At 39.4% G+C, this 244,250-nt stretch overlaps 8 protein-coding genes and 1 non-coding gene across 19 annotated transcripts; 4 read left to right on the top strand and 5 right to left on the bottom strand.

Annotated features, from left to right (window-relative positions):
• Positions 1-31,634: 31,634 nt before the first annotated feature.
• MARVELD2 (MARVEL domain containing 2) lies at positions 31,635-51,351 on the bottom strand. Its single transcript, XM_047067369.1, has 7 exons — positions 51,279-51,351; positions 49,419-50,582; positions 46,825-46,860; positions 37,765-37,913; positions 37,169-37,340; positions 33,045-33,095; positions 31,635-32,233 (listed from the first exon to the last, which is right to left on the bottom strand). Exons 2-7 carry the CDS (start codon positions 50,565-50,567, stop codon positions 32,111-32,113), a joined length of 1,680 nt encoding a protein of 559 aa, XP_046923325.1. The 5' UTR covers positions 50,568-50,582; positions 51,279-51,351; the 3' UTR covers positions 31,635-32,110.
• A 5,365-nt stretch (positions 51,352-56,716) lies between these two features.
• Positions 56,717-93,947, bottom strand: RAD17 (RAD17 checkpoint clamp loader component). 5 transcript variants are annotated; one of them, XM_047087617.1, is made up of 18 exons: positions 93,874-93,922; positions 93,411-93,557; positions 92,520-92,623; positions 89,551-89,805; positions 88,936-89,019; positions 84,833-84,989; positions 83,772-83,908; positions 82,940-82,992; positions 82,734-82,859; positions 82,572-82,641; positions 72,621-72,732; positions 69,431-69,616; positions 67,454-67,539; positions 67,188-67,334; positions 65,546-65,695; positions 63,664-63,784; positions 59,855-59,912; positions 56,717-57,490 (listed from the first exon to the last, which is right to left on the bottom strand). In XM_047087617.1, the coding sequence occupies exons 3-18, from the start codon at positions 92,559-92,561 to the stop codon at positions 57,226-57,228; spliced, it is 2,049 nt and encodes a 682-aa protein (XP_046943573.1). In that variant the 5' UTR covers positions 92,562-92,623; positions 93,411-93,557; positions 93,874-93,922; the 3' UTR covers positions 56,717-57,225. The 5 variants fall into 5 exon arrangements, with proteins under 5 accessions (XP_046943573.1, XP_046943563.1, XP_046943583.1 ...); XM_047087607.1 differs by lacking the exon at positions 93,411-93,557 and having other exon boundaries at positions 93,874-93,947; XM_047087627.1 differs by lacking the exon at positions 93,874-93,922 and having other exon boundaries at positions 93,509-93,557.
• Positions 93,948-94,304: 357 nt separating this feature from the next.
• AK6 (adenylate kinase 6) lies at positions 94,305-110,796 on the top strand. The gene is made up of 5 exons (XM_047087595.1): positions 94,305-94,358; positions 96,294-96,386; positions 106,231-106,289; positions 106,390-106,535; positions 110,325-110,796. Exons 1-5 carry the CDS (start codon positions 94,331-94,333, stop codon positions 110,515-110,517), a joined length of 519 nt encoding a protein of 172 aa, XP_046943551.1. The 5' UTR covers positions 94,305-94,330; the 3' UTR covers positions 110,518-110,796.
• Positions 96,297-98,258, top strand: TAF9 (TATA-box binding protein associated factor 9). The gene is made up of 2 exons (XM_047087580.1): positions 96,297-96,386; positions 97,207-98,258. The coding sequence occupies exon 2, from the start codon at positions 97,224-97,226 to the stop codon at positions 98,019-98,021; it is 798 nt and encodes a 265-aa protein (XP_046943536.1). The 5' UTR covers positions 96,297-96,386; positions 97,207-97,223; the 3' UTR covers positions 98,022-98,258.
• Positions 110,797-116,758: 5,962 nt separating the features above from the next.
• On the top strand, positions 116,759-116,865 carry LOC124523183 (U6 spliceosomal RNA). Its single transcript, XR_006964943.1, has one exon. It is a non-coding gene; the product is annotated as a U6 spliceosomal RNA (small nuclear RNA).
• A 5,318-nt stretch (positions 116,866-122,183) lies between these two features.
• On the top strand, positions 122,184-152,504 carry CCDC125 (coiled-coil domain containing 125). The gene is made up of 12 exons (XM_047087500.1): positions 122,184-122,213; positions 129,802-130,151; positions 132,683-132,741; positions 134,204-134,290; positions 135,073-135,150; positions 135,846-135,931; positions 142,231-142,313; positions 143,884-143,999; positions 144,743-144,850; positions 146,018-146,192; positions 150,793-150,929; positions 151,790-152,504. The coding sequence occupies exons 2-12, from the start codon at positions 129,842-129,844 to the stop codon at positions 152,096-152,098; spliced, it is 1,548 nt and encodes a 515-aa protein (XP_046943456.1). The 5' UTR covers positions 122,184-122,213; positions 129,802-129,841; the 3' UTR covers positions 152,099-152,504.
• Positions 150,983-193,340, bottom strand: CDK7 (cyclin dependent kinase 7). 7 transcript variants are annotated; one of them, XM_047087552.1, is made up of 12 exons: positions 193,188-193,340; positions 192,793-192,852; positions 184,434-184,494; positions 183,463-183,530; positions 182,433-182,501; positions 178,467-178,577; positions 177,343-177,461; positions 174,851-174,950; positions 163,873-163,959; positions 159,681-159,830; positions 156,394-156,541; positions 150,983-151,166 (listed from the first exon to the last, which is right to left on the bottom strand). In XM_047087552.1, the coding sequence occupies exons 1-12, from the start codon at positions 193,251-193,253 to the stop codon at positions 151,153-151,155; spliced, it is 1,053 nt and encodes a 350-aa protein (XP_046943508.1). In that variant the 5' UTR covers positions 193,254-193,340; the 3' UTR covers positions 150,983-151,152. The 7 variants fall into 7 exon arrangements, with proteins under 7 accessions (XP_046943508.1, XP_046943497.1, XP_046943478.1 ...); XM_047087541.1 differs by lacking the exon at positions 150,983-151,166 and adding an exon at positions 151,180-151,590; XM_047087522.1 differs by lacking the exon at positions 150,983-151,166 and adding an exon at positions 155,778-155,975.
• A 4,648-nt stretch (positions 193,341-197,988) lies between these two features.
• MRPS36 (mitochondrial ribosomal protein S36) lies at positions 197,989-209,240 on the bottom strand. Its single transcript, XM_047067271.1, has 4 exons — positions 209,142-209,240; positions 201,042-201,105; positions 198,758-198,945; positions 197,989-198,241 (listed from the first exon to the last, which is right to left on the bottom strand). Exons 1-4 carry the CDS (start codon positions 209,181-209,183, stop codon positions 198,224-198,226), a joined length of 312 nt encoding a protein of 103 aa, XP_046923227.1. The 5' UTR covers positions 209,184-209,240; the 3' UTR covers positions 197,989-198,223.
• A 7,638-nt stretch (positions 209,241-216,878) lies between these two features.
• Positions 216,879-242,232, bottom strand: CENPH (centromere protein H). Its single transcript, XM_047067166.1, has 9 exons — positions 242,033-242,232; positions 230,919-230,974; positions 226,136-226,184; positions 225,446-225,520; positions 223,833-223,889; positions 221,283-221,346; positions 220,886-220,937; positions 218,952-219,115; positions 216,879-217,157 (listed from the first exon to the last, which is right to left on the bottom strand). The coding sequence occupies exons 1-9, from the start codon at positions 242,158-242,160 to the stop codon at positions 217,062-217,064; spliced, it is 741 nt and encodes a 246-aa protein (XP_046923122.1). The 5' UTR covers positions 242,161-242,232; the 3' UTR covers positions 216,879-217,061.
• Positions 242,233-244,250: the final 2,018 nt, after the last annotated feature.

Below are 244,250 nucleotides of genomic sequence, written 5' to 3'. Positions count from 1 at the left end.
CAATTAGGAATGGGGAGGATCCTAGTCCTTGGAGGGTGGATTCTTTGGACAGATTTATGGAGAAATTCATGGGAAAGTCACCAGGAAGGCAATTTCTGAGAGGATGATGACACTTGGTGAGTAAAACTCTGTCTCCTCAATTCCTATGTATTAAGCAAGATCCTTCTGGAGGGATCAAAGATGAAACAGAGGGAGCACCAGAAAGGGAGCTTCTAGTAGAAAACGAGAGTAACTGCAAACCCCATCATTCCTGTGCCAGGCTCTGTGCTGTGTTACGGACTTTTTTATCCTTAAAACAATCTTAGGATGTACTATTGTTTCCCTCATTCTGGGAAAAGTAAAGCTCAAAAAGATTTCTTCATTTACTTAAAATATCTGCTAAGAAGTTGTCGAGTCAGGATTCAACCCAGGCAATCCAAGCCCAGAACTAATATCTTAACAGTTTCACTATACTCCAGGACTGCCTTTTTTTCTCCAAAAAATACCCAAATTCCTTTAAACTCCCCGCCCATAGAAAGATTTCATGGTGCTGTTATAAAAAGCAAGCAAACAAACAAACCCTTAAAAAATGCAGTGTTTATTGGGGCGCCTGGGTGGCTCAGTCAGTAAAGCATACAACTTCAGCTCAGGTCATGATCTCACGGCTTGTGAGTTCGAGCCCCATGTCGGGCTCTGTGCTAACAGCTCAGAGCCTGGAGCCTGCTTTGGATTCTGCGTCTCCTTCTCTCTCTGCTCCTCCCCTGTTCGTGCTCTGTTTCTTTCTTTCTCAAAAATAAACATTTAAAAAAAAAAAAGAGTGTTATGGATGAGAATGAACCAATTAGAGATTCTTCCAATAACATGGTGAATCTTTCAAACATATTGAACAAAACAAACAAGCCCACCCCCACTAAAAACATACAGTACGATTCCATTGATATAAGGTTCAAAACCAGGCAAAACTAAGCTATATCACTTGGGGATTCTATGCATAAGTGGCAAAACTACAAGGAAAAGCAAAGAAATCATCATCTTTCTTAAGAAAATAAGAGTGGAAAAGGGCGCCTGAGTGGCTCAGTCGGTTAAGCCTCTGACTTCGGTTCAGGTCATGATCTCACAGTTCGTGAGTTCGAGCCCCGTGTCAGGCTCTGGGCTCACACTTCAGAGCCTGCAGCCCGCTTCAGATTCTGTGTCTCCCTCTGTCTGCTCCTCCACGGTTTGCACTCTGTCTCTCGCATTGTCTCAAAAATAAACATTAAAAAAAATTAAAAAGAAAATAAGAGTGGAAGAGAAGAGCAAGATGTACCTGGGGTGCTGGCAATATTCTGTTCTCTTCACTTGGATGCAGGTTACATGGCTATTAGCTTTACAACAGTTTACTAAACTGTACATGTATGTTTGATGCACTTTCTATGGGAATTTTATGTTATAATAAAAATTTTATTTAAAAGAACAGAGATTTGGGGCGCCTGGATGGCTTAGTCGGCTGAGCGTCCGACTTCAGCTCAGGTCATGATCTCGCGGTCTGTGAGTTCAAGCCCCACATGAGGCTCTGTGCTGACAGCTCAAAGCCTGGAGCCTATTTCAGATTCTATGTCTCCCTCTCTCTCTGCCCCTCTCCTGCTCATGCTCTGTCTGTCTCTCTCTCTGTCAAAAATAAATAAACATAAAAAAATTAAAAATAAATAAATAAAAGAACAGAGATTAGAGCCATTTTTTAAAGTTGGAGACCTATGTTTCATTAGTTTTGTTTTGTGAATAACGTTCCTCAAACACAAGCAGAAAAGAACTTCCTAGGATCAAAGTTGAAACCATCATCTAAGAGGGAGGGTTTCAGTCTGGGACAGAATGCTGCCACAATTATGTAGGTGATGCAGACAGAGATTTGGGGTAGGATCAGAGGAAGTTGAGACTATCATCTGGAAAAGGAGAGGGAGGGTTTCAATCTGGGACAGAATGCTGCCACAATTACGCGGATGATGCAGAGAAAGAGATTTGGGGCTGATTTTTTTTAACTGTAGCAGTCATCCATTGCAGTGGAAAATTGGCCTTGCAGGGTTTTTCAGAAACTGATCTTTCTGAATCTTTTAAGCTAAAAAAATTTTTATAAAAAGGAAGAGGAAAAAGTAAACATTAACCAAATACTGCAAATACTGTGTTCTTATATGTCATTTTAACTTCATAGGGCTCTTTACCTTCTACGTCCCCAAACTTTGAAAAGTACTAATAATAATCCTGTTACTTATCACAAGGAATCCTAACCCTAGAAAAATCATTTGAACAGGGTTGGTTTGAAACTGACATACTCTTACCAGACCACAAGCTTCTCTTAACATTTTGTTGGTTATGAGTTACAATTCTTTTATCCGTGACAGGGGCTTCTGCCTGGCAGCTTTTCTGACTTCAATTTAGAGACGATTTAGGAGAACCTTCAGGAGCTACAAAGGGAAACTTAGTGCAGCTCCTGAAATGTTTACACTAACCCACACAGGGTGCGGTCTGAGTGGCACATTTGCTAACTGTGTCTCGAAAGGGAATATTGATTCACTCAAAAAATATTTACTCGGTACCAGGCTATACACCAGACCCTGTTCCGAGCCCTGGAGATAAGATGGACTCAAGAGAAGAAAGGGTCCCTCACGGACGCTGATACTTCAGTTGGGAGAAGACTTGCAACAAAGACGGTTGAGCTGAAAATGAACAAGATACTTTCGAATAGTGATGAGTGACTTGAAGTAAAAGCACCTGGGGTGCCTGGCTGGCTGAGTCGGTGGAGCGTGTGGCTCTTGATCTTAGGATCGTGAATTCGAGACCCACGTTGGGTGTAGAGCTTACTTAAATAGCTTAATTAATTAAAAAAAAAAAAAAAAGGAAGTGAAACACGCTAAGGAGACAGAGAGGGCTGGGAGAGGCAGCCGGCAGGAGCTGTCTAGAATAGAGTGGACACCCATGGCTGCTCCGAAGAGGCGACATTTGAGCTGGGACTTTAATGAGAAGGAGCCACCTGTGCAGAGATCTGGGCCAAGAATATCCCAAGGCAAAATCTAGGGCCACTTTAGACATTCAAAGAACAGGAGGCCAGGAGAAGGGGACCTGAAGCCCGTGGGAGGTGAAGTCTGAGGAAGGCGGAAGTCAGTCCTCAGAGGCCAGGTCACCTGAGTGTGTGTTTTCATCTAACTGAACGGGAAGGCTTTGGAGGGTTTTAGGCATTTCGTAGTAACGAATTTATGTTTCAGAATTCTGTGGAGTTTTAAGTGTCCTCCTAAGCATTCTCCTGTTGTTGTTGTTGTTGTTGTTTAATAATTTTGGTAACACTTGAGTTATTTATCTTTGAAGTGTTAGCTTCTGAATAGACAGGATTAAACCTGAGAAAGAGCCAGGGTGATCTGAAACCAGTTGATAGTATCTTGAGAAATGTAAACAACTCCTGTTCATCTTCCTACGTGCATCTTAATTAGAAAGTCTGGCCCCTGTGCCTGAGCGGTACAAGATGCGTCCCTAGAAGGGATGACGGTAAGGGAACTTCTGCAATAATCACATGATTACTTTCTTTTTCATGCTTTTTCCAGGTTTTCTAAAATTTCTCAATGATCAAGCATGTAGTCTTTCTGATGATTGGGGAAAAGATAGGTTTTCATTTTTTCCTAACTTGCTGGGTTGGAAAATTCAAACCTACAGAAAAGCCAAGAAAATAGCACAGTGAACTCTATCCTTCACCTAAATTCACCACTTGCTAAAATTGTTCACATTTGCGCTCTCACGTGCTCTCTCTCTCTCTCCGTGGCACATGCGAACTTGAGCACACACACTAACTTTACACATGGCATTTTTTAACTCAATCATTTATACTCGTTGATACTTTTTTTTGGTTCAGCCATTTAAAAGTTACTTCCAGATACAGTGACACTTCACCGCACATACTTTGTAGCATGTGCTCCTAAGAACTAAGACATTCTCCTACACAGCCAAGGTCAGTTTGTGCTGCTATAGCAGAATATCATCCACTGGGTGGTTTATAAACAACAGAAATTTATTTCTCAGTTTGGAGCATGCAAGTCAGATCAGGGTACCGGCATGGTCAAGTTCTGGTGAGAACCCTTTTCTGGGCTGCAGACAGCAGTTTCCTCTTTGTGTTGTGAAGAGGGTGAGATCCCTCTCTAGGGTCTCTCTTAGAAGGGTGCTATTCCCAGCACTCTCAACAATAGCCAAATTATGGAAAGAGCCTAAATGTCCATCAACTGATGAATGGATAAAGAAATTGTGGTTTATATACACAATGGAGTGCTACATGGCAATGAGAAAGAAAGAAATATGGCCCTTTGTAGCAACATGGATGGAACTGGAGAGGGTTATGCTAAGGGAAATAAGTCACACAGAGAAAGACAGATACCGTATGTTTTCACTCTTATGTGGATCCTGAGAAACTTAACAGGAACCCATGGGGGAGGGGAAGGAAAAAAAAAAAAAGAGATTAGAGTGGGAGAGAGCCAAAGCATAAGAGATTCTTAAAAACTGAGAACAAACTGAGAGCTGATGGGGGGGTGGGAGGGAGGGGGCGGTGGATGATGGGCATTGAGGAGGGCACCTGTTGGGATGAGCACTGGTGTTGTATGGAAACCAATTTAACAATAAATTTCATGTACTTTTTTAAAAAAAGACTCATTTCACACACACACACACAAAGAAGGGTACTATTCCCATTCACAGAGGGACTGCCCTCATGACCTAATCACCTCCCCCAAGGCCCCCACCTTCTTTTTTTTTTTTTTTTAATTTTTTTTTTTTCAACGTTTATTTATTTTTGGGACAGAGAGAGAGACAGAGCATGAACGGGGGAGGGCCAGAGAGAGAGGGAGACACAGAATGGGAAACAGGCTCCAGGCTCTGAGCCATCAGCCCAGAGCCTGACGCGGGGCTCGAACTCACGGACCGCGAGATCGTGACCTGGCTGAAGTCGGACGCTTAACCGACTGCGCCACCCAGGCGCCCCATGGCCCCCACCTTCTAATACCATCAGGTTGACTAGGATTTTAACGTAAGAACTGGGGGGGGACACAAACATTCAGACCATAACAACCACCATACCATTAACAGACCCCCCTACCCCATGAATATTAATACATAATCCTACCTAATATGTAGGACATACCCACATAGCTCCAGTTCCAAAAATGTCATTTATGGTTTGTTGTTGTTGTTTTAAGTCTAGGAATCAGTCAAGGATCATTCCTTGCCTTTCATTGTCATGTCTCTTACGTCTCCTTAACTTTTCTTTTTTTTTTTTTTTTTAATTTTTTTTTTCAACGTTTATTTATTTTTGGGACAGAGAGAGACAGAGCATGAACGGGGGAGGGGCAGAGAGAGAGGGAGACACAGAATCGGAAACAGGCTCCAGGCTCCGAGCCATCAGCCCAGAGCCTGACGCGGGGCTCGAACTCCCGGACCGCGAGATCGTGACCTGGCTGAAGTCGGACGCCTAACCGACTGCGCCACCCAGGCGCCCCTTCTTTTCAACAGTCCCATTACCATTTTTGTCTTTCATGACATTGTCATTTTTTAAAAAATTTTTTATAATGTTTATTTATTTTTGAGAGAGACAGAGACAGAATGTGAATGGGTTGGGGCAGAGAGAGAGGGAGGCACAGAATCCGAAGCAGGCTGCAGGCTCCAAGCTGTCAGCACAGAGCCCAATGAGGGGCTCAAACTCCCGAGCTGCGAGATCATGACCTGAGCCAAAGTCGGATGCTCGACCGACTGAGCCACACAGGCGCACTGACATTGTCATTTTGTAAAAATTTTTTATAATGTTTATTTATTTTTGAGAGAGACAGAGACAGAATGCGAGTGGGTTAGGGGCAGAGAAAGAGAGACACAGAATCTGAAGCAGGCTCCAGGCTCTGAGCTGTCAGCACAGAGCCTGACGCGGTGCTCGAACTCACGAACCGTGAGATCATGACCTGAGCTGAAGTCAGACGCTCAACCGAGCCACCCAGGTGCCCCAACACTGTCATTTTTTAAAAGAATCTGGTTGTCCTGCTGAATGTCTCACTATCTGGATTTGTATCCCTCCTCCCCACTGCCAACTATTAGATTTAGAGGAAACACCACTGGCACGAATACTATATGGGTGATGTTGTGGACTGCATTCTTTATCACATCAGGAGGCTGATGCCATGAAGTTGTCCCAGAATGAGTGGTGCTAACTTTGAATCAGGTGGTACCTTCCCTTTGTAATCAGTAAGTATTCCATGCGGTGATGCTTTGGCCGTCTTATTCTCCAACAACCTTTCTCATCCAAGGAAGGCTTTCAGGGTCCACTGCTGATTCTTGCCTGACTCCAGTATTGCACCAGTCGGTGCCTAATGTTATCTTCTAGTATCATCAAGTATTCGTATCAACACTATCTGGTGCCATCAAGAAGAAAAAAAAAAGAACTTTCAAGTGTGAAGAAAAGAAGGTGGAAAACATTCTACGTCATTGGCATACTGACCTCACATGAAGAAAAGTTTATTTTTTATGATACAGTTTTTTTTCTGTGTTTTCTTTAAAAAGTCAACCAACGCCCTTACCTGAATAATATATGAGCTGATTGTTTATTTACTAGGGAGGGCGGGGGATGTGGGGAGAAAGGAAAGCATACTTCTATATAGCCCTCTTCCCTCACATAGCCCAGGAGATGAGGTGTACCTCATAAAAATAAATAATAATAATAAAAAAAAAGGACAGATAAGTGCTGTATGAGTGGTAAAGATAAGAACGCTCTCTTTTCTGACTCACTGCAACTCCTCACCTGCCTGCCCATGTGCTTCCCACTTGTGTGTCTGTGACTTGCCCTTTGCTCACACTAATTCCTCTACCTGGAATGTTCTCCTTTCACCTTTGCATTCAGGTTCATATATTAAAATACTGCCACTGCTTCAAGACTGAGCAACCCCCTCTCCTATTAAAAACAACAACAACAACAACAACAACTTCTTTGATTTTTCCTCTTTTTTTAAAAAAAAATTGGCATCAGGGCACCTGGGTGGCTCAGTGGGTTAAGTGTCTGACTCTTGATTTCAGCTCAGGTCATGATCTCACGGTTTGTGAGTTCCAGCCCCAAGTCTGGCTCTGTGCTGACAGGATCCTGCTTGGGATTCTCTCTCTTCCTCTCTCTCTGCCCCTCCACCTCTCTCAAAATACATAAATACACTTAAAATTTTTTTCTTTTAAATTTTTTAATGTTTATTTATTTTTGAGAAAGAAAGAGACAGACAGACAGAGCACAGCAGAGGAGGGGCAGAGAGAGAGAAGGAGACACAGAATCCAAAGCAGGCTCCAGGCTCTGAGTTGTCGGCACAGAGCCCAACATGGGGCTCAGACTCGTAAACCACAGGTCATGACCTAAGCCAAAGTCAGATGCTTAACCGACTGATCGCCCAGGCACCCCCCCCCCAAATTTTTTTTTTTATTAAAAAATAAAAAGGTTGGCCTCTCCCAATTTTGCACATATTCCAAAATCAATTTATCAAATCTTTTGGCTGCTCCGTGTTAAATTATTTTCTAACTTGGATTATAGGAGGGTGTGGATCCTCTAGACTGCACACTGACTGAGGGTGAGCTTGCCTTCTGACTCGCCTGGACTCCCAGTGGGCCCCTCTTTCTGGTACTTTGCACTTTTGTTACTTTGAGTAAATGAACAACAGTCAATGCATCAATAAACTGTCCTTAAGTTTATTGAGGTTGAATTATGCTGGTAATAATCTTGATGAGAAACTCTACTCTTGCCCTCCGGGCTTATTTTTTTTCCAAACATGTTCCTTACAGTAGTAAGTTAACAAGGAAGTTTCTTTTACTCCCTTCCTCTAGACAGAGGGAAAAAAATAACAGGAAACCAACCCACAGCAAACAATGAAGATGGATATCAAATATTTGTTCCTTTCCATACAAGAGGAGTTATGCACAATATTAGGTCATCACAGCACCACTTGAAACAACCAAAGTTGCTTTGAGCTTTAAGAATTTTCAGTGTAGCAATTTGGCTGTTTTTATTGAAATCAGGTCAAGTTCAAATACAGCCTTACAGGGGAAACTGGGTGGCTCTGTGGGTTGAGCGTCTAACTCTGAATTTGGGCTCAGGTCATGATCCCAGAGTCGTGAGATCGAGCCCCGTGTCAGGCTCTGCTCTGAGCATGAAGCCTGCTTGAGATTCTTTCTCTTGCTCCCTCTGTCCCTCTCCACTGCTCATGCTTGCTCCCTCTCTCTTAAATTAAAAAAAAAAAAAAAGCAGAAATAAGTAGATATTATTCCAAGTATCCACAATTGTCCCCTGGAAGCTGTGCTTGGTGTCAAACTGTGACTCAGGAACTCGGAACGCGGCTGCAGGTAGGTAACTTCCTTTCTTTCTGTGCTCCCGTACGTTTTGTAGATTGTAAGAAAAGAAATAGAAGGTACTATCAAGTAACACAATATCACACGTTAAATATTAACTCCATTTTATAGATAAGAAAACTCAGTTTCATAAATGATAAAAATTTACTTCAGATTACACAGCTAGAAAAGGATAAAGCGGGGATATAAAATATATGTCTTTCTGACCCAATCCATGCCGTCATAGGGCTGTGTCTTTTAGATGCCTGCCCTGATAGCAAAGTGTGAGGTCCTTGTGTCCACAATAGTTAGTGCAATGCTTGATGCATGAATACTGAATATAACCAAATATCTCCCAGTTTCCTCTGTCTCACCGAATGTCAATTTTAGTCTTATATTCATCCTCCCCATGCAGCCAAAGGCTTCCGGAGACGCTGACTCCACCCCAGCTCCTGGGGAGTGGCTTAATGGCTAAAGATAATCCTAGTCCCTTTGCCAGTGATTGACTCAGGAACTCACATCTCAGCCCATCAACAGGAAGCTGGACACACTGACCCCACTGCTGTTGGCGGCCATCTTTACAACCACAAGAGGAATCAACCTAAAGATCAAAGTTACACCCAGATAAGGCAGATCCAGGACCACCAAGGAAACCTAGAGCCTAGAGCCCACTCTGGATTTCCAGTCATGTGCAATAAAACATTGCCTTTTATTTAAACCACTTCACAATTGCTTGTTGTTGTTGCATTGAGCTGAAATTCTCCTGATATAGACAATATGGGCACTTAGTAAATGTCCACTGATGAATATTTCTTTTGTGCCAGGAATAAGGCTAGCCACTTTATGTGCAACCCTTCAAAGGTGAGTATTATCACCCTCATTTTCTAGATAAGGAAATAAAGCCCCATCAGGTTAAGTGATTTGATTAAGGTCACAGAACTGGTGAAAAGTGATTTTGGAAATCAGACTGGGATCTTTTGATTCTGTGGCTTCCTTGCCTACCATACAAATGATGGGATGAGGGGCCTCACTCTGTTGACACCCTTTTCCTTAAGGAAGAACTCACAAAAGTGATAAAACCGTTACTTGGCAAGATTAATTTCTTTTGCCTCCTTTACTGAACAGACATGTCCACAAACTTTCCTTGACACTGACCAAAAGATCCATGTCCAAAATGGCCAAGCCAATCATGGTGATTCAATGAACAGAGTCTAGGTTATGCTGAAGTAACAAAACCCTAATAAAATCTTGGTGTCTAAAACCAGTGGTTTATTTTTGCTCATGCTCCACATCTAAAGAGAGTTGGCTAGGGGCACTGCTTCAGAGTTTTCTTACTCTAGGACCCAGGCTGTCAGAGAAGCCACCATTTCTTTTCTTTTCTTTTCTTTTCTTTTTTTTTTTTTTACGTTTTATTTAAGTAATTTCTATACCCAACGTGAGAAGCCACCATTTCTTTTCTTCTCTTTTTTCTTTTTTTTTTTTTTACATTTTATTTAAGTAATCTCTATACCCAACTATAGATCTCTATAGTAATCTCTATACCCAATCTCTATACCCAATCTCTATACCCAACCCAACCCAATCTCTATACCCAATCTCTGACGTCAAGAGTCACGTGCTCTTCCAACTGAGCCAGCCAAGCACCCAAAGGAGCCACCATTTAAAAGGTTACCAAACAGAGGCGCCTGGGTGGCTCAGTCAGTTAAGCATCCAGCTTTGGCACAGGTCATGATCTCATGGCTCATGAGTTGGAGCCCCACATCAGGCTCGCTGCTGACAGCCTGGAGCCCGCTTCAGATTCTGTCTCTCTCTCTCTCTCTCTCTCTCTCTCTCTGTCCCTCCCCTGCTCACACAATGTCTCTCTCTCTTCCTCAAAAATAAACATTAAAAAAAATTTTTTAGATGCATAAAATTTAAACATAATAAAGGAAAAGAAAATTCTAGAGGGTCTCACACTGACAATCAAATGCTTTAACTCAGAAGTGATGCAAGTCACTTTCATTAACAATATAAGCCAGAACGAGACATGTGGTCCCACCCAGCCAACAGTCTTCCATGTGTCTGGAAGGGGAAGAAAACCAGGTGTCTAACCTGTGAACAGCAGTAATGACCACACAACTGGTTATACAGATACCTGTGTTAATGTTTGTTCTTAAAATAAGACAAAATAATGTGAAATGTATATCTTACAAATTTCACAGAGCCCTTCAAAACACTTTGCCAAGGTACTTGTACTAACAAAACCTCATTTTATCTTTACCACAACCTGTGAAGTAGGTATAGCAGATAGATGTTAGTATTAGCCAATTTTATGGAACAGTGAGGCTCATGGAAGTTTCCTGGCTTGCCCAAGATTGTAAGTACCAGAGTTGGGAATCAACGGCTTGAGTGTGCATCCTTCGTTACTTCCAGTACACTGCGCTACTTTTAAGGAGCCATCTTCATGACAGAGTGTTAGCACATCAAAGTGTCATCAAACACAGGGACAAATATTAGCCTTAGAAGCAAGACGGTAAGTGAGGTTTTCTTTGGCAGATGCCACAACTCAATAAATTAATAGTACACATACGGCAACAGTCATCCACTCTACAAACCTACAATTAGGCTGAAAGAGGTAGTCTGGTCACCTACCACCATCATGGACTTCTAGGGACAAAACCGCATCAAGCCTTCTAAAAAGTGTGACACCATGACCAAAATGTCCCTCTCCTCTTTCCTTCCCCTTTGTCATCAGTCCTGACAGCAAGAGAGAAGAAGAGAGGAAGACCTCCTCAGGGAACTGGACTAGAAGCCAGGGGACCCAGTTATAAACTCAGCTCTGTCAGAAACCGCTATGTAACTTTAGGGGCGCCCGGGCAGTCGGTTGAGCGTCGGACTTCGGCTCAGCTCATGATCTCGTGGTCCATGGGTTCGAGCCCCACGTCGGGCTCTGTGCTGACAGCTCAGAGCCTGGAGCCTGCTTCGGATTCTGTGTCTCCCCCTCTCTCTGCTCCTCCCCTGCTCGTGCTCTCCCTCTCTTTCAAAAATAAAGATTAAGAAAAAAAAGAAAAGAAAAGAAACCAGCTGTGTAACCTTAAGTGAGTCATTCAATCTGTCTTTACCGGTGACAATAAAATAATGTCCATGAAGAGGTTTTGAAAGTATAAAGTGCTCTAAGTAGTTATTCACTCAACATTTAATACTAAGTTGGTTCTGTGCGCTTGGTCTCAGGGGGAATACAAGAATAGTTAAGGCATGGCGAATGTTATGGACATCTATTGTTTTTGCAAGTCCAGCCTCTGTTAAGAGCTCGCAGCTTTTCCTTTGAAGACTTACCCTTCCGCCACTTTCGTGAGGTCTGATAGGGCTCTCTGTCACAGTGCTGTAGCCCACAGGGGAGAGTAGGACAGCGAGGCCAGCCAGCTAATTAGAGGTGGTCATTTGTTCAAAGATGGACATATGGCCCAATCAAGGTCTATCAGAGGCTTCCCAGAGATGTGGTAGAGGATGGCTGGAAGACAGTCTCCTCCTGTGATCCCTCAACATAACTGTACTGCATACAGCAGGGGAGCCATCTTCCTCATTGCACACAAGTGTGTAAATAGAAGATGAGACTAATATGCTGTGAGAAACAGGGAGGACAGAGGGATGGGCTGAGAAGGAGCCCTGAAGCCAAGTCAATTCCTGGACTGTTCCGTTCTCTCAGTCAGTAGATTCAGTCAGTCTTACTATCTCAGAGGTGAGACTTAACACATCCTGTTTTGTAAACCCAACTCAGGGCTCAATTCCAACCTTACCTCTTTCTCCGAAGATTCTCTGGCCAGTTCAGCCTAGTGCAGCCTCTCTGGAACTCCCTTCTCCTCCCCAGAATTCTTGACTCTGTTGGGGTCTGTCGGTCCTGAGGTAAGCTACGTAAAAGTGCTTAAGAAAGGATAAGGACTTCATGCATGGAAAAGTATCTGTTGTGAAGGTAAAAATGGTACCTGTTGAATTGTTAAACATATTCCCTCATCCCCAGCTCAGGAGAACTAAACATGCTTTTCAAACTGCTATGAATCCCAAAGAGCGTTCCACTTGCTAATAGCAGCACATGCATCATTCTCAAACCCTGCCTAGCCTCGCATCCTTCCAAACTTGCCTCAAAAGAGCTCTGTTTTTACTGAGAAAATGTAGGTCACTTCACCTTTCTCAAAGGGTCTCTAGAGTCAACGCTCTTCTCCTGTCCTCCCCTCCCACCCCCTCTCCCCACATTATACACCCTTTCAGGGTGTGCTCTCATTCTCCAAGTGCACCTCCTATGGGGCTGTCCCCTAATCCCAAATTGGAAGCCCTTTCCTTGGTTCCTGTGTTCAGAAATGCAGGAGTTCCTTTTATCTTTTTAAGGAGTAAATTTTTGTATAACGCCAAGCACTACCAATAACCTTCTACAGAAGTTATTAAAGGTAACTCATCTTTGCTATTCATAAAGTACTGGCCCTTGACTCAGGTTTTACACAGTAATCGATTCAGCATTATACCGAGAAGTTGAGTTGCCGGCAACTTTGCCGAACTCCCACTATGCAATTACCCAGATAGTTGGAATTCCTTCGTTTTCCAGCTGGAAGGCTTTATTAAGGTTGCATTATCAATATTGACTCAGGTTGATCTTTAGGTACTAGGTTGGCTTAGTCTTTCCCGTAAATGTCAATTTTGGTTAGTCTCGCTTTATTATTGTCAATTTGCTATGTTGCTTTGCTAACCATATTGTTTTTTAATGCTTTTTCGTGTCAATAGGATTTTGGAGCCACAATTTTCAAGAACTAGATTTTAAGATCTGTATGGTTTAATATTCTAATAGAACTCTTTTATACCCCTGCGGCTGAATCAGATGTTGTTTTGTTTTAATTTTTTTTTTAACATTTATTTATTTTTGAGACAGAGAGAGACAGAGCATGAACAGGGGAGAGGCAGAGAGAGAGGGAGACACAGAATCTGAAACAGGCTCCAGGCTCTGAGCTGTCAGCACAGAGCCCGACGCGGGGCTCGAACTCACAGACCGTGAGATCATGACCTGAGCCAAAGTCGGACGCTTAACCGACCAAGCCACCCAGGCACCCCAGAATCAGATGTTTTTTTGTAATTTCCTAGAAATGTGCCCAAACTATGACCCTTCAGTGTTTATGTGTTTTTCATGAGTTTGTGCTATTTGTATAATTTATGACCTGGAATCCAAATTAAGTGTAATGAAACCGCTGGGTTATTTTTAAATTTATAAGATATTATTTGACAGTATAAAATCATGTGAGCAAGCTCAGATTCTTCTGTTATCAAGTAAATACTGAGTGATTTTATGTTATGTACCCAGCAAATATCTACCTCAGTTTCTGTATGAGGAAAAGCATATTGATGATACCACTAGTATATTATATGGTATCATGTTGTGATATAATATTGACATTTATTGTTTTGTTTAAAATATATTGCCATTTTATTATTTTTAATGTTTATTCATTTATTTTGAGAGAGAGAGAGAGAGAGAGAGAGAGTGAGAGAGCACATGCAAGCAGAGGAGGGGAAGAGAAAAAGGGAGAGAGAGATTCCCAAGCATGCTCCACACTCAGCAAGGAGCCTCCCACAGGGCTTGATCCCTCAACCACGAGACCATGACCTCAGCCAAAATCAAGAGCCAGTCACCCAACCAACTGAGTCACCAGGTGGCCCAGGAATGTGCTGGCATCTTTTTCCTAGAAATGAAAGTACGCACTCAAAGAATAAGTTCATTTTTAATTTCCATAGGTATTGCCAAATTGCCACCTATACTGGATGCAACGATTTACATTCCTTTTGCTAAAAATGTAAATGACGGTTTCCCAAACTCTGGTCAAAGTGGGTTATCAAATCTTTGGCACTCTGATACACGACAAAATAGCATTTTGACATAATTTTAATTTGCATTATCTAATATCAATGAGCTCAGCATCCTTCCGTATGTTTAAGTATTCTTTTCCAGTGAACTATCCCAATCCTTTGCAAATTTTCTATTGTATCATTCATCTTTGGTGATTTATAGGGACTCTATATATTAATGACACTGGCTTTCAAAATATACTTTGCATTGCGAGTCACAGGTTGCTTTCCTGGTTTGTCATCTGTCATTTTTCTTTTGCTTTTTTTGTGTCTGTTGGGGGGGGCATAGGGGACGTGGGGCATTGCTGTGAAGACAGACATATGTCGAGATACTGTACTCTCAAATTTCAGACGGATCAAAGAATTACTCATAAAAAATGATGACAAAAACATGAAGCCATGGAAGCATTTTCCCTTAGTCTGAAAGTAGGGAGTGCCTTTCTCAGAAAGAATTAAAACACTCAAAAGACCAATAAATCTGACTCTATGAAAATAAAATATGTCTTCATGGTAACAGATGATGTGCTAACCCCAGTGCCTTGGAATGTAACTCTATTTGGGAATAGAGACCTTGCAGATATAGTTCAGTTAAAATGAGGTCACAGTGGAGTGAGGTGGGCCCTGGACACAGCATGACTGGTGTCCTTATGAGAAGAGCAGAGACACCGAGATAGAGACGCAGAGACATAGATCGAAGTGCTGCAGCAGCAGAGCCAAGAAATCCCGAGCACTGTCACAAGCCATGAGAAACGAGAAGAGATACAAAGAAAGATTCTCCTGTGCAGGTTTCAGAGGGAACATGGCCCGGCTGACATGTTGATTTCAGATTTCCAGACTCCGGAACCTGCAACAATAAATTTCTGTTGTTTTAAGCCCCTGGACTTGTGGAACTTTGTTGCAGTAGCTGAGCAAGCCAATATACCAGCTTCCTTTCTTGCTTGATCAGAAAACTGGTCTGATCCTACGAAAGGTTTTGCTCTTAAGCACTCTGGGAAAACGAACAGAGGTAGAAAACACAAGGTAAATTTACAGAGGTTACGGAGACTTAAAAAGTGGCCTTCCCTAAAAGTACACTTATTGTGATGCACACAGAGTAGTGTATAGAATCGTTGGGTCACTATATGTACACCTGAAACTAATATAACACTGTATGTTAATTACACTGTAACTAAAAAAAGTAAATAAGTAAAAATTTTTAAGTGGGCTTGCCTCACCCCCATTTCTAAGTACCCATGCAGCTACTCCCTTGGACAATCCTTCTCTGATACTATTGTTATTTATTACTTGCTTCACCTAGAATACAAACTGCATACAGCAGAAAACTTTTTCTTTTCTCTTCACCACTATACCCAGAGGATACGCCTAACAGAGGCAGATTGATGGTACACCATCCATACTTTGTGGATGGAGAATGGATAAAAATCGTAAAGAATTCTAGCCCTTCATGACTCTGTGACCTAAGGCACGTTAGGTAGCTGTTCCAACCCTCTGTGTCTTCATCTGTAAAATGGGACACGTGTGTGCGCTGCAAGTTAGGAGGGGAAATGATCGGTGCTATGGGAAGTGGTGCGGTTGTTTGGTTTGTCTTCAGTGGGGAGGAATCAACCAGAGTGTAAGCTCTCCTGGGTTCTCCACCAGAGTCTGACTTACTGCTGTAACCCCAGGGGTAGCCTGACACACAGTAGATGGTCAATAAATCAATCTGGAGGCAAGGGTTTTGAGAAATATTTAGAAGGGAATACCTGGTCCTGAACTGGATGTGGGGGGAGAATAAAAGTAGTGACGTCACATCCTCTCTTTATCCTTGGGAACTGGTTGAGCTGCCCGTAGATTTTGAAACTTGGGAAGAAAAGGAAATAACACCCCTCCGGGTCTTTTGAACTGGTAGGCCATAGCCTCCAATTTCTACCACCCCAGCCCCTCAGAAAAGAAAAGGCAGACTTTCAAAGCTGCCAAAATAGCAAACTTTGGTGTTTTAAGTGGAAACAAAAACAAACATTTACAACCCTTTTTCCACTTGTCAGCCTCCTCCGGGCAAAGATTTAATAAGTAAATATTTGCTTTCTGTTCCCTCTTGTTTTTCAATAAGAAAAATCCACACCACTTTTCTCTGAATGTAAATTGTATATTTTTTACAATTTAATGTATTAAATTAAATGTATTTATGATATTCAAATATATTATATGATTTCAGTCCCTTCTTAATAGTTATTTTATAGGTTAATAAAACCCAGAAATTTAAAAAGCTATTCATTCACTCACATTATCTAAAAGCTTTATTAAGTTTATTTTGGTAGAATTTTTAAATTGCTTTCCTTCTTGTTTGGAATATATGTTGAATAATTATTATGAAATAGCTAGATAAAAATTGCTTTCTATAAAATTAGATGTAACCAATTTTTGTGTTGCTATTTTGAAAAGGTCCATTTTTGTCAGCATGGTGCTTTAGCTATTTGTAATATTCATGCAACTATCTAGAAACGTAAGTGCTTGTCTCTTGTCTTGACTTAAACTAGACTACAAACAAGGCAAAGGTTATAACACAAAAGTAAATATTTACATTTCCTCTTAAAATAACTCTGTCGGCTGCAATATTCCCATAAAATAGCATTTCCAAAACCAGTTCCAAGGGGTAAAAGCATAATTGGGTGTTTTTAAATTAAAAAAAAAATTTTGTTTTTTTTTTGAGACAGAGAGAGACAGAGTGTGAGAGGGGGAGGGGCAGAGAGTGGAGAGGGAGACACAGAATCTGAAGCAGGCTCCAGGCTCTTAGCTGTCAGCACAGAACCTGATGTGGGGCTTGAACTCGCGAACTGTGAGATCATGACCTGAGCTGAAGTCGGACACCCAATGAACTGTGCCACCCAGGCGCGCCAAAGATAATTTTTTAAGTTAAACGTTTCTTATTACAAAAATAAATGGATATTCAAGGTAGAAAATTGGAAATTATAGAAAGACATAAATAGAAAATGAAAATAATACAGTGTCACCAACTCAGAAGAACTAATTACCTACATGCTTCCTTTTTTTACCCGATATTATTTCATGAGCATGCTACCAATTGACTTAATTTTCCTCAAAAAACTTTATTTAAATCACTGTGTAACATTCCATGATACAGATATGCCGTAAGTTATTTAAATATTCTATTGTCAGACCCTTTGGGTTGTTACCAATTATGGAAATAAATGAAGACCACCCAAACGAGAACAAAGGCTATTGATTCAGAACTTGTTGCAGCGAGGAAGTCATCCACCATCGTCTGTGTTTGGCAGAGGTTCAAAGGCAGGCAAAGGAATTGAAGGCTTTAGAGTGGAAAGAAATGTCTCAGGCATGCCCTGATCAGAGGTCGTTGGCATGGGAAACTGGAGGTGGACTAATTAGAAGCGGGCACCATGTGATTGGTTAGGGGGGATGGATTTGGCTTTTTGTGATCGGTCCTAAATTGGAACGTGGGGGAGGGATGGCAAAATTATGGAAGCTGGCAGTCATTGGTTCCGTCCTTGCTGTTTGGGGCTGATGGCTATGGAGGTTGTAGCTTGTCTTCCTGAAACCTTGCTCCCAAGTTGTGGGGCAGACAGAGTTCCACTACTCTGCCTGCTCTGAGCATCGACTGATTATCAGTCTCCCACAATGTATATGCACCTGGATGTGTACCATTATAAATTTTTTTTAACATTTATTTATTTTTGAGAGACAGAGAGAGGCAGGGGAGGGGCAGAGAGAGAAGGAGACACAGAATTCAAAGCAGGCTGCAGGCTCTGAGCTGTCAGCACAGAGCCCAATGTGGGGCCCAAACTCACAAACCACGAGATCCTGACCTGAGTGAAGTCGGACGCTCAACCGACTGAGCCACCCAGGCGCCCCAGATGTGTACTATTATAAATAACATCGAGATAAACATACTTGTCTGTAAGTCTTCGCACATATCTGTCTATTTCTCTTCATATGAACTTCCAGAAGTGAGATTGCCAAGTTAGAAGTTAATGCTTTTTTTTAAAGAATTGTATTAAATTTTGACATTTTGGCTATGGGCATTTTGACAGTTTATCAACTTCTACTCTAAACAGCTATGAATGAAAATATTTGTTTCTCTCTACCTCTAGGCCAGAAGATTCCAATGCTAAAATAGCTTATCTGTTATTCAACTAATAATCATTAACCAACCAAACCAATCAAAATGAACTTGTTGTTGGGACACCTGGGTGGCTCAGTGGGTTAAGGGTCCAGCTCTTGATTTCGCTCAGGTCACGATCTTAACAGTTGCATGAGTTTGAGCCCCGTGCCGGGCTCTGCACTGATGGTGTGGAGCCTGCTTGGGATTCTCCCCCTCTCTCTGCCCCTCCCGCACTTGCACTACACTCTCTCAAAATAAATAAATGAACTTTAAAAAACCAAACCGAAACAAAACAAAATGAATTTGTTGAGTATGGGCCATGTGTTCTGCTCTGCTAAGGGGTGTGGGATACAGGTCATATAAGACTTTGTTTCTGCCCTCCTACAGCTTATAGTCTAGCCAGGGAATGGAAAATGAATACAAGACATAGAACTTGGGCTGCTGATTACTCTAGAGAATGAGAGAATTGGGTGGTGCTTCCTTGAATGACCCCAACATTATATATATTTATGGAACAAGCTGTGACTATAAATGGGGAAGGAGAAGAAGGGTGAAGATGTGAAGATCAAGGAGCTAAAATGAGCTGGGCATTCAATGGAAGCATTCAGACCCTATGAGATTTGGTGAAAATTCTGTAATGGAATACTACCCTGTAGGTAGAAGTGAGCATTGCTAGTGAGAAAAACTTGAGGATCTGCCTCTGTGCCCCAGGTTCCTCTGTTGTAAAATGGGACAATAACAGAGTTGATGTTGGTTCACGTTCAGTGAGTTAGCACAGGTGCTGGATGCCTTCCCCAAAACCCACTCTCCGTCCTTCTGCACCAGGGCCCAAGGGGCTGACCTGGGAAGATGACATCATCAGGCTCCTTGTCTTGCCTTCCGGTTGGGCTCGGCCGTTGGGAGGCACCAGCAAGACACGAGAGCAGGGAGAGGAGTTTGAAGTATCTGGTCCCTGGGTTTCTCCCCTGGGTATCCTCACAGACTAGACATAACACGTACAAATTCGTGGTCCCTACTCCAGACTAGTTGGAAAATCCCAGAAAGGAAACTAGAAAATGAAATTAATAACAGCATCCCTGGTAATTCTGATAATTAGACCAACCACTATAGAGGCCCAAGCAGAGGCACAAAAATGATGGAGTCAGGGTCCCTATTCTCTGAGAGTTAGAATTAAAGGCATTGGGCTTTAGGGAAAAAGAAAAAAAAAATAATTCTATTCTGACCTATATCACCATTGCTTTGTTTTGCCTCTTCTGGACTCTATATGAATGGGATTGTGTAGTATGTATTCTTGTCTGGTTTTTGTTCAATGCTATATCATAATTTGCAGGTAGCAGTGGTTCATTCTATTTCATTGCTCTGTAGCATTCTGTTTTATGATTATCACAAAATAGGGAAGGACTGGTGTCTTTCTCACATTTCTTTTTTTTTTCTTTTACGATTTTTTTTTAAAATAATCTCTGCACCCAACATGGGGCTCGAAATTACAACCTCGAGATCAAAAGTTGCACGCTCCACTGACTGATCCAGCCAGACACCCCTCTCACATTTCTAATAAACCGCATTTTACCCACCTGCTATACATCCTTCAGTCTCCTGCCCTATCACAAGCAAAGAGAATTCGTTACCATAAATACTTTAGAAAAAAAGCATGTTTTATGAAAAATTGCTAATAATTTGCAAATGTTTTGTCAGCTACTGTGTGCTAAGACACTGTCCTAAGTGTGTTTTACATGTTTTAGTTCAATTAATCTTCACAAAAGCCTCAGGGGGTCAGCGGTGTTATTCCCATTACACAATAAGGAATCTGAGGCACAGAGAGGTGAAGTCACTTGTCTAACGTTAAATAGCAAGTAAGTGGCATCACCAGGATTTGGACCCAGGCAGTCTGGTTCCACAGCTAGTACTCTCAGCCATCAGTCACTCTACTCTACTTTGTTGCTTCCAACAAAGTTCATGAGCAGATGGCACATGAATGACTTCTGTGAAAGAAAAATCCATGGTTTTCACAAGCTGTGTAAGCAAAGCATCCACTTTGTGTATGGGAGGTGCTCAAGTCATATTCAACTAACATTGCAAAATGGAGGTGGAAAGACAAGGGAGGCAGCTGTTCCAGCCCAGATGTGAGCTGCTACAGACTTGAGGGTCACAAAGACGAAGAGGAGTTTCCACAGTCCAATCGTTCAGTACCAATTTCTCATCGTGAGCATAGGGGAAAATCAAAGAGCAACCTATAGAGGAGGAGTGATACTGTGCAACTGACTCATGAGAAATACTCACTGACATTGGCATGTTGACATCAGACACCTACAATAACATTTGTGCAGTATGTAATCTCTCCATATTCTCTGATTTCAAACTCTTAATCCCAAGGATTTCTAAGAAAATCCTGGATATCACCACTCATTGTATAAACAGCAACAGACTGTTTCCGTCACACTGTTGCATCTGGGTGGCTCGATCACATGGCAGGCACCGTCCACATACTTTTGAAGGTAGTTGTGCATACATTTGTCCCACTGTTTAACTTGGGCTTGCCCTTCAGCAAGAACAATCTGCCGAGTACCCTTGAATATTAACCACATTGGCAGGCTTCCTGATCACAAACAAGATTTAAACAGGGAAGGGCTGCTGTTTTTCGCACATTACTAAGAGACAGTATTTTCCCCACCAGTCATAAATCCTTCAGCCTCTGGCTCTATGCACAAAGATAATTCGCAGGCATGAACACGTTAGAGTGCAAGCTTTTCAACAGGTAAAAATAATTTTCAGTTTCATCCGTTTGTAACTTTCTGTGTTTGAGCTGCTCATAAAGGAAAAGGTAAAGAAAATGGTCATAATCCGCCATCTCAGATGTGGGATTTAGTTCAAAGTCACAAACACAATCTTGGATTTCAAGCAGGACTCATTAAACCAACAGTTCTAAGACTGTTGTGTTGCCATAGCTATAAATACTCTCCAGAGACCACTAGAACACTAAGCAGTTTTCAATGTATGAAAGGACTGTGTTCCTAAATTTATATTGATGTTTTAAAGTGGGAACAAGGACGGCTGGGTGGCTCAGTTGGTTAAGTGCCTGACTCTTGATTTTGGCTCAGGTCATGATCTCATCGTTCATGAGATCGAGCCCCACATCCGACTCTGCACTGACAGCATGGAGACTCCTTGGGATTCTCTCTCTCCCTCTTTCTCTGCCCCTCCCCTGCTCACGAATGCGCGTGCTCTTTGTCTCTCAAAAACAAAGAAATAAACCTTAAAAGAAATAAACTGGAAACATACTTTTCTTCAAACATATTATCAAAAATTAAGGAGTTATAGGGGCACCTAGGTGGCTCAGTTGGTTAAGTGTCTGGTTCTTGATTTGAGCTCAGGTCATGATCTCATGGTTCATGAGATCGAGCTCTGCATTGGGCTCTGCACTGGCAGTAGGAGCCTGCTTGAAAATTTCTCTCCCTCTATCTCTGTCCCTTCTCTGCTCACATACTCTTTCTTTCTCTCAAATGAAAAAACTTAAAAAATTTGAGGCATTACATATGTACAGTTAAAAAGAACTAACTTTTGGGGCGCCTGGGTGGCTCAGTCAGTTCAGCGTCTGACTTCAGCCCGGGTCATGATCTCGCGGTTTGTGAGTTTGAGCCCCGCATTGGGCTTTGTGCTGATGGCTCGGAGCCTGGAGCCTGCTTCGGATTCTGTGTCTCCCTCTCTCTCTGCCCCTAGCCCACTCGCATTCTGTCTCTGTCTCTCTCAAAAATAAATAAACATTTAAAAAAAAAAAAGAACTAACTTTTAAGTGTGCAGCTAGATGAATTTTTATCTATGTAGATACCCAGGTAATCAACCAGATCAACATATAACCCCTAGGGGGCTCCTTCGTGCCCCTTCCCAGACATAACCATCTCTTAGAGGTAACCTCTATTCTGAATTCCACCAGCAGAGATTAAATTTTTAAAATAACTTTTTATTGATATAGAACAAATATTAAGTACAAAAAAGTGAAGGAATCTCAAGGGTAGAGTGAAATAAATATTTAAATACGTATACACCCATGTACCTACCATCAAGAACAGTATATAGAACATTCTCATACCCCAGAATGCTTCCTCATTCCCCTTCCCAGTTACTAACTGGCTCTTCTGATGTGATCCATTTTTGTAGGTCAACCTTGCTTAATTTTGCATGTTTGGAGGCTTTATATAAATCAGCTTGTGCAGTATGCATTCAGGTCTGGCTTTTGTTCAACACTGTGTCATGTTTTACATGTAATACCAAGTTGTTCTTTTTAACTGCTCTGTAGTATTCTATGACTATATCATAATTTATTCTCATTTCTACTACACTAATGTTGATGGACATCTGGGTTACTGCCAGTTTGGGGCTATTATGTGTAAAGCTGCTAAGAACATTCTTGTACGTGTCTCTTGGTAAACATTTATACTCATTTCAATAAGAGGCACGGGTGTTTAACAGTGTATAATAGGAAAACCTGACTTATTTTGGTAAGGCCAGGAAATTACTGCACTGCAGTGTTTTTTGGGTGATAATGCTTTCTGAATCTCAAGCCCGGAGTCAAGGAACACACCTCCTATGTCTAGGAAATTAGTGGGGACCCTCCCTGCCTTTTCTCTCAGAAGTGCTAAGGCTAAAGATGTTTTGGCATTGGCTGTACCTGGACTATTCATAAGTGAGTAATTTAAATCCCTAACTACACTCACAGTTAGGACAACTACTATTGGGTAGGTGATATTTGTTTTCCTTTAGCTGTCAGCATCCAAATCCCTTCATACTTTTGGGGAATTCCCCGAGTGATGAATCTCGGTTGGAAGGCCCAGCTCTCGTACTGAAGCTCAAAGGCCCTTGCCATCCCAGTCTCCTTTGTAACCGGAGTGGGGCAAGTGACCTAGTTGCCTCAATCCACTTCTCACTCTGAATCATCTGAATCTGAGTCATGAGTGCTTCCAGCAGAGTTGGTGGTACATTTGGCACGGAGAGCTATTCTCAGCAGATGGGGTTTTAGGTGTCATTGTGGACAATGCATAGGCTGTCGCATAGCGTCCAATGCGACGCCAGCCACCCTAACAATGCTGTAAGCTAGACAGCAGGTGCTAATAAACCCCTCTTCTCCTTAAATCAACCAGCTTTGCTTTCTGTGGCTTCTAACTAAGAACTCTGACTGCTGAATCCTCCTATTCAAATCTTCCCATAAATGATGATTACAAATATGTGTTGTTTTTACACAACCAGAACAAAAAAACCATAAAAACTGTATGGAGTCACAAAAGGCTTTGAATAGCCAACACAATCTTGAGAAAGAAGAACCAAGCTGGAGGTATCACAATACCATATTTCAAGCCATATTACAAAGTTATAATAATCAAAACAGTATACGGGCACCTGGGTGGCTCCATAGGCTGAGCATCTAACTCTTGGTTTTGGCTCAGGTCATGATCCCAGGGTCATGGGATTGAGCCCCAAGTTGGGCTCCATGTTGAGCATGGAGCCTGCTAAAGATTCTTTCTCTTTCTCTCTTTGCCCTTCTCCCCAACTCGCACTTTCTCTGTCTCTAACACACACACACACACACACACACACACACACACACACACACAGAGTATGGTACTGGAACAAAAATTAGACATATAGATCAACAGGAAAGGATACAGAGCCCAGAGAGAAACTCATGCTTGTAAGGTCAATTAATCTACAACAAAGGAGGCAAGAATATGCAACTGGAGTAAAGACAGTCTCTTCAACAAATGGTGCTGGGAAAACTGGACAGCTACCTACAAAGAATGAAACTGGACTGCTTTCCTACACCAAACACCAAAATAGACTCAAAATGGATTAAAGACCTAAATGCGAGACCTGAAACCATAAAACTCCTAGAAGAAAACATAGGCAGCAAACTCACGAACATTGACCTTGGCCATATTTTTCCGGATAGGTCTCAGGAAATATATTTTCCAGGCAAGGGAAACAAAAGCAAAAAAGAAATCATTGGGGCTACATTAAACTAAAAAACTTATGCACAGCAAAGAAAACCATAAGCAAAACGAAAAGGCAACCTACTGACTGGGAGAAAGATATTTACTAATGATATATCCAATAAGGGGTGAATATCCTAAGTATGTAAAGAAATCATACAACTCAACACCAAAAACAACCCCAAATCATCCTATTAAAAATGGACAGAGGGGCGCCTGGGTGGCTCAGTCGGTTGAGTGTCCGACTTCAGCTCAGGTCACGATCTCGCGGTCCGTGGGTTCGAGCCCCGCGTCAGGCTCTGGGCTGATGGCTCGGAGCCTGGAGCCTGCTTCCGATTCTGTGTCTCCCTCTCTCTCTGCCCCTCCCCCGTTCATGCTCTGTCTCTCTCTGTCCCAAAAATAAATAAACGTTAAAAAAATTTTTTTTTAAATGGACAGAAAGCCTGAATAGACATTTTTCCAAAGAAGACATACAGATGGCCAATAGACACATGAAAAGATGCTTAATATCACTACTCATCAGGGAAACGCAAAGCACAATCACAATGAGCTATGACCTTACACCAGTCAGACTGGCTAGTATCAAAAGGACAAGAAATAACAAGCTTTGATGAGGATGTGGAAAAAAGAGAACCCTTGTGCCTTGCTGATGAGAATGTAGATTAGTGCAGCCACTGTGGAAACAGCATGGAGGTTCCTCAAAAAACTTGAAATAGAAGTACCATATGATCTAGTAATTCTATTTCTGGGTATTTATCCAAAGTAAGTGAAAACACTAATTTGAAAAGATATATGCACCCCTATGTGTGTTGCAACATCATTTACAATAGCCAAGATATGAAAGCAACCTGGATCCACAGATTGATGAATGGATGAAGCTATGTTTATAGATATACAATGAAGCTATTACTCAGCCATAGAAAAGAATGAAATGTTGCCATTTGCATCAGCCTGGATGGACCCAGAGGGTATTATACTAAACGTACCAAGTGAGAAAAAGACAAATACCACATGATTTCTAAGAACAAAACAAGCAAACAGCAAAAACGAATAAAGAAAATAAATTGGTGGTTGCCAGAGGAGAGGGGGGTGAAGGGATAGGCAAGATAAGTGAAGGGGATTAAGAAGTACAAACTTGGTTATAAAACAAATAAGTCACTGGGAAGAAGAGTACAGCATAGAGAATGTAGTCAATAATATTGTAATAACTTTGTTATGATGATAGCTGGTGACTACACTTATCATGGAGAGCACTCCACAATGTTTATAACTGTTGAATCATTATGTTGTGCACCTGAAACTAATATGACATTTTATGTTATACTTCCTTTAGACATTTAAAAAAATATACACATATTTCTCATTTTAATTGGTAGTACAAAAGGGTGTTTGTTGTAAAAAGAGAAACCTGGTGTGCTACTTATAATTCAAACTGTCCTGTTAAATGCCTACTATGGGACTAACATGTTGCAATAATTGTAGTTTCTCCAAAGCAACTAAATGGCAGGCTTAGCCATTAAACAAATTACAGGGCAAACAGAATTACGTCTTTAAATACATACCTGGAGGTGGGGTCTGTGATAAGCTTCTCCTATCTGGTAGCCTTTTTTCCCTTCTTTATACAGAAAGGGGGTTCCTGGGTGGCTCAGTCAGTTAAGGATCCAACTTCAGTGCAGGTCATGATCTAGCAGCTTGTGAGTTGGAGCCCCATGTCCGGCTCTGTGCTGACAGCTGGGAGCCTGGAGCCTGCTTCAGATTCTCTGTCTCTCTCTCTCTCTCTGCCCCTCCCCCTCATGCTCTGTCTCTCTCAAAAAGAAATAAACATTAAAAAAAAAAAAAAAAGTAAGGTGTCAAGTCTGTATCTTGTTAGTTGGAAAACGTATTCCCTGGTCTCCAGCCTTTCTTTCCTCCTTTCGCATTGGCATCTGAATACATCAAAAGCCATTGCGGAGATAGTAGTCTGTACTAGAATATACAGACTTCCAAAGAAGCCCTGGTTACATAAATGTACTCATTAATAGCTCAAGTTATTAATAATGAACTGTACTTCGCCTAATGAAAAGTTCTTATCGGTTATATTATCAGAGCCAAAAAAGTCAAATTAAATGTAAGCATTTTCATAGAGAATTTTCGTGTATACTAAGATTTGAGGTTATTTTTTTAATCCCATCTGCTCTCATTGCTCAGAGGAGTTTAGTGACTTGCCTGAGGCCACACAGCTTGAACCTAGATTTAACTCCCATTCCATGCTTTTTATAATATGAACATCAATAACTTTAAAACAATTATGTAACTGAATTGTATTAAAATGAAATAGAAAGCATAAAAACCCTAAATTTGGAAAAATAAATGATCTAGTTTATTATGCTAAAACACAACATAGTAGACAATAAAAATTTTTTTGTAAATACTAAAGCTCTCCTTTATATACATATATAAGTACATGCCTGAGTAAGATGGGGGACTATGCTCCAAAATGTTAACAGGGACTATCTCTTGGGGGGAAGCAGGGGTAGAATTATGGGCAATTTTATTTGTGTGTGTTTCAGAGGAAGAGTATAAGCTTACCTTCATTTTGTACATTTTCTACAATACATGTAGCACTTACACCCTTCCTGAAAAATCCTTTTATTATTGTTATTATTAAAGTTACTTTGATATTGTACCTTTAAAATAGTCAACTCATCATCTAACACAACGAAAAGTGTGTTTTGAATATCCAGCCATTTACTGAGCAAGCATGTTCCTAATATTTCACATATATTATTCCATTAAATTTTCACATTCGCTTCATTAAGCAGTAACTGTATCCCCATGTCACAGGTAAGGAGGAGGATGCTTAGAGAGGTTCAGTGGTTAAGATCACACAGTCAGTAATGGAGTCTCGGTTGTGGCAAGCTCAAAAGTCTACCTTCTGCATCTACTGGGCTGCACTCTCCTTACCTTGAGACCACTCCCAGCTTCTCTAGTATAGGAGAGTCGCTCTATCTTTTGCTGGTGCAGCCTTTCAGATACTCCTCTTATTTATTGATTGATTTTTTAATTCTTTTTTAATGCTTATTCTTGAGAGAGAGACAGAGCATAAGCAGGGGAGGGGCAGAGACAGGGAGACACAGAATTGGAAGGCTCCTGGCTCTGAGTTATCAGCACAGAGCCCGACGCGGGGCTCAAACCCACAAACCGTGAGATCATGACCTGAACTCAAGTTGGACGCTCAACTGACTGAGCCACCCAGGTGTGCCTTTCTTTTTTTTTAATGTTCAGTTTTGAGAAAGTGATAGCTGAGAAGGGGAAGAGAGAGAGAGGGGGACAGAGGATCCAAAGTGGGCTCTATGCTGAAAGCAGTTTGAGCAGCGGCTCAAACTCCTGAACCATGAGGTCATGACCTGAGCCAAAGTTGGACGCTCAACCAACTGAGTCATTTAGGTGCCCCTCAGATACTCCTCTTTAAAAACGCATTTAAAGTATTAATGTAGACAATGTAAAAATGATTATATGTATCATAAAAAGACCGGAGGGGCACCTAGTTTGCTCAGTCGGTTAAGTGCTCAACTCTTGGTTTCAGCTCAGGTCATGATCTCACGTTTCATGGGTTTGAGCCTGTGTCTGGCTCTGTGCTGATGGCAGGGAGTCTGCCTGTTATTCTCTCTCTCCTTTTCTCTGTGACTCTCTCAAAAAGTAATAAACATTGGGGGGCCTGGGAGGCTCAGTTGGTTAGCATCCAACTTTGGCTCAGGTCATGATCTCACAGTTTGTGGGTTCGAGCCCCGCATTAGGCTCTGTGCTGACTGCTTGCTCAGAGCCTGGAGCCTGCTTCAGATTCTGTCTCCTTCTCTCTCTGCCCTTCCCTTGCTCACGCTTTGTCTCACTGTTTCTCAAAAATAAATGTAAAATTAAAATAAATAAATAAAAATAATAAACATTAAAAAAAAAGAGAGAGACTGGGAGGATATGTTCCAAACAGTATATATTGACAGGTAGTAGAATTGATAGAGGTGGGACTTTTATTTAAAAAAATTGTTTTTTAATTTTTTTTTATTATTTTTGAGAGAGAGAGAGAGAGAGAGAGAGAGAGAGAGAGAGAGAGAGACACCAAGCAGGGAAGGGGCAGAGAGAGGGAGGCACAGAATCAGAAGTAAGCTCCAGGCTCTGAGCTGTCAGCACAGAGCCCGATGTGGGGCTTGAACTCACAGACCACGAGATCATGACCTGAGCCGTAGTGGGCTGCCCAACCGACTGAGCCACCCAGGCGTCCCAACTTTTATTTATTTTTTTAAGTAATCTCTATACCCAACAAGGGGCTCAAAGTCATGACCCTAAGATCAAGAGTCATCTGTTCTACTGACTGAGCCAGCCAGGTACCCCAATAGTGGTGGAACTTTTATTTTCTAAGCTTTTACACTATTTTTTTTCTTTAAAAAAATATTCTATAATAGTTTTTATTTTATTTAAAAAATTTTTTAATTTAGTTGAGAGAGAGAGAGAGAGAGAGAGAGAAAGTTGGGGAGGGGCAGAAAAAGAGGCGAACAGAGAATTCAAAGTAAGCTCTGTGCTGACAGCAGTGAGCCCAGTGTGGGGCTTGATCTCATGAACTGTGAGATCCTGACCTGAGCCCAAGTCAGACGTTCAACTAAGCCACCCAGGTGCCCCTACAATTGTTGTTTTTTTTTTTTAAGATAAGAATCAGAAATAATTATATATTTTTCCTATGTTGTCTATCTTTTGAACATTGGTGCATCTCAGTATCAAGTTCACTACACAAACCATTTCTAGAAATGCACATAACAAAAACGTGTATTTCATTATCAAGCCCTGGTTGTCTCATTCGTATCTCCCGTTAGACAAAAGTCTTGGGTTTTCTGTATCACCCACTACTATACCCTCAATGCTAGAGTAGCATCTGGCCAATGAAAGCATTTGGCACATAACTGGCAAATGAATGAGTGAAGAATACATACCTTCTTCTTTCTAAGTTTTAAATATATTGACATCTTCTTGGGGCATGTGGATGGCTCAGTTGGTTAAGCATCTGACTCTTGATCTTGGCTCAGGTCATGATCCCAGGATTGTGGGATTCAGCACTGTGTCAGATTCTGTGCTCAGTGTGGAGCCTGCTTGAGATTCTGTCTCTCTCTCTCTCTCTCTCTCTGTCCTTTTCCCTTGCTTGTGTGCATACACTCTCTAAAATAAAATGTTTATAGATATATTGACATATTCTTATATTAAGTTTCAAATTAGAATACATGTTAAAGTTATCTGGAAGAAATAAAATGTACTGGAAAATATCTTTGCTTCTGAATCTCACAACTTGCCAAAAAAGACTGCTATGGGTTAAATTGTATCCTTACCCCCCAAAAAGTTCTAACCTCTGGTATGTCCAGAATGTGACGTTATTTGGAAATAGGGTCTTTGCAGGTGCAATTAGTTAACATGAGGGCATAGTAGAGAGGATGAGTCCCTAATCCATTATGACTAGTGTCCTAAGAAGATAGCCACGTGAAGACAGAGACACCAGAAGGCAATGTGAAGGCGGAGGACTGGGATGATTAATACATAAGCCAAGGAACACCAAAGATGGCCAGCCAACCACCAGGGGCTAGGAAGGATTTCCCTACAGGTTTCAGAGAGAGCTTGGCTCTGCTGACACCTGGATTTCAAGCCCCTGCCTGCAGAACCGTGAGACAATAGATTTCTGTTATTTTAAGCCACTCAGCCTGTGGTGCACGGTGGCCTTGACTTTGAATTTTTGCAAATAATGGGGGAGGAGGAAACTGTCACCTGAACATGATGACCTACAGGTTTTCAATGACTTTCCAGTTTATTTTCTGATAATGGAAAACATTTTCAAGAACATGCCCAGTCAACACAGGAATGCTAGAAAAGCAAACAATAAAGGGCATGCATGGGGCACCTGGGTGGCTCAATCAGTTAAGCGTCCGACTTTGGCTCAGGTCATGATCTCAAAGTTTTTGAGTTTGAGCCCCGTGTTGGGATCTCTTGCTATCGGTACAGAACCCGCTTTGGATCCTGTGTCCCCCTCTCTCTCTGCCCCTCTCCTGTTTGTGCTCTCTTTCTCACTCAAAAATAAATAAACATTTAAAAATAAGTAAATAAATGGTACACACAAAAAACAAGTAATTGAAATTTTAATATGCCCAGGTATTGACATAAAAAATTTAAAAAGTCAGTGTTACAGCATTGGTTTTTCAAAGGTTAACATTTATAATTAGAGTTAAATTAAATTTCACAAAGTTAAATCTAACACTTCATTTCAATACGAATCTAACTCTTTATAATCTATCAAAATGGTATTATTTCATGTTAGTTTTCCTCTTCTTAAAGCACTGGTATGCATCTTAAGTGAAATGTTAACATGGAGCCCCAATATGTAAAACAGAAGGTGAAGCTGTTGCAGTTGAGGGGACTTTATAGGGGCCTCACTCTTCCCTAGGTGTCACCTGCTAAGTTGCCTAGGGCCTAAAGCATAGTCCGAGAGCCATGGAATTAAAATATTAACAATAAATACTAAGATTTCAATGATAAAGAAAAACTAGGAAGTCCATTTAGTATGCAACACTTTTTAAGCCTCTTGCTTTTCCACATGCTTTTCTTTGGTTTCATCACTTTAGTAAATTCTTTGAACATCACTTGTTTGAATGGCAGCTACGTTAAGCAGAAACTGTACTTCTGCACCTAGGAAACTATCTCCAAGATAGATGCTGTGGAATAGGATCCAATAATAACAGTGATTTTTTAAAAACATTTTTCAGGTAGTCCACCGTTCATACTGATAAAAACAAAACATTTTTCATGAATAAAGCCCCAAAGCCAAGATAATGCTTAGGAAGACGAAACACCACAGTAAGTCTAAAGGAGGTCCCAAGTAAAAGTAAGATCATGGGACCTTAGAGGGACACCCAAACAGGACAGAAAATGCAACAATGGTCACACAATCCTCACACTGAATGTATACAGGAATGGCTGGGCTGTGGGGATGTGGACATATGTGCCCAGTGACACTGATGAATGAGAGGAAAGATGTGGTGGACACGAATGGACACAGATCCACAAGGAAGCATCCACTTAAGGCTACGTGTGGTTAAGAGTTATTAACAGCAAAGAAAGAAATTCATGAGACACGTGGGACTTGCGGTTAGCTGGCTGAACTTGCCCATTAAAAACCTTTCCTTGCTAGTTTGTTCGTGTCACAATCACTGCTACAGATTTCATACACTCTAAGGTACTGCGTATAATGTGCCAGGGTCTATTCTAAGTGCTTTACAAATATTAACTCATCTAATCCTCATAACAACCCTACAAGGGAGGCACTATTATTAGCTCCATTTTTATAGACGAGAAAATAGGCACAGAGAGATTAAGCAACTTGCCCAAGATCATAAGACTTAAAAATGTGGATCTCAGATTCAAATCCCTTTCAAGAGAAGAAATCACACTTGGGCTGGAAGAGAAATGTGTCCTAGAGAAATCCCAGGCGTGGCCTGAGTGAAAAAGGAAAATGCGGCACCAGAATTGATACTCTGTGTGTCCATCACACTGCAAGGGTATGATCTCTAAGCTACTTTTAACAAGATAAATATAAAATGTACACAGATGAACATACCATTTCTTACCCTTGGTAAATCCGAATCTGTTTTGAAATGTGTCAAGTGGAATCATACTATCATAACATGGCTGACTGGCTACACCAATTAAAAGCCGATGCCGGAAGCACATGCTTTTCTCTATCGTAGACTAGCATGAAAAAGACAGTAAATAAATAGTAAGTTTAATATAAAAAAAAAGTGGTTTCAAACAAGGGTTAAGAATAACCTTGTACATTCCAATTCATTACTTTATCATATTCTTGAATTCTTTGCTTTATGTGAGAAAGTTTATTCTTTAGATAATCACAGCGCTCTTTTTTTTCCAGAAATGTAGGATCCTGAAAAAGAAACACAGCCATTATTTCAGCCTCCAGTTTCCTCAGTGAAGAACACAGAAACAGACATTATCATCCAGAAAATGACCCTTCATGGGAGAGTTTCTGCAACAGATTTCAAAATCTTCCTGATAAGAAGAGCATGTCTCTACATTTTTAAAATAGATTTTACTTTTTATAATAGTGTTAGTTTCACAGCAAAATTGAGTGGTAAATACAGAGAGCTGAGACAACTTTAACTTTCGTAGTTTAAATTATATCAAGGAGCAAATAATAAGTGCAGAAAAAGATTAATAAAAGCTCTCTCCAGGCTCTACTTCTCTGTGCAATTAAATTAAGGATGGAGTGACAAACATAAAATAACTTAATCTTTTTGAAGGAAATGTCAGTGAAAAGTTCTATATTGGGTGTTCAATTTCCTAGGTTGCTAAACCAGGATGTAACAGAAGACAAAGAGAAGAAAAGGTATTCAGGAGCTACTCATGTTCTCTAGTAAGTACCATCTTAACAAATACTAAAAAAGAGGAGCGCCTGGGTGGCACAGTTGGTTGAGCGTTGACTCTTGATTTTGGCTCAGGTCATGTTCCCAGGCTCGTGGGATCGACCCCAGGGTTAGACTCTGCACTGACAGCACAGAGCATGCTTGGGATTCTCTCTCCTTCTCTCTCTCTCAAAATAAATAAACAGTAAAAAAAAAAAAAAAAGAAAGAAATATTAAAAAAGAACTACTTTAGCTGAGAGAATCTAAGGTCTGTCAGCTCACCACGGCACCTGGATAAGAAAATACTTTGAAGAAGAAAATGGTTTTACTCACATTCTTTTTTTTCTTAAACTCTTCATGAATTCTTGAAATTCTTTCATGTTCCTAAAAATAATATATTGTATACTTGAATTAAAACACCAGGATTTACTCAAATCATATCTCAAGAATGTCTCAGAAGTACACTGGGAATTAGAACAAAAAATAATTTTTATCTAAGACTATAATGAAAATATTCACACACTAAAATTCAATTCAATGGATACAGATTAGAGGGCTTACCACTCACCACACACTGGGATCTAGGGGTGAAGAGAGAGAAAGGCCCCCGCCTGTGTGAAACCAGAACGGAGTCTCAGGGCCACTGCTTGCCAGGTGTCTGACCCTGGCAAGCTACTTATCCTGAGGCTCACTTTCCTTACTGGGAACATGGAAATAATAACCACAAGGACCTCATAAGGTTGTGAGAAGCTGTACTTATTTGAAATGATACTTATAAAGTGCTTGGTATGTAATGACTACATTATACACCGGGACTAAGAGGTTGAGACTATTCAATTTTCAAAAATAACTAATAGAAGGTTCCTTCTAACTTTAAGTTTTATAGTAAATATGAAGTTACTTAATGGATTGAACCAAAGGGAACAGATTACTAGAACAATGCCCTCATTTATCTATGTAAACCAGTGCTTTAGAGTTGTCAAACACTGTAAACCTAATAAATAAAAAGAGAAAATATAATAATTTATAGTTCTAAAAGCCTCCCGAGAACATTTTTTTCATCACCCACCCATATCCTTTTTGCAATACATTTTGATTCTTCAGTGTCTTTTGTATGAATTTCAATTGTGTTTTCATCCTTTGCCAGCATCGAGATGACCTTGGTAATTCAACTGTCACCTGTATGAATGGGTCCTGGCCTGGGAGTAAACTAGCTGCCTGGGGCCAGGGGTGCTGTGCTGGAGACACAGCACAGATAAGAGCTGCAAAACCTCTCCTAGAGTCTGTCACAGAAACTGAATTTCAGACAGTGAGGACCAGAGAGATTATTTTGAGCATCATTTCTATTTTGTGGGCTTAGAAAAGTTATGTGATTAATTTTTCAAGGGCACACAACCAGGTTTGTGAGAGAACGTGTGCCTGCAAATGGGCCCGCTGTGCTTGGAAACGCCCCTCCCTGGGGACCTGGTGGGAAATGAACGGGCCTGGCAGGCCCCCACCCATGGCAAAGCTCAGCCTGTGGCCGAGGAGATGTTAAATTTTGTGATACAATTAATATTTCTATTTTATTATTATTTGTAAAATTTTTTAATGTTTATTTATTTTTGAGAGAGAGAGAGAGAGACAGAGAGACAGAGTGAGAGTGGAGGAGGGGCAGGGAGAGAGGGAAACAGAATCCGAAACAGGCTCCAGGCTCTGAGCTGTCAGCACAGAGCCCCACACAGGGCTTGAACTCACGAACTGCGAGATCATGACCTGAGCTGAAGTTGAACGCTCAACCGACTGAGCCACCCCAGTGCCCCTAATATTTCTACTTTAGATAAGAACTAGAGGAGACACTGAGACTGTGGCCTTTTCATCTGGTTACTTACTTGCCATGCTGTGTACAAACCAGAGGAAATGACTATTGTTGATACTGTACAGAAATATCATGGGAAGGCCGAGTCTCAGCCCCTACCAGAATTAGGACTTTACACCCCTCAGTTGCAGACCCACATGCCTGAGCCCTTGCCCATCACACAAAGCCCATACACTGGAGTCCACTGGGTCTAGACTCAAAGACTCCACTGCACAACTGGATTGCTCAGCATCTTATCTGTCAACCAGCTTGCTCTTCCCAGCCTGAGCCAATCCAGTTTCCTGGGGCCTGCTCATGCCTTCCTGCACTCCTTTAAGGGCCTATAAATTTGGGCGTCCTTCTTGGACCTATGGACCTTGCTTGTTTTTCAAGTGGTACTAACTGACCCTTGACCTACAGTATTTGCTGGATTTCTCCTGCTTCCTGGTGCCAGTATGTCACAGATAACACCATTCCATTGCTCCAGGATTGGGAAAATGTTACTACTCTGGTTATTTTGGCTTAGAGAGCTCGTAATTACAAATGATTTAAATGTACACTTAAAAGTTTATCGTTGGGGCGCCTGAGTGGCTCAGTCGGTTGAGTGTCTGACTTCGGCTCAGGTCTTGATCTGACGTCTCTTCAGTTTGAGCCCCATATCGGGCTCTGCGCTAACAGCCTGGAGCATGCTTTGGATTCTAGGTCTTCCTCTCTCTCTGCTGCTCCCCTGCTCGCGCTCTATGTCCCTCTCTCTCTCTCTCTCTCTCTCAAAAATAAATAAAAACATTAAAAAATAAATTTTTAAAAAAGTTTGTGGTCGGGGTGCCTGGGTGGCTTGGTTGGTTAAACGTCCGACTTCGGCTTTTAAAAAAAAAAAAAAAAAAAAGTTTGTGGTCAAAACAAAGATGCTCAGTCAATATGGATTTCAGGAGCACTATATATACATATATATATTAGTTACATACATACATTGAGTTGTTTGACATTTGTTAAAAATGCTGTGTGAGTTTTAAAAATTTGAATTACAAGGATCCCTGGGTGGTAAGGCCGACTGAGTATCTGACTCTTGATTTTGGCTCAGGTCATCATTTCACAGTTTGTGGAGCCTGCTTAAGATTCTTTCTCTTTCTCTTTCCTACTGCCCCTCTCCCTTGCTCATGCTCTCTCTTTTTGAAATAAAAAAAATTAAAATTAAAAATTTGAATTACATGAATAATAGATTAACACATTGTCTTTTATTTATTTATTATTATTTAAAAAAAATTTTTTTTTTAACATTTATTTATTTTTGAGACACAGAGAGACAGAGCATGAACGGGGGAGGGTCAGAGAGAGGGAGACACAGAATCTGAAACAGGTTCCGGGCTCTGAGCTGTCAGCACAGAGCCCGACGCAGGGCTCGAACTCACGGACCGTGAGATCATGACCTGAGCCGAAGTCGGCCGCCTAACCGACTGAGCCACCCAGGCGCCCCATAACACATTGTCTTTAAAAGGATAGGATATTACACACAAAAGTTCATAGCATTATTCATAACAGCCAAAAACTAGAAACAACCAAAGCGTCCATCAGCTGATAAATGGATAAATGAAATGTGGTATATAGATACAATGGAATAAATACCATAAAAAGGAATGAAATCCCGAATATTCCTACAATATAAATGAACCTTAAAAACATTATGAAAAGAAGCCAGACACAAAAGGCCACATATTAAATCATCCCATTTATATGAAGAGTTTGAAATAAATCCATACAGACAAAAAGTACATTAACAATGGTCAGTGATTGGAGGGGGGAGGGAATGGGGAGTGTGTGCTGAGTATGGCGTTTCTTTCTGGGGTGATGAAAACGTTCTGAAATTAGGGGGTGGTAATGGTTATACAACTTTGTGAATGAACTAAAATTCACTGAATTGTTCATTTTAAAAGGGTGAATTTTATATGTGAATTCTGCCTCAATAAAAAATGTACATCTGAGAAAAAAAAGTGCCACTGATTATCAGGGCATCCTGACTTCAGAAATATTAACATGCAAACCCCCCCCCACAAACTCCAGAGCATTACAGAAAACGCTTGAGTCCCTGGTGACTGGCGTCTCCTCCCTGGTTCCCTCTGTCACAATCATGGTTATCAGTCTGATGGGAGAGCTAACAGCTGAGATCAACTCTCTGTCCTTACCATTGTGTTCTTTGGACCTGGGGTGGTAACCGCTTGGCTGTTACTTATCCCTGGAGAATGCACGACCCCTGGTAGCTCCCCTACACCCACCCCTGTGTGAATAAATCTTTTTCAAATTAGTTGGAGTGTGCCATCCGTCTCCTTTGGGACCCTGACGGATTCAGTACAGACCTGAGGAACACTGACATTTTACTTACATAAAAAAATAAAATGACTGTTTTAAAACTGTGTATAATTATTTAGTAATTGAGGGCAAAAGACACAAAATTATATAATGTGAATTGTAATCCTGCCTAGTCCTTTCGAAGATCTCAAATGACTTTCCCAGACACAGACAGCAAATGTACCCAGTTATTATGGCTTCCTCACATCGACCTGAAGAAAGCTCAGATTTTTTGCTTCCTCTCTCACTGCTCCTCCCAGGCACTGTGGGTACTGACCTGTTGGTTTTCTGAACAACGTGGCAATCTGCTCATCACTGCATCCAGCTCATCAAACTTCCTCAAGACGGCTTGGACTTCTGCAGAAAGCTCTTTGTACTCTGAAAACTGGTCTTGGAACACAGCTTTATAGCGTTCTCGTTCATCATCTGTCTGAATCACAGGGTATTTTCTGCGGGAAAAAATTGGCCAGCGATATAACTTTTTCACTGAAACGGACTGAATGGGAAATCAGCTTAGCTCTTTCCTCACTGACCACACCGTATCTTCAATTCAATGTACTACCTCTCAGGGAACAAACAGCTGAGAGAGAGGGAGAGAGGGAGAGAGGGAGAGAGGGAGAGAGGGAGAGACAGACTCCGAAGCAGGCTCCAAGCTCTGAGCTGTCAGCACAGAGCCTGACACAGGGCTCGAACTCACAAACCGTGAGATCATGACCTGAGCCGAAGTCAGACGCTTGGCTGACTGAGCCACCCAGGCGCCCCTGGATACAAATGATCTTAAGCAGAGAGCATTAGCTTGGAGACAAACAGGAAAATGAAATGCCCAAATGGAATCTCTCCATTTCTACCTCGAAGAAGGACTTAGACACTCACGCCACATAGTCGGGCATCACGATAGGTTTAGGAATGTGGCCTGGGGGAATGTGCCCACTTAGTAGCTCAGGCTTCATTTTCGTTGGTCTCAATTCTTTGAAATTAGCTTCTTGGTCTCTCTGTCTGTCAACACCAGTGGCCATTTCACACTGCAGTTAGGGAGGAAAAGAGCATTTATTTGTAAACAGATGCAGAAGAAGAAGAACAAAACCACGACTTTATTTCTTAGAAGAAAATGGTGGGGAGAAGGAGTAGGAAGTAGAAGCAGAAATGAATACTTCGCTTTAGAATTACAGGTTTTATAGTCACAAAGTTGTTCTGAATGCTTTTGTAATGGCTAAAGGGAACCACACTGCAATACAGGAGTACATAACGGTACAAAACAATCGTGTGGATGTCAAATGTGGAGGATGAAATGTTAAATGTAGGATCTTAAGTAGTTTATTTAGGATTTATGCCTCAATTAGCTATAAAAGAATACAAAATGTAGTTCAAAATAAGAAGTTCATGGGCGCCAGGTGGCTCAGTCAGTTAAGCATCTGACCCTTGATTTCAGCTCAGGTCATGATCTCACGGTTCATGAGATTGAGCCCGCATTGGGCTCTGCACTGACAGAGTCTGCTTGAGATTCTCTCCCTCCCCCTTTCTCTGCCCCTCCCTGGCTCACATGCACTCTCTCTCTCTCAAAATAAATAAGTAAACTTGAAAAACAAAAAAGAAATTCAGAGATGAAAATGGAACAAGGCTACTTAAACAACAAGAGAAAAAATGACAGGGGAACTTGAGATGAATGAACTACCAGTAGCCACTGAGTAGGTCAGAAAGGGAAACAAGTTACATTGTCTTCATTACCTGAAATGGAAAACAAGCAAACCCAAGGGAAAGGCAGTGAAGGTCTTTCAGTTGTCCAAGAGTTCTGAACCTGTGATTCCCTGGTTTAAGTCATTCTGGTTTCTAGACTGGAGAGTTCATAGAGGCCTTTTTAGTAAAAAAATGGTACATTTCAAAAGAGGGGAAACAGCACAAAATGAAGTGGCCCAGAGAGGAAGTATCAGGACAGGCTTTCAAGCACTAAAATACCGACATATGGGAAGCAGGGATGCAAAGGCCCAGGGGAACCCATTCTAGAATGAGCAGGCTAACATGGGTATGTAGCTTTGGGGAGAGACTGTTCAGGAACCCCACTGGACAGTGCCCAGAATACCAACCATGCTGGCGAGGCCTGTGGATGCCAGGAGAGGGGTTTCTATTTTACACAGAAAGAAGCAAGGTTCAGAGAAGTTAGGTATATTTTCTAGAGCCTCACAGCTGGGAAGTGGAAAAGCCACAATTAAAACCCAGAATTTTGGGGTCACCTGGGTGGCTCAGTCGGTTAAGCATCTGACTCTTGATTTCGGTTCAGGTCACGATCTCCTGGTAATGAGATCGAGCCCAGTGTTGGGCTCTGCACTGAGAGTGGAACTTGCTTAAGATTTTCTCTGTCTGGGGGCATCTGAGTGGCTCAGTTGGTTAAGTGTCTGACTTCGGCTAAAGCCATGATCTCATAGTTCCCGGGTTTGAGCCCCACATTATGCTCAGAGACTGGAGACTGCTTCGGATTCTCTGTTCCTTCCTCTCTGCCCCTCTGCCATTCATGCCCCCTCTGTCTGTCTCTCTCTCAAAAATAAAATAAACATTAAAAAAAAATTTTTTTTAAAGATTCTGTCTCTCTCTGCCCCTCTCCCCTGCTTAGGCTCTCCCTGCCCGCCCCCAAAAACAACAACAAAAAACCCAGAACTTTTTGGGGTTTTAAGGAATAACACAAGTAAGGTTTACATAAATGCATACTGTTCAAGCCTCAATTGTGACAGCATGCTAGAAACGGTTGATTTCTCATTAGAGCAGTAAGCCCCCCTCCACTGACCCCTCTTTGGGACTTCAGCAGACACTTGCTGAATTAAACTTGCTGAACTAAACTGAGAGCAGCTTGGGCGGGGGGCAACTTGGCTGAAAACAAACTGCAACACAGGATTTTAAAACTTTGCTCTTTACCTTACCAGGCAGCTTTAAAATCCTTTTGTTTCCCGATTTCCCTATCTCTGAGGCTGCCTCTGAGGTTTGGTTTAAGATTAGCTCACACATTAGATGGTGAGGCTGCTAAACCAGCATTGGGGGAGGGTTGGAGAGGAGAAGCTGGGCCCAAGGCACCCAGGGTGACAGCTGGAAGGGGAACCAGATCATCTTGGTGCAGAAGGCATGCCTGGCCACTGGGCCCCAAACAGCAAGAATTCAAGTGCAGAGCAGGAAACCCCAAGGAAAGGAGATTAAACAAGAGTATTTCAGGGAACAGCTCCTGAGGTTAGTATTTATTCTCCTTTGTTCTCCACTGCTTGGGATGCCATTTCTTCATCCTACTGAATTCTTAATGTGTTTGATCTTGATAGTGAATCATGCTATTAAATTAGGGGGACCTTTTTTGGCTTAAATAAATGGATCTCTATTTCATGGCATCCCTTTTTAGCTTTTAAATATTTAACAACCCATTTCCCACACAGCTCACTGAAGGAGCTATGGAGCATGGTGACTCTCTAGAGCTTAGCGGCAGCCGCAGGTACCAAACTCGGGTTTCCAGGTCAAAATCATAATTTCTGCCCAGGCAGTCACAGTGGGCAGGAGAGTCCATAGGAGGGCGGTTGTTGTTTGTTTGCGTCTAGGTCAAGTTTTTCAAGCAGGAACTATTCATTTTCCTTACTTGCCTATACCTAGTTGTAAGATTCACTTTTTAATTTGAAAAGGGAGCTTTAAGGGGCGCCTGGGTGGCTCAGTTGGCTAAGCATCTGACTTCGGCCCAGGTTATGATCGCATGGTCAGTGAGTTTGAGCTGAGCTTCGGGCTCTGTGCTGACAGCTCACAGCCTGGAGCCTGCTTTGGATTCTGTACCTCCCTCTCTCTCTGCCCCTTTCCCGCTCATGTTCTGTCTCTCTCTCAAAGATAAATACATAAACATGAAAAAAAAAACAACTTAAAAAAAAAATAAAAAGGGAGTTTTAAAGAAGTCAGAGTAGTTTCACAGTAGTTTCCGTGCTGTCATCTGCTTTAAATTTTTTTGTTTTTATGCTCTTAACTTGTTTTTGGGTGAATGTCACTGACCCTAAGTTTCAGAAAACCTTATTGAGAAAAAAAAAAATCTGAAAGCAAACATAAGACAAAGAATCAAAACCTCATCAGGCTTTTAATTTTTTTTTTAATGTTTACTTATTTTTGAGACAGAGAGAGCATGAACGGGGGAGGGGCAGAGAGAAAGGGAGACACAGAATCCGAAACAGGCTCCAGGCTCTGAGCTGTCAGCCCAGAGCCCGACGCGGGGGCTCAAACTCACAGACTGCGAGATCGTGACCTGAGCTGAAGTCGGATGCTTAACCGACTGAGCCACCCAGGGGCCCCTCATTAGGCTTTTATCGGATGGATGTGTTGGGCTCCACAGCCCTGGAACACATCACTCTCAAACCGTATCCGTGACTACAAACACATGGCCCGAGATTTCAGATGACCTTTCTTTGCTTCTAGCAAAAATGAATGTCGTCAGCAAATATCAAAACAGCTTTATCATGAGGCAAGAGAAAGTAATTAAGCAACGGGGTAAGTAATGCTATGGTTATAATTACTAAGCTTTTCAAATTAAAAAATGTATTGGGGAGGGGGGAAAGATGGGTGAAGAGGAGAGGGAGGTGCAGGCTTCCAGTTATGGAACGAGTAAGTCACGGGGATGAAAGGCACAGCATAAGGAATAGAGTCAATGACACTGGAATAGTGTTGTACGGTGAGAGATGGCAGTTACACTTGTGAGCAGAGCATAACGTAGAGAGATGCTGAATCGCTATGTTATGCCTGAAAGTAATTAACAGTGTGTGTCGACTTCAATAAAAAAATGCTTTAAATAAAAACGGGCTGAATATGCTGCCAAGTTAGAAATAGTGTACATTTGTCCAAATGCTGAGTCTCTCTCCCTCTGAGCATAGAATACAATGGTGCAGAGGCCCCGGTCCCAAACCCACACCATCACCTTCAATGCTCAGATTAGATTCTCACTTTTCTGGCTTGGAAAAAAACCTGTTCTGCACTTAGGGAGTTATTAGAACTTTTTTCTGCCTCTGTTTGATCTTACTTTATGTCTGTATATTTATTTTTAAAAATGATCTTATTTGCTTTTCAAAAAGTATATTTATTAAAATACAAAATAAGAAGTTACAGTCTAGGAAAAAGCTCCAAACAAGGGACAGGAAACAAGGGACAGCTCAGAGAGGGTGCATAATTTCCTCAGAATCATGGAGTTACTAGTAATAAAACTCAGATTTGCCTGATTCCAAAGTTTATTTTGTTCGTCATACTACTGCCTCTCCTGTGGTAGGCTGCCAATTCTTACTAAGAACTGGGAAGGAAGCTGGTGGAAATCAAACCCAGTGAGAAGCTGGAGATCCAACCTTTTCTAAAAGGTTTCTAGCAGGTAAGTCCAATAGAGATTCCTCAATTAAGTCATGAGATTCCCTCTCACAGAAGTTTGCCTCTAGAACACACCTAATTGTAGATCCATAATGATTCATTTCCCAGGAAAAGAGCCCCATGAAAGGACATCTTTTGCATTCAGCAACTATATCTTGAAAGAGTATAAATTAACTGGATTGGTATGATTTTTCTTTTTCTTTTTTTTAATTTATTTTGAGAGAGAGAGAGAGAGCATGTACGAGAGGGGAAGTGGGGAGAGAGAGAGGGAGAGAGAGAGAATCCCAAGCAGGCTCTGTGCTGTCAGCACAGAGCGTGACATGGGGCTCAAACCCATGAACCACGAACTGTGAAATCATGACCTGAGCTGAAATCAAGAGTCTGATGCTTAACCGACTGAGCCACCCAGGTGCCTCTGGATTGGTATGATTTTCAAAGGGGTTCTAGGAATGGGGGTTCCAACTCCACCAAGGTTATTTCTGACTATTCCAGGACCCCTCGGGAGCTGGGACCCTGTAACACACCCTGGACGTGATGCATACCAGCCTTCTAAGGCAGCCTGGAAGAGGTACTCTGGAACTTGCTTGCAGATTTCCCTAACCCTGTCCTACCTGTGGAATCTGCTTTAGTCACATTCTCACCAAACCAGGATGCTGACCACCCTAGCATCTGGGGCAACTCCCCCCCAATTCAGCCAAACCTTTCAGGTGGACTCTACTCTGCACTTAACCCCACTGGTAAATCCCATGACCTCAAAGGGACTGACGAGGAAGCCCATAAATTCCACCATGGCAAACAATGACCACATTGCCACATCGCTGTCACACTGCAGCCCCATTAAACAGCCCTGTCCAGCTTGTTGCTTAACAATCAACATCTGCAAAGTGCACACCACCTTCAACCTCCACAAAGCAAACAGATTAAGTCCCAGAGGATGATCTGAAACATACTTTTTTTTTTTTAAGTTTATTTATTTATTTTGAGAGGTGTGCAGAGAGCGGGAAAGAGAGAATCCCAAGCGGGCTCTGTGCTGTCAGCATGAAGCCCGAAGCAGGGCTTCAACTCACAAACTGCGAGATCATGACCTGAGCCGAAACCAAGAGTCTGACCCTCAAAACAACTGAGCCACCCAGGCGCCACCCCCATGAAATATACTTCTTAATGCTAGCACTCTAACTTGCTAACTCTGGTATCACGTTACACTACCACCTGTTAACAAGTTAAGTTTGTAGACCCCTTTTCGTTATAAATAGCCTTTGTAATCCTGATTCATCTTCTAAACCAAAGTCCTTTTAAACTTGATTATTCTCCATGCGGTGAGCACTATGTTAGGACTCTCATTGGGCTGAGAGGCAGCAATGATGGTCATTCCTGGCCAGGGTGGGATTCAAGAGTTTTGGAGTCAGTCCCTCTGAGGGAGTAGAACTTCCCAAAGGGTTAAGGTGGTACTAGAAACCTAGAATGAGAGTACCGGCAACGGTCTGCCCAAGATGCTCTGATGAGGACTCTCCACGGGGAAGACTGCTCTCTTCATTTGGTCAAACTTATTTACGTCTCAGTACTAACACTGGAAGGCAGCCCATAGGTAAGTTAGGGAAGCTGCACCTAAATCTCAAATGGCCAGTGTTATTAATTAAATAAACATCAGCTTTACATTGCTCATCTCAATTTTATGTATGTTATGTATGCAGGCTCCATGCCTAGCACAAAGCCCAGAGCTCAAACTCACAACCCTGAAGTCAAGACCTGAGTCGGTATCAAGAGTTGGACATTTAACCAACTGAGCCACCCAGGCACCCCTGATCTGAAGTATTTGTTAGTTTAATTCGTTAAAAGCTTTTAAAATTTTGAAGGGGGACCTGGGTGGTTCAGCGTCCAACTCTTGATCTCAGCTCAGGTCATGATCTCACTATTTGTGGGATCTCCACGGAGAGCACAAAGCATGCCTGGCATTCTCCTTCTCTCTGCCCCTCCCTACTTGCCCTTGTGTATGCATGTGTTCTTTTTCTCTCAGAATAAACATTAAAAATAGATAGATAGATAGATAGATAGATAAATAAATCCCTTACTTCACTGTGAATAAAACATTTTCATATAGTATTTGTGTTATAATATAGAGAATAAAGTTAAAAAGAACCTATAGGGGTGCCTGGGTGGCTCTGTTGGTTAAACGTTCAACTCTTGATATAGACTCAGGTCATGATCTCATGGTTGTGGGATCAAGCCCTATATTCGGCTCCATGCTGAGCACGGAGCCTGCTTTGGATTCTCTCTCCCTCTCCCCCTGACCCTCCCCTGCTCATGCTCTCTCTCTCTCTTAAAATAAATAAATAAATAAACTTTAAAAGCAAAAAAGATCCTGGGCACCTGAGTGGCTCAGTCAGTTACTTAACTGACTCAGTTTTGGCTCAGGTCATGATCTCACAATTTTGTGAGCTGGAGCCCCACATCGGGCTCTGTGCTGACAGTGGAGGGCCTGCTTGTGATTCGCTTTCTCTCCGACTCTACCCCTCCCCCGCTCACACTGTATCTGTCTCTCTCAAAATGAATAAACTTCAAAAAAACCCCAAAAAACCTATAAAAGGTATTTTTAAAATGCATTCACTTAAAGGACTTGTATAAATTAGCAACTTAGTAAAAAAGTGGACAGGATACAGTTTAACAGGGAAGGAAAAGCAAACATAATACATTAAAAATGCTCAATCTCACTCCTTATAAGAGAAATGTAAATTACAACTATATTAGATATCATTTTTCACCTATCAGGTTGACAAATGTCAACAAATTTCCTAACACTGTGTGTTGGTCAAGGTGTGAGGTAGCCCGTGGTGCTGCTGGGAGTACAAATTGGCAAAACTTCTATCGGGCAACCTGGTAGTCAAAATAAACACGTGCATTTCTTCTAATCCAGAAATTTCCTTCTCAGAATTTATCTTTCAGGTGCACTTACACATATCTGGAAGGAAGTATGTACAAGCATATACTTGGATGTATACAGTTATTCACTGCAGCACTGTTTTTAATAGAGAAAGATTGGAAACAACTTAAATGGTCATTAAAAATTTTTTTTTAATGTTTATTTATTTTTGACAGAGATAGAGAGAGAGCAAGCAAGCAAACAAGCGGGGGAGGGGTATAGAGAGAGGGAGACAGAGAATCCAAAGCAGGCTCCAGGATCCGAGCTGTCAGCACAGAGCCCAACATGGGGCTTGAACCCAGGAACTGTGAGATCACGACCTGAGCTGAAGTCGGACGCTTAACTGACTGAACCACCCAGGCGTTCCATAAATGGTCATTTATGGTTAGGTAAATTATGTAACATCCATATAATGCAATACTATATATATAGCTATAAAAAGAGAATGCAGAAATTCTTTATGTATTAATAAGGAAACATCTCAAGAAACATATTGTTAAGTGAAAAAAAAGGGACGTATGTAACTGTGTATGGGATGGCAGTGTGAAAGGGGGAGTTAAGCAAATATATATACATTTTACATATGCGTATATATGTAATATGTATGTATAATATAAACAGATATCTGAAAGGAAACACAAGGCACTGATAACACTGGTTCCTTCCAAGTGGGAGAGCTGGGAAGCTGAGACAGAGGAGTGAGAGAAGACTTTGTATTAAAGACCCCTTTGAATTTTTTTTGTTTGTTTTTGAGAGAGAGAGAGAGGGAGGGAGGGAGGGGTTGCAGAGAGAGGGGGGTACAGAGGATCTGAAGCAGGCTCCACACTGACAGAAGAGAGCCTGATGTGGGACTCGCACTCATGAACCATGAGATCGTGATCTAAGCCAAAGTCTGATGCTCAACCAACCTAGTCACCCAGGCGCCCTTGAGAGCCTTTTGAATTTTGAACCAAGTAAATATACTCCCTTTTCAAAGAAACAAACAAATCCAAAGTCTGGACTCTCAACCTCTTGCTTAGAAATAATACCCAATATTTTTAAAAAAGGACTTTTCAATGAGGTAAAATTATGACAATATATTAGGTTTTTACATATGTGTATATAAGTATAATAACAGCATCTCATTTAATTCTCTCAGCAAACATGTGATGTAGAAATTATTATTATTCCAATTTTACAGAAGAAATTAAGGCATGGAAAGTTAAATACCTTGCCTATTGTCACACTATTAGTAAATTCCGGAATAGGAATTTTCTTCCTGACACAACAAAATTTAGCATCTGAAAACAAGATGAGAAGGTCAGAAAAGAATGTCAAAGAACTTTAAAGAGACTAAAAAAAGTTTGAGAGAATCTCCTTTACTTAAAAAAATTAAATTTTAAACATATAAGGAGAATCAACTGTTCACAGGTTCAACTAACAAAATGAAAAGACACTATAAAAACTATAAAAGCCATAATTTTGCCCAATAAACACCATGTGCATGTCTAATTTGATCCTCTCATTATGAGAAAAAAGTTGAAAGTTAAACTCCATGTTCAGTTAGGAACTCAATGTAATAGATACACTTTCACAGACAGATGATCTACTCTGCAGGTAAACAGATAAGAGAGAAGTATTTAACAAATCTAGACATAAAATAATAATGTGAACTTTATTCTTACCATTTTCCTTTTTGAGGGCAACGATGGCTCACTTATCTGGAACAAAAAAGAGTTAAAATGACTTTTCAAAGGTGTGTGAGGCTACTGTGTTAATATTTTCATCCATTTGCATTTATAGCCCAATCTCAACTTCACAGAGGTCAGTTCTCTGCTTGACAGATGCTCCTCCCCCTCACCTGGGTGACTTTCGATTGGCTGGAAAAGAGCCAGAGGAGGGATAACGATAACCACTAGTCAGACAGCAGAGTTGGAGTACAGACATGATAGAGACTATCAGGTAAAGTGCTTTGAATTACCTAGAGATTTTATTTATTCTTGGCTCCCAATACCTTGTGCAATTAAAGAGCTGGAAACAGAGACCGTTATAAAATTAACAGAAAAAACCCATAGGCCAGAATAGCTTCTAACTATTAAGAAGTCACAGCAACACCCAAACTGGGACCACCTCCTATAGCAGGGGTAATTCAAGTCTCATCAACCATTGGAAAAAGTCTGATGGGAACAAGTTTTGAGAAAGGAAAAAGAAATGAATATATCATGTCGATAATTATAATCCTATTCATGAAGAATTTGGAAACAACATTAAGAACTCTGTTGTTATTAAACTTACATAAAATTATGAGGAAATGTGGGTGTTTCACTATCTGGATTTCATACTGATTGAATCTGAAATTCTCTATTTTGTATACACAGATGTAAAATTAAGAAATATGCTTAATGTGCTAAGATAAATCTTTAGAAATAACTTGAATCTAGGGGCACCTGGGTGGCTCAGTCGGTTGGGTGTCCGACTTCAGCTCAGGTCATGATCTCACGGTTTGTGGGTTTGGGCCCCGCATCATCTCTCTGCTGACAGCTCTGAGCCTGGAGCCTACTTCGGATTCTGTGTCTCCCTTTCTCTCTGCCCCTCCCCTACTCACACTCTGTCTCTCTCTCTCAAAAATAAATAATAAATATTAAAAAAAAAAAAAAAAGAAACAACCTGACTCTATGTGGAGTTCCAGTAAGATTAATATATTGTGATGAGAGAGTATGGATCACATTGCAACATGTTGAGGTTCATCGTACAAACACAAGGTACTTGTTATAAAATTAGTCAAGTTTTATGTGTAAGATTCATGCAAAAGAGTAAACACAAAATACACAGACCAGTGAGTAAATAAATAGGTTACTGAGTACTTTTTTTTTTTTAATGTTTATTTATTTTTGAGACAGAGAGAGACAGAGCATGAATGGGGACGGGTCAGAGAGAGAGGGAGACACAGAATCTGAAGCAGGCTCCAGGCTCCAAGCTGTCAGCACAGAGCCTGATGCGGGGCTCAAAATCACAGACTGTGAGATCATGACCTGAGCCGAAGTAGAATGCTTAACCAACTGAGCCACCCAGATGCTCCTGTTCAAAAAATTTTAAATATGGCTTCTATATAATCTTATCCCTCAGGCATTGTTATTATATTATTATTATTAATTCTCCTCCTTCTTATATTTAATTAGTTAAATCCTACAAATAAAAACAAGTGCCAGACTCCCATTCTAATTTTGGGAACACTCTTTTCCCCAAAGTAAGAATGAAACATCAAAATGCCCAGGCAAGTATTCAGAGTTATGTTCATGACCACTCAGCCTCTTGATACTTGAAAAAATCAAATACGGTTCACCGTATTCTTTTTTTTTTTTTTTAATGTTTATTTTTGAGACAGAGAGAGACAGAGCATGAACAGGGGAGGGTCAGAGAGAGAGGGAGACACAGAATCGGAAGCAGGCTCCAGGCTCTGAGCTGTCAGCACAGAGCCCTACGTGGGGCTCGAACTCATGGACCATGAGATCATGACCTGAGCCGAAGTCAGACACTTAACCGACTGAGCCACCCAGGCGCCCCCGGTTCACTGTATTCTTACTTCACTTTATTTAAGTCACCGGAAGAAAGTGTCACTCATCATAACATGTAAATAAGCACTTTCTCCTTATAATTGAAAAGTTATTTTTTTTTAGTTAAGCTTTACCATATTAAAGAATCAACACTGTTCTTAAACTTACTTTAACGGGGAGACATTTATTGTACTGAATATGGTCTTATTCTTAGTTGTAAGAATCAGTAGCTGTGTTTTCCCCTTAAGCATCACAGACATAATGCAATCGACAAACAATATACTGTATTTACACATCTGGTACCTAACTGCAATGTTCTAGAACAGTGACATGCAAGAGTGGGTGATCCCACCCAAAGCAGGTCAGTCAATGAGGTAGGATTCTTGAACTTCAGATCATTAAAACAAAAAGGTTGGGGGGGGCACCTGGGTGGCTCAGTCAGTTAAATGCCTGACTCCTCATTTCAGCTCAGGTCATGATCCCATGGTTCATGAGATCAAGCCCTGTGTCAGGTTTTGCACTGACAGCAGGAAGACTGCTTCTTGGGATTCTCTCTCTCACTCTCTGTCCCTACCCCACTCACATACTCTCTCTCTCAAAATAAACAACATAAACTTAAAAAAGCCTTTTATAAAATTTTTGTTTTAAGAACTATGTATATTTAACAAGGGGATAAATAACAGGAAAAAAATTAAAAATGAATGAAGGATTATGAAGTTCCTTACCTCCTGCTGTTCCATGTATTCCCTATGTCTCCGAGCTGCCTCATGCCTCCATAACTTTAGGCAAACCAAAGCACTAACGAGATAAACAATCATGGTGACAAACAGGAAGATCATCGCTGCTATCTGTCCTCCTTCTACCCGGCAGAACAATGCATTCATCGGTGTATTGAATAATGGATAGTAGCAGAGTCCCCCTCGGTTGGTATCATTCACATAGACTATGGCTGCAGCCATATACAAAATAAACAAGGCAACGTTAATTCCAAATTCGGTCAGAGGCCACCAGTTAGAATCCAAAAGAATGGTCCGATAATACATGGACATGCCAAGAACCAGAATGATAACGGTGGCGATCCAAGCTAATCCAGCAACCACGAGTACAAAAGGGGTTTTGGGGCCACTGTAGTAATAGCCCCCGTACGTACTGCCCAGGCCACCGAGGCCTCCCATGCCATAGGGCTGTGAATATCCGAACAAGTTATACCACTCGCTGTCCTTGTAAATGTAAGCCGTGACACAGGCAAAGACACCAGCTCCCAAGAGCAGCTCCACCACACCCAGAATTCGCAGCAGGCCTGCCCACGACTTCATGTAGGAATACCTCAGGTTATACTCCTCCACCTTCTCACTGTACGTTCGGGCTGTCTGTGTGTGGCGGCCTAGTGAACCGTAGGGGTCGTGGGGAAACATTGCCTCAGCCTCTTTCGGGGAACTGAAGGTTCCTTCTGACCCTCCGTAAGGATCTTTGTCGGAGTTGGGGGGTGAACGGTGGTTTGGTCTTGCTGGAGAGGATGGAGGTGAACACTCCACTCCATCGGAGATGTATCTGATGTCAGACACCGGCTTATCCCATCCCAGGTCCTTTTTCTTCCCTCTGAAGAAGTTCTTCCAGGACTCAGGGACAAAGCGCCTTACGGGTTTGAGATCTGGCGCTATGGCCGGTTCCTCTGTGTCACTTGAGTAGAAGTCTGGGCCGAATGGTGGCTGTAATGGGAGAGGGGGTGGTGGCAAGGGATCAGCGCTCACGGCCAGCTCACTGTCATGAAGAGTCTGGAGGGTTCCTATGGTGCCATCTTGATAGGGTGAGTCCCTTGGGACCTCATCATAGTGCCTGTCCCGAATCTTGCATCTTCCATCACTGGACGACATTTGTGATTTTTACACCTGTGGCCAAGAAAAAAGTTATCACTTATGCCTAGTTATTTATTCTTTCAACGATGCTGATTTTATCCACTTAATGGCAGATGATCATATTTAGGAAACCAATATGATCATGTCTAACGATCATGATATGTAAAAATGATAACATAAACAGGTATATTTTAAACATATGCGGGGCGCCTGGGTGGCTCAGTCGGTTAAGTGTCTGACTTCAGCTCAGGTCATGATCTCACGGTTCGTGAGTTTGAGCCCCGCGTCAGGCTCTGTGCTGACAGCTCAGAGCCTGGAGCCTGTTTCAGATTCTGTGTCTCCCCCTCTCTCTCTGACCTTCCCCCATTCATGCTCTGTCTCTCTCTGTCTCAAAAGTAGATAAACGTTAAAAAAAAAAAAACAAACAAAAACTTAAAAAAAAACATATGTAACACACTAGCCAGGGATATCATCATCGTTCTATATGATTTTAAGGGGAATCAAAATTTAAAATCTTAGTTCTGAATTAAAACATTGATAAGTCTAACTTACCTTACGAGCCCTATGAACAACGGACTGTAAACACCATAACGGAAACCAAATTTTAACAATACAGGATACTGACACACCCCAAATAGAATCCTTTCTTCAAACATCTGAATCAAAATATTTAATAGTTTGGGCATACCAAAGCTTGATGGGTCAGCAAATTCTCTTCATTTTCATTACCTCAAATCTGCTTTGGAAAGGCCTGGGAGAAGCAATCTGATAAACAGAGGGAGTGAAGAGCACCTTTCTTTCTTAAATCAGGGAAGTCAGTGTAGGGGACTTGCTTCTTCCACTCTAAAATATAAACACTTCATATTAGATTTTGAAATTTTTTTTGTAATGTTTATTTACTTTTGAGACAATAGTAAGCAAGAGACAGAGTGCAAGCAGCAGAGGGGTAGACAGAGGGAGAAACAGAATCTGAAGCGGGCTCCAGGCTCTGAGCTGTCAGCCCAGAGCCGGATGTGGGGCTTGAACTTACGAACCATGAGATCATGACCTGAGCTGAAGTTGGACGCTTAACCGACTGAGCCACTCAGGCGCCCCTTAGATTTTGAAATTTGAAAACTCAGAGGAAAAAAAAAAAGCCACCAAAGCTTAAGATTCCCCGAAAGTACAACACAGAACAGCCATGTATATCATGTATGTCACTCTTTCCAGTGCAGCCACCTCAAGGTGATCTGCTGTTGCCATAATGACACTCAGAAAGCATCTCAGAGGGGGTTTGAGCCACCTAAAAAATAAAGCACAGAAAAAGCACTTTCACTAAACCTGTTTGATTTCTTTCACACAATCAATGACCTGGACACGTATAAAAAAAGGAGGACACTTTCTGCTAACGTAACTACTAGGTTTAGGACACAATGAATTTCTCCCTCATATTGCTCATGAAGCAAGTATTTGCTAAAGACTCACCGGCCATATAGCATTGTACTTGGTACCATGAAGGTCTCAAATTTTAAATGAAGAATCTTGCCTTTATGGTGTTGAACCATTTAGAAATTCCTAAGGCTTTTTTTCCCCTTAATGTTTATTTTTAAGAGAGAGAGAGAGAGAGAGACAGAGCGTGAGCAGAGAGAGAGAGGGAGACACAGAATCTGAAGCAGGTTCCAGGCTGCTCACAGATCCCAACGTGGGGTCCGAATTCATGAACCGCGAGTTCGTGACCTGAGCCAAAGTCAGATGCTTAACCAACTGAGCCACCCAGGTGCCCCAGCTTTTTTTTTTTTTTTAAAGTTTCTTTATTTATTTTGAGAGAGAGAGAGAGAAGCAATGAGCAGGGGAGTGACAGAGAGAGAGAGGGAGAGAGAGAGAATTTCAGCAGGCTCCACACTGTCAGCTTGGGAGCCTGATGTGGGGCTTGATTTCACAAACCATGAGATAGTGACCTGAGCCGAAATCAAGAGTCAGACGTTTAACTAACTGAGCCACCCAGGCACCCCCTAAGGCTTTGTTTTGTTTTGTTTTTTTAAGTTTATTTTTTAAATTTATTTTGAGAGAGAGAGAGCAAGCGACAGCCAGGAAGGGACTGAGAGAGGGAGAGAGAATCCCAAGCAGGCTCTTCGCTGACTCAGGGATTGAACCCACAAATCGTGAGATCATGACCTGAGCTGAAACCAAGAGCAGGACGCTTAACTGAGTGAGCCACCCAGGGTTCCACTAAGGCTTTGTTTTATTTTATTTTGTAAAATGGAGACCTATCATTCAACAAATATTTGCCAAACATCTACCATGTACCAGGCATACTGAAAGTGTATCAGTGAACAAAACCAACTGAAATCCCTGCCTTCATGGAAATTAAATCTCAGTGAAGGGATAAAAGATGATAGATAAGGGAAGTGAAAGACATCTGATCAGACGCTAAGGAACTAAGAATGGTGAGAAGGTACTTTGTGGGCAGGATATTATAATTCTAAATAGAACGACATTGGAAGTCTCCATAGAGAATATGACATCTGAATACACAAATGAAGGATGTGAAGGAGGAAGCCAGACAGGTTATCAGGGGAAGAGGTCCAGGCTGCAGGAGGTCCAGCCGCTGCAAAAGCCTTGAGGTGGGAGTGCTCAGCAAGTTCAAGAACTATTAAGTCATGGAGGACAATGGGGCAGCAAGTAGTAACAGAGAGGAGAGGGTAAGTAGTAGAATTAAGTCCATTTGAATCACTAGGGTCTTGAAAACCATTGGAAAGAATTCTGGCTATTATTGGAAGTGAGATGAAAAGCCAATGGAGCATTTTGAGTAGAGAAGTGACAGGATCTGACTTATTTTATTTTTTTAATTTTTATTTTTGAGAGAGAAAGAGACACAAAGTGTGAGCAGGGGACGGGCAGAGAGAGAGGGAGACACAGAATCTGAAGCAGGCTCCAGGCTCTGAGCTGTCAGCACAGAGCCCGACGCGGGGCTCGAACTCACAGACTGTGAGATCATGACCTGAGCCAAAGTCGGACGCTCAACTCACTGAGCCACCCAGGTGCCCCAGGATCTGACTTGTTTTAATAGGATCACTCTGGATGCTATGTCAAGGGTACACTCCAGGAGACAAGGGAGAAAACAGGGAGAATGGCTAAGAGGCAACAGATTTAGTCCAAAGGACCACGGTGATAACAATGGAGACAAAAAGAAGTCAGATTTTTAAATACAGGGAATTAATTTTTTTTCCTATAGAAACATTCAAACATAATAAAAAGTGGAAAGAATAGCATTATGAACTCTTATGTACCCATCAACCAGCTTCAAAAATTATCAATTTATGACCAATCTTCTTTCCTCTATACCTCCTACTTATTCCTTCTGCCAATAGATTGCTTTAAAGCAAATCTCAGACACGAGATCATTTCATACGCAACATTTCTCCACCCCTCCAGTTTAACCCTGGGTATAAGCAGTCTGAAGAGTTTGAAGATACCCATTAGAAATCCAGGTAGAGAGGGGCGCCTGGGTGACTCAGTCGGTTAAGCTTCTGACTGCAGCTCACGTCATGATCTCAGGGTTTGTGGGTTCCAGTCCCTCTGTGCTATCAGCACAGAGCCTGTTTCAGATCCTCTGTCTTCCTCACTCTCTGCCTCTCCCCCTGCCCCTCTGTCTCTCTCAAAAAAAAAAAAAAAAAAAAAAAAAAAAACACCATTAAAAAAATGTAAAAAAAAAAAAAATCCAGGCAGATACATCCAGTAGGCAGTACACACACAGAAAGGTAAGTAATCCCATAGATTAGATACAATCACCCAAGGAATAGGTGAAAATGGAGAGTTCTAAATTTCTGGGTCTTTTAGTGAGGCACTCCAATTAAACAAAATTTTTTTAGGGGTGCCTGGGTGGTTCAGTGGGTTGAGCGTCCGACTTCAGCTCAGGTCATGATCTCACAGTTTGTAGTTCAAGCCCTGTGCTGACAGCTCGGAGCCTGGAGCCTGGAGCCTGTTTCGGACTCTTTGTCTCCCTCTCTCTCTGCCCCTCCCCCTCTCATGCAAGGTCTCTGAAAAATGAATACAACCCTTAAAAAAAATTTTTTTTAATGTTTGTTTATTTTTGAGAGTGAGAGAGAGGGAGAGTGGGAGAGAGAGAGAGAGAGACAGGGCATGAGCAGGGGAGGGGCAGAGAGAGACAGAAAGAGGCAGACACAGAATCTGAAGCAGGCTCCAGGCTCTGGGCTGTCAGCACAGAACCTGAGGTGAAGCTTAACCCACCAACAGTGAGATATGACCTGAGCACAAGTCTGATGGTTAACCAACTGAGCCACCCAGACATCCCTGGGGTACTCCAATTTTAGAGAATTAACTCTGAAAGTCCCAGCATGGTGCCCAAAGTGGCAGCTCTATAAATGACATCAATTAAGGATTATTTTTGTCTCTGTCATTTAGCTCATCTGTGTCTAAAAACAAAGAAAAAAAATTTTTTTCTTAAACTTGTTTACATTTTTAAATAGTTTTTAAAGTTTTATTTATTGCGAGAGAGAGAGAGCGCGCAAGCAGGGGAAGGGCAGAAAGAGACAATCTTAAGCAGGCTCCACAGTGAGCGTGGAGCCCTATACGGGGCTGGATCCCACCCTACAACCTGATCATGACCTGAGCGGAAATCAAGAGTCAGATACTCAACCCACCAAGCCATCCATGGGCCCCTGATACATACCCATGTAAAGGATATCCTTGCTTAATTTAACACACAGGTAAAAAAAAAAAAAAAAAAAAAAAGTGTGCTTCATTGTAATGGGTTTACCTTATCTTCATCAATGCAAAGTGGCTCATTTGAATTAGACTTTCTTATTCACGTTTAAATAAAATACAAAAACAATAAATTTGAAGAATCATGCAATTAACATAACACGTGATTTTAGAAGGGAATGGTCAGCGGTATTTTATCACGTTAGTTATCTGGCTACCCCTCCTGTATGGTTCAGGGTGTCACTGAGAGCCCACTTGGATTCAGCATGCTGAGGCACAGTGGGTCTTTGTTTTGGTCAAGCCCCTGGACCCTGACTCCACTCTGTTGGAACTCACAGCTCTGAACGCCACATCGGTGGGAGGAGAAATGGTTTCCCCCAGGAAAGTGACACGGCAACCCAACTCGGTAGCCTCTCCAAAAACAGAATCATCGCTTTAGCCAGCTTTAAAGTTTTGCTGGGCCCAAGAGATGTTTCTGCTCTTCCTAGGGGTTGGGAAAGCTCCCTGAGGGTTTTAACCCACGCGTGAGTGCCATGGGACACCCAGCATCTTCGCTGGGGTCTCCCTCGAGCCTGCCGTTTCGCGTCCGGTCCCAGAATCCCGTTCAGTCTTCGGCTCTGCCCACCCCAGGGAACTACCCCAGGGAGCGCTCCTGCTTCGCGTCCCAGGGAAAACCCATTCTCAGTCTTCCGAGATGACGCCCCAAAGCGGCCGGAACTAAGTTGGTGCCCCGGTCAGGATAGGAGGATCCCCACGCCAGGGAAGGGCGGCGCCTTCGCGGCCGGCGGGGCGCGTCTCGCGGCGCACCTGTGTCCCTTGGATGAAAGCGCGCTAGTTGAGGAGCCCTCCTGACGCGCTGGCCCCGCTCTCCCCGTGGCCCTTACCTCTCTCCGCGCCGCCGTCTGGTCTCGGCCGAAGGTTATGGCGGGGCTGAAAGGAGAGCGCAGCAGGACCAGGAGCGCTCTGAGAGCCCACGGCCTCGCCCTCCCGACCCGCGCACCTGCCGGGGGCCGCCGGGCCCTCCCCGCCCACGGCCGGATCACGTAGGCCCCACCCCTCACGCCCCCTCACCTGCGCGGCCGCCGGGAAGAGCGCGCTCGCCACCCGCGGCGCCGAAACCAGGCTCAGCTCCCGGGGCGGAGCCGAGCCACGTTTGCCCCGCCCGGCTTTGTCGGGAACGGACTCCTGCTAGAAGCCAGGGAGCGGACTCCTGCTAGGAGCCAGGGAGGGTCGGGGACCGCCCCCGCACCTCAGAGCTGCTGTTACAAACCCGCGCCGCGCATGCGCATACATGGCTTGGAAAGGTAGTGAAGGTGAGATTCACCGACCTCCAGAGTTCTCTTTGCAAGGTTCTCTTACTTTTCTGAAAAGTGTTAACAATGGATAAAGGAGATTCACGTATTATGCCCAATGATACCTTGCCGACAATACATGTTAGGAAATACTAAAAGAGGAAACGAAAAGAAATTCAACATTTTAATTTTGATATAAATTACTTTCCATAAAGTATCTAAAATAGTCCAGTGTACAGCATATAAAAATGGTATTTGAGAAGTTAGAGACCATAGAGAAACTGTGGATAAGGCACAAAGTTTATTTACACTCATCATTGCATACTAAACTTTTATAATTTGTATTTACAGCCCCATCAAGTTTTAATATTCAGAATCATTCCTTCACATTGTTTGATATTTGGCATAATGTTCAAACACACTTCATACACACTGACCTACTCCCAGCACCACTCACAAGACTCAATAAATACTAGAGAAAACAAAATTAAGGTATTATTTGAAGCTTGATCTTCTGTTTACTTCAAAATGACAGAGAAGTCAGTTTCTTGTGCTGAAATACTACGAGGGTGAAGAATTGAACTGTCATTCACTTGAAAAGTTTATTATCTCTGTTCAGGTACCACTGAATAAAAGGAAAATGAATCTGCCAAGTAGCAATATGATTGGCAGGCTGGTTTCTATGTCCCATCGCTCTCATAGTCTTCTATGATCATCTCTTCATCTTCCAGGTCTCCCTGCGCTGAAAAGGACTGAGGCTGGCTGGCAGGCAGTTCACTCCCACTATTCTGACTCAAAGGAAGACAGCATGTTTCAGTTTCAGTGGTTTGAGTGGGTTCACCCAGAGCTTCCTCTGCAGGCTGCCTTCCAGGAAGTGGGGCTTCATCTCCACTGTCAGGGTCTATCATTCCATGCTCCCTGTCCGTCAGGGCTTCCATTTTCAACCTGCCAGATTCATAATGCAGGCATCAATAATAACCAAATAAGGGGATGCCTTTAAATTACACCATGTGTGTGATGATTATGAAGCCATCTCTAGTTTTTCATCTACTTTCACTGTGCTCACTGTTTAGCCAGGCCCTTTAGCTTATTTAATGATATAAACAAAAATACAAAGGTAAATGACAAAATGTGAATAAATCATTACAACTTATAATACAAAAACTTGTAAAGAGTGCTTACAAATTAAAAAGAAAATACAGAATAGAAAATGGGTATAAAACACGACTTACATAAAAAAAGTACAAATGGTAAGTAAACAAATTGTTCAACCTAATCAATAATTTTAAAAAAATGAAATTAAAATAATGAACTAGTACTATAATCTTTAAGACAGGCCAAGACTATCTATCTATCTATCTATCTATCTATATCTATCTACCTACCTCCCTACCTACCTATCTTTTATTTATTTAAGTAATCTTTACATCTAACATGGGGCTCAAACACACAATCTCATGATTAAGAGTTGCATGCTCGGGGCGCCTGGGTGGCGCAGTGGGTTAAGCGTCCGACTTCAGCCAGGTCACGATCTCGCGGTCCGGGAGTTCGAGCCCCGCGTCGGGCTCTGGGCTGATGGCTCGGAGCCTGGGGCCTGTTTCCGATTCTGTGTCTCCCTCTCTCTCTGCCCCTCCCCCGTTCATGCTCTGTCTCTCTCTGTCCCAAAAATAAATAAACGTTGAAAAAAAAAAAATTAAAAAAAAAAAAAAAAAAAAAGAGTTGCATGCTCTTCCAACTGAGCCAGCCAGGTGCCCCAAGGAAGTAATAAAAACCCAGAAGTGTCAAGAGTTAGGAGAAAAGAATATGCTTATACACTGTAAGGGGACATAAAATTAGCAAAATATTCTTAGGAGCAATCTGGCAATATAGAGCAAAGGCTTCAAAAAAGTGTATGACCATTGATCCAGCAACTTCATTTCTAGGAATACATCCTATGTAAATAACATTTGATGCCATTTCACATCCTTTAGGATGTCTGTTATAAAAAAGTAGAAAAAAAAAAAAAAAGACTTGGCAAAGATATGTGGAAACTGAAACTCCTGAGCATTGCTGGTGGAAATGTAAAATGGTGTAACTGCTGTGGAAAATGGTAAGGAAGCTCCTTAAAAAATCCAAAACAGAATTACTACATGACCTAGGAACAGCAATGATTTAAGCTATAAGAAAAGCTGTGATAAAAAAAAAAAAAAAAAAAAATTTAAAAAAAAAAAAAGAAAAGCTGTGATAAAGTTGGAAATTAGCTAAATGTACAAAAATAAGGTGTAGGTTGGATTACAGGAAACTAGAGAACTATTAAATATTAATATTAAATGTCAAGCTAAATATTCATATTTAATATTGTCAACATGAATCAATGATAAGGTTAAATATGGTCATAATGAATGAAAGATAAAGTACTAGTCACTGTAGTAAGCAGCACTGACAAATCCTGTCTCCCAAGATAGATCAAGTAGTTGAACCAATAAGAGCAGTTAAAAAGCCCTTTTAAACCTTTAAAAAATGCCTAGTTACAGGGGTGCCTGGATGGCTCAGTCGGTTGGGCATCTGACTCTTGATTTTGGCTCAGGTCATGATCCCAGGGTCGTGGGACTGAGCCCTGCATTAGGCTCTGAAGTTGAGAGTGGGGCCTGCTTAGGATTCTCTCTCTCTGCCCTCTTCCCCATCTGTGCTCTCTCTAAAGTAAGATAAAAAGTAAAATAAAACATTAATAAATAATTAAATGCCTGAATACATAATTTGATCTTACAGATAAGCTAAGAAGAAATGAAATATAGGTGTTGTGTTAATCACTGATATCAGCCCAGCAGTCATTTTGCAATAAAATGAATGGCACATATACAGATTTACCTCTCTACATCTAGGTTTTATTTGTCTGAATCTTTTAAAATAAGGAAGTTTAAAAAAGACAGTGCTTTTGTGGTAGTTCCTGGTTCCTGCAGGCTTTAAACATAGGCTAACGAGCACTGGAGTGGCTCGGTCAGTTGCCCAACTTCGGCTCAGGTCATGATCTCACAGTTTGTGAGTTCAAGCTCTGCATCAGGCTTGCTGCTGTCAGTGTAGAACACACTTCGGATCCTCTGTCTCTCCCCGCCCCAACTCTTTCTCTCAAAAATAAATATTTTTAAAAAATATTAGGAAAAAAAATAAACTAAGAACATCTTGGGAGGAAAGGTTAAAAGAGGTTTCCAAATACGTAAGATTTGTTAACTGGAAGATTACAGATAAATTTTTATTGGTTGTATACTGAATAAGTAGATAACATTCAGTGGACATTTCAGTAACAGTTCTTTGAAAATTAAAACAGCTTACCTTCCAAAGTGTCGCTTCAGAGGAAGCTTTCCAATATCTTGGATAAAAGAAATTTGAGCTGAAACAGAGATTTTAAAAAAGCTTTAAATAGACATTTCTCTGAAGGAGATATGTAAATGGCCAACAAGCAAGGGATACTTAGGGCACCTGGGTGGCTCAGTTGATTGAATGTCTAACTTTTGATTTCCACTCAGGTTATGATCTCAAGATTATGAGATAGAGCCCTGCATTGGGCTCCATGCCAGGCTTGGAGCCTGCTTAAGATTCTCTTCCTCTCCCTGTACCCCTCCCCCTTGCGTGGAAGGAAGGAAGGAAGGAAGGAAGGAAGGAAGGAAGGAAGGAGAAAGCTCAAAATCATGAATCTTTTGGAAAATTCAAATCAAAACCATGGGATCCATTTCATATCTTTTAGGATGTCTGTTATAAAAAAAATTAAAAAAAAAAAAGGTTTGGTAAAGATGTATGGAAACTGAAACCCTTGGGCATTGTTGGTGGAAATGTAAAATGGTATAAATGCTACATGAATTACTACATGATCTAGCAATTCCGCTTCTGGGTATACACCCAAAAGAACTGACAGCAGAGTCTTAAAGAGTAATTTGTATATCATGTTAACAGCAGCATTGTTCACAATAGCTAAAAGGTGGAAGCAACTTAAGGTGTCCATCCACAGATGAATGGATAAACAGAATGTGGTATATACAATGTGATATTCTTCAGCCTTAAAAAGGAAATGCTGATACATGCTATAATAAAAACTTTGATGACATGCTAGGTAAAACAAGTCAGTAACAAAAGGACAAATACTGCATGAGTCCACTTATGTGAGGTACCTAGAGTAGTCAAATTCAGACACAGGGGCGCCTGGGTGGCTCAGTGCGTTCAGCATCTGACTTTGGCTCAGGTCATGATCTCATGGTTCATGAAATCAAGCCCTGCGTCGGGCTCTGTGCCAACAGCTCAGAGCCTGGAGCCTACTTCAGATTCTGTGTGTCCCTTTCTCTCTGCCTCTCCCCTGCTCATGCTCTGTCTCTCTCTCAAAAATAAATAAACATTAAAAAATTAAAAATAAAATTCAGAGAGAAAAGGTAGGTGGTGGACAGGGAGTAGGAGGTAGTTAGCATTTAATGTGTGTAGTTTCAGTTCTGCAAAATGACAAAGTTCTAGAGATTGGTTGTACAAGGTGAATAAGCTTAACACTAGTAAACTATATACTTAAAAATGGTTTAAGATGATAAATTTTATGCTGTGAAGAAACATTTTCTTCAGGAAAATCTAACAGCAAGAGTGTGGCATTTGAACCAGGACCCACCCCTTCACTTCCTCAGCTTTAGAGAGACTTCACTCCAGGTCAGGTACGGCTAAGAACTCATAGGACTTCCTCCCTCCTGTGGCCAGCCTAGAATTCGGGACTCCCTTTCTCCAACCCTTGGCATGGAAGCTCTATCCTAGTAGCACAGCAGGCCGAGAATACTGCCTCCTCCTCTAACTGCCACTGGCCCTCACCCAAGCTCATTCATAGGGCCAGGAGGGTCCACGCTAGGAGGGGCTCAGCCAAGATGATCAGAGACTACCCCCACTTGAGCGCTCACCCAGAACAGTGACTCACTACAGGGGTTCAATAGATTTGAACTGGCAAAAGAATCAACTTGAACAGAGACTGATAAAGATTGCACAATCAGAGAAAATGGAGTGAAAACAAATGACCAAGGTTGGCAGAAGAAAGTGGGATATCTTTAAGCACACCAACAAACACTAATGGAGGACCAGAATAAAAGACAGAGATAGGAGCAGAAAAAATATAAAGAAATAACTTCTAAAATGACACAGTAAATGGGGAAAAAGATGATAAAAACAAAAATCCAAAAAAAATTACTTTTAAAGTAGGCTCCATGTCCATCTTGGGGCTTGAACTCATGACCCCAAAATCAAGAGTTGCATGCTCTACCACCTGAGCAGCCAAGAACCCCCAGAACATCTTATTTTTGAATGAATTTTATACACCTTTCAATGTTTGTAAATGCAACACTATGAGGGCTCATAAATATTTATTTATTTATTAATGTTTATTTATTTTTGAGAGAGAGTGCACACACGAGCAGGGGAGGGGCAGAGAGAGAGGGAAACAGATTCTGAAGCAGGCTCCAGGCTCAGCTGTCAGCACAGAGCCTGACGTGGGGCTTGAACTCACGAACTGCAAGATCATGACCTGAGCCAAAGTTGGACATTCAACTGACTGAGCCACCCAGGCGCCCCAATATTTACCTTTTTAAAGACACACTCCAGAACAGAATCAGGATTTTTTAAAAAACAGCTTTTTCATATGGAAAAATGAATTGTGATCCTATAATCTGAATTTTTAACTAGTGGATAAATGATTTTCCAGATAATTTCAATGTAAGCTGTCTAAACCAGTATCAGTTACTGAATTGGGAAAGGTTAAAATAAACTCTGTAGTGTTAGGCTGAAAATGAATGTACTGGCGTGAACTCATGGTACACACATACATGCACAGAAAAACGTCAGGAAGAACTTACACACTTACACACACACACACACAAATACACACACAATCTCTTAGCTTTGTTCCATTGAAAAAGAATAGACACAATGATACTCCAATACCAATGATCATACCTAGTGCCAGATTCTAAATTTTTTTTAAGTAGGCTCTACGCCCAGCATGGGATTCAACTCAAAACCCATAGATCAAGAGTCACACGCTCTATTGAGCCAGCCAGGTGCTCCCAGATCCTAAATTCTAAATACCATTTCCACTAAGAGGAACCAGGGCTCCTTGGAATTCCTGATTCTAGTACTAGGGCAGAGAAAGTATAAAATGATCCTGGATTTCTGACATTTACAAAAAGAACATCACAAAGACCTCTCTCTTGCTCTGCTCTTTGCCATGTGAGAATACGAGAAGATGACCATCTATAAGCTAGGGAGGAGGCCTTCACCATCTGCTTGTATCTTGATTTTGGACTTCCCAGTCTGCGGAGCTGACTGAATACTAATTTATAACATATGGAGTGCTATCCATGGTAAGTGATATATGCCAATTAAAGCATATGCCTAATATTTGCATAGGCACAGAAAAACGTCAGGAAGAACTTACACCAATCTTTCAAAAGAAATTACCTGTGGTTATTAGTTTTTCTTTTTATTAAATTCTATTATTTGAATTCTTTCTTCCTTTCCAAATCTGAAATGTGTTAATTTTGGATCAAAAAATAATGGAAAAAAAATTTAGTCTCACTAGATTGTAGCAATGAGTTGACTTTAAAAAGATAAGGTTATAAAACACTACTTTTGGGGACGCCTGGGTGGCTCAGTTGGTTGAGCGTCCAACTTGATGTCGGCTCAGGTCATGATACCAGGGTCATGGGATCAAGTCCCATGTGGGGCTCCATACTGAGCATGGAGCCTGCTTAAGATTATCTCTCTTTCGGGGCATGTGAGTGGCTCAGTCGGCTAGGCATCCAACTTCGGCTCAGGTCATGATCTCACGGTTCGTGAATTCGAGCCCCACGTCAGGCTCTGTGCTGACAGCTCAGAGGCTGGAGCCCACTTCGGATTCTGTGTCTCCCTCTGTCTGCCCCTCCCCTGCTTGCACTCTGTCTCTCGCATTGTCTCAAAAGTAAATAAACATTAAAAAAAAAAAAAAAATTTAATATGTCTCTCTTTCTCCCCCTTTGCCCCACTCACGCTTGCTCGCTTTCTCTCTCTCTCTCTCTCTCTCTCTCTCTCTCTCAAATTAACAAAACAAAACATTACTTCTTGGATTAAACAAAAACCCATGTTATTACCTGGATTTCTCATTGGAATGGTTAGCAAAGCAAGGTATGGCAACAGCTGAGTTTGGAGGCATAAAGCTGGTAAGCAGAAGTCAGAAAAAAGAGCTTTTGCTGCCAGGCAGTTTTCCCGATACTGTATAGAAGTGGGGGGGAACATGAAATGAAAAATAAAATTAAAAAAAATGGAGATGTATTCCTAGACAAATGAAGTTTACCGTATCACCAAGTGTGTTTACACATACCACAAACATACTTTTAAGAGTTTACCTAATTAGTTTTTTATAATTGTTCTAGCCTTATCTAATAAAGCATTTTACCTATAGAACTATTTCATATTTGACATAACAGCAACAAGAATTTTTTAAGAGACTTAAGGTAGAAAGAAAATAAACCTTAAAAATCAAAGGAATTCTGTTTATGAGCATACATCACAAATTATGTGAGGATACTGTTCTCAATTAAAGAATTAATATTCTTTAGTTAACACGGGTACAATGCTAGGCTGATAAGGAGACAAGTACAATCTGCCTTCAAAGAGCTTATGGTTTTACAAACAATTCATATGTAACTATAAGACAAAATTAATATAAGTGCTATAAATAGCAAAGCAAGTCAATTAGGGATACAAATTCGTTACAAGTCATGAAATTCCCCAAGAAATCTTTGGAAAAAATGTCTTAGGTAATTGAATTACAGGCTCCTATTTCGCCATATGATTTAAGAACTGGGGCGCCTGGGTGGCTCAGTCGGTTAAGCATCTGACTTCGGCTCAGGGCATGATCTCATGGTTCGTGGGTGCGAGCCGCACATCGGGCTCTGTGCTAACAACTGAGAGCCTGGAGCCTGTTTCAGATTCTGTGTCTCCCTCTCTCTCTGCCCCTCCCCGACTCTCGCTCAGTCTCCCTCTGTCTCAAAAATAAATAAACATTAAAAAAACATTTTTTTAAAAAGAACTGGAAGATATCTTAGAGATGATGCAGTTCCGTGTCACAAATTCAGATGCTCTAGGAGACAGGCAGGTATATAAATCAGTGCAGTGAAGCAGCTGGGGAAGGTACCCATCACTCCCATCTTCAAGGGGGAGATGCTATTTGGCTCGGCCAGATTGTTGCCATGTAAAAATATAGGCCAGTGCTGCCTTACTTTGCATTTATTTCAGAAGAGTCCAGACATTCTGAGCCAGAAATCCATATCTGAGTTTTAATTATTATACTCATTTTTAAAGACTGGAAATTCATGAAAAAAAATCTCTGTGTGTAGTATTCAACTCGTGGGACCGCCTATTTTTACCTTCTAATTCAATCCAATGCATTTAAAGCTGTGGAAATGAAGTGTACATTAGGTAAAATAATCTGTCCAGATGGTTAGAAGCAATCCCAGGATTGCTTTCTTTTCTTTTTCTTTTCTCTTCTTTTTTTTTCTTTTTCTTCTTTCTTTCTTTCTTTCTTTCTTTCTTTCTTTCTTTCTTTCTTTCTTTCTTTCTATAATCTCTAGACTCAATGTGGGGCTTGAACTCACAATTCTGAGATGAAGAGTCTCATGCTCTTCAAAATGAGTCAGCCAGATGCCCCTATTTTCAATTAAAATTAAAAAATAATTATAATGATACTTTGAATTCACTACTAGTCAACTAATAAATAAAATATAAGCTTTCAAAATTTGAGTGCTTTTTTTCCTTAAAAATAATGACTGGGTATTCAAGAAGAGTGTCCTTTTTATGTCTTAATGTAATTTGAAGAAAATTGTGGGAATTAACAACTATTTTTTTACTACTAATAAGATACTTTTTCAAAACTAAAAAAAAAAAAAAAAGTAACAGCTTCATTAGGATATAATTCACATGCCATAAAGTTTACCTACTAAAAGTACACAATTCTTTTTTTTTTTTTTTTACCTTTTTACTTATGAAAAACCACTGAGGCTTGTGCAAGGGTCGAAAACCTGATCCTCCTCCTTGGCAATGAGCAAATCCTCGTGCTGTATTGGAATGCATGACACCCCTCGTAGCTATGGATGCAGTATATTGCCTGAGTAAGGAGCGCATCTAAAAAAGGAGACAAAATGTAAAATAATGAAAATGAGAGATTTATAAAGTAGTGCTATTCATCTTGCTGATGCCAAAAAACCACCAACCATATTTATTTAATGTTCACTTATTCCAACATTACCACAACCCTGAAAATAATAAGCTACAAAATTACCTAAATGAAATTCAACTGAGACATAAAAATCAACCACTATGTGTGAACTATGGATCTTGGATATGGGTGTTGAAAATAACTTAAAATACATTGAGACAACTGGGGAAATTGAAATAATGACAATATGTTACTGAATTAATGTTAGTTTTCTTTTTTTTAATTTTTTTAAATATTTATTTATTTGGGGGAGACAGAGCATGAGCAGAGGTGGGGAGAGGGAGAGGGACATACAGAATCTGAAGCAGGCTCCAGACTCTGAACTGCTTGTGAGCACAGAGCCTGATGCGGGGCTCAAATTCATGAACTGTAAGAACATGACCTGAGCTGAAGTCAGATGCTCAACCAACTGAGCCACCCAGGGACCCCAATGTTAGTTTTCTTAAGTGTGATAAATGCCATTATGGTTATAATAGGGCAAGGTCCTTACACATGGATAAGTATTAAGTGACATGATGTTTGCAATTACTTTCCAATTATTGAGCCAAAACAAGTGTATAAACACATAGAGATTAAGCAAATGTAGCAAAATGTGAAAAATTGGTGAACAAAAGCTAAGGGTATATAGGCATTCATCATACTATTCTTCCATTAGTCTATAGGTTAGAAAATTTTAAAATAAAAAATATAAGAAAAATTAAGCAAACACAACTGCTGAATAATGAAACTCTAAATACAGAAACCATATCATACATGTTTTTCACTGTATCTTTTCCAATTTTAATTATTAATACTATTTCAAATTTATAACAGAAATATTAACATATTAAAACAATGTTGTCCAAAAGAACTTTCTGTAACAAAAACATTTTGTATCTAGCTGTTTAACACAGTGGTACTAGCCACATGCAGCTATGGAATGCTGGAAATGTGGCCAGTGTGACTGAGGAACTGAATTTTAAATTAAGTTAAATTTAACCTAATGTAAATAGCCATATGTGGCTAGTGGCTATTACATTGATCAGAGCTGTGTTAAAATGTTAAGAAAAAATATAAATTTTATAGTGAATAATTTGAAAGTTATGAAAAAAATTGTTTAAAAAAGTAAAAGAAAGTATAAAAAACACACTTCTTCCCTATCTACTTTTCCATGGTTGTCAAAATTTCTGAATATATTAGTTTTATAATCAGAAAATAACTTCAGAAAAAATTAGTGTTATATTATCACCAAAAAAATCAGATTAACCGGTGTCATTAGAAACACTGAGTTGGATTAAATAATTTTATCATTGTTATTAAGAAGTTACATAAGATGTCCAATAATGAGGAATAAAAGCAAACTTTCTCCCTTTGGAGGAAACACTCATAAACAAAAATGGTTAAGTCAAATGGTCTTACATTCCAGTCACCGCTGAGGATATCTGCAAAACTCAGAAATTCACTGGCTCTCATAACATCATCTACTTCCACGAAGAAATCTAAGTAGTTTTGGTGAAGATATAAATTAAATAACTCTCCTGGCATATGTGACATTTCTACTACTTCCTATAAAAAGAAGCATACACATATTATTTTGGTGAAAATTCTGTGGTTAAACGGACATTTCCATAAATGTAACTAATATATATCCTGGAAAAAGCAGTATATGTTATTAAAGACTTTACCTCAGGTTGAACAAGTAAGGTATCCCGTTCATACTCTGATAAATGTGAAGGCAACCGAGGGGAATCTAATTCTGTTAAAGATGCTCCTATAAAAAAAAAATTCTGGAATTATTAAAAATAACATCACCTTAAACTTATACAGAACCACTCATTTGAAGATTTTTTCCAATACTTTAGGCACATAATACCAAACATACTAAATAAGATATTAAAAATAAAAACAAAGCAACTGGAGACCTATGTAAGTTGCCTCACTACTACAGCGCCTTGCTACTATAGGTATATAGTTAGTAGCCTCACTATCACTATTCTTAAGAACTCAAATTAGAATTCTGATGCCTGGATTATGGCTTTTCTAGTATTAAAATATTCCAGTTCTCAAAGCACTCTGCATTTCACCTTTTCAGTTCTGAGTTGCTTTCTTTTGATCCTCATTCTCAATATAGAGATCTTTACTATTTTATTTACGATGTAGGATGAGGTTGCTTTCTGCACAAGAGAACACAGACCCTGTTCCCTGATGCAGGAAGCTGCAAATGAATGTTGAGAAGGAAAAGAAAGTGTAGAAGGGAAAGTATCAGTGGGAATAGCCACTGAGGTTCAGAGGTAAGAGGATCCAAGGACAGAGGGTGTCTTCATTTCCACCTAAGTGATGCCAGGTTCATCTTCAGGTGGCATGAAATTTTCCATTTAGAAATCTCAAATTTTCAACCACCTGGAAAGAAGAAACCGAGAGGTAATAGCCTAAAACAAGAAGGATGCCTGGAGTGAGGAGAGAATGAAGCAGAAATACAGAAAGACAACAGAAGAGAAAGAGGCAAGGAGGTAAGAAGATGGAAAACAGGTATAAGAGGCACTCAGTGTTATAGAAAGATAAAAACAGTGGTTTAAAACAACTGGGCTTTTGGCAACCAGAAAAAAATCTCAGATAATAACAGGCATGATAAACACAAAGCTTAAATGAATGTCTGTTCACATACTACTTGTGACCCACTGAAGCAGTTAATTTACACGAGATTTGAACATCTGAGAGAAAATTGAAGCCATTGTACACAAAGGACTTTTTTCAATAGTCCATTATGATTATTTACTTTGTGGTATAACATATAAAACTATTATAAACTATGGCAGGGGCACCTGGGTGTCTCAGTCAGTTGAGGGTCTGACTCTGGCTCAGGTCATGATCTCATGGTTCATGAGTTCGAGCCCCGCGTCGAGCTCTGGGCTGAAAGGTCAGAGCCTGGAGCCTGCTTCAGATTCTGTGTCTCCCTCTCTCTGCCCCGCCCCTGCTTGTACTCTATCTCTCTCTCAAAAATAAACATTAAAAAAAAATTTATAAACTATGGCAACAGTTTCCCTCAAAATTTTGTATGAATTACTTTAATCTACATAAAAGCAGGTCAGATCCCACCCCCTCAGCAACCAATCCTAATTCTCTTCCTTCAGGATCAGCTAAGAAGTGATATTTTCTACATAAGAAATAGAAGTTTGGTATTTTATTGAGAAGAGAGGCAATTTGGGAGCTGGGTGATGGGTGATGCAGATGGAGGGTCGGAGGGGAAGCAGGCATCAAATACAGAAAAGGCGATGGAACATCTCTGGTTGTGGAGAGAGCAGCTAGTGAAGAGAAATGTAAGGAGATCCAAAGAAGCCTGACGCTACCTGACAACTTGTCTAGGGTTCCGGTGTTGGGCTACCAACATGTGCCACTAAAATTCTAGAGGAACTGATACATAGTTTACCTTCAGAAAACTATAATTTTAAAGATTTACAGACAGTAGTTTTTACATTTAATCCCATCCACAGTCCAAAAATACTGTACCTAAATACATTTACCTACTGTGTCTTAGGCCTTGCCAAACAGTGTCAGACCTGGCCCTAACTGCCAAATACATGACATTTTCAAAAACTGGTATTTTATTTCCGTTGTAGGACGAATACCTAACAGATTTTTAATAAAACTTAAGATTTTCTTACTTTTACAGTATAGTATTTTCCCCAAAGCTCTGAAGAGAAAGAGTGAAACATCTTTGCCACCAATAGCTTGGACCTCCTGGTTTTCAAAAACCCTATCTGTTTTTTTTCTTCGTTTTGATTTTGACAGCGCAGCATCTGATTTTAATGAAGATGTTCCTTTTTTCCTTGGCCAAAAACTGTTTTCTCCTAAATAATATACACCCAAGAGACAATATTGGAAATCAAATTAAAATATGAAAAACAAAACTGAGAACATTTTAGGTACACTTACACTAAATATTCTAATTAAAATATACTTTTCTAATACACAATAATGTAAAATCTGTGAACTAAGTAACAGTCCTCTTTGGGTTACTAAACTATTAAAATGAAATAAAATGTCATCTAAAAGTATCTCATGACAAAAATTTCAAATTTTCACACATTGAAATGACACTAATACAGGCCTATCATCTTGATTTCTCACAGTACTGCCTGTGCAAGGTCCTATTCTTGGTTCATGATATGTACTAACCAATTTAATCCTCAAAACACTTGAGATTAGGGGAGAACTACTATTATAAGCATTGAAGATAGGACATATAGGGGCGCCTGGGTGGCTCAGTCAGTTAAGCCTCCGACCTCAGCTCAGGTCATGATCTTGTGGTCCATGAGTTCTAGCCCCACGTCGGGCTCTGTGATGACAGCTCGGAGCTTGGAGCCTGCTTCGGATTCTGTGTCTCCCTCTCTCTGTCCCTCCCCTGCTCATGCTCTGTCTTGCTCGGTCTCTCAAAAATAAATAAATGTTAAAAAAGAAAAAAAAAGATAGGACATATAAAGAGTTACTAGCTCGAGGTCATCATCTGGTAAGTGATTTGAAACCAGGCAGTATGGTTCTGCAGTGGATGCTTAACACTGATTTGGGCAGTCTTCAATTTACGAATATGCCTGTGTTGAAATTTAATTGGTAAATCTGTTCAAAACTCAGAATGCATCACTTAAGAAAAGTAGCCTGAGGGGTGTGTAGGTGGCTCAGTTAGTTAAGCATCCAACTCTTGATATCAGCTCAAGTCAAGATTTCACGGTGGTGAGACTGAGCCTTGCATCAGCTCAGAGCCTGTCAGCACAGAGCCTGCTTGGATTCTCTCTCTCCCTCTCTCTCTGCCGCACCCCACAACCAGTGCACTCACTCTCAAAAGAAATAAATAAACTTAAAAAAAAAAAAAGTAGCCTAGAAGAGCAGAAAAAACATAGGATCTGGAATTGATTTATTATTGTCTATCTCATTAGGCTGGTCAAAAATTAAATGTAAAAATATATGATTGCTCATACAGTTCCTGACCCATTCAAAAAATATTATTTTCTTTCCTTTAAAACTTCTGAGCTCAGAACAATAATGGTATAAATGGTAGTCAGGATCTCAAACTGGCCTACCTCAATCTTCCCAACCTGTAATTCCTAAGTGAACCTAAGTGAACCTAAGCACCATTTACATTTCTACAGGAATAAGCAGAATTCTACTTTCAGTTGTATTAGGCTGCCCATTTACTTTTCTCTATCGTTATTTTGAAAAACAAAGATGTAGGGGTGCCTGGGTGGCTCAGTTGTTTGAGTCGGTTGAGTGACATCGGCTCAGGTCACGATCTCAGTTTGTGAGTTCGAGCCCTGCATTAGGCTTGCCGCTGTCAGCAAAGAGCCTGCTTCAGATCTTCTGTTCCCCTCTCTCTCTGTCCCTCCCCTGCTCCAACTCTCACTCTCAAAAATAAATAAAACATTGAAAAAAGAAATTAAAAAGAAAAGAAAAACAGATGTAAACTAATGAACAGGCTACACTTGTAGGTAGATACTAGGATTTCAGGTGGATTGAGAGCTCCAAAGATGCCTTTTAAATTTTCAAGGTCAATTCCTCAATGTGGTGACTTATTAAATGTTTTCTGATGAAAGACCATGCACAATAAATCATGTATTATCTTTTTTTTTCTTTAGACTGAGCCGGGGAGGGGCAAAGAGAGAGAGAGGGAGAGAGAATCCAAAGCAGGCTCCGCACAGCCTGACAAAGGGCTCAAACTCACGAACCAAACCTTGAGATCATGACCTAAGCAAAACTCAAGAGTCAGATGCTGAACTGAATGAGCCAACCAGGTGCCCCTATGTGCTATCTCTTTTAATGTAGCATGATTATGCACCATTTTTAAAATGAAGTAAATCAATTTATTAAATGTATCTTACATAAATTAAAAATCAAAAGTAAGGGCGTCTGGGTGGCTTGGTCAGTTAGGCATCCAACTTTGGCTCAGGTCATGATTTCATGGTTTGTGGGTTCGAGCCCCACATAGGGCTCTGTGCTGACAGCTCAGAGCCTGGAGCCTAGTCCAGATTCTGTGTCTCCCTTTCTCAGCCCTCTCCTGCTTATGTGCACGCTCTTTCTCTCTTAAAAATAAACATTAAAAAAAAATTTTTTTTAAGTAATTTAAAAATCAAAAGTAATTGATTACTTTTGTGATCAGCACAACATTATTAAATTCATTAACAGCTGACCATTTACTGATCCCTTAATATGTATCAAGCACTGGAATAAACACTCTACAAGTGCGACCTCATTTATTCTTCACACAACTCTGTAAGAGAGGTTCTCATATAAAAGGTAAGAATATGCAAGCACAAAATGATTGTAATTTGCAAGACTAAGTCACTGGTAAAGGGCAGAACAAGGAAGTCTCATCCAAATTAACTTTAAAGTTAACGGGTGGCTCAGTCGGTTGAGCGTCCAACTTCAGCTCAGGTCATGATTTTGCAGTTTGTGAGTTCAAGCCCTGTGTCAGGCTCTGTGCTGACAGCTCAGAGCCTAGAGCCTGCTTCGGATTCTATGTCTCCCTCTCTCTCTGCCCCTCCCTGGCTCACACTGTCTTTTGCTCTCAAAAATAAACATTAAAATTAAAGCAAAACAAAAAAAAACAAAAAGTAAAGTAGTAAACCACATAAATAAATCAGGTTTTGTCTCAGGTATATGGATACATACAATGACATATTCACAGGGGTGTGTTTATTGTATGCACATGTACATACATGATTTTATGAAACAATCTCAAAAAAATAGATGGAGATAGATATGTATCAGTTATTAAAATATACTTAGTTTGATTTCATCTCATGAACAATTAAGAGTAAGTCACCTAATATAATACTGTAAGAATTTATCTTTCATAGTTACCTTTTGAAGAAGAAAACTGGAGGCTGTTTATTGCACTTCTGATATCACCAGAACATCCTTGACATAGCAACTCTAGGGAAGTTTTGTCAGGGACAGTAATATTTCTTCCATTCTAAAATGAAAAAATTACAGTTTAAAAAACTCTTTTCTAAAACAACCCCCCCCCCCCGCCCCGCTGCCTATTCTCTAAACTAAATGAAAATAAATTAGAATCTTTCAAAGCTGGAGGCTAAAAAGCTTCCTTGTTAAACACCAGTCTGCTCAGGAAGGTCAATGACTTATCATAGATTAAGGTAAATTTTCAAGAGTATAAAATAATTTTACTTGTTTATTTGGGCTAGATTGTATTTTGAGATTCTCTCCAACTATATGTACATACATATATACAAATATCACTCCCTTGTCAGGCCAAGTATAAGACCAGAAAAATTTCTCTTTCCTTCTCACCTTAAGAAACCCTAATGGTTTACTGATAACAAGACTTAAGTCGAATTCATGTGACAGCTTATATATCACCCATTTCAGATTTTGTAAAAACTGATTAAAACACAAAAAATAGTACTTTCCTATTGTCTTTGAATATATTTTTATTAATCAAAGCTGTTTCAGAAGTCTTTATGAAAAATTTACTGTTCTAGGTTAGTCTCCCCATATCCTAAACTTTGTCACAATTGTTAATATTCTAGTGAGTATTTTTCCAGACTACTTTCTGTGTAAAAATATCTCTAAGTACATAGAGAACCTAAAAGTATGTACAGACATAGTTAACTTTTTAAAGTTTTTGTTTTTTTGACAGAGAGCGAGCAACGAGCTCATGCAGGGGAGGGGCAATGAGAGAGAGGGAGAGAGAGAATCCCAAGTAGGCTCCATGCAGTATGGCACCCAATGCGGGGCTCAATCCCATGAACCATGAGATCATGACCTGAGCCAAAATCAAAAGTTGTACGCTTTGTATGACTGAGCAACCCAGGTACCCCAACATAGTTAACTTTTAAATACAAGTAGGGTCATATTACATGTATTATTATTATTATTATCTTTGAGAGAGAGAGTGCCCAAGTGCAGGAGAGGGGCAGAAGGAGAGTGAGAATCTAAGCAGGTTCCACGCCTGACAAAGGGCTCGATCCCACAACCGTGTGATCATGACCTGAGCCAAAATCACGAGTCAGATACTGAACTGACTGAATCACCCAGGTGCCCCTACATGTATTATTCTATGACATGACTTTTTACTTAATACCATTCTCTGCGATCTATAATAGCACCTTTAACTGTATTTCACTTTAAAAAAACATTATGAGTATATTATAATTTACCAGTTTCCCCAATGAAGGGACATTACATTGTTTCCCATTTTTCACCACAAATTTATCTTTGTCAGCAGCACAAATATTTCTGTAAAAGGAGAGTGCCTTTGGGGCGCCTGGGTGACTCAGTCGGTTAAGCATCGGACTTCAGCTTAGGTCATGATCTTGCACTCCGCATCAGGCTCTGTGCTGACAGCTCAGAGCCTGGAGCCTGTTTCAGATTCTATGTCAGTCCCTCTCTCTCTGATCCTCCCCCCGTTCATGCTCTGTCTCTCTCTGTCTCAAAAATAAATACACGTTAAAAAAAAAAAAAAAAAAAGGAGAGTGCCTTCGAAAGTCTAACAGTTACCAATTGTATTTTTTCTACCAATGGTATATGAGAGTGCCTATTTTCTCCTTCTTTGGCAATCCTTTTTGTTGATTTCTTAAATGTTTTGCAAACTGATACATGAAAAATGGTATCTGGTTTAAATATGAATTTCTTTGGGGCACCTGGGTGGCTCGGTTGGTTAAGCATCCGACTCTTGATTTTGATTTAAAAAATTTTTTAAATGTTTTATTTTTTGAGAGAAAGCATAAGCGGGGGAGGGTAAGAGAGGGGAACAGAGGATCCAAAGTGGGCTCTATACTGATAGGGTAACAGCAGTGAGCCCAACGTGGGGCTCAAACCCAAAAACCATGAGGTCATGACCTGACCTGAAGTCAGACACTCAGCTGACTGAGCTACCTAGGTGCCCCTTAATTTTGATTTTGGCTCAAGTCATGATCTCACAACTGTGGAATCAAATCCTGTGTCAGGCTCTGCGCAGAGTGTGGGGTCTGCTTGGGATTGTCTCTCTTCCTCTTTCTCTCTGCTCCTCCCACACTCATGCTTTCTCTCTCAAAATAAATTAATAAACATTTAAAAATATATTTAAATATTAATTTCTTTGATTACTAGTAGGGCTAAACACCTCTCATGTTTATTAGCTATCTGTAGTACTCTGAGTATTGGCTTCTGTTCTTAACCTTTTTTTGGAGGCATATATATATATATATATATATATATAAAATTTTATATATTCATACAATATATATTGCATTATATGTATATATGTTACATATATAATACATACTATATTCAGGTGTTAATGCTTTATCTGTTACATAAATTGCAAATATTTTCTTCCATTCCAAGGCTTGTATTTTAACTTAGCTTATCATGCCTTCTGTCATCTCCTAAGTGCTTTGTTTTTTTAATGTTTATTTTTGAGAGAGACAGAGCATGAGCAGGGGAGGCGCAGAGAGAGAGAGGGAGACACAGAATCTGAAGCAGGCTCCAGGCTCTGAGCTGTCAAAACAGAGCCCGACACGGGGCTCGAACTCACGGACCATGAGATCATGACCGGAGCCGAAGTCTGATGCTTAATCAATTGAGCCACTCAGGAGCCCTTCTCCTAAGCTTTTTGAAGTAAATCCAGTGTTTTTAGGACTTCTGTTTCTTGCTTAGGAATACTTTTCTCCAAACCAAAGTCAGTATTTTTTCTTTTTCTTTTATTTTAGAGAGAGAGAGATGCAGGGGAGAGAGGGATGCACATGCAGGGGAGGGAGAGAGGGAGAGAGGGGGAGAGAGGAGGAGAGAGAGAGGAGGAGAGGAGGAGAGAGGAAGGGAGAGGGAGGGGGAGGGAGAATCTGAAGTAGGCTCCACACTCAATCCAGAGCCCCATGTGGGGGGTTCCATCCCACAACCTTGGGATTATGACCTGAGCCAAAATCAAGAGTCAGGCACTCAACCAACTGAGCCACCCAGGCACCCCAGAACTTCAGTCTACCTAAAAATTATTTTTGTGCATAGTATAAAGATGCAACCTTATGTCTTTCCATATGGATATCCAATTGTGCAAGTACTACTTAATTTTAATAGTCTCCTCTTTCTCCAGTAACGTAAAATATTACTTTCTTATACAGAAAATTGCCATTTACACATACTGATCTATTTCTGTGTTTCTTCTCATTTTATTCTTTTTTGTCTATTACTGTGCCAATATTATGCAGGTATGATATGTATAATTTTATATTATGCTCCAATACCTACAGAGCAAGTCTCTCTTCATTATTCCTTTATAAAATTTTCTTGCTCATGCCTGTGAATTTCTCTTCCAGATTAACTTCATTTTTATTGTGAATACGTTTTTTTTATTTAAAATTATTTTAAGAGTATTTCTTTTTGAAAAATTCTAGTATGGATTAGTTGCCAAAAAGGAAATGTAATTTAAAATCATGATCCTTGGTAGTTGAAGGAAATACCATGGATGTTAATTACTCTGCATATACAACTGTGGTTGAAATGTGTGATCACACTTTTACATACTTAATAATAAAGAAAAGACTAAAGACCTTTTTTCTTATAAAAACAGAGAAACATCTATTTAAACTTAAAAAAAAAAAACAAACCTAAGATATTCAACATTCTTTCTTATAACTAGGGGCACCTGGGTGGCTTAGTCGGTTGAGCATCTGACTCTTGATTTCAGCTCAGGTCATGATCCCAGAGTTCTGGGATCAAGCCCCACGTCAGGCTCAGCACTGGTCATGGAGCCTGCTTGGGATTTGGGATTCTTTCTTTCCCTCTGGGCCTCTCCCCTGCTCGAGCCCTCTAAAATAAAAATAAAACATTATTTAATAAAAAAGATGTCAACACTCTTTCTTAATTTAATTAACTGAGGTGCAGAATGCCAGAGATTAAACTCTTAATCTTCCTATAACATCATTATCATCTTTGGAGACTCCAGACAGCATCCTAACAATTGATTTTATAAAAGTTTGAAGGATTTGAAGTTTGCTGGTTATTGCTCCTGTGATGTAATGTTATCAACAATAAACTCAATGTATACTAGTTTTAGGTGCACCTGGTTGACTCAGTAGAGCATGAGACTCTTGATCTCGGGGTTGTAAGTTCGAGCCCCACAATGGGTGTAGAGATAACTTAAAAAATCTTGAGGCACCTAGGTGGCTCAGTCGGTCAAGAGTCCAACTCTCTTGACTTTGTCTCAGGTCATAATGTCACAGATTTGTGAGATTGTACCCTGAGCAGGGAGCCTGCTTGGGAGTATCTCTCTTCCTCTCTGTCTCTCCCCCACTCACTTGTGCTCACTCACTGTCTCAAAAATAAATGAGTAAACTTAAAAAAATAAAAACTAAACTTAAAAATCTTAAATACAATGAAATTTTTAAAAAATTTTTTATTTATATTTAAGAGGTAGAGACAGAACACGAGTGGGAGAAGGGCAGAGAGAGAAGGAAACACAGAATCTGAATAAGGCTCCAGGCTCTGAGCTGTTAGCACAGAACCTGATGTGGGGCTCAAATTCATGAGCTATGAGATCATGACATGAGCCAAAGTCAGACACTTAACCAACTGAGCCACCCAGGTGCCCCAAGTATACTAGTTCTAACATTCTTGCAGGTCAACTATTTAAATTACAACATGTTAATTACACAACAAAAAAGTCATGTTATCTTTTTTTTTTTTAATTTTTTAACGTTTCTTCATTTTTGACAGACAGAGCATGAGCAGGGAAGGGGCAGAGAGAGGGAGACACAGAATCTAAAACGGGCTCCAGGCTCTGAGCTGTCAGCACAGAGCCTGACATGGGGCTCAAACTCACAAACTGCAAGATCCTGACCTGAGTCAAAGTCAGACGCTAACCGACTGAGCCACCCAGGCGCCCCATCTCTCTCTCTTTTTTAAAAAGTTTATTTATTTTTGAGAGAGAGAATGAGTAAACGGGGGAGGAGTGGAGACAGAAGGAGAGACACAATCCCAAGCAGGCTCCACACTGTCAGCACAGAGCTCCATGCGAGGGCCAAATTCACAAACTGTGAGATCACGACCTGAGCCCAAACCAAGAGCTGGACGCTTAACCAACTGAGGCACCTAGGCGCCCCCATGGTATATTTTTTACTATTCCAACACAACTTATTAAAGTGAATGCCATTTGCAATTTAATGATTTGGTCTTTTTTTTTTTTTTAATGTTTATTTTTGAGAGAGAGAAAGTCAGAGTGCAAGCAGGGGAGGGGGAGAGAGAAAGAGAGAGGGAGAGACAGAATCCAAAAGCAGGCTCCAGGCTCTGAGGTGTCAGCACAGAGCCCGATGCGGGGCTCGAACTCACAAACCATGAGATCATGATCTGAGCCAAAGTAGGATGCTTAACCAACTAAACTACCTAGGTACCCCTGAAGATTTAGTCTTAAAAATTTTTTTGAGTCAATGTGGTAAGGTGCTATATGTTGACTATTTTTATTAGTTCTTGATGTTTAGTAAATAAAGTATTTAAAAATAATAATTTGTAGTTATGCTCCTAGTAGAGAATGTAGATTTATTTTCAAAAAGACATAAAAAAACACAAGTAATCCTACCATCCAGAACTAACCACACTCAGCATTTTTATGTCGTTTCTTCTAGTATGTATGGGTGTAAGTATAACATGCATTCTGCTGTTATTGAAAATTATTTTGTTTTAGCACAGTGAACTGGAGTGAGAACAAAACTTCAAACCTATCTGATACTTAATAGTTATGAGATATTATGCAAGTCATTTCCCCCCAAAAGCTGTCTCTTCATCCATAAAATGGGGATTATGTACCAATTTTGTACAGTTGTGATGAGGTTTAATAAGGTCAGGTATATAACAATACTTTGCTTAGTGCCTGATGCATATTAAGAGCTGAAGATGTAATTTTTTTTTCATTTTTTTAAAATGTTTTATTTTATTTTTAAGACAGAGAGACAGAACATGAGTGGTTAGGGGCAGAAAGAGAGGGAGACACAGAATCTGAAGCAGGCTCCAGGCTCTGAGCTGTCTGCACAGAGCCCGATGTGGGGCTCGAACTCATGGACCGTGAGATCATGACCTGAGCCAAAGTCGGACGCTTAACCAATTGAACCACCCAGGTGCCCCTAAATATATAATTTCTACTGTTAGCATTATAACTTTGTACCTTATTATTGTTATTATTATTTTAATGTTTACTTTTGAGAGAAACAGAGTATGAGCAGGGGAGGGGCAGAGAGAAAGAGACACACACAGAATCCAAAAGAGGCTACAGGCTGTGAGCTGTCAGCACAAACCCTGATGTGGGGCTCGAATCCATGAACCGTGAGATCACGACCTGAGCCAAAGTCAGACACTTAACTGACTGAGCCACCCAGGTACCCCTTGCACCTTATTATTTTTAACTTGACATTAAGTTAAAATACATTAATTCGTATTTTCCCATATCACTAAATATTCTCAAAACACTAATTAATGACATGACACCTCATCATAATAACTGCTCCCTCTATTATTGGAGTCTGCCTATAATTTTTCACTATTAATAGTTTTTACTTATTCAGTTAAGTGCTTTTCAAACATACATTTTTTTGTTTGATCCTCAAAGCAACCTCTCTCTTGAAGATTTCCCTCAGTTTCTATGATCCAAGTGGTGCAAAAAAATTTATTATGTTTCATTTAAGATCTAGTTGATTTGTAGTAGTAGGCTCCCCCTAGAACCATGCTGCTGGGAGAAGTTCCATCAATTTATTTTAACATAATGTTGATGTCAAAGATAGAAAAAATGATGCATTAAAAATGACAACATGAGAATGCAAGCTGGTGCAGCCACTCTGGAAAACAGCATGGAGGTTTCTCAAAAAACTAAAAATAGAACTACCCTAAGACCCAGCAATTGCACTAGTAGGCATTTATCCAAGAGATACAGGTGTACTGTTTCGAAGCGACACATGCACCCCCATGTTTGTAGCAGCACTATCCACAATAGTCAAAGTATGGAAAGAGCCCAAATGTCCATCGATGGATAAATGGATAAAGAAGATGTGAAATATATACACAATAGAGTATTACTCGGCAATCAAAAAGAATGAAATCTTGCCATTTGCAACTACGTGAATGGAACTTAGGGTATTATGCTAAGCGAAATTAGAGAAAGACAAATATCATATGACTTCACTCATATGAGGACTTTTAAAGACAAAACAGATGAACATAAGGGAAGGGAAACAAAAATAATATAAAAACAGGGAGGGGGACAAAACAGAAGAGACTCATAAATACGGAGAACAAACTGAGGGTTGCTGGAGGGGTTGTGGGAGGGGGGATGGGCTAAATGGGTAAGGGGCATTAAGGAATCTACTCCTGAAATCATTGTTGCACTATATGCTAACTACTTTGGATGTAAATTAAAACAAAATAATAAATTAAAAAAATAAACATCACTTCCTTGACAAAAAAAAGAAAGAAAAGAAAAATTCCATAGACAAATAACTCAGAGTAATTTATGTCACAGATCAGGGGCTAAGCAAAGGTTAATTCCTCTTGCCTTACAGATGTACAAACCAGTTTAAGAAGCTTTTCTTATATGGAACCAATGATTTATTTGATTTTTTGTTCCCAAACTCATCAGAAAGTTAGTTTATTTTACAGAAAAAAAAGTCTACACCAATTTTTTTCTGGAGGTTTTTCTTTTTCCATTTATATTTATTTGCACACCAACAAAGCTCATTCTGCCAAATCAATAGTTTCAAATATTTTAGATTGTCCTTTTGGTCAATAACACTGGTTTTGGTTTAAAAGCCATAAAAACCACAGGGAAGAAATATAAATCTGTTTAAAATAGTTTGTATACATACAAGCATGGTAATAAAGTTTGGGAATAGTTAATACATACTATTTTTATAATGGCAGTGATAGTAATGTTAACATTAAATAATACCTTAAAGTCTACTAATCATACCACTAAATTAACAGGTATTATATTATTAACATTTTACATTTTCTTCTTAATATAATAGCTCAAAAGAGCTGAATGTTCTGTACCCAAGGATTTCATAATATTTTAATCACTGGATTGTGCCAGAAATAGAGATTTTAAGACCACACAGAACTACAAATGTCAACTTCAAAGGTCAAAAAATCAACTGATGATTAATTCATCAATAAGGTCAAAGGACAAATTTGAACTTTAGTTTTACACACTAGACCAATCGTTTGGCTGATGAAACTAATTTGACTGATTCGGTACCTTAAAGGAAAAAACAGGGGTGCCTGGGTGGCTCAGTCGGTTAAGTGTCCGACTTCGGCTCAGGTCATGATCTTGCAGTCTGTGAGTTCAAGCCCCGTGTCGGGCTCTGTGCTGACAACTCAGAGCCTGGAGCCTGTTTCAGATTCTGTGTCACCCTCTCTCTCTGACCCTCCCCCATTCATGCTCTGTCTCTCTCTGTCTCAAAAATAAATAAACATTAAAAAAAATTTTTTTTTTTAAAAAGGAGAAAACAATTTACCATTTAAATAATAACTACCATGGTACTGGCTCCTATGAAACCCCATCTGTTTTTATTTGATAAGGTATACAAATAATATAAAACTATAATTACAGTTAAAACATCATTATTTGTCATTGAAAAACATTAAATCACAGAAATTCTTTGGTTCTGAAACTCTCACTTTTAATGAATTGAATAATTCAAGTTAACATTGCAACTGTATACACAATAAAAAAATGTAACTGTGACTCCACAAATAAAAACAGAATTGTAATTTAAAAAAAAATGACAACAGCCATTTCACCACAGCGTTAATATATCTAATACTACTGAACTGTACACTTAAAAATGGTTAAGACGGTATAGTTAATAACACCATATTAAATATTTTAAAGGTACTAAGAGAGTAGATCTGAAATGTTCTCACCACAAAAAAAGAAGTGGTAATGACACGACTTGGTGGTATTGTGTAATGCCACAGTGGTAAGCATTTTGCAATATGTTAAGTGTATCAAATCAGTGTGTTGTATACCTTAAACTTATGAATGTTCTATGTCAAGTATATTCCATAATATCAGAAAATAAATGGTTAAGATGGGAAATTTTATGTTTCTTACCACAATAAAAATGTTAGATTAAAAAAAAAACTGACAACAGGATAAATGTAGAGTTGGACTGTTGATGACTAAGTATCTAAATGCCAGGAAACAGTCTCTTGATAATCGACACAATTTAGAATACTAAGCCAAGGAAAGAACTATTTACTTCAATATGAAAGAGAAAGTGAGGTTTAATAGTAGAAAAAGGTTAAAGATTTCTTTTTTCAACTTTTTTTTTTTTTTTTTTTAATTTTTGGGAGAGAGACAGAGCATGAACAGGGGAGGGGCAGAGAGAGAGGGAGACACAGAATCAGAAACAGGCTCCAGGGTCCGAGCCATCAGCCCAGAGCCTGACGCGGGGCTCGAACTCACGGACCGCGAGATCATGACCTGGCTGAAGTCGGACGCTTAACCGAATGCGCCACCCAGGCGCCCCAAAGATTCTTTTTTTTAAGTAGGCTCCACGCCCACTGTGGAGCCCAACAAAGGGCTTGAACTCATGACCTTGAGACCAAGACCTGAGCCAACATCAAGAGTCAAACGCTTAACTGAATGAACCACCCAGGCACCCCCGGATTTCTAAAACTATTTCCTGCCTTTCCTAAAATGACAGGCCTTACAAATGTAATAAAATATTTTAATTCTAAAAACTGAAATAATATGTGTCTCTAACTCTGCAAGTTTCACTTTCTATAAATAAAATGTAAGATTCAGATTAATCAGTTCTTAAAGAGATTTACCTTATTAGCTTCCATGGTCACTATTCGATTAAGAAATTTCATCATAATTGTTGGTGCCACAGGGTTAAAACTGTCAAAAGTTTTATAAAGAAAGATAAGGGTTAGAGGATTACCTAAAAATATAACTTGTGAATGTGAGCATAACAAGAATTTCATTCTTACCTAATGTTTGATATAGCACACTCTTCCTGAATTTCTTTGGGAAACAGTAACCTTTGATTATTATCTCCACCGAGACTGTCAGAGATTATAAATATTAGAGGACACCGACCAGTATGCACATATTTCCTAAAATAAAGTATAGCAATGTTGAAATTTAAGCTATTGCCATTTAATTCAAAGTTTGAGAAAACTTCACTGAAACTCACCTGAGAATTTCATGTAAAGTATGAGAATCTCGATAAAACTGGTTAGGTAAATCCTATTGAAAAATGATAAATACTAGTTTAGTTTTATTCTTGTGTAAATTAATTTTCAGATTTATATTTACCAAATTAGGAAAAAATGTCACCTATTCAACGTACTGTAACTAGAACTTTTATAGAAATTAAGGAAAACATGAAAAAGCTGATGTCCTATCCAGTAAAATGCATCAATGGGAAACCCAAGTTTCAGTTCAAATTTCTTAAGGTCACTACTAGTTACAGTATTTTCACTAAGACACCACTTTCTAAAATCCTTCCTTTTTTTTTAAGTTTATTTATTTTGCAAGAAAGAAAGTGAGAAGGGGAGGGGTAGGGAGAGGGAGGGAGGGAGGGGAAGGGGGGGAGAGAGAGAGAGAGAGAGAGAGAGAGAGAGAGAGAGAGAGAGAGAGAGAGAGAATGAGAATGAGAATGAATCCCAAGCAGGCTTTTCACTGTCGGCGCAGACCTGATACCGAGCTCAAACTTACGAACTGCTAGATCATGACCTGAGCCGAAATCAAGAGTCAGATGCTCAAATGACTGAGCCACCCAGGCACCCTTCAAATTATTTCTTTTGCTTTTTCCACACTTACATCATTAAAATTCTAAAGTTCATCAACTGATAGCTACTCTATTCAAGTTTACTGGAAAAGACCTGAGGTTTCTGCTATCACAGAGCCTTTACATTATATTTTACCACGATTAATACTATGCAGAGAGTTAACGCCACTATCAGTAAGATATATCTTGTAATTATTTACTCAATAGTTAGTAGGATCTCAAAATTTGTCCGTACTTCAACCAGAATTATCCTCTTATCAGTTCTCAGATCATCTCCAAGCATTTGTAGTTTGTTATATTTTGTTGCTCTTAGCAGAAACTCTTTAAAAACTGTTATCTGAGATTGATAGGGAAATACTTGGAAGCTTGATTCTGAAAGAAAACACATTCAACATTTTTACTCTCAACAAATTATGCACACATCAGCATCACACATATGTACTTAATATACATATATATGTTACTGAATACATTCACATATACCTGAAGGAGCTCACAAAATTGTAGATTTTTTTCTAATTAGGCAAAACTGTTCAAATTCAAAATAAGATATACATTTCAAAAGACAAGACTCATCATGGACCACAGTGAATTTTCTATACCAATGAATGTAATATGGAATTAAATAACTTCAGAATACAGCTGTCAGTACAATAGTCACCCAACTGGTAAAAACATTTGTCTTTGCCTGTAAAATGAAGACACTCCAAATGAGTGTGCTATGAATCAATTGATCAGACTTAATCCTCAAACAATCCCATTCTCCTCTAGTGGAGGCAACTTTCCCCTCTTCTCTTGAAATTACTACTCTCTAAAACTGGGAAGTATCAAAGAAAATGCTCTCATATGGTTTCATTTGATTGCTATTCTTATCTTACGAAGTTATTAATAGTGGTCAGATGTCAATCTAGCCTATGAGTGACAACACATAATTTCTTCTAAAAACATATACCCAAAAATCTTGGGAATCTCAAGAATATAGATGGGGAGTTTCTTTCTTTCTTTTTTTTTTTTTAATTTTTTTTTAATGTTTATTTATTTATTTTGAGAGACAGAGCATGAGCAGGGGAGAAGCAGAGAGAGAGAGACACAGAATCCGAAACAGGCTCCAGGATCTGAGCTGTCAGCACAGAGCCCGACGCGGGGCTCGAACTTACAAACCGTCAGATCATGACCTGTGCCGAAGTCGGACACTTAACCGACTGAGCCACCCAGGCACCCCAGATGGGGAGTTTCAAACCTCCTTTAAACATAGACTTTTCCCACTATTTCCACTACCTTCACAGCAAATCTTACCAGAATTAAAGATCTCCTTGAAATCATCTTTTTGGAAGTCTGGTAAAATTGGATTGATCCACTCTTGTACTTGAATACCATGCTCCTTTGATAGTATTTTTAGAGTTGTTGTTTTCCCACATCCAGGAGGACCTGTTATTAATAAAACAGATCCACCCTAAAACCAAATACAAACATTAATAAAAAATCAAAATCACCTGGAATGCTAGAGTATTTTGTTTGAATTTTCTTTCTAAATATTAATTACTTCTATAAATATTTACTAAATTTCTGGTATAAAGTGACTAAATTTTACAATGATGCTATCTGGATTATACCAGCTGTATAAAATAAATCTTAAGTATTTTATGACTATAAAATAAGATAGTTTTTTTCCTAAAATTTAAGTATAGCTTCTGATAATTCTTCCATTCTTGCATTATGTCCCTACTAAGGTCTACTTAGCAGCTAAATTAAAACAACTAAATGTCAATTAGATTGAGCAGGTAATGTCTGAAACAAGTATTTTTAGAGGTTACCTGAATTCAAAAACCCAATCTTAATACAAACCTCTCTTTCAATTATACACTTTAGTATTAAATAAGTGTAATATTCTTAGGGGAAGATCTTCGTTTGGATATCAAATTTTTTAAGAAATGTGTATTAAGAAACATCTTTTCCAGAATTAGAACTCTAAAGACAGACTAGAGGTTGTAGGTCACAGTAATATCTCCTCATATTATCAATCTGATAAAAAAGTTAAATCTAAAAAAATATCAGGGGAAGATTTCCTAATCCCCTGGTAGACTGTAATCCTTACTCAACTGTTTACCTTTACTAACTAGTATAAAAAGGGCTCTTGTACTTGGCCCCAGAAGAGAACCAGTCCCATTTTTTAAAACAAAAAAGTGCATGAATTATAGTGCTATTTATCGGCCATGATTTTAATGATTTGAAAAATATGGGGCACCTAGGTGGCTCAGTCGGTTAAGCATCTGACTTCAGCTCAGGTCATGATCTCGTGGTTTTTGAGTTCAAGCCCTGAGTCAGGCTCTGTGCTGACAGCTCAGAGCCTGGAGTCTGCTTTGGATTCTTTGTCTCCCCCTCTCTCTGCCCCTCCCGTGCTGGAGCTCTATCTTTCTCTGTCTCTCAATAATGAATAAGCATTAAAAAAAAAAAAAGTGTAAAAAAAAAAAATATATATATATGTTAAATATGGTGTCTTTAAACCAAAACAAATATAAAACAAGGTTATATATTGATGACTTGATGTAAATATGGCCAGAGGAAGATTCTGCAGGAACCTAACTACTTATTTCTCTCAGGAACTATGGTTCAGTATTCGCTAACTGTTTCTAGTAACTTTACAGGACATGCCTAATGTAAGTAATGAGAACTGACTACCACCAAGCAGATTACTTTTAAAAAAAGAAGAGGAAGATCAACATGGGCACCCATGTATTTTTCTTATGTAATAAAGTTAAGTGTCTTGTTTTTTGACACAGTGAGCATAGCCACATAGCAAAAGCTTTGCTTCCAGTAAGAGAAGTGGGAGGTAGGTAGAACACTAAAGCATAAAGACTTGTGTGTTAATGTTCCCATCGTCTAAAATAGAGTTTTTTCTTTTTTTTACTGAAGTATAAATGACATAACCTATTAGTTTCAAGTGTACACATAATGATTTGATATTTTTATACACTATAAAATGATGACTATAAGTCTACTTATCATTTCACCATACAAAGTTATTAATTATTGACTATATCCCCTATATACATTTTCATCACGTTGTAATAGTTTTACCATATTTTGAAGGAAAGATGCTGCCCTGAAAAATTAAATTCAGCAGATATTTGAAGTACTTACAATAAATTTAAGAAAAAATAATTTTAGCTTGCCCACAGAAAAATCTAGAAGTCACCAAATTTTTTTTTGAATAAAAATGTCTTGTAATTACTGACATCATTGGACTTTTGTATAATAAAGAGTGTATGATTGGTAACACTCTAACTTCTTAGAGGGAAGAAGCTTTTAAAATTGTAGAGGAAATATTTTCCAAAATACCAACATATGCACACACATACCTAAGTTCATTAGAGTATTAACAGTAACACAAGTAGGTTTAGCACATGATAATGTTTACATTATCAAAGTATTGGTAAGTGAGACAACATAGTGAACACTAAAAAGATATAAATATTAGCCCAGCTAAGAAAATGCCTGGATGTAAGAAGGGTGTCAGGGAAACTGCCCAAGAATCTGTACTCACAAAAGACAGAGGGGAGATTTTTTTTGAGCCAGCAGAGGAATACCAATGCTGACACTGCAAATCCACCTTAAATACATTATCTCAACACTAAACCAAATGGTTAGATCCACAGACCAGACAGAAAAAACCTCAATTCAAAAGAGAAAGACCTGTTACCACTGGAGGCAACTAAAACACAAACCCCTTCATCTCAAAGTTGAAAATTAAAGGCAATCCATTAAAATCTATCCTGTGTTTCCAATTGGAATTGTATTTAAATGTAGTTACATAGCCCCGATTAATGTTGGCAAACTTCTGTATAGAAAACTGCCAGCTAACAATTATAGAAAAGTAGAATTTAAAAATCACCATTTTGCAATCTTAACAAAGTAAACTGATTCAGGCAGAGACTGCAAATGGATGCTAAAGCATTTTGGTGAAAGGCTGCTGGGGAACTAGACATATAACATTGTCAAATTTTCTCCCCATAGATTATATGGCAGTTGCAAGGGAAACTTTTCTCACAATGAAGATTTTTTTACTATAATTTCCTTAATTTAGTGATCAAACTTAACATCAAAGACAGTAGGAAAACCAAACATTTTCTCATATGGTACAACATAAAACATACACCATACAACACAGAATATTCTTACAAAAATGTTCAACTTGAGTCTAATCAAGCCCTTAATTCAAACTTCCAGATTACAGGAAATGCAGGATAGAAGAACAAGTTAGACATCATGAAGAGGAAACAATCTGACAAATTTAGAATGTGAGAGTTCTGTGTATCACCAGGCCTGGTCTCTTCACAATGTCTTAGAGAAAAAGAGAGAGTGAAGTGTACTGTTCTAGATTTTAAAAGACCTAAGAGGTGTAACAATCCAATGCAATGGGTGTTCCCTGATTAGATCCTCGTTGTAACAAATCAGCTGCAAATGACATTTTGGAGACAAATGGATAAATGTGCATATGAAATGAGCACTGGATAACATTAGGGAATTATAACTAATTTTGTTAGAGTAATGGTACATATAGTTAATTAAGAAAATGTTTATTTAAAAACAAGAGGCATACTGATGTTTCTAAAAATCTGACTGAAATGTCACTTATCTATAATTTACTTTAAAATACTTGAGAGTGAAAATGACGGGTACTTTATGGGCATATGAGTAGTCATTTATTATTCTACTTTCCTTTATATTTGAAAAAATCTCAAAAAAAGTAAGTTTAAAAAAAGAGAGAAAGAGAGGCACCTGGGTGGCTCAGTCGGTTGGCTCAGGTCATGATCTCGCAGTTTGTGAGTTGGAGCCCCACACCGGGCTCTGTGCTGACAACTCAGAGCCTGGAATCTGCTTCGGATTCTGTGTCTCCCTCTCTCTCTGCCCCTCCCCTCTTCACACTCTGTCTCACTCATGAAATAAACAAACATTAAAAAAAAAAAGGAGAGAGAGAAAGAATATTCTAGCTTGGAAGCCAAGAGTAATTACAGAATTAGGAAGTGAAACAAAAAAATTAGCCTTAAAATGAATGACTGTTTCAGGCTATATTTAGTACAAAAACTAGTAAGTAATTTGCCTCTTGCTTCAGCATGAGATGATCAGATATGCTAAATATGCTAGAACCCTAACCGGTTTATTATGCTTTATGATGACTTACGAGGACATAAGTGGGAGAAAGAGGTATAAGTAAAGGAGAAAACTCAAAGTCTGAGTCTTTTAGTAAAACTTGAAGCAGTAAACCAAAGACTTTTAATGTATGTGATCTGGACTTAATGAACAATGTCATCCTAAAAGTATAACTTCTTACAACCAACCATAAATCGGAGAAACATTTGATGTTAATATATTTTAAAACACATTTCTTATCAAATTACCTGTTTTGGTTGCCTTTCTAAGACTTTAGCTTTTAACCAGGTTTCAACTTCTTCAATTTTCTTTTTATGCACAGCAAGTTCATGCTAAAAATTTCAAGTTTAAAATAAACAATTTTAACCCAAGGATTTTTGGTACATTAGTACACATTAATCTAAATTAAGCATTTTTAATGAAAAAACTAGCAAACAAGTAACACATGAGGTAACTAAAAGTCTTTGTTATTACACTTAATTTTTTATATTGTTATGGAAAAATTCCGTTCTTACGCGGATACCTTTTTATGAAAATTTGGAGCAGGTCTGGAATTTTATAATTTTTTTTAAATCCTCAAATACATTTTGGGAAGGGAATAAACAGAGGGAGGTGTTATACTTAAGAAAAAAATAAACAGATCAATTCTATGTTGGGTTAAATTAAATCTAAGACAAATAAGCAATGGTTCAACTTCGGAAGAACTTGAGAAATGCTAAACAACGGAACATAAAAAAAACCTAGGAACTATTGTTTTTTTCTAATTCATTCATTCAGATTTTTATGAGTAATCATCTGAAAATGCACATTCCTCTCCTTCCTGAAATTAAATTACGTACACTTGTTTGTATCCTACTTAGTACCTGAGTTTCTGGTTTGTATTTATCCACCCATGGTTCGTTTTCAGATAAATAGTCTTTTGAATTTTCTGGACCATAAATCTGTTCTGAAGACAGTGGCTTTTCTCTTTTTCTAGCTGGAAATCTGCTACTTTCTAATCTGGAAGGCACATTTTTTCTTCTGTGACTTGCGTTATTCACATGTAACGATGTGGCAGTAATAGAGATGCCTGTATTCTCTGAAAAATCATCAAACGATGGGTCTACCCAATCTGTTACCTGAAAAAAAGAAATGTAAATATTATATTTTCTGCTTCTATTCCCTATGTAAGTAAGCTACAAAAAATATATTCATATACTTGCAATATCTCAAACAAAAATCTCACAACTTAATTCTTTAAGTAAATCTGGCTTTATATCTATTAGTTATTTTTTTACTTCATGCTCGGTACAAATGCATACTTGTCCACTTAACCAGGATAATGATGAATGCCATCTAAAGGAATATAGAATACAAACGTAATTCTTTTTACTAATTACAATATTCCCAGTATAGAATAGACTGATTATTCTTAAACTTATTGGTAGACTAAAACAAGAATATTAAAATTAAGTACCAAAAAAGAAGCAAAACTAAATAAGGAAATAGAATGTTAAAATATATATACTTTAACCATAAGAAGAGTGATACTTCTTCCTTGACCAGATTAATACATTCACAAACTAAGAACCACTGCATACTGATCCAAATAATCCTTATCAGCTTTAACTTTTATGAAGGTACAGTCTAAGAATCCTGATGCTATGAATAATTTGTTCTTTTTTTAAGTTTATTTATTGTCAAAGAGAAAGAAAGCACCAGTGGGGGAGGTTCAGAGAGAGGTAAGAGAGAGAACCCCAAGCAGACGCAGCACTGCTGGCACAGAGCCCAATGTGGGGCTCCAACTCATGAGCCGTGAGATCAGGACCTGAGATGAAGGCGTATGCTCAACTGAATGAGCCACACAGGCACCCCGCTATGAATAATTTCTAATTATGACTTGATTATATTTCTCTTTAGCCTGTAAAGCAAATATTATTTTCAATAAAGGGAGGCAGGTTTTCCAAGGAGGATGATCTGTTTCTTAGATTTGTCTAGGAAAACAGAATTGGGATAATAGAACAGGAAAATCAGTGAGTTCTATTTCACGTGCTTCTGGTCTCTAGAAACTGTTGGTCTCTCTACAGTTCCCTTTATCATTAACTTTTCTTTAGAATCCTTTGTAAGGATACACAGAGAAAAATGACGAATTAAGCAATTTAACCCTAAAAATATTTAGGGGTGTCTGGGTGGCTCAGTTGGTTAAGCGTCCAACTCTTGATTTCGGCTCAGGTCATCATCTCACACTCGTGAGATCGAGCCCCACGAAGGGCTCTATGCTGACAACGGAGAGCCTGCTTCAGATCCTGTGTCCCTCTCTCTCCACTCTTCCCTGGCTTGTGTGCTCTTGCGCTCTCTCAAACATAAGCAAACATTAAAAAAAAACAACAAAACCTAAAAGTATTTGGGAGTATTAAAAATTTCTTTTTAGTAACTAAAATTTTTAAGATGAATTTTCTTAACATTCCTACAGTGTAAATCTAGAAAAACCTAGCTTAGTACTGGCTTTTGAAATTCCCTGGCTGGCTAACAAGGGGAAACCTAGGGTACATTTTCATTGAATACTCAGCCATAGTTGTGTACCACATATTAGACAATGCTAAGGAAATGCAAGTTGAGATTTAGAAGTATTTTAGGAATGAAAGTCACACTTCACTCCCACTTTAAGGACAAAAAGTTAGGAATATTATCACCAGTGGGTAAAGGAATGAAGACCTGTGGGAAAAAAATTCAGTCACAGCCACCTAATTCATTTCCTCTTCTCCAAGACTGTTAGTGGCACTACAATTTTGGCTCTTTTCTTGTATTTTAAGAGTATGTAAAAATATCATTTGCTATAGTAAACCTTTTGATAGCAAATCTGATCTCGCAATTTTTTTTTTTTTTAATGTTTATGTATTTTTGAGATCAGGGGAGAGGCACAGAGAGAGGGAGACAAAGGATCCAAAATGGGCTCTGCGCTCACAGCAGACAGCCCAAATGCAGGCTCGAACTCACAAACCACATATCATGATGTGAGCTGAAGTCAGGTGCTTAACTGACAGAGCCACCCAGGCGCCCTAATTCTATTTTCTTATATGTATATTTATTTTTGAGAGAGAGAGACAGAGAGAGACAGAGAGAGAAAGAATGACTGTGCGAGAGCACAGGAGGAAGGGAGGGGCAGAGAGAGAGGCAGAAAGAGAATCCCAAGCAGGCTCTACACTGCCACTCAGAACCTCACTCAAGGGCTCAAACTCACAAATCATGAAATTATGACCTGAGCCGAAATCAAAATCAGAGCCTTAAATAACTGAGCCACCCAGGCACCCCGATCTCATAGTTCTGATCTGCAGGTTACTTATACAATTTACAGTTTTATTTCTTATATAAATGTGGACTCCCATCACTGGAAAAAAAAGAAAAAAGACTGGGAAAGAGCAAAGTTTAGTCACTTATTTAAGATCAAAGAAAAATAAGACCCACCACTAGAAAATAGGTACCCTGCAAATGAGTATGATGCAACCTGACCCCCATCTTACTCTGCCCACTAGCCTTAGTGAGAACTAAGGTTTCTAAGAGGCACGGCTTGTTGTTACACTTTAACACCAACTAAGACTCATATATTTCTTTTTCTTCTACTGACCTTTCATTTAAGAGTTTTCAGGCTTTTCTTTGCAACTGAGATTATAATCACTTTTTTAAAATTGTGGTTTTAGTCACTTCACAACTCACTATCACAATTTTTAGATCATTAATTACATCACATACTGGGCATTGTTACTTTGATGGCAATAATAAGTCATTAAGAACATACACAAAATTTACCATTCTTTTTGGACAATTATTACATGGCCATTTTAGTGTGTCATACCTTTGTGGAAGATACCTTTGGTCTAAGAAAAGTTTTTGACATTATAAACTTTAATAGTTCCCATCCGTAGTATACAACCTGTAGTACATTAAAGTATACTTCACCTAGAGAAAAAAAAGAAAAAAATTTCAAAATAGGAAAAACTGTAAAATAGAGGTATGGTGACATATACCATTGTAATCAACAGGATAAGAGAAGTTGAAAAACTAGTGAAAGACAACATAGCAAATATATATAACAAAGTCAAAATGCTACAACAAAGTGTACTTTCAATTACTACAACAATGTCAAGTAAACTACTTGTGTTAAGCGTTGTCTTTCACATGTACTCAATAATATATTAGAGAAAACAGAAAAAACACATACTTCACATTTTGTCAGTAAAAAAAAAAAATCAGACAATTCTATTTGTGTTCTTATGCTGAAAATTAAAATTTCCTTCATTTTAAATTACCACTGCAGGTTTTTTTTCCCCACAAAATTAAAAAAAAAAAAAAAACTGACCACATAACAAATTCATACTTCCACTTATTTTGGAAAAAGAGTTTAAATCTAACTGTATAATAACTGTAACTGTTTTCCTTAATTGAACATACTAGGAAATTTGCAGGTAACACTGTATTTTCTGACTTTAATAATTCTTTAATGTTTATATAAACTAGTGAATTCACCAATTTTAAATTAGCTAGAAGCAAAGTTTAAGGTCTGCAAACTTATAAATTGGAAAGTGTATTGGGCTTTATGGTTTGGATGTACACAGTTTATGTGTAAAAGCTTCCATACACGATAAAACAAACTGTACACCTCCCCCCCCCCAACACACACAAATTGTTCATGATTAGAGAGGTTTTTGCTTTGGAGTTTCAGAGATACATAGGTGGAAAAAAACACCTGTTGGATAAATATAGCTGGCAGGTCGAAATAAAAGATGCAGACTGTTTTTACGGTCAGGACTCTGGTCGCTCTTTGGAAACAAGACTGACAATTACCTCCTTTAAAAAAGAAAAGTAACTGTCCCAGATGATGGATGCCAGTTTCCTGAAATGAGACGTCAGAGGTAGAAAAGACCTTCAAGAATATTTCTGGCCTACTCACCCTCCCACCCCTCCGCCACACACACTGCGGGGAGATACTAAGACCAGACATTCGTCAAACGTCAAAGCTACTAATCAGCCGAGATGCGTTCGCGTGCCCCGACCCCAGGCCAGAGTTCTGCACCCCCACCCTCTCATCTTCAAATGGGATGGGCAGGTGGGGAGGAGGAGCGAAGAGAGCTCGGGGAGGCGTTAAGGCAGAGATGGGTTCGAGTCTCTAGAACATATATATACTACAGCCGCAGCCGCGGCGGCCTTACTTTCCGGGAGCTGCATCCCCCTCGTGGGCGGAGAGGAGCGGAGGAGCCCAAGCTCTCCACCAGCGGAAGGGCAACCACCTGGCCCTACCCGGGCTCAGCGCCGAGCCTCTCAGAGGTCCCGCCTCCCGGGGACCTTTTAGACCCGTCGGCGCTTCCGCGACACAGGCAGAAGGGCGGCCGCCAACGGCGCCTGTGGCTTAGGCATCTACCGCATTGCCTGACCCAGAACGCGGACCTGACCTGTGCACCAGCCTGGGACACTGCACTGAAAACGTGCTATAGAAGGCCAGGTAAGCAATGTTCAGTGACTAGGCGGTAGAGATGGGCCGCGAGCGCCGCGGAGGGCCTCGAGAACCCCGAGGCCGCTGGCGCTTGCCGCAGCTCGCCCCTTTCAGCTCCTCCCTGTCGTGCGTAGAGTGCGTGAGCCAAGGCGCCCAGAGCCAGCGCGGTGAGGACCATGTTGCTTCCGAACATCCTGCTCACCGGTCAGGCGCGCGGCGGGGAGGCGCTGGGCTGCGGGCAGGCTACGGACCTGAGTGCTGTGGGGCGTCGGGCGCCAGAAAGGGGGCCGTGCCGTTCGGTGTTTCGAGGCTAGTGGAGGGCGGCGCGGCGTGGCTGTGGTCCCGGCCTCTAGACCTGGTCCTCCGACCGTTGCGGGAGGCGGGGTGGGGGCGGGGAACGTTATTCTTTTGGCCTGAGGTCACTCGGTGAGGTAGGGAGAGAGAGAGAGACCTGTCCTGGTCCCTTTTCTGGCAAGAAATCTGATTCTGCCGAATCTTTGGGAATCTGGTTTTTGTTTGTAAAATGGCTGTTGATTTTTTTCTTTGGTAGGGTTGTGTTTAGAGTTTTAAGCGAGATAATGTAAGGCAGTCGTTTTGTATTTAATGCTGGATGCCTCGTTCTTAGGCCTTTCTTGGCCATGTTTCATTTTCCTTGGTGTCTGATAATCACTTTTGGGTAAAAGGGTTCGGATATTTGTGACATAGTTTGGTTAACTTGCTGTATGTTGAGTTAGCGTCAGAAGCTCTTTTCTGTTTGTTTTTTTCCTTTCAAAAAGAAAAGGCACCCACTGAGCATCCCTGATCGTTTCTCTTGTTTAGATGCACTAAAGTTCCTGGGATGATAGATTCGTCCCTTCTCGGTCTTTGTACCCTTATGCAGGGCGCTTGTTATACGGGAGGCCTACTGAACTTTCGCATTATGATTTTAAAGACTATTGTTAGCTGTTTAAATGTTTATTAAATTGTAGTTAATAGCATCATGGGGCATTCATGCAAAAGTCAAATGGGTGTAGATGGTGTTGGAACACAAAAATTGAGACGCTCTTCCTGGCAACAAAGCAGTAGAAGTTTATTATTTAACAAAGCATAATCTTGTTGACAGCGCCCACGTCTTGTCAGTTTCTGAAAGCTACAGATAGTAATCTGTTTACCTATTATGATTCCTTAGGGGACGACACTACAACTTCTGAACTGTTGGGGTCAGCCAGGGTCCTGGTATTTTAGTATCCAGCCGTACTGTCAAAAACCTAAAGGTGAACATTTTATGGAAAACACAGTAGTCCAGGAAAAAACAAACAAACACAGGATAGTCCAGGGTTCAAACTTGGTGTATTACAGTGGACTTGTAAAAGTTCTTGTCCTGTAAACGGAGGCATGATTTGTCTCTGTTATCTTTAATTATTATAATAACCAAGTTTTATAACTTCACTGGCTCTAACCTGTTCTGAGCTGAAAATTACACATTTGATTATTTTGAAATAAAATAGATGTAAAAAAAGGAAAAGTGAAGAACAATGCCTAGTACTGCTATTTATCTGAAAGGCAATGAACGTATGGTGTGTTTATTATATAAAAATGCGTGTAATACATATGTAATATATATACATATGCACATATGTGTATATATATGGGTTGCCATATATATAAATACACATGTGTATACACAAACACATAGGCATTAGGATTTCTTGAGAAAGATCAAAGAAACTGCTTTTCAGTGGTTACCTCTAAGGAAGAGGTAGTGGAGCCAGTAGTGAAAATGAGATTTGTCCCTCATACTGGTTAAATTTTTTCCATGAATAATTTCTTCATTTTTTAAAAATGAAAGCAAATAAATGATGGTAATTTGAGATCACTAGTGTTATTATTGGAGTATCTGTTATGGTGGCAGGCAGTCTGTGCATTGGTATCAGAATCACCCAAGCCTTACTCCTGATAGATCAGATATACTTGGCAAGATTCTGCTATCCAGCAGGCTTTGAGTAACTTTGATTAGGTCATAGTGTATAGTAATTCACAGAGGATTGCTAATTAGGAAATTTTTCATTTCAGTTGTTAAGCACTTTAAGAAGGGTATATAGGTGGCTGAAGTCTAACAAGTATTTTATGAACAGTATTCTTCTGTGGCTTGTCTTACAGGTACACCAGGGGTTGGAAAAACCACCCTAGGCAAAGAACTTGCATCAAGATCAGGACTGAAATACATTAATGTGGGTGATTTAGCTCGAGAAGGTAAGGGATACTTTGGTGCTAGTTTTTGTTTTTTTTGGTTTTTTGGTTTTTTTAAAGAGAGTAGATAATGGAGTTAGTACTATATTTGTGAGAGGTACAAAAAGCAGAGACAGTGCTTTTAAGGAATTGATGCTCTGTTGAGGACCCATAGAAAGAGAAAATAAGTGTATAATACTGTGTTCTGGTTGTTTTGACTGTTACATCCCATCCTCCCCTGCCCTCTTGGCCAATAGTTTTTTGTTGTTGTGTTTTGTTTTGGGTTTTTTTTTTTTTTTTTTTTTTTTTTGAGAGGTAATAATTGGGAATGTTTCCATGAAGAGATGGGATTTGGGGAGAATGTTTTTGAGATGGACAAACACATAAAAGTGTGGGTACTACTAAGCGTATCTGTGGAGATAGTATATTGCTCTCACTGGAAGGACACATTATTTTGAACTCAGTCAGTAGGACATGACTGTTCTTTTTTTTCTTAGATTCATTTGATAGTTGCATGCCTGCACACAACTGAACATTATTCTGAAGTGATAAATGTTTTTATTTATTTTACCGTTTCCCCCCAGTCTTTTATCACTCCCTTATTTGTGTCTTCATTTTTGTATATCCTGTAATGATTTGGATAGGGTGGAAACTCCATAAATTTAAGTAAAGGGGACTTTTAAGTGTGCCTCATTAAAATTAAAAAGATTTAATATTTAAAAATTTTAAATATATTTTCACAATTTTAACAGTATTTAAAATTTAGAAAGTTCCTGACAGTTGCTACTAAAGTAACTATTTCAGGTTTGATCTAATGTACATATTTTTTTCAAATGATCTAAAGTCTGATCAACGGATATCATGGATTCTGGCAAGATGGCTTCTCCCAAGAGCATGCCGAAAGATGCACAGATGATGGCACAAATCCTGAAGGATATGGGGATTACAGAATATGAGCCAAGAGTTATAAATCAGATGTTGGAGTTTGCCTTCCGATATGTGACCACAATTCTAGATGATGCAAAAATTTATTCAAGCCATGCTAAGAAAGCTACTGTTGATGCAGATGATGTGCGATTGGCAATCCAGTGTCGTGCTGATCAGTCTTTTACCTCTCCTCCCCCAAGAGATTTTTTATTAGATATTGCAAGGCAAAGAAATCAAACTCCTTTGCCCTTAATCAAGCCATATTCAGGCCCCAGGTTGCCACCTGATAGATATTGCTTGACTGCTCCAAACTATAGACTTAAGTCTTTACAAAAAAAGGCATCTACTTCTGCGGGAAGAATAACAGTTCCGCGGTTAAGTGTTGGTTCAGTTACTAGCAGACCAAGTACTCCCACGCTTGGCACGCCAACCCCACAAACCATGTCTGTGTCAACTAAAGTAGGGACTCCAATGTCCCTCACAGGGCAAAGGTTTACAGTACAGATGCCCACTTCACAGTCCCCAACTGTAAAAGCATCAATTCCTGCAACATCTGCAGTTCAGAATGTTCTAATTAATCCATCATTAATTGGGTCCAAGAACATTCTTATAACCACTAACATGGTGTCATCACAAAATACTGCCAGTGAATCAGCAAATGCATTGAAAAGAAAACGAGAAGATGATGATGATGATGATGACGACGATGATGATGACTATGATAATTTGTAATCTAGCTTTGATGCTTGTAACATGTGTACTTGGTCTTGAATCCATTGTACTGAGATTAAACATGCATGCTGGGTGTTTTCATGTTGTGTTGTAGAACATGTAAATTGTATTTAATGAGTAAATATAGTTACCCTCTCTGAGTTGTTGGATTTTCTTTAATAGGATTAGTAATGGTTTTTCATCAGCCTTCAAGTGTAAAAAATAAAGTTGTTCATTACTTTGTTGGTACTTTGGCAATTATGTTTTTAGAAGCAGTTTTCTTTGTGTCACCAACAGGAATAACCCTTAAAACAACTTGAAGTTGTTGTGGCCTATTCATTACCACTAGAGTGTTACTTCTGGTGTGTTCAGATGTTTAGACCACAGTATGATCCCTAGTGTATAAGTCACTCTCATAGAACTATGTCTCTTTTGGAGAGACCACTTCATCTGTTTTGATGAATAATCTGTCAATTATTAACTTCTTCCTAGGTCCTATTTTTTTTATCTCTTTGGTTGTATTTAAGGACCTTTGATGGGTCTCCCATTATCGTTCCACTTTAAAATTGCAAAAAATTTTTTTCCAGTAGGGCACCTGAGTGGCTCAGTCCTTAAGCATCTGACTTCGGCTCAGCTCATGATCTCATGGTTGGTGAGCTTGAGCCCCATGTCGCATGAGCCCTGCTTCAGGTGAGCCCCACGTTCTCCTTCTCTCTCTCTCTCTCTCCCCCCCTTCCTGCCCCCCCCCCCCCCCCGCTCCTGCTGCTCCTGGGATTCTCTGCCCCTTGCTCACTTGCCTCCCCCGCAATATCTTTTTTTCCCCAGTATCCTTTTTTGCAGGTCAGTTTTGTACATCTTAGCTTTGTCATATTCTTGATGCTATAAGTATCATGCTCATATTTTTTTTCAGTGTTTTGAGAGAGTGCATGCGTACACACTCAACTAAGAGGCAGAGAGAGAGAGGGAGAGAGAGAGAATCCCAAAGAGGCTCCACACTCAACCTGGAGCCTGATGTGAGGCTCCATCCCATGACCATGAGATCATGACCTGAGCCTAAACCAAGAATCAGATGCTTAACTGCTGAGCCATCCAGATGTCACTCATGGTGATATTTTAATCCAGGTATTTATAGTTCATAAAATTTAGGTATTTATTTGCTGTTGTACAAGGCTAGTCAGTCTCCCCATTTTATACCTATATAAAATCTGGTTTTCTTCTTTGCCTGTTGAATTTGACAAGTGATTTCACAGTCCCATACAGTTGTCAGTTTCAGTCTTGTCTTCCAGTTTCTCTTACCCACTGACTTTAACATTTCTAAATGTAATGAAGTTGCTATATAATTTATCACGAATAGTATGAGAGGAATAATAACACTAGACAGTTGGTTCCTGGTGTACTTGTACTCAACACTTTTAGCCAGTGTATGTACACCTAATGGAGTATATAGTCCCAAATGTCCTCTGTATTTTATTGATGAGATTGTTTCATAAGGTAGAATCTAAGCCTTGGGTTCCCCCACTTCTCCCATAACGCCGGATAAAGGATTTCTGGTCTCTCTTAACATGGTGTTAGATAAAGTACTCTATAGGGTTTTTCATAATGTACCAGATTGTTCTTTTCTCCAGATGCTATTTGAATGTATCTGAAAATCTTAACTAGAAAATATACTGAGACCCCTACCTGTTCATTTTTCTCAAATAGTGATATATTTTAAGAGAAACCATGTAATCATCTGTAAAGGAGTGGTTCCCAACTAGGTGTGATTTTTGCCTTTCAGGGGACTTTTGGCAATTTCTGAATACTTTCAGTAGTCAGGACTGGAGTGGAAGCCAGGGATTCTGTTGAACATCCCACAATTCACAGAATAACCCTCCGTTCCCATAAAGGAATTATCAAGCTCAAAACATCAGTATTTGAGATTGAGAACCCTGCTATAAAGCAATAAGACCAAAAACAACCCACTTGTTTTAAATAAATCTGTCTAAATAGAATTTATTGCCATTCTAGTAACCTGTTGAGTTGCTATATCATTTGTAAGAGACTTATGCCATGTGGAACCAAGGTAGGAAAAATTAGGTAAGGAATTAAGCTTAATAAAATGGGGAGTCCTAAATATGATATGGCTAAGAATGCTTTTTTACCCTGTTACTCCAGTCTCAGAGTCTTACTTTCCCTTATGCGATCACTTAATTACTTAACAGCGTCCTTAATTTTCCTGCCACAAGTTTATCAGTCTTCAGCCTCTGGTCATAAACCCCAGGATCCCCATATGTCTAGACAAAGTGATACAATTCTATTAACGTTGGGTCCATTTGGAACATTGTTATGCATAGCTGAGCCCTCAGCACTTAAAATCTTGATCTCTTTGTAATCCAGAAGTTGACAAACTGCTGTTTTTTATAGAAACCACATTAGCTGAAGACTAGCGCACGAAGCATGAAGTGTTTGCTATCTGGCCTTTTACAGAAAACGCTTGCTATCCCCGCTCTAACCTCTTTATCCCATTTTTTTTCCTCCACTGGAAGCTACCCCTGGAAGGCTCTGAAGCTAACCTCCCTGGTGGCCCCTCCAGCACTGCTGTCTCCCAGTCTGCATGTGATCCTCCTACATACACGTATTCCCCCATAATTTCACTGCAGCTGTATTGTAGTTTTGCCCCTCCCTTTAGTAATCTCATTCACTCTGGACTAGTTACTCCCTTTTTTTTTTTTAATTTTTTTTTTCAACGTTTTTATTTATTTTTGGGACAGAGAGAGACAGAGCATGAACGGGGGAGGGGCAGAGAGAGAGGGAGACACAGAATCGGAAACAGGCTCCAGGCTCGGAGCCATCAGCCCAGAGCCCGACGCGGGGCTCGAACTCACGGACCGCGAGATCGTGACCTGGCTGAAGTCGGACGCTTAACCGACTGCGCCACCCAGGCGCCCCAGTTACTCCCTTTTAAAAGAGCCCAGTTTCGGGGCACCTGGATGGCTCAGTCGGTTAAGTGTCCAACTTTGACTCCAGTCATGATCTCACAGTCCGTGAGTTTGAGCCCCGTGTCGGGCTCTGCTGACAGCTCAGAGCCTGGAGCCTGCTTCGGATTCTGTGTCTCCTCTTCTCTCTCTGCCCCTCCCATGCTCATGCCCTGTCTCTGTCTCTCAATAATAAACATTAAAAAAATTTTTTTTTCAAGATCCTACTAAAGGTAATCACCTTCTTGACAGTTGCCAGACCTTTTCACAAACTAAAACATTTAAGAAGCACATGCTCTGAAATCCTGACTACTTGCTCATGCTTGATTCTTGTTCCCCTCGCATAGAAACACAAACATGCTAATACAGATCCACTTGCCCCGTAAATCTTGGTGGTTTGCCTGAAAAATCCCTATGGTATCCCTATCCTATTTTCAAGCCCATTTCTCCTAAATCTCCTACTCTTTAGTATATTTTCCTCTTCTATGCCATTATTATGTCCTTTATAAAGAAGAGGGAGAGGGAATAAATAAGACTTGAACTTTTTCTGATAAAGTCCATCATCTGTAATGTATGGATTATGAACTGGTTTGAGTTTACCTTTAGCCTTACCTGCAGCCACTCCCCTAGGTTCCCTTCATTCTGCACACAGTGCGCTTGTTCCTCACTGGGAATTGACCTCCAGGTCTTTACAAGTGCTGTTCCGTTTACCTGGAGATGCCCTTATCTGCCTTTTTTTTTTTTTTTTTTTTAATCTGCCTTTTAAACAACTCTTTAAAAGACCCAACTCAAGGGGGGCGCCTGGGTGACTCAGTTGAGTGGCTGACTCTTGATTTCCGCTCAGGTCATGATCCCAGGGTTGTGGGATGGAGTCCTGCGCCAGGCTCTGCACTAAGCGTGGATCGTGCTTGAGATTCTTAAAAAAAGAGAGAAAGACCCAACTCAAATGTCACATCTTTGGTGCTCACTAACCTCTAAGTAGGATTTATTGTGCTTTTCTCTACATAAAAGGTCAGGTATCAAAGCACTATATCTTTCTAAACCAATTAGCTTCTTGTACTAATTGCATTACAGTTATAAGCTTCTTGTTGGATTGAGGTAAATGTAAATTTTTCAAAGTAAGAAATCGGGGTTGGGGAGGGGGTGCCTGGCTGGCTGAGTCTGTAGAGCATGGGACTCAAGATCACAGGGTTGTGAGTTCAACCCCTACATTGGGCATGGAGCTTACTTAAAAAAAAAAAAAAAAAAAGTACAAAGTAAGAAATCTGAAAATGTTTTAAATATTGGCAATAGCAACGAAATAGTTAGCATCCAACATCATTAAAGAACAGCTTTCATGTGAGTATAAACTCTAGGAGGGCAGTTAAAATGTAATGATTTTATTGCTTGACTAACAACAGGTAGGAAGATCTTTTGAGGTAAGAACTTAAGCCATTTAACTTTGGCCCCACAATTTGTTTTCTGCAACTAACTTTAAATCATAAAACTTTGTTGAGAAAATTGAATTTTCTAAGCTTTTGGTAGGTTAATCAATTCAAGCCTTTTGATTGTTTCTAGATTAGGATCCTGTACTTAGCTCTAAATTTGACTTCCAACTGAAACTTTGTAAAGTGGCATACATAAAAAAATAATAAAGTAGCATACCTTTTTCCGTTTTTTTCAGAAATTTGAAATGAACTTTTTTTAAATGTTTTTTTTAAACTTTTTTTTTTTTTTAACATTTATTTACTGTTGAGAGACAGAGACAGACAGAGCATGAGCAGGGGAGGGGCTAGAGAGAGAGAGACAAAGAATCCGAAGCAGGCTCCAGACTCTGAGCTGTCAGCACAGAGCATGAACACGGGCCCGAACCCACGAATCGTGAGATCATAACTGGAGCCGAAGTCGGATACTCAACTGACTGAGCCACCCAGGCACCCTTTAATGTTTATTTTAAAGAGCTAGAGGGCACAAGTGGGGGAGAAGCAGAGAGAGGGGGACAGAGGATGCCAAGTGGGCTCTGTACCGACAGCAGAGAGCCTGACGCGGTACTCGAACTCCCGAACTCAGAGACCATGATCTGATCCAAAGTTGGACGCTCAACCCACTGAGTCACCAGGGACCCCATGAAATTTGAAATGAACTTTAAAGGATTTATTTATTTATTTTTTTTTTTTTTTTGAGAGCAAGCACAAGCCGGGGAGGGGCAGAGAGAGAGAGGGAGAGAGAGAATCCCAAATAGGCTTTGCTCTGCCCGTGCAGAGTCCAATGCAGGACTTGATCTCACAAACCATGAGATCATGACCTGAGGTGAAATCAAGAGCTGTACGCTTACCTGACTGAGCCACGCAGGCGCCCCTAAAATGAACTTTAGAATCCATTTCTCCATTCCCTATGGTACAGGTTATAATTATCACTCACCTAAAATTCTGCAGTAGCCTTGATCTGGTATCCCTGTTTCTGGATTTGCTTCCTTCTAACTTATTCTCTATGGAGAAACCAAAATAATTTTTAAAAATTTGTAATTGATCCTGTCATTTCAGGCTTAAAATGTTTTAATGATTTTACTTTGCCTTAGGTTAAGTCTAACTCTGCAACCCTTTTTGATCTGGCCTCAATTTACCTGACCCTTTATCACCTATTTTATACATAGTCTAAGAAACTTTCCCTCCCTTGAGTCTTGCCCTCTTAATTCTCTCTGCCTTTGAATATTGTTTTTCTCTGTTGAAAATAGTCATCCCTACCTTTTTTCCCTAGGTCCCTGCTTCAAGTCTCCACTTAAAAGTCACTTCCTCCAGGAAGCCTTCCCTAATGTTCCACTTTTAAAGTATTATCCTATTATAATTTCCAGGTTACTTTGTCCTCTCTAATTTTATTGTAAACTCTTTAAGGGAAAGACTACGTTTGCCTTCTTGGTCATTGTGCTCATTATTAAATCCTTATTATCCCTACAGGCACTTGTACATGGTAGGTATTTGATAGGTGTTTTTTGAAATGAATGTTTTAAAGGTTGGATTACACTATTCAACTACATTAACATGATTTAAGAAATCCTGCATTTCAGCATTGTGGTATAAAGACTTTAATTCTGACTCAATATTGCAGTGGTTGTCTCTATTTTAGATAGCATATTTTTAAACGATTTCACTAGTCTTGAGAGTTAAGGATTTAAAATATGAAGGAACCTCAGTATTTATCTACTGCAGATTCCTACATAGTATGGAATCAACAGTAGGTATTAGATTTTGTGGCGTTGTAAAAATAATACACCAAAAAAGTACTCCAAATCCTAATTTATTTCCATCTTTTGTATTTCTGATCTTTGGCCCTATTACAACTTTGAATTCTGCTTTTTATGTTTTACCCTTTGTGTCATAAGCATTTATCATGTGTGACCTAGTCCATACTACATAATACTACCTAATATTTATTTTCTTAACTTTAATTACATAATATTTCATCAAACTAGTAAACCGAGATTTAAGTTTTTCCTATTGTTGAATGTTTATTTTATCACTTAAAATTTTTTCTGGCTAGAAATTAAATGGTAGAGGAAATCTATGAATGGGTATGACATTTTTATTTTTAAAATTATTTTTTAAATGTCTTCTTTATTTTTAAGAGAGTGTGAGTGGGGAGGTACAGAGGGAGGGGGAAACAGAGGATCTGAAGCCGGCTCCATGATGACAGCATAGACCCGGACACACTCCTCAAACCCATGAACTGATGATCAGATCATGACCTGAGCCGAAGTTGGACACTCAACTGAGTCACCCGGACACCCCTAAAATTATTTTTGAAATACATTTCCAATTTATTATATACATATATGATTAATGCAACAGGCATAAAAAGGGTAATTTTAATTTATATCTCTTTAATAGCCGGGAAAGTCCAACATTTTTTCATCATATGTTTATTAATTATTTTCATTGTGTGTGAATTCTTTTTTGTTAAGGTACGTATTTTTAATCTTGATTTTGAAGGTCATTATGTAATCTACATTTCAGGCCTTTGTCCTACTACAAAAATTTCTCCCAGTAGTTGTTTTTATTGCTACATTATTTTTCACTGAACAGAGATTTAGCATTTTATGTGTTTTAAAATGAACAAACTCAAATAAATCATTCCTTTACAGATTAAATTTTCCACTAATTGTCTTTGAATTAAACAATTGGCTCTTTAATCCAATTTATAGTATACGGGATTTAGATTATTTGTAAATCATTATCCAGTTTTCCCAATACCAAGACAGTTTAATTTTTTTAGCTAGAGTATCTGGTAATTGCGCAGTAATCCAGGGAAGCAGATGACACAGGGAGGTGCTTGAGAGGTGCTCACATGGCCAGAATGAGTCCACACACTGTCCTGGCAGGACAAAAAGTTGCAACTGTCTCTGTGCCTCCCAGTGACCCTCAGAACTACCCTTTTATTACTTCAGAACTCATGCTCATTTTAAACTAATTTCAACCTGGGCCAAAATATTGGAGGGAAAGATGTGGGAGGACTATAGCATGCTCTTAGAGATGGCTCAAAGGATGGTCTAAGCCTTATTACATATTTCTTAGAGATTTAGGTGAGCATAGGATTATGTCTCACCTTCTAAAGCAAGACTTCCTTTGAAAGCCAGCTTTGATTTGTTGGAAAATTCTTACATGAGATTTAAATCTGCCTTCTTTATAACTGCCCATCATTCTTGTTTTGCCTCGTGAAATGTTTATTCGACCCATGGGTTTTGAGGATCCTGGAAATCTAGAAGTAAAAATACTGTTCAGGAGCACTTGGGTCAAACTGACTCTCCTTTCCCAGACCCCACGAAGATGGGACCTGTGTGACTGAGGGCTCATTTTTAGAATTGAGAAACTGTTGTTGCTTCTACTAAGTTCCATCTCCTTAGCCTAAAATATTTGATAATCTATTGTTAATGTGTGCGAGTGTCTGTATCCCTGTGTCCCCTCTTCCCACCAAATAGCTCAACAAAAATAATGCAGTCCTCTTCTATTAGTCCCACAAATTCTGAAATCATTCATTTTTTTTAGTTGGTTTCAATTTTGATAGCTAAAATTGTATCAGATATATTGCTATCCAAGTTTCCCTCTGGGTAAAATTCTGATTTAATCAGCATTGCTCTTTACATTTGGTGTCCGTGTGACATCTGCTGTGTGTTAGTGCCCTCTCTAGTCTCTCAAAGAGTAATTGATGGTATATTTCCTTTCCTAAAGTCTAAAATTAATTGAAAGTTACTGACAGTTACTTATAAAATACTAGTTTAATAAGCCAGTGTAAATCTCTTTTAGGGCAGTTATATGATGGCTATGATGAAGAGTATGATTGCCCCATTTTAGATGAAGATAGAGTAAGTACAAGTTTTTTATAAAGTATACTTCTAAAAATTTAATAGGAAAGTTGACCTCATTTTTTTTAAAAGGAGCATTCTTTTTGTCCCTTTCTTACAGGTAGTTGATGAATTAGAAAACCAAATGAGTGAAGGTGGAGTTATTGTTGATTACCATGGTTGTGATTTCTTCCCTGAACGCTGGTTTCACATAGTTTTTGTGCTGCGAGCAGATAACAGTGTATTGTACAAAAGACTTGAAACAAGGTAAGAAAGGAAAAACACTGAATTCTTAAAGTATGATATAACCCTTTATTCAGATTCCTGAAATTAGCCAGTACAACCATGATAAAGGATTCCTTTCGAATATGTGACTATTGGTCTCTCATTATAAACCAAGTCTGTATGGTACCAACGCTCTGAATCTAAGAGAAAAAGATGCATTTGTACAACACAGGTAATAGTTTATAACTGAGTAAATGAATACTGCAACTGACAGTTTCATTAAATAAAATATACTGTCACAGCAACTCTATTTAGTCATGATGTTTCCTTAATGTAAAACCTTCCTGGGAAAACAACCAAGCCAATAACATACTCTGACTGCTGAATGTACATTACCCACTCAAAGTATCCGCACAACATGAATGGGAAAGTTTATGAAAAACTGACAAGATAAATCAACATTTCCAACCTTTAAAATATATTTTGAGTTGGTCCCTCCAAGAGAGCATCAGACTTAATCCAGAATAAACAAAAAAGAGGAATTTTTATGGGAAACATTTTTCCACTGTCTTTTGAGTCAAGCTGTAGGAAAATGGAGGTTCTAGAGGATCTATGGGGCAATCTCAGAAGGAATGCTTCAAAAGTTTCCCTGAGTTCAGGTTTAGAATTCGTAGTTCTCAATGACAGTAGTCAGCTCTGACTAACCATCACTGCATAGGATACTTGTAAAATCCTTACACCAAGGAGTATAGTAGCAAATATATGGGGAAAGTTGGAGCTAGACCTAAAACCGTAATCGTCTTTTTTAGGCAGAGAAAAGACATTAACAGTGTTTTAACAGAGAAGTAATGGAGACCATATGGTACACATTCCTTTCTGCAAACCAAACAATTTAAATTTTTTATTAAAAATTATTGTTTTGGGGCACCTGGCTGGCTCAGTTGGTAGACCATGCAACTCTTGATTTCAGGGTTTTAAGTTCAAGCCCCATATTGGGTGTTGAGATTACTTAAAATCTGTAAAAGAAGAAATTTACTGTTTTGGAGCACCTGGCCGGCTCAGTCAGTGGAGCATTCTGCACTCGATCTTGGGGTTGTAAGTTCAAGCCCCACCTTTGGTATAGAGATTACTTAAAAATAAAATCTTAAAAAAAAGATTTCTGTTTTATATAAATAGCCAAAGACTAAGATATGAAAAAATTTGAGAGAGCTTGTCTTGTTTTTAGCCATTGAAAAAGTTACAAAGTAATCAATCACCTTAAAAAAAATAACAGCTTTACTGAGCTAAATTCACATACATACAATTCACCCATTAGAGGTATACACATTTGTTTTTAGTATATTCACAGAACTATGCATCCGTTACTACAGCCAATTTTGGAAAATGTTCATTGTCTCCCTCCTCCCCAAAAACCTGTGCCCATTAGCAGTCACTCCCCATATTTCCTCTCAGTCCCCTGGCCCTAGGCAACCAGTAATTGACCTTCTGTCTCTTTGGATTTGCCTATTCTGGACATTTTATGTAAAGAAATCTTACAGTACATGATCTTCTGTGTCTGGCTTCTTTTATTTAACATAATGTTTTCAGAGTTCATCTATGTTGCAGCATGTATCAATACTTCGTTTTTATCCACTTACCAGAATATAGACATTTGGGTCTTTTCCATTTTTTGGCTATTGTAAATAATACTGCTGTGAATATTTGTGCCTGTGATTTTATGTGGACGTTGTGTTCAATTATCTTGGATATGAAGTTTAAGAATGAGATTGCTGGGTAATAAAATAAACTCCATGTTTAACCTTTTGAGGAACCGTTAGACTGTTAGCCAAAGTGGCTGTACCAATTTGCCTTCCTAAGAGCAATGTTTGAAGGCTCTAGTATTTCCACATCCTCGTGGACACTTGTTGTGTCTTTTCATTGTAGCCATCCCATTGGGTATGAAGTAGTATCTCATTGTGGTTTTGATTTGCATTTCCTTGATCGCTAATGATATTGAGCATCTTTTCATGTACTTATTGCCCATTTGTCTGTCTTCTTGGGAGAAATAGCTCTTCAGACCCTTTGCCCAGTTTTTTATTGGGTTATGCTTCCTTCTTAATTAAGTTATAAGAGTTCTTTGTGTATTTTAGATGCAAATCCCTTATCAGATATATGATTTGCAAAAATTTTCTCTCATTCTGTTGGTTATGTTTTCATACAGTTAATCATCCTTCAGTAGTTCGATTTACTTTTTTTTTTAATGTTTATTTTTGAGAGAGAGACAGACAGAGTGTGAGTCTGGGAGGGACAGAGAGAGAGGGAGACACAAAACTTGAAGCAGGCTTCAGGCTCCATGCTGTCAGCACAGGACCAGATGCAGGGCTCAAACCTACGAACCGTGAGATCATGACCCTAGCTGAAGTCAGATGCTTAACTGACTGAGCCATCTAGGCACCCCATAAGTAATTCAATTTACTCTTGATTGTTACAAGGTTGAACTAATATGAATTTTTAAAAATATTTTTCATTAGCTAATTAATTAGTTGGCTAATTTACATATCTGCCTAAAGATAGTGTTAATTTTTTTTTACATCTTTGGAATTGGTAAAGCACAGATACATCTATCTGTATGATCAAGTACCCAATTAGTATATAGTGTTCCTATCATAAGTATTTAATTTTTTTTAATATTATTTTTTATTTTTTGTAGTTTATTTATTTTGAGAGAGACAGGGCAAGTGTGAGCTGGGAAAGGGCAGAAAGAAAGGGAGACAGAGAATCCCAAGCAGGTTCTGCACTGTTGGCACACAGCCAAACATGGGGCTCGATCTCATGAATTGTGAGACCATGATCTGAGCTGAAACGATGAGTCAGACACTTAACTGACTGAGCTACCCAGGCACCCCTAAGATTTTATTTTTTAACTAATCTCTACACCCAACACTGGGCTGGAACTTACAACCCCAAGATCAGGAGTTGCATGCTCCACCCACTGAGCCAGCCAGGGGCCCCCCCCATAAGTATTTCATTTTTATACACTACCTCGTTGTTTTATCTGTCTATATCTTAATTCCTCTAATTTCTTTTGAAATCTAGGACCAAAGCTCTACACTTCTTATTTATCTCATAGCTCAATATCTGGCTTGAGGTAGGTAGATATGTTTGCTAATGGAATGGATGACAAATTTTGGGGGATGAAATTAAGACAAACCTAAACATTGGATATTAGTTTTAACTTCTTGTCAAAAAAGCCTCTCAGGGCACCTGGGTGGCTCAGTTGGTTAAGCATAGGACTTGGGCTCAGGTCATGAGCTTACAGTTCATGGGATCAAGCCCTGCATTTGGGCTCTTTGCTGACAGTGCAGAGCCTGTTTAGGATTTTCTCTCTCTCCCTCTCTCTCTAGCCCTCCCCTGCTCATGCTCTCTCTCTCTGTCTCTCAATAAACCTTATATATTTAAAAAAGTCTCATATTGGGGCACCTGGGTGGCTCAGTCGACTTTGGCTCAGGTCATGATCTCATGGTTCATGGGTTCGAGCCTCATGTCAGGCTCTCTGCTGACAGCTTAGAGCCTGGAGTCTGCTTCGGATTCTTTGTCTCCCTCTCTCTCTTCCCCTCCCCTGCTCACTCTCTGTCTCTCGCTCAAAAATAAATAAACATCAAAAAAATAAATAACTAAAAAAAAGTCTCATATTTACAGGTGCCAGTCTATTTTATTTAAATAAATAGACTACAAGAAGTATTTTTGCATGATATTTCATGTATTTAAAAGTGTCCGGTTTCTCTTGTGTTCCTAAAACTCCAGTTAATGCCATTCATTTTGCTGGTTTTTTATCTTCTCATTGCCTTCCAGGGGTTATAATGAGAAGAAACTAAAAGATAATATTCAGTGTGAAATTTTTCAAGTTCTTTATGAAGAAGCATTAGCATCCTACAAGGAAGAAATAGTACATCAGCTGCCCAGCAATAAACCAGAAGATCTAGAGGATAACATCAATCAGATATTGAAGTGGATTGAGCAGTGGATTAAGGATCATAGCTCCTGATTTACAAGACTACTAGCCACTTTACAACCACTCTTGCTATATCTCTGCCATATTGAATAAATTGTCCAATTGTCGGTAAAGCTTTTTTATTAAAATTGAGCTGCAAGACTAGTAGATGGATGGCCTAAAGGTTTATGTGTGGGCTTTCTTTCTCCATGAGAAAGCAAAAGTCTCAAGTATAGTATATATATAATATCATTAAGGATTGATAGTAAAAACTGTTCATTTTAAATGCTTCAACAGGTAAAGAATAAATAAATCTGACCACATGGGTGGCTATCTTTTTTTTTTTTTTTTTTAACGTTTATTTATTTTTTTGGGACAGAGAGAGACAGAGCATGAACGGGGGAGGGGCAGAGAGAGAGGGAGACACAGAATCTGAAGCAGGCTCCAGGCTCTGAGCCATCAGCCCAGAGCCTGACGCGGGGCTCGAACTCACAGACCGTGAGATCGTGACCTGAGCCAAAGTCGGACGCTCAACCGACTGAGCCACCCAGGTGCCCCGGGTGGCTATCTTTTAAGTTCATTGCAGAATAAAGTAAAAGTGATCCCTTAAAGTAAAAGTTAAGACTGAAGATAAAACATCAGAGTTTTTCATTTTTATTTCTTTGCTTAAAAAACAAACACACGGGCTCCTGGGCGGCTCAGTCAGTTGAGCTTCTGACTCTTGATTTCAGCTCAGGTCATGATCACAGGGTCATGGGATTGAGCCCCGTGTAGGGCTCCATGCTGAGTGTGCAGTCTGCTGGAGATTCTCTCTTTCTCTGCCCCTCTCCCCCGCTCACCCCTCCCCCATCTCAAACACACACACACACACACACACACACACACAAAGAAATGGTAATACTTATACTCTACAAAAACTGGAAGGTACAAAAGGGTATCCTGGAAAGGTAGGTTTCCCTTCCAGGCCACCCCTTATTCTTCAGCCACCCCAGATCCCCTCCCTTTAAGAAGTAATGTTTCTGGTTTCCTAAGTCTCTTTTGGAGAGATTTTATGCCTGCAAAGTATGTATGTTTGTGTACTTTAGTTGCTTTAAGCATGTGGTAGCATATTATATACACTCTTCTGTATCTTCTTATTTTCATTTAATATATTTTGGAGAGTATATCATCTCATACCTCCCTATTCTTTCAAATTAAGATAAAATTTTACTTTATGTGTTTTTTAAAATTTTTATTTATTTACTTGTTTGTTTATTTATTAAGAGAGAGAGCGTGGGGGCCCTGGGTGGCTCAGTCGGTTAAGTGTCCGACTTTGGCTCAGGTCATGGTCTCGTGGTTTGTGAGTTCAAGTCCCGCGTTGGGTTCTGTGCTCACAGCTCAGAGCCTAGAGCCTGCTTTGGATTCTGTGTCTCCCTCTCTCTGCCCCTGCCCCCCTAAAGAAAGAAATAAACCTTTAAAACAAAACAAAACAAAAAAAAAATAAGAGAGCACAGGGGAGGGGCAGAGAGGGAGAGAAAGAATCTCAAGCAGGATCTACACCCAGTGCAGAGCCCAACATGGGGTGGGGCTCGATCTCATGCCAATGAGATCATGACCTGAGCCGAAATCAAGGGTTGGACGCTTAACTGACTGAGCCACCCAGGTGCCCCCCAATTTGTCATTTTAAAGTGCATGATTGGGTGCGTGGGTGGCTCAGTTAAGTGTCTAACTCTAGGTTTCAGCTCAGGTCACAATCTCACATTTTGTGGGTTTGAACCCCACATTGGGCTCCACGCTAAATGGCACAGAGCCTATTTGGGATTCTTTCTCTTCCTCTCTCTCTGCCCCTCCCCTGCTCACTTGCACTCTCTCTCAAAAAATAAACTTAAAAAAAAAGTGCACAACTAGCTGGCTTTTATTATACTTAATCATCATACTTCAACCATCACTATCTAATTCCATATGTAACATTTTTATTACCCCACCCAGAAAAAGTCCAGTACTGTTAGCAGTCACTTTCCATTTTTACCTTCTAGCCCCTTGGAATCACTAGTTTATTTTGTCTGTATGGTTTTGCATATTCTGGGCATTTCATATAAAGGGAATCATACAATATGTAGCCTTTTATGTCTGGCTTCTTTGACTTAGCATATTGTTTCCAAGGTCATCCATATTGCAGCCTCTACTGGTAGGTACCTCATTCCTTTTTATCAAGTAATATTCCATTGTATGTACCACCTCTTGTTTATCCATTCCATCATTTGCACAATTGGGTTGTATCCTTTCTGGGTCTTATGAATTATGTTATGAACATTTGTATACAGGTTTTTGTGTAGATGTAGGTTTTCAATTCTTGGGTATAGAGGGAAATTTCTGGGTCCTTTCGCAACTGAGTTTAACTTTTTGCGAAAATACCAAACTGTTTTGCAAAATGGTTGCATTACTTTACATTCCCCTCCCCCTGTCTACGTAGTAGGGATCTAATTTCTCCACATCCATGCCAGTACCTGCTAGATGAACACTTGTTCATCTAATAGCCATCCTGTGCATGTATAGTAATATTTCATATTAGTCTTGATTTACATTTCCCTGATGACTATTGATGTACCTACTAGTCATTCATACATCTTCTTTGGATCCCTAATTTTTTTTTTTAAGTTTTATTTAAGTAATCTTTACATCCAATGTGGGCTTGAGCTCACGATCCTGAGATTAAGTCACATGCTCTTCCAACTGAGCCAGCCAGGCACCCCTGGACCCCTAATCTTTTTAAAGTTTGCACATAAGTCCATATAGGAGTGCTATGATTGGTTTAATCTGTCCCCTACTGATAGACTTTTAGGTTGTTTCCAGCTTTTTACTATTACAATGTTGCCAAGAATGGTAAGAAAGAAGGGTACCTGAGAGGCTCAGTTGGTTAAGCCTCTGACTCTTGATCTCAGCTCAGGTCATGATCTCATGGTTCATTGGATCAAGCCCCACGTCAGGCTCTGCACTGACAGCAAGGAGCCTTCTTGGGATTCTCTTTCTCTCCCTCTCTGCCCTTCTCCTGCTCACACGCTCTCTCTCAAAATAAATAAACTTAAAAAAAAAGGGTAAGAAAGAATAACATGTATATTACATGTATATATTACATGTATCTTACATGCCAAGCACTCTTAAATACATTTCAAAAGTGAACTCTATTAATCCACATGATACCATCTGAGGTAGGTATTATTATTTCCATTACAGGTGATGGAAACAGGGCACAAAATGAAGTGACACAGTCAAGATCACAGCTAGGAAGTATCAGAGTCAGGAGTCTATCTTAGCAGGCTCTTACCCATTAAGTTATACTGCTTAATGTACATGGAACTTGGCACATGAGTAAGTTTATCTGTCCAGTAAATTCCTGAGTAAATTGTAAGCAAAGATAACATTTAGTAGATTCATTTTAATAATCATATATTGCCTATTATATACATGCAAGACTCCAACCAAATAACTGGTGGGGAAAGCCTCAAGTTCTTGACCTTCAGATGATCATAACCTAGTATACAAGGAAGATATACATACAAATGGACCCTTTAGACAAATCAGGTAGACTGTGGCAAATGCCCTACTGGAGATTCTAACATAGAGAATAAAAGAGATAACTGTTTCCTACTATGAATATCAGAAAAGGATAAATGCTATAGGATGCAGGGCTTTGAAGAATGAGTCTAGAGGTAGAGAAGAGAATTACTCAGACTAAGATAATAGCACATAGGTGCTATCCAGTCAAATCACATATAAAATGAGGATAATTACATCATAGGGCTATTGTAAGGATTAAATAAACAGTGTTTGGCACATACTGTTATTATTTTTAGTAATATTAATGGCTGTTTTGAGAAGACAATGTTCTTTTCATTACTAGAATTCACTAAATTATCAAGTGGTTGCTAATTATCTTAACAGTAAAACTGACTCAAAAATTTTCCTTCAACAGAAGGGAGATTATTATCTAAAAGGGAATCTAATACAGAGCTATACACCTTTTGGGAATTTTAATTAAATATTAAATATGAATATAATTAAATAAATTAAATATTAATATACTCATTTCAGCTCTAGGTTTTTATTTGAAACTAGTGATAGTGCTTTAACATGTTGTTACAATTATTTGAAGGTTGTAGAAATAACCCCATTTACTGTTTGCCTTTGGTTTTATTCAACCTACTTGTTTGGTTTTTAACTTAAGTAGATTGGTTTAAAATAGACCTAAGGAGGGGCGCCTGGGTGGCTCAGTTGGTTAAATGTCCGACTTCAGCTCAGGTCATGATCTCACGGTTCATGACTTCAAGCCCCAAGTCAGGCTCTGTGCTGACAGCTCAGAGCCTGGAGCCTGCTTCAGATTCTATGTCTCCCTCTCTCTGCCCCTCCCCTGCTCATGCTCTGTCTCAAAAATAAATAAAACATTAAAAAATATATAATAAAACAAACCTAAGGAGATAAAAAGTGTTCTAAATTTTAAATCATTTTATGTTTCTGTAAATAAGACTTCTTAATAAGATATATTTTGTTCCTTGTGAGTACCTTAACAAGCTTTGAAGTATGTATAACCGCTGATTGTTTTCCTTATGCCCACTCTTGTTGGTATATTTTTTATTTTTGTGGGCGTTTAAAAGGGGTTTAGCCTCACTTCATCTGTATTTCTTTTGAATGTTCTACCACCAATCCCTACCAACATTTAAATTTGTTAGTTTCTAACAAAAAGTCATAGGGGTCAGGGGTCCCTGGGTGGCTCAGTCAGTTAAGTGTCTGACTTTAGCTGAGGTCATGATCTTGGGGTTCATGAGTTTGAGCCCTACATCAGCTCTCTGCTGTCAGCATGGAGCCTGTTTCTGATCCTCTGTCTCCCTCTTTCTCTGCCACTTCCCTGCTTGCTCTTTATCTCTCTCAAAAATAAACATTTTTTTAAAATCTTAAGAAAAAAAAAGTCATAGGGGTAAAAACTGCTAAGAAGCATTTATCCTTTCCTATGGAGGGGGGAGACTCCAAGGTAAATAAAGAATCACGGTTCTTAGTAGCTTTTTTTTTAAATGTTTATTTATTTTGAGAGAGAGAGAGAGACAGAGGACAAGGAGGGGAGGGGCAGTGAGAGAGAGAGACAGAGAATCCCAAGCAGACTCCACGCTGTCAGCTGAGAGCCCAACGCAAGGCTCAAGCTCATAAACTGTGAGAGCATGATCTGCACCAAAATCAAGAGTCGGATGCTTAACCGACTCTGTCACCCAGGCATCCCAGTTCTTAGCAGTGAAAAACAACATCCTGAAAATCATTTATATATACCTATTTATATGTATAGATCGGCTTTTATTTAAAATTTAGTTCCTTAACACTTTTGATGACATAAATCCCTTTGACAGTCTGATATAAGCTACGAACCCACTTCCTCTAAGTAATACAGATATACATATTAATGTAAAACACTGTTTATGTTTTTCAAAGACTCAAAAAGACCCTTGAAATCCATTCAGAGGTTTGTTGTCTAAGGAATTTATTATTATGGAAGGGAGGATTCAAAAAAATATAATTTGTTACACGAGGCTAGCGAATAAAAAGCCAAGTGATCATTTGCTCATCCTGGGGATCCTCACCAGTGCATTAAGCAGAAAATAAATAAAAGACATACAGAGCTGTAAGGAAAAAAATAAGGTATTCTCAGGTAACATGATAATCTATGTAGAAATTCCAAAGAAAATCCATACAAAAACTACTTGAACTAATAAGTGACGTTAACAAAGTCACAGGATATAAGACCAATACACAAAAACTACTGCATTTCCATATAGCAGTGACAAACAATTGGAAATTAAGAACAATACCATTTACAATAGTACCAAAAACATGACCTACTTAGGTTAAATCTAACAAAGTATTTGCAAGATCTGCATACTGAAAATTCAAATGAAAGAAATCAAAGATCCAAAAAAGATGTATAAACCATGTTCATGAAATCGAAGATTCAATATTATTAACATGACAATTTTCCCCAAATTGATCTATTAATCCAGCCCCAATCAAAATGCCAGCATACTCTTCTAAAGTAAAAGTTGCTGGGCGCCTGGGTGGCTCAGTCGGCTAAGCGTCCAACTTCAGCTCAGGTCACAATCTCACAGTTCGTGGGTTCGAGCCCCGCATCGGGCTCTGTGCTGACCGCTCAGAGCCTAGAGCCTGTTTCAGATTCTGTGTCTCCCTCTCTCTCTGACCCTCCCCCGTTCATGCTCTATCTCTCTCTGTCTCAAAAATAAATAAACATTAAAAAAAAATTTAAAGTAAAAGTTGCTGAGTGCCCATTTTGGCAGCACATACACTAAAATTGGAACAATACAGTGAACTTTAGCATGGCCTCTGCACAAAGATGCCATGCAAATTTGTGAAGCGTTCCATAATAAAAAGAAAAATTGCTGGAAACACATATGGATACTTGTAGGAGCTAGAGTAACCAAACAATGCTGAAACAAGAGAACAAAGTTAAAAACGACCCTGGTGTATGTGATTTCAGGATTTGCTATAAAGACTAAAGCAAGACAATGTGGCATACTACAATGATGGACACATAGATCTGATCTTGTAACAGAAAAGAGAGTCCAGAAAGAAATCCATGCCTATACAGGCGATTTTTGATGGAGGTGCAAAAGGAAAATCAATGGGGAAACTAACTTTTTGACAAATAATAGGTATACATATCAAAAAAGTGAACCTCGGGGCACATGGCTGGCTTGGTTGGTAGAGCAGAAGACTCTTGACTTGGGGTTGCGAGTTCTAGTCCCCACATTGGAAGTAGAGATTACTTAAAAATAAAATTTAAAAAAAAGTGAACTTCAAACTTAACCACATACCGTATTAAGTCAAAATGTCTCAGAGACCTATGTGTAAAACCTAAAATATATAAAACTTCTAGATGAAAACATACTAAGAAATTTTAGTGCTCTTTGATTAAGCAAAGATTTATCTGATAGAACACAAAAAAACACAAACCAAAGAAAAAAGAATCAATAAATTTGACTTCAAAATTTAAAACTCTTCCTCTCAAAAGACACCTAATACTGGGGGGGCCTGACTAGCTCAGTCAGGAGAGTACGCAACTGGATCTCAGGGTCATGAGTTCTAGCCCCAGGTTGGCCATGGAGCCTGCTTAAAAAAAAGACTTAAGGGGCGCCTGGGTGGCGCAGTCGGTTAAGCGTCCGACTTCAGCCAGGTCACGATCTCCCGGTCTGTGAGTTCGAGCCCCGCGTCAGGCTCTGGGCTGATGGCTCGGAGCCTGGAGCCTGTTTCCGATTCTGTGTCTCCCTCTCTCTCTGCCCCTCCCCCGTTCATGCTCTGTCTCTCTCTGTCCCAAAAATAAATAAACGTTGAAAAAAAAAATTAAAAAAAAAAAAAAGACTTAAGAACAGCAGCAGCCACAGATTAGGAGAAATGTAAACACACATATGAAACAGATTTGTATATAAAATATACATGATACTCTTGGGGCACCTGGGTGGCTCAGTCGGTTAACTATCTGACTTGTTTTAGCTCCATTCATGATCTCACGGTTTGGTTTTTGAGATTGAGATTGAGCCCCATGGTGGGCTCTGGGCTGACAGCACTTGCTTGGGATTCTCTCTCATTCTCTCTGTCTGCCGCTCCCCCACTTGTGCACATGTGTTTTCTCTCTCTCTCTCAAAATAAACTTGAAAAGAATGAAATGTACTCAAATTGGTAGATAGAAGTTTTTTTAAAGACATTCACCGCACATTTATTATGCAATAGTTTAGCAGCATTGCACATAAAGGGTGATGAAAGCCAACTTTAAACTCATGCATTTTTTCAGGGGCGCCTGGGTGGCTCAGACGGTTGAGCGTCCAACTTCGGCTCAGGTCATGATCTCACACTCCGTGAGTTCGAGCCCCGCATCGGGCTCTGTGCTGACAGCTCGGAGCCTGGAGCTGGTTTCAGATTCTGTGTCTCCCTCTCTTTCCCTGCCTCTCCCCTGCTCATGCTCTGTCTCTCTCTGTCTCAAAAATAAATAAAAATATTAAAAACTAAATAAATAAACTCATGCATTTTTTAAATAAAATTTTAATATGCATGCATTCAAATCTATGCTTTCTGGAGAAGTCTGATAAAGAAAACAGAGTTAAAATATTTTTAGTGGGAAAGTTCTGAAATATTTTTAAGGTTAAAGAAGTCTACTTTAAATCGGTCAAAGTTTTAAGTGAAGAAAAACTATTTTTGGTTTGCAAAGCTATTGAATATGCTAGAATAGTAGGCAAATTGACTTTAAAATTATAAATATATTAATCTCTACTGGCACAAGAACAGACACTCAGATCAATGGAACAGAACAGAGAACCCAGAAATGGACCCACAAACATATGGCCAACTAATCTTTGACAAAGCAGGAAAGAATATTCAGTGGAATAAAGACAGTCTCTTCAGCAAGTGGTACTGGGAAAACTGGACAGCGACATGCAGAAGAATGAACCTGGACCACTTTCTTACACCATACACAAAAATAAAATGGATGAAAAACCTCAATGTACGACAGGAAGCCATCAAAATCCTCGAGCAGAAAGCAGGCAAAAACCTCTCTGATCTTGGCTGCAGCAACTTCTTACTCAATATGTCTCCGGAGGCAAGGGAAACAAAAGCAAACATGAACTACTGGGACCTCATCAAAATAAAGCTTCTGCACAGCGAAGGAAACAATCAGCAAAACTAAACGGCAACCGACAGAATGGGAGAAGATATTTGCAAATAACATACCACATAAAAGGTTAGTATCCAAAATCTATAAAGAACTTCTCAAACTCAACGCCCAAAAAACAAATCATGCAGTGAAGAAACGGGCAAAAGACATGAATAGACACTTCTCCAAAGAAGACATCCAGATGGCCAACCAACACATGAAAAAATGCTCAATATCATTCATCATCAGGGAAATACAAATCAACACCACAATGAGATACAACCTCACCTGTCAGAATGGCCAACATTAACAACTTAGGCAACAACAGATGTTGGCAATGATGCAGAGAAAAGATCTCTTTTGCACTGCTGATGGGAATGCAAACTGATGCAGCCACTCTGGAAAATAGTATGGAGGGTCCTCAACAAATTAAAAACAGAACTACCCTACGACCCAGCAATTACACTACTAGGTATTTATCCAAGGGATACAGGTATGCTGTTTCAAAGGGGCACATGCACCCCAATGTTTATAGCAGTTCTATCAACAATAGCCAAAGTATGGAAAGAGCTCAAATGTCCATCAATGGATGGATAAAAAGATGCGGTGTATATATACATCACCCACATATATATACATATATATATATATGCATATATATATACATATATATATGCATATACACACACACACACACAATGGAGTATTACTCAGCAATCAAAAAGAATGAAATCTTACCATTTGCAACTACGTGGATGGAACTAGAGTGTATTATGCTAAGCAAAATTAGAGAAAGATAAATATATGAATTCACTCTTATGAGGACTTTAAGATACAAAACAGATGACAATAAGGGAAGGGAAATAAAAATAATATAAAAACAGGGAGGGGGACAAAACATAAGAGACTCTTAAATATGGAGAACAAACAGGGTTGTTGGAGGGGTTGTGGGAGGGGGGATGGGCTAAATGGGTAAGGGACATTAAGGAATCCACTCCTGAAATCAATGTTGTACTATATGCTAACTTGGATGTAAATTAAAAAGATAAATAAAAATTAAAAATAAAACAAATACATTAAATCTCTTAAGATAATCTTAAATCTCTGAGCATCTAATATCCACAGAGCACTGATCTTGTTCTATAACTGATCTTGTTCTAAGTCTGGTTTTCCATATAAGTATGGTATGTTTACTTGGGGGAAGTGGGTGGTTAAGGGAAGTATGGGCTGAATCTGGAGAAGAGGAAGAATAAAAGAAGTCTACTAAGGCAAAGAAGGGTTCACTTGTTTGTTTCCAATCCAGAATAATCTTTAAATCCAGCCAAAGTTATTTCAATTATGTTGATATTAGGAAATACTATCAAAATCATTTCACCCAGGCACTGAAGCTATTTGATGGGGTTTCAAGCGATGGCGGGGTTTGGAGGTGACAGCCAAGAAAGAACTCGTGAAGATGTTTTTGGTGCAAAAAATGTGATTTTATTAAAGCATGGGGACAGTACCCGTGGGCAGAAAGAGCTGCACTGGGGTTGTGAGGAGTGACTGATCATATACCTTCAGGTTGGGATGGGGTTAGGGACAGTGTTTTGGAAGCAAGGTTTCCAGGACCTTGAGGGGCTACCTGTTGTTAGAAAAACATTTAGGGGCGCCTGGGTGGTGCAGTCGGTTAAGCGTCCGACTTCAGCCAGGTCACGATCTCGCGGTCCGTGAGTTCGAGCCCCGCGTCGGGCTCTGGGCTGATGGCTCAGAGCCTGGAGCCTGTTTCCGATTCTGTGTCTCCCTCTCTCTGCCCCTCCCCCGTTCATGCTCTGTCTCTCTCTGTCCCAAAAATAAATAAATGTTGAAAAAAAAAATTTTAAAAGAAAAACATTTATTACTGTTAAGTAAAACCTCAGACATGAGACCCTTCAAATATATATAAGGAGCCATATGCTTGGAGTATAATTGCCAACATATACTTGGGGGGAAGGGGGTAAAGATAAAAGAGGTTTGCAAAGGAATTTCTATGTGTTTAAGAAGACTCACAGGATCCTAGGGGCAGGGGGCAGGATAATGTTAAGCAAGATTCCCTTTTATCCCCAGCAAAGTACCATCATTGAGGCAGCTGAGCTCCTAAAAGAAGGTCACTCTGCCCGCTTCAAGGATTTGTCAGTGGGCCGTAAGCAATACGGGAATTTTTCATTTGCCTTTGTTTCCCACATCACCATGGCAAGCACTTGAAACCCCTTCATCTTGATGAGGGTGATATTAAGGCTCCAGGAAACTGAGTCTATAGGTTTCTGGAGATTAGACTATGGATAAGATTGTGTTTTCCTTGCAGTTTACTAAGTTATCTGTAAAATGAAGGAGGTTCCTGTCCTGCATGACTGTGATCAGTCAACCATTTGCTTTCCTTTCCTTTGGTCTTGGGTAGCCATGGGCATCTGAGGAGTATCACACATATCCCACCTTGGAGGGTGTGTGAGAGTATGTGTGTGCGCGCTGTTATAGCCCTCAGATTGCCACACGCTCCCTCATCACTACAGACTCTGAACGTTCTGGAGGGTGGGGGATGGGGGGGAGGGCAGGGCCCGCCTCTAGAAATCCACGGAATCAGTTCCCAGTGGCAGCTCTTTCCGCCCTGGTCTTGTTCCTTCCCACAGCCACGCCTCTGCCCCAGAAGTTCCTCTCGCCCGTAAAGCTCTCCTCCGTTCTTAGTACGGAAAGCCTACTTTCCCGGTCCACCTGCGCCCCTGAACTGATTCAGCTCGGATCCCTCGGTACCTTACCCCCTACACACTTCATGTTTGCACCATCTCATTTTCACCTTTCCTGAGAGCCCGCGGTCTTGTTGTGTCTCTCGGCCTCCGCGCTAACATTTCTAATTCGGTGGCTCGTAGGGGGCAAACCCCGGGCTCTGCAGCCGGTCGGAGCTAACATCTCCCGCGCCAACCGACCAGCTCACGCAGGCAGCTGACCAAACCAGCGGGGCCGGCTCCGGGCGGCCTCGCCCCTCCTTCCGGTCCCGGCGGCGCGCGTGGTCACGTGGCTGGAGGGCGGCGACGCGCGCGGCGGGGAGGCTCGGCGCCAGGTGAGCGCGCCAGGTGGGGCGCGAGGCCGGTGGGGGTCCTGGGCGCCGGGCGGGATTCCCTGGTCCGGTCCCCTGGTCGGGTCCCCGCGACGGGCGTTGCGGGGGCGCGTGATCAGGCAGGGCTGGTGGGAACGGCGGGTGGGGAGGACCCGGGACCCGGGCTGCGCAGATTCGTGCAAACCCGGCAGGTTGTGTACAAGTTGGCCCACTGGCTGCCTTTTTTCCCCTAAACGCTAGTTTAATGGTCTCATCTCGTTAAAAAAAAAAAAAAAAGGAATAGGTTTGAAAGAATCTGTTTCTGCCTTTTCCCTCTCCTCCTTTATTATTTTTTCCTATTAGTATTGAGCCTTAAAAATACGTGTCCTGCACCAGAAAAAGGACATCAGTAGAAATGACTGCGGAAATCCCAATAAAGTCTGTGGTTTAGTTAATTCCATGTGTCAATATTAACTTATTAATTTTGGTAAATGTTAACATTAGAGGAGTGTGAGCAAAGGGTATACAGGAGTTCTGCACTATCTTTGCAACTTACTGTAAATCTAAAATTATTTTCATAAAAAGTTTAAAAACATAATGCTGCAGTGTTGTGTAGCAGGCCATTGTTCACCAGGGAGGGCTCAAGTTAGTTCCTCTTTGCCAAGCCTGACAGGAATTGAGTGTCTGTTTGACCATTGTGTTTGCTAGGGCAAGTGTCAGGCTAGTGGGTGTGGATGCTTCTAGTCCAAGATTTCTGGGCAGGAGTCTGTTTCTTCATTTCGGTCTGTCACCGTTCTTTGGACAGGTCAGTGAGTTAAGGATACATCGAGCTACTGTAGGGGCGTGTGCAATACACATGTCAGGAAAAGGACTATTAAAAAGGTACAGGGATGCCGGCCTGGGTCTTCTGTGAGAGCGGTCATGAGTTCAAGCCCCGTGTTGTGTGTGTAGATTACTTAAATAAATAAAAACTTAAAAAAAAATTAAAAGGTACAACACAGAGCTAGGAAAGCTCAGAGATCATGTCTGGCTCAGGGGTGTCAGGAGGGCTGCTGGGGGGAGTGGCTGTCATGAGCTGCGGGGGACTACAGAGGAGTCAGCGTTCCTGGCGTGGAGATGAGCACCAGCACACTTGAAGGTGACTGATTGCCCTGAGGAGGCCTGGGCACAGGTGCAGTCCTTTTTTTTTTAATGTTTACTTGTTTTTGAGAGAGACAGAGACAGAGTGCAAGCTGGGAAGGGGCAGAGAGAGAAGGAGACACAGAATCTGAAGCAGGCTCCAGGTTCTAAGCTGTCAACACAGAGCCCAATGTGGGGCCCAAACCCACAAACAGAGAGATCATGACCCAAGCTGAAGTCGGACGCTTGACTAACTGAGCCACCCAGGCACCCCGGTGCAGTCCTTCTTAATGGAAGCACAGAACATGTCCAGGAAGCAGTGACAGCTGACATGTGAAGTAAAAATGAGTCTCGTAGATAACAGGGTGACACTTTATGGCATGGGAGCCATGGAATGTTTTAGGGCAAGAGGGGGGCATCTCTGGATCTGTGCTTGGAGCAGCAGTGTATAGGATTGCTTGGGGACTATTGGTTTCACCTGGAAGAGGTAATAAGAAATCCAGCCAGGGCTGTGAAGTTAATATCCAAAGGATATGGTTTCAGGAGATTTTGTGCGCCTAGACATCTTGGCATCTGAAGGGATCAAGGAAAAGAGAAATCCCAAAGTTTTGGACCTGGGTGTTTTGGAGCATGGTTGAAACGTTTGCAGAAATAGAGGACTCAGGATGAGATAGATCTAGGGTGGGAGTGGGAGGGCAGTGAGTTTGTTTTTGAACAGCTGTGTTTTTTATTTATTTATTTATTTTTATTTATTTTTTATTTTTTTTAACGTTTATGTATTTTTGAGACAGAGAGAGACAGAGCATGAATGGGGGAGGGTCAGAGAGAGAGGGAGACACAGAATCTGAAACAGGCTCCAGGCTCAGAGCGGTCAGCACAGAGCCCGACGCGGGGCTCGAACTCACGGAGTGCGAGATCATGACCTGAGCTGAAGTCAGACGCTTAATCGACTGAGCCACCCAGGCGCCCCTGAACAGCTGTGTTTGAATTGCTGGCAGGATATCCAGCTGGAAATGTGTAAGTGTGTTTAATAGTGGAAGCCAAACATACAGAGCAGGACAGAAAGAGGAAAAGGAGCCCGAGCAGGCAGACATGGGGTGGTTCCTCATTCCTGTAGGGTTTGAGGGGCTAAGGTCAACCAGGGGCCTGGGCGTGGCAGATCAGTAGTGTCACAGCTTCTGCACAGGTGGAGGAGACCCAGGAGCAAGACTAGATCTTGGATTCAGCAATTAGGAAGTCAGTGGTCCCTTTTCAGAGAGTTGTTTTAGTGCAGAAGTAGGAAGATTGCTCACTGTCTGTAATTGGTTCATCCTGTGGCCTTTCCCAAGCAACCAGAACACCGGGCCAGGAGCCAGAGATATGGCTTCTAGTTCTGGCTCCTCCACTACCTGTGTAATTTTGGGCCAGTCATGCATAGCTTTTACTAGCATAGAAAAATAAAACCAGAAGGACCCTTTTATTCCTAGCAACACTTAATAGTCCAAAGAACTAGTGTCCCATGGGGCACACACTGGGAAAAGATGATCCAGAACCATAATTTTAGAGTCCTAAAGAACCAAAACATCTTGTCCAATCCTCCCATTTAACAATGGGACTAATACTCCCAAACTCTAATTCAATAAACATTGACTTGAAATATATCATATCAACGGTTCCCAAAATAACCCTATAAAGTAGTAATGCTTAAACTCATTTTGGAGATTGGAAAACGCGCTCTGAGAAGTTAAATGACTTGCCCGAGATCACAGAGCAGCACGTGGTGGAGTGAAATTTGAACTCAGACCTCCTGAGTCAGAGCCTTCTCTGTCACACATCCTGCTGGGCCTCCCTGGTTGTCAACATTGAATATATTTAAAACTGTCTGAGTGGAACATTAGTAACTTCTAACATTTTCCCTTTCTTAGAAGAAATATGTTCTGAAAGTCGTTTGGTTTATTAATGTTAAGTATATAAAAAAGGGGAGAGTATACAGCCACCAGTTCCCAAAGTTACATTTTTTAAAACAGTAAGAGTATTGGATCATGGGAAAGCTCATTATGTTAACTGTGAATAGCAGAAAGGCTAGAAAGACCAGACCATGATACCTGAATTTATGTGGCACATTAAAAAATATTCTTAGCCACGCAGCGCAGCCACCAGAGCCTGCTGCTACCCAAGGCCCAGGTGATGCCTGCAACACATGCTGCTGGGCAGAGACAGCCATGGGGGCTGTGACCCCAGGCAAGTAGATGAGACAGGCCTGCACCGGAGAATGAGCTGGAGTGAGTGCCATGCTCTCATCCAAGGCTGCTCCAACAGACACCCTGTAGAATCTGCCAGGCCAGGCCCCACTCAGCAGCCTGGGCCCCTGTGTAGGCCAGGATCTGGGCTCCAGAGGATTGGGGGCTCTCCTATCCCAAGAGCCCACCCTGTCCCACCTCCTAGGAGCCCAGGGTCCCAGGACCAAGCCCCACCTGGGCTTTGTGGACAAGAATTCTGGTCACCCCACCCCTCCCTACTCCCAAAGCATGCTAACCCAGCACTGGATTGGGAGCTGGGCAGGGCTGGGGCATTTGGGTTTGGGGTTGGGGCTGGCCCCAGGACCACCATCCCCAGGAATGCTAAGACGCAGGCTCCAGGATGGACCATTGATGTACAATAAAGCTCAGATGACCTTTCCAAAAATTACATATATATTCTTAGCTAATCCTGTGATTGCTTACTCTTTCCTCTTACTACTTTTTTCCTTTGTGTTGACCAATTCCATTTTCTCCACTGGTGGCTGCCTAGCCCTGAGCATACCCTCCTTAACAAAGGTGTGAGAGTGCATTTATAAGCAGGAGTTTGCATTAGAGGTAAAACATAGCTCCTTAGGGATTATTTCCTGTCTATCTTGATGAATAAAAATAGAAAAACTTACTTATTTAGGAAATAAACTTGTAAAGGAACAAAGATGATTTTATAAAAATTTGGGGGAAAAAAGATTTTTACTTTTAGTACTGTTTGATGTCATAAATGATAGAAACGTGGTTTATTCTGATGTAACGCTCATTCAGATTCTTCCAGTGACAGAAAGCAGTAGCTAACAGTGTCACAGTGTCTCTGACATTAGGAGTCAGGATTCAGAATCTGGTTCAACCTCTCGTTAGCTAATTGTCTATATTTAATAACCCTATTGTCTTGAAAGGTGAAGATTAAATGGAATAATCTAAGAAAAACATTAAAATAGTGCCTAGCACACAGAAAAGAAGCAACAAGTGCTATTATTATATCATTGAAAAAGAAATTCTTGGGGCACCTGGGTGGCGCAGTCGGTTAAGCGTCCGACTTCAGCCAGGTCACGATCTCGCGGTCCGGGAGTTCGAGCCCCGCGTCGGGCTCTGGGCTGATGGCTCAGAGCCTGGAGCCTGTTTCTGATTCTGTGTCTCCCTCTCTCTCTGCCCCTCCCCCGTTCATGCTCTGTCTCTCTCTGTCCCAAAAATAAATAAACGTTGAAAAAAAAAAAAGAAAAGAAAAAAAAGAAAAATTCTTGCTGATTTAGAGCATCCAGTTTAATAATTTGCTTATCTAGGAGGATACAATTGATCAACACATTTCTCATCTTGTCCCCTAATGCAGTTAAAGGTCCCTTATTTTGTGTGTTTAAAAGTTTTTAAACCTATTATCGAGGCATAATTTACATATAAAATGCACCATTGTTAGAATGCTGAGTTTTGACAAACCATCACCCTAGTCAAAACCGAGACTTTTCTACCACCTCCCAAAAGTTCCTTCCTGCCCTCTGCAGTCAGCCTTCCACCCTAGGCAACCACTGATCTGTTGTCTGTTATATATTAGTTTCGCCAGGATTTCACAGAGGATGGGCTTCCTGTGTTAGCATAATGTCTCGCAGACTCATCCACGTTGTTACATGTATTAGAAATTCATTATTGCTGAATATATTCTGTTGTATCCACTTAACAATTTGTCTTTCTGTTGTACATCTGCGTTGTTTCCAGTTTGGAGCCCATTTGAGTAATGCTGTGAACAGTCATCCATACATCTTTGTGTGAACATATGTTTTCATTTCCCTTGGGTAAATATCAAAAATGCAATTGCTGGATCACTTGTTTAAAAGAAACTACCAAAATTTTCCACAGTGGCTGTACCATTTTATACTCCTGCCTACTATGTATGTCTATATCCGCAGCAATACTTAGAATTGACACTGGTATGTAACAGACTGTCATTGTAGTTTAAATCTACAATCCCCTGACAGCTACTGATGTTGAATGTCTTTCTATCCATTTACGTTCTTTTATGATGTTATGTATTCGAATCTTTAAGGGCCTTGGCTTTCAAATACTGAAAGAATATGGTACTTTAAACCCTAAAAACAACAGAAACCTCTTCAACTATGTGTGTGTAGGGGGAGGGGGGTGGTTAAGTTTGTTTATGTGTTTGTTTGTTTTGAGAGAGAGCTCATGAGAGCACATGGAAGGGGCAGAGAGAGAGGGAGAAAGAATCCCAAGCAGGCTCCACACTGTCAGCACAGAGCTTGATGCAGGGCTCAATCTCACAAACCGTGAGCCAAAATCAAGAGTTGGAGGCTTAGACGACTGAGCCACCAAGGTGCCCCATTTGTGTGGTTTTAATAGTGGAAGAATAAGAGAAACATCTCACTAAAAAATGCAAGTTTAAGATTTAATTATTTTTTTAAAGTCCTGGTAAGCAATTATTTAAATAGCAGGATATATTTAGAAGAGATGTCAGATGTATGTATGTATGTATGTATTTATGTATTTATTTATTTTTCTTTAATGAATCTTGGGGCACCTGGGTGGCTGAGTCTGTTAAGTGTCTGACTTCGGCTCAGGTCATGATCTCACAATTCGTGAGTTCGAGCCCTGTGTCAGGGCTCTGTGCTGACAGCTCAGAACCTGGAGCCTGCTTCAGATTCTTTGTCTTACTCCCTCTCTGTCCCTTCCCAACTCATGCTCTGTCTCTCTCTCAAAAATAAAGATGAAAAAAAAAAATAAAAAATGAATCTTGAGAAAAGGATGAGATATTTCTAAACAACTACAGCAAAACAGCTATTCTGAAATGCCTGGTGGTGAAAGTTCTTCCTGTACTACTGTGTACAAGAGAACAAGGCTGAGCATTTAAGGTACTCTGCAGCCAACAGGTAGGTGCCTACAGTGGTCCTTCGTCTCCACATGGGGAGGGCTCAGGGGTGGTAATTTCTCTGTAAGGCATTTTTATCTGGAATGTTTTCCTCTGGGAAGAAGGGCAGGCAGTTAGCTTCCCAGTATTCAGGTTGGAGTCTTGCCGAGGTGACTATTTTTCTGCCCTACAGGAAGGGAATTTGTTTATTCCTTCATTCACCTTATTTAAAAAGTATTTATTGAGCTCTGATTACGTCTCAGATACTGTTTTCAGCATTGGGAATGCAGTGATGATCCCAGTGATGGACCTTACTTTCCACTTTGGGCCATCTTAAGCAGGTTTGGGCTCTGGCAGAGGAAAAGTTTTAGGTCGCTCGGCCTTTTGAGAGGCATCATAGGCAGGGCAGAATCACCTTTGGCTTTGCTAGGCTCCCACTTTTGTACTACCTCCTGCCTTTCATGGTGTGACTTGAAAAATGAGTAAAATATGGAGGGGTATGTTAGAAGGCCCTAAGTGCTAGGGGAAAAATAAATCAGGGAAGGAGGAGGAGGAGGAGTTTGCAATTTTAGATCTGGTATCAGTCACTGAGGTGTCACTGAAGGAAAGACCCATAGGAGGTGAGGAACCAGTTGAGCAACTGTCTGGGGAAGAGTGTTCCAGCCAGAGGGAACCCAGCTCTGTGCCAGGAACGCTGGGGAAGCCAGCCAGGGTGGCCAGCCTAGGAGGGCATGCAGTCAGAGGCGAGCCATCGAAAGGACTTTGACTTCTATGCTGTGTTGTGAAAACAGTGGAGGGCCTTGAACACACAGCCTGATAAAGAAAGAGAGGGGGTACTTCCTTCCCACCTATCATCGTCTCAGGTACAAAAACCCTGCTGTGTCTGCAGAAAAACAGAAGATGTTCCCATAGTACAGAGGGCTACAGGATAGGCTATAAGAGCCATGAGCACCTGAAGTGCATGCAAGGCCATGAAGGGACAGGGGCAGGGTGCTCTATGTACTCCCTGCAAGTTCCGTTTTGCAGGGATTCCCTGAATTTCACGTAGCTCCTAGGCTGGTGAAAACCAAACCCTTTCTCTTTCCTTGGCAAAGTCTGATTTGCTTTATCCTGATCAGTAGATTACTGGATTCAGTAAAAGGTTTTCCTGCTTCCTTACAATTCACTGCAGTCTTTGAAATAAGAGGCTGATCATTTCCTACCTAAAAAGTCCTTAAATGTTAAACATCTTGAACCGGATTGCAAGAGATGTTTGTGTGCTGATGCATCACTGGGATAGTCGTGCCTGTATAATAGCGAAAGAAACTTTTCTCCCCTCGAAACCCCAACTTTATTATACTGATGGTTTTTAAATTGTTTCTCTTAACCACAGATACCCTGTTTTTCCTTATGTTAAATACGGCATCTGGCTGATGAGCAGGGTGGTGAGGCCGCCGAGTGAGGCAGAGGTGCCGACCTGGGAAACCGAGGACGATGACATGGCAGAAGGCGACTTAGGGTATGGCCTCGGGAGAAGGCCCAGCAGTATTTATGAAGTGCAAGTTTCACATCTGTCTACATCTAGAAAAAGATCGGATGGAAAGAACTTTAGCCCTCCCCCCTTTCCAGGAACGAGGGAAGAAAGAAGTGGTGCCATTTTTCAGTATTCCAGGTGTAAGAGCTCCCAAGATACACACCCTGAAGAGTCCAGCACTTCCCACCACAGACGACAAAGTAGCACTGGTAAGAATGCCTCGATCCCTCTCCCTCCTTCTTCTCCCCTATGGATTTCATCAGTGCCTTCACCCGTGCAACACATGACAATAGGTCACTGTAGTGGATTTTGAGAATTCATCTTTATTCACCTCTTGGGATTGGTGATAGTACAAAAGTAACTCATGTTTTCATTTCCAAGTATTGCACAAATTGTGAACTACAGTAGTTATTCTGCATTAATACAGATATGTTAGTGATATCAGTGATTACCTACCTTGCTTTTGTGGGTGTGTGATTTAGTGGTGTGCGTTATCTTTTTTTTTTTTTTTTCTTATTCAAGTATTTATTTGGTACCTGTTAGGTGCCAGGGGCAGTTCTAGGCTCTGGGAACAACATTAGTGAACAAAATAGTCTCCATGTGACCGTTCACATTCTAGTAGAGGAGAGAAAAAATAAATCTCCCAGTAGTTAAATGCAGGCATAGTGAGTATCTGGAGGGGTAGGGGCATGCTATTTCAGGCAAGATCAGGCCAGGGTCACCTCTCTAAGGAGGTGGCTTTTGAACACTGGAGTGAACTGATGCCCAAGCCTGGTACTTATCTGGGGAAGGAGTATTCCAGGCAGAACATGTATGCTTCTGGTTATTTTAGGAATGTCATGAAGTCCTCCCTCTAAAAATTAATCTTTTTTAAAAGTAACTTTTATACCCAATGTGGGGCTTGAACTCCTAACCCTGAGATCAAGCGTTGCATACTCCATTGACTGAGCCAGCCAGGTGCCCCTCAAAAAATGAATCATAATTTATCATAACCCAAAATCAATTATGCCATTTATTAAGGAAAGAACAAAATTCAGAATCACATTGTGATAGAATGTTACAACTCCAAAATGGTTGGGAGTCCAGGGGTGACTCCATGCCTACATGGTGGCACAGCTTTTATCTGGCTGAATCTTTTGTAATCCATGTTGTAAAACTTCCCCCACTAGAGTGGAACAGACACAAATTAGAACAACATGAAAATAATGTAAGAAACATGGTTTTAGATTTGCCAAAAGCATGTAGCAGATGGGGATTTTATCACCATCTTTCAGAATCCTTCTTGAAATTAGCATGGGATTATTTATATATTATTCTTTTAGTTCCTCATCACGTATAGAGGATGGGTTCTGCTTTGCAAGCAAGATGTTGAAAACAGTACATGATGCTAAAATACCTTTATAAAAATATGAGGAAACCACTGGGATATAAATATGTAACAGTAAAAGTATGAGCTCCTGTGTTGTTGGGTTACAGACTTTTATCTCAAATTAGCCTGATCCTAGGTAAGGATATTGTATTGGTTTCTTATTGCTAATAGGTCATTTCCAAGTCACCACAAATTTAATGCCTTAAAAATTTTAACACAAATTTATTATCTTACAGTTCTATAGGTCAGAAGTCTAAAATGGGTTTTACTGGGCTAAAACCAAGTTGTTGGCAAGGCTGCATTCCTTCTGGAGACTCTAGGGGAGAATCCATTCCTGTGCCTTTTCCAGCTTCTAGAGCTCGCCTGCATTCCTTGGCCCATGGCCGCCATCCTCCATCTTCAAAGGCAGCAATGGCTGTTCAAGTCTTTCTCATACTGCTTCACCCTGACACTGACTCTCCTGCCTCCCTGTTTCACTTATAAGGACCCTTGTGAGTACAGTGGGGTCACCTGGATAATCCAGGTAATTAATTTAATCCAGTCCTTAATTTAATTACACCGAAAAGTCCCTTTTGCCATGTCTGTCCAGGTTCTGGGGATTAAGATGTGGGCATCTTTAGGGCCCTTGCTCTGCCTACCACAAGGATTACTACAACGCAACATGTCATTGCCAAACCAGTGTCACTTGTCCCTCCTTGGAGCCCCTGTCATCAGAGTAAAACCAAGATTTAGGTTTTGCGTTGGAAACCGCCATAGTGAAAGTTCAGAACAGCAAAGAAAAAAATTGTTTCGAGAAGTTTTTAATGTCCCTCAAAATACTCTAAAAAATCTTGTCTTCCTTTTACTTCTTCTTAATCTTCTTGCTTGTAATTTACCACTTTAATGTTTTTCTATTGCCAGTGAGACCACAATGAAAATGAAGCTCCTGGGAAGCTCAGTTTAATGTGTCAATTGATCACATTAAGGAGAGAATAATTGAAGTTACAGGAGACTTCTAGTCATTCTCCTTGGAAAGAAATTAAATTCAGGTTATTTCTTAGATATTCATATCACTGTATTGATCAAACTTAAGCCAAACACCAAAATTTATTTCACTCACCAACATTCATGTTTTTAAGTACTGTTTTGCATGTAATAATTAACCAATTCGTTAACAACAGTTTAGTAGAGACTCCTTTTTTTAAAGTCTTTTTATTCAAAAGTATGTGTCTTTTCATTTGTGAAATGTTTTAAGCTACCTATTTTTACCATTATTTGGTTTGTTACAGTTCTTTCCTCTTGGCACAAAGCTGCATTTGATATTTTATAAACAGATGTGCTGTATTCTAGTTAAAGAATGTATTGAAGTGTTTTTTTTTTCCCCCTTAATAGATTCTAATTCAGAATTGTCAAATGCCGAATTAAAGCAACGTCTTCATGATACTTTAGAGGTAAGTCCTGTGGCTTCTATAAAAATTCTCATGAGGCACTTGGGTGGCTCAGTCGGTTAAGTGTCTGACTTCAGCTCAGGTCATCATCTCACAGTTCATGAGTTCAAGCCCTGCGTCAGGCTCTGTGCTGACAGCTCAGAGCCTGGAGCTTGTGTTGGATTCTGTGTCTCCTTCTCTCTCTGCCCCTCTCACACACTCTCTCAAAACTAAATAAACATTAAAAAAAAAATTCTCATGAGAATATAGCCCACTGATGGATATTTTAAGTAATGCTAAAATTGTATGGAAGGCAATGTTGGCTTTCCACATATTCTGCATAAGCCACAGTGTAAAGCTCATAACTTTCAACTGGCCTCCTGTTTCTTATCCTCATCTCTCAAGAAAGCTTTTTACGTAAACATGCCCTCCAATTCACCTCTCACCCCTAATCTTTCATGACTTCTCTAATCTGCTCCTGGAGAGAACAGTTATAAACTTCCTTCCATCTGTCTTCCCTGTGCGTGAGGCTTGAAATAAGCTGACTTATTTTAACCTCTTTGAAATCAGAAGACCAGAAAGTATTCTAGGTGCTCTGAGGCCCTGCTGGCAGTAGGAATTTCTATGCGGGGTGCCTGTCTTTTGGGAAGGAGGAAGCCCATCTTAGTGTGTGTGTGTGTGTGTGTGTGTGTGTGTGTGTGTGTGTGTGTGACTTCTGGTGAAAGCTACCATTTTCGTTTTCTAGGGCTGCTGTAACAAAGCACCATAAATAGGTGGCTAAAACAACAGAGATTTGTTCTTAGTTCTAGAGGCTAGCAATCTGAAATCAAGATGTCAGCTGGCCATGTTCCCTCTGGAAGGTCTAGAGGAGAATCCTTCTTTGCCTCTTCCTAGTTTCTGGAGGTTGCCCCTGACAATCTTGGCATTCCATGGCTCATAGCCACTTCACTCCAGTCTCTGCCTCTACTGTCACGTGGCCTTCTCCCCTTTGTGTCTGTGCCCACATTTCCCTCGTCTTAGGACACCAGTCATTGGATTGAGGCCTATATAATCCAGTATGACCTCATTTTAACCTGATTATATCTGCAAAAACCCTGTCTCCAAATAAGGTCACATTCATAGTACCAGGAGTTAGGATTTGGGCATATCTTTACTTGGTGGGGAGGACAGTTCAACTGATAATAGCTACTATAGCTTTGTGGATGATCATGTGCTTATTTTTGTGCTCTAAAGATTTTTTTCAGATTATTAGCTGTGTGGTCTAGAAGGATAAAAGCAAAAGATTTGGACTTTTAGTTACAACTGGATAGTAAGAGTCTCAGTGTAAAGACTGCCTGGGCCACTTATGAACAGTGGAGGAATTTCAAACCTCTTTTATAAGGTCAAAGTGCTTAGAGTCAGTGCACACTGAGCTTACATGTAAACTGTCCACATTTGGGGTTGCACATCTTGCAGATGGGTAGACTAATCTTACTTCTCTCCTTAGGAGGTAGAAATTTTAAAAACTGAACTTGAGGCGTCTCAGAGACAACTTGAGGGTAAAGAAGAAGCACTGAAAATTCTTCAAAGCATGGTAAGAAGTTATTTTTAAATTTTTAGGTAGTATGGTTTTATCTTTTAAAACAAGAGCGTCTATGCTTAAAATAGCTTTTTTGAAGGCGTAGATTTTTTTAAAACCTTTACTGAGGTAAAATTTATATACCATAAACTTTCACTTGCTTTCAGCATACAGTTTATCCTTACTGGAGTTGGATAACCATCTCTAATTAGACTAACCAGTCTAATTCTAGAACATTTCCCCAGTATTCCCCAGAAGGAACCTCTAATCCATTAGCAGTCCCTCCCCATTCCCATCCCCAACCTTAGACAACCAGTCATCTCACTGTCTTTTGGATTTGTCTTTTCTATTTCATATGAATGGAACGATACATGTGTCTGGATTCTTTTAGTTAACATGTTTTTGAGGCTCCTGCATGGTGTAGCACGTGTCAGTACTTTCTTCCTTTTTATTGCCTAATAATATTCCACTGTGTAGATATACCACATTTTGTGTATCCATTCACCAGTTAATGGGCACTTACATTGTTTCCTCTTTGGGGCTGTTATGAGTAACACTGCTCTATTTGTTCATGTACCAGTCTTTGTGTGGAAAGTTCATTCATTCATTCACTCTATTCATCAGGAGAGCTGAGCAAAGATCTGCTGACTTTTGAACTATCAAATTCTCCATAAAAGGTGGTCTCTGTGGAAATTCTCTGGTTTTCTACTGTCTTAGAATACAAATGTGAACCTTACTGTGCATAAAGGAGTGATGAGAAATTTAATGTATACTGGTATGATTTTTATTTTTCTTAGGCAATATTTGGCAAAGCCACAAGTCATACTCAAGTGATGCTTCAAAAAACTATGGAACAAAAGAGATCCTTGGAGAAGGTATTTGCCACTTTTAGTGTAGACTTGTTCAAACTACCAAGCTTTCAAATAGCATTTCCTTTAAAAACCACAAGACTAATGGATGTCTGTTTGTTGTGCTTTTTTATACAGTCCCGTCCCTTTTGGAACTTATAATCCAAAACATATTGTTACATGGGCAAACAATTAAGATTTCTTTTATTTCCTCATTTTAAGGTAGTAGGAAGCTTGACACTTACTATAAATTTTCTTTTCTTTTGCTCCTTCTCTGCTTGCTTGGCAGAGCCTGCCTCTTTCTGACCACCTCATTGTCATGAAAATAGTAGTAAGGAGTCACCTTGGAAGGTCTTGTTCTGTTCCTCCTGAACCCTCCCTCGATGGGAGTGTCCTGGGCTCACACTCCCAGGAATGGATTTTGCTTCTGGGTCTGTATAGGTTGGGGGTAGGGGTGATGAGGAATCTAGGTTCTGAGAAGCAAATTTTGAAGCTAAACAATGTGAAATTTTTCTCATAGTAAGTAAGCTTTGGCAAAGCTCTTCTTGAGTGCTAAAGAGGCATGTTGTACGTGTTTTTAAATGTCATAAACTCTTTTTGAATAATTACTCTTTAACCTATTTCTGTTAAATGATAAAATGATTTATTTCAGCTATTTACAATGTCCTGAAATGATTTATTTGTAGTAATTTTCCATGAAAAGTCCTATTTTCTTTCTATAGGAAATAAATGCCTTGCAATGGGAAATAGAATTTGATCAGAATAGATTTAAAAATATAGAAGAATCATGGACCCAAAAATATGACAGGTTTGTATATTTTTATTCTGTACTTTTTCTTTGGAAATTTCTAAAGTGTGTATAATTTATTTATGTACATTTTTATTGTTTTAATATTTAAATAATCTCTACTCCCAATGTGGAGCTTGAACTCATGACCACAAGATCAAGAGTTACATGCTCTTTCGACGGAGCCAGCCAGGCACCCCATAAAGTGTGTATAATTTAAATGTAGCTTAGGCTTTCTTTTCTCCTTCTCTGAGCTGTGAATATTATAAAATTCTTACTGCTTATCCACTTCACTGTTCCATATTTTTCTGTTAGTATTATCTTTTTATATAATATAAATAAACTATATTTTATTGGGCTTAATGCCCACAGTAGGGTTTGAACTCACAACCCTGAGGTCAAGAGTTGCATGCACTCACTACCAACTGAGCCAGCCAGCCGGGTTCCCCTATAAACTGTATTTTAAAAAGCAATGTAAGGGGCACCTCGGTGGCTCATATTGTTAAGCGTCCAACCCTTGATTGTGGCTTAGGTCATGATCTCACTGTTTGGGAGTTTGAGCCCCACATCAGGCTCTACGCTGTGAGACTGGAGATCCCGCTGCTTGGAATTCCTCCCCTCCCCGCCCCCCACCTCCACCCCTGCTCTGCTATTCTGCTCAAGCTTGCACGTGCTCTCTCTCACAAAATAAACTTAAAGAAAAAAAAACTTTAGGGGCGCCTGTGTGGCTCAGTCAGTTAAGCATCTGACTTCGACTCAGGTCACGATCTCACACTTCATGAGTTCAAGCCCCGCACTGGGCTTTCTACTGTCAGCCCAGAGTCCACTTTGGATCCTTTGTCCGCCTCTCTCTCTACCCCTCTTCCACTTGCACGGGCGTGCTCTCCCTCTCAAAATTAAATAAACATTAAAAATAAAAAGGGCACCTGGGTGGCTCAGCCAGTTAGGTGCACAACTTCTGTTCAGGTCATGATCTTGCAGTTTGTGGGTTCAAGCCCCACATCAGGCTCTATGCTGACAGCTCAGGGCCTGGAGCCTGGTTTGGATTCTGTGTCTCCCTCTCTCTCTGTTCCTCCCCAACTCATACTCTGTCTCTCTGTCTCTCTCTCTCAAAAATAAATGTTAAAAATAAAAATAAAAAAATTTCCATTTGCAACTACGTGGATGGAACTGGAGGGTATTCTGCTAAGTGAAATTAGTCAAAGACAAATATCATATGACTTCACTCATATGAGGACTTTTAGAGACAAAACAGATGAACCTAAGGGAAGGGAAACAAAAATAATATAAAAACAGGGAGGGGGATAAAACAGAAGAGACTCATAAATATAGAGAACAAACAGAGGGTTACTGGAGGGGGGATGGGCTAAATGGGTAAGGGACATTAAAGAATCTACTCCTGAAATCATTGTTGCACTATATGCTAACTAATTTGGGTATAAATTAAAAAAAAATAAAATTAAAAAAAATGCTAGGCAATAAAATAAAAAATAAAATAAATAAAATAAAATAAAATATAAAAAAAACTTGGGGTGCCTGGGTGGTTCAGTCGGTTAAGTGACCAACTTCAGCTCAGCTCATGATCTCATGGTTTGTGAATTTGAGCCCCATGTTGGGCTCTGTGCCTGGAGCCTGCTTCAGATTCTGTCTCCCCCTCTCTCTGTCCCTCTACTGCTCACATCCTGTCTCTGTCTCTCAAAAAAAATGAATAAATGTTAAAAAAATTTTAAAAATAAATTAAAAAATAAAAAAACTCTAGGGCACCTGGATGGCTCGGTTGTTAAGCATCTGACTTTGGCTCAGGTCATGATCTCCTGGTTGGTGGGTTTGAGTCCCACATTAGGTGAGTTCTACCTCTCTGTCTCTGTCTTTCCTTGTGCCCCTCACTTATTTGCTCCCTCTCTCTCTCTCCCTCTCAAAAAAAAAAAACAAAAACAACAACAACAAAAAATTTTAGGGGTGCCTGGGTGGCTCAGTTGGTTAAGCATCTGACTCTTGGATTTGGCTAAGGTCATAATCTCACGGTTCATGGGTTCGAGCCCTGCCTGTGTCAGGCCCTCTCCTGATAGCATGGAGCCTGCTTGGGATCTCTCTCTCCCTTTATATCTGCCCCTCCCCAGCTTGCTCTCTCTTTCTCTCTCAAAAAATAAACATAAAAAAATAAAAAGTAATGTAAGAGCCATGTTTTCCAAGTTATTTTATCATTGGCATTTGTTTTTCATATATCTTTTAAGCAATTTTTATTAGTATGAATTTATTTAGTAACTTTATTTTTTAATTTTTTAAAATCTTTATTTTTGAGAGAGACAGCGACAGAGCATGAGCAGGGGAGGAACAGAGAGAGAAGGAGACACAGAATCATAAATAGGCCCCAGGCTCTGAGCTGTTAGCACAGAGCCCGATGCAGGGCTCGAACCCACGAGCTGCAAGATCACAACCCGAGCCGAAGTCAGACGCTTAACTGACTGAGCCACAGGCGCCTCTATTTAGTAACTTTAAATTATATACATAAAGTCAGTCACTGATAAACTGATTTGGTATCTGGGATTATAGATGGCTTTAATACCTAATTTTTAATTTATTATTAACTTTTAGTCTGAGATAACATGTATAGAAAAGTTGCAAGAATAGTACAAAGAAATCCTGTATATCTTCAAGATTCTCCAAAGTAGAACTCTTTACCACATTTGCTTTAACATTCTGTCTTCTTTATAGTTACATATGTGGATACAGATAGATATCTGAGCCATTTAAGAGTAAGTTGCATATAGGCCTCATTATTCTAAATACTTCAGTTTGTGTTTTTTAAAAAGGGACATACTCGGGCGCTTGGGTAGCTCAGTCGTTTAAGCGTCTGACTCTTGATGTCAGGTGGGGTCATGACCTCCCAGTTCGTGAGTTTGAGTCCTTTGTCGGGCTCTGTGCTGATTGCTGGGAGCCTGCTTGAGATCCTCTCTCTCCATCTCTCTCTGCCCTTTCCCTGCCCATGTTCTCTCTCTCAAAATAAAGAAATAAATAAAAATTAAAAGGGACATAACTCTGTCATAACCATAGTAAAACGATCAAAATTAAGACATTAACCTAATACTCTATTTTTTTAAAGTTTATTTGAGAGAGACAGAGAGAGTGAGGGAGGGGCAGAGAGAGAGAGAGAGAGAGAGAGAGAGAGAGAGAGAATCCCAAGGAGGCTCTGTGCTGCCAGCACAGAGCCCGATGGAGGGGTCTCAATCCACGAAGCCCTGAGATCATGACCTGAGCTGAAACCAAGAGTCAGAGGTTCAACTGACTGAGCCACTCAGGTGCCTCCTAATATTCTTGTTTAACCTACAGTCCTTTTTTAGTTTTGCTAATTATCCTAGTAATACATACCCTTATATCAAAAGAAAAAAAATTCCTGTGTTCTAGGATCCAGTCCAGAATCACGCATTGCATTTGGTTGTCATATCTAAACTTCCGTCCCCTTTAATCTGAAACAGCTATGAGGAGTAAGGAGGGCGAAGGAAGGGGAAAACATCTGGAACATTTATGAGTGCTTCTTTGTCCTTGACATTTTTTGAGGAGGACAGGGTGGTTATAGAATATACTACATTGGAGATGTCTGGTGTTTCTGAATTCGATTCAGGTTATGCATTTGGGGCACTATTACTACTGAAACAATGTGTTATTAGTGCATCATATCACGGAGCCTGCAATGTGGATTTGTCCCGTTCCTTGCATGTGAATATTGACTATTTGGTTAAGGGGTGGTATCTGCCCTCATTTTCCACTATAAAGCCATTATTTTTCCCCCTTCTGGTTAGTAAGCATCTTGTGGGGAGATGCTGTGAGATTATGTGATTAATCGGATTTTCACCCACTAATTTTACATCCACTGCTTATTCTGCCTGAAGCAGTCATTACTATGACCGTTGCCAAATGGTAATTTTCTAATTCTGTTATTCCTTCTATATTCATTTGCTGGCATTTTAAGAGCTTTTTTCCTCCCCCATTTGTTTATACCAAAATGGATTCATGAATTCTTGCATTATTCAATGGGTTACTATCATAATTTCTTTTTTGCATACAGTTTTCCAACTTCAGTCAATGGGAGCCCCTTCAAGCTGGCTCCTGTGGCTTTCTGACACCTCCCTGTTATTGTTGGAGCACTTTCTTGCTTTCTGGTACAAGAGGTAATAGGCCACTATGCTTACAATATTGGCATTTTTCCAAGGATTCCTGGTTCCTTTTAGCGGGGAATGGTGTTTAGAAATCAAGATCTTAGTGCTAGGTGTGCTTATGGCTACTGGAAGTCATTGCTAAGAGGTCCTCTGAGAGGACGACTGGAAATGCACACGCACACACTGACATATACATCTACCTCTTCATCGCTCTCTGTTCAGAACCCTTGAGTTCACACCCATATCTTCAACTGCAACCCACCACCATAGGGTGCATTTGAGCCTTGCTCATTTCCATATTTGTAACTTCCAGTGAGAAACCTGGCTCTTTTCACCCAATGTTTACTTATTTGTTGTCACAGAATATGCAGAAAGTAGCTTTAGAATTGCTAATACACACCATTGCAAAATCAAACCTACTAACTAGAGTTCAATATTTGTTTGCAGTTTTGTTTCTCACCTGAGGGGATCCAGTCAAAACAAGTGTTCAAAACTGACTTTAGTTTTTTTTCTCTTTCTGTGGTTATACAATTCATTTAAGTTCATTTGTTTTTATCTATATTCTGTTTTAGAGTTGTTTCGTCATCCTTGTTGATTTATTTATTCGTCTGATCTATTTTTGATCTTATAAAACACTGACATGCTTCCAAAAGTCAGAACTATTCTGAGGTATACTCAGAAATGTCATTCTCCCACCAGGGCCCCTACCCCATTCCCAACCTGCCATCTTTCCTTCCCCTCACTATCTATATAGATAACCAGTTACTGTTTTCTGATTTATCATTCCTCTGTTTCTGTTTGCACAAATTGGCAGATATGTTTGTTTTCTTATTTCTCCTTCTTTCTTACACCAAAGAACAGCTGACTGTACATATTCTTTTGCACTGTTTTTCCTTTTTAACAATATATCCAGGAAACCACTCCATTGTGTGGATGTGCCATAGTGTACTCAACTATTCTCCCATATATAGGCACTTAGATTGTTTCCAGTATCTTGCGGTTGTAAACAGTGCTGCAGTAAACAGCTTTGACATATATATTTTTGTGTTGTTGGGAGATGTACTTCTGATGTAAATTCTTAGAATTGCTGGGTCAAAAGTTCAATTCATATGTAGATTTATTAGATGTTATCAAATTCTTGTCTGTAAGGTTTGTACCACTTTGCATTCCTACTAGCAATGCATAAAAGTGCCTCCTCAAGAGAAAGTCATAAATCTTAATTTATGCCAATTGAATAGTGTTGTCTTGGTTTTTGTATTTTGTTTTCGTGGCACAGAATCCAGAAAATTCTGATTCAAACACCCAGATTTGCACCTGTCAGTAGACTGCCTTTTAGGATATTCTTCAATTAAGCAGAACTAGCAAAAGAGGTTTTATTATGAAGTCTGCACAAAAAGAGAGTGAACCAGACAGCAAAGCATGAGCAGGAGAGGGGCAGAGAGAGAGGGAGAGAATCCCAAGCAGGCTCAGCACTGCCTGCGCAGAACCTGATGCAGGGCCCAATCTCAAGAACTGTGAGATCATGACCTGAGCCGAAATCACGAGTCAGACACTCAGCTGAACCACCTAGGCGCCCCTAAATTTTTATTTTAAGTAGGTTCCACACCAAATGTGAGGCTTGAACTCATGACCCTGAGATCAAGAGTCGCATGCTCTACTGAGCCAGCAGCCCCCCTCCTTATTTTTATTTTTTAATTTGAGATACTTCTGATTCTTTCTCAGATGAGTATACAGAAGGGTTAAGAGTATGTCCAGAATCTTACCACACTCTAAATTGTTTTTGTTTTGTGACACATATAAGTTCTAGCTTGTTTTGAAGTAGGAAGAATTTTATCTGGGTTTTTATTTTCTGATTATGGGATACAAATATTCTCATTCAACAATGAAATGTTAGGGGTGCCTGGGTGGCTCAGTTGGTTGAGCGTCCGACTTCAGCTCAGGTCATGATCTCAGTCCATGAGTTCGAGCCCTGCGTCGGGCTCTGTGCTGACAGCTCAGAGCCTGGAGCCTGCTTTGGATTCTGTGTCTCCCTCTCTCTCTGCCCCTCCCCTGCTCATGCTCTGTCTCTCCCTGTCTCAAAAATAAATAAAAACAAAAAATTTAAAACAACAAAAACAATGAAATGTTAATGTTTTAGTTATTTGGAGGGTACTTTTTTTCCAGGCTAAACTGTGAAAATGCAGTCCTCAAGGAAACTCTGAATGTGAAAACAGAAGAAATTAAAATGCTGAAGTCGGAAAATGCACGTAAGTGAAGAGCGTTATTTTGATGATTGCTTAAGAATATGTTAAAATATCAGTTTTAGTGTCCTATGTTAAGAACATACGTATCAATAGACAAAGTGCTATTATTTAGAAGTAACGTACTTCCAAGAAATGCATCATTACGGTTTTTTTAATGGAAAAATTCTAAGATGAAATTCACATATCAAAATTAACCATTCAAAAGTAAATAATTCATAACACTCACAATGTTGCGCAATTATCTAGTTCCAAAAGATTTTCATCACTCCAAAGTAAAACTCTGTATCCAGTAAGCATTTCTCCCCATTCTCCCGTTATCCTTTTGTTTTTCTACTCAGTGTAAAACAAAATGGTAGAGCACCTCATATTTGAGAAACCTAAGTACATGTTTTTGGGGGGGGGGACTAATGTATTAGGAATGTATTCTAATAGTATTAAGGCTAATACTAGCACTCTTGTTTTTTCAAGATACTGACTGACTACAGACTTGAAAGTTTTTACCTATATGTGTGTACACATACACCCCTTATGTAATAAGTCACCTTATGACAAAAGTTAATAAAAGAATATTAAGATATCTTAAGAATATATTTCTTAAGTTTATTAATTTATTTTGAGAGAGAGAGAGAGAGAGAGGCAGAGAGAGTGAATCCCAGGCAGGCTCTGCAATGTCAGTGCACACCCCAAGGTGGGACTTGATCCCACGAACCATGAGATCATGACCTGAGCTGAAGTCGTACGCTTAACCGAGTGAGCCACCCAGGCGCCTCCAAGATGTTTTAAGAATATTAAGATGGCATCAACTTTTTATATAATTTTAAGAGATGTGTTGTTTTTTCCTTCTTAGCAGAAACTGTTTCAAAGTAGTGGCTTGAAGGAGACAAAGTTCTAAATCAGGTCATGGGCCTGAGAGGGGCACTTTCTGTAGTCTAGTAAGTGAATAGTGCAGAGCTCCTGGGTGAGAACTGCACAGAGAAAATGGTGCTTCTCCATACCTGTGATTAGAGCAGATGGGAGATTTCACCTGTGTTAGGTTAGTTCAGGAAAGCAGCAGCCTATAACCACATCCACTCCCTCTCTACCACCTCACTCTGCAACAAGTCGGGGAGAAGTCACGATTTTCTGTTCCAGGATATAGTAGGACCGCTCTTGTTATAAATGGTTGAGAACTTGTGAAAACTCATAATAGAAGTCTAATAGAGTTTGGATAGCTGGTCCATTTGACATGAATGCATGAGCTCTCACCATCTGGTGGTCTCAAGATCTAGCAAGTGCAAATAATTTGCATTTGTATGTTCTTTGAAAATCCTACAAATTTTCTTTGAGCAAATGAAGACCAGACTTTGGACACTTCCACATTAAATACAGTAACATTTCATCTAATGTTAAGTATCTGTCATCTCGTTTGATACCCACTATTTTATCAGATTTTCTGGCTGTGCTGTTCTGGTAGGCAATGTCTACATATGCACTGCTTGTAAGAAGTGAGTGTATGATGTTGGTGTAACCAGTAGCTTAGGTGAGGCCGGAGTCAGACTGCATAACTAACACTCTCTTCTTTGGCCCTTCCTAGTTTTAAATCGACAGTATTTGGAGGCCCTCGCCATGCTGGAGATCAAACAGCAGATGGCAGCTCAGGAACACAAGTGCCGTGATAAATGTGGTTTTACAGAGGTTTCAGGTCTTGAGGTAGGTAGGCAGGTATGAAAGATGAACAAGAGGGAGATTTTCTACTTTCCTTTTCCCCGTCACCGCCTGCGACATGTTCTAGAATAGCACTATACTTAGCAATTTGAGACTGAGGGTAAGAGAGGCCCATTGGTTTCCCCAGGACAGTGCCTCAACCTTACTGGTACCATGCATTACATTCTGGTACACTAGGACATGTGCTGGCCACTTCCTGCCCCATTTCTTATTTTTATAGTTTTAGCATAAGCTGTGTTAGCTGTGTCTCACATGACACAATCACAAGTATTTTTTTAGAAATGGAGGGATGATTATTTTCCTGACATATTAAAATTCATTCATCATTTTTAAGCATGCACCTCTCCCTGGTGGGAGCTGGCAGGAGTAAATGCTGGGCAGCCAGGCTAAGCTCATTCACAAATCGACAAGGTAGATTTTAATATTACTTCAAGTTCCTGGCAGGGATTCAGAACATAGAAACTGGTGCCAATTTAGAAGTTTTGGAAAAAGAAAAGAAGCAAGGTAGAACTCCTTTATGGATTTGTTCCAAGTAGTAACATTCTTTCCTCATTTGTGGTTGGATCCTGAAATCCGCCTGTCAGTTTTCTTCTATTTTTGTTTCTCTTTCCAATTTCTTTGAATTGCATGCTCGAATATAAATGTGCATGTGTGTAAGTGCCCTTGCGTTTGTGTGCAGCTAGGTAGTGCGACCCTCAGTAATGGGAGTAATGTTCTCGGGTTTAAAGCTTGCTGTCCTCGGAGCCTGCCTTTGCCATGGTCCCGGAGGGAGTCCCTGTGCTTGTGCCAAAATGGCGGCATCGGCTCGGAAAATGCTTCTTAAGCTCAAACAGGAGGTAAGTACCATATTATCAAAACACTAAAAGCTTTTTTTTTCTCTATTAATAGAAGGGAAATATCTGCAGTAATTAGCTTCCTTTTAGTAGTCACTGGCTGTGGAACTTTTATGTGATAGAATTACTTAGGCTTACTTTCATGTGATAGAATTAACATACAAACTGGATTTTATTTACATGGTTCCAAAATACAAATAGTACTTGGCATGATACTATGGCAACATAAAGTTGTTTGCCTAAGTTTATAGTTAACATTTCCTAAGTTTATGTTTCTTTTCTCTATAAATGGTCCCCAAATTATTTATAATTAGAGGAAAAAGCTCATGCTTAAAATCACTAGGATCCACAACACTGATAAATGGGGAGATTAACATGAAGCTTAGCAGAAAAACAGCAAGGTATACTGAAGGGACCTTTGTACCAGCCAGACCTAGGTTTGAGTCGTAGCTCTAGTATTTTCTACGTGTGTGGGTTTGGACACATATGTTAAAACAGAGAATAATAACTAGTTATTGGGCTGTTTTGCGGAAATAGAAGAGGCAGACATTTAATGTTTAGCACTGCACCATGCAGGTGCTGGCACTTAAATGACAGCTGCCATTATAGTTAATTATAATAACAAATACAAACATGGACCATAATTTTAAAAATATTTTACCTTTATTGAAGGTATGGAATTTCAAGTCTTCAGACATAGGAAAAATAACAGCTAAAAATTAGCAGTTCATTAAGACAAGCATAAGATTACAAAGATCAGTCAGGGTCAGTTATGGCACATATCTAAAAGGTGACATTCATAATTATTTTCAGTGATACTGTCTAGACTGGCCCAAGGCAGAATGGAAATGCAGCCTTTGGCATCCTCCCTTCTTACTTGTTGGGCAGGACACACACAAGGCCTTTCTGTGGTAATGAGGTAAGGTCCAAGAAGTGGATTAACAAGGAATGATCGGGCACCAGGAAGGAAATTTCTGGTAATCTAGTTCAGAGTGGGCAGCTACTGTAGAGGGGAATCAGCAAGTACTGATTAGTTTAAGCACATGAAATAGATCAGACTGACAGATACATGCTAGGCAGGAGAGTACATTTGCTAATGTTACTCAGCATTCAGGCAAGAATTGTTCTGGTTTTGCATATGACACCTGTCAAACTTTCTTTCAAAACTAGTTGGGACTTTTGCAGAAGAGTAAAGAAGAAGCTTACATAATGGCAGATGCATTCAGAATTGCATTTGAGCAACAATTAATGAGGAAAAATGACCAGGCACTAAGATTGACACAAATGGATAAAATGTGTAAAAAAGCAACAAAATGGATAAATTGGAAGCACCTTAAGGAGGATGGTAAATATGAATTATAATGGCAATAATCAGGTACAATTTTAGTTGTTTTTGATTATAATCAAAGTTGATTATGCACCGTTAAATGAAAGGAGAATATAATTAAAGTATCAATCACAGTTGTGATTTATTACAAAATGTAGCAACTATGGGAAGAAAGGGGGTCACTGGACGTTACATATGCAGAAGAAATATTGGGATCACCAAAACCATAAAACAGTAGAATCTTTCCTACTACTCAACTATCTCATTTAAGCTACTTAAAAAAAAATTGTTCACTTATTTTGAGAGTGTGTGTGCACACTAGTTAGGGAGGGAGGCAGAGAGAAAGAGGGAGAGGGATAATCCCCAGCAGGCTCCAAGCTGTCAGCACAGAGCCGGACACAAGGCTCAATCTCAAGAATAGTGAGATCATGACCTGAGCTGAAATCATGAGTCAGATGCCATGGGGTGCCTGGGTGGTTCAGTCTGTTAAGTGCTGACTTTGGTCATGACCTCACTGTTCATGGGTTCGAGCCCTGTGTTGGGCTCTGTGCTGACAGCTCGAAGGCTGGAGCCTGCCTCAGATTCTGTGTCTCCCTCTCTCTCAGCCCCTCCCCTGCTCGTGTTCTGTCTCTCTCTCAAAGATAATTAAAAAAAAAAAAAAAAAAAAAGACCCTTAACTGACTGAGCCACCCAGGTGCCCTCAACTATCTCATTTAAATAAGAACATGTTTAGTGGGGAAAGTTTATGAGTGCTAGGTGATTAAAGGTAAACTGCCTAGATGTCATAATGAAAATAGTGAAACTCGGGTATCTGGGTAGCTCAGCTAAGCGTCTAACTTCGGCTCAGGTCATGAGCTCACAGCTTGTGAGTTTGAGACCAGCATCTAGCTCTGTGCTGACAGTTTGGAGCCTGGAGCCTGCTTCGGATTCTGTGTCTCCCTCCCTCCCTGCCCCTCCCCTCCCTGCTCATGCTCCATCTGTCTCTCAAAATATAAACATTAAAAAATTTTTTAAAAAAATAGTGAAACCCAAACATTAAGTATGTCTAATTAAACTTTGCTGAAATGTATGATTCTAAAAGGAGATGGAGGAGTAGAGGAAAAATCTTAAGTTGGAAATATTAATAAAATACTTTTATAAAAATGAAACAAGGGTTAGGTTTTTTTCACAAACCTATCAAAAGTTAATGGCCATTTTTCAGTATTGTACTGGTGTGAACAAAATATATAAAAATGGAATAACAGAATAAAAATGACAGTTGGAAGTAGATCATCCAATAAAATCAAAGTAGCTGTTATTTTTTAGAAATTTTAGTTTCTCTAAATGTTCAGTATCAGTTTTTATTCATCAGTATTATTCAGTGCAACTCACATTGCTTCAATTTAAAATTCCAACTTGTAATCTTTTATTAGTCAAGAAAGATTATATAATTTGTAGGTTTAGATGTTTTAATATTGAAATTCTGAGATGACTATATTTCTAAATATTTTCTAATATGTCAAAACCAATAATCCTAATTCCAATCTTTCTTGTGTTCAGATGAACTTTGGAAATATGAGTCTTAGAATATTAAAAATGAAACTTTTAATAAGATACCTATTTTTAATTTTTTTCTCAAGTAGTACATATTCCTAATAATATACAGGTCAAGTGATGTGAAAATAAAATAAAATATAGGGAAAATATAAATAGAGGGAAAATAAAATATAGGGAAATAAAAAAGGAAGCGATAAACAAGAACTATGAAAGTAGATAGAAGCAGATCATAAGACTTCTGTATTTAGACTTTATCAGGTGGAAGTCAGGGCAACACAGGAAATCCTAACTCTCAACACTGACTCTTAAGGAGGCATTCCACACTATCCTGAAATTAATTTCTAAAATGGTTTTCTGACATGAGACTTACAACAAAAATCCCTGAGCTGGCTAATGTAATGTCTAAATCCCCAACAATCATTTATGATAAATATAAAATCAGCATTTATATGGCTGTTATCTATAATAATCCCTTGATAAAGGCCAAAGGTATAACCTTAGTGTCCAACTCAATGTAGGTGATTCTGCCAGGCAAATATGCAAACATAGTCCATATACTTAGTCTTTTAGGAATTGATGGAAAATGTTAATATCTAGTTCCTTCAAGGACCACAAATGTGTAGGTCCTAAGCTAAGCCCTTGATAGGAGCTGGACTGCCGAATTTTCAAAGGTGTTCTCTTTAAGCACAACCTTGGTGTTCTGTGATGTGAACTGAAGGCAAATCCCTTTGGAAATGTAATTTAATTGCTTGTTTGTTTTGATGGAAGATGAGGAGAAGAGTTATGGGAGAAAGAAAACGAAGGGGAAGGCATGGTTAGAACAATCTTATGAAAGCCTGCCACATTCTGTCATCTGCACAGAAGACCACCCACTGTGTGCTTGGAAGTTAGCCAAAAAGGTAGTGCTAGACAGACAAAATGGGTTTTTCCTAAGAGGTAGATTAATATTCATTTCAGCACTTGAATACATACTCATTTTATATTCTAGAACGACTGCCTTTCTTAGCTAATGACAAACTTGAAAAACTTTTCCATTAAAAATATGATTTGATAGATATAGCTCCTGCTTTGTTTTCCATTAAGGCCCTGAAGAGACTGGAAGCAGAATTTAAAATAACTGATTCATCTCCGAAAGGCCTTTACAAGTCCATACAAGTGTCAGTAGCTCTTTGTCAGTTTCTTTTTTTTAATGTTTATTTATTTCTGAGACAGAGACAGAGCATGAGTGGGGGAGGGGCAAAGAGAGAGAAGGGGAGACACAGAATCTGAAGCAGGCTCCAGGCTCTGAGCTGTCAGTGCAGAACCCGACGCAGGGCTTGAACTCACAGACTGTGAGATCATGACCTGAGCCGAAGTTGGAAGCTCAACCGACTGAGCCACTCAGGTGCCCCTACTCTTTGTCAGTTTCTTAGTGACAAGACTGATTCATTTTATTCACGGATTTCAGTAATCTGAAGAGGGACAGGATGTTGCCATAGGTCAGTTTCTTGTATGTGGTTAACATCTTAGAAGACATTAACTTTTCTTGTTGATATGACAGCTTAGACGAGTTCTGAGAAATAGGTTATAGCATATTTCTTTTTTTTAAGACTACAAATAGAGATGCAGATTCATTCACTCATCAAAGCTAATGAGCACATCAACTTGTCTGGCTTTTCTCCTTTTGTCGAAGTTGCTTGAGGAAGAGGTCAGTGAGTGAGCCCCGGTAGCTGTGGTTTATCAGGATTGGGTGGAAAGGGAATTGTCTTTTATCTGTTCTCAGTTTTCCATTAGACCATTTGCAGAGCATTCCAAAGGCATTCTTGATGTTTTCTTTGTATAAATCCACAATTTTGGTACCTTCTGCTATAAAACTGCATCCTTTCTATAAAGAACATCATCAGTGTACACATTTCAAGATGTGGACTTTTAAACATTAGGTCAGTACCTGGGCTACATGTTTGTTTGTTTGTTTTTTTAATTGTGTTAAAATATACATAAATTTGGGGCGCCTGGGTGGCTCAGTCGGTTGAGCGTCCGACTTCAGCTCAGGTCACGATCTCACGGTCTGTGAGTTCGAGCCCTGCGTCGGGCTCTGGGCTGATGGCTCAGAGCCTGGAGCCTGCTTCTGATTCTGTGTCTCCCTCTCTCTCTCTGCCCCTCCCCTGTTCATGCTCTGTCTCTCTCTGTCTCAAAAATAAATAAACGTTAAAAAAAAAAAAATTAAAAAAAAAAAATACATAAATTTACCATTTTAACCATTTTTAACTTTAAGTAGACTTCATGCCCAGCATAGGACTTGAACTCATGGCTATGAGATCAAGACTTGAGCTGAGACCATGGCACCCAGGCATCCCCCATTTTAACCATATTTAAATAACATTAACTTCATTCACATTGTTGTGTACCCATCAAGACCATCCATCTTCAGAACTTTTTCATCTTTCCAAACAGAAACTATCCATTAAACACTAACTGTCCACTCCCTTCTCCCAGCCCCTATGCTCTATTATTTAATGACACAGCAATCCTGAAGCATGGAGGCTATTATTCTCATTCAAGAAAAAAAGCAGAGACCTTGTCCAAGGTCACTGAGTACGGGGCTAAATGAGGATTCAAGTCCAGGTCTTTCTTCTCTAACGCAGGATTTGCATGGTTTAGAGACCACTTGTGGCCTGCAGACATGTTTTGTTGGGTCTACATAGTGTTGTCAAATAATGTTGGTAAGTGGCTGACATTTAACACTGGAAGACTTCACACACACATCTGGATTGCTGCTTCCTCTGGAAGACTGAGATGATCTGGTAATGTGGGCTGCATGCTCTCTCGAGGGAAGCTATCGCTGGGAGCCAAGGAGTAGAGCGGCAGGCAGGGCATTGCTCTAGGTCCTTATGCTGTGACCCACTCAACCTCTGTTTGCCATCCTGCCTCTCAAGTCTGTGTTCTCTTCCCACTACACTGATGCCTAACTCACCAGACTTCTCCAGAAGAGAACCACCTCTTGACTGATTTACAAATGAATTAATCCTTGGTTCAGACTTACCTCTTTTCCTGGAAGTATATGAGTGACGGTTTTTATGTTTCAGTTGATTTGCATGTTCAGTTTTAGGATTACCATCACAAGGAAGTAAGAAGACCTTAGGGCAGAAACTGTTGGGTATGCTCCCTTCAGAAAACAGTTCTAAGAAGACTGAAGACCAGGATAATCCTCAGGAAGTCTTTAAGATGCTAACAGAGTTGGTCAGTGTTTTTGCTTTCTCTTGTTAGAAGTTGTGGTTAAGCTAATCTTTTTGTTTCCTATTAATTCAACTCTTTTTTTAAAAATTCCGTTCTTCAGTACTCTGTACTTGCCTTTTATGCCCTTTTCTCAGCTGAGGTACCATCCTCCAGTTTTGATCTTCATCTCCTTAAATTCCCTGCATGCTCTTCCCACTTCTCCCATCCATGTTCTTCCTGTACAAGTTTAAAGCTTCACCTCTGAAAAGAGGGGGCTCCCTGTAATTAACTGCAGGTACCTCTGTCATCTGCATTTACACATACAGTCCATGACAAGACCTTTTACTTAATTCAGGAATTTTTAAAATGTACAAGGCAACTTTCTCACACATTATATCTTGAATCATTATCCCTATTTCATATGACTAAACTAAAAGACTCATGCTATATGAACATACTTATCTATACAAGAGGGTTAAAGTCATTTATTCACATATAAATATATTTAAAAAATTTCACATATAAAGAACTTCAGCCTTCTCTTGCAGGGGTAATTACATGTTGATATTACACACACACACACACACACACACACACACACACACACACACACACCACGTGTATGTTTTTCCTCTCTCTTCAGATGACCTACAAAAGTTTCAGCAGAAGGAAACTTCTGTTCCTCCTTAAAAAAAAAAAAAAAAGTCCTCAGTAATGTGTAGCATAATACTTGGGTATCGCTAGATTAACTTATTTAATTAATGTATTTACATTGACTGACTTAACAGATTGAAGACAGAACATTCTGAGAAAAAGTCTGATTATAGTTCTATATGCTGTGATTTATTGACTAATTGGCATATTTTTATTTTTTGTCCAAGTAGTTGAATGACAAAGAAGAAGCTTTGGCTCATCAAAGAAAAGTTAGTTACATGCTTGCTCGGGCATTAGAAGAGAAAGACACCACCTCAAATGACAATAAGGAAAAAAATCTTGTGAAAGACAATTTTCCATTAAAAAATGCATGGGGGAAAGTTTCAGAATTCCCTGTACTGCATGATCCTGTGTTTTCAAGTGTTCACATTTTAAGTTCTGCGGGCTGTCTTTGTTCAATCCAGCACCCTCACAGAGATCAGCACTACACAAGAACTCTCAAAAGATCCTGTTCTTTGCCATCAAATATCATGTTTTGAAGATAAATCAGTTGAAATCAGACCTGAGAGCTGTTTATATTATGATACTTTAAAAAAGGACTGTACAAATGTTGCTACATCTTCAGAAGTTGTATGTTTTATGGGTATTTCTAAGTTTTAGAAGGTAGCTTAAATACTCAAATGTTTTCTACAAGAAATTTATTAATATTCTGTGTTGATGGATTTTATAAATTACATTAGTATGCTTTATTAAATTTTCAGTATTTGCCAACATCTTAAAAACAAGAAAGTGATTTCTGAGAAAAAAAAAGTTATTAAACTATTTTGATTGACTAAAGGGATCTTTGGCTTAAGCAACAATATAAATTAATGCTCTAAGAAATAACAATGCCTAGGAGTGGCTGCATGATAATTTTTGAAATACATGTATCTTGTTTTATTGCTATTTTTCAGGATTTTCATTTGCCAGAGAAAGGTTACAACTAGTAATTTCCTTAAGTTAACTTCAATAAAAAAGTTATCATGGTGGGACTTTGGCAGAAGTATATTCAAAGCATTGCTAGTTACCTTTATAGCTTCTTTTTTTGTTGTTGTGATGACACTTTGGAGCCAGAACTGTGCAGAATTCTAGCACTTACACCATTCTTTGGTTTTGATGCTGAATTTTAAGGTATTGCATAAAATCTTTAATACCTTCTGGGAATGTTGCTATATTAGTAATATCACAATTATGCCAAAGGAAATGCATTACACTGTCAGAAGTTTTAGAAGTTTTATAAAACTTTAGTTATGATCTCTAGTAAAAAAAAAAAAAAAAAGATATATGGCTACATTGAATACTACTTATAGATGAGGTAACAACAGGTAAAGTGAAGTAACAATATAAAATAGAAACCATTTATAGCTGTGTTAAAGCAAGAACATTTAGTTGCCTTTAATAAATATTAATAAAAGATGAACTTTGGCAAATAAATTTTGAAAAAAGGAGTAATGATGAGGAACTACTGTTACTAGACATTAAATTGCATTGTCCTGGTAGTAATATAAAGCTACATTATTTAAAATAGTGTGGTACCAACAGGTCAATGGAATATGATAAAGAGTATACACAGAACTAATACATATAATAACTGAATATGAAATAAAAGGTAAGGAAAGCAAAGATTTGGGCATGTTCAATAATATCTAAGTGTAAAAAACAATAAAAGCTAGAAATGTTCTTTTTTAATGTGTGTATATGTGTATTATATAAAATGCAGATGCTTAAACTGCTAACATTTGGAATACTCCCCAAATGACAAAGAATCTAAATCAACAGTTCACAAAGAAGGATTATATATGGTAAGCAAATGTGAGGAACTATTCAACAACAGTAGACTTTTAAAAAAAGTAAATGATAATGAGATACCAAATTAGGAAAAATCACAAAGATTCTGTGAGTGCTAGAGATGATGAGGGGAAACAAATACATTCATACAGTGTTGATGACCGTGTATATTTGAGAACCTGCATTCAATTTTGGGGGCATATAACTCAGAAGTGAAATTGCTAGATCATATGAAAATGCCTTTAAAATTTTTTTAAGCAAAGACTACAGTTTGTCATAGCAGCTACACCACTTTACATTCCAACCAGTAGTACACAAGGGTCCTAATTTCTCCACATCCTCACCAACACTTATTACTTTCTATGATTTTTTTTTTTTTATATATAGTAGTGATCCTAACGTGTATGAAGGGGTATGTCACCGTGGTTTTGACTTGCACTTCCCTAATGATTAGTAATGTTGAGCATCTTTTACATGCTTATTGGCCATTTCTAGATCATCTTTGGTGAAATGTCTATTCAAGTCCTTTGCCCATTTTTTAAAATATTTTATTGTTGAGCTATCTTTTATCAGATATATGATTTGCAAATATATTCTTCTGTTCTTTTCACTGTGTTGCTTAACACTCCTGTGATACATACAAGTTTTAAATGCTGACGTAGTCCAGTGTCTTTTTTTTCTTTTTTCAGAGACAGAGAGCACGTGAGCAAGGGGCAGGGAGACAGGGACAGGGAGAGAGAATTTCAAGCAGGCTCCACACACAGTGCAGAACCCAACACAGAGCTCCATCTCATGACCCATTGTGACCTGAGCCAAAATCAAGAGACAGACACTTAACCCACTAAGCCACTCAGATGCCCTATGTCTTTTTTCCCCCCACTTTTCTTGCCTGTGTTTTGGGGTCCTATCCAGGAAGTCCTTGCCAAATCTAATGTCATGAAGCTTTTCCTCTATATTTTCTTCTAAGAGTTGTTACAGTTTTAGGTCTTGAGTTTAGGTCTTTGATCCAATTTGAGTTAGTTTTTATATATGGAGTAAGATAAGGGGAAGTATACCCAGCAAGGAGCTCAGTGTAGGGCTTGAATTCACCACTTTGAGATCAAAAGCTGAAATCAAGAGTCAGATGCTTAACTGACTGATCCACCCAGGCACCTGGGATGGGTGGGGTGGGGTGTGGAGAGTTCTTCATTTTTAAGAACTAAATAGCTATTGGGAACACAGTGGAAACATGGCAATATCAACATTATTGAAAATGCATACTTTACGATTCCCATCCTGATTATTTAAGTACTAATCTAGGTACTGCTATAAAGAGATTAAAATCCCAAGTAAATTGACCTTAATATATGGATAATCCAATCAGGTGACCTTTTTTTTTTTTTTTTTTTTTTTTTTTTGAGACAGCAGACTTCCCTTTTTGGTAGCAGACAAGAAAACCAAAAAGATTCTAAGCACGGCTGCTGGCTTACAGATGGAGAATGCCATGTGACAAGGCATGTGGACTGTCTTAGGAAGCTGGGAAAAGCCTTGGCTGACAGCTAACAAGGACAGGAAGCATGTGCATTAAAATCACACAAACTGAATAAGCATAGAAGCAGATTCTCCTCTAGAAACTCTTAGATAAGAGTCCAGTTCAACTGACACCTTGATTTTGACCTATGTGAAAACCACTGTTGAGCCAGGTCAGATATCTGGCTTATAGAACTGTGAGCTAGTAAATTTGTGTTACTTTATGCTGATACACTTACGGTAATTTTTTATACAGGAAAGAAAAATAACAGTCCATAAATAAAGCATAAGAATGTAGTGTTGTATACGTAAGATAGATGTATTTTTATATATTAGATGGCTGTTAAATAAATTAGATATATATGTATTAACATGGAAGAAATAAAAAAGCTTTGAGTAAAAATATAGTATGAGATAGCCTATCATTCATATAAAACTTGGAGACTCAAAACAATACTGTATATTACTACATGCATTTTTATAAAATAGCAGTATAAAATCATGGAAAGACACTCATTTCCTGAGAGTCGCTTCCCTTTTGGGAAGCCAAAAAGGAAAAGAATGGAATGGCATATTAAAGGGACCTCAATTTCATTTGTAGTTTTATCTTTTTTTTCCTATTTAGTGTATTAACATTTGTTAACTCTAGGTCGTAGGTATATGCTACATTACTACTACTGCTTCCATTTTTAAATACTACCTCTACCCCTACTACCCCATTTTTAAATACTACTATAAATCTGTGAAGCTAGATGGGCCAGGTCATCAAAATAACTGATGATTATTTTTATTAAGGTTTCCTTAATGAATTTTCAATTCTACATTTCAGAGAATTGAATTTAATCTTACTTTTGCACTCTCATCAGAAAAATCAGAATTAAGTTTGTTTTAAAATACATTTAATAAAAATAATCCAGTTTTACATATTTTACATGTGTAGAATATTTACAAATTCCTTCTACAGCATTCACTTAACGTTTACTATTTTTCCATTAATTGCCTTTTGGACTATTTCCTTCAGTAGTAAAATACTGTCCAGTGATCTTTGTAACTAAAAAATTAGCTTCTTGGGTAATCCTCCTAGGTGAAAAAAAAATGAGGTTGTTCACATTTAATCTTATGGCAATTCTAACCAGTCATTGCATCCAACTACATCCAATATATTTTACTTGCTTTGATTTGCTAATAGCACTTGTTAAACATTAAGCATGTAGTATACCGATAAAAATTTATAAAGAAAATAAGGCACACATTGATAGTTTGTGCAACGCTGAGGTATACTCAGAAGTGCCCACATCCTTTTAAAATGTTTGGTTTAATTAAATTATTTTCAATGGAAACAAATATGGCTAAAATACCACATTCTCTACCATACACTTAGAAAAAAGCAAACAGCTCACAATCTACATTTCTTAGCTGCCCCTCAGTCACTAGCTATACATTACTTACTTGGAGTTTTCTGAATTCATTTCATTTCTTATGAAAATGAAAGTTTTACCTTGTTCCAAGGCCTGTGTTCGCTTCCGTTTTGTTGCTACAGCTGGATTTGACTGTTCCTTTAAAGTTTCCAGTGGACAGTTTGGTCTTGGCAGCTGACATCCAGGTGTTGGCCCTGGCCGATTACTGAAATACTTAGTTTTCAATGCCTTTAAAGAAAAGATACCAAAGAAAGTAGGGTTTTAAGTGAGTATCTGAACTGTTTATGAAAATCAAAACACCAGAATTATTGAGAACATTAAAAACACTATGTGAATGCCCCACTTCCAACATGAAATTAATCTCAAGAATTTGGATGAGCAAATTACTGCAAAGAAACATATAACGGTATTGGTTGAAAATTTCATTACCTTAAGAAAAAGAGACTACCTTGTAATTTTTCTACAGGTGAACAGCCTATATTAAGTATGAAATATCCCTAGTTAAGACATGTATAATTCAGCTCTCTATACATAAGGGGCTCTATAGTTCAACATGTAAAGACAGAAACTTGCTTAAAAAGAACTTCAAAGTCTGTCACAACATGTATGTGTATTCAAATTCCAAAGCCTGTAAATACAGATTTTTTAAAAGTTTTTTAAAAGACACAACAGGCTGGTAACAATGTATTAAAATCCAACAATTTACCACAATTAAAAATTTTACTGGGAATGAAATGAGCAAGGTTATTTCTACATAATACCTGTTCAATGTTCTATGACATGATACTTTCTTTACTTTGGTCCTGAATTCCAATAAAAATAGTTTTATTCTAAATGACAATTTTGTCAAGTTCATACATTATTTGCATAGTACAGTTCAATAGGCACAAAAATTCCTTTTCAATAATCCTTTCAGGAATATAAAGAAATTCATACAAACTTTTCAAGCATTTCCTCTCACAACATTATTTCACATTATTTGCAGTGACAATTTAGAGATTCCTTACTTCAAGAGAGTTGCATTTCTAAAGTATGCTTCCAAATCAGCAGTTCCCTAAGTAAATTAAGCTAATCCTGAGCTATCAGAGATTTAAGAAAGGGAGACTATCTCATTGCAACTTTAAGACAGATATTCATGAGTCAAAACCCATTTTAAAAAATTCATTATGGGGCACCTGGGTGGCTCAGTCAGTTAAGCATCCGACTTCAGCTCAAGTCATGATCTCACAGTTTGTGGGTTTGAGCCCACCATTGGGCTCTATGCTAACAGCTCAGAGCCTGAAGCCTGCTTTAGGTTCTCTCTCCCACTTGCGTGCGCTTTCTCTCTCAAAAACAAATATTTAAAAAATTAAAAAATAAACATTTTTTAAGTAAAAAATTCTATCAAAATATAACCCAAATAAGTTGTACAACTAGTATTTTTCTATAAATTTTTATTTACATGTTTTATATTTTGATTTTTACTATTAATGAAAACAACTTTCTAGATAATCTGACCTTATCTCAAATTTCTTATGATGAAGGTAGTGTGTGTGTGTGTATGTGTGTGTGTGTGTGTGTGTGTGTGTGTGTGTATGGAAAGGTTAACGATAAGGTACTTATTTGAAATGAGAAGAGTGCTTCTAATCGTAAAATATCTAGCATGTATGTATGAAGGTAACATGTACTGCCAAAAAGAGAAGGCCTATAGAAGTAAATGCATTAAACAATGATCTGGTAGTCTGTAATAAACTTAAGTGAAAAAATATCTATGTTATATTCTTGGTATATTGTGCATAGATATGAAGACTTATGACATTTCATTTTAATCAGGGTCTTACTTTATGAAGCCAAATCATTGTACTGTGTTGCATTTCTACACTTCCCTGACACAATTTAAAAAAAAAATTTTTTTTTTAGTGTTTAATTATTTTTAAGAGAGACAGAGCCCAAGCAGGGGAGGAGCACAGAAAGGAGACACAGAATTCGAAGCAGGCTCCAGACTCTGAGCTGTCAGCACAGAGCCCAACTCGGGGCTCAAACCCATGAACTGTGAGATCATGACCTGAGCTGAAATCAGATGCTCAACCCACTGAGCCACCCAGGCACCCCTCCCTGCCCCAATTTTAAGTGTTTGGGACACTAACCTTTTTTTGTTTTGTGCTTGTTTTTAAAACAAAGACAATGGATTTTTTTCTTTCAAATCTAATGTTCTTTTGTTTTTGTGTTGGACAGTATTTCTTCCTTCTTTTGGAAAAGCAGATATTCTTGGTCTTCTAATTTTTTTGAGTTTGATTCTTATTTCCCTTAAGTTAGGGTCAGTATCGATGTCTATTCTATTCAGATTATCTTTCTGTCTCTTGTAAGCATACAGTTTTTTCTATTTTCAGGGCACCTGGCTCGCTCAGTCAGAAGAGCATGTGACTCTTGGATCTCAGGATTTTTAGTTCAAGCCCCACACTGGGTGCAGAGATTACTTAAAATCTTTAGGGGTGACTGGGTGGCTCAGTCAGTTAAGCGTCCAACTCAGGATCTCACAGTTTGTGGGATCAAGCCCCTCATTGGGCTCCGCACCGGCAGCACCAAGCTGCTTAGGATTCTCTCTCTCCCCGCTCTCTCTCTGTCCCTCCCCCGATTCTGATTGCTCCCTCTCTAAAATAAAGCAACTTTAAAATAAAATAAAATCTGGGGTGCCTGGGTGGCTCAGTTGGTTAAGCATCTAACTTGGCTCAGGTCATAATCTCACAGTCTGTGAGTTCAAGGCCCACACTGGGCTCTGTGCTGAAAGCTTGGAGCCTGGAACCTGCTTTGGATTCTCTATGTCCCTCTCTCTACCCTTCCCCTGCTCGAGCTCTGTCTCTCAAAAATAAACAAACACTGAAATAAATAAATAAAATTAAATAAAATCTTTAAGAAAGAAAAAGAAGGAACTATACCATTTTCTCCCCATTATCACTTTCTGACTATGACAATGATCAGCATGCATACCGAGACTGACTGCATTTCATGGGGGAAAAAGACCAGAACACTTTTGGCATTAGGCTTGGCATTAATTGAAATATCATTATTTTAACAAGTACAAAACCATTCTTATTTTTTCTTCTCTAGGTAAGCTACTTGAAAGCCAATTAATTATGAAATAAATACATATTTATACGTTCCTAAACAAAAGTAAACTCTCTTGTTGCGTATGCATGATGTAGTTTAATACCAGTCTGAATGGGGCTTGTAGCTTAAGTACAAGATAAAACTTATAACTCCTTAAAACAAAAACACATCTTTACTGTATTTAAAGAATGTTAGAAAATCTTACGATACTCTATTTTATCAGTGTCAGAGTTAAGATTATCGTCATATTTCCTAATATAAGAAAGATATGCTAAAATACCTGTGTGGCTGTAATTCGAGTACATGGGTTAAATAAAAATAAGCCTTGTATGAGATCTAACAAGTCGTCTCCTGCTGCAATGAAGATGTGTTGTAACGGGATTCCAGGAAAACTCTTAAATGTCACGAAATCTGGAAGACTACACATGTCCTGTAAAAATATTTATAATTCAAACTTAAGGACTGAAAGTCATATACATCTCAAATGAAGAACTAAAACTGTCAAATGATCTATCTAGAAAATTCCAAGAAATCTATTTAAAAACTCCTAAAATTACCGAGTAAAGCAAGGTTAGAGGATACAGGATAAAGACACAAAAATTGATTGTGGTTCTATATACTGGTAACAAACGTGGATACTGAAATTTAAAATGCCATTTAGAATAATTCAAAAAGAATAATCAAATACATGAAAATCTAACAAAACACACAGGACACTTATACTAAAAGCTACATAACTGAGGTGCCTGCCTGGTTTAGTTGGTGGAGTGCTCAACTCTTGATCTTACAACAGATTGTAAGTTCGAGATGCAAGTTGGGTGTAGAAACTAATTAAAAATAAAATCTTTAAAAAAAAAAAATGATGAGGCCTGTCCTATTCATGGATTTGGAGATTCAATTTTGTAAGGATGAGAATTCTCCTCAAAATGATATATGGAGTTGAAGGGAATACTTACCAAAATTCTGACAAAATCACTTTAGATTATTCTAAAAGTATGTGGGAAGGCAAAAGAACTGTAATAGCTATAACAAGTTTGAAAAACAACAAAAGTGGAGGAATCAATCTACCTGATTTCAACACTTAATGCATAGCTACTTTAAGACTGTGGCATTAAGCAGAAGGACAGGTATAGATCAAAGGAACATAAGACAGAACCCAGAAACAGATCCCCACAAATATGCCCAACTCATTGTTTTGATATATTGTCTTATTTTATTCAAATAATAAACCAAATATAAACAGATGTTAAAGACTGGTCTTTAAACATTCTAGTCAACAATGCCATGCTTGCCTATGATCTCAAAGACATAAAACTATATCCACACATCAGTGGTCACCAAAACATTTAGCAGAGCGTCCGTAACTGTGAGGCTGTTTGAGAACTCTTTTGACTATTTTTTCCAAGCTCTGAGTAACTCCAGGAATCTAAGCAGGGAGAAGAAGAACCAGCTCAATCTTGGCATACTGCCAAAATGTGGCCAATCAAGCTTTAAGTGTCCACCAGCACCTGGGCCTTCTCCAGGTTACCAACAAATTAGGCCATGGTTCCAGGATGGAAAGTCCATTGCCCCAGACAGCTGCTGAGTCTACCCGACTGACTTTTTCTTTTTTTAATGTTTATTTTTGAGAGAGAAACAATGTAAGCAGGGGAGGGACAGAGAGAGAGAGGGAGACACAGAATCCGAAGCGGGCTCCAGGCTCTGAGCTGTCAGCACAGAGCCCGACTTGAACCCATGAAGTGGGAGATCATGACCTGAGCCAAAGTCAGACTGTGAACCGACTGAGCTATCCAGGCGCCAACTGATTTTTGACAACAATGCAAAGCAATTCGATGGAAAGATAGTCTTTTCAACAAATGGTGCTAAAGCAACTGGACCATACACAAGCCAAAAAAAAAAAAAAGACCTGTGATCAAAGTCTCACACCTCACACAAAAATTAACTCAAAAAGGATCACATACTGAAATGACAAATGTAAAACTATAAAACTATTTACAGTTTTAACTTTTTTTATAGTTTTGTCGAAAAATCTTTGAGATAGGCAAAGAGTTCCTTAACTTGACATCAAAACAAGGATTTGTAGAAGGACAAACTGATAAAATAGACTTCATCAGAATTAAAAACCAAACAATCCAATCACAAAATGGGGACCTGGCTGGCTCAGTGGGTAGAGCATGTGACTCTTGATTTCAGGATGGTGAGTTCGAGCCCCATGTTAGGTACAAAGATTACTTAAAAAAAATCATAAAATACAATTCATTGAAAAAATGGGAAAAAAACATGAAGAGACATTTAACTAAAGATATACAGATGGCCAATAAGCACATGAAAACATATCCAACACCATCAGTTATTAGCGAAATAATTAAAATCACAATGAACTGTCACTACACAACCATCAGAACACTTGAAATAAGAAAGTGACAACACCAAATGCTGGAGAGGATGCAGAGAAAATGGGTTACTCATTTATGGCTGGTAAGAATATAAAATGGTACAGCCAGTCTGAAAAACAAATTAGCAGTTTTTTAAATTAACTACACAGCTACCATAGAGGTCAGCAACTACTCTCCTGAGCATTTAGTCTAGAGAAATAAAGGCTTATTTTTATACAAAAAAACCCACAAAAAACAAAAAACAAAAACAAACAAACCCTACACATAATGTTTATAGGAGCTTTATTTTTAACAGCCCCAACTGGAAACAACGAAGGAGTGAATGGTTAAACACACTGTGGTACATACATACCATTCAGCAATAAAAATGAACAAATTACTGATATATACAACCTGGATGAATCTCCAAAGAATTATGCTGAATGTGAAAAAAGGCAAACCTAAAAAGTTACATAATATGCGATTCTAGTTCTATTCTGGAAATGACAAAGTTACAGAAGGGAGAACAGATTAGTGATTGCCAGGGATTAAAGAGGGAGAGGGAATGGAAGGAAAGTAGGTATGGCTAAAAAAGGGCAACATAAAGGATCTTTGTGGTGACGCCCCTGTATGTTAATCCTATCAACGTCAGCATGCTGGTCATGATATTGTACTAACTTTGTACGAACCTGGGTAAAGAGTTCAAGGAATATCTCAATTATCTCTTACAACTAAAATCTACAATCATCTCAAAATAAGTATAATTTTCAAAAATCTAAGGAAAATATCAGTAAAGCAGTTACTGTTTAGCAAATCATGCCTGGGGCGCCTGGGTGGCTCAGGTGTTAACCACTTCAGGTGAGGTCTTGATCTCACAGCTCATGAGTTCGAGCCCCATGCTGGGCTCTGTGCTGTCAGCTCAGAGCCTGGAGCCTGCTTCTGCGTCTTCCTCTCTGTCCCTCCCCTACTTGCATTCTGTCTCTGTCTTGCTCTCAAAAATAAATAAACATTAAAACAATTAAAAAAAAAAAAAGACAAAAAATCATGTCTAAGAGGGGAAAAAAGAAAATCATGTCTAAGAGAAAAGTACTGTACAGAGTAACATGAACATGGCTCTGGAGTCAGACAGATCTACATTGCACTCCTAGCTCTGACACTGTGTAGCCTTGGGTAAGTAAGTTATTTATCCTCATTAAACCTCACTTGTCTCAAATAAACTGGGACTAACAGTACCTACTTCATAGGATTGTTGGGAAAATGACATTTATGAAAAGCCTGTCATGATGGCATATAATGTGTTTAATAAATGATAGCTACTAAAGCATGTTTTACAATGAGTACATATAGCAAACTTTCAATTAGAAAGTTGAGGAAGTAACAGCACAAAAAAAACTCCTTACACTAAATTTCAGCCTCAGATAATTTTATCAGTTTTAACCAGAAGGCAGGTTTACAGTTTTAATTTAAGAATAGTCAAGTGAGATTATCTTACTAAACTATGATATATACAATTTAGCAACTTAAATTGGTGTAAATTTTACTCACGACTTAAGATTTCTTTTTTGTAGACAATATAATGGATTAAAAATATGCACAATACTGAGACATCTTAACTGTTAGTGAAAATTCTACAAATACACCCTAAATCCACCAAGATGTTGATGAACAAACATGAATACCCATTAAAATAAAATATGCAGCTATTAAAAACAAAAACATCAGAATAAAAAAGAAAAAGGTCAGTTATAAACGTTAAGTAAAAAGATCAAGTTGGTGGCAAAAAGTTTATATGGCATGATCCTATTTTTATTAAAGAAAAGATAAAATATGTAATTGTCTAAGTATATGTTTATGTATGTATCTTCACAGCAAGACGTTCCACCAAACTGACAGTGATTAACCCTGGGATGGAGGAAGGGCAACATGTACGTGGGAGGCTGGATACCATACCACAATTTTAACTTTCTACTTGGTATAAATTTTGCAGAGTATATATTACTAGTAAATTAAGACGTGAATACATTTCTTTAAGAAATACCTACACGACAACAACATATAGAATCCTAACTACATTAAAGAACATGTATGAAGGCTTACAGGCCACTGTTCCTCAGTTGGTGTGCCCAAAGTTTCAAATATTCTTGTTAGTTGATCAAGATCTGAATCTCCTGGCAAAAAAGGAACCTGAAAGAGAGCAAGACACAGGTATTTCAAGGTGTTTTGTAATAGTTACACAAGTAATACTGTAAACTTAATAAGAAAAACTAAACTGTAACAAAAATCAAAATGTAGTTTGAGGTGTACTGGATATGGCATTATGTCCTACACTGCCAACCAAGTAAACAGTACCATCCTGCTCATTTTATTCACTCTTTAATAATCACCATGTACATGATCTCACAGTTCATGGGACCGAGCCCCACTTCGAGCTCTGCGCTGGCAGCTCAGAGCCTGCTTGGGATTCTCTCTTTTTGCTACTCCCTTGCTCATGTGCACTCTCCCTATCTCTGTCCCTCTCTCAATAAATAAATAAACATTAAAAAAAAAAAACCACCATGTAATAGGCACTGTGCTAATTAACTAAGCCCTAGGTATTTAAAGAAGGGAACAAGACAGTCCTCACCCTCCTATGGGGTAGATGTGGGGAATGCTGGTAATATAAATAAGGGGGTCTTTACAAGATGATGTTTTCAGTGAGAGTACAGGATTCTAGCCCACACAGAATAGCACCTAACCCACTTTAGCTATGTCAAGGAAGGCATCCTAGAGGAAGCAGCAGTGAAAGCTGAAAGATGAAAAAGAGTCAGAGGAAAAGTCTAAAATGGAGGAAAACTATTCTAGCTAAAGTGAAGGAGAGCAAAGGCTGGCAGGCAGGCAGAACGTATATACATTACCATCTAATTTATATAATATCTTGGCATGCTAATTCTCTGAAGAGGTATAATGATGAACTTTAAAAGGTAAGTGATTACAAGTTAAAAATTAGAAGCTAATAAATAATTAAAATCCTTGCTATATATAGACACTACTTTCCAATTCATTCTCAAACATCTGTGTAAATATACAGAAAAGTAAAAAAGAATTTACTGTGAATAACAGGCCTTTCACAGTTAAACGCCTTCAAAAGTTTATAAACTCACTGAAAAGACCAGATTAAGTACCAGGTCTCCAACACTTCTACTACTGTGGACCACTACCAATTGCCCCCAACACTGCCAAAAAAGCATTTAACTCTGCCAGTTATCAATTTACTCGAGCTCACCCTTTTTTGCCTTCTCTGAGAAAATAGATGTAGGTCTTTAACTATTGTCCTTTTGGGGGCTCCTGGGTGGCTCGGTCAGTTAAGCATCTGACTCTGGCTCAGGTCCTGATTCACAGTTCATGAGCTCAAGCCCCGCTTCAAGTGAGCCCTGCTTCTTTCTCTCCCTCCTTTTCTCTGACCCTCATGGGATTCTCTCTCTCTCTCCCTCTCTCTGCCCCTCACCCATTTGTGCCCTCTCTCTCTCAAAAAAAAACCACAAAAAACAAAAACGTATTTTTCTTTTGCCAGCTGAAGCTCTGACAATGGAGGCTGCTGGAGGAATATTATAGGAAGAAGACTTTTGCTTCCCAGTTCCAGCTCGCTGGCCCAGCACACCCTCTGCAGTACTCTGAGCTTCTCTAGCAACAGGTTCCTGCCACTGTGGGCAGTTTCTCCATTGCCCAATGCACAGAGCAGCTTCCCTCTAGAGAGGGTTGAGTAGCAGAGTGCCTCCAGAAAACCACCCCTGAACAGCTTTCCTCCACATGCAAAAGAAAAGATTTCCAACAAGTTCTGCCAACACAGCTCCACGGCAAATTCTATGTCATCCAGCGAGACACAGTGTGTGCCCTTTTCATTTTTTTTTTTTTAATATTTTTGAAGGAGACAGGGAGACAGAGCATGAGCGGGGGAGGAACAGAGAGAGAGGGAGACAGAATTTGAAGCAGGCTCCAGGCTCTAAGCTGTCAGCACAGAGCCCAATGCGGGGCTCGAACCCACAAACTGTGAGATCATGACCTGAGCTGAAGCCGGATGCTTAACCGACTGAGCCACCCAGGCGCCCCTAGTGTGTGCCCTTTTCAACAAGGTCTAGATCTCAGTCCTTGGGTCCTCTTCCTTGGGTGCTCTATCTCAGGGCTAGGGTGGTTGCTCCTTCTGTGTGCTATTCCTACATTCTTCAGAATTCAGAGTAACTTTCTATTAGTCAACCTTCATTATTCCAATTTCTTATAACTAATTCTTTATATTAAACTTCCCTCTTTAAATTAATGTGTGGTTTCTTTTTTCTGACTGGATCCGGATTTAATACAACTCCTATGTATAACATTACACTATTATATAATATGAAATGTGTACCCAGAAAAAGAAACTTGAACTTATATTAAATAACGTTTTGCAAGTATTTTTAGGCATGCTAACATTTTCTTCTCATACCTCAAAATATTATCTCCTACTTTGCAGACTAATGATGTAAAAACTGTACTCAAGGGACACTCGTCATGATAGCCTTAGTTTCATGGGCAAGCTGGCACTTTAATTATGTTTTTTAAGAATGAGTGTTTAGGTATGATGTAAAGTATTTTTTTAAGTTTATTTTTGAGAGATATAGAGTGCATGGGCATGTATGTGCATGTGCAAAAGACAGCAGGGGAAGGGCAGAGAAAGAAGGAGAGAGGGAGAGAGGGAGAGAGGGAGAGAGGGCTTAACTGAATGAGCCACCTAGGTGCCCTTAAATTTTTTTAAGTATTTATTTAAAGTAATCTCAGGGCGCCTGGGGGGCTCAGTCGGTTAAGCAACCAACTTCAGCTCAGGTCATGATCTCGCAGTTTGTGAGTTGGAGCCCTGAGTCAGGCTCTGTGCTGAAAGCTCAGAGCCTGGAGCCCATTTCTGATTCTGTGTCTCCCTCTCTCTCTCTGCCCCTCCCCCACTCACGCTCTCCTTTTCCTTCAAAAATAAACTTAAAAAAAATTTTTTTTTAAACGTAATCTCTACACCCAATGTGGGGCTCAAACTCATGACCTTGAGATCAAGAGTCGTCGCAAGCTCCTCCAATAGGTCCAGCCAGATACCCCATGATGTGAAAATTTTAAATCATAATGGGCTACCTAATGTGTGAACTTTGGATGTCAATTTGAATAAACCATAAAAGACATTTATGATAAAAAGTGGGAAATCTGAACACAGGGTACTAATTTATCCTTTTTTTCTCCCAGATTTCTGGGATTTGTGGCATAAAAAGTATGGTGTGAGAGAATAATAAAATAAAGCTGGTCATGTGTTCAAAGCTGGTGAAGCTGGCTGGTGGGTACACTGACGCTCATTTTACTATGTTCTCTGATTTTGCATGTTTAAAAATATAAATACTAAAAAGGCATTTTTCTCCTAAAGGAAGAGTTGCTTTGGAACTAGAACTGGAAACATTTTCTTTTGTATTATTAATACATACACTGTATTCAAATATTATTAATAGACTCAGAATACAAATTGTGAGTCTTTGACCCATCACCCCAATTTATTACTATATAACTTTTGTTCAGTGCCAACTTTGTATTAAATTTCCCTTCTTGTACAATAATTTGGTTTCCCTAGGGGTGCCTGGCTGGCTCAGTGGGTTAGGCAACCGACTCTGGATTTTTTAGCTCAGTTCATAATTTCACAGTCATGGGATCAAGCCCCGAGTCAAGCTTCTCACTGAGCATGGAGCCTGCTTGGGATTCTCTCTCCCCCCCCCCCCCCCCGACCCTTCCCTGCTTGTGCGCACACATGCTCTCTCTGAAAATAACTAAGCTTGAAAAAAATAGTAACTTGGCTTTTCTAGAGGTAAGAATTTCTTATCCCCCCTCACTTCAACTTTTCCCACTGTTTTCCTACGGCAACTTAGTTTGTACCGAAGGATAAGATTCCAGTTATTCAATAAAATTTCTGTATGATCAAATCTATCAAAATCCATTAGTTCCATTTTTTCCCCCAGGGACTGCCCTGCTGAATCTCTCATCCCACCTGCTACAATCTAGACACTAGTTGCTCACTGGGCCTGATACACATCTGTTTCCTCAGAACTTCTTTTCGCTATTAAATGGGGAATTCTATTCATCCCTTTTCTGTTCAACCTCATGCTCCCTGGATGCCACTTCTTTTTCTTGATTTACTCATGTAACAGTAGAGCATATCTACCAATAAATTCCCAAGAAAGGAAGTAGATATAAAATTTTTAGTGTAATAAATTGTATTTATTCTCAGAGCAAACTCAAAATACAAACGGTAACAGAATTCTATGCTGAAAATCATTTTCCAGAATGCATGAGTAGTTCAGTCAGTTAAGTGTCCAACTTTTGATTTCAGTTCAGGTCATGATCTCACACTTAGTGTTGAGCCCCTTGTTAGGCTCTGTGCTGAGCCTGCTTAGCATTCTCTCTCTCTCCCACCCCACCCACACCCTCCACCCTGCTTGCACTCCCTCTCAAAATAAACACACACAAAAAAAGAAAATCATTTTCTTTCACAATGTGTTCTATAGTCTTCCAGATTTCAACGTTGCTGTTGAGAAATCGGACACTCTTTTCTGTCACTCTCTTCCCTAATCCTTCATTATGGTTTCTGTGTAACCTTTGTTTTCCCTCTCTATGGAAATAAAATCTTTGTCTTCTACTCTGGCACTCATAAATTTCATAATGTGCCTTGGCATAGGTCTTAAATACTGTTTTTTGTTTTGTTTTGTTTTCTGAGAGAGGTAACGAGTGAAGGTACAAAGAGAGGGAGAGAAAGAGAATCCTACGAGGGGCAGAGAGAGAGAGAAACAGAGAGAGAGACAAGTGGGATTGAGCTCCCCCAAAGTGTGACCTGAATTCAGGAACCTCGAGATCATGACCTGAGCCGAAGTCAGATGCTTAACCGACTGAGCCAGCCAGGCAACCGGGTCTTTTTTCATTCACTGTGCAGGCTCTTTTTGGCACTTTGAGTCAATTCACACCTATCAATGCTGGATTGTTTTCTTGTGAATTTCCTATCCTACATTTACTTTGTTCTTTTTTGCTATATTCTAGGATCAATCCTGGATCACTCTGCTAATTTTCTCTTTTGGTTTTACATGATGAAAGAATTCTTGAGCTTACTTTTCCAGTCTTTCCACTGTTATTGTTTGCTTTTATCTTATTTGAAAAGGTTCAAGTATCCCTTATTCTTACATTGTTCCCTTAGGAAGAGTATCATGTTCTTGTTTTACAGATATAGTACTATTCTCTTAGTTCTCTGATGATGTGGAGGTGGAGGGTTAATTTTCTTCTGCTACCTTTTTCCCAAGTTTCTTTTTGGTTAGTCTGTCTTTCTAGCTGGATGTTTTCATCAAATATCTGGAAATCCTTGGTAACTATGTGGTAGTCATTGGCTAACCATTCATATTTAAAGGTAAGGTAATAAAAACTCCTGGGCTTTCTCTAAAAAGAATGGGTGGTGGGGCGCCTGGGTGGCGCAGTCGGTTAAGTGTCCGACTTCAGCCAGGTCACCATCTCGCGGTCCGGGAGTTCGAGCCCCGCGTCGGGCTCTGGGCTGATGGCTCAGAGCCTGGAACCTGTTTCCGATTCTGTGTCTCCCTCTCTCTTTGCCCCTCCCCCGTTCATGCTCTGTCTCTCTCTGTCCCAAAAATAAATAAATGTTGAAAAAAAAAATAAAAAAAAAATAAAATAAAAAGAATGGGTGGGATGTTTAATGCCAGTTATCTGTGGGTCTATCCTCTGGGACCATTCGGTTCTTCCAGTAAAGGATCTTCTGATCTTTTGCCTGGGTTAAAGTGTTACTACAGGTTATTACAAAAGCTATGAGGGTTCTGGGAGCTAAGCAGGGGACTAAATTGAAGGTTTTACTTTCATGTAATTTGTATGTTTTCACCCTAGCAACTCACCCACATCCTCCACTATGTCTAAGGACAGCTACGTGTGGAGACTTGTGTTTAAATTTCTTTAGACAAACCTATCTCTAGTGGAGGGATAAGTTAGGTGTAAGGCTGGATGGAGGAAGGGAAGTGACCTGGCTGTGTTGGAGACCTTGATATTGTTCCATATGTAAGTTTCTCAACCAACCCCAGTTTTTAGTCTGACACTTCATTATTGCCATCAATGATCACAAGTGCTTCTCACTAACTAAGCCACTTCAAGATTCTGTGTGTTAAGTGCATACTGCCTCCAGCTGGCATCTTTTTCTGATAATTTCTAGCCTTTCTTCATTTCTGTTTTCACATCTTCTGGCATAGTGTTATGGGCATCTATCTCCTAGTTTCAAACATGGCATTTAAATATATTTTGAGAGATTATTTATAAGCGGGGGTGTTGCCCTGCCATCTCAAAAATCTTTAAGATATAATTACTACTTTATTTTGAAAATGTCTTCCCTATATTAAACATCAAAGCAATTTGACTAAGAAATGCACCGTCATGGAGCACCTGGGTGGCTCAGTTGGTTAAGCGTCCAACTTTGGCTCAGGTCATGATCTCACGGTTGTGGGTTCAAGTCCCATGTTGGGCTCTGTGCTGACAGCTTAGAACCTACAATCTGCTTCGGATTCTGTGTTTCCCTCTCTCTACCTCCCCCACTTGCACCCTGTCTCTCTCAAAAATAAACAGGGGCGCCTGGGTGGTTCAGTCAGATGAGTGCCTGACTGCAACTCGGGTCATGATCTCACGGTTTGTGAGTTCGAGCCCCGAGTCGTGCTCTGTGCTTATGGCTCAAAGCCTGGAACCTGCTTCTGATTCTGTCTTCCTCTCTCTCTGCCTCTTTCTCTTCTGCTTACACTTTGGCTTGCTTTCTCTCAAAAATAAAAATAAAAAAGAAAACATTAAAAAAATAAACATGTTAAAAAAAAGAAATGCACTGTCTGTCATGTCTGAGCAGGTAGTGGGTCCAGTATGTAACCCACGACAAATCAATGTGTTTTTTTTTCTAGTCATGAATAACTACTTCTGGTTTTCATTTAGTAATTTCAATGGCTATATTTAATACTATGTATAATACATATAAGTCCATATCAGGGCTCTTTTCCAATCTCGTTCTTAATAGCTAATAGTCTTAACCAATTTTCATTTGCTAAATATGGAATTTGGGCTAGTGAGTCATCCATATTTAGTTAACACAACTGTATAATGTTCAGATAATATATCTACATATTACAAACACAAACATTAAGCCTGTGCTTATTGTTTTTTCCTGTTCTAAAACACCTTCTTAGAGGATACCAAAATTTCACCAACACACAATTGTGACTAAGCATGTGAATGAAATCTTTTTAGTTTTAGGAAAAAGAATCAAATTAATCCTAAAAAGAAGAGAGATGCTGACTCCAAGAGTACTAAGATTAAGGAAACCAAGAGGGACATCCCTCTGGTTCTTTTCAATTTGATGCCATTCATGAAATCTTTAATTCATTTTATTTTTTTAAATGTTTATTTTTGAGAGAGAGAGAGAGACAGAGAGAGAGAGAGAGAGAGTGAGTGGGAGAGCAACAGAGAGAGTGGGAGACACAGAATCTGAAGTAGGTTCCAGGGTCTGAGCTGTCAGCCCAGAGCCTGATGTGGGGCTCTAACCCACAAACCATGAGATCATGACCTGAGCCAAAGTTGGATGCTTAACCAACTGAGCCACCCAGGCACCCCATGAAATCTCTTTTTAAACTGAGTTCATATTCATAAAAAAAAAAAAAAAAAATTATAATGGAGAAATTTATTTTTTCTTTCTCATGTCTTTATAGGGAGGCAGGGTTCATAAACCAAATATTAGAAGACTGGCAATGTTTAATGCAATAGGCATAATCAACAATATAGTTCTTGAATAACTAGCACACTTTAGCCTCTAGCACCTTGTATACCAATGAGTCTATGCAAAACCAACTGATGAAAACTGTGGTCTGAGCTAATACAGCTCAAATGAAGTATTAGAATGACAGAGTGAAGCCAACAGGTCTGGATCCTGATCATTTAAATGAAACGAAAGAAGAGCAGGCAGTAATTGGTCGATCAACCTTTGTATCACCATATTATCCCTAGAGAAGGCTTTAATACAGCCTGAAAGATGCTCAGTGTCCTCATGTAAGGCATAAAATGTTCTTCCCAAACTACAGACTTCTTTATAAATTAAAATGATATCCTTGAAACTATCTAGATCAGATATAAGACAGTTGCTCACTAGTTAATATCCCAGCTTAGATTTTCTATTAATCATTGTCTCAAAATATGGTTATGAAAAAGAACATAAGAAGATCATAAATTAAATGTGTTCTTTTTCATTTAATAATCACAGAGGATGTTAAGACCGCAGATCAATTTGCTTCTAAAATGATTTAAACAGGAGTGCCTGGGTGGCTCAGCTGGTTAAGTCTCTGACTTGGGCTCAGGTCATGATCTCATGGTTTTTGAGTTCGAGCCCCACACTGGGCCCTGTGCTGACAGCTCAGAGCCTGGAGCCTGCTTTGGATTCTATGTCGCCCTCTCTCTCTGCCCTTCCCCCACATGCACTCTTTCTCTCTCTCTCAAAAATACAGTTAAAAACAATAAATAAAATGATTTAAACAATATTGACTACTATGGTTGGACATAAGCTTATTTATTGTTTATAAAATATAATATAAAGAAAACAACACTTTAAAAAAGGCTGAATGCTGATAACAGCAAATCTTTCGAACTAAACTGCATTCAATTGTTTGGATGGCAGGATCTCACCACAGATTCAGAACTGTGTGGACAGCAATTCGATGAATATATGTTTTAAATTTTTTTAATGTTTACTTATTTTTGAGAGAGAAAGAGCGTAAGCGGGAGAGGGGCAAAGAGAGAGGGAGACACAGAATCCGAAGCAGGCTCCAGGCTCTGAGCTATCAGCACAGAGCCCGACGCGGGGATGAAACTCACAAACTGTGAGATCGTGACCTGAGCCAAAGTAGGATGCTTAACCGACTAAGCCACCCACGCGCCCCAATTCCATGAATATTTTTAAATGAGCACAGAAGAATTTAAAATAGAAAACATTTGAAAAATAGCAAAATAGGAAACATTTTTCTTCAATTGTGCAGGACTAAAGTATGGCAAAATGGTACAGTTCTTCACCAAATGGAACCATTAATTTCTTCATAACCTTCAAGCAACAAGGCCAATGGCTAATAAGACTCCAACGGTGATTCCAACCAGGTCCACAATTTCTAATCTATTTATTTATTTAAACTATTTTTGTATTTATTTTTTTAGTATTTATTTATTTTGAGAGAGAGAGAAAGAGACAGAGACAGAGAGAGAGCACAGGAGGGGTAGAGAGAGAGAGAGAGAGAGAGGGAGCTAGAGAACCCCAAGCAGGCTCAGCACTGTCAGTGCAGAGCCCAATGCGAGGCTCAATCCCTAAACCGTGAGATCATGACCTGAGCCAAAACCAAAAGTCGGATGCTTAATCAACTGAATGACCCATGCGCACCTATTTATTTTAATTTCAATTAGTTAACAGACAGTATAATATTCGTTTCAGGAGTAGAATTCATCACTTACAACACCCAGTGCACATCACAAGTGCCCTCCTTAATACCTATCTCCTATCTAGCCCATTCCCCACCCATCTTCCTCCATCAACCCTCAGTTTGTTCTCTATCATTAAGAGTCTCTTGTTAACCTGTTCACTCTTAACTGCTATCTCTCTCTACTTACTTTCTCAGTGGAATGATAAATCATAATATTAGGGGCCAAGGAATTCTGGCTTTATCTTGGTAATGAATGAACTGTTTGGGGGAACTAAATGATCCTCAAATGTAAATTTCTGGTAAATTCTTTGTTTTTGTGGGTAGCAGAGCCAGCTGATCCACAAGACCCATTACTAGCACATGGATTACTATTCATCTTCAAATCTAAATGTGTGAGAGTTTCTTCTGCAAGCACCCAGAGGAATGAGCTTCTCAAAATGATGCATATAACTCACACTAAACTAAGAAAGATATTTAAGAAGGCAACTTTGCAGGGCATTTGGGTGGCTTAGTTGGTTAAGTGTCTGACTTCATCTCAGGTCATGATCTCATGGTTCGTGAATTCAAGTTTTGCATCAGGTGAGCTCGAGTCCAGCTTCAGGTAAAAACACGAGCTCTGCTTCAGGTGATCTCTGCTTCTCTTTCTCTCTCTCTCACCCCGCTTCAGGTGACCCCTTTCTCTCTCTTTCTCTGCCCCTCGTAGGAATGTCTCTTGCTCTCCTCTCTCTGTCCCTTGCTCTCTTGCGCCCCCTCTCTCTCAAAAACAAATAAACAACAAAACAGTAACTGGTGTATAGAAGCTATTTTCTGTGTTCAAGAAACTAAAAAGCTGTATTTTTGTGCCTTGGGTTTACACTTCTTTAAATACGTATCACTTGAAAACAGTTGGGGTTGGAATATCTGGAATATAAGGAGGAAAAAACTCTCAGCTTCAGAAGGACTCCCCAATATTCCTTTGCCGTCATCATTAGAAAGGCTAAACCCAACTTTATAGCTAAAGAAAAGTTTCTCATGCACCATCTTTGTCTCCATCAGAGTAGGAGATGATGTCTTGTTTTAAGATGGTCTCGGCTGAGAGGAATGCTATAGAACCAACATGTCTGCTTTGTTTGAAGAGAACTAAAATAATCTTCTCACACAAGGTTTAGTTATATAGTGCAGCTGCAGTGGGTGGTTTTACACATCTCTTAAAGTGTAATTTTAAACAGCCCCAAACTAAATATGTCCCAGGACTACAAAAGTTCATCCTAACACATTTAGTTACTGCAGAGATATTACCATATTATGGCCTAACGAAGATTTTATTATAGTTGTATTTCAGAACATAGAAATGACCTATAATAAAACCTTCATTGTCCTAAATGAGAGATCTTCTCATCTCACATCAACATTAACAAAAGGTACATTGGGGAAGATGGCTTTTTTTTTTTTTTAACTGGTCGGCTTGTAGGCTTTTTATTATAAGAATGGTGCTCCTCTTTGAGAATTATCGATGGGAAGATAATCTTACCCAAGTAATAAGAATACTGATTACAATACTGTAGTGTATACATCAATCCTAGACTTACCCTTAGAAGCAACTCTGCCAATATACAGCCGACAGCCCACATGTCCACACCTACACCATACATTCTAGCTCCAAATAGTAACTCGGGGGCCCGATACCACCTGAAGAACAAAAAGAAATATTGTAAGTTTTGTTTGTTTATTTATTTATGAATGAGACAAAGAAAGAGCATGAACATGGGAGGGACAGAGACAGAGGAAGACACAGAATCTAAAGCAGGCTCTAGGCCCTGAGCTGTCAGCACAGAGCCTGACACAGGGCTTGAACCCACAGAGCACGAGATCATGACCCGAGCCAAGTTAGACGTTTAACCAACTGAACCGCCCAGGTACCCCAGAAATATTTTAATTTTAAAATGAATTTTAAAATAATTTAAAATGAAATTATTAAAGTATTTCTTGGAGAAAAGTCCTCAGCGAAACATCATCCCACTGATGAAATTCATGTTTACAGATATAACTCAAGAAAAACTGGCTGTAAAACCGATCAGTTCCATACTAGAAATTAAACACATCCTTGGTCCATTCACTCTTCCACTCTTAGATGACTGGACACCTTCTTTCTCCTGAAACTTTCAATACCATCTTTCCCCTAAGCCTATAATCCTACTTCCAACTTCACTGAAAAAAATTCAAGTAATGGGGAAAAAAAAGAATTATTTTTTCAAAAGAAAAAAAAATTTTCTACAGATTCACCTATAGTCATTTGTATTCACACAACCTGCCTTTCCATCTGTAATTACAGCTAAATCATCCCGGACTGTTTTTTTTTGTTTTGTTTTGTTTTGAAATGTTTATTCTTTTTTTTTAATGTTTATTTTATTTTTGAGAGAGAGAGAGAGAGAGAGAGAGAGAGAGGCAGAGCACGATCAGGGGAGGGGGAGAGAGAGGGAGGGAGACACAGAATCTGAAGCAGGCTCCAGGATCTGAGCTGTCAGCACAGAGACCGACGAGAGGCTTGAACTCAAGAGCTGTGAGATCATGACCTGAGCCAAAACTGGACGCTCAACCGAATGAGCCACCCAGACGCCCCTATTCTGGACTATTTTAAAGCCAGTATCTCAAATGTGGGTACTAGAGAACTTGCTCTCTTGCTTATTTTTTTTTCTTCTTTTTTTTAACATTTATTTATTTTTGAGAGAGAGAGAACATGAGTGCGGAGGGGCAGAGAGAGAGGGAGACACAGAATCTGAAGCAGGCTCCAGGCTCCAAGCTGTCAGCACAGAGCCCGATGCAGGGCTCGAACTCACAAACCGTGAGATCATGACCTGAGCCGAAGTCAGCCGCTCAGCTGACTGAGCCACCCAGGTGCCCCTCTCTTGCTTATTTTAAAGAATACTGAAATTCTCTCCATTTTCTCCCACATCAACGTTTTCTTCTTCACTAGACTTTTACCAATAATGTACAAACAACATTATTTCTTCAGCCTGAGGAAATAAACTAAAAAACAAAGTAACAACAAAAAATTCTCTGGGCCCTACCTCCTCCAATAGCTGTCTCCACATTCTCTAGTTATTCTGAAAAGCTGTCTGTTCTTACGGTCTCCAATTCCTACTCTCTTATCCTTTCTTTTTTTTTTTAATGTTTTATTTATTTTTAAGAGAGAGAGTACAAGAGGGGGAGAGGCAGAGAGAGAGGGAGACACAGAATCCACAAAGCAGGCTCCAGGCTCCAAGCTGTCAGCACAGAGCCCAACGTGGGGCTCAAATCCACAAACAATGAGATCATGACCTGAGCCGAAGCCGGACACTTAACCAACTGAGCCACTCACACTCAGGCTGCCCCATATTTTCTTATCCTTTTAAACCCTTTCACGGAGGAAATTTCAGATCCTTAAAACAGACTTGGAAATTAACAAATAACATCCTGACTAGAATTATAAAATCTGTCCCTATCTATTTCATTTGATTGTTTTTAGTTTTTATACATAAAAAGTATAAAACATGAGTACTAAAAACATGAAAACTCCAGTTATCAATGTACTGCTTTAGAGAATTTTTATTCATACTGAATGATTTAAAACATGAAATCACTTAATGACCTATAAAATAAACACAATTCCCCCCCCCCATCAGGTAAATATGTAAAAAAATAGCCACTACAGTTCCAGCCAACCTAACTAAAATGTAGAAGTGGTATAAATTAGTCCCAAAACTTGTTAGGTAAATGTCTGAAAATGGACTTAATCGAACTCCATTTGAAAAAATGGCTGTATTTTTTTCATTGTGGTTAAACGTAAAGAGGTCCATGTTTTTAGCAAAACACCAACAATAATTCCTGAACTCTGCCGAGATATTTTAAAGAAGCCAAATGATGCTCATTTGTGATTAATATCCTACACAACAAGGGGCACCTGGCTGGCTCAGTCGGTAGAGATAGGACTCTCAATCTCAGGGTCATGAGTTCAAGCCCACGTTGGGCCCACGGAGAACTTGTTTAAAAAAAAAAAAAATCCCACACAACGTAAGTTTTCAGTGTTTTAAAAAATTCTTACCTGGTTACAACCTGATGTGTATATGCTCTATTGGGGCTCCCAAATGATTTGGCCAGGCCAAAATCTGCCAGTTTTAGAACTCCATTTTCATCCAGCAACAAGTTATTTGGTTTTAGATCCTGTACATGGAGGTTTTAAATAAATACATAAGCAGGGCACAAGAGAATATTATAACAATACACTTAGTTGGCTTAACTTTAAACTTTGCAATAACAGGGTAAACCCCAAATTTAAATAATAATCAATATTTTTCTCACTGATATAAAATCCTACCAAAGAAAAATTAAGATTGGTTATATTACTTTGGTGAGACCTTGGATCACTGAGCTTCAATTTACCTACAAGGTTGCTGTGACAGCCTAGTGTAATGACTATCAACTCAACAAAGAGTTGCTGCCATCTGAACTTTGGTAAATAAAAACATTATGCATTTAGAGAGGATGAGGAATATATCCTTCAAAATCTATACTATAAGGATATTAGCAATAACCTCAAAGGGATCCCAAGTTTAGGATATGAGGATTACTGACTACAAATTATATATTCTCAGCTATTTATCTAAACAGAATATCTAAGAACATCTACCTATTAGATTATCAGTCTTGTTTCAATAGCTGGATGTTTCTAACAATGACTCAACTATTTCAGAAATTTTATTACTTCATAGATTTTTAGAGTTCTTAGAAATTTTGTTTTTCTAAAAAAATTTTAGGATTGTGTAATTTAATCCAGATTCTCACTGTATTTTTTTTTGTCACAACAATACAGCACAAAGAACACTGGAGTTAACCCAAACATCTAGATTCTAATACTCTGTCAGTTACCAGCTACTGACCTTGAAAAAATACATATAACCTTGGTCAGGTGACTTAGCAACTTAGCTCTTCATCTATGAAAAAAATGAACTGGGCCTCTTCCATTTTTAAATTTCACATAGTATTTTAGAATCCTCATAGCACCACCTCCTGGAACAACTGAAGGGAACACAGAGGAAGAAGGTGGGATAAAATGGGGTCCAGCTGTATTTTTAACAATTTACATATTCAGACCATTTATGTAATAATTGGCTACATAAACCTTGACTAAAATATAAAGAATCAATCATACTTGGTTAAAAACCTTACCCTATGTAGAATCCAATGTTGATGTAAATATTCTAACCCTTGAAGAGTCATTAACATGTAGGCTTTGATGTGTGATGGTGTCAGCACTAGACTATTATCCTTTATTATCACCTGCAAAGCCGGTATATAATATACAATTATTCCAAATAAATTATATCACATAAAATCATTTACAGACATAAAATCAATTTATCCGTTCTTACAGAACAATCTCAAGAAAGACTGCCTAACTCTCCTTAGGAAGCACTGTCAGAATTTCAATGGTTAGGAAAAAATCTCTTCTGGTGCTTTCTCTCCTCCTGTTCTGTTTAAAAGGCACTAATAGTGAACATCTGTTGTTTTGCTTGCACCAGGATGTACAGCCCCTTCTGATAACAGCATTCATCATTTGTTTGAATGTAAAACAGGACTGACTACTACCTGTGGCCTCTAGAGCTAGATACAAGACCCAGGCACAGGCAACCACCAAACTGAAGCCTGTTATCCAGGACACTGGTTTAGGGATGGACATGTGATCCTAGACAAGCTAATTAAAGAGGCCAAGTACTTCTGCTAGAACGAAAAAGGACAAAGTACCTTCTCTTTCTTTAGAGATTAATAAACTCTAAGGATCTGAGCCTGAAGTGCCTGAGCCACTATATTGAGAAATTAGGCACTATATTGAGAAGGAAGGCAACAAAGTAGAAAATAGAGCTAAGTTAAAGTCCAAGACTGAGTTCTGATGGCATTATTTGTGAACTGTACTTAAAGACAGTTTATTCCTAGATTTTTAAGTTATACTAGCTAAAAATTCCCATTTTATTTTTTTAGAAATCAGATTTGGATAAAAGGTATCCAAACTGGCAAGAAGAAATAACTTTCATTGTTTGCAGATGACATAATACTATATATAGAAAACCCTAAAGATTCACATAGTATTTAAAGAACTACTAGAGAGCCTAAATGTCCATCAACTGATGAATGGATAAAGAAATTGTGGGGGCGCCTGGGTGGCGCAGTCGGTTAAGCGTCCGACTTCAGCCAGGTCACGATCTCGCGGTCCGTGAGTTCGAGCCCCGCGTCAGGCTCTGGGCTGATGGCTCAGAGCCTGGAGCCTGTTTCTGATTCTGTGTCTCCCTCTCTCTCTGCCCCTCCCCCATTCATGCTCTGTCTCTCTCTGTCCCAAAAATAAACATTGAAAAAAAAAATTTTTTTAAATAAAAAAAAAAAAAAAAAAGAAATTGTGGTTTATATACACAATGGAGTACTACACGGCAATGAGAAAGAACGAAATATGGCCCTTTGTAGCAACGTGGATGGAACTGGAGAGTGTGATGCTAAGTGAAATAAGCCATACAGAGAAAGACAGATACCATATGCTTTCACTCTTATGTGGATCCTGAGAAACTTAACAGAAACCCATGGGGGAGGGGAAGGGAAAAAAAAAAAAAAAAAGAGGTTAGAGTGGGAGAGAGCCAAAGCATAAGAGACTCTTAAAAACTGAGAACAAACTGAGGGTTGATGGGGGTGGGAGGGAGGGGCAGGTGGGTGATGGGTACTGAGGAGGGCACCTTTTGGGATGAGCACTGGGTGTTGTATGGAAACCAATTTGACAATAAATTTCATATATTGAAAAAAAAATAAAAATAAAGAACTACTAGAACTGATAAGTGAATTCGGGAAAGTGGCAGGATACAAAATCAATATAGAGAAATCTGTTGCATATCCAAACACTAATATGGAAGTAGCAGAAAGAAAAATTAAGAGAACAATCCCATTTGCAAAAACAAAAAAAGAAATCAGATTCAGGTAAAATATGCCCTTTTTGGTGCATAGTTCCATGAGTTTTAACAAACATATCCAGTTGTATAATCACTACCATAATCAAGATAAGAGTTCTATAACCCTCACTCCCACCCCCAATTGCCTCAGGCCCCACTGTACCCAGTACTTCCCTCCACTCCAATCCTGGCCACAACTGATCCAATTTCTATTCCTTTAGTTTTGCCTTTGCCATAATATCACATAAATAGAATTATATAATACATAGCCTTTCGAACCTGGGTTCTTTCATTTAGTACAATGCATTTGAGATTTCTCTATACTGTTGCTTAATTGAGTAGTTAATTTCTTTTTATTCCCGAACAGTATTCCATTATATAGATATACCACAGTTTGTTTATATATTCACTATACAAAAGTGAGTACTGGATAGTTACCAATTTGGGCAATAATGAATAAAGCTAAACATCTGTGTACCAACTGATTTCTGTGTAGACAGGTTTTTGTTTCTCTTGAATGCCTAGCAGTGGTATTGCGAGATCGTACTTTATGTGTGTATTTAACTGTTTAAGAAACTGCCAAACTGGGGCGCCTGGGTGGCGCAGTCGGTTAAGCGTCCGACTTCAGCCAGGTCACGATCTCGCGGTCCGTGAGTTCGAGCCCCGCGTCAGGCTCTGGGCTGATGGCTCAGAGCCTGGAGCCTGTTTCCGGTTCTGTGTCTCCCTCTCTCTCTGCCCCTCCCCCGTTCATGCTCTGTCTCTCTCTGTCCCAAAAATAAATAAACGTTGAAAAAAAAAATTAAAAAAACAAAACAAAACAAAAAAAAAAACTGCCAAACTATTTTCCAAACTGGCTGTACCATTTTGCATTCTCACCAGCAGCATATGAGACTTTCAGTTGTTCAACATCCCTGGATTGTCAATTTTTGAGATTCAATTAATATTAAGAAAAACCGTAACATTTTAATTTCTCAAAAACAAAAATTTGTCTTTCAAAAAGATGATATTCTGTAATAATATGGAAATTCTGAAAGACCGGATACTCATTTATCTAAAAATAATGTCAATAAAGTATAGGGAACTTGGGGGCGCCTGGGTGGCGCAGTCGGTTAAGCGTCCGACTTCAGCCAGGTCACGATCTCGCGGTCTATGAGTTCGAGCCCCGCATCAGGCTCTGGGCTGATGGCTCAGAGCCTGGAGCCTGTTTCCGATTCTGTGTCTCCCTCTCTCTGTGCCCCTACCCCGTTCATGCTCTGTCTCTCTCTGTCCCAAAAATAAATAAAAAACGTGGGAAAAAAAAAAAAAAAAGTATAGGGAACTTGGTCAACAAAAATGCTCTGAAATCCAAATCTCTGTATCTACCACTGGGAATATGGCTAAATGACTCAAAAGATCTTTCACTTAAGAATACTGGGGCACCCGGGTGGCTTAGCCAATTAAGCGTCCAACTTCGGCTCAGGTCATGAGCTCGAGGTCTGTGAGTTTGAGCCCTGTGTCGGATTCTGCACTGACAGTGTAGAGCCTGGAGCCTGCTTTGGATTCTGTGTATCCTTCTCTCTGCCCCTCCCCCACTCACGCTCTGTCTCTCTGTGTCTCAAAAATAAACAAACATTAAAAGAAAAAAAAGAGGGGCGCCTGGGTGGCGCAGTCGGTTAAGCGTCCGACTTCAGCCAGGTCACGATCTCGCGGTCCGTGAGTTCGAGCCCCGCGTCAGGCTCTGGGCTGATGGCTCAGAGCCTGGAGCCTGCTTCCGGTTCTGTGTCTCCCTCTCTCTCTGCCCCTCCCCCGTTCATGCTCTGTCTCTCTCTGTCCCAAAAATAAATAAACGTTGGAAAAAAAAAAAATTTAATAAAAAAAAGAAAAAAAAGAGTACATTCACATTTAGGGATGCCTGGGTGGCTTAGTCAATTAAGCGTCTGATTTCTGATTGTGACTTAGGTCATGATCTCACAGTTGTGAGACTGAGCCCCAAGTAGAGCTTTCAGCTGGCTCTGGAGCTCCCTCTCCATCTGACTCTACCCTGTGTGCTCAAACACAAATGCTCTCTTTCTCTCTGTCATTCTGGTGGGGGCGGGGGAGTACATTCACATTTCAACAAAATTAAGCACTCCTTTGACTAACAGTATCTTTAAACATAGAAAATAAACATTTAGGTTCTCTTTTGATTTAGAGAGAAAAAAAATTTCTCTACGAATCTTAATCTTACCTCCAGATCAGTTTCCATAAAATCAAAGACAAGGCTAATATTAGATTTATGTCCAAACGCATCAAGGAGCTGCAAAGCAGTATTAAAAAAAAAAAGATCAAAATCTGATTCTCTATTAAATACTTGAAAATTATACCAACCAAAGTAATTTCAAAAAATTTAAACTAGCATTGGACTGCTGATATTTCCCTGTTAAATTTGAATTATTTTATTAAATTTGACATTTATCCTTTTTCCCCCCTAGGAATTAGTACTTTGAAGCACAAAAATACTAAACTTTAATATTTTTAAAAAGTCACTAGGAGTCCCTGCGTGGCTCAGTTGGTTAAGTGTCTGATTCTTGATTTCAGCTCAGATCATGATTTCAGGGTCATGAGATCCAGCCTCGCATCAGGTTCTGTGCTGAGCATGGAGCCTGCTTGAGAATGTCTATCTACCCCTCTCCTGCTCACGTGCTCTCTCTCTCTCTCTCTCAAATAAATAAACAAACATTTTTTAAAAAGTCACTAACTACTTAAATTCTCCTCCAAAATTTTCAGTTATAATTAAGAAATCATTAATGAAAATCTCACCTCAGTCTCTAATTCAGAAAAATTACCATGCTGAGTATTTAAGAAAATCCTATAAATAGCATAGCAGCTATCATTCATTATATGCCATCTCTATGCCAGGCACTATTTTCCAGGTACTTTGCACACATTCAATAAATTAACTAGTCTCGCAACAACCCTATGAGGTAGAAATTATGGCACAGAGTCGTAGGGAGCTTACTCAAGCTTATGCATGTTAGAGCTCTCTAGGCTTCAAAATAATTTTTGACAAAATTAAATCTATTTCATCAGTTGTACGGTTTTAAAGACACTGCCTCCAGTTCAATTAGAACAAAAAATACATTTCGGCATGATAAACTTTTAAGCTTTTTTACAAGGCTCACCTAAAACAACTCATCTTGCTGAGCCTTCAATCAACAACTACCACATTCAGAAATGGCAGGGTCTCATATCCCAGAAACAATGTAGATCATACTCACACCAATTATATTTGGATGACTTAGCTCCTGTAATAATTTTATCTCTCTTAAGGCTGTTCTATTTATACCTATATAAAAAAGCAGAGCAAAATGTGAAAAGCAATTCTGAAGTCTCGTATCTTCTTACAAACATTTTTTGGGGAAAGGTTAGTCTTTCGGGGAATAGATATGCATATTCTACAGAAAAATAAGGGCTACTTTGCCAATTTTTATGACATCTGGTTTTCTTTTATACTGCTTTATTTTGAAACTAGCTTCACACAGACTATGATAAATGATGACAAAAAGTATTCACTTTGCAGCATATCACTTTAGAAGACTGCTGGAATAACAGGTGTCGGCTTGTAACATGAAGACAATATGTCAAGAGCTTCCTCCTTCTTACATTATGAATATTAGCAACAGATTCTTGATGGTAACAGCAAAACAATGGTAAGACAGTATCTTTCCCAAAACAAAAGATAGAATTCCTAATTTAAAATAAGATCTGGTACTAGCTGTTAAATAGATGATGGATCCTTTTTATAAAGACTAGTTCTTGATGACTAAATAAGACTTAACACTATAGCACACAAGGGTGTGGAAGGGATAAAGATATTTTCCTCCATACATTTATTCCAGAGTGAGTTTTCTGTACTTCTATGAAGCTATATCCTGAATTTTTAAAGTAATTAAAAGCTAAGATAAAGAATAAACTGCTTACAACAACACGTTAAACAGTAATGAAGACTGCAAGACAAGCCAGTGATAAATAACTTTGCTATGTTCCATTTACTCAGATGACTTGAGTGACTTACATGACTCTTAACAACCAAATGGTGGATATCACCGATATCCTGTCTCTATCCCGAGTCTACTCTTCTAGCACCCTGCAAAAACTCTACCCAGAGCCACTTAGAACGCTAATACTTGAACTTCCTCAGTGAGAAGAAAAACTTACCCTGTTTGGTCAGATTACATTAAATACTCACCATCTTTAGCTTCTGATCTATGTCCAAGTTTAATCTGGTAGAGGGGGAAAAAAAACAAACACTAAAAATGTGTTAAATTATTTTACACTTCATGAGTAAAATACAAACACTTCAAATACATAGCCACCGTAAAACATGTAGCAACTTACATGTAGCTAGTAAGCAAGAAGAGAGTCGAAATCACTAATTTGAAAAGCAAAATTAACAATATAAGAAAGGATCAAGTACCTACCATTCCTCACTCTTTAAGTTTTTAAGTTATACATTCAAATAATGGACTTAAGAAAATAAATGTCTCCTGTATCTTTGCAAGATTAAATGTGGAAAAGTAACTGAGGGCATCCTGATTAACAAACAAAAATATCACTTCAAGGTAGCCTATTTGGGAGGAAATACATAACATATAAACATAAAATAACATGTTTAAAAAAATGTTTATGTATTTTTTTTGAGACAGAGGGCGCACGCAAGTGGGGGAGGGGCAGAGAGAGGAAGACAAAGGATTCAAAGGCTGCTACATGCTGACAGCAGTGAGCCCAATATAGGGCGCAAACTCAAGATGCACGAGACCATGACCTGCGCCGAAGTCGGATGCTCAACCAACCAAATAAGCAACCCTGGCGCCTCTAAAGTAACATGTTTATTAATATGCCCAATAATATGCTCTTAGGGCAACAGTTTCTAAAAAGCAAAATTACAAATTAGGAATACAAAAAATGGTTTAACTGTTGTTACCATTAATAAGTGTAACAGTAAAAAAATAAGTATAACAAATTGCATTAATAGGTTCCGGCTTACACCAGTCTCTTACTCACTGCTTTATACAATGACTAAATGCAATCAAGAATACTAAAAAACAAAACAAAACAAAATAAAAAAGAACAACTACTTCTGAAAAAGCTATTGTACCTAAAAAACTAAATACAAACTGATTGCGGCCACTGTGGAAAACAGTACAGAAGTTCCTCAAAAAATTAAAAATACAATTACCACAGGATCCAGTAATTTCACTACTGGGTATTTACCTACCTAAAGAATATGAAAACACTAATTCAAAAAGATATATGCACCCCTGTGTTAACTGCAACATTATTTACAAAAGCCCAACTACAGAAGCAACTCAAGTGCCCAAGTGTCCATCTATAGATGAATAATAAAGATGTGGTACATATATTCACAATAGACTATTACTCGGCCACAAAAAAGAAAAGAATGAAATCTTGCCATTTACAACAACATGGATGGATCTAGAGGCTATAACACTAAGTGAAATAAGTAAGAGAAAGACAAATGCCATGTGATTTCTCTCATACGTGGAATTTAAGAAGCAAAACAAACTCAAATAAAAAAGGAGACAAAACCAAGAAACAGATTCTTAACTACAGAGAACAAAGAGAAAAGGTAGGGAGAATGGGTGAAATAGGTTAAGGGGATTAAGAGTACACTTATGATAAACCGTGAGTTACGTACAGAATTGTTGAGTCACTATATTGTACATCAGAAACTAATGCAACACTGTATGTTAGCTATACTGGAATTAAAAAAATAAGATCCTTGATAACGATAAAAAATATAGATTAACAGACATAGAAAGACATCTCCCTATAATACTACAGACACAACTTTTTACGTAAAGATAGACTAGTATAGCATCAAAAAATATAAGGCACTTTAGGAATAAATCTAACAACAGATGTGCTAAGCCTTCCAAAACTAAATTATAAAAGAATATTAAAACATGCTTAAAAATGAGACCAAAATAGGGGCGCCTGGGTGGCTCAGTCGGTTAAGCGTCCGACTTCGGCTCAGGTCACGATCTTGCGGTATGTGAGTTCGAGCCCCGCGTCGGGCTCTGTGCTGACTGCTCAGAGCCTGGAGCCTGTTTCAGATTCTGTGTCTCCCTCTCTCTCTGACCCTCCCCCGTTCATGCTCTGTCTCTCTCTGTCTCAAAAATAAATAAACGTTAAAAAAAAATTAAAAAAAAAAAAAAGACCAAAATAAACAAATGCCACATTCAAGGACAGCAAAACTCAGTACTATCATAAATATACCAAATACATAAATTTTCTTTAAGTTCAATGCAACCAAATCCAAATCTCAACAGCATTTTTTAAAGAACAGTGACAGGGGCACCTGGGTGTCTCAGTCGTTTAAGCGTCTGACTTCAGCTCAGGTCATGAACTCACAGCTCATGAGTTCAAGCCCCACATCGGGCTCTGTGCTGACACCTCAGAGCCTGGAGCCTGTTTCGGATTGTCTCCCTCTCTCTCTGTTCCACCTCCGCTGGAGCTCTGCTTTTCTCTCTCTCTCTCCCAAAAATAAATAAAGATTACAAAAATTTAAAAAAGGAAGGAAGGAAGGAAGGAAGGAAGGAAGGAAGGAAGAAAGAAAGAAAGAAAGATGACAAATCGATTCTAAATTCTACATGGAATATTAAGGAGCTAAGAACAATTTTAAAAATTATTAATTTTCTGAATTAAAAAAAAATTTTTTTAATTTATTTTTGAGAGAAAGAGACAGAGCAAGCAAGGGAGGGACAGAAAGAGAGGGAGACACAGAATGTGAAACAGGCTCCAGGCTCTGAGGTGTCAGCACAGAGGTGGACGTGGGGCTTGAACTCATGAACCACGAGATCACGACCTGAGCCGAAGTCTGACACTTAACCGACTGAGCCAGGAAGGTGCCCCTAAAATTATTACATTTTCCAACCACAGTAAAAATATATTAGTTTCATGAAGTCATCTACTTCATCACCCAGATTAAACAATTATCAGTATTTTGCCACACTTATTTCATTATTATTGTTTTTAAAATGTTTACTTACTTTTTTTAATGTTTGAGAGAGAGACAAAGCGCGAGTGGTAGAGGGGCACAGATAGAGGGAGAAAGAATCCGAAGCAGGCTCCAGGATCCGAGCATTCAGCACAGAGCCCAATGCCAGGCTCAAACTCAAGAACCTCAACATCACGACTTGAAGCCAAAGTCAGAGACTTAACCAACTGAGCCACCCAGGTGCCTCAATGTTTATTTGTGAGAAAGAGAGAGAGAGTATGCTAGCGCATGCAGGTGGTGGAAGGGCAGAGAGAGGGAAACAGAGGATTCCAAGCAGGCTCCATGCTGAGAGCAGAGAGCCCAACATGGGGCTCGAACTCGCCAACCATGAGATCATGATCTCAACCAAGTTGGATGCTCAACCTACTGAGCCACTCAGGTGACCCTCACTTTCTACATCATTAATCTCTGCCCCCCTTTCTGTTGGCTAAAATGTTTTATAACAAACCTCACATTTCATGTCATTTCATCCCCGTGTACTTAAGTAGGCACCTCTAAAATATGGACATTTTCTTACATATGCAAAATGCTATCTCATACCTACAAAATTATTAATAATGCCTCAGCACCATGTAATATCTAATTCATATGAAATTCTGATTGTCAGAAATTTCCCAAGTGGCAGATAAAGTAGACAAGGTAATTTTGAAGAAAAACAGGTATGTGCAACTTACCAGATTTCAAGCCTTTTTATAAGGCAGTAATAATTAAAGACACTATAGTACTTGAGCAAGGATGGAAAAAAATCAATCAATGGAAAAAAAAGTACGGTGCCCGGAAACAGATCCAAGTATATAATGGAACATGGCATTACAACTAAATGCAGAACTTCGTGTTACAACTCACCAGGAAAAGGACATACTATCAATTATGCTGGGTCAGCAAGGAAAAAAAAACTGGATCCTCATATTACACAAAATAGAAAAATTAACTCCAGATGGAACAAAGACCTAAGTGTGAAAAGCAGTATTTTAAAATATTTAGTAAATAGAATCCTTTACAAACTGCAGGTTGGCAAGCATACAAAATGGAAACCCATGAAGGAAAAAAATGGACAAATTCAACCAGAACAGAATTCTAAATTTCTGTGCTTCAGAAGATACCATATATAAACTAAAAGTCTAGTTGAAGACTGGGAGATGATATCTGTAGTTTGTATTTTTTTTTTTTAAACGTTTATTTATTTTTGGGACAGAGAGAGACAGAGCATGAACGGGAGAGGGGCAGAGAGGGAGACACAGAATCGGAAACAGGTTCCAGGCTCTGAGCCATCAGCCCAGAGCCCGACGCGGGGCTCGAACTCCGGGACCGCGAGATCGTGACCTGGCTGAAGTCGGACACTTAACCGACTGCGCCACCCAGGCGCCCCTGTGGTTTGTATTTTTGACAAAGGGTCAATGCCCAGAATATATAAAGAATTCCACCAAATCAACAGGAAGGAAAAAATGTAAGCAAGCTAACAGAAAAACTCATAGGAGACAGTCTAAAAAGTTAATAAATCTAAGAAAGGATGATCAATCTAACTGGTAATCAGAGAAATTGAAACAATTATTTTAAACAATTAAGTTAAACAATCATATACTATTTCTGATGCAGGTAATTGACAAATGTTGTAAAATCTGACAATACAAATATGACAAGAATGTGGGGAGGAGGTCAAACTAGTCCAACCACTTTGAAGAGCAATCTAACAATATGTGGTGAGGCTGATGCTATATATTCCCTAAAAGAATAATAATTCATAGTTGGCTTCAAATAAGGATATATTCTCTAAAGAAACTCACATGAATAGGAATGTCTATAGGGCTATTTTAAGGGAAAACATAAAGACAACAAAACAGCCTAAATGTTTTATCAACAAGAATTTGGATGGGCAAATTTTACTGTAGTCATATGATGAAATCTAATCACCAATGATCATAAATAAACCAGATCTACAGTATCCATGTAGAAGATTTCAGAAATAATGCTGAATCAGAAAAACAAACTGCAAAAGAAAATTTATATATGGGGGGTTAGGCAGGCAGGCAGCCAGCCAGCAAGTAAACAAAATACTCCAAAAGGCCACTAATACAGGATTGGTTAAATAAATTGGGAAACGTAAATTCAGTATGATCTGTTTAAAAAGATGAGGTAGAGACCAAGGCTATTTTATAAATTTCAGTAGAAATTAAATATTCCACTTACCTCTATGACATCTTAAAAGTCCAAGATACAATAGGTGAAAGAATACAGAGTATTCATTTTTTGTAAAATTAAGCACAAATGTTAGTAAATGAACGAGTAAAAATTTTGAGTGTTGGGAGGGGAAGGTCCAAAAACATCAAATCTATAGCAGAAAGAATGCCTAAAACGAGGTTTGGGGGGGGGGTGCTCAAGAAATAACGATGTAAGCAAATTATTTAATGAAACAGAAATAAGTAAATACCAGAAAGGGGTGCCTGGCTGGCTCAATAGGTGGAACATGTGACTCTTGATCTCAGGGTTGTGAGTTCAAGCCCCAAGTTGGGTGTAGAGATTGCTTAAAAAGAAGTGAATTTTGGGGCCCCCAGGTGGCTCGGTTGGTTAAGCATCCAACTTTGGCTCAGGTCATGATCTTGTGGTTTGTGGGTTTGAGCCCCGCGTCAGGCTCTGGGCTGACAGCTCAGAGCCTGAAGCCTGATTCGGATTCTGTGTCTCACTCTCTCTCTGCCCCTCCCCTACTTGCACTCTGTCTCTCTCACTCTCTTTTATCAAAAATAAATAAACATTAAAAAAAAAAAAGTAAATACCAGAGGCAAATTACAGGAGTTGAAAGTGATTGCTCCAAGGAGTGAAAAACAGGGCTAGAAGAGTCAAGCACCTTAAAAAGCCTTGGCCTTTTATTTTAAAACCACAAAGATGTATTATTGGAAATAAAAATTAAATGTAAAGGAACACCTGGCTGGTTCAGTAGGAAAAGCATGTAACTCCTGATCCTGGGATGGTGAGTCAAGCCTTATACTTACTGGGTGGCAGAAATTACTTAAACATAATATTAAAAAAATAAATGTACGGGGCACCTGGGTGGCCCAGTCAGTTGAGCATCTGACTCTTGATTTTGGCTCAGGTCTTTATCCCGATGTAGTGGAATCGAGTCCTGCACCGGGCTCCACACTGAGAGTGGAGCCTGCATAAGACATTTTCTCTCTCTCTCTCCCACTGCCCCTCTCCCTTGCTCTCTCTCTCTCTCAAAATTAAAGAAATAATAATAAATAAATAAAAGAAGATTCCACTGTGAGTCACCGTCAAGGGGTAAAAGTCTATGAAAGAGAAACAGGACGGATTTTAAATCCTAACTTATGTTAAAAACAAGCAAAAAAAACCCCAAACAAAACAAACCCCACTAGGATTTTCAGACAACTACAGAACTCAATATACTAACACTGAAGGAATTATATCAATCTGGTTAATCATTTTTATTTTTTATTTATAGTTTTTAATGTCTTATTTTATTTTATTATTATTATTTTTTTAATTTTTTTTTTTAAACGTTTATTTATTTTTGGGACAGAGAGAGACAGAGCATGAACGGGGGAGGGGCAGAGAGAGAGGGAGACACAGAATCGGAAACAGGCTCCGAGCCATCAGCCCAGAGCCTGACGCGGGGCTCGAACTCCCGGACCGCGAGATCGTGACCTGGCTGAAGTCGGACACTTAACCGAATGCGCCACCCAGGTGCCCCGATTATTTTATTTTTGAGAGAGAGCATGTATGCGTGAGCATGGGAGCATGAGAGAGAGAGAGAGAGAGAGAGAGAGAGAGAGAGAGAGAGAGAGAAAGATGATCCAAAGCAGGCTCTGCACTGACAGCACAGAGCCCAATGCCGGGCTCAAACTCACAAACTGCAAAATCATGACCTGAGCTGAAGTTGGACGCTTAACTGACTGAGCCACCCAGGCACCCCAGGTTAATACATTTTTAATAAATGTCTACAAAACTACTGGCCACAGACCAAAGTATTATTTGAGTGGAAGTAGACACACAATAAGTTGATAGATAAGAGGACTTCAGATTTTGATAAATGTTATGAAGATAACGGAGAAATATGGCAAAGAAGACAAGGGTGACCAGTGAAGGCCTCTATGTGGAACAGACATGTGAGTGAGTTTTCAAGATTAGGAATCAGTCATGCCAAGTTTTAGAGGAAAAATATGCTAACCAGAAGGCAGCATATGATGCTGCAATGATCCTGGGAACGAAGTGAATTTAATGTGTTCAAGGGACAGAAAGGTCAGTGGGGCTAGAATATAGTGAACCACGGGTAGAAATAAAAACCTAACTTTAGAAAGGGTCAGAATAGATTAGGCTTTTACACAGGAGTAGCTACAGTGCTGGATTACAGAACATAAATTGGGAAATGAAGCGGAGAGAAGCCAGAAAAAGTGAAAAGACAAAAATAGCAAAAATAACTGTGCAAAGGGAGATAGGAAGTCAGGTATTAAATGAATCAGGGGGAATATGCTTCAAAGGAGTTAGGAATTTTGAAGGAGAAACAGATTCAAACAGCAACAGGAACAATAAGAAGGTGGAGATCACCTCCCCCAACAGGCACTGAAATGTGACAACAGCCTCTCTTTCAGAGGATTACTGATTTCAGTAGCACAGGAAAGAACATGCAGCCTGGCATCAAAACACCTGGATTGAAATTCTAGTTTTATCAGTTAGGATCTGTGTCAGCTTGACGAGTTACTTAATCTTTCTTAGCTCAGGTATCTCAAGTATTATATAGGGATACTTTATTTCACATGGCTATTTTGAAGACTAAAAGAAAAAACGTAAGTGAAAGTGCCTGACATGTAGAAAATAAGCTAAATATGACTGAAGTTTCTTGAATGAATCCAAGTCAAAAAGCTACAAAAATAATTTTTTAAAATGATAATGATAATGCTCGTAAAAGCCTTACATGGAAAATCTGTACACAGAAAATACAGATGAGGGGCGCCTGGCGGGGGGCGGGGGGCGGGGGGCGGTTCAGACCATTAAGCTGTAGGACTTGATTGTGGCTCAGGTCATGATCACACGCTTTGTGAGTTCGAATCTGCTGGCAGTAGAGTCTACTTGAGATTCTTTTTCTCCCTCTCTCTGCCCCTCCTCCCCCTCTCAAAATAAACTTAATAAAAAAAAAAAGAAAGAAAGAAAATACAGACGATGCACAAAATGGATGCAGGTGTGGCAGAAACGGGTGACCTGGGAAGATAAGGATATTAAAATAGTTCTAAGGACCCAACAGATGAGTCCTTGTCCCCCTTACCCACGTATGAGTTTAAAAAGCAAACGTAACATACAGCTTCCTCTTTATTTCAACTAATGGAACAACAACAAAAAACTAGTTCACCCGAGTTCCATCTTGGAACACAAAATACTAATAAATTCTACCTTCCCCGAAAATGACATAAATAACTCCTCATGAGCAGAGTACGGTCAAGAGTAGTAAAAAGCCCCTGCAAGAGCTCACACACACAGATATGCTCGGAGACTCCAGGAAAAATAACAGACGGTAACTCACTTTCTTAATGGCGACAATTTGGTTGGTGTTCTTGTCTCTGGCCTTGTAAACCGTGGCAAACTAGAGAGAAAAGCAGAAACAATCTAAGTTCGTGGGAGCTCTTTTGTGTTTGCCTTTTCACTTTTTCAGATCCGGAGAAGCAAACACCCCACGGCTGTTGAAGATGCGCGGCTGCTTGAAACGTGGTGAGGCGATAAACTGCCCGTTCCAGTCTATTCTTCAGAAAGGGAGGACCACTCGGGGGCTCTCCTCTAGGGTACATACACGGGCAGACTCGCCCAAAAAGAAGGAAAAGCCAGGCCAGTCCTCTGACTTCCACCAGAAAACGTGCGAGTGTGTCAGGCGGCTCCGCGCTCTCGGCTCAGGCCCCCCCGAATCCCGCCCGGGAACCTCACCTGTCCCTCCCCGAGGAAGTCCAGTTTTTCATAACGCTTTGCTCGCGACTTCACGTCCACCGCCATCCGTCGCACGAAACGCGACTCCAACCGTAAAGGGCGAGCTCCCGAGACAGCAGGAATTTAAAGCTACCTTAGAGCCTCCAACAGCCACTTCCGTTGACGGAGAGCCGACGCTTTACTAGCTCCGCCCCTACTTCCGGTTTGAGCTGGATGCTGCTAAGTCCGGCCAGAGCTTCCCCTACGGAAGCGGCGCGAGTCAGGCCTGTTGGCGTTTCTGCGTGGTCCGCGCCGCGTCTCGCTATAGCCTGCTGGTCCCGGAAGCGGAATGTTTTAGGTGGTGACTGTAACCCTGTAACCCTGTACGGTTTTAAGTTAGATATTTCCTTCACTACCGGAGACAGGTCAGCGTTCTGCTACGATGTTCTTAATCTGCTACGATGGGCTTAATGTATGAGTGTGGAAGGCTTGACCTCTTTATGCCGCATCTCACTTTCTGGTAAGGGCGTCAGGGCGCCACGGTTGCTATGGACGCCTAGCGTCGCAATCTCAGGTTACTTGGAAGAGAACCCATTTCCTTAGGGCTGGCCAAGTGGCGTTCTTAGTTCAGTCCTTTGTAAAGAAGCACTACCGGGAGAAAAAATTCCAAGTCAGCTGAAGAATTTTGTACTGTGGAACAGACATTTGATCATCGGTTTTCTACTTTGTAGAATGGAAATAGGGTACATCATAAGTGGTTTTGAAGAGTAAATCAGATATCCAGAAAGTTTAGACATAGTAGGTGCTTGTTAACTGTGAGCAGTACTCAACCTTGATTCGCATAAGTTTTCAACACATTAATTCACTATTCAGCGAATGTATATTGAGTGCTGACTATGTGCCAGGCTCTGAGAAATCAGGAGGGAAAAAGACAAGGAACCATGCTTTCCAATGGAAGGGGATAAAATACGGTACACAGAATTCAGTGCTATAGAGATAATAAAGCAGGAAAAAGGATATAGTAGGGCTTGCAGTTTTAAATAGGTGTTAAAAGGGGCGCCTGGGTGGCTCAGTCGGTTAAGCGTCCGACTTCGGCTCAGGTCGTGATCTCTCAGTCCGTGAGTTTGAGCCCCGCGGAGCCTGTTTCAGATTCTGTGTCTCCCTCTCTCTGACTCTCCCCCATTCATGCTCTGTCTCTCTCTGTCTCAAAAATAAAAACAAAGGTTAAAAAAAATTTTTTTAAATAGGTGTTAAAAGACATCACTGAGGGGCGCCTGGGTGGCTCAGTCGGTTAAGCGTCCGACTTCAGCTCAGGTCACGATCTCACGGTCCAGGAGTTCGAGCCCCGCGTCCGGTTCTGGGCTGATGGCTCAGAGCCTGGAGCCTGCTTCCAATTCTGTGTCTCCCTCTCTCTCTGCCCCTCCCCCGTTCATGCTCTGTCTCTCTCTGTCTCAAAAATAAATTAAAAAAAAAAAAAAGTTAAAAAAAATAAAAAAAATAAAAGACATCACTGAAAAGACACTGCCAAAAAAAAAAAAAAAGCCACTGTAGAGTTTTCAGCAAAGTAATGTGATCTGATTGTTTTAAAGTTCACTATGGCCCTTTACATTGACAGCAGTATAGACTTAAAGGGGCAGGAAAAAATCAAGGCCTGTGAAAGAATTATTGCAGTAAGCTATGTAAGGTGGTATCATTTTGGCTTCTAGCCAATAAGATTTACTGACAGACTGGATATGGGTTGTGGGGGGAGGAAAAACAAAACAGTAATTCCAAGGTTTTGAGCTGGAGCATTTGTTGTTTCTAAGAGTTGCGAATATTCAGAGTTGAAAAAGGCAGCAGAATACCAACACTCATAATTTAGTCAAGGTAATGTAAAGGTTGAGTTCTTGCTCTGGATATAGACTGCCTGCATTTGAGTACTGGCCCCACAAATATTCAGTTACTAGATTTATTACTTGGGCAAAGTATTTACCTTTTGGTTCCTAGTTTCCAACTATTCATTGGGTTGCTGCAAGTCTTAAATGACTTCACATTTCCAAAACCCTTAGAATAGGGTCTGACAGTGCTCTTTGTCATTGCGTAACTATTACTGGTCTCCTTCCAGCTCTTTGTCACTTGGGTTTTTATTGAGCTCTGATATGTTCATAGGCAAACTTCTCATACATTACACAAACACACCATCTTTACCATTGTCTCTTAATTGTGTCAAGTCATACCTAATAATATATGGGAATCACAGAATTTAAAGTTCCCTCAAAGTTCCCTCACTTTAATAGTAATTTAACCTCACTTGTAGTAGCAATAAGCTAAGTAGTGAGCTAAATGTGATGATACACCTGTGAGGCTAGAGGCTCCGAAGTATATCATGGCATATGAATTGATGATCACATTATACTATGCTGTTGACAAGTTAATTCCTATCTGGGGACATTTTAAGTAGGGTAAAAAGGCAGTTGTTTAGGTCACATTCTGGGTTCATTAGGTCACTGTATGCATAAAATACCTTTTGTCATCTGTATAGCATTATACAGTTTAGAAAGCACTTGCACCCATTAGCAATAGCCAGCTTTCATGATGGCCCCAATGAATCTTCCATTCTGTATCAATGCGCTTGTGCAGTCTCCTCTGACAGTGAAACAGGCTGTTCTGTGTGACCTGTAGAATATGACAGAAGTGAGTGTTGTAACTTTTCAGTCTGGATCATAAAAGGCATTGCTCTGCCTGCCTTGCAAGCATAGATCATTTGCTCTGGGGTAAGTCAGCCACTGTATCATGAATTCAATCAGGTAGTCCTGTGAAGAGGCCTATGTGGGGAAGAACTGGGGCCTCCCACCAACAGCCAGCATCAACTTGCCAGCCACGTGAATGAGCCACTGGAGGTAGATAATCTGGCTCCAGTCAAGCTTCCAGATAACCGCAGTCCTCGCTGGCATCTGATTGCAGCCTCATGAGACACACTGAGCACGACTGCCAAACCAAACGGTCCAGAATTCCAGACCCAGAGGAACCATGAGCTATTAAGTGATTACTGTTGTTTTTAGCCACTACATTTTGGGTGTTTAGTCATTAAGTTTTCAATTGCTACAAAGTAATGCATAATACACTGTGTATTATCACACTGTATAGTATTGGAGAGGAAAACTGAAAAACACTAACAAATTCAGCAATTTGCTGATGGTTACACATTTTAAGTGCTTCACTCTGAAATGAAAATACAGGCTATTTAAAGCTAAGCCAGAATTCTTTCTATACTATCCTTGTTGGGAACTCATCCTGTGACACCAACTCCCACTGAATATGCCTTTTTGCCATACTTGTGTTCACAGATTCTATAAAAGTGATCTATTTTTTCACTGCAACTTTCATGGTAGGATCTGTAGTAAGGTGAACTTCAGACAGTTCTAGTATGGGGTTCCTGACTGCTGGCCCACAGTAGTACACAAATCACTCTTCATTACTTGAACCTACTCTGTTTCTGAAAGCAAAAAAAAAAAATTGTCCTTGGCTTCCTTTTACTGAAATGAAAAAATTACAGAGAGAAAAAAGAGAATGGTGATATTTTTTAACAAAACTTTCCAAACAGGTTTAAAAAAAAAAAATCATGAATCATGTTATGAATCACTAGAATAGCCTATTGCTACCACCAAATACCAGTCTCATATTTGATAATTGAGATGGGCAATATTTATATTAGGCCACAACCCTGGAATAGTAAAAAGAAAAAAAAAAAGAAAAAAAAAGAAAAAGAAAGAAAAAGTAAAGCTTAATTGGCAGGCAACTGAGCGATACTCAACAATTTGACTCGGTCTATTGCCCACTAGCTACCCTTACTATTAAGGATGACTTCTTTAAAGCATATTCTAGAAATCATTCAAGGTATGGAAGAAAATTTATTTAGCTTTGTGAGGCTTTAGTTTCACAATAATACATACCCTTGGCATTGTAAGACCTTATTAAAGTTTCATGAATTGCCTTAATAAGGTAAATATCTAGGTCGATTTTAAGAGGCTTTCAGACATTAAGTTTGAGAAAGTTAGTGGTTATCAGAATTTGCACACATGATGACAATCAAAACAGTAAAATAAATCAAAGAATAAGACTTTCGTAACACCCCTAATAACATAGTAAGTTGCAGTTTCTACTCAATGTTATGTTTCTATGTTATATTCATTTTCTTATGAATGTAGGTTACAAATAATGTTTTGTATTAACTCCCAGTTTTACTACCACAAAGTCACCTGTTTTACCTTGGCTGTATTTTTATTATTTAGTGTAGGGTATGGTTTTTAAACTAGTTATACTCCAGTAATTTTGTGAATGGAAAAATATAAAGAAAATTAACAACAAATAATGGAGTCATTCTTTCACTGATCCTCATCCAACTTCAGGAAAATCACTTCCCAAAAGCAGCAATTCTATCTGATAAATCTTTCCATGTCTTAAAAAGAAACTGAGGGGCGCCTGGGTGGCTCAGTAGGTTAAACTTCTGACTCTTGATTTCGACTCAGGTCATGATTTCATGGTCATGAGACTGAGCCCCCACATCAGGCTCCACACTGAGCTTGGAGCCTGCTGAAGATTCTCTCCCTCTGCCACTCCCCCAGTTATGTATGTGCTGGGGAGGGGAGGGGAGGGGAGGGGAGGGGAAGGGAGGGGAGGGAAGGGAAGGGAAGGGGGGGAGGGAGGGAGGGAGGGAGGAAGGAAGGAAGGAAACTGAAACAAAAGTGAAATTATGGGAAACCTATGACAGTTTACTAGATATTGTGTGCTTTTAATAGCTCAACACTGATAATACTTGATAATCAAGAGTAAATTAATAGGCTACATTTAAAAATGTATACTTTAATAAGTATATAAACAAGTAGGTAAGCTTGTGGAGAAGCTGACCAACATACATATATTAGGAGATACAAGTGTCCATCTAAATTTTCTATTTCATTTTTTTTAACAGAATATTTATTCAAGTTGTTTAATGTAGCTTCTCATGTGCCACTTTGGAAGTCCTTTATTGTAAAGACTATTCCTTTGATGGCAAACAGCAGCCACACTGTCAGTGATTATTCCGGACCTCCACGCTGAAAAGGAAAAAATAAAGCAAAAAGATTAGGTTTAAATTTACAGAAGAAATCTTTTCATGGACATTATATAAATTTACACCATTTTAAGCAAATGATCATCAGGTGTTCAATAACAATTTCGGTTTTTCATTGCTCTTAGGCACTTGTATCAATGTTGTAAACAATTTCTGATCAGGAAGGAACTCAAGGTTGACCTTGATTGGTGATGCTCAAATTTCTTGGCCTCATAAGCCCTTCACATTGAAAAATTACCAAGGACTCTACTGAGCTTTTTTTCATGTGGTTATAGCTATTGCACTTAACATATTATACTTCTACATATATATTCCTTCAGGTACTTTTACTGAGGGCTTGTACATGGTTTATTTCTCATAACCCTGTCCTACCTGACTATCATGGTCTTAGCTATGGACCCACTGTGACAAGGAATGGAAAGAACAAGCATATGAAATTCCAAAAGCCAAAAATGTTCAGGTGTTTTGCACAGTACTATGATAAAGAGCGATGACATACTTGGATAAATTCCATTTCTTCTTGAGACACAAGCTTCCTTCTGTATTTCTGAGGTAATGTTTTTATTATTTCTGCAGTGTCTGGAGGACCCTGATGCATCAGCAAATCTGGTGATTTACTTCCCTTAGAATGCTGTGAAATTGAAGAAGAGTGAGATGGTAGTCCTGCTGATCTCAAAACTTCTGATACTGAAAAAAAATGTAATTAGAGAAATAAATTGCTCAGGTGTCTTAAAATACTATTTTGAATGATCTATTATTGAGTAATCAAGTCATTCTTCAAATGCTGGGTATAATTCTAAAATGTATTATTGAGTAGCTATAAATTGGGTAGCTATAAATAATTTCAAAAAGTTCTTTTTAAAATAAGGAAGAAGCTTTAAGTTAATGAATTACTAAACTGAACAAGTTTATAAAATATTAAATTTCTAGGTAGTAGAGTATAACCCATATGAATAATCTACACACTTAAGTTTTGTCATATGGTGGTGTTTACAGGTAATATAATAGGGAATAAGAAAGTTGGTATATGAAGAGAAGTTTTCTCAATACCTTTATACTTCTTTATTCACCTATATATTTTTTAATGTTTATATATTTTGGGGGGGGGTGTGCATGAGCAGGGGAGGGGCAGAGAGAGAGGGGACAGAGGATCTGAAGTGGGGTCTGAGCATAGCAGAGAGCCCGATGTGGGGCTCGAGATCATGAACTGTGAGATCATGACCTGAGCTGAAGTCAGACAGGTAACTGACTGAGCCACTCAGGTGCCCCCTTTATCACCTATATCTTAATTCTTTAAGAGTTACAATAAGTTAGGGGCATCTGGGTGGCTCAGTCGGTTAAACCTACAAAATCGGCTCAGGTCATGGTCCTACGGTTCATGGGTTCGAGCCCTGCATTGAGCTCTGTGCTGACAGCTAGGAGCCTGGAGCCTACTTTGATTCTTTGTCTCCTTCTCACTCTGCCCCTCCCCCACTCACACTGTCTCTCTCTCTCTCTCTCTCAAAAATGAATAAACATTAAAAAAAAAAGTTACAGTAAGTTAAATTAAAAATATCCCTATAAAACTTCTTCCACTCCTCCCTGAATTAAAGATTAAATATCTTATAATAAAAACAGGGACAATCATAATGATCAATGAGTAATGTATAGAATTGTTGAATATATTGTACATTGTAAGTTAACTATACTGGAATTAATTAAAAACAACAGAGACAGGATTTGCTAAAAGTGAGGGATAAGGGGAAAACAGGACTTGTTCAGAATCTTCAATTACTTTATAATCAATGATTACTCAGGTCTAAGGCAGTCTGTATCTACTGACTGAATGAATATATCAGTCAATGAAAGAAAAGGTTAGCTGGGAGAAAAATATAAGAATGGCTACTGTGCCTCACAACCTCTCCAATTGTAAGCACGAGAGAATCTTTTAAATAAAGGACAGAAGAAAACAAAGAACAAAAATTTCCCTGTATAATCACAATATCATTAAAAATTCAGAGACAGGGGCGCCTGGGTGGCTCCATCGGTTAAGTGTCCGACTTTGGCGCAGGTCATGATCTCACGGTCTGTGAGTTCGAGCCCTGCGTTGGGATCTGTGCTGACAGCTCAGAGCCTGGAGTCTGCTTCGGATTCTGTGTCTCCCTCTCTCTCTGCCCCTCCCCTGTTCATGCTCTGTCTCTCTCTGTCTCAAAAATAAATAAACATTAAAAAAAAAAAAATTCAGAGACAGGGGTGCCTGGCTGGTTCAGTTGGTGTAGCACGCGACTCTTGATCTCAGGGTTGTGAATTCAAGCCCCACAGTGGCTGTAGAGATTACTTCAAAATAAACTCTTAAAAAAAGTTCAAAGACATGTTCTGTTGAGTCACTACCTTTTTATTTTTAAAAAAAAATTTTTTTTTTCAACGTTTATTTATTTTTGGGACAGAGAGAGACAGAGCCTGAACGGGCGAGGGGCACAGAGAGAGGGAGACACAGAATCCGAAACAGGCTCCAGGCTCTGAGCCATCAGCCCAGAGCCCGACGCGGGGCTCGAACTCACAGACCGCAAGATCGTGACCTGGCTGAAGTCGGACGCTTAACCGACTGCGCCACCCAGGCGCCCCAAGTCACTACCTTTTTAAATGGAGGTAATAAGTTAATTTCTGCATGTGCAACTTAAACTGTTTTGATCTAAGCTATAATGGTCTCCCTGATTTTAAAATGTGAAATAATGCCTATAATAGAATATTCACGTATAAATATATCTGTACCTAATTTTTAAAAAGTCTAAAACACAACTTACCATTGGGTTTAGGATTGTCTCTTCTGTCAGGGAACCTTATTAATGGAGTATGTGGCTTGACTACCTAAAGGAAAAATAAAATATATGGAAAAAAAAAAAAGATGAAGCACTAAACTCATTAACTCTATAAAAAAAACAATGTACTGAACTTCATAGATACCTTTGTTAAAACAAAATAACTTAATATTTGACAGCAACTTGAATATTACTATTTTACTCTTCCCCAACTAGGAAAGCTGGTCTATGAACTTTCAATTTATCTTATCTACTCTTCATAATACCTTTGGACTTTACACATTAGAAGACATTTTACTATACTACCAACTGACCTCAAAACAACCCTATGAAAAAAGATGACACAGATTTTATGTTGTATGACATATATTACCCTGCTGCTGGGTAAGAATTAGAAGTCTTCTGACTTGTATTGAATGTTGTTTTCCTACCACGGCCAATTATCTAGCAGTGCAGAACAGGATAAAAAGCATATTGAAAATTAGCTAATTTAGGGTGACTAGGTGGCTCAGTCAGTTGAGCGTCCGACTCTTGATTTTGGCTCAGGTCACGATCTCACAGTTCATGGGATCGTGTGCAGACAGCCTGGAGCTTGCTTGGGATTCCCTCTCTCCCTCTCTCTCTACCCCTCCCCTGCTCATGAGCTAAGTAAATAAATAAACTTAAAAAAAACAAACAAAGAAAGAAAATTAGGTAATTTAAAAAAAGCTTTTTCCGACTATAAAGTAACACATGCTCTGTGTAAAAACTTTGGAAGAAATGGTGAAAAGCCACAAATAAGAAAACAGTCTATAATCCCCAAACCCACAAAAACCAGATTAAACATTTGTTGGCCCTTTTAGTCTTTTTTTAAACCCATAGAAACACGTATTTGCGAATATTATTTTTATTTATTCATTCATTTATTGTAATTTATTTTAACGTTTATTTTTTTTTGAGAGAGAGAGAGAGAGAGAGAGACATAGAGTGTGAGTGGGAGAGGGGCAGAGAGAGAGGGAGACAGAATATGAAGCAGGCTCCACCCACTGAGCTGTCAGCACAGAGCTCTACGTGGGGCTAGAACTCACAAACTGCAAGATCATGACCCGAGACAAAGTCACACTGAGCCACCCAGGCACCCCTTGATTTTAAAACAGATATTTGCACGGACTTCAAGCTGTATTCAAAGCTGTAATCATCAAGACAGTATAGTACTGGCACAAGAACAGACACTCAGATCACTGGAACAGAATAAAGAACCCAGAAATAGACCCACAAACGTATGGGCAACTAATCTTTGACAAAGCAGGAAAGAATATCCAATGGAATAAAAACAGTCTCTTCAGCAAGTGGTGCTGGGAAAACTGGACAGTGACATGCAGAAGAATGAACCTGGACCACTTTCTTACACCATACACAAAAATAAATTCAAAATGGATGAAAGACCTCAATGTAAGACAGGAAGCCATCAAAATCCTCAAGGAGAAAGCAGGCAAAAACCTCTTTGATCTCGGCCTCAGCAACTTCTTACTCACCATGTCACCGGAGGCAAGGGAAACAAAAGCAAAAATGAACTACTGGGACCTCATCAAAATAAAAAGCTTCTGCACAGAGAAGGAAACAATCAGCAAAACTAAAAGGCAAACGACAGAATGGAAGAAGATATTTGCAAATGATATATCAGATAAAGGGTTAGTATCCAAAATCTATAAAGAACTTATCAAACTCAACACCCAAAAAACAAATCATCCAGTGAAGAAATGCGCAAAAGACATGAAGAGACACTTCACCAGAGAAGACACCCAGATGGCCAACTGACACATGAAAAAATGCTCAACATCACTCATCATCAGGGAAATATACATCAAAACAACGATGAGATACCACCTCACACCCGTCAGAAGGGCTAACGTTAACAACTCAGGCAACAACAGATGTTGGCGAGGATGTGGAGAGAGGATCTCTTTTGCACTGCTGGTGGGAATGCAAACTGGTGCAGCCACTCTGGAAAACAGTTTGGAGATTCCTTGGGGCTCCTGGGTGGCTCAGTCAGTTGAGCGTCTGACTTCGACTCAGGTCATGATCTCTCGGTCTGTGAGTTTGAGCCCTGTGTCGGGCTCTGTGCTGACAGCTCAGAGCCTGGAGTCTGCTTCGGATTCTGTGTCTCCCTCCCTCCCTCTCTGCCCCTTCCCCACTCTTTCTGTGTCAAAAATAAATAAGCATTAAAAAAATTTTTTTAAAGAAAATCCCATCTAAAAAAAAGAAAAAACAGTATGGAAGTTCCTCAAAAAATTAAAAATAGAACTACCCTATGATCCAGCAACTGCACTAGTAAGCATTTATCCAAGGGATACAGGTATGCTGTTTCAAAGGGGCACATGTACCCCAATGTTTGTAGCGGCACTATCAACAATAGCCAAAGTATGGAAAGAGCCCAAATGTCCATCGATGAATGGGTAAAGAAGACGTGGTACATATACATACAACAGACTATTACTCGGCAATCAAAAAGAATGAGATCTTGCCATCTGCAACTACACGGATGAAACTAGAGGGCATTATGCTAAGCGAAATTAGTCAGAGAAAGACAAGTATCATATGACTTCATTAATATGAGGAATTTATGATACAAAACAGATGAACACAAGGGAAGGGAAGCAAAAATAATAAAAACAGGAAGGGGAACGAAACATAAGATACTCTTAAATATGGAGAACAAACAGAGGGTTACTGGAAGGGTTGTGGGAGGGGGGATGGGCTAAATGGGTAAGGAGCATTAAAGAATCTACCCCTGAGATCATTGTTGCACTATATGCTAACTAACTTGGGTGTAAATTTAAAAAATTAAATTAAATTAAATTAAATTAAATTAAATTAAATTAAATTAAATTAAATTAAATTAATAAAAAAACCCCAGATATTTGCAGGGTATTGCTGTTTTACCCCTAGAATTCTAGATAATGCTGTAAAGGAACTTTCTGTTTTAAGTTTGTTTATTTTGAGAAAGAGAGAGTGCATGAGCATGGGAGGGACAGAGAGAATCCCAAGCAGGCCCTCCTGTGCTATCAGTGCACAGCCCGACGTGGGGCTCAATCTCACAAACAAGAGATCATGATCTGAGCCAAAATCAAAGTCAGATACTTAACTGAGCCACTCAGGCACCCCTGCTAGAAAGAAACTTAAATGGACCTTTCAGCATGAAATTTTCTGTATATACAATGCTAAGACTCTAATGAACAGTACTATTTTCAACTAAAGTAATCTAGAAGTTGCTCTGTAACTAGTGATACTGAGCTGTATGTTTATCTCCAAAATATTTGTATATATGTACTATATAATAGATTTAAAAATTTTTTTTTAATGTTTGTTTATTTTTTAGAGAGAGACAGAGTGAGAGCAGGGGAAGGGCAAAGAGACAGGGAGACAAAGAAGCTGAAGCAGGCTCCAGGCTCTGAGCTGTCAGCACAGAGCCTGACACGGGGGTTAAACTCACGAACTCAGTGAGATCATGACCTGAGCCAAAGTAGGACACCCAACCAACTGAGCCATCCAGGCACCCCACTACTTAATATACATTTCATATGAATACGGAAATAAATAGGCTTCTTGGGACTGGCCTGAAAACCCCACTATAATTGTGCTCCTGTGAGAAAATGCTGGAATAGAGTTGTCTCCCTCAGCATAAGTTCACAGTCAAGTCTAATGGTAAAAAACAAAACTCTAATGTCACACTGTGTGTCAATCTGTGAGACTGAGCCCCATGTCCGGCTCCATGCTGGGCAAGAAGACTGCTTAGGATTCTCCCTCTCTCTCTTCTCTGCTCATACACATTCTCTCTCTCAAAACAAAACAAAAATGAAACCCAATTCTCCCTCTAGTAACTATTTCTTCCTTTTCATAGCCAATCTTCTTCAAAGAATATTCTATCCATACGCTATCAACACCCCATTTAAAAGCTTTAAAAATGTTCAATAGCTTTCAGGATAAACTTCAAGCTCATATTTGGCATTCACTAGGCCCATCCTGATCTGCCTCTCCCTCCCTCTCCAGCCTCACTTCTCACCTCTGTCTTCTGCATCTTTTACTCCAGGTATTCTGAAATACTTTTCTGTTCCTAGATCAATGAGCCAATGATTAGAGGACAGCTAATCTCCTGCAAAAGGCAGAGTCAGAGAACTAGCACTTCTGCAGTACTGCCAGGTATGCAGTAAATGTTGAGGAAACATTTGCCAAGTGTGAACAGAGACCATTTGTAAGACAGGACTAACTGTATAGGTATGTGAGTATGTATACACACACTTAAACAATGATATGTACACAAGAGAGAAAAATCCATTTCAACAATGCTTATGCACACTTAAAAATATGACATAATATGCCCTTAGAGATTAAATTGCCAGACTGGTGTCCTCTTTGTTTTTTTTTTTAAGTTTCTTTGTTAATTTTGAGACAGAGCACATGCGTATGAGAAAGCAGGGGAGCAGCAGAGAGAGGGAGAGAGAGAATCCCAAGCAATCTACTCATTGTGGACACAGAGCCAGACTTGGGGCTCAAACCCATGAACTGCAAGATCACAACCTGAATTGAAATCAAGAACTGGATGCTTAACTGACTGAGCTGCTAGATGTCACTGGTGTCCCCTTTCTGAAAAGGCATTTTCCTAAATATATGAGTAGAGCCAGTACTGTAATAAACCCTAATAAACAAAAAATGAAATAAACCCTGATAAACACATTACACAATTTCAACAGCAACAGAGACAATCTTAATTCATCACCCCTTCCTCCATTAAACAAATCCCAACCCTCTCCTCTAACCTGTTAATACCTTCCATATGTATCACTAACATAAAAAGATTTTTGTCAAACCATAATCTCTACACATTTTACCACAATAAATTAAAAATAATTCTTTAATATCATCTAATTCTTAACTTATGCTCAAATTTTCCTCTCTCAAAATCTGCTTATTTATTTTAAATTAAAAAAAAATTTTTTTTTAAGTAGGATTCATGCTCAGTGCAGAGCCTGAACCCACGACCCTGAGATCAACACTTGAGCTGAGATCAAGAACTGGACGTTTAACTGACTGAGCCACCCAGACACCTCAATATTTACTTAAAAAAAATTTTTTTTTAATGTTTATTCATTTGTGAAAGAGAGAGAGACAGACAGAGCGTGAATTGGAGAGGGAGAGAGGGAGACACAGAATCTGAAGCAGGCTCCAGGCTCAGCTGTCAGCACAGAGACGTGGGGTTCAAACTCATGAACCATGAGATCATGACCTGAGCCAAAGCTGGACGCTCAAATGACTGAGCCATGGAGGCGCCCCAAAATTTGCTTTTGAATTCTAAATGTAGGGACATGTGGATGGCTCAATTGGTTAAGTGTCTGACTTTGGCTCCAGTCACGATCTCACGCTTTGAGAGTTCGAGCCCCACATCAGGCTCTCTGCTGTCAGCACAGAACCACTTCAGATCCTGTCTCCCTCTCTCTGCCCCTGCCCCACTCACTTTTCCTCTCTCTCTCAAAAATAAACAAACATTAAAAAAATTTTTAGATTCTAAATGTAAACACAAAGAAGCAATTCCTTTTTTTTAAATGTTTATTTTGAGGGAGAGAGAGAGGGTGTGCAGGTGCTTGCACAGGTGTGCGTGCAGAAGACAGGCGGAGAGAGAGGGAGATAAAGGATCCAAAGCAGGTTCTACACTGTCAGTGAGTCTGATGTGAGGTTCAGACTTACGAACCTTGAGACCACGACCTGAGCCAAAGTCGGCACTTAACCAACTGGGCCACCCAGGCACCCCCAAAGAAGCAATTCTACCTGTGTATCAGTTGGGTAACATAACTAAGGGGGGAAAAAAGGAACTAATCCAAATAACTTTCATAGTACTTATACTCTGTACTTTCATCTAAAGGCAATGATAATAATAAATACAGTACTAAGAAAACTTGAACTTTTTACTTAATATGTTGGTGTTGGTAGCTGTATAAATATAGCAATTTTGAAACCATTTTGAATCTATAGTAGGACTCAGCAAATGAGTACATATATTTACAGCGATGTTTGGAGGAACCAGGGATTTGCCTGTGAGAGAAAGTTTGACTGAGCCACCCAGGCGCCCCTATAACTTATTCTACTAAAATTGTTTCTGAATACCTTATAGTCGAGCCAAATTTCTCTACTTAATATTGACACCATGCCTTATGAATTCCCATCAGTTTGTGCCAATTTGTTGAAATACTACTCTTTAAGGTATGAATTAAGAGCCAAATTCTAAGTTCTATGGAGGCACCATGTCTGGCTTGTTGGTGCTATAGTCTCAGCACTGAGTACAGACGTGACACAGAAGTACTCAATAAATTTTGCTAAGGTTATATGTAATTATTGCATAATGTTAGCAAAAACCACTTTGTATTATGAATATGAGTACAAGTCTTTGCAGCTCTGTTAGAGGAAGACAGACCATTCCTTACTGTGCATCTCACAGTATCTTTTTTTCTTCCTTATCAGTAGTTAGTAGCTCATTACTGTGTACTATTCCATTTTAATAAATCTACCACAATCTGTTTATCCTCCTAATGGACATTTGGATTTTTTCTGGTTTGGGGGTCATTATGGCATAAAGTGGCTACAGACATTTTTATCTAAGTCTCTTTGTAGGTATACGCACTCATTTCTCTTGGGTATAAACCTGTAAGTAAAACTGCATCATAGGGAAGCTATATTTAATTACTGGAGACTAACAAAAGTTTTCCAGAGTGGCTATTCCATTTATACCCCTAACAACAATGGATGAGGGTTTCAGATGCTTCACACTGTCATCAGTACTTTTGGTACTGACAGTTTTTAAACTTTGAATAATTTTGGTAGGTGTAGTAGTACTTCTTGGTTTTAATTTGTATTTTCCTGGTAAGCAATGAAGTTCAACATCTTTTCACAGACTTGTGTATCTTCTTTTGTGCCATTTCAACTTTTTAACCCATTTTAAAATTGAGCTATGTATTATGAACATGTATGGTTATACATTACGGATACCAACCAGTCCTTTGTCCAATGTTCTCCTAATCCTCATATTATCTTTAATTAGTTAATGCTTAATATCTACCTACTGAATGAGTAATAGAATCATTATGCAATGGGACCAAAGGCTAGGATCTAAGATTATCTGACTGAAACAACTTTAAGAAAAGGTCTTTTTAAGACATGTATTTGTACAAAGGAAAATGCACTTCTTATATCGAAGTAAAAAACCATACAGTACACTTCCAGAATTTAAAAGAGATTGTGTAAAACAGCCACAAAAGTGGAGGTTGTGTCCCTTTATATACCAACTTTACCTGTCTTATTTAAGTTAGCGATCACAACTGAAGAAGCAAATGCAAAAGCTACCAGGAGTTAATTATTGATGTGTGGATTAACAAATTTCCTCTGGCTACCAATACAAACTCAGGGCAAAACAAAAACAAAAACAAAAAACTTGGGTAACAACAAAACATGTATTACAAACAAACTTAAATAATATATATATTTCCCCCCTCCAATTGTCCCCATCCAGCCTGTAACCAGACGCTCGGATTGGTAAGGGAGAATAGGCCTGAGGTGAGGACTCCGCCCGCGGGGCCAGTTCTCTGGCCATTCCCAAGACCTTGAAGGGACACCGGGTCAGATGCACGGTTCGCTTCCTTCCACGCGCCGTTACCGCCTTCCTTCCGATTGGTTGATGCGGGACACCGCAGACAATACTAGACGCCGATTGGCCGAGACTATTGCCAGGGCAGCCTAGCCCGCAGACTCCTCTAAGAGGGCTACTGAGGTCCTGGCAGGATACAGTCCAGGGACCGCGCAGCAGCTCTTTGCCTACGTGCTCATACACAGCACTCCCGCGGCCTGGCTCGAACCCTCGGCTTTGGTCTCCGGCTCATTGCCCGACTCATTGGGTTCTAGGTCCAATTTTCACACATATCCTCGGGCGGTGCCGCTGGCCCTACCCAGGGCCGCGGTCACCGCGCAGCCTCCGCCACCGCCTTTTCTTCCCAGCGCCTTTGCTATAATCAGCACCATCCCTACCGCCCACGTTGGGGAAAAGTGACCAAATTTCCTTACCTGAACGACCCTGCTGGCAGACGCCATCTTGCTGCCCATCATGACCCCGAGATGGGGCAGCTTCCGGGGCGCTTGCTAGCCGCAGAGATAACAGGAGACCTGGGCAGCTGGGGGGCGGGGCCTGCCTGTGGCGTCATGGAGGAGGGGCGAGCGTGCGCTCGCGCCGGATCCTCCTCCACTGCGTAGCCAGCCCACGCTGGGCGCCGACCCGCCCCGCCTCAATTCACGCCTAGGAACTGCCCCACGTGCTTTCCATTGTTTTGTTTTGCCCGCGAAGGTTTGTGATGTTGGGTTTGTTTTGCTCATCGGGTTATGAGTAAACTAGGGCCATTTCCTTTCCAGATAGCCAGTTTCTATTTTAAGTAGAATCCAAAATTTAGTCTGAAACCAAATAGGTAATACAAAGTCATGTGGCATCCTAAAACTAACGAGTTCGTTAAACTTAGGAGTTAGTGGCAAGCTCAGAAAGAGTAGGCATTTCGAGGTCTATACAAGGCTACCTCTTACTCTCTGCCTTACTGGCGTTGCGTGATACGGTCTTGTTTTCTCTGCCATTAGTCCTGATATTAAACTGCTGCCTGATTCTAGTATGAGAACTCAAAAGTTCATTTTTCTTTTTTAATTGTTTTTTTTTATTTTTCAGAGAGAGAGAGAGAAAGAGTGTGAGCAGGGGAGGGGCAGAGAGAGAGGGAGACAGACTCCAAAGCAGCTCCAGGTTCTGAGCTGCCAGCACAGATCCCCACCAGCCGTGGAGGGGTGGGCTTGAACCCACCAGCAGTGATACCATGACCTGAGCTAGGTTGGCAGCTTCTGAATCTGGGAAGAGTTTTAAAAATACTTTACGAAGCGCCAAAATGGCCCTTCTAATAAAATTTAAACTATGCTGAAACACTAGTTTCACCCATCCAACTGGTCAACATACATAATTTGGGTAACACGTTCTGGGGCGGCTGTAGGGAAAGAGGCACTCACACACATCATTGGTGGGAGCAAAAGATGGTATTTGAAAACGTACATACTGAATGACTCCAACTATATGACATTTTGGAAAAGGCAAAATTATGGAGACAGTAGCAGGATAATTGATTGCCAGGGACAAATAGGCAGAGCACAATGGTTTTTAGGACAGTGAAACTCTTCTATGATACCGTAATATAAGTATGTGTCATTATACATGTTAAAATCCATACAATGCACCACCTTTGAGGGATAATGACATGTTAATATAGGTTCAGTTGTAACAAACATACCAGGCTAGAAGGAATGTAGTGTTAGTGGGTAAGGCTGTGAATGTGTAGGAGCAGTAAGTATATAGGAACTCTACTTTCTCTCAATTTTGCAGTGAACCTAAATCCAATAAAAATAAAAATAAAGCCTAGGCCAAAAAATTTTTGTTTTGGGGCACCTGGGTGGCTCAGTTGGTTACGCATCCATGTCTTGACTTTGGCTCAGGTCATGATCTCATGGTTTGTGAGATGGAGCCCTACATCAGGGTCTGCACTGACAGTGCGGAGCCTGCTTGGGATTCTCTCCCTCTCTCTCAAAACAAATAAACTTTATTTTAAAAAATTGTTTTAAGTCACCACTGATGAAACCAGATAATGTGTTCTTAAAGCTCAAAAGTGGTGACTATAGTAGGTAATACTGTATTGTGTAACTGAAATTTGCTAAGTAGAACTTCAAATGTTCTCACCAAAAAAAAAAAAAAAAAAAAAGAAGGTAAATATGTGGGGTAATGTGTTAACCCAACTGTGGGAATCTCTTCACGATGTATATCAAATCATGTTGTACACTTTAACTATCTTACAACTTTGTCAATGACCTCAATACAGGTAGAAAGCTCAAAAGCAGCAGAAGCTTAGATTTCTAGTACAGAGAGAGAAAAAGCAAGTTTCTATGTAAATATCTACATCAGATTCTCATTCTGAAGTCATTTAAAAGACACAGACTTTCTGGGTTACTTTTATAAATAAACATTTTTCATTTTCCTTTATGACTGTGTTTAAGAAATGAATATGGACAAAGAAGTGCCATGATTTAGAGCCTTTATTAAAAAATAAACTTTCCAGGGGCTCCTGGGTGGCTCTGTCAGTTAAGCATCGACTTCAGCTCAGGTCATTATCTCATGGTTTGTGGGTCCAAACCCCGCAATGGGCTCTGTGCTGACAGTTTGGGGCCTGGAGTCTGCTTCGGATTGTGTCTCCCTCTCTGCCCCTCCCTGCTCATGCTCTCTAAATGAATAAATAAGTAAATAAATAAATATAAACATTAAAAATTTTTATTTAAAAAAAGTTTTAAAAATAAACTTTCCAGGGCACCTGGGTAGCTCAGTTGGTTGGGCATCCAACTTTGGCCGAGGTTGTGGTCTCATGGCTCAGGGGTTCAAGCCCTGCGTCAGGCTCTGCACTAACAGCTCCGAGTCTGGAGTCTCCTTTGGATTCTATGTCTCCCTCCCTCTCTACTCCTCCCCCACTTGTGGTCTCTCTCAGAAATAAACATTAAAAAAATAAACTTTCCAACTCCTCACATACACAACAGTTTCCTGGGAATACTTGGTGACAAATTCAGAAAATGTCAAATGCAGTGCAAATTAATGGTCACATTGGTATGGATTTTGTTTGGGGGAGTCAGGAAAATAATGACTTTTCTCTAATGTGGGCTCATTTATTTATTTATATTATTTTTTTAATGTTTGTTGATTTTTGGGAGAGAGACAGAGTGCAAGCGGGGGAGGGGCAGAGAGAGAGAGAGAGACATAGAATTTAGGGGCGCCTGGGTGGCTCGGTCGGTGAAGCGTCCGACTTCGGCTCAGGTCATGATCTCACGGTCCGTGAGTTCGAGCCCCGCGTCGGGCTCTGTGCTGACGGCTCAGAGCCTGGAGCCTGTTTCCGATTCTGTGTCTCCCTCTCTCTCTGCACCTCCCCTGTTCATGCTCTGTCTCTCTCTGACTCAAAAATAAATAAACGTTAAAAAAAATTTTTTTTTAAATAAAAAAATAAAAAAAAGAATTCAAAGCAGGAGGTGGGGCTCGAACCCCAGGAAACATGAGATCCTGACCTGAGCTGAAGTTGAACACTTAACTGACTGAGCCACCCAGGCGCCCCCTACTGTGGATTCATTTCTAAGTGTTGACATTCATACTCCTTCACAGAATTCTCATCCAGCTCCCTTCTGGATTAATTCTAGGATGAAGATGATAAAAGTAGTTAAAGTGAAGGGAGCAAATTGCCTTAACCCCCAAATCCTGTCTTCTCTTCCTACTGCCGCTCGGTTTCTATCAGCCACCATCAGATCTGTAATCAGATCATTTGATTACTAACCCCATTCAGACTCTCTGATTTTTGTCTACACCCTCAATTCTATTATTTGACTATTTTCATGGACTCGGAGCACACCAACTGATTCTACTTCTTGTATTATGTATTCTTCTTCCTTTTTTTTTTTTATGTTTATTTATCTTGAGGGAGAGAGAGAGAGAGAGAGAGAGCAGGGGAGGAGCAGAGAGAGAGAGGGAGACAGAGAATCCCAAGCAGGCCCCATGGCCTGCATGTGGAGCCAACACAGGGCTCAACCTCATGACTGCAAGATCACTACCTCAGCTGATATCAAGAGTTGGATGCTCAACTGACTGAACCATCCAGGTCTCCCTTGTATTATGTATGTTCTTAACGTTACTATCTCTGGGCCTTTGACTCCTTTCTTGTACGGTATACCCTGTTCCTGATATTGGCTGTAGATCTCTTAGGCAAAACCATGAATAACAGCCTTCTGATGTAATGCAATATGAAGTACCTAGTCACAACTGTAATTTTTCTTGATAAAAAAGTTTGAGGGACGCCTGGGTGGCTCAGTTGGTTAAGCATCCAACTTCAGCTCAGGTCATGATCTCATGGTCTGTGAGTTTGAACCCCGCATTGGGCTCTGTGCTGACAGCTCAGAGCCTGGAGCCTGCTTCAGATTCTGTGTCTTCCTCTCTCTCTGCCCCTCCCCTGCTCATGCTCTGTCTCTGTCTCAAAAATAAATAAAAACATTAAAATTTTTTTAAAAAAAGTTTGAAACTACAAAAAAAATTGAAACTACATTTAGTAAAGCAGATCTAAGTTTTAGTTTAAAGGAATACAGAGGTCAAACAAGCTACATAAACTACTCGGAAGCAATCAGACAAATCATAATAGAAAATGGTCTGCAGGTCAACAGGTTTCTTTAAGTCAGTCGACTGTAAGAAAAATAGGGTGCCAGACATATAATCTCTTGCAGCTACTCAGTTCAATTATTAAGCCAGTGTAGAGGGAAAACAACCAGAGATAATATGTAAATCTATGGGCATAGCTTTGTTCCAATAAAACTTTATTTACAAAAACAGGCAGCTGGTAAGCCACAGTTTGCTCATCTTTAACACGGATCAACCAACCAACCAAAACAACTATGACCACCACCAACCACATTTAAAATCTACATTAACAAAAGCACTGGGTACCTGGGTGGCTCAGTCGGTTAAGAGTCTGACTTCGGTTCAGGTCATGATCTAACACTTTGTTTTTTTTTTTTTTTTTTTTTCAACGTTTATTTATTTTTGGGACAGAGAGAGACAGAGCATGAACGGGGGAGGGGCAGAGAGAGAGGGAGACACAGAATCGGAAACAGGCTCCAGGCTCTGAGCCATCAGCCCAGAGCCTGACGCGGGGCTCGAACTCCCGGACCGCGAGATCGTGACCTGGTTGAAGTCGGACGCTTAACCGACTGCGCCACCCAGGCGCCCCATGATCTAACACTTTGTGAGTACGAGCCCCCATTGGGCTCTGCTTAGACAGTGCAGAGCCTCCTTGGGACTCTCTGTCTCTCCCTCTCTCTGCTCCTACCCAACTTGCTCTCTCTCTAAAAATAAACAAACTTAAAAAAAAAACAAACAAAACCACTGGTCCAAATTTAAAGACTGACAGATGTAAAAGTAAAATATTTGAATCCCCAACTGAGAAAGCTGTTCAGGACACTCTTTAATGCCCTCTTCAGATATGGCCAATGTTAGTAATGCAAAGGGAGAACATAGCAAAGGGCAGAGTCAAGAAAGGAACTTCTTCCAGTGAGCAGCACAAAAGCCTAATCAAAACATGTTCCCTCTCCTTAGGAAGGAGCACCTCCTATCATTTGCCAAGCAGGATTTCAGAATTGCCAACCTTGTCCACTATTGTTTGCTGACTGTGCAAAACAAAAGAATTTGTCTTTTCAGTTTATAGATCTCCAGATCATGAAAAGTCACATCTGGACCTGATGGGAAAGACTATCAAGAGATCCTGAACTTGGAAACTGTTATGACTGGATGACACTATTAACTTTATTTCCTTGGGCAATGTTGTGCCTTTTACATGCACAAGGAAAGTTAATATTTAAGACCAAGATGGCAGACTGTGGTAGACTGTACTCTTTCCAGCAGATACCCATTTTCTACCCCCAGCTCTGAAACCTAGCACTCCCTTGCTGTGGGAGTATACTTTCCTGTCTCAGTGATGTCTGGCATGGTGAAGAGAGCCTTGGTGGAAATACCGTACACTTCTAAGTAGAAACTTTAAATGTGCTTCTGGAATTTTGCTTGGTCACATAAACCATGGAATGTTTCATATAGTGAATGCTCCTCATGTCATCTAGCGATCAGACTATGGACCTAAGAGCGTTATCAATGTTTGTTACAATTCAGCACTTCAGGAAAAACTGACTAATGAAATTTCTCTCTCAGAGTTGGACTTTGGAAGGGAACACGCAGGATAATAAAATCCCAGGAAAATACAGAAAGTTTTTCAGATGATGATAAGTCTTTGTTTCAGGAAGGCATTTTCCAGAATAATGCTTTTCCATAAGAAAAATACAACTTGAGCCAAAATCATCACTTAGCCAACTAAGCCACCCAGGTGCCCCTCAATTAGAGTTTTCAAAAAATGGAATGGGGGTCACCTGGGTAGCTCAGTGGCTTGAGAGTCTAATTCTTGATTTCAGCCTGGGCCATGATCTTGTGGTTTGTGAGTTCCAGCCCTACATCAGGCTCCATGCTGACATTGCAGAGCTTGCTTGGATTCTCTTTCTCTCTGCCCCTCCCCCCACTCTTCCAAAAAAACCAAAAGGAATGAGATGTTATACAAGAGGCCAAGTTCTATTTTTTAGAAGTTTATTTACATGTTTTTTAGTAATCTTTACAACTAATGTGGGGCTTTAACTCATGACCCCAAGACCAAGAGCTGCATGCTCTACTAAGAGCCAGCCAGGTGCCCCAGCAAGTTTTATTTTTTAATAATACAAAGTAACATTTGCTCTTTTTATTATTTAACTTATAAAAGTAATGCATGATATAGAAATACAAAATTTAAAAAGGCACAATTGGGGGATACCTGGGTGGCTCTGTCAGTTGAGCGTTCAACTTTGACCTAGGTCATGATCTCATGGCTCGTGAATTCGAGCCCCACGTTGGAATCTGTGCTGACAGCTCAGAGCCTGGAACCTTCTTCAGATTCTGTGTCTCTCTCTCTCTCTCTGCCCCACCCCCACTCATTCTCTCTCTCTCTCATAAATAAACATTAAAACAAAACAAAACAAAACAAAACAAAGAGTCACACTTGGGGCTCCCAGGTGGCTCAGTAGTTTGAGCATCTGATTTTGGCTCACGTCATGATCTCACCATTTGTAGAATCAAGTCCCATGTCAGGCTCCATGCTGATACCGAGGAACCTGCTTAGGATTCTCTGTCTCCCTCTCTTTCTCTGCCCCTCCCCTGCTTGCTTCTCTCTCAAAATAAATAAATGAACAGTTTTATTTTTGTTTTGTTTTGTTTTATAAAAAGTCACAATTACTCTACAACAACCACAACAGTTACACTCTGGATATTTTTTTGTTTTATTTTTCAAGGTTGAGGTGCTTTATTTGCATCTCTATTTAAAGATGTTGATGGGGTGTCGGGGACTTGGGGAGATGTTGGTCACAGGGCACAAACATGCAGTTAGAAGATGGGTAAGTTTTTGGAAATCTGACGCACAGCATTAGTGGGTGGTTATAGTGGTTACAATTAACAATACTCTATTATATACTTCAAAGTTGCTAAGAGACTAGATCTTAAATGTTCTCACCACAGAAAAAAGAAATAATTATGTAACATGATGAAGATGTTAGCTAATGCCATGGTGGTCAAATCAGCCCCCTGTACACCTTCAACTTACACAATGTTTTGTCAATTTTATCTGTGTATTAAAAAAAGGAGAGAGAGAAAAAAGAATCTGTGGGGAGATAAATATAAAATGAGATTTATCTGAATAAAATACAACTTAGAGTTGGAAAAAAACCCAAGAAGTGGATATCATTTTCTAATATTTCTAATATTTTAGTTGACTGACAGATGCACAGAAGTATTCCAAATGATGGTGGTCGGGAGGATGGGCTAAATGGGTGATAAGTATTAAAGTGGACACTTGTGATGAACATTGGATGTTGTATGTAAATGATAAATCACTAAATTTTACTCCTGAAATTAATATTACACTGTGTGTTAACAAACTAGAATTTAAATAAAAACTTGAAACTACAGAAAGAAAGAAAGAAAGAAAGAAAGAAAGAAAGAAAGAAAAGAAAGAAAGAAAAAGAAATTCCAAATGACAGTTGGGATTGCCAGGAATGTTGTAAAAAATGTCTACATTCAGTGGAAAGCTAGATTAGATGTCTTTTGGGAGGGAACTTTGCAAGACTAAAATCTTCAGATTCTTTTGGAGTATGCCAGTCACTTTAATTATCATATCTAAAACAATAGATTCCGTATTATAGTGTTAAGTTACAAAAAATTTGCAGTATTAGAATAGTTCCAAAAACACTAAAAAAAATTACTTGAAATATGCTATTTAAATGATATATGAAAGATGGAAACAAAAAATAATAAAACAGAAATTCTTATTTGATCATGGTGAGATTCTTCTCAAGCTGTAGAACAATTTCCTTAAAGGCAGAATCCTCTGCCCAGTTGGCTTTACTTCCTAAAATGAGGTTCTGTAATTAAAAAAAAAAAAAAAAAGAAGAAAATTTTTACATTAAATTTTTAAGTACTTTTGAAAATTTAACAAGCTTTTTAAAAATCTGCTTTCAATGATGTTTTGAAATATTTACCAAACTAGGTGTCAGCATTTACTCTATGAAAAAAATACATTCTTGCATATTAATTTCCACTTTAAGTAAGACTTTGGCCTTGATCCCCATAATGCTAAGGAATATTTACAATGTTTATAACAATTTTTTCTGCTTCATCAGTTTTGTGGATAGTTTTTACCTGCTAAGGAGTTTTACAATGGTATTCTAGATTAAAGGAAAAAGACTGCAGCTCCGATTCAGAGTCATTTTGCACTTCTACAGTGAAAAATAGCTTAAGCATAAACTGTTATGCCCTATTTATTATTTTAAAACTATGGCTCAATGATAGCAAGTTACTAATTGAAATCCTGTTAAAACAGATTTTAGAATATAAATGTTATATTGTTTTGTACAAGATTATAAAATTTGGTCTATCTATAGTATTTTCTTGCTCTTGGGCTAGTGTTTATAAATCCAATTAAATTACAAAGGCAAGTAGAAGTAAGCATTCAAATAGAAGTAAACCCATTAGGGGCAGGAGCTCCTAAGGTAGCCACAGCTATGTTCTGCTTAACAAAGCAATGATTTCATTAAATAAGACTTAATTAAGAGTATATGAATAAAACTTAAGAAAAGCACAATAACAGAAGACTTGGGGCGCCTGGGTGGCGCAGTCGGTTAAGCGTCCGACTTCAGCCAGGTCACGATCTCGCGGTCCGGGAGTTCGAGGCCCGCGTCGGGCTCTGGGCTGATGGCTCAGGGCCTGGAGCCTGTTTCGGATTCTGTGTCTCCCTCTCTCTCTGCCCCTCCCCCGTTCATGCTCTGTCTCTCTCTGTCCCCAAAATAAATAAACGTTGAAAAAAAAAAATTAAAAAAAAAAAAAAACTTAAGAAAAGCACAATAACAGAAGACTCAATGTAGTAGGAAGGAACATGTACCCCCAAAAATGAAAATAATCCTGTCCTTATAATGCAATCCTCCACTTGAGGATAGCCTAGGGGACTTCCTTAACTCCTAATCAAGTAACCCACTGTTGCTAAAACGTAGGTTTAAGACCTGAGGACAAATTTCTTATGCTCAGATACAAGAACTCATATTCTACAAGGATATGCTTTACACATAATAAGCATTTGCTTTGACACATGATAGGCAGTTAATAAAGGAACACATAAAATTTAAGAGGTGAAAAAAGTTTTTAATAGGTGACATGATAATAACTACCAACACTTATTGAGAATTTAGTTTGGCCAGACATTATACTAAACAGATTAACATGAATTATCTTCTTCAGTTTTCACAACCTCTCTTTCTAAATAGGGAAAGTGATGTTTAAAAAACCTTAAATTATTTGTTCAAGGTCCAGAACTATTAAGCTGTAGTCAGTATCGTAATTCTAGATTCCCATCACCCCCATCCATGTTTTCCCCATTCTCCCTAGTTCAAGTCTAATGGTCTTCACCATTATACCATTCTGCCTTCACGGAGCTGCTAAAATCATTCCACTTATAAGTGCCTAAGATTAAACATAATAAAAAAATCAAAGCCTTAAATATTAAATACACATAAATTCCAAATATATGTAAGCAGACTAGTATATAGTATTAAATTCATGATTTTTTCAGGGTCAAAGACTAACTGAAAGCAAATCTGAAAATAAGAGAAACAATCATTTTTAAAAAGTTCTTTACCTCCTTTCCTAATTTATATAAATGTTACCTGGAACACATGTTGAATCACTGTAGTAACTTGTATCTCCGTCTGTAGGTTTTGTTGTACGGTCTTTATCTTGTCTGAATTTTCCATAATGGCCAAATCATCTTTCTGTTTGTTCTTTTCAGTCTGTATTTCTAAAAGCTTACTTTCTGAAGCTTGTTTTAATTCTATTAGGTTAAAAATAAAAACAAAAAAACACTACATATTAACAACTACAAACAAGAATCCTGAAAAACTGTGAAGCAGGACAGTTCCTATTTCAGTCAAGAGAAAATATGTAATAAGCATCATTTTAGGGTGCAGTTCCATTTTGATCTGAAAATGACTTTTGTGCTACAAAATACCAATATTTTAATTTTACACTTAGCAATGTCCTCCATGAAATGTTCACAGTATGTATGTATGACAATGATGGCTGTCTACATATATATGAAGGGGCATCAAGTTAAGTGGACTTATACTGGGCTGTCAAAAAAATAGAGATATACATAAGGAAATATTTTTTCCTCCTTTATTTACATAAATGACATATCAACAAGATAAATTTTCACCGAAAAGATTCTCTTCTCCAGAGATAAAAATATCAGCAACCTTTTAGTGTAGTTCCTGAAATGTTCTAAGAATTAAACGATTTGAAAACATAAATGGGTGTGTCCCAGGAGCTTGGTTCCTTGACATTAATGGATCAAAAGTAGGTTGGGATCAATGGAAAAAACATTAAACATCCAAAAGATGATTAGATCAGATGACCAAGACTACTTCTGACCCTGAGATTACTTACAAACAGGCAAATTTGTGTGATATTTAAAAATAAATTATGCCTATACTATTAAGTGAAAAAGGCAGTTTACAACATAGAATAAAATGAGGCCAACTTTGATAAGAAATAAGCACTGAAGATGATTATCTCTTGATAGTTTACTTTTCCTAAGTATACTTTTCTGTTTCTAAATTCTGAAAATGTGTATTACTTTTGAAATAAACATTTCAATAACTTTAATACAAAAAGCCATCTCATTCATGTTCATTAAGTTAAAAAGCTGTAGAATCATATGTATCAACCGATCATTTATAATAATGTATATGTATATTAAAAAATTATGTACATATTAATATGTTTATATGAGCAGGGAAAAATGCTGGAATGATATATGCTTAACTGTGGTCACATAGGAAGGAGGTAGAATTTCACACTATACTTTTCCGTATCATTTTTTTTTCCCTGAGAATGTATGAATTTTGTGATTTAATGGTCTAAAACAAAAAAAAAAAATCAAGCTAAATACACTTTAATACTACTTTTATTTATTTATTTTTTAAGTTTATTTCAATTTATTTATTTTGAGAGATACGGTGTGAAGTAGGTAGAGAAAGAGAGAGAGAGAGAGAGAGAGAGAGAGAGAGAGAGAGAGAGAATCCCAAGCAGGCTCTGTACTGTCAGTACAGAGCCCGAGACAGGGCTTGAACTCATGAAACTGTGAGATCATGACCTGAGATCATGACCAAGAGTCAGATGCTTAACCAACTGAGCCACCCAGATGCCCCTGACTACTACTTTTAAAAATGCCATGTGTAGGGGCACCTGAGTGGCTCAATTGGTTGAGCATCCAACTTCAGGGCAGGTCATGGTCTCAAGGTTCCTGAGTTCGAGCCCCATGTCGAGTTCCGCAAGGACAGATGAGAGCCTGGAGCCTCCTTTGGATTCTCTGACTCCATCTCTTTTCTGCCCCTCTCTCCCGGACTTGCACGCGCTCTCTCTTTCTCAAAAGTAAACTAAAAATTTTTTTCAAAAATGCCATGTGTAAAATTATGAGAAAATTTGAAAGCTAAGAAATTTCTCAATGGCTGAGATAACTGGCCTTATCAATCTCCATAGTAAGTGAAAATGTTTTCTACAAGAAAACAAAACGAAAGCCAAAACAAACTGTTCTACATACGTAATCTCTTCTTTCTAACATCAAGCAGTTTTTCCTCCAAATCCCAAGATTCCTGTTATTAGAAATAAAGATTAAGGCACATTACCTAAGAACAAACCTGTAACACTTACATCATTGAATTTTATCTATTAGTTCTCCTTTTCCAAACCTCTATCTAGCTCTCGATCCCTTTATTTCCATACAAAAAAGAGACAAAGGACAGTAGCTTAAATTACAAGTAGATAATTAGCCACAATGTCAGAAATAACTGAGTTATGAAAAAGAGGAAACTTAAGGACTGTGAATTCCAATCATACCAGTAACCTCTGGGAAATCCTATATAATGATACACAATACAGTTGCCAGCATCAAGTTACTGAAATCATGAGAATGTGTAAAGAGCCCAAAGTGCAGTTACCTGCTGTGACTTCATGATTAATTTGTTTAGCTTTAATATGTGTTTCATGTTATCCATGAGCACACTGAAAAGGAATAAAAAATATGACTTGTTAATTAATTAAAAATAAAAAAATCTCATTAATGAACACACATCGATTACTATCTATTTCCTTTCATGAAATTTACTGTATACTTTAATAGAAAGTCATCATTTAACAAAATAAACCTGGAGAAGTTTGATGTAAACTAAATTTGTATTTAAAATTAAAGATGCAGGGGCGCCTGGGTGGCTCAGTTGGGTCAGGTGTCCAACTCTTGATTTTGGCTCAGGTCACGATCCCGTAGTTCATGGGTTTGAGCCCCATGTCGGGTTCCATGCTGGGTTTGGAGACAGCTTGGAATTTTCTCCCTCCCTCCCTCCCTTCCTCCCTCTCTCTCTACCCCTCTGTCCCTCCTCCTCCCAGGGCCTCCCTAGCCATCCCTGCCCCCCTCCCCCTCCCCCCCCCCCCCCCGCAGCAACCCCCCACTGCTCACTCTCTCTCAAAATAAACAAACTAAAAAAAATTACAGATGCAAACAAAATAATAAAAACAATAAAATTAGAGATGCATTTCCCTAGAAAAATCTGTAATCACAGACAAAAAAATATTAAATTTAAGCATGTATGAATGTTTCTAAAAATCTATTTTGGAGAAAAAGCCCTAATAACTTGCTAATAAGCTGCTTTAAAATAAATACATTTTATTTTTTAGAGCAGTTTTAGGCTGATAGCAAAACTGAAGGAAGGGACCCATTTGCCCCTGCAATGACACAAGCACAGCCTCCTTGACGATCAACATCCCCCAGGATAAAGAAAGATCTGTTCATCACAAATGAATCTACATTTAACACATCATTATCATCCAAAGCACAGTTTACATTATGGTTCACTCTTGGTACTATACATTCTATGGATTTGACAAATGTACAAAGACATGTATCTATCATTATAGCATCAACAAGAATAATTTCATTGAATAAGCTGTGTTTTTACCCTCATGTCTTCAACAAAAACCTGTGTTAGGCACCAGGAATGTAAAGTAGAATAAAACACAGAGAGGAAAAAAATCTGTTGAAAGAGATAAATAAATCCACAACTATAGCACAGTGCCACTACAACCAGCAATAAATATGAACTGCTGAGAGTTAAGCACAGAGTACAACAAGGGAAACCCTGGAATCTTAAAGGACATGAAATAATTACCTAGATCAACTAGTTTGGTATGGCTGGAGCCAAAGGGTGTAATGTAAGACTGGGTAAGAACAATGGTTCTTATACTTCAAAGTGCCACAGTCCTTTGTGGATCACCAGATCACCCCCACCACCCTCATTTATCTTCAGAGACTGAGTCAAAAGGTTTGGAATGGGACCAGGAATGTGATCTCTGTGATAATACTAATTGTTCTGATAAACAGCCAGGCATTTGAGAACACTGCAGAAGGAGTTTGTTAAGGAGGCTGAAAATGGGAATCTTTGCAGAGACCTGGGAAAGCTAAGCTCATTTTCTACTAATTATAGCTATACTGGTTTGTAAACTTCAAAACATGCTAAAGGCACTATCACAGCCTACTTGGTCTTTCTGTCCTCTTTGGGTGTCAATATGTCCTGTACCTCTTTAACTCAAGAATGTTTAAAGCTCTCCTTTCAAGGAGGGCCTAAATTCAGATTTTAGGATTTATGGAATCCTGGAGTTAAAGGGAATATGGGAGAATGCATTACCAGTCTGAACTAAGACACCCAAAAAGGGGAAGTGCTCAAATGCATCCAGCACTTTTATGGTGCTAATGGTAGGGGATCTTTTATCACAAGATTTTTAGAACAGGTAAGGCCTCTAAGACCAGACACATAGGACAAGATCATAGAGAACCTTGACCGCCGAAGTTTTTATTTTATATTCCTTCGCAAATAGTTTAACACATACAAACTCATTTCTGCCAATGAAAAATGAGGCATATAATTCCTATCTCATCGGGTTACTGGATTAAATGACATTAACCCTGTTCCTGTTTTACAGTAAACACTGAACAAAAATAAGCTTTCAAAACCTTCCTTCAAATTTTCAGATTTTCTGGCTAAAAATCTCCATTGCTTCTTAGGGCTGCAATACAAACAAAATATTGGCAGGACTATAAAAAGTATAATGCTGAAGAGGGTGCACAAAACTTCCATCACTTTTCTTATTCCTCAGATATAGGTGGTTGGCATTGATGGTAAATTAAAAAAATGTCCACAAAACTGGGGTGCCTAGGTGGCTCAGTCAGTTAAGCAACCAACTTCAGCTCAGGTCATCGTTTCTGAGTTCGAGCCCCACATTGGGCTGTCTGCTGTCAGCACAGAGCCCGAGTTGGATCCTCTGCCTCCCTCTCTCTCTGCACCATGCCCCTCCTGCTCATGCTGTCGCTCTCTTTCTCTCCTTCAAAAATAAATAAAATCATTAAAAAAAATTTTTTTCCACAAAAATGAAGTCATTATGCCAATGTCCCTTCTTATTCTCATCCTTAACAAATCCAGAAGAAAAAACAAACGTACCTAGTCTGGGGGTTAATTTTCTCCAGGTTTCTTTTAAGTGCAGCAGAAAGTTGCATCCTATAATGCAAGGAAAAAAAGCTTGCATTATAAAACATGGATAACATTTGTGGTACATTGAAAAGAAAAAAATTAAATATTACAAGTTAAAGATTGATTTCCTTTAAATGTAACCTAAACCAAAGTAGTTTTTAAAACACTACTGTAAGGGAAATACTTTGACAAATAAGTTACAGAAATGAAAATGACAAGATGGCTAGGGCTGTGCACTCCTATGCTGAGGGGCTGATGACACTTGAAATCAGCCTGAGGTTTGCTCTCCCAGCCATTCACCTTGGCGAAGGGCCAGCAGGAAGCATTAAGCATTAACACACTACAGAGATTAGCACAGGCCTGAAATGGAGAAAGAGAATATAAAGCCATACTTGAACGTAAACTTTAAAATACACCTATATACAAACTCCATAAATTATTTTTAAATTCAAACAATTAATAAATAAATAATAATGAAAATGCAATCAACTTAGCAATATTTAGGTCATTTCCTCACGTATGTCACACAAAAAAATTTGACTCATTAAAATAAGATCTCTTAATAGTTCTGAAGTCATCTTGAAAAATATGATCTAGGGCACATGGCTGGCTCAGTGGGCAGAGTATGCACTCTTGAATTGGGGTCATGAATGCAAGCCCCATGTAGGGCATAGAGCCTACTTAAAATTAATTAATTAATTAAAAAAAAAAAATATATATATATATATTATCTATACAATGAGCCAGCTTGAGAAGAGGGAAAAATGTTCACTGCTGGAAATGATTAAGAGGACTTTAACTACTTTTCAATTAAATGTATAAGAAATTCATCTGGGAAGGCCACAAATATAAGGAAACAATTTAAAGTCATTCATTTAAGTGGAATTATTAATTCAGATCACAAATCTGTAAGATAGCTTATTTACCTTATTCATAGCTGTATACCAACACCTACTATAAAGCTTAAGACATAGTAAGCACTCAAATATTTGTTGAATGAATTTTAAAACAGACAGGCAAAACCTATATGAAAAATATATTTAGGAGCGCCTGGGGGGCTCGGTTAAGCATCCAACTCTTGATTTTTGGCTCAGGTCATGATCTCACAGTTTGTGAGTTTGAGCCCCACTTCAGGCTCTGTGCTGTCAGAGGTGCTGCTTGGGATTCTCAGTCTATTCTCTGCCCTACCCCACTCATGTTCTTTCTCTCAAAAAAATAAACATTAAAAAAAAATTATATATATTTATGTATTTAAACTTGATGACAATTCTTTTACTTGACTAATAGTTAACCGCAGTAATGGAATCTAATAATCCTTTGAAACATTGAATGGGATTTAAGCTCACCCTTCTACTTCCTTGTCTGATATTTCCTTATTAACTGAATCTTATATAACTACTTCTAATGAAGGTATTAATGAATGATGTTAACTTTTCTCTCAGGGCTCAAAATTTGTGTGACCATTATCTGATGATCATTTCACTTGATTAATCATTTAGACTAGTTAAAATATTAACTCTACCTCAAATCATACCGATTTTGCATTCAGTTCACGATGTTTATACCAAAAATTTAATAATTACCTGTGTAATGCAAGCCTTTTTATTTCAAAAGCAGTTTTCACCTCTTCAATTTCATTTTCCAGGTCTTCAATTTTACTATCAAAGAAGCATGAACAAAAGAATTTCAGCAATATAAAAAAAAATTCCCCATTAGAATAAATATATAAAGCAAACCTTTTAAAAAGTAAAATGACTCTCTCTTGATAAAAATATTCTACAGACCCCCACATTGATGCATTTATAGATCTGATAAACAGATACCTCTGACATACTTTACTAATTATGTTGTAAAGGGGGAATGCCAAAAGTGCTAATGGGATCACAAATGTAACGTAAGAACATACCGTATATCAACAACTTCTCAGTACATGCATGAAAAATTATTTGGAAAAATAAAGAAAAGGAAAAAGAAGACAATGGTGTAAGATGGGTAATAGTATCAAATCTTAGTAAAAAACACAAAATTGAGGGGCACCTGGGTAGCTCCGTCGGTTAAGCCTCCAACTCTTGGTTTCAGCTCAGGTCCTGATCTCATAGGTTGCGGGATCCAGTCCCACATCAGGCTCCATGCTGACAGCATGGAGCCTGCGTGGAATTCTCTCTCTCCCTTTCACTCTCTCTGCCCCTCCCCTGCTTGCACTCTCCCTCTTTCTCAAAATAAATAAATAAAAATTTAAAAAAACACACACACAATTTAAAAATATGACATACGCTTCAATTTGCTTGTCTTGCATGATTTGTTCTGGAGTTTTTTCTTCACCTACAAATAAATAATTTTTTGAAGTTAGTAACAGTTTAGAAGAGTGCTGTCCAGGGACATCTGGTGGTTCAGTTGGTTAAGCATCTGACTCTTGATTTAGGCTCAATTCATGATCCCAGGGTCTGGGATCAAACCCTGCATTGAGCTCCATCCACCTTCAGCATGGAGCCTGCTGGGGATTTTGTCTCTCTCTGCCCCACTCCTCTGCTTGCATTCTCTCTAAACAAATGAACAAACAAAAAGATTCTCTCTCTCTCTCTCCCTCTGCCCCTCTCCCTTCTTCTTCTTCAAAAAAAGTGCTGTCCAACAGAAATATAATGGAAGCCAGAGACTCGAACCAAACATTTAATTTTTTTTTAAAAGTAGGCTCCATGCTAAAATAGAACTACCATACAACTCACAGGTATTTATCCAAAGGATACAGGTATGCTGTATCGAAGGGGCACATGCACCCTAATGTTTATAGCAGAGCTATCAACAATAGCCAAAGTATGGAAAGAGCCCAATGTCCATCGATGGATGAATGGATAAAGAAGATGTGGCATACATATATACATGTATATATACACATACATGCAATGGAGTATTACTTGGCGATCAAAAAGAACGAAATCTTGACATTCTCAAGTAGGTGGATGGAACTAGAGGGTATTATACTGAAGAAATTAGTCAAAGAAAGAAAGAAAAATACCGTATGACTTCACTCATATAAGAATTTTAAGATACAAAACAGATGACCATAAGGGAAGGGAATCAAAAATAATAAAAAACAGGGAGGGGGACACAAACATAAGAGACTCTTAAATATGGAGAACAGAGGGTTACTGGAGGGGTTGTGGGAAGGGGGGATGACCTAAATAGGTAAGGAGCATTAAAGAATCTACTCCTGAAATCATTGTTGCACTATATGCTAACTTGGATGTAAATTTAAAAAATAAATAAAAATTAAAAAAAAAAAAAGGAGGCTCCACGCTGGGCATGGACTTGAACTCATGAACATGAAGCTTGAACTCATGACCCTGAGATCAGGACCTAATTTCAGATCAAGAGTCAGATGCTTAACTGACTGAGCCACCCAGGTGCCCCCCAAAAACTTATTCTTTTACCACCCTCCCAATTTCCCTAAATTTCATTTTAAATTTCTCATTTCCATGTTATAAATCAAGTAAAAATATTTCAGTATAACTTATTTAAACCCAATAGGTCTAAAATATTAGCATTTCAACATGTAATTAATTTAAAATTACTAATGAAATATTTTACAACTTTTTTCTGTATTTTACATTTATAGCTCCTCCCAAGGACTAATCACATTTCAAGTGCTCAATAGTCACATGGACTAGCGGTTACCATATGGAAGAGGCCAGTTTTAGAATAATGGAGCAAAAAAAGGAGTAAAATATTAACATGAGCAATGCAATATCAAAAAAATCATCTCTATGTCTATCTGTTAGCAACAAACAACTAGAAATTAAAAGATAAAATTACGTTGCAAAATTTTTTTCAAAAACATGAAATATTTAAGGATAAATTTAACAAAATATGTACATGAGCTCTATAATGAACACTTTAAAATAATGAAAAGATACATTATGTATAGGTATTAGAAGAATCAATACGGCTAATACAATTTCCCCAGTATGATCTATAGAGCCCAATCAAATCCCAAACAAAATTCTAATACTTTTTTTTTTTCTGTAGAAATTGTTAAGCTGGGGATGCCTGGGTGGTTCGGTTGGTTAAGCATCTGACTCTTGGTTTTGGCTTGGTTCAGGAAGCATCAGGCTCTGCACTAACAGTTTGGAGTCTGCTTGGGCTTCTCTCTCTATCCCTGTCTCTGCCCCTCCCCAGCTCACAATCTCTCTTTTTCTCGCAAAACAAATAAACTTTAAAAAAAACAAAGAAAGAAAACAACAAGCTGATTTTAAAATGCATATAGAGGGGCGCCTGGGTGGCTCTGTCAGTTGAGCCTCCAACTTCAGCTCAGGTCATGATCTCATGGTTTGTGAGTTCAAGCCCCTCTCTCTCTGCTCCTCCCCTGCTTGCACTCTGTCTCTCTCTCAAAAATAAATAAAAACAATTTTTAAAAAAAAAATTTTTTTTAATGTTTATTTATTTCTGAGGCAGAGAGAGAGCATGAGTCGGGGAGGGTCAGAGAGAGAGGGAGACACAGAATCAGAAGCAGGCTCCAGGCTCTGAGCTGGCAGCACAGAGCCCGATGCGGGGCCCGAACTCACAAACCGTGAGATCATGACCTAAGCCGAAGTCGGTCGCTTAACCGACTGAGCTACCCAGGCGCCCCAAAAACAATTTTTTTAAATGCATAGAGAAACACAAAGGACCTAGAATAGTCAAACCAATATTGATAAAGAAGAACAACACTAGAAGTCTTACAGTAGTGATATCAAGATTTACTATAAAGCCACAGAAATGAAGATACTGTGGCACTATTGTAAGCATAGACAAATACCTCAAAGGAACAGAGAAAAGAAACCCAAAATAAACCTACACATAAATAATGGAGAAAGGAAAGTCTTTGAACAAACGGGGCTAGAAAAACTAGATTTCTGTAGGGGAAAAAAACAAAATGAATCTTGATTCTTAGCTCACACCATACAAAAAAATTAACTCAAAAAGGACCACAGAACTGAATGTTAAATCTAAAACCCAAAGCCTCATAGAACAAAACAAAGGAGAAAATCTTTATGACCTTGGAGTGGTCACAGATTCTTAGGACTTAAAATCATACACCACAAAAGACCAAATAACTTGATAAAAAGCACTGCATCAAATTAATGCCTTTGGTTCCTCAAAAGATAGTTAAAAAACAAGGCAAGCAACAAACTGGGAGAAAATACTTGCTAGTTATATACATAGATACAGTGATTCCTACATATAAATCTATATGTATAGGTAGATACATGAAAAGAAAACCTGCATTTATAAACAAAGAATGCAAATCCAATAACACTAATAATACAATTAAAGGGGGTGCCAGAGTGGCTCAGTCAGTTAAGTGTCTGACTCTGGCTCAGGTCATGACCTCGTGGTTCATAAGATTGAGCCTCATGTCCAGGCTCTGCGCTGACAATGCAGAGCCTGGTTGGGATTCACTCTCCCTCTCTGCCCCTCCCCTGCTCGCACTCTCTCTCTCTCAAAATAAATAAACAAAAAATATATTTTTAGAAAGCCTGGAATATCAGACAATACACGAGAACTACCTTCAGATCTATGGACCTATAAAACAAATTGAGCAGAGTCTGAAAAGTTCCTAAGTTCAATCATGTATTCAGGTGAAGTAAGATATCTATGTGGCCCCTCAGGTTTTCCACAATTCTTTTTTTTTTTTCTTAAAATTTTTCAAAAGTTTAGGGGCGCCTGGGTGGCGCAGTCGGTTAAGCGTCCGATTTCAGCCAGGTCACGATCTCGCAGTCCGGGAGTTCGAGCCCCGCGTCAGGCTCTGGGCTGATGGCTCAGAGCCTGGAGCCTGTTTCGGATTCTGTGTCTCCCTCTCTCTCTGCCCCTCCCCCGTTCATGCTCTGTCTCTCTCTGTCCCAAAAATAAATAAACGTTGAAAAAAAAAATTTTTTTTTTCAAAAGTTTATTTATTTGAGAGAGACAGAGAGAGCATGAGTGGCAGAGAGAGAAAGCGGCAGAGAGAGGGGGGCAGAGAGAGAAAGATAGAGAGACAAAGAGGGAGAATCCCAAAAGGGCTCCACGCTGACATCCCGATGCAGGGCTGAAACTCACAAAACTGTGAGATCATGATCTGAGCTGAAATCAAGAGTCAGAAGCTTAAATGAATGAGCCATCCAGGTGCCCCTTCAAAACTCTTGATTTGGGCCCTCCGGGTGGCTCAGCTGGTTAACCATCTGAACTTGGCTCAGGTCACGATCTTGTGGTTCGTGGGCTCGGGCCCCACATCAGGCTCAGTGCTGACAGCTCCGAGCCTGGAGCCTACTTCGGATTCTGTCTCCCTGTCTTTCTGCCCATCTCCCTGCCTCCTCCAGCTCATGCTCTCTCTCTCTCTTTCAAAAATAAATGAACATTTAAAAAAAAAAAACAAAACAAAACTCTTGATTCAACCTAAAGAATTAATTGGTTTTATTCCTTAAGCTCATTTCACAGAGAAAGAAAGATTCACCAAAACCTATCTTTGTAACCCAAGGGCTTACAAATCAGGTGGCAAGAATGGTTAGTACTTCAGGAGAGCTAAACCATTATTTTAGTAATCTCTTGCTCCCTAAGACTTCTGGATTAATAGTTCTAAAAGATAACTTTAAATCTGTTCAATGTTTAGAATTGAAAATTTGTCATTCATGTCTTTAAGCTGATCTCCCTTCTGCCTCTCATCTCTATATTCCAGTGTTTCTCAAAGTATAGATCTTAGATCACTTGCTTAACAATCATCTCATCTGCTAATTTAATCTCCAAGTTGTTGATGGTAGCAAGTTCTAGGACTCCTTCCCACAGGAATTTCCCAATTCTCTGATCAACAGAATTTAATTGTCCGGCATTGTTATTTACTTTTTAAAATCGATTTCCTGAACCCCTAACAAGTTCCTGAGGGCTGGGGCAAGCTTGTTTTTTGCCTTCTTACATAGTATACCACTATATTATGCTGCCACTCCTGTTCCTATAATAAATGACTTTTTGTAAAGTTGATATTCTTTTCTCTAGGATACTATTCATCATCAAGCTCACAAAATCTTATTTGAAAATGAAAATACTTACTCGCATCAAGCATTGACTTATATTCCAAGAGTTGCTGTTTAGTTTGTGCTCTCAGCCTAAAAACAGATAAAGAGAAGAGAAAGTAATATATGTGTGTGTGTATTTTTTTTTTAATTAAGTAAACTCTACTCCCAATATGGAGTTTGAACTCATGACCACTAGATCAAGAATCACATGCTCTATTGACTGAGCTAGCCAGGTGCCCCAGATGGTCATATATTTACTGAGGTTTTATTCATTAATATAGGATAAACCAACTCATTTTTTTCCAGAAGTTTATGCATTTAATGAATGTAAATAAACTCAGCAATAAGTCTTCTAGTTTTGCCTGATTTATTTAAAGTGGCCTAAAGAGGGGCACCTGGATGGCTCAGTCAGTTAAGTGTCCAACTCTTGATCTCGGGGTCATGAGTTCAAACCCCATGTTGGGTTCCATGCTGGGCACGAAGCTTACTTAAGTAAAAAATAGGGGCACCTGGGTGGCTCAGTCAGTTAAACCTCAACTTGGGCTCAGGTCATGATCTCATAGCTCATGGGTTCGAGCCCTGCATTGGGCTCTGTGCTGACAGCTCAAAGCCTGGAGCATGTTTCAGATTCTGTGTCTCCTTCTCTCTCTGCCCATCCCCTGCTCACACTCTGTCTCTCTTTCTCTCTTTCAAAAATAAATAAATATTTTAAAAGTTTGTTAAAAATTAAAAAAAAAAAGAAAAAGAAAAATATAATAAAGTGGGCACAAAGAGTTCTGGTTCAAGATGACAACATAGAAAAACTGAACTCAACTCCTCCACAGAACACACCAAATTACATCTATTTTTTAAAAAAAATTTTAATATTTATTTTTGAGAGAGAGACAGACAGAGCATAAATGGGGGAGGGGCAGAGAAAGGGAGACACGGAATGTGAAGCAGGCTCCAGGCTCTGAGCTGTCAGCACAGAGCCCGACACGGGGCTCAAACTCACAAACTGTGAGATCATGACCTGAGCCAAAGTTGGACACTTAACTGACTGAGCCACCCAGGTGCCCCATCAAGTTACATCCATTAAATGCCCTATTCCTCTTGAAGAACTAAGGGCTGAGTGAACAGCTACTGAATAAACCAACAATAAAGAGAACAAAAAGACAGCAGGAAGAGAGATGGACACGTGCTACGATTTGGAAGAGAAACTAGCATACACAGCTCCAGCTCCAGCCGGCAAAAGTCACCAACCACACAGTCTGCACTGGGGACACCATACACAAATGCACTCCTTCAAGTTTAGGAGAAGTAGCTTATTTGCCTAATCCATAGAAACAAACACAAAAAGTCAAGCAAAATGGGGAAACAGAGGAATATGCTCCAAAAGGAAAAAGAACTCAATGAAACAAATAAACCATATGCCTGAAAAAGAATTTAAAGTAATGATCATAAAGATACTCACCAGGCTGGAGAAAAGAGTGGAAGAACTCAGTGAGATTTTCAATAGAGGCACAGAATATACTAAAAGGAACCAATCAGAGTTGAAAAATGTAATAACTTAAATAAAAAGCACATTAGAGGCCATCAACAGATTAAAGGATGCAGAAGAATGTATCAGTGGTCTGGAAGACACAGTGATGGAAAGCATGTAAACAGAATAGCTAAAAGAGAAAAGAAGTTTAGATGCACAGAGAATTCCAAACCATATGAACCCAGGGAGGTCCAGACCATGACACATACTAATTAAAATATCAAAGGTTAAAGATAAAGAGAGGATGCCTGGGTGGCTCAGTCAGTTAAGTGTCCAACTCTTGATTTCAGCTCAAATCATGATCTCACAGCTCATGAGTTTGAGCCCCATGTCAGGCTCCGTGCTGACAGCGCAGAGCCTGCTTGAGATTCTCTTTCTCCCTCTCACTCTGCCCCTCCCCGTTCATGCTTTCTTTCTTTCTCTCTCTCTCTCTCAAAATAAATAAACATTTTTTTAAATTTTTTTTTTCAACGTTTATTTATTTTGGGGACAGAGAGAGACAGAGCATGAATGGGCGAGGGGCAGAGAGAGAGGGAGACACAGAATCGGAAACAGGCTCCAGGCTCTGAGCCATCAGCCCAGAGCCTGACGCGGGGCTCGAACTCACAGACCATGAGATCGTGACCTGGCTGAAGTCGGACGCTTAACCGACTGCGCCACCCAGGCGCCCCTAAATAAACATTTTTTAACAATATAAAGAGAGAATTAAAAGCAGCAAGAGAAAAACAAAAAGTACCTATAAAGGAAAACCTATGAAGCTATCAGCTGATTTTTCAGCAAAAACTTTGCAGGCCAGAAACAAGTGGCATGACATATTCAAAGTACTGAAAAGAAAAAACTAACCTAAACTTGCAGGGTTATCATTAAGATTTGAAGGAGAGATAGGGTTTCCCAAAAAAAGAAAAAATAAAGAAGTTATCACCACTAAACCAGTGTTACAAGAAATGTTACAGGGGCTTCCTTAAGTAGAAAAGAAATGGCCAAATAAGATATAAGAAAACGATACATGAAAAGATGTAAAATATGACAAGATATATATAAAATGTGGAAAACACAGTAAAAAGGGTAGAGAAGGGGAAAATATTTTTTCTTCCACAGTTTCCTGGTTTTTGTTTTTTTTATAGAATATGTTTGAACTTAAATGAACATCAAATTAATATGGACTGCTATTTATTTGGATGTTATATAGGAACCTCATGGTAGCCACAAACCCAAAATCTATGATAGATACACAAAAAATAAAGAGAAAGAAACCAAACACTACACTCACCGATTACAAAGAAAGAGAGCAAGAAAGGTCTTTTGCAGAAAAATTACAACCACAGCAGAAAACACATTTTACAAATGGCAATAAGTAGGGGCGCCTGGGTGGCTCATTCTGTTGAGTGCCCGACTGCGGCTCAGGTCATGATCTTGTGGTTCGTGGATTCGTGCCCCGCCTCAGGCTCTGTGCTGACAGCTTGGAGCCTGGAGCCTTCTACCGATTCTGTGTCTCCTTCTCTCTCTGCCCCTCCCCTGCTTGCACTCTGCCCCCCTCCCTCTCTCTCCCTCAAAATAAACAAAAAAAAATTTTTTTTAAATGGCAATAAGTACACACTTATCAACAACTACTCTCAATGCAAATGGCTTAAATGTTTCAATCAAAAGACAGAGAATGGCAGAATGGATTAAAAAGAAAACAAGATCTATCTATGTCCTGCCTTAAAAGAGACTCACCTCAGACCTAAAGATGTATATAGACTGAGAGTGAAGGGATGGCAAAACATTCACCATGCAAATGGAAGCCTCCCCTCACCCCAAAAGAACCTAGGTAGCAATACTTATATCAGACAAAATTGACTTTTTTTTTCTTCTTCAAAAAAAGACTTTAAAGCAAAGACTTGGGGCACCTGGGTGGCTCAGTTGTTTGAATGCTCCATCTCTTGGCTTCAGCTCAGGTCATGACCTCACTGTTTGGTGGGTTTGAGCCCCACATCAGGCTCTATGCTGATAGTGCAGAGCCTGCTTGAGATTATTTCTCTCTCCCTCTCTCTGCCCCTTCCCTACTCACACTATCTTTCTCTTTTCTCTCAAATAAAAATAAACTTAAATACATTAAAGCAAAGACTGTAACAAGAGACAAAGAAGGGCATTACATAATCAGAAAGGAATCAATCCAACAAGAGGATATAACATTTTTAAGTATCTACAAACCCAACAATGGAGCATCTAAATACATAAAGAAATATTAACAGACACAACAAGAGAAATTGATGGTGATACAATAATGGTAGGGGGACTTTAACACTACACTTACATCAATGGATACATTATCCAAACAGAAAATCAATTAGGAGACAATGCCTTTGAATGACACGTTGGACCAGAGGGACAAAACAACATATATAGAACATGCCATTCAAAAACAATAGAATACACATTCTTTTCAAGTGCACAGAGTGTACTCCAGAAGAAATCATAGATAAGGTCAAAAAACAAATCTCAATAAATTGAAGATTCAAATCATATTGTGCATCTTTTTTGACTACAATGGTAGGAAACTAGAAATAAATCACAATACAAAAAAACTGGAAAAAATACAGACACGAAGACACTAAACAACATGATACTAAACAACCAGTAGGTCAGTGAAGCAATAAAAGAAAAAATAAAAAAATATATGGAGACAAATGAAAATGAAAACATAATGGTCCTAATTCTTTGTGACACAGCAAAAACATTTCTAAGAGGGGAGTATACAGCAATACAGGCCAACCTCAAGAAACAAGAAAAGACTCAAATAAACAATCTAACCTTACACCTAAAAGGGACTACAAAAAGAACAAAACCAAGGTAAGTAGAAGAAAGGAAATACTACAGATAAGACCATAAATAAATGACATAGAGACTAAAGAAAAACTGAACAAAACAGAAAAAAGAAAATCATGAGACCAAGAACTTGTTCTTTGAAAAGATAAACAAAATTGAACAACTCTTAGCCAGACTCATCAATAAAAAAAGAGAAAGACCCAAATAAATAATATCAGAATCAAGAAAAGTAACAATTGACACCATAGAAATACAAAGGCTTATAAAAGTATACCATGAAAAATTATATACCAACAAACTGAACAATCTATAAGAAATGACTAATGCCTAGAAACACACAATTTTCTAAAACTGAACAAGGAAGAAATTAAATAGTCTTAACAGACTAATTACAATAACAAAATTGAATTGCTAATCAAAAAACCACCAGAAAGTAAAAGTCTAGGACTAGATTGATTCAAAGGTGAAGTCTACCATACACTTAAAGAAGAGTTAATACCTATTCTCCTCAAACTATTCTAAAAAGATAGAAGTGATAGGAAAACTCTGAAATACATTCTACAAGGCCAGCATTACCTTGATACCAAAACAAGATAAAGACACCACACACACAGGGCGCCTGGGTGGCTGAGCTGGTTGGGCATCTGACTTCGTCTCAGGTCATGATCTCGCGGTTCATGGGTTCGAGCCCCACAAGGGGCTCTGTGCGGACGGCTTGGAGCCTGGAGCCTGCTTCGGATTCTGCGTCTCCCTCTCTCTCTCTCTCTCTCTCTGCCCCTCCACCGATTATGCTCTGTCTCTATTTCTCTCTCTCAAAAAAAAAAAAATTTTTAAAAAAGGACACCACACAAAAGAATTACAGGCTAATATATCCCTGATAAACACAGATGCAAAGACCTCAACAAAATATTAGCAAACCACATACAACGATACATTAAAAATATCATTGGAGCGCCTGGGTGGCTCAGTCAGTTAAGCCTCCAACTTCAGCTCAGGTCATGATCTCATGGTCTGAGTTCGAGCCCTCCATTGGGCCCTGTGCTGACAGCTCAGTGCCTGGAGCCTGTTTCAGATTCTGTGTCTTCCTCTCTCTGACCCTCCCCCATTCATGCTCTGTCCCTCTCTGTCTCAAAAATAAATGTTAAAAAAAAAATTAAAAAAAAATATCATTCATGGGAGCACGTGGGTAGCTCAGTCAGTTAAGTTCACGGGTTCAAGCCCGGTGTTCAAGGCTGTGAGCACAGAGCCTGCTTGGGATTCTGTCTCCCTCTCTCTTTGTTCCTCCCACATCCCTCCCTCTCTCTCTCTCTTTCTCTCAAAAATAAATTAAAAAAAAAATCATTCACTGGGGCACCTGGGTGGCTCAGTTGATTAAGTGTCTGACTATTGGTTTTGGCTCAGGTCATATTTCATGGTCAGTGAATTCGAGCCCCACTTGGGATTCTGTCTCTCTCTCTCTCTCTCTCTCTCTCTCTCTCTGCCCCTCCTCCACTCACACACACACACTCTCTCTCTCTCAAAATAAATAAATAAACATTTTTAAAAAATCATTCACCATGATCAGGTGGGATTTATTCTAGGGATGCAAGGGTAGTTCAATATTTGCCAATCAATAAATGTCATACACATCTACAATACAAAGGATAAAAATCATATGATCATCTCAATAGAAGCAGGAAAATCATTTGACACAATTAAACATTCATTCATGATAAAAACTCTCAACAAATTAGAGTTAGAGGGAACATATCTCAACATAATAAAAGTCTTCCATGAAAAACCCACAGCTAATATCATACTCTATGGTGAAAAACAGAGAGCTTTCCTCTAAGGTGACAAGATGAGGATGTCCACTTTGACCCATCTTTACTCAACATAGTACTGGAAGTTCTCTCCATAGCAATCAGACAAGAAAAAGAAATGAGGCATCCATATCGGTAAGTATGTTAAACTGTCGGTATTCGCAGACAACAGGATACTATACATAGAAAACCCTGAAGATTCAACCAAAAAAACCTACTGGAAGTAATAAATGAATTCAGTAAAGAGGCAGTATTTAAAATTAATACCCAGAAATCAGTAGCATTTCTATATACTAACAATGTCACAGAAAGAGATATTTTTAAAAAACAACACCATTTACAACTGCACCAAAAGGAATAAAATAACTAGGAATAAACTTGACCAAAGAGGTGAAAGACCTGTACTCTGAAAATTATAAAACACTGATGAAAGAAACTTGATGGCACAAACAAAGGTAAAGATATTCCATGTTCATCTGTTAAAAGAATATTGCCAAGGGGCGCCTGGATGGCACAGTCAGTTAAGCATCTGACTTCGGCTCAGGTCATGATCTCAAGGTTCATGAGTTTGAGCCCTGCATGGGGCAGTTTGCTGTCAACACAGAGCAGATCCTCTGTCCCACTCTCTCTTCCTGGCCCTCCCCCGCTGACATTATCTCTTTCTCAAAAATAAACATTAAAAAAACGTTTTAAAATATTGCCAAAATGTCCATACTACTCGAAGCAATCTACAGATTCAATGCAATCCCTACCAAAATACCAACAGCATTTTTCATTAAACTAGAACAATTAATACTAAAATTTGTAGGGAACCACAGAAGACCTCAAATAGCCAAAACAAACCTGAGAAAGAAGAATGAACCTGGGGCTTTCACAATTCCAGATATCATGATATACGACAAAACTATAGAGATCAAAGCAGTATGGTGCTATCACAAAAATAGAGAAATAGATCAATGGAACAGAAGAGAGACCCCAGAAATAAACCCACATGTATAGAGATAATTAATCTGTGATAAAGGAAGCAAGAATATACAATGGGGAAAAGACAGTCTTTTCAATAAATGGTGCTGGGAAAACCGGACAGCTACATGCAAAATAACCTAGACTTCTTCCTAACACCATACATAAAAATAAACTTGGGGCGCGTGGGTGGCTCAGTCAACTGAGTGTTGGATTCTTGACTTTGGCTCAGGTCATGATCTCAACAGTTCATGAGACTGAGCCCCACAATGGGCTCTGTGCTGACAGTGAGGAGTCTACTTGTGATTCTCTCTTCCCTTCTCTCTACCCCTCCTGCACGTGTGCAAGCAAACATGCACTCTCTTTTTTCAAAATAAATAAATAAACATTTTTTTAAAATAAACTATTGGGATTACATCAAAATACAAAGTTTTGCATAGCAAAGGAAACCATCAACAAAAAGAACAACCAACTTGAATGGAAAAAGATATTTGCAAATGATATATCTGATAAGAGGTTAATATCAAAAATATACAAAAAAGTTGCACAACTCAATACCAAAAACACAAACAATCTGATTAAGAAATGGGCAGGCGACCTGAATAGACATTTTTCCAAAGAAGACATACAGATGGCTAACAGACATGTGAAATGATGCTCAAAATGACTAATCATCAGGGAAACAAATCATAACCACAATGAGATCACTCACATCTGTTAGAATGGCTAAAATAAAAGACAAGAAACAAGTGTTGGCGAGGACCCTCGTGTGCTGTTGGTGGGAATGTAAATTAGTACAGCCACTGTGGAAAACAGTATGGAAGTTCCTGGAAAAATTAAAAAATAGAAATACCACATGATGAGGGGGGCCTGGTGGCTCAATCTGTTAAGCATCTACCTCTTGATTTCAGCTCAGGTCATGATCTCATGGTCATGATTTCAAGTCCCTTAAGATTCTCTCCCTCCTCTCTCTCTGCCCCTCCCCTGCTCACACTCCCTCTCTCTCATAAATAAATAAATAAATAAATAAATAAATAAATAACAAGTGATCCAATAATTCCATTTGGTTTTAACCAGGGAACACAAAAACACTAACTCCAAAAGATATATGCAGTCCTCTGTTTACTGCAGCATTATTTACAATAACCAAGACATGGAATCAACCTAAATGTCCATCAGTAGATGAACAGATAAGGAAAATGTGTGTATGTATATATATACCTACACACACAGTATGGAATATTACACAGCCATAAAGTATGAGATCGTGCCATTTGAGACAACACAATGGACCAAAAAGGTATTATATTAAATGAAATAAGTCAGACTGAGAAAGATAAATACCATATAATTCCACACACAAATGCAATCTAAGGAAAAAAAATGAATAAACAAAAATCAGAATCAACACTATAAATACAGAGAACTAATGGTTGCCAGAGAAGAGGAAGGTGGGTGGGAGTTGGGCAAAATGGGTGAAGGGGAGAGGGAGATACAGGCCTCCAGTTACAGAATGAGTATGTTCCGGGAATAAAAAGCAGAGCATGAGGAATACAGTCAATGATATTGTAATAGTGATATAATGGGACAGATGGTAGCTATACTCCTGGTGAACATTATGCTGTGTTCATACTTCAATATGAACAATGTACAAACTTCAAATCAGTGAGTTGTACAACTGAAACTAATGCAACACTGGGTCAACTACACTGAAATCTTATGGGGTGCCTGGCTGGCTCAGGTGGTGGAGCATGGAACTCTTGATCTTGGGGTGGTGAGTTCAAGCCCCATGTTGGGTGTAGAGATTGTTTAAAACTAAAATCTTAAAAAATAAAAAAGTCCTCAGAATAAGACACAAAACACAAAATGGAATCCAGTGGGGAAACAGCATCTAAGAATAAAAGTTAGAAGTTTGACTTTTAAATTTATTCTTAATACGCCACACTGAAGAAATAAATATGGGCCACACAAACAGATCAAAATGGTGAAAACTGCAAACACTGTAATGAGTTTAAAAACAGACTGTAACATTTTTAGGAGACAGAGAAAAATAACAAAGATACTACTCCTTGGATAGATAATTCATATAGTTTCTCAGTTGTCCTATGATTGTAGTTAATTCAAGATCATACATAAAATAAGTAGAAAAGCTATGGGTAAGATGCTAACTAGTTATTAAGTTATACTTAACAACATGTTTTACATTTACATGGTAGTTTCATAATTCTGAAACTGCTCTGTGACTTTGAGACCTACATAAGTAGCTAAGTAACATTAGACAGACTTCTAAATCTCCATGGTATAAGTTCCTTAGATTTAAAGTTCCAAATGAAAAGAACGATTTCTTATAGGTTAAGAAGGTAGGCTAGCATTTTAAGACACTGTAGGAACAGTTTCCTTTAACCTGAGATACAAAAGGTGATCTCGTTTTTTTTTTTTTTTTTTAATTTCCTAATGTTTATTTATTTTTGAGAGAAGAGAGAGACAGAGCATGAGCGGGGGAGGGGCGGAGAGAGGGAGACACAGAATCCAAAGCAGGCTCCAGGCCCCGAGCTGTCAGCACAGAGCCCCACGCAGGGCTAGAACTCAGGAACCGGGAGATCATGACCTGAGCTGAAGTGGGACGTTTAACGGACTAAGCCACCCAGGTGCCCCTGATCTCTTCTTTTTTTAAGTTGATCAATTTTTGAGAGAGAGCGAGAGAGAGCAAGTAGGGAAGGGGCAGAGAGAGAGAATCCCAAGCAGAATCCGGATTCAGGATTCGAACTCAGAACCATGAGATCATAACCCGAGCTGAAACCCCAAGAGTTAACAACCGACTGAGTCACCAAAGCGCCCCAAAAGGCTATCTTTTATGTTTTATTTTAGCATTTTATATTGTAGGTATGAAGGAATTTTTAAAGCGAGGTTGTGAGGCTTAGTAGCCAAGACCTTTCAAAGCAGTGGTAAATCTAAAATAGTTACAATGCTTTGGGGAGTTAAAGCAAAACAAAACAAAACAAAAACCTCGTTAGGGTTTAGAACAAATTTTTTTCTGTAGAGGCCAAACAACAAACATTTTAGTCTTTGTGATTCATAAGGTCTCTGCTGGAGCTACTCAACTCATACCCTGTAGCAAGAAAAGTTGTTCCAATAAACCCTTTCTTAAGGGCACTGAAATCAGAATTTCAAATAATTTTCACGTGTTTTTAAATTTTCCTCCAGGAAATTTTTTTGTCCCACCTACTTAAAAACATAAACATTCTTTTCTTTTTTTTTAAATGTTTATTTTTGAGACAGAGCATGAACGGGGGAAGCGCAGAGAGAGAGGGAGACACAGAATCGGAAGCAGGCTCCAGGATCTGAGTTGTCAGCACAGAGCCCGATGCGGGGCTCGAACTCACGACCCGTGAGAGCATGACCTGAGCCGAAGTCGGACGCTTAGCCGACTGAGCCACCCGGGCGCCCCAACATAAACATTATTCCTAGCTTGAGAGGCCACACCAGAACAGGCAGTAGAGTAGACTTGGCCCTGTGCCATTGTTTGCCCACCGGATTGATATCCTTTCTCATCACATCTTCCCGTAGCAACTGCTTGGTGGAAACGTATAAACATCAATCATCCTCTTGGTAGAGAAATATAACAAATGAGGCTTCTAGATTGAAAAGGGTCATAACCATAAAAACAAAGAGGAAAGACAACGTTTATTCAAGTAGCTGAGGCCTTAGATGCACCTCACTACGCGCTGGAAAATCGGGAGTCCAGGACGTGAGTGCACGAGAAAAGGAGAGGAAATTACAGCTCCGAAGGCCTTAAGGGCCCTGGTCTCTGTGCTAAACGCTTGCCTGTGAGTAGCTCATTTAACCCCCACTGCATCTCTACTAGGAAGGTGTAATCTTCCTCTGTTTCTAAGATTAAGAACGGTGCTTAAGGCGTTTAAATGAATGACTCGAGGACACTGCCACGAAGCGACCGAGTCAGAATTCGCAGCCTTAGGGGCTCTGAGAGCTAAGGATGGAGCTCTCCCCCACGACGCCCACTTGGATGCGGCCGAGCGAGCCAGAGGGAACAACCTGAGCAGCAGGGTCAGGCGGTCCTCAGGACGTGCCTCTTGGGCGCCGGCGACCTGTGGTGGCCTGCCTTCCCCGCCTCCGGAGTCCGGGGACTCGGTGGCCGCTTGTTCCCTGGGTTGCATCTCCATTCTGACTGGCGCTGGGAGGTACGGCCTGGGACGGGAAGATGCAGCCTCAGAGGCCTATCTTCCCGCCACTAAATTGTCTCCCGGAAAGGGCCGGAGGACCGTCGCTTCCAGTCCGGCCCCTTCCGCCCCACGGCTCCACCCCTTCCGTCCCGTCCCCTGGTTGCCGTGGTTACTTCTGTTTCTCCAGTCCTGGCTAGTATTTGCAACCATTACAGATCACTAATAAGAAAAGTTGAACTTTAAGCATCAGCTCTGTCGAGTGCTGGGCTAGAAGTTGGGCTACAGCCCTTTGGGACACACCCCGGCGCCCAGGAACAGGCTGGAAAACTCCGACATAAATGGTCGTTCATCCTTGGCTCTGGGACAGGAGATCTTCGAGACAGTTTTGTGGGGTTTTTTTTTTTGTGTGTGTGTATGTTTTTTGTTTTTTGTTTTTTTTTAACCCATCTTGGTACTCCCTTAACATTCGCGGGCTTGGAAAGGGAAACACCGGAATGTTGTTTAAGTAGACTTTCCATCTGAGCTCATAGTGTCCAGACTCCCTCATTTGGCGGAGAACAGTGGCTAGAGTTCAGAGATAACTTAAAGCCCTCTATGAGTCAGTGCATATCCTTGAACCCCAAACTTGCAGCGTGAAATTTCACTATCCGTAAGATTCATTCTTATAACAGTCCTGTGCCCCCAAGTGCCACCTTGTCGATTTATCAGCTTGCAATCAAGCTTTTTTAGCTGGGCAGCTAAATGAGCGGCTAATGGAGACAATGTGGGACGTAAAACGCCCCATTGATTGGTAGTTTTTCATTAGGGTCGGTCGTGTAAGGGACACTCTAGCCTTGTAGCACAAGCACAGCAACTCAAACCTCTTTGAACAAGGGAGCCGAGCATTCCCCTCGTATAACTAGTTTCCGCTCAGTTACACTTGATCACACAGTGCTCTCTACTTTCTTCCTCTTCATTATCAAAGTAATTATCAAAGTAATTATCTCTTATTTAGAGATAGAGGCAGAGAGAGACGAAAGGGCAGAGAGAGGGGGAGACAGGATCTGAAGCCCTCCGTGCTGACAGCAAGAGAGCCGGATGCCAGGCTGGAAACCATGAACCATAAGATCATGTCCTGACCCGAAATTAAGAGTAAGTCGCTTAACAGACTGAGCCACCCAGGCACCCCCACCCCCCATTATTTGTTTTATACAAAAACAATCTTGTGCTTTGGCTTTACCCTGGACGTCTTCCAGTATCTCACATGAATCTCATCCTTTTAAACCTATCAGGTGTCCAAGGCCAAATTTGGGACAAAGACAATGCAGTAGTTCTCCATCTGAGCAGGAATGAGAATCATGGGGAGGACTGGTTTAAAACAGACTACTAGGTGGATGGGGAGATGGGTGAAATAGGTGAAGGGGATTAAAAGCACAGTTACTGTGCAGAACACTGAGTAATGTGGAGAATTGTTGAATCACTACATTGTACACCTGAAACTAACGTAACACTGTTATAATGGAATTTCAAAAATTAAAAAAAAAAAAAGATTGCTTGGTGTCTCTCCCAAGTTTTGATTATGATTTATGTTTCTAACAAATGCCCAGGTGATGTTCATGCTGCTGGTTCGGGATGACACTTTGAGAAGCACTATGGTAATTGTTTATAACAAAGGTTTTTTTTTTTTTTTAATCCATAGTAAAACAAAAAGGGACAGATGTGAGTGTGGAGCTATTCTTTAGAGAATCTCTAATAATATAGAAGGGATAATGCAATTAGGTAATACATCATGTCATTCTAGTGAGGTGTAGGTTTCAAAGTTAATATTAATGAATAATAAAACTAAAGAGAACAGCGCCTTTACAGCAAAGCTGTATCAGGTGGTTACCACCTTAACCGGATGATCAAACACAATATCTTCAGTAGTGTAACAACTAATATTTAACTCCAATATGCATACGTTGTACAAATCACCTATATTCTTGGGGAATGCATAACCTGAATTTAACTATCAAAAAACAATCAGACAAAAAAAAATCGGACAAGAAATCTAAAATGAGGGACATTCTATAAGACAAATGGACTAGACAGTTCATGTCCATGCCTTGAAA

This window comes from Lynx rufus, unplaced genomic scaffold, assembly GCF_022079265.1.
Source record: "Lynx rufus isolate CCGP_SWC_20201006 ecotype Redwood Valley unplaced genomic scaffold, mLynRuf1.p SCAF_1, whole genome shotgun sequence".
Classification (NCBI taxonomy): domain Eukaryota; kingdom Metazoa; phylum Chordata; class Mammalia; order Carnivora; family Felidae; genus Lynx; species Lynx rufus.
The sequence above is the reverse complement of the archived record's forward strand: the minus strand, read 5'-3'. Positions and strand labels throughout refer to the sequence as shown.

What these genes read in the sequence shown, in the direction of transcription:
- MRPS36 (XM_047067271.1), bottom strand. Translation starts at nt 209,183, where the DNA reads ATGATGGGCAGCAAGATGGCGTCTGCCAGCAGGGTCGTTCAG. An exon ending in CTGCCAGCAGGGTCGTTCAG is followed by an intron (nt 201,106 to 209,141) that starts GTAAGGAAATTT and finishes TTTTTCCTTTAG; the next exon opens with GTAGTCAAGCCACATACTCC. An exon ending in AGACAATCCTAAACCCAATG is followed by an intron (nt 198,946 to 201,041) that starts GTAAGTTGTGTT and finishes ATTTTTTTTCAG; the next exon opens with TATCAGAAGTTTTGAGATCA.
- CDK7 (XM_047087512.1), bottom strand. Translation starts at nt 193,253, where the DNA reads ATGGCGGTGGACGTGAAGTCGCGAGCAAAGCGTTATGAAAAACTGGAC. An exon ending in TAGATCAGAAGCTAAAGATG is followed by an intron (nt 183,531 to 184,433) that starts GTGAGTATTTAA and finishes TTTTTTATATAG; the next exon opens with GTATAAATAGAACAGCCTTA. An exon ending in TTATGGAAACTGATCTGGAG is followed by an intron (nt 178,578 to 182,432) that starts GTAAGATTAAGA and finishes CCGGCTTTGCAG; the next exon opens with GTGATAATAAAGGATAATAG.
- CENPH (XM_047067166.1), bottom strand. Translation starts at nt 242,160, where the DNA reads ATGGAGATGCAACCCAGGGAACAAGCGGCCACCGAGTCCCCGGACTCC. An exon ending in CGCCTGACCCTGCTGCTCAG is followed by an intron (nt 230,975 to 242,032) that starts GTTGTTCCCTCT and finishes ATCTGTTTTTAG; the next exon opens with GCTGAGAGCACAAACTAAAC. An exon ending in TAATCATGAAGTCACAGCAG is followed by an intron (nt 220,938 to 221,282) that starts GTAACTGCACTT and finishes TTCTAATAACAG; the next exon opens with GAATCTTGGGATTTGGAGGA.
- AK6 (XM_047087595.1), top strand. Translation starts at nt 94,331, where the DNA reads ATGTTGCTTCCGAACATCCTGCTCACCG. An exon ending in TCCGAACATCCTGCTCACCG is followed by an intron (nt 94,359 to 96,293) that starts GTCAGGCGCGCG and finishes CTTGTCTTACAG; the next exon opens with GTACACCAGGGGTTGGAAAA. An exon ending in GGGTGATTTAGCTCGAGAAG is followed by an intron (nt 96,387 to 106,230) that starts GTAAGGGATACT and finishes AATCTCTTTTAG; the next exon opens with GGCAGTTATATGATGGCTAT.
- MARVELD2 (XM_047067369.1), bottom strand. Translation starts at nt 50,567, where the DNA reads ATGTCGTCCAGTGATGGAAGATGCAAGATTCGGGACAGGCACTATGAT. An exon ending in GTGATGCCCGACTATGTGGC is followed by an intron (nt 37,341 to 37,764) that starts GTGAGTGTCTAA and finishes TTTTTCCCGCAG; the next exon opens with AAAATACCCTGTGATTCAGA. An exon ending in AGTTTAAGAAAAAAAAGAAT is followed by an intron (nt 32,234 to 33,044) that starts GTGAGTAAAACC and finishes TTTCTTTTTCAG; the next exon opens with GATCCTACATTTCTGGAAAA.
- RAD17 (XM_047087607.1), bottom strand. An exon ending in CCTTACTTGTTCAACCTGAG is followed by an intron (nt 67,335 to 67,453) that starts GTAAAGTCTTTA and finishes TTCTTTTTATAG; the next exon opens with GAAGTAGTAGAAATGTCACA. An exon ending in GGTTTTTCATAAGTAAAAAG is followed by an intron (nt 63,785 to 65,545) that starts GTAAAAAAAAAA and finishes ACTTCTATACAG; the next exon opens with TATCGGGAAAACTGCCTGGC.
- TAF9 (XM_047087580.1), top strand. Translation starts at nt 97,224, where the DNA reads ATGGATTCTGGCAAGATGGCTTCTCCCAAGAGCATGCCGAAAGATGCA.
- CCDC125 (XM_047087500.1), top strand. Translation starts at nt 129,842, where the DNA reads ATGAGCAGGGTGGTGAGGCCGCCGAGTGAGGCAGAGGTGCCGACCTGG. An exon ending in GCTGAAGTCGGAAAATGCAC is followed by an intron (nt 142,314 to 143,883) that starts GTAAGTGAAGAG and finishes GGCCCTTCCTAG; the next exon opens with TTTTAAATCGACAGTATTTG. An exon ending in TTCTTAAGCTCAAACAGGAG is followed by an intron (nt 144,851 to 146,017) that starts GTAAGTACCATA and finishes TTTCAAAACTAG; the next exon opens with TTGGGACTTTTGCAGAAGAG.